The 243644-nt window shown below is 37.6% G+C and overlaps 4 protein-coding genes, 1 long non-coding RNA gene and 1 other non-coding gene across 29 annotated transcripts; 3 read left to right on the top strand and 3 right to left on the bottom strand.

Annotated features, from left to right (window-relative positions):
- The first annotated feature begins 45557 nt into the window (after nt 1–45557).
- Nucleotides 45558–67541, top strand: LOC116658627. The gene is made up of 3 exons (XR_004313846.1): nt 45558–45592; nt 49319–49325; nt 67335–67541. It is a non-coding gene; the product is annotated as an uncharacterized LOC116658627 (long non-coding RNA).
- Nucleotides 67542–70028: 2487 nt separating this feature from the next.
- NOCT (nocturnin) lies at nt 70029–91469 on the top strand. Of its 4 annotated transcripts, none has more exons than XM_032463585.1 (5): nt 70517–70635; nt 85503–85540; nt 86747–86840; nt 88110–88382; nt 89493–91469. In XM_032463585.1, the coding sequence occupies exons 4-5, from the start codon at nt 88118–88120 to the stop codon at nt 90314–90316; spliced, it is 1089 nt and encodes a 362-aa protein (XP_032319476.1). In that variant the 5' UTR covers nt 70517–70635; nt 85503–85540; nt 86747–86840; nt 88110–88117; the 3' UTR covers nt 90317–91469. The 4 variants fall into 4 exon arrangements, with proteins under 4 accessions (XP_032319463.1, XP_032319476.1, XP_032319469.1 ...); XM_032463578.1 differs by having other exon boundaries at nt 86747–86815; XM_032463589.1 differs by lacking the exon at nt 86747–86840 and having other exon boundaries at nt 70519–70635.
- A 3488-nt stretch (nt 91470–94957) lies between these two features.
- ELF2 (E74 like ETS transcription factor 2) lies at nt 94958–182619 on the bottom strand. Of its 21 annotated transcripts, none has more exons than XM_032463628.1 (12): nt 182384–182617; nt 166549–166614; nt 162411–162495; nt 160891–161129; nt 147311–147476; nt 110455–110568; nt 108880–109053; nt 106635–106673; nt 106190–106276; nt 103395–103587; nt 101990–102340; nt 94958–101583 (listed from the first exon to the last, which is right to left on the bottom strand). In XM_032463628.1, the coding sequence occupies exons 4-12, from the start codon at nt 160960–160962 to the stop codon at nt 100956–100958; spliced, it is 1824 nt and encodes a 607-aa protein (XP_032319519.1). In that variant the 5' UTR covers nt 160963–161129; nt 162411–162495; nt 166549–166614; nt 182384–182617; the 3' UTR covers nt 94958–100955. The 21 variants fall into 21 exon arrangements, with proteins under 21 accessions (XP_032319519.1, XP_032319508.1, XP_032319511.1 ...); XM_032463617.1 differs by having other exon boundaries at nt 162411–162498; XM_032463620.1 differs by lacking the exon at nt 182384–182617 and adding an exon at nt 182127–182305 and having other exon boundaries at nt 162411–162498.
- Nucleotides 126575–126681, bottom strand: LOC116659434. Its single transcript, XR_004314833.1, has one exon. It is a non-coding gene; the product is annotated as a U6 spliceosomal RNA (small nuclear RNA).
- LOC116659264 (basic proline-rich protein-like) lies at nt 181451–214258 on the top strand. Its single transcript, XM_032466583.1, has 4 exons — nt 181451–181633; nt 181789–181995; nt 182408–182961; nt 211756–214258. The coding sequence occupies exons 1-4, from the start codon at nt 181451–181453 to the stop codon at nt 211775–211777; spliced, it is 966 nt and encodes a 321-aa protein (XP_032322474.1). The 3' UTR covers nt 211778–214258.
- A 13811-nt stretch (nt 214259–228069) lies between these two features.
- On the bottom strand, nt 228070–238949 carry MGARP (mitochondria localized glutamic acid rich protein). The gene is made up of 4 exons (XM_032463735.1): nt 238818–238949; nt 234743–234846; nt 230389–230482; nt 228070–228934 (listed from the first exon to the last, which is right to left on the bottom strand). The coding sequence occupies exons 1-4, from the start codon at nt 238897–238899 to the stop codon at nt 228450–228452; spliced, it is 765 nt and encodes a 254-aa protein (XP_032319626.1). The 5' UTR covers nt 238900–238949; the 3' UTR covers nt 228070–228449.
- Nucleotides 238950–243644: the final 4695 nt, after the last annotated feature.

Here is a 243644-nt window from a genome sequence, read left to right on the forward strand (position 1 = left end):
ACAGAGCCTAAGAGTACATTTATAAAAGATGCAGGCAGACAAGAGAAAGCAGTAATTAGCCCCTGGATCCAGTGGTTCCCTCAAATGACCTCCCTTTGCTTCCAAATGTCTGCAGAGAGCAAGTGTGTCCTCTCTATCCGAGCAAAGCAGACACACAGATTTGCACTCACTGATTTTTGATCAGGTTGCTTCCTACAGGGCCTCCCCTACCAATACTGATTTGTATGCATTTCCAGCTAACAGAATGAAAAATGTAGTATGTAAAGAAGTTTTATTACTATGTTGGAAATTATTACAACTCTGAATTAATTATTATAATTTTAGAAAAATCACTACAATTGAAATATTTCTTTCTTATCTTTCCATTAAACTTTGACAATGATTAATAATTGTACTGGCAATGCAGGTAATACAGTTAGTTACAAAAAAAAAAAAAGGCAAATGCAATGGTTGAATTATGTGGAGGTTATTATGGAAGCTGCAAAGAGAGTCCTGAAGGCAGTTTGAGGGGCAGAGTGGGGAGAGGCAGTTTTCTTGGAAGACTCAGTTGAGCCTTAAAGCTTACCCTCCCCCCACTCCAGCTCCTCCTTTCCATTTGTATCTGCATACACACATATATGACCATTTTGAAAGGAATGAATAAATCTGGACCCTGAATATGTACAAATCCAAGAAAGGTACTTTGTAATTGAGTCCTTCCAAGCACTTCAAAGACCTCTCTGTTGTCACATGGAAGCAAACAGAATGACCAAATAATCGATTTTCAAAATATTTTTCTATTGTGGAATATTTTAAAATATTTTCAGAGCTAAACAAGAGAAAAATGAGGATGAGGGGGAGAGGAAGAAGAAGGAGATAATTAAGTCCCCCAGCAGAAAGGAGCTGGAAATATTTCTTTATACAAAGAAACTTTCTTCCCATAAATGCATGAAATTTTGTTCCCATAAATGTATCTGTCCACCCTGCTCAGAATTTACGGAGAGCCCATCATCATAAACCCAAGCACTTTTCATTATTTTTATCAGAGAAATGGAGCATGCTTACACTGGTAAGTGTTTCGAAGTTTCCTGAGCAATGATGTCAACTGCAAGAAGGTGTTATAATGTCCCCTACCTTTCTCCCTGGTCCCTAAGACACTCTCAGGACAATCGAGAATGCTGGGAACGGATCAGAACAATGGGAGGTTGAGAAAAATGGTGGCTGAATGTTGATAAGTTCCCTACAAACGAGACTCATGTCGTATTTTCAAAACTACGGCTCACTCAAGCAGCAGCAAAAGAATGTTTGATGAGCTTGGACAGAGTGAAGTAATACGATTGTCTGACCATGGTCTGGGCTTTCCTCTGCACCTTCTGTAGGGATCCATTAAAGAAACAGGAACTGGAAAGAGAAGCTCAGTGTGTGTTGAATGTCAGTTACTATTACTTTTTATGAAGCTCTGCTGAAAGGCCTTGGGTATAGACTGGCATATAACAAGGTAAGTCCATAAATAAATAATCGCCTGCATTCCAGGGTTATTTTCTTCAGCCCTTTCTGTGAACTTGCTGAGACCCAGGTTACAAGAGAGATTCTCTAGACAGAGTAACAGGTACTTGTTGCTGTGCCAACGTGCTAAACAAAACAAGAAAGATTTGTGGCTTCTGTCTCGGAGATCTTGTGGATGAGGGTAGTAGAGCCTTCACTTGTTGGTCAGGGGCGGGGTGAAGAACACTCAAATCCCCCTTGCCTCAGTGTTTGCTTCTCAGTACTTTTATGGCTGGTTTCGTTCTGATTTGGAAAGTCAGTAAGACTAGGAGCCTCTACAGGCAAGTGACAGGATATGAGAGGCCACATATGGCCTTGCTTATAATAAGCCATGCTGATCTATGTGCCACTGGGGGAGAATGTTTGGGAACCAAAACACAGACTTCCAAACAAGTGATAATAGTGCCTTATGCTTGCATAGTGTCTTTTTTTTCTGGATGCTTCTTCAAGCATTTTACAAACTTGTATAAAGGGTCCCTCACCAGTCATTGGGATGCAGTTGTATCTAGGGTCAAATAAAGACAGCAGCTCTGCCGGAAAGTGAATATGTTTTCAGGAAGAAAGTTTATTTTGTCTGTGTGCTTACGAAATTCTCTAATTTTTCTTTTTTGGGGGGCATTTCTGTGCCGCTAGTGGGTACAGGGCTTAGGACTATTCCAATGCAAGCAAGCTGGGGAATGACCTGCTGCCCACATCCTTCCCTGCCCCTACAGATATAATTCAAGTGAGTGAAAATGCATTAAGTTAAATGCCTTAGCCAATTGGAGATAAGTATGAAGGTGTGGGGGCAGAGTTAGGGTGCAGAGAGGACCATGTTCTGTGGAGAGATGAGATGGTGTTGTAGGCTAATTATAAGTCTCAGGCCTTTCTTACCAACAGCTGGCAGAGCCAGAGTCCCTTCTTCTCCCCAGCAGCCCACATCCCTAAACCATAGCCCAGGCCCAGCTACCAGCGGGAATTAGTATGGGGTCCCCAAAGGGCCAGCTTCATGGGCTGCAACCTGTCACCCAGGGCCCCCAACTCAAAAGGGCCTCACACTTGATTTTATGCTCCATTGTTGCCATCTTAAAATCCCTATAGAAAACAAATTTAGGGTTACCAAAGGGGAATGGGTGAGGGAGGAATAAATTAGGAGTTTGGGATTAGCAGATACACACCACTATACATAAAATAGATAAACAACAAGGCCTTACTGTATAGCACAGGGAATTATACTCGATATCTTACATAAATCATAATGGAAAAGAATATGTGTATATATATACACATATGTAAGTGAATCACTGTGCTGTACACCAAAAACTAACACAACATTGTACATCAACTATACGTCAGTTTAGATTGAAAGATAGGCAGATAGATAGATCTCCAAGCTGGAAATCAATCAAATCAACCAAATATCAATAAATCACCTAAACATGACTATTGAAATCTCTGGATGATAGAACTATGAGTGGGGTATATATTCCTCTGTGTGCTTATCTATATTTTCCAAATTCCTACTTTTATAATGAGAAAAAGTTCTTTATTAAGACAGAGTAATCACTCTTTAAACACCTGCAGAATAAATGGATTCAATTTATTTTCCTATATAATTCTCCTGCTTTGAGGAATCTCTAGACATGTAAAATTGTAATTTGGGAAGGAAGAGTTTTAGGTGTAATTCAAACTCAGTCTCATTGAGACCCAAACAAGAACACCAAGAATTGCCTCCAAACATCATCACACACACAGACACATACACGTGAAAAATGAACGTGTCATCGTCTAAACATGAGTCATGTGAGGTTAAATCATGGTTTAGGAATAATGGTTTGGGGTCAGTCACAGGTAACCCAGTCTCACCAAAGGCCGAGACCCATTTGAGTACCCTCTTAAATTCAGAGCACATAAACATAAAAATATAAAACACATGATTTTTTGGTAAAACCTCACAGTTTTTGTGCACCTGTGTATGCACACACATGCACGTGCAAAGTAGACCTCAAAGGTCTGGCAAAATAGATAACACATCACTCATAAATGCAGTACATCTTTGAGAGATGCGCTGTGGGTCCAAGTACAGCTGGCCCGCAGACTTCTAGGAAATAGCGTCAGGTCACACTTGAAATTTCAGGCCTCTACTTTAAACTGTCACCTTTATTTTTGTCATTTTGGGGATATTGTTCTTTGGGGAATGCTGGGGATGAGAGTTATTTTAAGTTAAGATCTAAAAAGCTTTACTGTATAGCACAGGGAGCTATATTAAATATCTTGTAATAACCTATAATGGAAAAGAACCTGGAAGTTATATTTATATGTATATGTATTGTGAAGGAAAAGCCGGGCTGGTCTAACAAGATAACTCGCAAATCTAAGTATTGGAATGCTGATCTGAGTTCTGCTGGACTAACTTGTAAATCTAGGTTAATTAGTGTTGGTTTGCTGTTTATGTTTTTTGCTAGCCAGCTGGGTTTTCAAAGACACATATCTGGCTTTGGAATGTTGGTTTGCTGCCTCCACGCCTCCACTTTTGTGATGATAATGTTGCTAAAGCTGTTCCATGCCTATTGGCCTAATACCCTAAGCTTGTACTTTACCCTATAAAACCTCATGCGCACGTCTTGGAGGTGCTCAGAGCTTCGGAGCAGAAGCCCCTCTGAGCCCGCCGGCATAATACATCTGAGTACTCCAACCCTCCGAGTGGTGCTTGTTTCTTGACTGGCCTGTCGTTTCCGTAACAGTATAACTGAATCACTTTGCTGTACATCCAAAACTAACACAACATTGTAAATCAACTATACTTCAACTTTTTTAAAAATCTAAAAAGTTTAAGTTACTTAACATGAAAAGCAGTTCTGGAACTCTTGACCAGTTCAAATACCCAAGGTTGACCAAAGCCATCAAAAGCAGTATCACCAGCAAATCACCAAGATGCTCCTTCTTTCCCTTTGCAGTTTTGAAAGCGTAAAGAAATTTTGAAATTTAGGGAGCATCTGTGGTGTAAAAGTCATGAGAGAGTTTAAACAAAACAATACCACGTGGACTTGCCCTGTTCACCAGCTCCGAGAGAACCACTCTTTAGTCAACCTTCAGGAATAAAAGGGGATGTGGCAATCACCAACGAAACACTGCTTATTGCTCCAGCCTAAACAACCTGGAAATAAAGAACTTCCTATCATAAGTCAATTATATTTCAATTAAAAAAAAAAAAGAAGGTAAAAAGAGAAGAGTTTCCTTCATGCATCATTGATTCTCTACGTTTCCTTCACCTGGGTAATCCAATTAAAAAGTCCACACGTATGTTTCATGATTGAAAATGCCAGTTAAATCCAGAAAATGAAATTAAGTCAGTGATGCTTCCTTCACATTCAAAGGGTCTTTTCAGATGGAAATGGTGTTGAGAGGACTGGGTGTGGGAATTCCCTACATCTGCAGGAACAGATTCAAATGCTGACACCCATCTACAGTTCCGCCCTCTGCTGAGGAAACCACTTCAGAGGCAGCCGATTTCAGTCCAGCCTCGCACCTGCACACACCCCCGGGCCATAGGGCTGGAAAAATAAAAGATTGCCACCAGTTTTATTCCTCTTTCCTCTAATGAGTTTTGAAGGGTTTATTTTTACCAAAGAAACAATGAATGCCTCTTGCATACTGTGTGTGTGGGGCTGGGGGGAGATGTCCTATCTGGAAGTAATTGAAAATATGTTTTGCAGCCACTTACAAACTCTTTTCCAAAGAGCCTCCTTTTCTAATTAACTCACAATGCTTAGCTCTGAAATTCACTGGGTAGAGAGTGACATCTAGTGTGTAGTCAAAGAATTTGAAATACATGCATTTGGGTGAAAGGCCTAAGGTCTAGGTTTATAACTTTAACTTTTACTTGCTCCCGTTCTAATACAGTAATAACTGCTAGGTGGAAATGTAAGGCTGGCCTCATCGAAGTTTCAAGAAGTTCTGAAATTATGAGACAGACTCTTTTCTCTGGATATTTAGAAAATTTTGGATGTTTTAAGGCACATTTTGGCTAAAGAAACATGCTGATCCTAAAAGCAATTTGTATGGGGACAAGGTAAGGTCACAACACCTGAGAGATGAAATATGGCTTTTCCCTGAGGTCAAAAAAAAGTAATTTTCACTTTAAAGTTACAGTGAAAGGGATCAGTGGTGGTCAGCCGCCCCTGAACACTAGTAGCTTGTCCTCGTGGCAATTTTTCCGGGCTAGGCAGGTGGACAGTTCGAACCTAATGCAGGAGGAAGCGGTCACTGCCAATGTCACTGACATGCGGATACCTCACGTGCACCACAGTCTGTGCAGCAGTGACTTGGGTGGAGCAAGGCAAGGGCCTTCCTCGAAATGTAAATCAAGTGCTAATGTAGTGACTCAGCAGAGGAGGGGATCCTATAGAAGGAACAGAAACGATTTGGTTGCGATGATCAAATTATGAATAAAATTTCTGACATGTACAAATGGGAACAAAGGACATTCCAGGCCAAGGAAACCCCATGAGCAAAAACAGATATGAACAGTTTTGAGTACAGCCCTGCTTTTATTGAACAGTAAGTGGTATATTCTGACCCAGATGCAAGGCACATATGGAGGAGACACAGAAGGTGATGTTGACTGGCAGCATGCCAATGGAGAAATTTCTATAAGGTCCTTGGTGCCTCATATCAACACTATTTACTAAAGATGCATGCCTGCATTCTCTGATGCACAAAGCCCATAAAAGGAGCATGAAGCAAAGCAGAAAAGCTAGTGTACAGTCACTTATGACAATTAAAAGAGGTAAGTCCAGGTCCATCACTGCCACGGTCATTGCAGAGCCCAGGCATCCCCTGCTAACATCCATCACTAAGAATGAGCGATGTGCAGGGTCGTGTCTCCCCCATGACCACTCCTCACCTCTAGATTTAAAGAGAAGGATATTAGATATTCCACAGGAGGAACTTGAGCATTTCTTCACAGGGGGGATTATCGTCTTTAACCTTATCTATTCCACCAGTAAGGCAAAAATCTTTCTAACTAGATACGCATCAGTAGCCTGACCATATCTGCTTGCTTAAGCAGGGATTACTCCATTCAAAATAGTCCCCTGTTCTCAGTAAGTTATCTTTGGATACGGTAAGGGAGACAAGAAATACTATCCAATTGAAAAATGGCTGGGGGTGGGGGACTGGACACAGCTCAGTGGTAGAGCAGATATTTAGCATGAATGAGGTCCTGGGTTCAACCACCAGTACCTCCATGAAAGGAAGGAAGGAAGGAAGGAAGGAAGGAAGGAAGGAAGGAAGGAAGGAAGGAAGGAAGGAAGGAAGGGCTGAGCCCTGTCAAATCTGTTTGACTTGTCTTTTCCCATTTCTAAGGACAGAAGGCCCTTTCTTCTTTAAGGCAATGGAATAGGACATTTGAAAGCTGGTATCCAATCATGAAATGAGGGTACTTGGGAGAGATCCTGAAGTCTCAAGTTAGCATTGTACTACCTTTATAATTTGTTAATTCAACACTTGAGGTATCCATTACACTCAAGCAGCTCCAAAGATTCATGATATGTAATCATTTGTTATTTAGTGAGATACAAACTTGAATTAAGCCTGCTGTGAGGTTCAACATGTGTATCAGGTTCTACCAGAGAAAGAGACAGAGATTTATTTCAAAGATGTGGCTGATGAAATTATGGGGACTGGCTAGGCAAGTTGGAAATCCAAAGAGCAGGCCAGCAAGCTGGAAAGTCACTATAGTCCTTATGCAAACATCAGTTTCACTCTTAAAGCCTTTCATTTCACTGAATTAGGCCCATTCAGATATCAAGAACGATATCCTTAAAATCAAATGATTGTGCACCTGAAAAGATGCTCAGCATCACTAACCATCAGGGAAATGCAAATCAAAACCACAACAAAGTATCATCTCACACCTATTGGAATGGCTATTATCAAAAGGACAAGAAACAACAAGTATTGGCCAAGATTTGGAGAACAGGGAACACTTGTGCACTGTTGGTGAGAATGTAAATTGGTGCAGCCACTATGGAAAACAGTATGAAGATTCCTCAAAAAGTTAAAAATTGCTATATGATCCAGCAATTCCACTCCTGGGTATGTATCCAAAGAAAACAAAAATACAAATTAGAAAAGATATCTGCACTCCTATGTTCATGGCAGCATTATTTTCAATAGCCAAGATATGAAAGCAACCAAGTGTCTCATCAATAGATGAAAGGATAAAGAAGACGTCAGATATATAGATACAGATATATAGATATATAGATATACAATGGAATATTACTCAGCCATAAAAAAGAATGAAATCTTGCCATTTGTGACAACATGGATAGACCTAGAGAGTATTATGCTAAGGGAAATAAGTCAGAAAAAGACAAATACTGTATGATTTCACTTATATGTGTAGTCTAAAGAACAAAACAAATGAACAAACATAACAAAACAGAAACAGACTTATAGGTACAGAGAACAGATGGTTACCAGAGGAAGGGGAGGTGGGGGAAGGAAAGAAATAGATGAGAGACATTAAGAGGTATAAACTTCTAGTTGCAAAATAAATGAGTCACAGGTATGAAATGTACAGTGTGGGGAATACTGTCAATAACAAAATAACATCTTCGTATGGTGACATATTGTTACTAGACTTATCTTGGTGATCATCTTGAAATGTCTAGGAAAAACTCACTACATTGTGTAACGGGAACTAATGTAGTGTTATAAGTCAATTACACTTCAAAAAACAAACTTACAGAAAAAGAGATCGGATTTGTGATTACCAGAGGGGTGGGGATGGGGAATTGGATAAAGGCAGTCAAAAGGTACTATAAACTTCAGTTATAAGATAAATAAGTATTAGGGATATAATGTACAACATGATAAATATAATTAACACAGATGTATGTTATATATGAAAGAGAGTAAATCCAGAGTTCTCACGACCAAAAAAAATTTTTTTCTCTTTAATCTTGTGTTTCTAAGAGATGATGGATGTTCACTAAACTTATTGTGATAATCATTCTATGGTGTGTGTAAATCAAATTATTATCCTGTACACCATAAACTTTTTTTCTCTTCTTCCAGTTTTATTGAACTATAATTGACATACAGCACTGCATAGGTTTAAGGTGTACAGCATAATGATTTGATTTACATACATCATGAAGAGATTATCACAATAAGTTTAGTAAACATTCATCATCTCTTATAGGTACAAAATTAAAGAGAGACAAGAAAACTTTTTTCTCCTGATGCGAACTCTTAGAATTTACTGTCTTAACTTTCATATGTAACATACAGCAGTGTTAATTGTACTTACCATGTTGTACACACTTTAAACTTGTACAGTGCTGTCTGTCAATTGTATCTCAATAAAACTGGAAGAAAAAGAAATAAAGTCAACTGATTGTATATGTTAATCACATCTGCATAGCAACATCTAGAGTAGTGTTTGAATAACTAGTACTATAACCTAGCCAAGTTAATACCTAAAACCAGCCATCACACATTTGTTGACATCTACTACATGTTAGGGAGAGTACCAACAAGCAGACTGCAAAGATAGAAAACAACTGTCTTTAACCCTGTTTGGGTTCGTGGAAGCACAGAAAAGAAGGTGAATTCTGCTGCAGGAGAGGACTCAGGGCTGGGAAAACCATGCAAATTTTAGTCAAGAGCTGGGTTCAAATTCTGGCTCTGGCACTCACTTCCTAAGTGCCTTCCTTATGCCTTTATTTCTTCAGTGGTAAATGAGGATAATAATAGTACCTATCTCATATCTGCTGTGAAACTTAAAAGACAAAAACCACGTGCAGTGCTTAGAACAGTACCAGGCCTGTAACAAGCGCTTAATTACTAGCTGTCATCATTATTATTAGTTGCTCTGAGACTTCAAGGGTGAGTAGACTAGTCCAGGACAGGAAGGGCATTCCAGACGTATGAAACAGTCAGAGCAATGGCACAGAGGCATGAACATACCTGTCACATCTGGAGAAGTGTAATTAATACAGCGTAGCCAGGGCATGGAGAGTGGGGAGGAAAGACTAGATGTGAAGGGTTGGTTAGAGTCAGCTGGCGTGAGAAGCATTGATTATTATGTAAAAGAGTTTGCACTTTTTCCTGGCAATAAGAGGAGCCAGTAAAGTTTTTCTTATGCAAAATAATAATATAATAATAATAATAATAATAATAATAATAATAATAATAATAATAATAAAAACATAATCAAGTCTATGAATGGAATGCTCAGGTTTCATTTGCTTAAGAGCATAAACGAGGCCACATTTGAAAAACTACTCCACGTCTTAACATTCTGAGCACTCACTGCTTGAGTAACAGGAAGTCCAGTCTTTTCCCAGGGTTCCTCTTTCTGTATATTTCCAAAAACCCTCCAGGGTGATTTACATGAGTTTTTCAATCAATTCTGGTAGCAACTTACTGTCACCATGACCGGTGATGCAAGAACCCACACATATCCCTTAAGGGAGGACTTTACCTCTATTTTTTTTTTTAGGTTTTTTTGGGGGGAGGGTAGTCAGTTTATTTATTTATTTATTTTTAGAGGGGGTACTGGGGATTGAACACAGGACTTCATACATGCTAAACATGTGCTTTACAATGAGTTGTACCCTCCCCCAGGACTGTACCACTATTAAGAGAAATCTGCAGGGGAAGAGTATAGCTCAGAGGAAGAGTGCGTGCTTAGCATGCATGAGGTCCTGGATTCAATCCCCAGTACCTCCATTTAAAAAAAAAGGGGGAGTGGGGGAGATCTACTGTAACCACTACCACCTCAGCCCCGGATAGAATCAGGAGGTCCTTTCTGAAGAGAGAGAAAGCTCACTGCAAGGGTGTCCAATGTCAAAAGCATCTGGATCCCTAAAGAAGTTGTGGTATATTTATACAATGGAATATTATTCGGCCATAAAAAGAACAGTGCCATTTGCAGCAACATGGATTGATAGTGTGTGTGTGTGTGTGTGTGTGTGTGTGTGTGTGTGTGTGTGTGTGTGTGTGTGTACACCACATCTTCTTTATCCAATCATTGGTCAATGGATATTTAGGTTGCTTCCACATCTTAGCTATTGTAAATAGTGCTACTACGAACATTGGGGTACATGTATCTCTTTGAATTAGACTTTCCTCCAGATGTATGCCCAGGAGTGGGATTGCTGGATCATAAGGTAAGTCTATTTTCAGTTTTTTAAGGAATGTCTGTTTTCCATAATGGCTGCACCAAACTACATTTGAAGGGGATACTTTTAATAATTCTGCTGTGACAACAGAAAACCAGCCGTGTGGTAGTGCTTGCTGGAACCTAAAACTCCAGCTGCAAGCGAGTCTGGGAATTATTTTTAGCTTTCCAGCCTCTGCAGTAAAGGAAGAAGACAGGCTAGGAAAAGGGTTGCAGTAGGTGTTTAGTAAATATTAGAGAGTTCAGGGATAAACATATTCCAAGAAGATTATCAAGTAAGTATTATAATAATTATGTTACAAGCAATAAAAAGAGCCTCTATGTAAACTAGAAATTGTTTTGAGCTGGCTTTGTTGTAGGGACTCTTCAGTTTCTGTACTATAGAGCACCCCCTGCAGGGAAAACTAAAAGCCTGGGGAAGATAACATTTTATCAGGGGTGATTCTCACCCATTCTTGCCACTCTGAGCTTCAGAATCTCCGTGCTAAACCTAGTCCTGTCCAAGCAGCTCTATGTTACAAGGACCGAAGTTGGAATTTTATGAAGATGACAAATGGATTTGCACTACAATGAAAACTGTATACATAGTTAGTTATACAATGACCTGTAAGGGTTATCATGGAAGTTTCTGGGCTCAATCTCCAATTCCTCTTCACTGAGGAGTTGGTTATTGCCACTGAACCCCAGTGGCTAAGAGATTCATTCCGCTTCATTCTGTAGCCTTCTTTTCAGTATTTTACCTTGTTCTTATCCTCTAGGAGACATCTAGTTCTTGCTCCAAAGCCCTTTTTCACTAACCACAGAGACTTTGAGGCCCTTGTTTTGTAAGGAGGTAATATTTTGCAAGTATCATACCTCTGTAGGCAATTTCCTTCTTTAAATTATATGCTGTAGCCTCCCCATCCCCGGAGACATCACTGAGACTTAAGGCCCCAGAGCAAGAGAGAAGAGAGATTTGGTGGCAAGACTTTGAGCTCGAAAGACGAGTTTAGGCAGTCCTGCCCAAGCTATCAATGGGTCACCACTCGCATTTTAAGTGGGACAGTGATTCATTTTGGGGACTGTCACGGGCATACCCCCACCTCGCTGAATGCCGGTAGCACGCTACAGTTAGGTTTGCAATTAAAAAAAGAAAAAACTGCTCCCAATCTTTTCCAAATACCTCTTAGGGAGATGGGAATTCCCCGCCCCGAGAACTACAAAGACAAAGAGATTTCTTCAATGTCTTTAGCTAACACAAAGCCAGGTTGACACAGAGAGAGTCAGCGTTTCGTCTGTAGCAGAGCAGCTCCTTCGCTGAGACCTACTAAAAGTCAGCCCTCAACACAAAGGTTTGCTTTATATATAATTTAAAAAAAAAAAAAAAAAAAAAAGCTAAGTTGACTCAACACAGCCCAGGATTCCTCGCAATGTGTATGGAATGAGACCCCAGGGGTTTGAGAGGGCCAGGCCTAGGATGATCGCCTCATCCCAGTTTTCCCAGGACTGATCTGGTTTCAACAGCAAATCCTTCAGGTTCAGGCAAACCAGGGGCGTTGATCACCCTGACTCGGCCATAGGGCTCACTGTCCAACTGGACAGGAGGAGACAAGAGAAATGCTAGCTTTTTCCGGTCTGGGGGAACTGTCAGGAGAAAAAGGGGACATAGAATCGGACAGAAGGAAGTACACCCAGGGTCACTGCTTTCCCTCTTTCCCCAACCACACCCCAGGCCCCTCCCTGGAGCCCCAAAGGCCTTAGAAACACCCAAATTGGTGTGAGGCACTCAAGGGCAGGGCTTCTCCCCTGCTTGCTCAGTAGGAAGCCTTTTCCAGTTGGTTACCCAGCCCAGCCCAGCCCTGGGGCAGCCACATCCAGTGCATCACCCTATCTGTAAAAAGAGGGAGGAAGAGATTTCCTCACTGGCCCGTATTTACTCTCTTAAAATAACTCCTTTAAGTTCTGTCCCTTGCACTTTTCAGAACTTTTCTTCAAACTCTGGGGAACTGACAATTAAAATTTTTTTCAAATGTGGAGTCATAGCCATCAGGATAGTAGGAGTCATCAACAGGGACAGTGATTCTGTGACAAGCAGACCTGCCTCATTCCTCTCCTCTGCAGCCGGCTGCAAGGTGTTAGGAAACCCGCTGTACTGGTTGGTGAGGGCGCCAGGAAAGCACCACAGGCAGGAGGCCAGAAGTCCAGCAGCAAGGAGTCGACAGGGATGGTTTCTTCTGAGGGCCTCTCTCCTGGCCTGTAGACGGCCGTCTTCTGCCTGTGTCCCCACATGGTCTTCCCTCCATACAGGCCTTGGTCTAATTGTCTTCTTTTTATAAGGACATCAGTCATATTGGATTAGAGCTCACCCCAATGACCTCATCTCTATGAGCTCCTAAGTCACCTACTTCCCAGGTGGGTGAAATGTGTGAGGGCATCAAAAGGTACAAACTTACAGTTATAAAACAAATAAGTCATGGGGATGGAAAGTACAGCATGGTGACTAGAGTTAACAATGCATACTGTATTGCATATTCGAAAGTTGCTAAGGTGGGGTGGGTATAGCTCAGGGGTAGAGCATGTGCTTAGCATGCACAAGGTCCTGGGTTCAATTCCCAGTACCTCTGTTAGAAAAAGAAAAAGAAAAAGAAAAAGAAAAGTTGCTAAGAAAGTAAATCTTAAAAATTCTGATTACAAAAAAAAAAATTTCTAACTATGTGTGGTGCCAGATGTTAATTAGACTTACTGTGGTAACATATCACAATAGATACATATATCGAATCATTATGTTGTATACCTGAAACTAATATAACACTGTAGGTCAATTATACCTCAATTTTAAAAGAAAGAAAAATATTGCTAAGCCAAAACCTAAAAAAAAAAAAAAAATTAAATAAAAATTCACCGAACTCCTAAATAAGGTCACACTTTGGGGTTCTGAGGGTCAGAATTCAACATATAAATTTATCAGGAACATAATTCAGGCCATAACACTCATCTCCCTGGACTTGGCATTCTTTCCTCCACCCTCAGGTCTTTGGGTCCATCTTCCCTGAAGATCACAGAGCCCGGAAGAGAGTCCTTAAGATAGCACCATTCATAACTCATTGTTTTGATTATTATCTCCAGCTGCTGCTCTTAGCTGTTGGGGATGTCAGTGTGTCCAAGACAAGCTCTCTTTAAGGAAAACCTAGAACAGCAGTTCTCAAAGATTTTGGAAAAGGTAAGTAACATGTTAGTATTATTATAAAAATAATTTTGACCTCATGGACTCTCTGAAATGGTCTCCGGGAATCCCAAGTGATCCTGGACATCCTTAAAGAACAATTGCTAAAACCCATGTGGGGATGTGTTCACCTTCTAGTTGTTCTTGACTGCTACTCCCCCTTGGCCAGTCCTGGCCTTCTCTGCGAGGTTAAAGGGACACCTTGCCCAAACCCTACCCACCACAGAAACATAGAGCAAGGCCCACTTTCTAAGAGCTATGTTTGCAGGTTGGCCAAAAGGCCCTGGGTCTCAGGAGACAGCACAAGGCAGGACTAGACATGAATAGACATTAAACAAGGCCAGGAAGCCTCCTGGCTCTGTCCTCCACAATGAGATCACTTCATCCTGGTATTCCCACAGGTGAGTCAACAACTCCCCACATTAGGTAAATGATAGTAAACAAGGCTGCATATATTAGTATTAAGTTTAGCTGAATACAAGAACAAAAGTTTTTTTAAAACAACAAAAAATTTTTTTCACATTAGTTTAAACAAGTTAGAAATGTATTGCTCTTCAATAGAAAAGAAATCTGGGGGTAGCCAGCCCAAGACCAGTATGGTAGCTCCACAAAACTATCAGGATCCAACATATTTTCCAGCTCACAGTCAGCCTTCTTTAAATTGAGGTGCTCAACCTCGAGGTCCAATATGGCTGCTGAGCTCCATCCATAGCTATCTCATCCCACCCCCAGGAGAAATGGAAAAACAATACTTCCCAGGAGTTGTGCATACTTCTGTTTACATCTCACTCACCAAAACTAAGTCACATATTTATTAAGGAAATTAGAAATGTCTTCTTTTAGTTGGATGACAATATGTCTAACCAATGAAGAAGGGGAGAGTGTGTATTGGGAGGCACTAAGCAGTGTTGACCACAAATTGTCAATTAGTTGCTCTTCCTTTGCCAAGAGCAACAAAGCCAAATTGACAAGCAGACACCTGGTAGCTACTATGTGACTCACCAGCCAGTTCACTCACTCCTACCCACCAGCTTGTCAGCAAAATTGTGTTTCTACATGTCATGGATTGCTAAAACTATTCACAATGCTGAATGCTAACCTCCTGAAAGCAGTCTACTATTTAGCATATTCTCTAGATCTCCAAACTGTATATTTTTAGATAAAAATTATTATCTACATTAAACATGGAAGGAAAATACACTTAAACATTAACCTAAAAGTCTATAGAGATTATTTCTGAGGAGTAAAATTCCAGGACACTTTTCTTTGGGTTTTTTTTTTTTTTCATCCTTTTCTGTAGATAAAACTTTCTTCTAATATATATACATTGCTTCTATAATTAGATAAAACAGTAATTTCTTTTCAAGAGCTCCAACTTGTAGCCTCGTCATTCATTAGTTGAGGAATTTATTCATCTACAACCCAGAGTACCTGAGACCAGAAGATAACTTAGGAAATCTGATTTTTGAAGTAGTGCTTTGCCCCAATCTACTCCACTTTATTTCACACTATGTTCCTTGAGTTAAATTTAAAATTTACATCATGACCTTTCTTGCTACTTCCAAGTAATTATCTCTCATTATTTATGTCTTGTGGTTTAAACAGAATCTAAAAATAAGTGTAACCCACGAACAAAATTTCTGAAGAACAGCCATTAAGATCTCTGCTATTACAATTAAACATGAGTCAGAGGAAGGGGAGGGTTCTACAGTTCAGACTTTGTAAGGAAAAATGAATGCTTTTTTTCCCCAGAAACACCCCTGGAGGAATTCCTCTTCTGCATTTTTGACTGTCATTTTCCAGGGAACTCTTTGCTACTAAAAATGAATCCGGCAGATTTAGAAGCAGCTGATTCCCAAGGTGTTGATCTGTGCTGAGCATCACCGTGCCGCCTTGGGGCTCTGGAGAGGAGGGTGGTCAGCGCTGTGTGAGGCAGCTGCAGCCCCCAAAGGTGCACAGGACAAGTCCCTGTGAATTACTCCACACCCACTCCCCACTGCTTTTTCTCCAAAAAAGGCATTAACCAAAAAACTGAAAGACAGTCCTTGGCTTTTACTTTGTTTGTTGTATCTACCCTAGAGCCAAAAGACTGACAATCAACCAATTTAAACACACCAACCTTGCTAGGGAAAAAAAAACACCCAAAGGCACATGTATAAAAGCATTAACTTCACACACAAAGGATACCCCAGCTATATTTACAGGAGTCTTATACAGTGCATTGGGATACAGAGATAAAATGGGTCACACCGGACAGAGACTCAATCACTTGTCTCAGGAAAATAAAGAGGGAGCTGATTACCATATTGACTTGAATCTAATCCATATCTAGCCATTAGTGAGCGCACGAAAGTTGGTGGATCCTACAACCCATGGTGTACGACATACAGTAAAACTTTCCCTTAAAAAAAAGAAATAACAAAAAAAATTTTTTTTAATTTTAAACAAACAAATAAATAAATAAAATAGAGATAGTAACAACAACAACAACAAAAAAACTTTCCCTGGCACAGTCTCAGCTGTCATGTGTGCAAGGCACAAAGGAGTGTCAGAAAACATAGAGAACTTTTCTGATCAGCAGAAGCAGATTCTCATGGAAGCTAAGGAAGCTTAAGCTACAGGAACCCTCACACAACCCATCCCCGTTCTCATTCTAAATAAATACTGGCTTTTTCACCTGATTTTCTATTCATAATTTTTTTCTGTAATAGGGGTCCCTCAGTTCTGTCAGCTTCGGGCTTCACAAAATCTAGATTCTCTCCTAGAGCATGTAGAACAATGGATCATATGCTCTTAAGTTTTTTATCTTTTTAAAATTTGTGGTAAAAAAAATACATATATATGTATATATATACACATATACATAAAAGATACCATTTTAACCAACTTTAAGTGTACAGTTCAATGACATTAAGTACATTCACATTGTCCTACAACCATCTCCACTATCCATCTCTAGAACTTTTTCATCTGACAAAACTGAAAGTCTGTCACCTGTTAAACAGTAACTCCCATTTTCCTCTGTCCCTGGCCCCTGATAATCACCATTCTGCTTTCTGTCTTTATGAACTTAACTACTCTAGCTTCCTCATCTGATTGAAATCATACACTTTGCCTTTTCTGTGAAAGCCTTATTTCACTTAGCATAGTGTCCTCAAGGTTCATCCATGTTGTAGCACATGACAGGAGTTCTTTCCTTTTTAAGGCTGAGTAATATCTCAGTGCATGCATATACCACATTTTGTTTATCCATTCATCTGTCAGCGGACACTTGTACATTTTTTATTTTAAGATAAATGCATAGAAAGCAAATTTATGGTTACCAGGGAGGAAGAGGTGGGAAGGGATAAACCGGGAGTTCGAGATTTGCAGGTACTAACTGCTATATATATAATAGATAAACAGTAAGTTTCTTTTGTATAGCACAGGATACTATATTCAATATCTTGTAACCTACAATGAAAAAGAATATGAAAATGAATATATGTATGTATGTATATGTATGACTGAAACATTATGCTGTACACCAGAAATTGACACAACATTGTAAGCTCGACTATACTTCAATTAAAACAAAAAGTGCATGTAACCATTTAGAAAGCCATGCTCTTGCTTTAGAATTAGTTCTGTAGAATGTGCAGTGGTGGTCCCTTGTCAGTCACATTTATGTGAGGATTCAGTAACTTTCTCTGTCCAAGTTCAATGAGGAGTCATAAAGGGACAGTTATCTTTCCATTGCCAGCTTGTGAATAACCCACTAACAAGTAACACAGCCTGCATCTCCTCCCCTTGGCACCCACACTTCTTCCTGTATCTCTTATTTATTCTGATACTCTTTAATCAACTAATACATATATATCGAAAGATATTATTTCATTTTATTTTCAACTATTATTTAGCACCTTCAGTTTTCTGGGGGTAATACTCCACTTCGGAAAGTAAAAAGGGAAAAAAAAAAAAAGAATAAAAGTAAGCCTGAAGAAGTTCACATCTCAGAGGAGGGGGCAGACTGACAAACTCTAATACAGTGTAATAATACTAAGTTCAGTAATAGAGGTACATACAAGGTGCTGAGAGAGTACTTTAAGGGAAGGATTAATTCAGATGAATGAGTCAAGCAAGATTAGCCAGGGAAATAACATTTAAACCGGGTATTGCCAAGGATATTTGCTTGGTGATGAAAGTTGCAAAGGGTATTCCATGCAGAGAAAACAGAGTGAACAGAAGGCTTGAAGGTATTTGTTATATTGAGGAAAAAGTAAATACTCTTGGTGTCTAGAGGGCAGAATGCATTAGTAAAAGCAGCAAGAGATGAGATTTAACAGAGACTGGAGCCAGAGTATGAAGGTCTTATGAAGCTAGGACTTTTTCTGGTGGGCAGTGGGAGCCACTGAAGACTTTAAGCTGGGAGAGGTGGCAGGGATGGGGACAGGGATCATTGTGATGGAGTCTGTGTTTTGTAGAGACCGTCCTCTCACCAGTCTAGCCATGTGCAGAAACTGGAAGGATGGTCCAAGGGCAGGAGAAAAGGACAAGGAGATCCTCAAATTTGAGTGAATGTTTAACCAAGAGACAGTGTTTTTCCTCCATCAGCAGAAAGGAAGGCTGACAAGCAGGTTGGATTCAATCATTAAAAAATTACACTTCTGCTCATCTGAGTTTTAAAAGTGCTGCACTTGTGAATGTGTACGTATGCAAGGTTACACAAAAAATGGTAGTGGGAAAATTAATATTTTCTTCTCTATGCCTTCCTCTATCTCCCAAATGTTTTTGGTTTTTTTTAAGTAGACATCATCTATTATTATCTTTTTCAAATTTTTATCTCTTAAACGTTTTCCCCCCTTAATGAAGGCACTGGGGATTGAACCTCATGCATGCCAAGCTCTCGCTCTATGCCGAGCTATATTCAGCACCCGCTCCCAAATGTTTCATACTCAAATGCATTTCTTTCAGCAATAGGAAAACAAGATTTTTTAAAGGCCACTTTGTTTCTTGTCATCCCTAGCTCTTTAATGTATTGGAAGTTATCATCTGATTGTGTGGTGAGTTGGAGAGTGGAGCAATAGTGTCAGGGACTCTTCAAAACTCAATTCCACTCACCCCTCACCCCCAAAACAGATGCATGTGAGTACTGGGGGAGGGGAGGGGAATATACACACAAGAAAATGTGTGACACTTTCATATTCGCAAAGATGGTGTACACACTGTGAAAAGTAAGTGAGGCAAACAAGGTGGAGATGGGAGTCCAAGAAAGGAGATTTGCGGTGATTTGGGTGCTCAGTGAAGATGGTGAGGTCTGTACTATCTTTGAAGGAGGAAAAAAAATGAAGGCTAGCAAGATGATATTCCAAGCTGGCAGAACTGTGTGAGCAAACAGGAATTGGGAACAGTGTTTGGCAGAAGGCAAGCAGACCAGGCAACTTGGAACAAAGGATTCATGGGGGATGCGAGGTTAGAGAGACCAGGAGCCCTTTAGGTAGCGGGGAATCAATGAGAGTTCTGAGTAATAGCTCTGATGCAAGAAACACAGGACTTAAGGAAGATCCGTTTGGTGGTGACATTGCCAGGAAGGAAGTGCCATTCACATGCGGCTTCCCGATTGCCACATAGATCTAAATATCTGTTGCCAATACTGTATTTTTTAACAATATATTTTTAATATTTCTAAGTCTTTTAATTTATAGTTTTATTTAAGCAACTATTTTATTTTATTTTTTGTTCTTTTGGGGGGTTGGTAATTAGATTGAACCCATGATCTTGTGCATGCTAAGCACAAGCTCTACCACTGAACTATACCCAGCCCCTGTCAAGGCTATATTTTTACTGAATCCTTCAAAATAAGCTGTTTGTTTCTTTAAAAAGTTAAAAAAAAACTTTGCTGAGATATAATCCACAAACCATTACCCATTTGAAGTATAGAATTAAATGTTTTTGAATATAGTCACGTGGTTGTAGAAACATGACCATAATTTAATTTGAGAACATTTTCATTAAAAAAATCTCTCATACCCAGGGGTAGCATTCCCCATCCGCCCCTAACCCTCTGGCCCTAAGCAGCCACGGATCTACTTCCCCTCTCTCTCTCTCTGGATTTGCCTGCTCTGGACATTTCGTATAAATGGAATCATACAGTACATGACCTTTATTCCTGGCTTCTTTCACTTAGTCTGTACAATGTTCATCCACATTGTAGCAGGTATCAGGACTTCATTTCTTTTTATTGCTGAATAATATTCATTGCATGGATCACTACGTTTTGCTTATCCAGTCATCAGTTGACAGATACTTGGGTCATTTCCACTTTGGGGCTATTATAAATAATGCTGCTATGAACACCTATGTACAAGTTTTTGTGTGGTTATAGGTTTCCATCTCTCATGGGAACCTTCCTAGGAGTGGAGTTGCGGGATCAGACAGTAACTAGACTCTCTGTTTCTGAACCCATGTCTGCTCTCTGATAAATCTTACTGATTGTTTTTGAAGCTGGCTTATGTCTCATCCAGTATAACTGAATTCTGACCAACCAAGTGGAGTCCATTCTAACTTAATTCAGCTTCACCAAGTGATTTACAAAGCCAAAAAGGAAGTAGGTGATGTGTCAGAGGCTTCTGCTCAGCTCAAGAAAGCAGATCTGACCTCAGAGCAAGTCACAGCAGCCCACATTTGGGCTTCCTCGTGCCTCCTACACTTTCATGGTAAAGGGAACCAAACGTCAATCAGTCTCTCTCTCTCTGTCTTTCTCTCTCTCAACATTTGTTTGTATTGTTTGTTTTATGAGGGGGAGGTAATTAGGTTTATTCATTTACTTCTGTTTGGAGGAGGTACTGGGGATTGAATCCAGGACCTCTTGCATGCTGAGCATGCGCTCTACCACTTGAGCTATACCCTATCCCCTCTCTTCAACATTTGGGTAAATTAGAAGTATCCTGTATGGAAGCAGGAGATTTCAGCCCAGCCAAGGCTCATCTGCTAGAACTCTCTTTCCTGTTCACTGAGACAAGGATTCCTTAAGGAGGAATCTCAGTATCTCAAAACTGCTGACAGTTGGAGCAAAAGTGGGGGCCCAGCACCTTAGAGATGCGTGTAAAATTAGAAATATCAAGATGTTTGGGGGGTTTCTTAGCCTTTTAAACAAGAACACCTGAGAAATAAATGACTGTCAAAAATGAAAGAAAAAAGCAACACTTTGGAGACTTAAGGTCACAGTGACATCATTTGAAATAAAACAATTTTTTAAAAATGCAGCCACAAGTGAGATAAGAGTTTTGAAACACCTTGTAGTTTCAGATTCCAGAATACCTCCTCCCCTAGGAGCCAGCCTAACAGTAACCAACATCACGTACAGTACTAAAAATGCTGACTTGGCCAAAACCAGATAATTGACCTATGATCGATACCAAAAGCCATCAGTGTGTAGTTGAGCAATAGCAAATGATTGACCTGTCCTGAAGACTTGACAACGGACAGAGCGAGATTTATACCTCGGTATTGTTCTAACAATATTTCAACATCTCTGCCAGCCCTGTGGGATTATAAATAGATTCCGCTAAGAGTAAGAAACTAACTCCCAGAATCCCGTATGTATGGGAAATAAAGGGCCAGGAGAGCAGAAGTACTGAGACAGAGGTGTTATAAAGCTTGAGTTAGGAAAGAGATTAATGGCAGAGTGCTACAGAACAAAACACTTCAAGGAACACAAGATGATGACCTGTCTCCCTATTATTGGGAGCTTGTAACCTACAAAGAAACATAAGAAATAACAAAAAACTCGACGTTGGAAACAGTGAACTACCTGCCTTAAGAAAGTAAGGATTTCACTCTTGTACAAAAGTATTGTATAAACTGGCTTGCTAAGAATCAGGAAAGTGTTCTGTTCATTAGGAAGAGACAGATATCCTCCTACTCTTGTTTCTGAACTCTCTAATTCTGATTAACCAGGTGTCTTCTGGAGAAATAATTCAAAATGTCTCTTTCGAATTATTCTCAGAAAAGAATCTTCCCGGGGAATTTGTAAGCATGGGGTTTCTGCAACTCCCTTGATTCTAGATATCATTTGGTTCAATCTCCTGATGCCACGTTCTAGCTCCATTTTACCTCCCCACCCCCTGCAGCTTAGCATTTGATCAGCTGGACACCCACAGTGGGCTCTTCCTTAGCCAGGCGCTTTTCCTTGTCCCTAGTCCCGATTCTTCCCTTTTCCTCCTGGCTGGCTGCCTCCAGATTGATGGAGGTTATTACAGCGCACCAAAGGGTACTTAATTCAAGGATATGCAGTACATTGTGAGGCCAGCCTCAGACAGGCCCATGGCAAGATCATTGCATTGCTTCAATTTCCCTGCCCATCTTTCCTGGTCTGCCCAGGACAAAAAAAAAAAATTGAAAAGAGGAAGAAAGGACAGAAGAAAAGGAGGAAGGGAGGATGAATTCAACGTCTGGTGTTTGAAAGTTCACAATACCCATCATACTCAACAGCAGACTTAAACCAACTAGCAAGGCCTTAAAAAGGTTTCTTTTTAAAACTAAAAATAGACTTATCATGTGATCCAGCAATCCCACTCCTGGCCATATATCCAGAGAAATCTCTAATTCGAAAAGATACATGCACCCCAGTGTTCACAGCAACACTATATACAATAGCCAAGACATGGAAGCAACCTAAACGTCCATTGACAGATGACTGGATAAAGAAGCTGTGGTATATTTACACAATAGAATACTACTCAGCCATAAGAAAGAATGAAATGATGCCATTTGCAGCAACATGGATGGACCTAGGGATTATCATACTAAGTGAAGTAAATCAGACAAAGACAAATATCGTATGATATCACTTACATGTGGAATCTAAAAAATGATACAAATAAACTTATTTACAAAACAGAAACAGACTCACAGATACAGAAAACAAACTAACGGTTCCCAAAGGGGAAAGGGAGGGTGGGATAAATTAGGAGTTTGGGCTTAGCAGATACAAACTACCATATAGAAAATAAATGAACAACAGGTCCTACTGTATAGCACAGGAAACTATATTCAATATCTTGTAATAGCCCATAATGAAAAAGAATATATAACTGACTCACTATGCTGTACACCAAAAACTAACACAACATTGTTAAATCAAATGTATTTCAAATAAAAAATAAATAAATAAAATGTTTTCCTTTTTGATATTTAATTTCCAATAAGAAAAACCTTGCATTTAATTGAGTTCTGCTTGTATTCAAATTTCCCTGTCAGCAGTCAGAGTTTAAAGGTGCAGTAGGCAGCTTTTCCAAAGTAAGAAATAGCAAATTATGTTAATTGATATTTAAATAAAATAAATATTTGATCAATGGGAAAACAACTCCCCTGCTTATGATGGAAGCAATTTTGTTTTTTTAGCCTGGTGGGTAATAAGTTCTAAATAATTTTAAACACTCTGATTGCACCCTAATGTCTGCTTACCAAGAAAAAAACAGTAGCAACAATCTCTGCACTATATAAACTACATTCCTCTCTTCTAGTAATTAATCTTTAACACTACAAATATGCATTTGCTGTGTTAAAAAAAATTCTAATACAGGTCTAGAGAGTTAAGAGTCAAAATCCCTATTCATATCTCCTTAAGCCCCACGGGGTGGGACTCACCCCATCAGACTTCCTGAGGTGGGAGCTGGAAATCATCTGCAGTGTGCTCTTCTAGACTTTTTTTTCTATGTATGTGTCTATTTGCACGTATAGGTGTTGTGAATTTTCTTTGTTTACCCATATTGGATTGTACTATACATGTTGTTCTGAAACTTGCTTAACACTGAGTCAGAAGCATCTTCCATGTCAATACAGCTAGAGCTATGTCACTCTGTTTAGCAGATGTAGTTACACTGTACTATAAAGTATTTGACTATTTCCCAATTAGGCTATTTTCAGTTTTTGTTAAATGCAAGCAATGCTGTGTGCAATATCCATGTACACTCTGCATATGTTGCTGAATCAGAGTGTGAGAGCATTACTGTTTTGAGAGATATTGCCAAATTGCTCTTCATAAAAGATTATAACAATGAACACTCCCACCAATTGAATATGAGAGTATATTTTTATTTATTTTGGGGGGAACTGAGGGGATGAAAATAACATATGGTTGTTTTTATTTGTATTTCCCAGACTAGGGAGGTTAAACAACTTGTCATGTGCTTCTTGGCCATTTATATTTCTTTATCTAGAAATCGCCTTGTGTTTGCTCATTTTTCCTTTGGTTTACTTTTTCTTGTGATTCAAAGGAGCTCTTTATATATTGTGGTTCTCATATGGTTCTGGAAAACATTTCCTCAATCTCTGCTGCTTGACATTTAGCTTTGTTCTTCACCCCCAAGATTATTTTAAAAAACAAAAACCTCCTATACTTTCTGTTAGTACATTTATGGGAAAATTTTTTAATTTTTTATTTATTTATTTTTAATTTGGGGGTAATTACGTTTATTTATTTTTATTTATTTTTTAACAGAGATACTGGGGATTGAACTCAGGACCTCATGCATGCTAAGCACACAATCTACCACTGACCTATACCCTCCCTAGGAAATTTTTTTTATATGTGGATTTTTAATGCATTTGTAATATGCTTCTGTGTGTGGTTGGAAACAAAAATCAAAAATAATATGGTGCTGGTGGAATTCCTATCCTGTTCCCATCTTTAATGTGATCTCCTAATGTCTCATTATTATGATATTTGCAGTGGTTTCTGCCTTTATCAAAGCTTAACAATTTCTTTTAAAATAACAAATGCATATTGAGTTCTACCAAGTGTTTTTACAGCATCTAATGAGATCATTGTTTGATTATTCTCCTTCAGTTTATTAATGTGAATTGCATTACTGGATTTCCTAATGTTGAGATTTCATTATTTTCCTGGGAGTTCTAGTTCTCAATTTTTCAATGTCTCGTATTTTATCCCATATTATTTTTAAAGATTTGAAAATGAAAATCTAAGTATTCTGCTTTTTCAATGTCCAAAGCCATGTTAGTTACACAGAAGAATATCTTTTTATTTTGTTTCTTTCTAAAAAAAATAAGTACTTGGGATTGGCAGAAACAAACTACTATGTACAGAATAGATAAACAAGGTCCTACTGTATAGCACAGGTAACTATATTCAATATCTTATAATAACCTATAATGAAAAAGAATATATATATAATTGAATATATTATATTATATATTATATTGAATACATTACATTATATATTATATTATATACATTATATTATATATAATATATTCAGTTATACATTAAAAGAGTGTGTGTGTGTGTGTGTGTGTGTATATATATATATATATATATAAAACTGAATATAATATATATAATGGACTGGATATAATATATATAATTGAATTATAGTCAGTTTACAATGCTGTGTCAATTTCTGATATATAGCACATTTCTTCAGTCATACATGAAAATACATATACTCATTTTCATATTCTTTTTCACCATAAGATACTATAAGATGTCAAAATTCTTTTTAAATAAAGTTGATGATGATGACAGTGTTAAAGAACAATGAGAACTAGCAGAAGCATTACCCAAGAAGCATTACACAAATCACTGTGCTACCATATGTGTACATAAGGTCATTTAAAACACCTTTGTTCTTACTAGTGACGTAGGAATTATTTCAAAATATCCTCAATGATCTCTCAACCTGAACTTAGTTCTTGTTTTCACTTATTAGAATAGCATAAGAGTTTCTTTTCTGCAGAGTATTCAAATAACATTAACTAGTCTGTTTCAACCTGTTAATAATTGACGATGAAATTTCCTGTCTTTACTGAAAACATATCCTAATAATTTGTATTAATATGTAATTTATGAATCAAATATAATTTTTTCAGATCCAATTACTTGTGAAATTTTTTGGTAGCTTTTCAATAAGTATAAATCAAAAAGGAATGATTTCTTATAAAGGCTTTTTCTATAAGCCAATTGGAAATTAAATGAATAATAACAGTTATTTAAAAAAAAAAGAAGAATAACAGTAGAATGATACTGAAGAAAATGAAATAAGAAAATTACATGTTTTAAAATAATTTCATTTTCTAGCTACACCACTAACTTCCTAGTTTTTATTAAGTATTTGTTAGAATAGCAGAGAAATAAAATGGAAGAATCCTCATCTTTTAAAACCAGTATATGGAGGGGAGGGTGTAGCTTAGTGGTAGAGAGTCCTGGGTTCAATCCCCAGTACTTCCACTTAAAAAATAATAATAAATAAAATAAAACCAGTATACACAGAATACACACTGCTTTTTCAAAAGCAAATATTAATGATGACAAATGATATGTGATGCTGAGCTATGCATTATTTGAGGAAACAATTTGTTGAACAGAATTGTGGAAAAAATAATTAGAGAATTATTACTACTATTATATCGAGGAGACTTGCAATCATTTTGGAATTTTTACTGAATGTATACTTTCCAGAACTTGTTTTGTTTTGTTTGTAGAACTTCTTAAATGAAGGATAATCTTATCTAGAAAAGTAAGAATATTTGCTTACAATACAAAATCAGGTTTCAGCTGAAAATAAAGCCTATTTTAAAACAACATCAACAACAGCAAAAGCAAAATTCCAAATACTTCTTCAGCAATTCTAGTAAAAGAATGGGTGGGATTTTTTTTTTTTCCTGGTGTTTTCTTTCTCTAAAAGGGAAGACAGTCAAAGAGACTTGGATACCTAAATGAACTATTTGTGGGTTACAAAGAAATCATAATTAGAGACAACAATAAAAAGAGTAAAGATTTCTCTTTTCTATTTCTCTTTTCAAATTGTCTTTTCTCCATAATTATCTTTTTCGATTGGAAAGTGATTGGTAGAGATGAATGGTAGAAGAAAATTCAAATTGTCAGATTCCCTTAGTTTCAAATGATTACCTGTTTTTAAAATAGGAGCTTTTTTTGTTCTGAATTGGTTCTTTAAAAACTAGGAAAAGTACATGCCTGTTGAAAAAAATAATTAATACAAATGTACACATAGTAAAACATGAACATCCTCTTCACCCCCTCATTCATTTTTTATTCTCACTTCTCAGGGCTTACTCTGCTTAACAGTCTTGGTATGCATCCTTCCAGAGCTTTCTCAGAGCAGATGCACAAATACAGCTTTTCATATGAATGTAAACATATGTTCATTTTACATCATTGGTCTTCTGCTTTATTTTTTTAATATGCCAAGTTCACTCAGCTGGAAAGACCTAGGACTGAGACATGACTCTTGGTCTGTCTGGCTCTGGAACTTACTTTATTTCCTATGCACAATCCCCGAGAAACACAGCACCAATTTAGGAAGACTGGTCTGGCAGTATTGTATTGTTATATGACATTGAATTGTTGAATCAATCAAGACATTCTAGGTTAGAGTCTTGTAAATATCCAACAACCCAGGAACTAAATCATGGTACATCAACTAAATCATATATCAACTGTGAAAATTACAAAAACTATGGTGTGACATGGAAACGTGATTGTGGTGAAATCTTAAATGAAAAGAAATGGTATCTTCTGGTAATTTTTAGCAAAACAAGAGAATTTTGCACCAAACTTAAATTGACATCTTCACCTCCTGTAACGAAACCACCAGCTAATTTTAATGGGAGTTTCTTCCTTTACAAAAAAGCATTAAGTCCTATCTCCCTAGACAGAGATAATAAAAGCCTTCTAGAAACTCTAAAGTCACTAGACAACTACTAGATTATTATTTTCCTACAGGTGATGGAAAATTGTTATGGGTTGAACTGTGTCCCCCCAAAAGATATGGACACCCTAACACTGGGTATCTGGGAAAGTGACCTTATTTTGAAATGGTCTTTGAAGATGAAATCAAGTTAAGATGAAGTAATTAGAATGGGCCCTAATCCAACATGACTGGTGTCCTTATAAAAAGAGGGAAATTTGGACACAGAGACATGAAGAGAGAATATCACGCGGAGACACGCAGGGAAGACTATGGTGAGTTGGCGTTACGCTGCCACAAGCCAAGGAATGTCTGAGGTTCACAGAGGCTACAAGTGGCAGGAGGGATTCTCCCCTAGAGGCTTCAGAGGGAGCATGGCCCTGACAACACCTTGATTTTAGGCTTCTGCCCTTTAGAATAGTGAGATCATATTTCTGTCATTTTAAGCTACCCAATTTGTGGTACTGTGTTACAGCAGTCCTAGGAAACTGATACAAAAATCATCACAGAATTTTTAAAGAGGGGAGCAGGAGACTAGCATTTATTGAAAATCTATGATGCTGTTCTGGGCTCCATGTTGGATCCTTCTTTTAATTTAATTCCAACAACTGTGGAAAGAAGGCGTTTGACAAATGAGTAAGTTGACACTCAGAAGGTAAGCAATATGCTGACGTTCCCTCAGCTGGAAAGGGCTGAGGCTAAGGTTCTGCTTCCAAAGCCCACAATGTTTCCAATGCACCATTGCCAGGGACACATTTTGGCCTGAGAAGACTGATTCAGCAGAATTTCATGCACTGATGTTAAGCATCAGTAACTATGCAAACTTTACCCAGGTCAACCAGACCTTCATGGGCCCCCTGGAAGATATGTCAACATCTCCTGACTGCCAAATATTGTTGCTAATTGCACTAACACTTCACACTTCGCCAAGTAGTAGTCAAACCCTGTGTTTTTAACCAAAAATTAACTATAATGCTGAAACTGTGAATAAATAATCCTATCTATTTACCATTAGACTTTCATATGAAATGGAAGAAGTAAAACATGTAGTAGGGTGAATGATTCTTTCTCCAGCAACTACCAATCACAGATAATATCCTAAACTTAATTTTTGATTTTAAAAGTTTTGCTTGAATCATCACATTCTCCCAAGGCTTCAAGGACTGCTAGCTGGTAAATGATAAAGCTGGCAGCCAGGATATGAAAGCCCAACACGCTGTTAGTTTTTAAAATCAATATGGTGTGTAGTTAAGAATTCAGACTTTAGAGGGGAGGGTAGAGCACATGCTCAGTATGCAAGAGGTCTTGGGTTCCATTCCCAGGACCTCCATTAAAAATAATAATAATAACAAAGTAAAAAAATAAAGAATTCAGACTCTGGAACCAGGATGGCTGGGTTCTAATGTGCACAAAGAAGCACGCTGGATTTCAGGCCCCACTCACCCCTTTGGTTGACATCCTTGGTCAGGGCACAACCTGTATAACCACACAAGGCAACCCTGCAGGTAAGTTTCAACCTCCCCTGACAACAAGTGATGGTGTTCTCCATGTCACATTAACCACCCAAAACATACCAGTAAAAAGGAAATGAAACAATCTGTGCGTTCAAAACCATCTGGTATATTTGATACTCATGATATTACTCATGAAATCATGCATTCCCCCTTCCCACAAAAAAAGGAAAGTAGAAATTATAGGTATTGCTTAGTCACCATAGTTTTTCTCGAGTGGAATCAATCTGGGAGAAAAGAAAGGATTGCAAGGGGACAGTGTTGGGATTTAGTCAGATTAGCCCCTCGCACATTCATCTGATTCCACTTATCAACCAGTAGTCGGAACATGCCACCCTGGATCTGATTCAGGATGTGTGTCTCCAGGAGGACTAATTAGCAGCTCATAGAGAAGAGGGTGTCTCCAGTGCCCCATTAATTACAGCGCTCCTGGTAACTAAGGCAGGCCCACATGAATGCCTCCTGCACAGAAAGGTCACATCCTGGTGTCGCCAGTCAGATCTGTGCAAGATCTTATTGCTGTTCACGGTTATTTCCCTGATAATCACTCCCCAGAGGTCGCTCTGGCTACAACCTAGAATATTTGAGCACAGTAATTTGTAAGATTTATGGAAAACAATTTTTCAGAAATGAGCTCTCCATTTTCATAGGACAAATTCCTCTTTCTCTGGTAAGTGCTGGAGCATACGGAGCACATAAATGTTCTAATGGACAGCATAAAAGTAACATTTTTCTTCTAAAGTTGATGATTTGCACTTAGAGCCTCCAATCCCATTTTTTTTTTTACTATAGCAAGTGTTCAGCACAAATTAAAGGGAGGGGGAAAACTCCAATTTTTCAACCTGGCTCTCGCCACAGTACTGTAATGAGCGAATCATTTCACAGACTCATATCACTCCCCTCTGGTGCTCCCATCCTCAGGGAGAAAACTGTTATTGAATTTCCCTACCCCCAGTTTAGTTTCCTGCCTGTCTCTGGTGTTATATACATTGAACTCATTTTTTTCTGAGATTTAACACAATACAACAAAAATGGCCAAAGGCAGTCTTTCTCATCCCTGAGAGGAAAGATTAATGGTAGAAACAATCACCTAATGGAAAGTTAAGAAGAAAAAATCAGTCCAAGTACACGTTACCCGTGTGAATGTGCACAGCACCTGGTGGCTCTTTATAATCAGAACAATTGCAAACATTATTGAATTTTTTTCTTTTATGACATGAAAGGACAATAACAGGGTCTTGGAATCAGCCATCAAACCATCTGAAGTTAGAATAACAGCTGTCCAATTCATTCATTTGTTCAGCCACATCCATCGATTAAGCACTCACCATGTTTTCCACAACTATTTTTTTATCTCCGACTATAACCAATAGTATTCCTCTTACACACGCATTAGATAGCCTTGCTCTCGTCTCCTTTAATGCCTTCTCTACATCTCTAGCAATTCACTCATCACTTTACACTGCAGTGACCTGACAATGTTTGTCTTCTGAGCTGCCAGTGGACTGGGGGTGGTTGGTGGGGGTGATGACACATCCTTTTCTCCCTTGAATACTCAGCACCCAGACCAGGTGCTAAGTGATGAATGACAATGTGTCTTCAATAAAATAATGACACCTCACATGAGAACAAAATAAACTCTGTTCTCCTAAGGCCTATTCTGAGAGTCAAAGGGAAAGACTGGACTTTGATGAGGAATTATGAAGTGCATGGAACAAGCCCTTCCTCTAAAAGTGAAATTACAGAGGGCTGTTGAAAAGCTGCTCTTAGATAGTTGTCAGCACTGGAAGGAATTGGAGACATCAGACCGACTCCACTCCTTTCTCAGCTCTCTTTCTACGTGTAGAAAAATGGAAGTTATAAAACACGCTTAAAACCACTGCAACTTGTTGGTAACTGAGGCATAAATAGAGTCCAGGTTATTGGATGCCCCCAGGCCACATGCCCTGGAAGGCCATGTGCACAACTTGACCAGCTGTGCAAGACAGACCCTTGGACCACTAACCTCTGCTTTCACAAATGCAACTCTGCATTTTAAAATGCAAATCAGAGAAGAAACATCCTGTGTGTCTTCTTCTGTTCCCCCTCCATGATTTGTAATGTATTTGACTTGTTCACATCTGCTTCAGGAGCTTTGCAAACCTACCCCCCAACCAAATATCACATCCTCAGGGAAGCCTTTCCTTATTATTCTCTCACCCCCAGGCTGGATCAGATGCACCTTTTATACACCAGCGGGGTCCCCTGTACTTCATGGGAGTCATCACAGCTTGAAGTTACGTATCTGTGTGATTGCTTAATTAACATCTGTGAGACTGGCTCCTCTATTAGATTAAGAGGTCATAAATTATGTCTCTAGAGATAAGAGGACTTCTAAAAGCACATCCCAACCCATTTTTCCTCCACAGTACCAACCTGGGAGTAGAAATAGGATCAGAGTGATAGTATTAAATTCATTCCTTTGAATCTGCCCCACTTCCTGGCGTAGGCCCTTCAAACTCAACTCAAGACAATTAATCCTCCAGGGTTCAGGAGTTCAAGGGTGTGTCTCCCATGTGCTCACACTTGAGATCTCTCAGTAATACAGGAAAATGGGGCGCGAGAGGATGGCCATGTCCCAGGTCACAGGCAAGTCCCTAGGATGTGCCCCATCAAGTGAGGGTCCTTGGCTTCGTGCGGGAAAGAATTCAAGAGCGAGCCATGGTAGAGTGAAAATAGATTTATTCAGGGAGATACACACTTCATAGACAGAGTGCGGGCTGTCTCAGAAGGCAAGAGAGAGCAACAGGGGGGCCTAGGAGACACACATTCTATAGGCAGAAGGCGGGCATCTTACTCAGAAGGGAGAGCGGCCACGAGGTGCAGGGCTGTTCGTTTTTATGGGCTGGGTAATTTCATATGCTAACAAGTGGGAGGATTATTCCAACTACGCTGGAGAAGGGGCTGGGATTCCCAGGAATTGGGCCATCACTCACTTTTTGACCTTTTAGGGTCAGCCTTGAAATTGTCCTGGCACCTGTGGGAGTGTCATTTAGCAGCTGTTGTATTTCAGTAAGTGTGTAATGAAGCTCAAGTCCTACTGGGAGTTGAGTCTTCCACCATATTGGTGCTAATTGCTGTGTTATTTTTTTTTAATGGTTTGCCCTGCTCCCTTACCTCTTGTCTCATGAGCTGTCCTGAGACACCTGCTGTCCTTGGACTGTCTCTGTGTGGGGTGCTGGCTCCCTGCAGCTATGTGCTGCTGAGACCTCTATGTGCCTCAAACCCATCTTAGTTGTTGTCCATGATACACAGGTCCCAGTCACAGAGATTTTCATCAACCCATACTTTCTATGTTTACTCCCAGCCCCTGCTCCCTAGGACTCAAGACCGGAGTCCCTCAAGGTTGGGAGAAAAAAAAAGATACCCACCTCTCCCATCTGGTCTGGAAGCAAAAGCTTAGATCACACTTACATATTCCTTGACGCCCTTCAACCTTCAAATGAATTCTTTGCCAGAAGCCTCCTTGGTGATATTAATAGACCCCTGCATGGTCTACCGAAGGGGCCTTCCAGTTACCCGAGGCCTGTGTGCATTTTAAGTGAACAGAACTAAATCTGAAGCTTGGATCCCCGCTAAATTCAGAGAAAGTGGCAGAATGTCAGTGCCTGTGGGAGGAGAGGAGCAGCAAGTGGAGCCTTCTTCCTGGCTCAGAGCAGAGAAGCTCCACGTGCACCCATTCATCTAACAGCTACAACAGAGAGCAAGGATTTCCGGACAGAGCCCACGCACGGGCACCGAGAATTCCAGCCAGAGACACTTCATGACTTGCAAATCTTGACAGAGTCGTGAAGAATATGGCCCTGTGACTTCAGGGACAGGCAAGGATGGAGGGAAAGCCATCAGCTGAGGACTCTGACAGGACTGATTTGAATCTTGGTTCCAACATTTGCCAGATGTATGAGCTGGGGCAAGTCTCTGAGCTTCCATCAACCACAGTTTCCTCATCAGATACCAGGACCATCTCGATTTCTCAGGAAAACTAAAAAAAAACAGGTTGGTAAATTATCCAACAGAGTGCTGGGGACATGGCAGATGCTCAATAAATATCCATTCCCTTTGCTGTGACCTCTTTTTTAAATCTGTTCTAATTTTTACAATCATTCCTTCTCAAGAAATTTTGGTTTAAAACTTTTCCATAAAAATGTTGAAAATACATCTTTCATTAACTACTAGTTAAAAATTCTACTGCACTCTTAGAGTTTACTATTGCATCATGAAGTCCAAGAAATGACACTCACTATTAATAAACTATTTCCTGGACTTATTCCTTCTAATGGTGGGGGTGCGGAGGGAACATTATTTTCCTCTACTTTGAAAATAGCTTCCAATTCAACAAGCCTATCTTAAGTGAAAAGATGGGAAACTAATATTTACTACCTACTATGTGCCAAGGTGGCAGTAAAACTTGGCAGCTAATTGCTTGAGCTTTGGAACCACATGCCTAGATTTAAAAATCTAGTGTCCACTCCTTAATTAGCTGTGTGATCTTGGGCAGATAACATAAATTCTTGGTGAGTTTTCACCCACAAAATGGTGGTGATTGTACCTACCTCATAGGTGGTTGTGACGATTAAGTGAGTTAATTACAACAATGTATAGCACATAATAAATGCTCAATAAATATTAGCCATTATTACTTTCCCGTGTTATGTATAGCTTGACCCTCACAGCAGCCCTCCAAGGTCTGTAATTGGATAGCAGACAGGACCTTGGCATTCTTGCCCATTTATGAGCCCAAAGACTTCACCTTTTCTTTACAGCCTGACACTTTCCAGGAGGCTGCAACTGGTTCTCTTGAAGTTTTAAAACAATAAACAAAACATTAATTATGAGATGGATGTCACCTATGTTCTAAAAGCACAGTTGACATAAAACTTGTTCTCCTACATTTGCTAACTCTAGGTTAAACACATGAATTTTAAGGCTACTATTGTTTCAGATTAAATTATGGCCACATTCATGGTGACTGAACCCTGCAGCCACCTGGCAGCCAGAAGATAGCATTTTAAACCAAAAGTTATATAACTGTTTCAGTAAACAAAAGAGGGAAAGGAACTCCTGTTTATTGAGTGCCAGGATGTTGTGCAAAGCATTCTACATTTGTTATTTAATTCTCTCGGAAAGTAGGTGCCATTTCCCCCGTTTTCTAGATGAAGAAATTAAAGCTCAGACAGGTTACGTAGGTCTGAGGTCAGATAGCCAGCAAGTGTCAGAGGCAGCATAAGACAGGGAGACACCTGGCACCAATACCTTAGAAAGAAGTCATCTTCCATAAACTCTTGGCATCTCTTTGTGACCTCCTCTCAAACCCCTTGTTTAAATACTAGTTAAAGCTTATCAGGTGTTTCCTGTGTACCAGGCTCTGCTCTAAGCACGTACAGGCAATATTTCATTGACTTTCCACAGTCCAAGGAGTCCAGAGGAGGAAACCAACCTTGAGGAGTTAATAGGCTGTTTCATGTCACACGTCCTGGAGGTGGAGCCAGGTGATTTCAGAGTACGTGATCTTAAATACTAGGCTAGGCTCTCTCCCTATAAAGAGGTGTGCGCCTGGAAAGTGAACCCAGTATTCTTTCTATGTCAACATAGTAAACTAGAAAGAGCCCCGGACTGGAGACACTTGATCTGGGTTCTAATCCTCACTCTTTCACTATACAATTTTAAGCAACATAATCACTCTAGGATTTAGTTTCCTTATCTGTAAACTGGAGAGGTTGAACTTGGGTTTATTCCAGTGCTAGAATTCTGTGACTTACAACATATCAGTATAGGTGGCATAAGCAAGTCAGCAGAGGAAATTCATTTGGTCATAGATAATCTTCCTCATCAAAGAGACCTGGGGATTGAACCCAGGACCTCATGCATGCTAAGTACACACTCTACCACTGAGCTATACCCTCTCCCCAAAGAGACCAATTAAGACCCCAAGGCAATTTGTTAGCATTTACCTGAGATAGAAACTTGCTTTAAAACTCATATTTTGCCACATGAGAGAATACACTTAATATGTTAATTTAGAATTAACATGCCATTCATATGAAAGTGACAGTTTGGCACATATCGCATGTAGATTTTTCTGTCTGGGCTTGATGGATGGATACATAGATAGAGCAATGGAGCCAGGGAGACCTGTGTTGTTATGCTGCCTCTGACATGTGACTGGCTGCCTGACCTTTGGAGGAGGCAGATAACCTCTCTGGGCTTTAATGGCCTCACCCAGAAAGAGGGGGGAAATATTACCTACTTTGCCTGAAGGAATTAAATAACAAATGTCAAATGCTTAGCACAACATACTGACACTCAATAAATAAGAGTTCCTATTCCCTTTTTGTTTATTAAAACAGAGAAAGAAAGATATACACATGCACACATAATCCTTAACTTTAAAAATTCAAAGACTGATAAAAAAAAAAAAAAAAAGACAAGGACTACAAAGAAATACTCCCAGAGTGAATTGAAAAGATGGACTAGGGGTCGGGGGCAACCATCTAAACCCAGATGTCTCCTCCTTTAGGGGCAGGGCGAGGGAGAGGATGAGAAAGTCACAGCCAGGCTGTAAAATGCTGCCAATCCACTGAGAGTTGTTTACTGACTTCTTCCCCACTGCTTCCTCCCAGGCTTCAGGGACCAAAACAGAGAACTCCAAATGCAAGTATTTCTCCCCGAGGATTTTTCCGTGGGAATTCATGTTGTCATTCACTAATGTCTCTGTTGCCAATTTTAACCACTGAAAATCACAGAAATCTGCTAAGGAAATGTTTGCAAGGCTTCCCATGCAGACTGACAAAGCAGCAGGCCCCTTTGACATATTTGGAGGAGTCATCAGAAGCACTTTCTGGCGAACTGACAGTTCCTGGGACACAGGAAGAGAATAAAAACAAGGCTTCTCAACAGGTCAAGCCAAATGCCAGGAAAGGGAGCCAGAGAACCAAGCAAGCAGATTTTGTCTTTTTTTTTTTAATTGAAATTTTTATTGTGAGATCACTGTAAATGCAGAGGCAGTTGTAAGAGATAATACAGGGAGATCCTGTGTGGCTTTACCCTGTTCCCCCTGAGACAGGAGGAAAGGGGACAGAGCACAAACAATAAAGGAAGGACACAGCAATTGAAGACAGTACAAAAATTGGTTAGAACCAAGAAGGCAGAAGGTTCACCTTCCAGGAGACCTCGAGCCTCATTATACGCTCATCATAATATATTAACATGGTAAATACCACTCCCACAGGTGCCATGACAGTTCTGAGGCTGGCCATAAAAGGCCAAAAAGTGGGCAGTGCCCCAATTCCTGGGAATCCCAGCCCCTTCCCCAAAGTGGTTGGAATAATCCTCCCACCTGTTAGCATATGAAATTACCCAGCCCATAAAAACTAACCACCCCTACACCTTGTGGCCAGTCTCATTTTTCTAGATGATCCCATGCCCTGGGGCCACTTCTCACCTGCTCTCTCTCTCTCTGTCGCCTTCAGAGACGACCCACACTATCTATGGAGTGTGTATCTCCCTGAGCTTCACTCTATTATAGCTCACTCTTGAATTCTTTCCTGTGTGAATCCAGGGACCCTCACTTGATGGAGTGCATCCCAGGAACTCACCTGGGACATGGCCATCCTTTCATGCTCCATTTTCCTGCAACACCCCCAGGGGTAACAAACTGGAAAACTGTACCACAGTATCACAACCAAGATACTGATAATGATACAGTCAATTACCACTGACACCAGAACATCTCCATCACCACAAGGATCCTCATGGTGGACTTTTATAGTCACATGTAGCATCCCCCACTCCTGGCAACCATTAATCTATTCTTCTTTTCTGTAAGTTTGTCAGACAGAATGTTATGTAAATGGAATCATCCAGTATATAACCTTTTGGGATTTAATTCTCTAGAGATTCACTCAGTTGTTGTAACTTTTTATTGCTACGTAGTACTCCATGATGTGGCTGTATCACTGTTTAACCATTTACCTGCTGGAGGACATCTGGATTGTTTCCAGGTTTTGGCTATTACTAATGAAGTTGCTATAAACATTCATGTACAGGTTTTTGTACTTAAGTCTTTGTTTCTCTGGGATAAATGTCTAGGAGTGCAATTGTTGGGTTGTACGGCAGTTGGATGTTTTGTTTTGTTAAAAACTGCCAAACTATTTCCCAGAGTGGCTGTAATATTTTAAATTCCCACCAACAATGTATGAGAGATCCAGTTTCTCCTCACCCTTGCCAACATTTAATGCTTCCATTATTTTTTTTTTTTTTAGCCATTCTGATAGGCACGCAAGGGTATCCCATTGTGATTTTTAACTTCCATTGCCCTGATAGCTAATGCTCCTGAGCATCTTTTCATGTGTTTGGTTGCCTTTGTGGGATATACGGTTTGCAAATATTTTTTCCCACTTTGAGCTTGTCTTTTCATCCTCTTAACAAAGTCTTCTGGGGGACAAATGTTTCAGTTTTGATGGCATCCAATCTATCCATTTTTCCTTTCCAGGATTGTGTTATTAGTGTCAATTCTAAGAATTCTCTGCCTAGCACTTGATCCTGAAGATTTTCTCCTATTTTTTTCCTTAAAATGTTATGATTTTATATTTTACACTTAAGTCTGATCTATTTCAAGCTAATTTTTATAGCTTAGGTCAAGGTTCATTTTTTTTTTTTTTTTTTGCCTTTGCATAGCCAACTCTTCTAGCATCATTTGTTGAAAGTCTACTTTTCCTCCATTAAAATGCTTTTACATCTTTGTCAAGAATCAGGAACATTTAAGGGGAGGATATAACTCTGTGGTAGAGTTCCTGCTTAGCATGCATGAGGTCCTGGGTTCAATCCCCAGTACTGCCATTTAAAAAAATAAGCAAACAACAAACAAACAAACCTAATTACCTCCTCCTGCCCCCAAAAAATGTAGAATTAAAAAAAAAAAAAAAGAATCAGGCATATTCAGGGGGAGGATATAGCTCTGTGGTAGAGTTCCTTCTTAGCATGCATGAGGTCCCGGCTTCAATCCCCAGTACCTCCATTAAAATTAAATAAATAAATAAATAAATAACCAATCTAATTACCTCTCTCCCCCTCCCACACACAAACAAAATCAACTTTAAAGAAATCAGGCATATTTATGTGGGTCTTATTTCTGGGTTCTCTGTACTGTTCTATTAATCAACTGTCTATCTCTCCACCAGTACTGCACAGTCTTGATTACTCTAGCTATATAATAAGTCTTGAAATTGGGTATACTGATTCCTCCCACTTTATTCTTTTTCCAAAGTGATTTAGGTTGGTGCTAATGATCCAAGCAGGATGTCAGCCTCCAGGAAGGGGAGTTCATGTAGATGAGTGTTCCCCGATGTTTGCCACCATGTCTAATCCCTCGGATTAGTCACAGCCAGCCATCCTTCACCTCCCCAGGAGACACTCCAATACAAATGGTGGTGATAATGCCTCACTTTTGGAGGACAGGGTTCATTTTGAGCAGAGCTGAGAAGAGCCTTGGAAGATGAGGTCTGGATGGAGGCCCAGGTTCTTCATTCCTACTGAATCCCCATATTGATGCTGCTAGGACCAGAAGAGTAGCAAGAGTGTAGATGGACAATGTGTATTATAAAGTCAGAAAGAACTGCCTTTGAATTCTGCTTTTGCAACTTACTAGCAGATGTGGCTTTCAGCGAGTCACTTCACCTCTCTGAGCATTCTTTCCCATCTACAAAACAGGTATAATTAATGCCTACCTTTACCCATCCCATGCCAGGTGTTCGGGAGATGGAACCCTGTTATAGGCTGAAGTTAACAGCACAGGAGCCTAGTTGGATGTTGAGTCTATCCAAACTCTTTTCCCATTGGTGTTAGATCATTTCCGAGGAAGTCTGTTTTGCCTTCCAACCCAGTTGGATGGTGGTGATGGTTGCACAACTGTATGAATCTACTAAATGCCACCGAAGTGTACACTTCAAAAATGGCTAAAGTAGTAACTTTACCTACAATTAAGGCAAAAAAACAGTTGGAGATGTTATAGATATATGTATCTATATATATACACATAAATATATATATATACACACACATACGTACACATATAAGAATTTTTATATCATTAGTTTATAATAAAACGATTGACTCTCAATCTGCTTTCCTTAAAAGAAAAAAAAATAAAGAATAAAGAAAACATGGCTAACATTCCACTCCTATTTTCAATACTCTAAAAAACATCAGCTTCTTAACAGATGTTTTAAATCTACCCTTGTTTCTTGTTCTTTTGGGTTTGGTTTTTTTTTTTTTTTTTTTTTGAGATTTATAACATAGAAAGTCATGTAATGAATAAATTAGATAGTCAAGGGCCCATCAGAGAAACATGAATAAATTATATCTTCATCCTAAAGATTTTGCTTACAATGCTGCAAATTTACTTCAGGAAAGAAACTTATTTTATATTTAAGTTCATTTATATATCAAACTATGTCTGAGAAAATAAAATAATCTATCAAGTTGTCTGGGATGACTGGGCTTTTTAAATTCCCTTTATGCTTCTTTCATAGTTCAAAGAACTTAAGAGGTCATCTTCCTGCTACTTGCTGATTTTTTTTTCTTTTTCTTTTTTTGTAATTTCATCCCGTATTTTGCTCTTACTTCATTATTCACTGTCATTTTCATGATCATGAAGTAACATTTCTCTAGTTCCTGTTGGAGACTATATGACTTGGTGACACAGGTCCTGTGGCCGGATCATTGAGTCATCATCCATGCAACTAGCGCTTTCCATTAGCCCAGGAAACCACGAAGTCTGGAAAAGACCTCACCCCACCTTTGGGGCCCCACCTAGTCCTTCTGTGGTGCCTCTGCTCTCTTCACACACACACACACATACGGGGCTTTTTCACAGTGCTGGGACCCCGAAAGGGAAGACGCCCATGATTATGGAGGCTGAGATTGAAAGGACAGAGTCTCCCCCTCCCACTGTTTGCAGGGAACCCATTGGTCCTCAGCTAGGAGGTCACTGGGGAGATAGCGGAGTCTGCTCCACTTTTACCACACATCCTTACAACCCCTTCTCCGCCCAGCACCCATTTTATGTTTTATGTTTTGCATTTTTAAATGTGGTTTATACTTAAGGAAGTAAGTCAGTTTTTGTTTTTGTTTTTGGTTGCTTACCCTTCAATAGCTTTTCACTGGCCTTAGAATAAAACTGTAAATGAAGAAGAACACAGATCATCGCTCACCACTCAGTCACACAAGGATTAGGACGTCAGCCAATGCAGTCACTGACCAATGGTGCACTGTGAGGAAATTAGGATAATAACAGAATGAGTTACTCTGTGCTTTGGACAAGCAGGCCACTTAGATAGTTAGATGAATACCTCAGGATGCATTTTAATGAATGCAGACTCCCACATCTTCCCATACATAGAAAGCCACTAAAATGATTAACCTGGGATATCTGGTCTTTTTGTGAATAGCAGTCATCTTTACCAAGATGTATGCCTGACTGCACATATTTCCCACCAAAAATCCTATAGAAACTGACTTCTCCTCGACCTTTCCAGAGCAGTTTCCTCAGAGCTACTGAGATGATGTCTCTCAGGTTATACTCTCCAGTAAGACCCAGAATAGAACTTAAACTCACAATTCTTATGTTGTGCCTTTTTCTTTTAAGTCAACAAAATCCAAGCTCTTTATATGACAGTTGTGATCTGGTTCCTATCACATGGGCTCCTTCTGTCCCTGAACATCATCAAATGACTTTCCCACCTCAAGACCATTACCCTGGCAGTTCCCTGTCCCCACCCTTCCCCAAGGGTCTCATCCCCAACCTTCAGTCTCACTTCAGGTATTACTCATTCTCTGTCACATCATTCTATTTACTTCCTTCATAGCACTGACCACACTGTATAATTATCCTCTTTATTTTGCTGACCTATTATCTTTGTCTTCTCCCTTAACTAGAATGTAAGTTCCATAAGGGTCCCTTGTCTGTCTTGTTCACTATTGTATGCCTCTAAGTAGATGAGGTTTCAGGGGTGAGAACTAGGCATGGTTTTCTTGACAGAAGAGAAGCCATTTTTAACCTAAACCATCTTATGATCTAAGCCTGGCCTCAGTGCTTGTCCTTGAACAGGTCTCAGTAAAAAGGATCTTAAGGGAACAAAAGGACAAACTGTTATCAAGCAAGAGAAGTAACAATAGAAAAGAAAATGAATCAGCCATAAGACTCCCAGTTCTGTTTCAGTGGTAAAGATTAGCAATTTCTTGACCAGTTTTGCAGAGTTTAAACCCCCCTCAAGCACTAAACCACTAGATCATCTAGAACATAAAGGATGGTGATGTTGACACTTTCTAACCCTCATGACTTCAATCAACTAAAGTTTAGACTCTGTCAACCTTGGCCCCAATTTTTTTGCTGAATTCTCTTGCTCAAGCTCCTTCATAATATGCATGTACCCTTAGCTTAAAACTTCCCCAAATTTGCTGTTCGGGTAGGAACTGAATTGGGAAATATCCCCAGTGTTCTCCTCACATGCTGGAAGTTATAATAAATTCTTCCTTCCTCTGATCTTTGGCTTGGTTGTGTCTTCTGGCTCAACATCCATCAAGAGGCAAACCCAATTTTTTGGATAACATGCCCAGCACCTAGAACTGTGCCCTGGAATTTAGTGGTGCTCAATATAATCGTTCATAGAAGGGACAAGAATGAGTGCTTAAAGATCCCTCTACCTTCTGCCCCAAATAAGAGTTAGTGGCCATGAAACTGAGCTTCCCCAATACATACCATCTTGTGGGAAAACAAGTATCCTGCCATCTAATTTATAGTTTAATGTTTCTTCCTAAAGAAAAAGGCAAATACTCAATCTGCTAAGAATTACAGTTAGGGCATCTCTGTCCCACCCCCAGGTTCGATAAAAATGGGATGAATTTAACATCTGAAAACAGAACACATAATGGTTGTTTTCCCTATCTTTCGGGTGTTATGGAAAAGACCACGCGTCTGCTAAATCTCCATCTAGAGTGTATCCTCAGGAATCCAGGATATAACTGGAATACAGAGGTGCTAAGAAACTTAAACTTCTTTTGAGTTGTACCCAAAGGGCTGTGGAACCCGGCCTAGAAATAATGAGCACCAGAAGGAGGGATCTGCCTATGGTTTTCAAACACTTTATATACTAAGAGAAAGAATGTTTATAGAGAGCCAGCTTTTCCTTAAACATGATTATTCCCCCAAAGCAGAAAAGCAATCCTTTTATAGCTAGCAAGCCCAGAGCTCTCCCCATCTCGGACACCTCCTCTGCCTTCTGTTCTGCTGGCCTGAGCACTGCAGCTGCAGTTCTTCCTAGGTGCCTTTAGGAAGCTGAGCAGGATCCTGTGGGGCCCTTCTGGGCACAAAAGCCTTTCTGTATCCCCAGTTTATTATTTGCAGGATAAAGGCTGCAGCCTCCTAGACCTTCCTGAATACCAAAGGGCAGATTCAAACTGTTGCTAATCAGGGAAGTAAGGGAATCCCGTCAGGAAAAGAGAGTGCAGCTATTCAAGCAGGATCCTGGTTCCTCCTCAAGGAATACACTAACAGTATCTTTTAGTTCTTCTGCAGGAACTAAGGCCCCACCCAGGCAGAGGATGGTAACTTCAGGTTAAGCACAGGATTCCTGGAACACCACTCTGTTACCTCACCAACAACCAGTCAGAAGAAAGTCACACATCCTGCAGCCCTCACTCCAAATTTTGCCTACAAAAACTTCTTCCCCAAAACCATCGATGAGTTCACATTTTTTTTAGTACAAGCCACCCATTCTCCTTGCTTGGGCCTGCAATAAACCTGTCTCTCCTCTAATTTCCAACTTTTCAGTTTTTTCGGCCTCACTGTGCCTCAGGCACATAAACTTTTAAGTAAGAAACTTACTGAAACTGTGAGTAAGAAACTGCAAGGGAAGGAGGGGCTGGAAGTGAGGCTGCTCTTCAGTTATTTGAATGATTTAATGTCTTAAAGTGAGACTATATTCATGTATCATTTACAATAAAAAGAAAAAACAGTATTATTTTAAAAACAACTTTTAGCTTATCTCCTGTCATGGAGGAAGAAATTCTCTACCCTTCTAGGTTATTCTTCAGAATTAGATTGACATGAAATAGATTAACAGTAGAAAATCAAAAAAAAAAACTTAATAACACGTATACATGGAAGAGACCCAGGAAAACTGAGTAACTCACCAAAGGGGTTGAAGTCCTCACCTTAAATACCATCCTTAGCTAAAGACAAGAGAGGATGTTGAAAGTTGGGAGAGTCAATTATGGGATGTAACCAGGAAAAGCACAGGCTGAACATAAGATTCCTGGAACACTGCCCTGTTACGTCACCACTGTGAATGAAAAATACTGCAAACCATATCAGTAAACAAAGAATGCTGAAGCCATCAAGTCATAAGTAGCTGCCGCCACCCCCCAGTGAAGACAAGCCTGCAGCCCAGCCTCTGCAGCCACTCACCATGGTGCACTCTGAGGAGACTCAGAATAATAAAGGACAGGATACTGGCCCTAGATAGCTAGGTGCTTGTCAAACAATGAATTCAATGAGCCCAAAGGTTTGCTTCCTCTCATATATAGAAAAGCACTTAATTCTTTAATTTGAGATGCCTGGTTTTTTTTAGATAACAAGTAATCTTTTATTATTCCAACTACCTGGTCTTTGTTGTAAAGGTCCTATATATCCTAGCTCCTCCCCTACCTCTTCAGAGCAGCCCCTCAGGGAGATCTGAGAGGCTGTCATCCCTGCTCAAGTCCTCCTGCCAAATAACTTTTAGGCTGAGCATTTATTTCAGTTGACACCACAAACCAAGCAGAAGAAAGTCACACATCCTGTAGCCCTCACCCCAAATTCTGCCTGTTAAAAACTTCTCTCCCAAAACCACCAAATAGTTTGGGGTTTGGGGAGGGCATGAGCCACTTGTTCTCTTTGCTTGTCCCTGCAATAAACCTGTCTCTGCTCTAAACTCCAACATTTTGGTTCTCTTGGCCTCACTGTTCCTTGGGCACATGAACTTATGTTTGGTAAGACGTACAGAGATAATTGCTTTGACCATGAAGATCAGAACATTAAGAATTTCCAAATGTTGGAGGGATCAGATAACGAGAAAAAAGATAAATGTTCCCATTCTGCTTACAAAGGTATAATTTACTAAATTGCTGTAAGTCATAATTAGTATAACAGAAAGGTTTTCCTTATATAAAGCAAACAAAAATTGAAAAGGCGGAAATATTTCACACAAAAACTCGTAAAAAATTATAATCATATTCATCAGTTCATTCAGTCCTAAGTAATTCTTGTTGATTTTCATCTTTTGTTAGCAGGTTTTTTTGTCTGTTTGTTTATTTGGGGCAGGGGGAGCAGGAAGTAATAAGATTTATTTTTTTATTTTTTCTTTTAATGGAGGTGCTGGAGATTGAACCTAGGACCTCATGCATGCTAAGCACACACTCTAGCACTGAACTATACCTGGTCCCGCTTATAAATGACTATCTTTAGATGGCATGGCATGGATCTGATTATAATGCAATTGACAAAGAAATTGCTTATTTCTGTGACATAAAACATTTTAAGATAATAACTAGGATTATGACTGATAACATACTAGGACATATTTGAATTTTAGGAATTTCTTATAATTTCTAGAACATTTATATTAATAACAATTACTCATCAATATAACCTAAGAAGGTGGAAAGGTATAGCTCAGTGGTAGAGTGCATGCTTAGCATGCATGAGGTCCTTGGTTCAAACCCCAGCACATCCATTTAAAACAAAAATTAAATAAACAAATAAATAAACCCAATAACCTCCTCCTCCTCCCCCAAAAAGGAAAGAAATAAAATTGTGGAATTTTGAAAAAAAGGACCCTAATGTAACCTAAGAAGGTTTATCATCACTTATTTGACAATGTTTCTCATGTAATTTAATATCCAAGTAAGCCTAATTGAGACAGGAGGGAAGGGGGCAGGTCACAAGCATTCAAGGAGTGGCACAGCAATTAACACCAGAATGGTGGAAGATTCATCTCCCAGTGGGCCTTGAGGCTCACATGGCAGGAGATTTGACTTCTAGTAGACCTGGAGCTTCATTATATGCTTACTGCAATATATTAGCACGGTAAATGACACTCTCACAGGTGCCATGACAGCTACGAGGCTGCCCCTAAAGGTCAAACAGTTGGCAGTGGTCCAATTCCTAGGAATCCCAGCCCCTTTCCCGGGGTAGTTGGAATGGTCCTCCCACTTGGCATGAGAAGCTACCGAGCCCATAAAACCTGGCAACATGGCGCCTTGCGGCCTCTCTAGCTACCTCCTCTTCAGAGACAGCCCACACTCTGTCTATGGTGTATCCACTTTAACCTGAGCACCCAGCCCCCACACCTCGTTGTCTTTCTCTCACCTTCTGAAACAGCCTATACTCTATGTAGTACGTATCTCTCTAAATAAATCTATCTTTACTCAACTGTGGCTGTGTCTCGAATTTTTTCCTGCATGAAACCAAGGACCCACACTTGGTGTGGCACATTCCAGGGACTCAACTGAGACCTGGGGCACGGCCCTCTTCTCACCCCACATTCGTTTTTCTTGTATCATAATTAACATCTCTGCGATGTTTCAGGGCCCTCTGAAATGGCCTCAAGTTCCCTAGAGGTCAAAAGAATTTACTTAAATTTTGACTTGGGAAAGTTTGTCAAAGATCTTAAAACATTTGGTCAAAAAGGATCATAGGTAACTGTGAAATAATACTTATCCATTTAACCAATGTGACTTTAAAAGACTTCAAAGGTAAATATAGAAAGTTACAACAGATTACTTAAAGGCAAAGAAATTTTACAATCTGTTGTGAAAAGCTTACCTTTAATATTAGAATTCATTAACTCAATTAAATTCATTCTAATCTTAGCCAGTTCAGACCATACCACACAAAAAACTCTTTTCTCAAGGTTCCTTTTCTTACAAACCTATAATTTTTACATTCAGATTTTGTCCTATACTTGCTCTCTCTCTCTCTTAAATCTCTTTAGAAATTACTTTTTCTCTTAACAAAATGCATTTTCATTCTTTATGCTTTTTTTCCCCTTGACTATGAAAATATTTTCCTTATTAATTTTAGTATCTCCAATTACATATATTAATTAGAATTCTTAATCTTAGAAACCTTAATTTATACTGAAAATGAAGAATTAAGCAATTGTGAAATGTTTGTTATATCAGTATTTGATTGCCAAAATTATGATTTCTAGAAACATATATTCCCTTATAACATAATTTCTTTTTTCAATGTGATACGTGATATGTATTTAATAAACCTAAACGTTTTTAGTTTTTCAGTAATAAGACTAAAGTAGGTAAACAGACTTGTTTAGCAATTAATGTTTCATCTTTAAGTATTTTACCTTATTTGGAAATGACCTAGACAGTCAATGGACTCCCATCATTTAGCTTAACTTAGTAAAACTCCAAAGTTTTGAGTTAAAAAGATATGGAGAAAATATTTTTAAGTAGATGTGTTAGAGCAGGCAGATAGCTAGATATGAGCAGAAAAAGGGGGACACAGAACAAATGGCAGGAATTGGGCAGAAAGGAGGGGCACAGGCCAAATGCAGGAAACCACACATCATTTAAGCACCAGGGGTCCCTGGGCAGAGAAAGAAAAGCAGGAACCTTTGGGAGATAAAGGGCCACGTCTTTTGGCCTGGAGACCAACAAAAAAAGGTGAGAAAAGGCAGGAATTTCCAGTGTCTGTATGTAACCTTTTGCTCATTATGCCCTCATTTCAATAAAATTAGCCTTGCAGATCAGAAGTACCCATCATGCACCGAAGCCATGACACTTCCCATCCAGACTAAATGAGGACAAAAATCCCTCCTCCCTTTGGGAAGGTGGAGTTGGGATGATAATCAGGGAATACGACCCCAAGCCCTTCCCTCCCCAGTGAATATTCTGCCCATTCATTTTTACACCCTATGTAACTAACTTGCCAAAGAAACTCAGGGCAGCCGCTCACCTGAGCCTGCCCGCTCTCCCCTGAGAGTGTACTGTCCATCCCTTAATAAATCCTCACTTTACCTTTTTTAACCACTACGTCTTGTCTCTGAATTCTTTCTGGGACAGATGTAGGGGAGAAGAATTTGCCACTCTACAACATGTCTCTTTGGCATTTTGATTGTTTTAGGCTGGTTATTTTCTGAGATACAGTAGACATGGGAAGGGCTCTGAAAAACCTAGTAGGAATTTCCCTTTTGTAAGAAACACTTATCTCTGTAAGGGAAATCTCCACATGTAAGGATGTCTCCCTCTCTGTACCTGGAAGAGGAGGATGGCCAAATCTCTAGAAACACTTATCATTAACAGTCTTATCAATGACAGTTGGCTTCATAATCACCCTTGTTTGCTGTGCTTTTCCTGGTAGCCTCCCTTAACTGACAGTACTCAACATTCTCTTTTTCTTTAGCTGAGGATGCTATTTAAGGTGAGGGCTTTAGCTGTCTTGGCAAGTTACTCAGTTTTCCCAGGTCTCTCTCCTATACACACGTTATTAAACTTTTGTGTGATTTTCTCCTTTCCAACTGCTTCATATCAATTTAATTCTTAGATCAGCCAGAAGAACCTAGAAGGATAGAGGACAATTTCTTCCTCCCCAAAACACACATACCATAAAACATTATTGTGGGGCCAACTGATGTCCTTAAAGTCCAAAGACCCCCATTCCTGGGCTCTCAGATGCTGGTGGTTCCTCAAAAGATAGAGTATATTCTTTACTGGGCAGGTTTGCCATAACCACCTGGTAGCCCTAGGTAATGTTTAATCTCATGATAGATCAGGGTGACTCATTTCAGCCCACCTTATAAAAGTCATAAACCCCATTGCCCTTCCTGGGCCCTAAACTTCTTACCTCCATCTATAACCAATCAGAACTTGTGCATGAGCTAACCACACAGCCCCCAACCCACTGTGACCACCAACTCCTCCCCCTAATAAAAGACCCTGTATTTCCATCCCAGTGCTCACACAGGCATCTCTTGTCTGTGTGGCCCACTGTTGTCTATGATGGTGAACCCTAATAAACTCCTTTCTGTTCCTATACTTTACCTCTGGTAAATTCTTTTACCAACCCACAAGTCACTGGCTCACCAACAGGCCACCCCAATATGTCCCACAACAATAATTATTCTTAAAGAGTTCACCTAAAGACTCTCATCCCATTTACATTTATTTACTTATGAAAATTTTATTATACCAAGTAACTTTTCTTTTTGACAAATTTTGTACCAAATAACATGAACTTATTTGACTTTCGGTAAACTAGATAGAATAAAAGTTATACATTTAATGATGATAATGCTAAAGATAAACCTATTTGATTAAATCAATGAGCTTAAACTTATTTTTACTTACAAGTATTAATCCTAGATCACATGAATTGAGAAAAAAAATTTGGGTTAATGCCTATTATATTTCTGAGAATTTATATAAGCACTTAATTTTCTTTAAGCCAGTTAAACACAGCTCATTTATAAATTAATTTTGGCAATACCAACAGGAGGTAGAAAATACCACACATCTACAGTATCATACGTAGACATGCACAAAAATATGAACAGATGTAAACAGACCCCATAGCTCCCATTCCAAAATTCAATGAATCAGGTAAAATAATATAAAACCTACCAGTGATAAAAGAAGTTGGACTCAAATTGGGTATTCAGCAGATAGAACAAATCAGTCACCTGTTCAAATGGCTAAAACCCTTTCCACTAATATTTGTGCAGAAGACACTTAAGATTTGCTTGTCTTTGACAAGCCACATTCCAAATGAACTTTCTCCTTTCCTGAAATCTGCATTTTAAAGAGATGGCCCAGATAAGAGTTCCTGGAGAAGACCAGGTACATCTGGAAGGCACAGGGAGAGAAATGCCAGCTCCTCCTAGAAGGACTTTTGTTTCCTTAAGGGCAGAATTTTTTTCCAACACATAAGAAAGGGTAACTCCTACTTGGTTTTCAGTTTTTCTCCCATGTCTGCTATTACTTAGAAAATAACCAGTTTAAAATAATATTCCAGAGACACATTTTGGGGTGGCAAATTCTGTTCTCCTATACTTAACAGAGTGAGGTTCTCTGTCTTCCTGGGTAACAGACACTTGAAAAACAGTATGGCAGTTTTGTTTGTTTGTTTGTTTGTTTTTTATATAACAGTGCATTTACCATCCAATTCAGCCATTCTAGTCCTAGGCATTTATCCAAAGGAAATGAAAACGTATGTCCACACAAAGACTAGCACGTGAATGTCCACAGCACTTTATTCTTAAAAATCAAAGCAGCATATTGTCGTGGAGGAAGAAATTTCCCTCTACCCTTCTAGGTTCTTCTGGCTGATCTAAGAATTAAATTGACATGAGACAGATAAACAGGAAAAAATCACACAAAAGTTTAATAACATGTATACATGGGGGAAACCCAGGACAACTGAGTAACTTGCCAAAATGATAGAAACCCTCACCTCAAATACCACTGTCAGCTAAAGACAAAAGATGTTGGGCTAGTGGTTTGGGACTTCAAAGGAGAGGAAGACAATTCACACGGAGATGGAAAATCAAATGTTTGACAAATAAATGTTTGCTGGGCCATGCAGAGACAGTGGGACACAGCGTGGATTCTGGTATCTAGGCCCTGCCTGTAGTGTCCTCCACCCCACCACACCTAGCCCATATTTTTGGCAGATCTCTCTAGTGACAGCTTTATTCTGGGAATAGACACTCTATCTAAAGTCTTCAAGCAGTTAGGGGGAAGGTCAAAGAATCTTTCTGAGTGTTTATGAACTTTGATTGTTTTCATTTGGAAATAATTTGCATGCCAAAGGGACATTTTGGAGCAGCAAATTTTGCTCCCCTACAACACAATCTAAATGTCCAACAACAGGTGAATGGATATGTAAATTGTATATGGAATACTAATCGGTAATAACATGGAGGGCATTAATAGACACGTAACAACACACATGAATCACAAAAGCATTCTGAGGAGTACATATTGTATATTCCATTTATATCAAACTGTAGCAAAAGCAAATCTAATGTATAATAGTAGATAGGAGATTGATAGTTACCTGAGTAGTGGCCATGATTTGGGGAGGATTTATTAGGAAGGAGCACAAGGGAAGTTTTCAGAGTGTTGGAAATAGTCTCATTTGTATTGTGGTGGTATATATATTTGCCAAGACTCATAGAACTGTACAATAACAAATAAAGGCAAAGTTTGAAGTCATTGGATTGTGAGAAACTTAAGGAGTCTGGACTAAACCTGAAACCATCAAAAAATATAAAAGGGATTTTTAGACATTACTATATATAAAATAGATAAACAAAAAGGATCTACTGTATAGCACAAGGAACTATATTCAATACCTCGTAATAGCCTATAATGAAAAGGAATATATATATATATGGACATGTACAACGGAATCACTATGCTGTACACCAGAAATTAAAACAACATTGTAAATCTACTATATTTCAATTAAAAATAAAAGAAACAATGATCATGGATCAAGAAAGTAGGATGGAAACAATATCATTAGGACAAAATACAAAAAAGACCTCCAAGATACATTAATAAAAACAAGATGCAGAGTAATTACAGTTGAGAACAACCTTTGTTTTGCTGTAGGTTTACAGGGACACCATGACCTGGCCCACAGGGATGGCTGCAAGAACAAAGAATGCCTGCAGCAAGAAGATTACAACAATCAAACACACCCCCTCCCTCATTTTCCCTCCCCCTCCCGTATTTTTTGTATAAAAGGATCCTGTATTCTGACTAGAGCAGGATGGTTCTCCAAGACATTAGTCTGCCATCCTCTCGGTCTGCTGGCTTTCTGAATAAAGTCGCTATTCCTTGCCCCAATACCTCATCTCCCGATTTATTGGCTTGCCGTGCAGCGAGCAAAACAAGTTTGGATTTGGCAACATAATGTGTACAAAATGTGTGGGTATGTGTATTTGCTTATTCACATGTGGAGTATTTGGAGGCAAACAGAAGAAACTGGTAACAGAGATTGTCTCTAGGGAGGGGGACTGCACGTGTGAGTAAGAGGACAAGGGAGGGACAGAGATTAATTTGACACTGACCCTTTCACACTCTCCTAAAAAATTTTTATGACATGAATGTATTAATCATTCCAAAAACAAATCTTTGAAAAAGAAATAAAACCATCCCCCACAAAAAAGAACCAGGCTTCTTTAAAGAAATGACTGCTTTCATGGTTGGGCGGGGAAAGCACAAAAATGAGCCTAGAACATCTTTTTGCACCAGAAAATAATAATGAGACCCTCTAAAATCATGGGAATGTGTCAAAAGGACACAAGACCTAACTCGAAGGGGCTACCGGTGGCCAAATATGCTACAGTTTAATCATGGAAGTTAATTATAATAGTAATGGATTTTAACCTATTAGAATAAAATAAGGATCCATTAGTCCATATATTCCTCCACTGGCATACATACCTCCATAAGTGAGGGAAAAGAAAAGCTCTTCCTTAAATCAGAATGCTAATTTATTAATGTAGACAGAATGACGGAGTGGAGTCAGAAATTTATTATTTTCCAACAATTATAGTAATAATTGACTTAGGCCAAAATCATCAATGGATGTTAAACCAGTAGGTGAAAGTTTCATGAAGGACATGATATTAACATAGTCTGAAAGTACGTCTCCATTTATTACTTAAAAAGAGAAAAATAGTAATTTTACAGTTTCTATCCATATTCCAGGAAGCAGGATGGAGAAAGGGAAAGCAGAAAAGCATTCACTCTTTTTATAAAGAAAATTTCCGTATGTACCATTAAACAGCTTCTTGGTGGATACCACCTTAACTAAGGGGTCAAAGTTAATATCACCAAAAATAAAACAAACTGGCATCATGAGTCTCTTGATACCAAGCACTGAAAAAGAAACAATATCACTTCTACAGTAGTCCTGTCAAAAAATGAACAACCTGAGTTTAATCATGAAACATTAGACAAGTCCAAATTGAGGGTCATTCCACGTATCTTGTTTATACTCTTCAAAAGTTTTAAGTCATGAAAACCAAAGAAAGGTTAAGGTTTCAGATTAAAGCAGACTAGAAAGACTCAGCAACTAAATGCAACGCATGATCCTGGATTGAATCCTGGACTGGGAAAAAATACATAGTTATAAGGGATGTTATTGGGACAACTGGCAAAATTTTAGTATCTGTGGATCAGACAACAGTGCTGTACCAAAGTTAAACTGGTGGTTATGTACGACAGACAACGTCATTGTTCTCAGGAAATACACACAGAGTAATTAAGAGAAATAGAGCACAATGTCTATGACTTACTCTCAAATAGTTCATTTTAAAAACAGCCAGCAATAAAGTAAATGGGGAAAATGTTAATTGGTGAATTTGGGTAGAAGTTACATGAGAGTTCTTTGTACTATTCTTGCAATTTTTTTCTATACATTTGAAAGTATATAAAAAATAAAGCTTTATAACAAAAAGGAATAACATGGTTGTAAGAATCATGTCATCAAGCTGTGGTGGCTAGGTGAACCTCTTTGTCCACTCTGGGTGTATTTCTATGTAGCTAATATAACACAATCACCTCAACAGGTAATATATAACAATTTTTATTCTTTGGTTCTATCCATTATAGACTTTCCTTTGGTTAACGGATCATCATGCCTTCACATTACAATAGTTATCATACAATTGACTGAATTACAACTTTCTTTGGTTTTTTGCTCTAGACAGATGATGTCCTCTGGAAATAGGTATTCTTAGGACCACACTTAACTTCATCTTTTATTTTGTGTTACTTTGCAGAAGCTATATTTATTCAGTTCCAGATTCTGCCTGGACTAGATACTTTATCTTCTTTGATTAATGTAATGTACTAATACTATATTATAAATCTATGTTATATATAATGTACATTTTATATATATATGTGTGTGTGTGTGTATATATATATATAATATCTGTTAGGTTATAATCTGTTATTAAAATCCATTAGAATCTGTTAGGTTCAGCTGGCTATAAAGGAGTTCTTTATCCCTCCTATTGTGGTTTTTTTTTTTTGATAGAAGTTCATTTTCTCTCATGTAAAAAATGACCAGAGGTGGGCAGTTCTGGGGTGATATACCAGTCTCCTTTCAAGTCTCTCTTTCAACAAGGATCTAACCTTCATTCTCATGATTCTAAATGGTTTCCAGAATTCCAGTCATCACAACCACATTCCAGGAAACATACAGAGAATTACAAAAAAGGGTACACACTTCTCTTTTAAGGCGAATCTTCAGAAGTACCAAATAAAGCTTCCTTTTACACACTGTAAACCCAAATTTAGTCATATGGCCCTACCTTTGAGCAAAGAAGGCTAGAAAATAGCATCTTTTAACTGGTGATACCAAGCCCCACTAAAACTCAGGGTGCTGTTGCTCAAGAAGAAAAGGAAAATGCCTAGCCATTCTCAGACAGGTGTGGTTAAAACCATTCTACAGTTGAGGAAACTGAAGCTCAGACTGGTTAAATAACTTGTTCAAATTCATGCAGCTTCTACACATCAGAGCTGGAATTTCACCTCTGCTCTATCTCATTCCAAAGCTGTGTACTTTCCAGTACTCAGTACTAACCTGGCTCACTCTCAGCACAAGAGTCTGACCCTTGGCAATGTGGCAGGACATTCTTTGAAGCCACACAATAAATATAGCACATCTTCTATGCGATACACATTTCACGCCAGGATTTAGGAGTAAAACAAGTTTATTTAAAACAAACACTGAAAAATATTAAAATTTTAAAAATTAAAAAATAAAACAAACAGATATGTTATGGCACAGAAGGCCAAATTGCACTGATTTTTATGATGAAACAGGAGAATTGAAAGTTTTGTAAGACATTAGTCTCTATAGACTAAGCAAAGCCTGAGAAGCCCCTCCCTGCCCTGAACTGTCTCTGCTGCATTCTCCTGCTCCTTGTCATATGTTGACTCTATTCATTGCTGTTTTCTGGCCTTATCACCGATTGCAGAGTTCACTCCACTTAGAACTGATAGCCTTCTAGACCCCAACAGTACTCACTTCTTACATAGTATGGATACTACAGATTGCCTACTAATTTCACAAAAACAGTAACAACAACAACAAAACCTTGAGTTTTAATGGAAATGTTCTGATGCTTTTAAAAGTTTGAAAGTGGCTGGTGATCCCATTTGAGTAGAGTGCCTATGTAGTAATATTATGCTACAAAATACAATTTCCCAGTCAGTTCACACAGGTTTAAGGATATCTGCTCATTTGCAAGGAAGGGTCTCAATTCTGATGTAAATAATTCTACGTGGCCCTGAAGGCACACAGTCTTTACTTATGATTACATTTACAATCTAGCAGTTCCTTTAATGCTAAACTTCCAGGCAGTTTCCTGCAGATAGATCTTTCAAGGGTGGATCTTTTCATAGTGGAGCTTCATGCGTCTGGTAAGATCCTATTACATGTCAGTTTGAAGGTTGTTGTTCAATTTTAAATAAAGCTTTGGTAGAATTATTCCCAATTTTGGTGATTGCTCTCTATAATTATTATACCAGCTAATGAAAAGTTTAAGAATACAATTTAGAGGACTATCATATTGGTTCCAGACATCTGATGAATGGATATGCAAATGAGTAAAAGATTTAGATACACACAAAGAACATATTTCCCTTTTATTTTTTAAAGGAACGTACTAGGGATTGAACCCAGGACCTCACGCATACTAGGCATGAGCTCTACCACTAAGCTATTACCCTCCCCATTCTATTTCCTTTTTTTTAAGGTACAGATACAGATAGCTTATCAGGGCACACCAAAATTTGATTATAATAAGATAACTTGGTTATTATTTACATGAGCAAGTAGTTCAGAGATTGACTCTCTAATGTCAACAAAGTATCAGGTTCTTTAGTCTGCCTAAGTGCTGACACACAGCACTGGATGGAGAAAAAGTAGAGACGGCATCTGAAATATTAGACATGGGAAATGTACTTATCTTACAGCTTGATCTCTTATAAACAGATGATATTTAAGCCAAACAAAAAAGTAAGATTGGGGCCTTTGCATTTGTACACTGGAGGACAGAATATTTAGACACCAGGAAAAAAATGTCTAAGAATATACTAAAATTCAAAGAACTTATATCCTTTGGGACCTGGGACGTTGGTTCCATGATGTTCCCGTTACTAACACAGCTCAGGCTGGTCAGGCCCAACTCACACAACGAGAATTTAGCATAGGGCAGAGAAATCATGGGTTCCTTAGTATCAGGTGAAGAAAAGCAGATCCCCAAAAAAAGGGTTAGGGAAGGATTGGTTATCATTTACACATCTGATGAATATAAATACTGAATTTTATTGCATTTGAGAGAACATCTCAATTTCTAAGGTGTTAAAATGTTAAGAGGAAAACAAAACTTTTATCTTAGAATTTATGACACATAGCTCCATAGGTGAGGACTGAACTGGGGAACACATTTCCTTAACTGGGAAAGAAGCCAGAAATAAATGTATGCAAAAACATTATGACAATTGTTTTAGGTTGGTAAAAACTTTGTTGGACAAGATTCAGAGCTGGGTACGTTGAAAAACAAACCAAGGGGGGGAAAAAGACCTGGGTACGTGCTCAGGACAAACCGTAGGCCAGTTAATTAGGAGCTCTGAGTGGGAGGACTGTGATTAGACAAGAGTCCATTAAGAAGAGGATCTAAGGCCTGTAAAGTCTTTAGGTTGTGCTGAAATACTCACACCTGCCTCTAAGCCCAGTGCACTAGTTTCAGAAAGATATCCAAGGAAAAACTTTTTAACTGGTTTTTTATCCCCACAAAACACTTTCAGGGAGGTGTGGAATCCATATGGTCATTAAACCAATTGGTATCTTGTAGGTTTTTAAATTTTAATTTGCTTCTATTTTTTATTGTTATGAGTTTCACAGATGGACACCAGAGATTTGGTTGCCATGGAAGGCTTTGGCTGTCAGCTGGAGACTGATAACTCTAGGCAAAAGGATTATAAACATAATGTTTATAATCATAATTACAGTGTAATAGTTTCTTTGCTTATTTATTTCCATTTTGAATGATTGGCTTTGGACTATTGGTTTGTTTGATTCTTTGTTTTATTGAATGAAAGATTCTTTAAATTCTATAGTGCTTAATAATTTTCAATATTTTCACAGACATGGTTTCATATAATCCCATAATAATGGACTCTTGGTTTTAACATTCTACATTTCCAATCCTGTCAACTGTCTGTATATCAAAAACAGTCTATATTTTACTACTTCACTATCAATAGAGAGGAGCTCTGCTTAACCACAGAGCCGTACAACCTGAAGCCTGGAGGACAGAATGTTCTTGACTACACAGCTGCCTGCATTGTCCAAACCTGATTTTGTTGGGCACATATTATGGGGATGAAGGAACAGATATCTGTGACAGAAAGCCCAAATGGCATTCCAACTCTCTTTGCCCTGCTATACAACATAGAATCTCTGCTCCAATTTTTGTAGAGAGAAGACCACCCAGTATAGAATGTTGACTGGGTAGGGTGAGACCTGGAAATTTAGGGAAGTTTAGATTCTATAGTGAAAGTAACAGGCTGAAATGCAGGTTATGCAACAGAAGTATAACATAATTGGAAATAGTATTTTAGGAAATTGGTCTGGCTACCATCATGCAGAAAATGGACAAGAGTAAATAGCTTACTGTTTAAAAACAAGTCCACATAAAAACAAAACAATGACATACATCAATTAGAAAATATACCATGAGATGATGTAACACTGAAAGGAATTTTCCCAAAGGAATTAATATTGTTGAACACCTACTATGAGGTAGAGTCTATCGATGAGGGTATTTCCAGTATTTCATCTAACAATTGTGAAATTGGTACGGCAGCCTCCATCATACAGATGAAAAAAGCAGTTTGGTGAAATTACGTAACTTTCCCAGTGTCACTGAGTTTCTTTGAATGATAAAATTGGGATTCAAATCCAGACCCGACTAATTCCAAGACCATTGCTCTTTCTACAAAACCAAGCTGTCCTTATACTCTAAAAACTACAAAATATTGTTGAAAGAAATTAAAGAATACCTAAATAAATGGAAAGATATCCTATGTTCATTGATCAGAAGATTTAATATTGTTAAAATGGCAATCCTTCCTAAATAGATCTATAGATTCAAAATGTTTCTGAAATCCCAGCTGGCTTTTTAGCAGAAATTGATAAGTTGATCTTAAAATTCATATAGAAATTCAAGGGACCTCAAATAGCCAATAAAACTTGAAAAAGAAGAACAAATTTAAAGGACTGACACTTTCCAATTTCAAAACTCATCACAAAACTACCATAATCAAGACAGTCTGGTACTAGCATCAGGATAGACATCTAAATCAAGAGAATAGACTTGAGAGTCCAGAAATAAACCTTTACATTCATGTCAAATGATTTTCAGCAAGAGTGCCAAGACAGTTTAAAGTTGGACCCTTACCTAACACCATATACAAAAACTAACTCAAAATGGATTATAGATCTAAATATAAGAGCTAAAATTACAAAGCTCTTAGAAGAAAATACAGGAGTAAATCTTTATGACCTTGAATTAGGCAATGGTTTCTTAGATATGACACCAATGCACAAGTGACAAAAATAAATAAATAAATATACTTGATTTCATCAAAATTTAAAACTTTTGTGTTTTAAATCTAGAAATGGAAAAGAAAATCCACAGAATAGGGGAAAATATGTGCAAATCATATATCTGATAAGACGCTTCTATCCAAATATATACAACTCAGTAATAAAAAGATAAGTAATCCAATCTTTTTAAATGGACAAAACATCTGAATAAACATTTCTCCAAACATCATTAATCATAAAGTAAATGCAAATCAAAATTACAATGAGATACCACTTTGCACCTACTAGCTAGGATGGCTATAAATAAGCAGATAGTAACAAGTGCTGGTGAGTTTGGGGAGAACTGGGAACCATCCTAATTGCTGGTGGGAATATAAAATGGTGCAGTGGGTAGACTGGCAGGGACTGGGGTTGCCAGCTGCCTACCCTTTTAATGGAAATTTTAAAAGGTATTTGTAGGAAATGTTTACTAAAGTAATCCCAAGACTCCTGCCCCTTCGGCACTCTGGGATTTGGGGGCAAGAGAGGTCAGGTGTAGTGCCTGAGGAGATAGCCGTTAACCCAGCTCTGCTTTGGGGCTTATGGTCTGGTATAAGGAATAATGCAGGTAAATTAATAAGTTGGGTAATTTCAATCAATCAATCAATCAATCAATCAATCAATAAAATGGTGCAGTTGCTTTGCAAAACAGTCTGACAGTCCCTCAAAAGGCTAAACACAAGAGTTACCATATGACCCAGCAATTCCTCCCTTAGGTTTATATCAGAGAGAAATGACATCATTATGTCTACACAAAAACTTATACACAAATGTTCAAGCTTTTGGTGAGTTACTCAGTTTTTCTGTCTCTCCCATGTATATGTATTATTAAGTTTTGTTTGATTTTCTGTGTCATGTTAATTTAATTCTTGTTAATCTGTGTCATGTCAATTTAATTCTTAGACCAGAGAGAAGAAGGCTGGAGGAAATTTTCTTCCTCCCCTATGGTGGAAAGTAAATTCATGGTTGCCTAGGGATGTGGGATTTACAGAGAAATACAGAGTGACTGCTAATATCTATGGCATTCCTTCTTGGGGTTATCAAAATGTTTTAAAATTGACTGTTTCAAAACCATTGAATTGTTCACTTTTAATAAATTGTATGGTATATGAATTATATCTCAATAAAGTTGTTAAAAAAGGAAACCCTAGATAGCCTCTTTGTTTATATTTTCAAGCAGATGTTGTCCAAATATCGTGACAACTTTTCACTCTTTTCCCTCTTTCCATTAATGTTCTCAGATTGTTTGTTTGTTTGTTTGTTTGTTTGTTTTTAACAGCCTGCACTGGGTAGTTGAATCTTGAATCCTAAGGCTCTGGTTTGATTCTAGGGGCTTGGTTTCCTGGAAAGTCAGGAAACCTAACTCTCAATCCCTGCCTAGTTATCACCCACCTAACCCTAAGGGTCTCCCTTTTCTTATTGGTAAGTAAAAAGGATTGAGCAGATGATCTCTAAAGAGGCTTCCTTGTGACACTAAAAGAGCTTCAATCCCATCAATGGAAGCAGTGTTGGTTCTTTTTAGCTCTTCACTCTTCAGAGCCAAGTAGTCAAAATCTGATGTGATTTCAATTTACTCAAATGGTTCTCAGGGCCAATTATTAAAAACCTTTATCAGATCTTTGCATATAAAGTTAAAACCCCAGAAGCATATCACTGTGAGTTTAGCATTTGTAGAAGTTAATTACCTAGCACCCACAATAGAATCAAGTAAATCCAGTCTCTATTAGTTGTGTTAACTCCTAATTTTTAACCAGTTTATAGATGATCAATTGAGAAAATTAGAAAAATGTATCCAAATAGTGGGGGCAAAAAAAGCCAACTTTCAAAGATAATCACTATTAATATTTTGGAGTATTTTCTTCCAATAATTTTGCATCATTGTTTTTCTTCACTTAACACTATATTATAAGCATCTCTCCATGTCAGCAGGTAGTTTTAATGTCACTTAATGCCAATGGAGGTGTTATGGTATATTTCACCCTATCACGGACAGACTGCTTCCTGTTATCTCCAATTTTAAGTAACGAGGGGAAAGGACTAATTTCTTTCTACAGAAAGCATTCTGATATTTAGGATTATTTCCTTGGATAGATTCTGATTCCTAAGAAATTAATGAACCAAAGGATATGACCGTTTCATTGCATGTTTCCAAAAACTTGTAGCAACTTATATGTATGTTGAGAAGTGATAAATTCAATTGGTATATTGGGACCCACAAAATGGAGGCCACCCCAGTGACCCTCCACATGTCATTAATCTAAACCTAAGTTAGTCTGCACTTACCACAACGCCTCCCTGTCAAGGAAACCTAACAGACACCAATCACTGTCCTCCAACTTGGCTTTGGCCAGCTCACCTTACCCCAGGAACTAGGACATGCCAGTCTTACAGGGAAATCCCTGACCTCCTGGCCAATCACGCCCTGTTTCCACTTGCTCTTTTGAAAGCTCTAGAAAACTTGTTCAAAGTCCCTCGGGCAGAATTCTCCACTGCTCAGGAAGCACTGTCCTCCCCCAACCTATGGACCATGTTCCCTTGAACAAAGGATATCAAATCTAACTAAATGGTTTTAGTTTGGTCATTTGACAGAAGATAGTTAAGACAGACCTAGTGTGCTACAAAGTGTGGTTTAAGACCTGAAATTTATGTTATGTCTTCATCATTGAAGTACTGACTTACTGTTCATTGTCTACATACCCCTGCTAGAATCTCCATAAGGGCAGGAATCTTGGTTTACTGATCTATCTCAAGCATCTGAACAGTGCCTGGCATATGGGAGACATTTAAATATTTGTTTCAAGAACAACTGAAATAGGAAAAAGTTTGGTTTTTAATCATTATTATGTCAATGGCAAGATTTAACAGCAGGTGACAACAAAACTGTCAAGTGAATATGTTCCTATGTCCATCCCATTCCCTGGTGTTATTTACCCTGACACAGTTTAACTTTGAATCATTTATCGCATGCCTACTTCAGATATAAAAGTTGAATTCCTTAGTTCTTATATATAAGAGAAACTGCTAGTTGCCAGCCTAATTTCAGGTTCTCTTGTTTTCTTGAAAGCAGTGTATTCAGCTGGAAGACCACATTTCTAATCTGTATTGCCGACAGGTATGGCCAGATGATTAATAAAATATATATATATGGAAACTGTTGAAAGTCCTTTTAGAAAGGCTCTTTGAAATGGGAACAGATAGCTGATGTGGCCCCTTGCTTTCCTTCTTCTGCTTCCTGCCTAGAATGCAGACAGGATGGTTCCAACAGCCCAGTCTTATACAATGAGGTAAACTTAAGGATGGAATCTCTGCTCAGTGGATGACAGAGCAGAAAGATTTAAGGAGTCAGAATCTCTGGTGATGTGGAGACATCACACCAACCCTGGACTGCCTGCCCTCTATGCTATATAACATAAGAAAAAATAAAGCTCTATCTTGCTTTAAGCTACTGTTATTTCAGGTTTCTTATCAGCTAAAGACAATTTCTAACTGATAAATTATACTGTCATTTTTCCTAAAGCTTTGAAGATTTCAACAATACAATAAATGTTCTTTTAATACAACATGAAATCTTTTGCTTTATATACTTATCTTTTAAGGAATAAGATCTATACTTTTTATTCTGAGCTAATTGCTGTATGAGAGCAAAATTTGCCACCCCAAAATCTCTTTGGCATGAGGATTATTTTTAAGAAACGAAAGTCCTTCTTTTTACCTCTCCCTTAGCTGCCTAAAGAATTTAGATAGAGGGTCTGTTGGAATAGAGCTATCACCAGAGAGATCTGCAAAGAATATGGGCTAGGTGTGGTGAGGTGGAGGACACTCCAGGCAGGGCCTAGAGACCACAATTCACTCTGTGTCCCACTATCACTGCATGGCCCAGCAAACATTTACCGAACATTTGCTTTTCCATATCCATGTGAACTACCTTCCTCCCTTTAGAAGTCCCAAACGATTACCCTCAACAGTCTCTTTTGTTTTTAGCTGACAGTGGTATTAGAGGTGAGGGTTTCTACCATTTTGGCAAGTTTCTTGGTTTTCCTGGGTCTCCACCGTGTATACATGTTATGAAACTTTTGTGTGATTTTCTCCTGTTCATCTATCTCATGTCAATTTACTTCTTAGACCAGCCAGAAGAACCTAGAAGGGTAAAGGAAAATTTCTCCCTGACATTGCTATGCTTTAATTTTAATCATGAAAAAGTATATTTGGTTCATAGATAGGAAGCAGGAAACAATAATAATTTCATTTGGCAGCACTGGGCCTGAACTTTCATGAATAAGACCATGAGATACCTTTGGATAATGTTATGACTCAGGAATATAGAGGAAATCTAATGGTCCCTTTGAGCCCATGTAGAAATTAATCTAATAAAGAGTAAAATGTAACTTCTCCTTCACAAAAGACCCAGAATTGTCAAAGCAACACTGAAGAAAAAGAATGAAGCTGGAGGAATAACCCTCCCAGACTTCAGACAATACTACAGAGTTACAGTGATCAAAACAGCATGGTTTTGGTACAAAAACAGACATATGGATCAATGGAACATAATAGAGAGCTCAGAAATAAACTCATAAACTTTTGGTCAATTAATCTTTTTTTTAATGACAGTTTTAATAGACTTTAAAACAGTGTACAATTATAAAACACTGGTTTTGTATTTCAAAATCTGATCAATTAATCTTTGACAAAGGAGGCAAGAACATACAATGGAGTAAAGACAGTCTGTTCAGCAAATGGTGTTGGGATAACTGGACAGCTCCATGTAAATTAATGAAGTTAAAACACTCCCTCAACCATACATAAAAATAAACCCAAAATGGATTAAGACTTAAACAGAAGACAAGACACTATAAACCTCTTAGAAGAAAACATTGGCAAAACATTCTCTGACATAAATCTCAGCAATGTTCTCCTAAGGCGGTCTACCCAGGCAATAGAAATAAAAGCAAAAATAAACAAATGAGACCTAATTAAGCTTATAAGCTTTCACACAGCAAAGGAAACCATAAGCAAAACAAAAAGACAACCTACCTATGGAACGGGAGAAAATATTTGCAAAAGATGAAACTGACAAGGGCTTAATTTCTAGAATATATAAACAGCTTACACAACTTAATAATTAAAAAACAAACAACCCAATCCAAAAATAGGCAAAAGACCTAAACAAACAATTCTCCAATGATGACATACAAATGGCCAATACGCACATGAAGAAATGGTCAGTATCACTAATTATCAAAGAAATGCAAATCAAAACTACAACAAGGTATCACCTCACAACAGTCAGAATGGCCATCATTCAAAAGTTCATGAATGATAAATGCTGGACAGAGTATGGAGAAAAGGGACCCCTCTTACTCTGCCGGTGGGAATCTAGTTTGATGCAGCCATTATGGAAAACAGTATGGAGATTCCTCAAAAGACTAAAAATAGACTTACCATATGATCCACCAATCCCACTCCTGGGTTCAGAGGGAACTTTAATTTGAAAAGATACGTGAAAAAAAAACATAATAAAGAGTGGAAAAACAAAATAAAACAAGTTTTAAAAATCAAAAAAAAGAAAGAAAGAAAGAAAAGATACATGAACCCCCCCAATTTTCATAGCAGCACTATTTTCAATAGCCAAGACATGAAACAACTTAAATGTCTATCAACAGATGACTAGATAAAGAAATTGTGGTATATTTACATAATGGAATACTACTCAGCCATAAAAAATAATAAAATAAAGTCATTTGTAGCAACATAGATGAATCGGAGATTGTCATTCTAAGTGAAGTAAGCCAGAAAGAGAAAGAAAAACACCATATGATATCACTTATATGTGGAATCTTAAAAAAAAAAAAAAAGACAAAAGAACTTATTTACAAAACAGAAACAGACTCACAGACATAGAAAACAAATTTATGGTTACTGAGGATGAAGGGGATAAGAAGGGATAAACTGAGAGTTTGAGATTTGCAGATACTAATATATATAAAATAGATAAACAAGTTTATACTGTATAACACAGAGAACTATTTTCAATATCTTAAAGTAACTTACGGTAAAAAAGAATATATGTATGTTCATGTATGACTGAAACATTATGCTGTACACCAGAAATTGATACAACATTGTAAACTGACTATACTTCAATAAATATATATACAAAAAAAAAGTAACTTTTCATCATGGAGTACTGTAAGAGTTTGAGTGTTCATTACTATGTCAAAGAAAACAAGGTTTTTTAATTTGCTTTTAAATTGGTACCTGTGTAAGTCTGTGTCATCCAAAAAGTAGACACCAAGAAGTAATTAACTATGAAAACCGAAACCACCTACTTTCATAGTTTATAGTCTACATTAACATGACTTACTGTTCCTTAGTCTTCTTTAGCATAACTTTACTATTGCAGGAGACTCTTGCCCAGGCAAATAACTTTATTGCTCATTACAGGAACTTGTTTGAAAGATCATCAACTCTTTAATAAAAAGCATCCACAGTTTTCCTACTAACACTCTTTGGATTCCTGGCTTCATATTCCTTGCCTTGCTGTTTCCACCAATCCTAAATTACAACTGCATCACAATTCATACCAGATCCCCTCATTGATAGACCTGCCTTAAACCAAACTTCAAAATCTCAATAAAACCAGGCCTTGCTCTTCCCCCTTTGAACCATGAACAGGCTCTCTGAGGTGTAACTCCCCTTTCAATGGTGAGCAATAAATTCGGTTTTATCTCATGAGTGATATTTGGGAATTAGCATTTGATACACGCACAAGATTTATTAGAGCAAGGCGCGAGAAACTGGGGAAGTTGCCTGCAGGAGGCTGAGACAGCTATCATTCTGCAGAGTGGTCTGCATCCTAGGGTCTGAAACAGGATGAGAAAGAGGGAAGGGAGGAAGAAAGGAAGGAGGGACCATAGGTGGCAGTGCAGTTATGAGTTTGGAATGGTGCTGGGGAGCTTTCCAGCCAAATTCACCCTTCAGTGTAGCTCCCCTGCCCCCATCTCGAAGGAACGCGCCTGCCTTAGTGTCCCCAGCGAGCTCAGTTGTGGCCTGGAGGACTTTGTGAGAAACAAGGCCCCAGCTCCATGGTGGTGAAGAGTGTTAGAACAAAGCCCCTGAGGGCACAGATCAATCATACCTTTGCAGTCCCAGTAAGAGTTCTGAGAGCCACATTCTCCTGGTCCAGGACACCTGTTGATCCTCTGAAAAGACACATGGAACAGTGTTACCATTTGGGAAAAGGGATATAATGAAGGAAAAAAACTCCAAAAGAGTCTAACATAGATTTTTGAATGAATATCTTTAATGACTATAAAAATACAGTCAAAGCAATTGGAATTTTTCTGCATTTTTAAATATGGCAAAGATGATATCACTTCAAGTATTAAAAGCTGAAAAATAATTTATAGTGATAGAACCTTCATTACTTTGTTTTGTTTTGACTACTCTTTGACTGATATAGTTCTGGTCTTTGACAGTGCTGTGGACTGAATTGTGTCCCCCCACCCCAACCCCAAACTCATATTGTGAAGCCCTAACCTCCAATATGACTATATTCGGAGATAATGTCTTCAAGAAGATAATTAAGGTGTGGAGAGAGGGTATAGCTCTAGTGGTAGAGCACATGATTAGCATGCACGAGGTCCTGGGTTTAATCCCCAATGCCTCCACAATAAATAAACCTAATTACCTCCTCTCCCCCCAAAAAAACCTAAAAAAAAGTTAAATGAGGTCATAAGGGTAGGGCTCTGATCCGACAGGATTGGTAGGTAGCCTTATAAGAAGAGGGAGAGAGATTTCCCTTGCCCTCATGACCACATTATGTGTGTATATATATATATGTGTGTGTGTGTGTGTGTGTGTGTGTGTGTGTGTGTGTAAATGAAACAGAGCAGGACACTGAGGGGTCCTTCCTGGTACAAATCCTTTCTGTGTCCTCCATTTCTTGTTCATAGGAAATGGGCTTCCTTCAGCCCCCTTGACGTTCCCTGAGTTCCAAAGGGCAGATTCACACAGTTGCTAATCAGGGAAGGGAGGGGATGCAGAGACAAGGGAGGAGCAGTCAAGAAAGGATAATGTAGCTATTAAAGCAGGATCCTGGTTCCTCCTCAAGGGATATACTTAATGATATCTTTGAGTTCTTCTGCAGCAACTAAGGCTCCCACCCAGATGGAGGATGGTTACTTCAGGCTGAGCACAGATTCCTGGACACTGCCCTGTGACATCACCACCAATCAATCAGAAAAAAGTCACACACCCTGCAGCCCTCACTCCAAATTTTGTCTATAAAAACTTTTCCCTGAAAACCATTCAGGTTTTTTTGAGCACAAGCCACCTGTCCTTGCTCTGCCCTGCAATGAACCTTTCTCTGCTCCAAACTCCTTTATTTGCCCTCACTGTGCGCCAGACACATGAATTTTGTTCGGTAACATACATGTGTGTGTATATACAGCTTCACTTCAGACAGCTGAAGTCAGACTTTAATAGACAAAGGAACTAGTGGAACTGCTGCGCAAACAGCAGCGCTAAGCAGAACGTCTCAATAGGAGAAAAACTACAACTTCTGTTTCTTGGCTCCTTCTCCTCAATTTATATTTTCAGTTTGCTCCAATTTTCAGAGGAAAAGAACATTCACCTGGCTCTTTATCCCACTGTTTTTTCATTGGTCTCCTGCCTTCCAGGCCCACTGACAACTGCAATCTGGTTTCCACCACCATCTCACCAACCTGCTACTATTCACATAAAGAGCAACCTTGTAATTGTCAAATCCAAAGGACCTTGACCTCTTAGGAGCACTCATCACTGTTTCAGCCTTGTTACCTTATTTCGAAGATACTAATCTCTCACTGTTCTCCTTCTCTGACCAGGTCTCAAGTCTCCTTCCCTTCCAACCATCCTTAAAGGTGTGTGTTTCACAGGAATTTCATCCTTAACACTTTTCTTATCTTACTTAAAGGACATTTTGTGGCTGATCTCATTACCCATGGATCCAGCTGAGACAGGATGGAAGGGGGCGGGGCACAGCCACTCAAGGAATGACAGCAATTTAACACCAAAAGGTGAGGAAGACTCACCTCCTAGTTGGCCTTGAGAATTAAGAGGTTTGACTTCTAGGTGACCTTGAGCTTCATCATATGCTCGTTGTAACAGCGTAATCAAATAACATGCCCACAGGCGCCGTGACAGTCCCAAGGCTAACCGAAAAAGGCCAAAGAATGGGCGATGGCCTAATTCCTGGTAACCTCAGCCCTTTCCCCAGGGCAATTGGAATGGTCCCACTTGGAGGCATGTGAAGCTACTGAGACCATAAAACATGACAACACTACGCCTAGTGGACTTTTTCGCTCCCTCCTCTTTGGAGATGGCCCACACTCCGTCTAACCTGAGTACCCAATTCCCATACCTCTTTTCTTGCCTTTCTCTTGCCTTACACTCTATGCAGTATGTATCTCTCTAAATAACTCTACCTTTACTCAATGGTGGCTCACACTTAAATTCTTCCTGTGTGAAGCCAAGGACCCACATTTGGCGGGGCACGTTCCAGGGGCTCAACCAAGACCTGGGACATGGCCCTTCTCATGCCCTACATCTGTTTTCCTGAATCACAACTACTAAACTCTCTGAAATGTTTGGCCCTGACCCTGTTATGAACTCCAGGTCTTTAGTTTTATTTGCCTACAAATTGACTCCATCTGGGTGTTCCACGGGCACATCTCAATGACAGGTTCTGATCTGAACTCAGAGTCCTCCCTGAGAGAGGCATCTCCACCCAATTTCCTTATTTGCTACCATTATCTACCAATCACCCAAGTCATACCTAGACTCTGCCCTCCCTTCCCTGACCCCCAGATTTAATCTGTCACTCAACCCTGTGGCTTCTGTCTCCTTTATAGTTCTTAAACCTGTCTCTTTTCCACTATCACTGCCCCAATTTGTTTGGGAGGTAGTGTTGAGGGAGGGAGAGGGACGTGCATCAGCATCACCTGGTTTGTTTTAAACAAGCATGCCTACCAGCCCCTCCCCCGAGATTCTGAACCAGCAGGTACCCTTCTTCACTGGCACTGTTCTTATTCTTCCCCCACCTCCCATCCACTCTCCACACTGCTGACAGGTGATCTTTCCAACCTGTCTTTCAGAGGTTCCCCAGAACCTTCAGGATAAAGTGCAAACTCCTTTGAAAACCCTTGATGCTTTGGTTCTTGCCCACAGCTTCTGCCTCATTTCTGCCACTTCTTTATGGGCACCCTGTACTCTAGCCTTATCAAAGTGTGGTACTTGTACTTGCTGTTCCCGGAACATCCCTCCTCTCCTTCCCTTTCTGTTCTCAGTGGATCTCCCCTGTCAGCCCTTTCTGCCTGGAAGTCACCTTGTTCAAAAAGCCTCTCCTGACTTCTCCCAGCAATTAACTACTTCCTCTTCTGTGTTTCCACAGTACCTTGTTCATGTCATGATACTGTATTTATTACTAGATAATTATAAATATTTTGTTTATGCAATGTCTCATCCACTTAACTGTGAGCAGACTTTGTTCAGCTCACTTTTGTATGCCCTAACACAGAGACTGCCACATACTATGTACTCAACAAATGCTTACTGAATACATTTTTGAAGTGAATAAAGCTTTTATATTTTTCTGATAGCTTAAGGTGTACAGTATTTAACATACAACAAAAATAATACTATTGAGCTACTTTCAGGACAGCACGTTCTTCGAATCCTTTTTAATAATGACAGTCTATATTTGAACAGTACTTTTCATTTTTCAAAGCACTTTTCTTCCAATACTTCGTTATGAATTTCTCCAAAGACATGGAAAAGAGAAAGAATTGTAAGTGAACTCACATATAGATTGTAATTCAACATTTTGCTATATTTAGAAAACACTTTTTATGGATTAATTTTATCATCACCTTTGACTTCACCTAATGACTAAGGTATGATTCTATCCGTTATTATAGATAAGGAAACTGAAACTAAGAGACTTAGTAATTTGCCAAGGAGCTTGTCTCCCAGGAGTTATGATCAGTTTGTGCCAGTTGACGTAGCCACACCCTCTGGCTGTTAGATCTGAGCCCAGGTCTGAAAAATGTTTTGAATATCCTTGGTAGTGAAAAGCTTCCAACTCCACAAGACAGGAGTATCAGCAAAATCATGGGAAAACCAACAAGAAAACATTTCTAACTTGTAAGTCATTCAGAGAGGAATCTTGTCTTGAGTATCCTTCCCCCTCACTCCGCTTCCATCCTTGGTTAGTCATCACTTCCTGCCCAGTCTATCTGAGATATTTCTTCCATTCATTCTTTTCCAGTACCAGATGCAGGTCTAGAATATCTCTCATATCATTTGGTCTACTGTCTCCTGCCTTTTCGGTGATACATGACCACCAGTTAAAACACAGCCCTAAGTCACATCCTTGCCCAGCTCACAAAACATGAACAGTTCACCATTTCCTACCAAATTAGGTCTAGTGTGATCTCTGCCTTCCGCAGTATAACCTATCCGAGCATCTGTCTTCTTACTCCTTAGCTTCCATTCTACAGAACTAAGAGTTGTTTCCGCAAATACACCCAGGGCTTTCTTATTTTTTTCATGTATAAAACTCACCACCACCACTCCCCCTCCTAAATTCCGCAAGTGTAAATCCTAGGCCTCCAAGTAATGGCCCAACGCAAATGCCAATTCTTCTAATACACCTCCTAGAAACCCCAGGCCTGTTACGACCTTTATCGCCAAACTGAGGCACCCCATGGCAATAATCTCAATCTACTTGTAGAGCTGTAAGGTCTGATTTCTATCACTACCTTTGGCTCCCATGGCCTGAGTATAACATCCTTGAGGAAAGGGACGTGTTCCTAGCCAGCATCGCCCTCACACACAGTCCCAGCTTCATCGTGCTTAATTTCGTTTAACGCAATACATCCAGCCGAAAGGGCCGGACGCGGACGCCCGTTGCCGGATTCACACGTACACTCACAAGCACATTCAAATCCTGTCTTGCCCTGGGACACACACGTGTCCTCTGGCCAGAGCCCTGGAACTGTCTTGAGAGGCCCAGCCTGTGGGCGTTTCCATTCCAGCCAGCGGAAGGGGAGGCTCATTTCTTTAAAACCGCTCCAAGGGATACATGTTACTTGGAACCTCCCACGGCCTCCACCCTACGAGCAGCTTAAGCTCTGCTTCCTCTCAGAGCAGTATCACACCGGTTCTGGGAGTCCCAGCCTGGTCGCGCCGGGCTCGGGTTCCGCGGATCCCCCTCCCGATAGCGCTTGGTAGCACCCGCTTTGTCAGTGCGCTGCGCTCGCGGGTTACCCTCCGGCTCTCGCCGGCCGGCGGCAGACAGCTAGTCAGCGGCCGCAGCTGCCGCCGCTCCAGCCTCTTCATCTCTGGCTCGCCTGCTCAGGACTCTCCCCCGGGCCGCCGCTGGGCGAGAAGGAGCCCGGGAGCCGCCGTCTGGACGGGCTTGAGAGTCTGCTCGGCTCGCCCGCCTCGCCCGGGCCCCGCGGGTCGGTCGGGCGCGCGAGGGGCCGCGGCGGTTGTGGCGGCGGCGCCCGGCATGTATCAGAGCCCGCGGCGGCTCTGCTCCGCCCTGCTGCAGAGGGACGCGCCCGGCCTGTGTCGCCCGCCCGGCCCGCGGCCGCGCCTTCGCTCGCCCCCGCCCGCGACCGCCCCCCGGCCCGCGTCCCCCCGGCTACTGGCGGCGGCCTCAGCGGCCCGCGGCGTCGCGAGGTGCTGCTTCCGAACAGGTGAGTGCCCGGCGGTTCTGGGCGGAGAACGCGGTTGCGGCCAACGTTTGGCCGCCACCTGGAGACGGCGCGGAATGAATGAGAAGCCGGGGGCTGCCGGGCGGTGGGGTCGGGCCGGGGAGCGGGTCCCCTGGTCCCCGAGCCGCCGTCTCCGCTCCCCTTTACCTCTCTGCCCTCGCCCGCCCTGGCCTGGGGCTTGAACCGCGTCTGGTAAGGACTGGAACCCGGTGGTAGCTTCCCGTTTGATCCTCGAATGCAGTGCTTTCAATGTCTCTCGCTCTTGACCTGTGTTGAATTTCCCCCTTCCGAGGCCGGGAATTATTTGTGTTGGTTTTATTTCTTATTGCGCTAATGATGGAAAATCTATGAAAAAATCCAAAGTTACATTTATCTGAACATGGGGCTCTTATGGCTTAGATATTCTGAATTCCTTAAAAATGTCGTATTACCAATGTATTATAATGAGCATTGACTCTTTTTACATTGATTTGAAATTTTGGGGAGCCTTCCACTCTTAATATTTGTGTCATTGAGCCCTGTATACCTGGGGTTAAGATCTTGTAAAGGTGATGCCATCCGTTTGCCAAGAGCCAATTTTATACCTCACGTGCGCTGGACTTTCCCTTTTTTGCCATCTCGGTTTCTGCTGGCGGACCCATTACTGCCGCCACCATTTACAGACAAATTAGTCATGCTTTTAAAATGAGGAGTAAAACTTCTCTTTCAAAACTTGTAATTCATCACACTAAAAATTGTGTTTCGGTTGTGCTCAAGTTAGGTTATTGGTGTTTAGGACATCTGTATGAGCACCTTAGGTTATAAATAACTACGGTTTGCTCCAAAAGTTTTGGATTAACTTAAGGAAAGATTGAGCAGTAGAGAGAGTGCGTGCAATGTGGCTTTTTTAATTCATGAAAGTGATAATCCAAAATGTGATTGAAGCCAAGACTTTACTTAGATTATTGACAGATGTTTAGGTTGAGATACACTTCCAAGATTAGGATGTTTAAACTGGTTACTGGGAGACTATATTCTTTAAAAGGATGAACTTGACATTCACATTGAGATTTTCTTTCCAGTTCCAGAGGAATTTGGCACATTGTGAAATAACTTAGGATAGGTACCATCTAATAGCTGTTAGTGTTTTTTCTTGCTGGAAACTTTCAAGAGGAACGTTGTTAGGTTAGAAGTGGGAGAAGTAAAAAGAAAACTAGCTGCTGTCTCCCGAAGCATATCTCATTATCTTAACCTCTTACTCTAAATTCCCTCCAGGTCTTTCAGAGGCAATAGGTTAGTCAGTAGGTTCATCCTGGGGACAGATAGCTTGTGTAATACAGATACAGATAGCTCTAATGTTAGCTGAGGAAACAGGTCAGATAGAACATTTTAAATCTTAGGCTTCTGACACAAAGTTTAGTGAACTTTCTAAAAGTCTCCTGAAATCCCCTAGTTTTATAAAGAAATTGCAAAAATTGATGGTCCAACCACTGTGGACAGTTAGTACAACATTTAGGCAGTTTTCTGGTTTCATGCAGTTTTCACTGCAGCTACTTGTTGGAAGAAACTCATGAATAAATTCATTTGCCTGATCATTCATTCAAAAAGTCTTTACAGGATGTCTCATTCTGTAGGTGCTTTATTATAGGAGGCAAAAGAATGAGACTTAGTCTGCCTCTAAGGAGTTTGGTGCCCAGTAAGAGATGAAAGAAATGACTATTTAATGAAATCAAACACCTTTCATTCTCTTACAATTAAAGGTTTGCAAATAGCACAAAGGTGCTGGAGGACAGGAATTCCCTTTCTGCAATGGTGATCTTTTTAGGCTTCAAAAGTGGCTGGCGTTTGAGCTGGGCCTTGAAAGAGATTAAAACATTTCTTCACTTGGGAAAAGCCAAGAACCAACTGGAAAGCAAGAGGCATGGAGGTGGCAGGGTGAGAGAAGAGGTACCTTGAAATTGATTTCCCAAAGAGCCTCAGAACCAGCTTTAGGTGCTTTAAAAAAATCCAGATTCATAAATCCTACTGTAGAATTTTTGAAATTACACATTTCTTAACAAAATAACAATAATAAAGTCCAGATTATTATATGCCCCATGTAAGTTTAGACATCTGGCTAGAGAAGCCTTCAGGGAGCTGAAAGCTACTCTACCCTCCAGAGTCTTTTGGGGGAGGGTTTGGTAGTAAATCCTAACACTTGACTCCATTGGATAATCAATTCCTAATTTATGCCCCTTGGCAATCAGAAGTCACTGGGAAAGATGAGTACAGCCCCTTGGCAGTTATCAAATACTAGGTTATTAGAATTTAAAGGGGACCTTGGAGATGATCTCAGTATTTGGATAGCTTTTCAAAGGGAAGGACAGCAGCCCCCATAAAGAAGCAGCAGTTGTACTGGGTGAGATGTGGTCGGGAGTCATCCGTGGGTTTATAAACGCCTTCTTCCAGATCCTTCCTCAGAAAGTAAAAATTTGGCTGAATTACTGTTCACTACTGGAACATGTTACTTTTTTTCTTGGTACAATTTTACAAGCAAGTACCAGCTCATTTGAAGAGGCGGCTGTATTTAGTATGTCCCTTAACAACATGAGTAAGCTGCTTATGAGAAGAAATGGAAAAGCTTGTAATTACCAAGCTTCTACTGAAATACACTGCTTTCTTTGTAGGAGAACTAAGGTATCATTTTGCTGTAGCATCCAACTGTAAGAGTAAATAGAATTATTGGGGGCTTTTGAATTAATAATCATGGCTCCAGAGTCACATTCAACACACTTATATGAACATTTGCAAATCATTTAACCTTGCTTACTGGACTTTACCTAGAAAAAATAAGGTAAATTGGTATCAATTGATCCCACAAGTTTTACTGAACACAGTTCATTTAAAAGGTCCAGATACTACATTGCATCTCCTGACTAATTGCTGTGGAAGTTGAGAAGAAAGAAATCAGTGTGGCTGACTTTGTGGGGAAAAACTTTTCTTTGAATAGGACAAGTAGGTCAGGGAGAGGAGACCATGTGCCTGAAAGATGGCAGATAGGGGAGCAGTGATGAACTGTTGGGAAAGGGGTACTTCCAGAATCATCTGGGATGCTTTTTAAGATGCGCATTTCTGGTCTTTGGCCTATCTGTTTAAATCAGGTTTTCCTGAAGGGAATCCTGGTTAAGTTGTATATTTAACAAGTGTCCCAGATGATTCTTTCTGAAAAGCCTAGGGACTAGTTTATAAATCTCCACTCCTCCTTTCCAGAGGTGCTTATTCCTGGAAAGTTCTGGAAGCTCAGAGGATTCTGGAAGAGTGTTAAGATCTTTGAGCTTGGGGGCCTAAGACAATTCAGGAGACCCCTGAGCAAGAACATTTACCTCAACAAAAGCGAACTTCAAGGAAAGGAAATGATTGGTTTGTGAAAGTGGGACAAAACTTGGCACTGACATAGTGATGGGAGTGGATCCGTGTAGCTGTCTCCCTTTTAGAGTGGGTAGGTGATTGCACGTCAGTTCCTGTGCTGTTCGCTAAAAAAGAGGTGAAGAGGGTATATTCTGGCTCTTGGAAAGAGGAGGAAGGGAGGCTCGCAGCATATATATTTAAGGAGTCACTCTAATCAGGATTTATAGGACCTTGATAACCACTTGGATGGTCCTCACACTTGAATACTTAGAAATTTGAAGGATGGTGTGCATGGGTATTTGACTGCATAGTAAACCCACTTGTATTTTTGAAAAGCAACTATAAAATATTTTGGGTTTCTTGGAATATAAATCCTTATAAGGGGGCATCAGCCTTCCCACAGGAAGATGTAAGACCACAAGCAAAAATCTTAGCTGCCCTCTTGTTTCTACTTGGTTACAAAACAGCACCTGAAACATAAGTTACCCTGAGTTCAGTGTCAGATGTGGGGGTGTGCCCAGGGAAAGTGGGCTAAAGAAAATTATTCCTGTTAGATTTGAATGACCCTGTGAAATGCAGTCATCCTCCCAACCAACCCTGTCTGTGAAAACCATGGACTGACTACATCCTTATATATGAGGGACTTCTGGCATCTGTGGGGAGGGGTCCTGGAACCAATCCCCCTCAGATAACTTAGGGATGACTGTTTCTCCCAACACTATTAAAAAGACTGGGCCCCACTTGGATCTTCTGAATTTTAGCTTGTGCTAGTGGGCCCTGAGCAGCTGGTTCTGATTTGTAGCCCGGGCAGAGGAGAGGAGGCTTGTTTTTACTAAGTGCTTGGAAGCCTCTCAGAATTTTCTTAGGTGTTAATTCTCCTGCCCCCTGAAGTTAGACTGCTATTGGATTATGAGAGATTGAAAGGAAAATTTATGATAGAGAGGAAAGTTTTTTAAAACCATCTTAATTTCCTGCTCAGAATTGGAGTAGTATGAGTACAAAGTTACATGCAGCTAAAATCCCAGTACAGAAAAGCTGCAGTATGATGTCCCGCCGAGCCCTAGTCTTGTGCATAGTCTCCCTTCCCTTCCCCACCCTTTCCCCCAACTCTGAGCTTCCAGGACTGGGGCAGGTCCATTTGCCATCTGCAAACCAGCTTGGGACTCAGTACCTCACCCAGTACAGGAACAAGAAAATTACTTTGCAGATTCTCATACCTTGGATATGATAGTTCTATTTCCATTATGCTTGGCTTCCATGGATAATAACCGTCACTGAGGGACTTGCTCAGGAAGATGTTTTTTCAAATTTTATAGTTCAGATAGGTTGGCTGAGATGTATTCCAGAATTAATTTCTCAAATAGTTAATTCTGAGTTTTGTTTGGAAAATTTTCATGTTAGTGTTTTAAAATAATTTTTCTTAATTGCAGAAGTAACACATGCCCGTTAATAAAAATATTTTTCCTCAGAACTTAAATTTCTTTGTGAGTAGTTATTGTCTCTGTAGGGTTATAGGATTTTTCTTATCCTTGGTGTTCAAAAGTTCTGTCAGGATAAACGGTCTCATCGTCAGGTGAGCCCAGTCAAAGACATACCATCCTTTAGCACAGGAAAGATTTCTGTTATTTCTTGGATTATTTTATCCACTGTGTCATCTCCTGTTGTCACGTTGTTTAAACTCCCGTTAGACTGTTGGCCGTGTGGATCTGTTCCGTGGTTCGTGAAGTTTTCCGAATATTTCTATTTTGCGGTCGTTTACAGTTGCTGGACTTTATCTAGTTCTCCGCTTCTTTTTTCATAGAAGCGTACTCTCATTTTTGTGTCCATAATATCCTGCTATAGCTGCATGCGCGTCTCCCTCATGCGGCTCCTCCAGGGTAGAGCAGTTTCGCGCCTCTTGAAGTGGGCGGGCGAGGTGGGCGGGGCGCGGGGCGGGGGCAGCCAGGCTTCCTGCGGAGCGTCCAAGGGGGCAGGCTGGACACCTTCCCCTTTGCCCGAGCGAGGCAGGCTTCCTTCTGTATACAACGCTTAGTCCCCCACCCCCAACCGCTCTTTAAATATCCCTGAGTCCAGAGTTAGCTCCTGGTCTGCTGCTTTCTTTCCGGACCAACACCCCTGGGAGCCCTTCCAAGGCTTGTCGCCCATTCCCTGAAGGATCCTCTGGTTCCATCCCACGGGCAGAAGCCACCCATGCCAGCTTCGGTCTGTGTGGGAAGGGAGGTGGCGGAACTAGTGCAGCTGTTTCAAAGGCCATTTTTGAAAGAAATACCCCACTAGTTGCCCCTCAGCCTCTCCTGCCCTTTGTCTTTGTGGACTCAGAGCTCCCTTGGGAAGAACCATATTTAATTTACCTTTAGTTGCTGGTACTCTTTTTTCCTCCACTCTGGCTTCTCTCTTAATTGAAACCTGTCTCTGTCTTGCTGGAATTTTTGACCCATTGATGGCATTCTTTTCGTATTTTACATACTGTTTTCATCTTTAAAAAAATTTGAATACGTGTACTTTATTCCTGGAAGTTCTTAGGCAGAGTAATGTTCCGCTTCATCCCCGATGAGCTGTGACCTGTTGCGATTGTATGCAACATATCAATTCCCATTTTAAAAAATGAGCCATTGGACTACAGATGTTTAAACCCCAGACAGTTTCACTTCAGATTTTTAAAGATGATTCTATTCCTGCATGTGCCTTAATTATTCAAGCAAGGCTACCGAAATTTATATATGAAAATTGTTTTTCCCTGTTTTAAATGACTGAATCGTTCATTGGTTATGTGAAGTATGTACAAACTACAACTCATTTAAGTATAATCTAGTGCAGGAGTCTGCAAACTTTCTCTTTAAAGAGCCAGCTAGTAAATATTTTAGGCGTTATAGGCCAAATAACTGTTACCATTATTCAGCTCTGCTGCTGTAGTGTGGAAGCAGCCATAGACAATACATAAACCTTATCGATAGACATTGAAATTTGAATTTAATATTTTTTCACTTGTCATGAAATATGACTTTTTTTCCAACCATTTAAAAATGTGAAAGATCACAAGCAGCACAAATACAGGGCACCAGCCAGAATGGCTCACGGGATTGCGGATCCCCAGTCTAGAGGGAAGAACTCTGTACTATCAGCGCAATATTCCTCAGCTCCCATGTTTCTATTTATAGCTGTAAACCTGGCCACTTCTTGAGTACCCCAGAAATGTTAGTGATGGGCATCATATAGAAACACAGACCTGATGATGTCTTTGTGGAGAGCACTTGTCCCACCAGATTCTTTTAGTTTCTGCCTTTTCAATCCATCCAGGGCCTTATGCTAGGAAAGCCCAGCTTGTGGAGATGCTTGGCCAGCCAAGTAACAATTGAACACCAATTTAATGTGTTAACCTGAGCTTTCATGGGGAGAGATTTCCTTTTCCTTAGCCATATCTTCTAGAAGAATCTGGTATGACTAAAGGTACAGCTCAGCCTTATCCAGAAAACACTTTGGCATTCTTGTCTGTGACTGCTGCCTAGCAAAGTAAGGTCGCTGGGATTGTCACACTGTCTCGAAGCTTGTATTTTTAGGTTAAGAGTCGTGACCTTCACTTGATATCTCTAGTAATGCCATGTGGGTCGTTACACCGCTTTGTACACTTTGTGCTGTGCCAATGTGTGTGCTGTAATGGCAGTGACTGATGGTAGTGACCTGGCAGATGCAGGAGGTGGAATTCGACCTCTGTTTATTCCTGTGTGTGCCCCTGGCTCGGCTCCATCCAGTTGTCCTGGCTTCGGATCAGTAGTCAGAGATGCTGATGAGCAGTGGTCCAAGGTGCAAGCAGCCTTCTCCAGGGCCAGACCTTTGTCAGTTGTGCAATCCTGACAGAACTGTGTCATCGCTTAACCTGTGTATCCATGTCTCTAAAATGGCAAATAACTATTTCACTGGAGTATTGGAAAGAGCAATGAAGATAGATGGAAAGAGTGTGACACATGCTGGGCTCTTAAATGTTAATAGCTTCTCTTTAAACCCAGAAAGCAGCTTCATCAAACTTAACAAAATAGGTAACATTTAGCTACCACTTAAGGATGTGCTAAGTATATATAGTTTAACTCAATTCTCAGCAACTCGATGAAGTAGGTCACAGTGATCCCCAGTTGAAGAAACTGAGTCACAGAGAGGGAAATAATTTGTTCAGGATCCGATTCGTAAGAGGAGCTGGGATTTGAAACCCACTCAGAAGCCTAACTTAAACACAATGCCTGTGTTTAAGACCATTTTGCCTCTAGAGCTGTAGACTGGACTCAGAGAAAAGTCAGCTTTAGCCATAAGGCTTTCACAAGCTAACATACCCAGCTGCCAAGTACTCCAGGCCTGCCAGTCATTAGTCAGTCATTAGTATGAAATTTGAAGACTGGTCACTGACTAAGATACTTGACCTTCACCAGAAAATAGTGTATTTTCCTAAATTGGCACTTAGAATCCAGTCTGTTAGAACCAGGGATTAGTTATTGCACTACAAGTCCATACTCCTACACAAAATTTGAAGGTGGTCCCATTCATTTACCAGGTGGACCTGTGGGGGCATGTTGCACTGTTTGGTTTTCTAGCTGATGGGTACAGAACACAAAGAGAGGGCCCTGACTATAGAATTCCAGAAAGATGGTTACATTTAATAGTGACTCAGGACAAGTCATTTGTGAGCCTTGGTGTCTTCATCTGTAAAATAGCTAAGGAGTTCTTGAGGGTCTCAGCAAGTGCTCTGCCAGTGTTTGACAGGATCCTTGACACTCTGTTGTTTGCCATCCTTTGATCAACATTGTTGAAGCACGGGGCTGGGTATCTGGGGAAGTGGTAGACAAGGTAGATATAGGCCCTGTCCTCTGGAGCTTAGTCTAATGAGTAAAGGACAGGGCTTGTAGTTCAAATATCAAGAGTGATTTAAGTAAGAGAATCAGGCCAGGGGTAAGAAAAGGGGAGCCACTGGGGCCTGCTCCATGTAGCTGTGAAGTGTAGGGGCTGTGAGTATTGATTTCTTCAGTAAATATTAAATATACCACATATCCACATTCAAGCTGTTTTAGGTCGATTGTCCACATCTAAGCTGTTTTAGGTCAATGGTTATCCTGTAAATATTTTCACTCACTTGTCTTAGTGATCACATTTATAACTCAAGAACCTACTCTTAAGTCTGAATATTCGTCGCCAAGTGAGCTAAGCTTTCTGAGGTGGTTCAACACACGGCCAGTAGGTGGCAGCATAGGATTGCTGTTTCAGTGATGCCTTCCTGTGACGTCTGTCCTTTACAGTTTTGTGTGCTTTTAGTCTTGGAGGTTTCCTTGGGCTCAAGGTTGGTCAGCTCCAGCAGCTTCTCAGGTGTGTATCCAGATAATCCTGGCATTTGCTTAGCTTTTGCTTTTAATCAGCATTTTTGCCAAGCCTTTGCTTCAAAGGACTAAGCTTAGACTAACTGTGAGAAATTATTAACAGGCCGAATGGTTTGGGCAAACTCTAGAATTGCTGGGTAACTAGAGAAACATTGTGTGGAGAGAGGTCCTTCTGCTGTGATCTGCGTGCTGTTAGGACTGCTTGGAATGGTCAGCCCCATCAGTCTGGGTCTCCAATGTTAGGATTCCCCCCCAGCATTCTGATTATTGAATGAAGGTGTTTCATTAAACCGTCCCTGATCATTGCCCTCTGATGGTTGGCACTCTTAGGAACTTATATTGTAGTTTGCCTGTTGCTTTAGAACAGCAATTTATGTAGTATTTGGTAGAATAAAGAATAAACATTCTGTATTTTAGTGATTAGCCCACTTTTGCTTAATTTATTAGGAAAATAAAGGGATGACAAACAGGGGGATTTTACAAATCACTACTGTATTTCTGGAATCTAAATAATCTGAATTCTCTGGTAAAGGCTAATATAAGGATAAGAATTATTTATTCCTATAAAGCAGTGAGGTATTCATCATCATCATCATCATCATCATCATCATCATGGAATGCAGGCATCCAGTTTTGTGTGTATTTGGAAATACAGAACTGGGAAATGGCAAGCAATGGGAGCAGTGCAGCTACATGAGAATTTCAGCTGCTTTCATTGGCCTTTTGCCTGTGTAGATTATATCATGTGTATGTATTACATTGAGAATGACGCCTGATACTGCGATCTAGTAAACTGTCTGGGAAAAATTAATTTGGGGCAAAAACCGAATATAATATGGAGTCAAATAAAAAATAGCCCATCTCCAAACACATTATATTGGACCTAGAAGCCAGTATGAGTGCCAGTTAAGTTCAGCAGAGGTTTTGTCAAGAAATAATACATTCCACATACACCAGAAATTGACACAACGTTGTAAACTGATTGTAACTCAATAAAATTAAAAATAATAATAAATAATATGTTCCAGTATCTTAAGCTACCATCTGGGTGAATTGTTTGTGCTGCCTCCCTTCGGGAAAGTGGCTTTCCATGTTACTATTCTGAACTTCAGACAATCGTTTTAAAGCCCTAAATGGCAGCACCTATTAAGGCATAAAACTTCAGTAGAAAGCAGTCTTGGAATCAAACATGTGTCTGATTTATGTGTGAAAAGGATTTTTTTTAATGGTTGATACTCGAAAGTGATTATTTTTTAAAACAGGTGAGAGACAATGGGAATTGTTACTAGGTTGTAACAATTGTTACTCAGTTATAATTGCCCACCCCTTTTATAGAGGCATAATCAGAGTGGCATAATCAGAGGACTGTGGTGAGAATTACTTGAAAATACCACAGTCGAAGCAAGCAGAATTTGTGAGTGGTGCATAGTAAGCATTCAGCAGTCACTAGTTGTCACTGGAATCATTCTTAGGATGGGAGAGGGACAGGAGGGTGCCCCAGTCTTCAGCCTTCCTTTGTCCTCAAATCTAAATAAATTGCCTTACTACCTTAGGTGGATCTGAGCCTTGGTTTACAGGATTATAAGTAAAAAACAGCATGTGGAGTCCTCATAGTGTCCGCTTTTAGTTCCTAATTCCCTAGCCGGTGTTTTGTACTTTGAACTGATGTCTGTTATGTTACCAGAAAGTTTTGTGTTGAGAAGTAACTGAGTAAGTTCATTTGTTCCTTGGGCTAGAAGCAGAAAAGAACTGAAGTCAGGAAGAATTGGGACTTCCCCAAATCCCTTCTGATTTGATTCAGTAACCTGACTTCCTGAGAAGACTATTTTTGAGGTATAGAGTCTAGGTTGGATATTAGGAATGATGGGATAAAGGTGAGGGGAAGTGATCCATGATTGGAGGTAGTACTGGTCTGTGGAGACAGCTTGCAGCAGTGGCGTCCCACATTTGGTGGTCAGAGGCTGTCAGTTTGAAACAAATTTGGTTATGTGCTCTGTGTCTGTATGAATTATAGACATGCCTACTTTATTATTTCATTGTGTCTTAATTTTACTTTTTTGGGGGGGATAATTAGGTTTATTTTTTATTTATTTATTTATTTTTTTTTGAGGTACTGGGGATTGAACCCAGGACCTTTTGTATGCTAAGCATGCACTCCACCACTTGAGCTATATCTTCCCTTCCCCCCTCATTTCATCTTTTTTAGATGGAAAAGTTCTCATTTTCTTCCCAGGGGATTGCTTTGTTTATGTCCCCGAACAGGATGTCCACACTTTGATGACGGTTAATCCAGCATAGACATTTTCTGGACATTAGTGAAAACTATTGAGTACCCCACAGTTTGTTTATATGGGTTAATATATAACGTAATATATGATATGTATATCATGTAAATAGTAAACTTGAGAATTTTAAAATGCTTATCAAGTCATTTAATTTAGTAATAAAGTCAGGGTTAACATAAGTAACATTTTTGTGGAAAAAATAGCTTTTCCAAAACAAAGAGAAATTAGTGAAAAGAGTGACATTGTTTGACATTTTTGGAAATCTCTTTAAAAGTCTGGCTTAATAAGAGACATCTGTATTCTCATAATCTCCCTTCAATCTGTTGTGATATGTTGTTTTTGTTAAAATAAATGAAGACAATCCAGTCTCTCACAGAAACGTAGTTGGAAAAAAGTTTTAACAGCCTTTTTAGAAAATCATTCTTTGTTTTCTGTATTTATTTGCAGTGTGGAATCTGATACCAGATGAATGAACTATTTGTATTCTGTTACCCTGTAATCCACTGATTTGCCTGGCACTTTGAATGGGTCTTTTGCCCATGTGTGATTTTGTGTTAGTGGTATGGGAAATGTTGGTTAACTGGGTTATACAGTATAAAAATAACCTTAAGTAAGATCACCACCCATCTTGTTCAGCTCCTGATGGCAGACATGTTTTGCGAAATTTTCACTGGGAGATTTTTATCGTTGACCCAAATGCTGTCCATTGTTTTCCTTAAAGTGACAGGCTCACATCATACACTTTAGTTTCTGTCTGACATCCAGGTCTGGTTAACTGTAGTTTGTCAGTTTGTGGAGGTAAAGATGGTGTTCTGTGAAGACCGGGGCAAGTTCATTTTGCAGCAAAAGTGTTTGTGTGGACTTTTCATTTTGTCACATACTAAAAACGTCACCAAGACTCTATATTTAACAAAAGTACTTATTACTGCCTAATTAAGGACATTTTAAAGTAAAACTGGCATTAGCAAAAAGAAAAACCCATGTGTGGTGGTGGAGAGCACAGCAGCTACTGGTGGAGCCCGGAGCTGCTGCTGGATTTGTGCGGACACAGCAGCCTCACCACGGCTGCAGGCAAAGCAAAGACCAGCACAGTGAAAATGGCAAATGGTGTCTTGTGTTGTGGGAAGAGTTTGGTCATGCCCTCCTGCAGAAGGGTCTCAGACACCACCAAGGGTCTGTGAGCTACCCTCGGGCTTCATCTTCTCTTCATTCTGTCACTCATCCTTTGGCCGGACCGCAGCCTTGCCAAGCATGTTCCTTTCTCAGGGCCTTTTTTTTTTTACTCTGGCATTTGCTCTTCCCCCTGCTCAGAGTGTTCTTGGATTTCTTCTATAAGACTGGTGTCCTTACCACATTCAGGTCTCTCAAATTCCATCTTTTAGTGAGACTTCCTTGAGCATCTTGTATAATAAATGAGCATCTCCAGTGGGCCAGAGTGGTGGCAAGTGTGTGTGTGTGTGAGTGAGGCGGGGGTTATGGTGGCCACCTACGACCAAGTGAGTGGTGTCCTCAGGAATTAGGGGTGATTCTCTTAGTCCTATTTTTTAAGTCTTTTTCTGATTATTCTTACCCATCCTGACTGTTTTAGCCCTTCCTATACCCTAGCCCATTCCACACAGTATCCACTCACTTTTGTTATTCACATGTATTAATCTCTGCCAAAAACTTGTTACCTTCTTGAAAAGGTCAGCTCATGTTTTATAGATATGAAGTGCCCTTCCCCAAACTCAGAGAATAGGGAAATAAGAATGTAAAATTAACATACTGAGGACTGTGAGGTTGGATTAGATCGCAGATACTAGTTTTACCAGAGACAACCGGCCAGGAGAGTGAACTGCGGAGGTGGACAGAGCGCGGCGTGCACAGTGGGAGCGGAGTCCACTGTCTGGGAGGCGGACCAGCAGGAACATCTTTCAGGACCATTGTGTCTCCCTGTCTTGATTCCATGCTCACCGTGCAACAGGGTGATTTGTCGCCTGATGACCAGATACTTTGGTATCAGAAGGCATGTCCCAGGCCGCTTTGTCACTAAGTAATCTGGTATTCAGGCTTGCATTGGTCCATCTTGGGGACTATCTTTGGGTTTCCTACAAGATTGGAGGAACAGGGACAGGTAAATACTCCCAAACCATTCCTCTCTACCCAGTCTCAGTCAAAATTTAACCTAATTACCCCTTTCTTGGGTAAATAAATCTGTGGTGAAACAAGAGCAAAAGTTCTATGTTAGTAAAACTTTTAAAGACAGTCCTCAGTAATACTCCGCACGGAGTACTGTTATCACAGATGACAGATTGTCCATTTGAGGTCTCAAATTTGAGGGGAATAAAAGTCATTCTGAGTAACATTCAAGTTTTCTTGATAGAGATGTATGTTCCTCCAGTGCAAGTAGTAGAGATTATTTTGAAGTTGCTACCAGTTTTAACCTAGGTGCATTTTCCAAATAATCTTAAAGAAATTATGGTCACTTAACAAGCCCTCATCTTAATTTTTTTGGTTTTTTTTTCTTAATTTTGTTTTTTGCGGGTGGAGGTAATTAGATTTATTTTGGTTTTTCAATGGAGGAACTGGGGATTGAGCCTACTCTACCACTTCAGCTATACCCTCTCCCCTATTTTTTGTTTTTTATTTTTTAAATTGAAGTATAATTGATTTACCATGTTAGTTTCTGGTGTAAGCATAGTGTTTCAGTTATATATATATAGGTACACATACACAGTTTTCCATTATGGTTTATTATAGGATGTTGAATATAGTTCCCAGGGAACAAGCCCTGGTTTTAGAGGCTCTGTAAGCAGGTCTAGAGAATGTGGAAAAGCTCAACAGTGGTAGAGCTGGGACTGGAATTATAAAGGACCTAGTACTGTAGCCCATGCTGCAGTATGTCCTTCATCTTTTTGCTGCAAAACCTTTTCTTTTGATGGTAGATTTAATTTTTGAAAACTACCAAAAGTCATTCAGTCACAAATAAGATGGATGACAAGATTTAATAATTCACTATGGGTCTAAAATGAGCTAGCTTTAACAGGAATGTTTTCCTCGAGTGTTGTTGCTAATAGCTTATAAATGTATTTCCAAAACCAAACCAAAAAAGGACCACAAGGAATGATGGGATTAGAATATCCAGTTTGCTTCATCTCACATCTGCACAACAGTCTCAGAATAACGATTCTAATACTACATTACTATGATCACAGTTAAATATGCTTTCCTCTTTGGTCCCTGCTCCCCCACCAACACATGCTCTTTGTTTGGTCCTACTAAATCTTTGTTCACTATTCGATCACATAGCCCTTATTGTACTCTCTTTTAACCTCATTTAGATTTTATTTTCTAAGCAGCTATATATTTAATATAGTACCACCTTGTTCTTATCAATATTTCTGGTCATTTGGTCTAAGGCTTGTTGTCTAGTTCCAAGAGTGGCAAGATTTTTCTGAAAAGGGCAGGATAGCAAACATTTAGGCTTTGAAGGCTAAAAATGATCCTGTCACACAGTGTGTGTCTATGTGCGTGAGTGTGTGTGTAAAACCATTCTTAGCTTGAGAACTGTACAGAAATACATCCGGCTGCAGTCTGCATCCCTAGTCTAGTAGTTTCTGCACTAAGGGCTCATGGAGTCAATATTTAGTTTCGCTGGATATAAAATCCTAGACTCACATGTAGATAAGCCATATATATACACATCATACACTTTAGTTATGTATATAGTTTGTCAGTTCAGATATGTAACTTCATTTTCTTCTGGTATGAAACACTGCAGTTGAAGTCTGGTGATAGATACTCTAAGTTACCTGCTGTTTTTGCCCAGATGCCAAAGGGATTTCTTTCTTTTTCTTTACAGTCCAGTTGGTGTTGGTCATTCTTGGTTGATATTCTCAGGTATGTGATGTGTTTTTTCAATAAATAGTTTCAAGTATTAAAAAAAATTCTTTTTAGAATAATAAAGATAAGGCAGACCTTTATGTGTTGATGGTTTGAGTATGTCCACGATGCATGTTTTTTTGCCTCATAATTAATTTTTCCCTTTTAAACAGTTCATTTTAATTTTTTCCAGCTTTATTGAGGTGTATTTAACAAATAATAATTGTATGTATTTAAGACACACCACGTAATGTATTATTTGGATACCTTGTGAAATGATTACCTCAGTCGAGCTAATTAACATGTCACTCACATAGTTGTGTGTGTTTAGTGGGTGGGCAAGATCACTTAAGATCTGCTCTTAGGAGATTTTAAGAATACAGCACAATGTTACTAACTGTAGTCACCATGCTGTATGTTAACACTCCAGAACTTCATCCTGCATGAATGAAACTTTGTACTCTTGGTTCTTGATTCAAGTATTCTTGATTTAGTTTTTAGTATTTATTTTATTTCCTTGCATTGGTTTTTCCAATACATGAACCTTTGTTACCATATGTTGTATCTTAATATAATAACATAATATTTGCCACTGTCTCTCAAATACTTTATCTCATTTCTTTTTGTTATTTTTTTGTTATAAATCCTTTTTGTTGCCTCGGCCTGTGTTTTCTAATTCTGATTGAAGCTATTCTGTCATTTTCTCAATGACTTAGCTTGTTTTGCAATAGGATACAGTTTTGATCATGTCTTTCTGGCATGCTTTCACTGTCTAAACGGATGTTATTCTGCTTCTTATTCACTTTCTGTGAAGGTTTTCTAAGTTTTTAGAAGGAAGTGTGGTTCAGGAGTTTTTCTGGCTTCACAGGACTGTTCAAACCTTTGACTCCTATTGGACCCTATTGCGTCTTTTTCACACACATTTTCACATACTTGCTTTTTATCAGAGTAACCACCCCAAAACTCAGCTTGGCAAAGATATGATGCCATCAAAAGGATGTAGAGCAATCCTGTTGAAACTGGATCAAATCAAGCTGGTAGTCTGCTTAGAGCCTGACAGATATCAAATACTGCCGTTTGTTGCACACCGTGGTGCCTGTGTTTGCTGGCTGCGGCGCACTCTGTCAGTCTGGTCCACCGCTGGGGTGATGCTGATGCTGCTCATCTCGAAACCACACTTGAGAAACCAGTAGGACCTTTCACTGATTTTTTTTTTTTTAATAGAAAAGGAAGATTTTCAAAGTTGTACTGCCAGCCAAGAAATCTCTTCTTTGGACTCATGTACTCAGATAGGCAAGCAAATTGGTGAAAAAGAACTGTATATATTCCATTCGAACAGTTTGGAAACGTGTGTGCGTGGTTTTGCGCATGTGTGCTTGTGAGAAGAGCAGACTTGCTTGCAGTTAGTTGCACGAACACAAAGATGTATGTTGGGAAAACTGGTTTGCATTTCTTTGCCTTAATCTAGATTTATAGTTGGAGGGTGGGTTGGGGAACTACTTGTTGATGAAAAGGAACCATAGAGAGCATGCTTGCATGCTTGTTGACTTTGGTGTTTAAGGACACTTGGTGAATATTTGAATTTGCTTTTGTGACCTACTCCAGTGAACTTGATTGCCTGCCAAATAATGTTTTATGAAGAAGACTTGGTGTCTTTCAAGAAAGGGCAAGACATGGTTGGGGTAGGGGAATGCAGATTCCTCTGTACCAGGATTCTTCATGCACACAATCTTAGATATTGTTCAAGTAAAACCTGCCCCTAATTTACACTATAATGAAGAGAAAACAGGGTTGACCTAAAAGAGCTATCAGCTACTCCCCGTGAAGTGGCAGGTACAGCTCTCCTCAAGCTAATTCCTTGAAGGTTGTGCACTGTCAGTGAATTCAAATCTAGTTACATAAAAATGTACTGAAGCAGTGCTTCCTGCCCCTCTCCTCACCCTTTCCCCCCAGGATCCCAGGAAATGCGGACAACTGTCGCTTACCCCTTCACCATCCCCTTTTCTGATTTTTAAAACATCTGGCAATTGATATTAGATTACAGACTACATTGCTCGGTGATGTTCACAGAATTCTGCAGAGAGCCAGAGCCCTGACGTCGGGTTAACATCTACGAGAGATGGAGTCTGGACCTAGTCCCATAGCAGAGATGCCGTGGCTGGAGCAGCAGCCTGCTTTCACCTCAGCTCTTCTCCAGGACTAACTGGGCTTTCGGTCATTTCCCTCTTTACAAACTGGACTTCGAGTTCTTACTACAATACGTAGACAAAAGAGTGTGGATTTGGTTTAGCCATGCTTTCATATGACGGGGTTTATAAATTATAAAGACAAATTCTAGATTCAAATAAGCCATAGAGATTGAGGTATTTCAACAGTAGTATTTCAAGTGCTTGTCCTAGTGAGAAGTGAGACTCTGGAAACTCCTTCACTCCACTGTGTGGAGCTGGCTTTACATGTGACAACATCGCCCTAAATTGAGCTCTTGGCTTTGGGCAGTAAATGCTTTATCTTGTAGCTGAGCTGGATGAAAATGGAAGAAAGGCAGGCAAAGAAGCTGCGTGTGTAACTGTGCTTTCCTTCCCTGTAGTGTATTCCATGGGAAACGGTACGAGCAGACTCTATAGTGCTCTCGCCAAGACACTGAACAGCAGCGCCGCCTCCCAGCACCCAGAGTATTTGGTGGCACCTGACCCAGAACATCTGGAGCCCATTGATCCTAAAGAGCTCCTCGAGGAATGCAGGGCTGTCCTGCACACTCGCCCTCCCCGCTTCCAGAGGGATTTTGTGGATCTGAGGGCAGACTGCCCCAGTAGCCACCACCCACCTATTAGGGTCATGCAGTGGAACATCCTCGCCCAAGGTATGCCTGATGCGTCTGCAGCTGAGCTGTGATTGCCTTCCTGCTTTTGCATGTCCCGATGCACTGAGGTGTGATGTGGAGGGAAGAGGCGTGGGCAGGCCGAGGTGCAGGAGGGGCGGTGACCAGGGCAGCAGGGGGAGCTCCAGAGGGGGAGGTTAGGAAAGGGAGTCATCTGGTTTTCACCATCAAATCCCGATGGATTCCATACCCTCCAGCTTGTAGGCTGTCTATTGAGTGCAGTGAAAGTCTGTGTGCTTCACAGCACACCTAGATTTAAAGGACCCTGTCTTTATCAGCCTCAAACTTTCTGTTGTCTCCAGCTTTCAGTCCACAGCACTACACTAGGATAACATTTGCTAGAAACTGAGTCTACTGAATGCGCTGGGAGCTGTGGCTAGGTACTCTTGTAGCCAGATTCTCATCCCAGTGTTATCTTTATAACCTGATGCCAAAGAGATGTTGCTTCAGCTTTCTGTTCACCAAGATACTACTTTGATCTGGTAGCAAGGAAGCCTTTCCTGGGTCTGCTGAATTAAAAGCAGGTGTGTAAGTCAACTTACTGTTGTATTGCCTATTGTGCAGCAGTTGATATTTTAAGAGGAACTGGGGTCACCTTTCACCCCCTTTTCTTATGCCCTGAGTTTCCAACCTTTGATGCTTTTTTTTCCCCAGCTTTTCATCCATAAACAGGAAAAGATGCCTATTTAAAATAGGTGTCATTTCTTCTGAGTGGTGTCCATATAGACCTGATATGACTTATAGTCAGTGTTGAACTCAGTATATAGAGTTGAATATATTTATTTCATATGATGTAGTTTAGATCGCTGGGAATGCAGAGAGCCCTGTTTAAGGCTAAAATTTAAACTCTTATGTCCCAGAATGTAGTGACATGAAATAGTTTTAATATGAAAGAAAATCTGTTGCTTGCTCCATCTGGATGGGAAAGGGTTATTTATTTAGTTCGCCAGATCAGTGCAGTAATAGAGAAGAATCACCCAAAGCATCCGAAGCAGAGGAAGCACCGGAAGGTAGCAGCAAACCTAAGGTGACTCCCAGGTACTAGAAGTCATGTTCTTAGTAGCTGACAGCTGACTGGCTTCTTTATTTCAGCTCTTGGAGAAGGCAAAGACAACTTTGTCCAGTGCCCTATCGAAGCACTCAAGTGGGAAGAAAGGAAGTGTCTCATCCTGGAAGAAATCCTAGCCTACCAGCCTGATATCCTGTGCCTCCAAGAGGTGGACCACTATTTTGACACCTTCCACCCACTTCTCAGTAGACTGGGCTATCAAGGCACATTCTTCCCCAAGCCTTGGTCACCGTGTCTAGACGTAGAACACAACAACGGGCCGGATGGCTGTGCCCTGTTTTTTCTTCAGAACCGATTCAAGCTAGTCAACAGTGCCAACATCAGGCTGACAGCCATGACTCTGAAAACCAATCAGGTGGCCATCGCCCAGACGCTGGAGTGCAAGGAGTCCAGCCGACAGTTGTGCATCGCCGTCACCCACTTGAAAGCACGTACTGGCTGGGAGCGATTTCGATCAGCTCAAGGCTGTGACCTTCTCCAGAACCTGCAGAACATCACCCAAGGAGCCAAGATTCCCCTTATTGTTTGTGGGGACTTCAATGCAGAGCCCACGGAGGAGGTCTACAAACACTTTGCTTCCTCCAGCCTCAACCTGAACAGCGCCTACAAGCTGCTGAGTGCTGACGGGCAGTCGGAGCCCCCGTACACGACCTGGAAGATCCGGACCTCGGGGGAGTGCCGCCACACCCTGGACTACATCTGGTATTCCAAGCATGCTCTCAGTGTGTGCTCGGCTCTGGATTTGCTCACTGAGGAACAGATCGGACCCAACCGCCTACCATCCTTCAATTACCCTTCAGACCACCTGTCTCTAGTGTGTGACTTCAGCTTTAATGAGGAACCTTGATGGACTTTTATAAGTGCTTGTCTTTTTAATCACAGGAGTTTTAACCAGGGATGTTTCAGGAAACTGAAGTAGGATAAGAAGTTGACCAAGGAAGGATTCCCAGTTTCCCCAGCTTCACTTTCCGTGTTTCCAGCATGCCCTCGGGAAGGAACCCCATAGCTCACAACCCCTTTCCATTAAAACCTACGGCAAAAAAGGTGTTTGCACTCCAGTTCTGGTTTGTACTGTTTTCTTCCCTGTAGCATTTTCTTGATCATTTAAGGGCATTATGTTAGGCTTGTTTTGAAGCTTTTTCAGTTGAGGATGCTATATAAAAATAGACTTGCTTGAGTCCTCCATAACTAACAATAAGTATGCAGGAGTAGTTTCTGTAGACACCATTGCAAGTTATTTATTTGTGGTTTTTTAAATGTCAGCAAGTTATGCATGGCAATATTTATTTTTTATATCTTCATGTAAAATTAAGTAAATTAAAGCAGTATGAACATTTTAAAACCATGCAAAACATTAAGTTATAGAGTAATTTATAGAAATTTTCTTAAAGCTTTAAAGATGTTTTTACTTAGGGTCTAACAATCGTAGTGTACAAAGAAACTGTTTAACCTAGAGGGGTTTTTGTTATTTAAATGGAGTATCAGTTCTCCTTGATAGGTTCTTCATGAATCCTTGCTTTGCCTCCATGTTCCCTATTACTGTGTTTCTTTAAGTGAGTCCACTGCCAGTCTTCATTATTTAATCAGTGTTATACATTTCCAGTTTTCCATCAGAATGGTTGTGGTGTGTGTCTGAGGTCACTTAGTGCCATTATTTGTAATGGTATGTGCTTTTCACAATAGGTTATTTGGGAGCTTTTATGTGGCAGTGGCTAAAAAGTCAGTGGGACCTTTTCAGAGATGGGAAACTATTTCTAGCCTGTTAATGAGGTTGTCGTTAAAATTTACTAAGTTTACTGGTTCAAAAATTCTAGAAAGAAGGATATAAAGTTAGAAAAACAGCCCAGAATTCTCTTCCATCAGAAATCAAAATGGTATAGGTAACAGGTAAAGCCCCTTTCAAACAAAATCACCCAAAATAGCCTAATGGTAATAAATTAAAAGTATTTTAATCCATGAGTTGTAAATATTCAAGATTAATAAATGGTCTTTCAAAGCTAGTGTTTTTAATATCTTGTCTTTTTAATGCAAAAAGAATCTGAGAGTTGATTTGATCTTTCAATACTGTTAATGTGGTGCCCACACTATCCCTTTACATGCAGACCTGTTTTGGTGGGGGGTGGTAAACAGTTTATTCTAGGAAGAGCAACTCACTGAGATAAAACCGTTTTAAAATTTACACATGTACTGTTCATTGTTTCTAAGAACAGTTTAGAGATTTAGCTTTTTAAATTTACATAGTTATCAAAGGAATAAAGCCAACCACAAAATAAGAATCAACAGAATGCAGTAATCCAGTCATAAAGGACAGTCAAATGTGCTTGCACATATTCAAGAAATCAATCATCTAAGTTATAAATAGTTCATTTGTGTCCTTTTTTAAGATTCCACATATAAGCGATCAGACCTTCATTTTTTAAATGGACACAGGTGGATCTGAGCTGCACATCAAAGGCATCTGCGCTATGCTTACTAGGTATCTTAGTGCTAAGGTTGGGATCCCCAGAATAGCTCATCCAGATATTCTACATTAGAACCACTTTTGAAACAAATGAGGTTTTCAGTACATTGTACACATAAAATCTTGGGGTTACCTGGAAGGAATGGCAATCAGGAAGAGCATTTGTACCCGTTGTCATTTGGTTCACATCTTTGCATGACTGAGTGTTGTGTTGTTAAGAAGCTGAATACTTCCTCATACTTGTGCAGGCATTAAGTATTATTTACCTCCCCAGAGTACACCAACCTGAAGAGAAATGTTCATAACCTTAATTAAGCAAGCAAATCTGGATGAGAATGAAAGCCAAAATAGTGTTTGAATTTCAAACGTTGTCCACCCAATATGAGTTAACTGGCTATGGGTTGGAGGTGGGTGGGAATGCCACTGAGCAGAAATGCTTCTGGAATACCAACATGTGACTGAAATATAAATGGAGATGGAGGAACCCCACAGTGGAGCTCTCCTTCAGAGTCAGCCTTCCGAGTATGGCAGTGGGCCAGACACTTGATTGTCCTTGCTTAAAGTGTAATTATGTGAGCTTTCTATGTTAAACAGTTTTTTAGTGGTATATAAATCTTGTTAGGTTGCACATGTATTTCTTTGTCCCCTTAAGTCTTTCTTTGTAGACAGCTTTGCCTTATGGACTTTCAGTCACCTGAAGGAATACTGGTAAGCAAATCTGTACTCTGAAGTTTTAAGTATGTTCTATTAATGGGTTTCCTGTATTCCATCCTTATGTGCCTTTTGGTTCAGCTTTTCCTTTCGTATCCCATATGTTGATTGTGGTTATGATTAGTCTTAGAAGGTAAATTGGGCCGATCTGAAGACAGGCTGAGAGTGGTCATGGACTTTTCTCTTCCTCCGGGCTATTGTTCAGTAGATTTCCATTCTACTAAGTGGTAGGAATGACCACCTCATTTATTTAAATACAGCATAATAGGAGGGAACTAACATTTGAGATCCTTATCTTCGGTGCTAAGAGCTTTACATATATTAAAACTACTCTCTAAAATGGGGCTCAAAAGTTCAAGTAATTGACCAAGTCTCAGCTAATAGTAGCAGAGCCAGGATTCAGCCTCGGTCTGTCATGACTCCAGTGGGCTCACTTCCTTCCCCACCACCATGTTCCCTTGGCCTTGAGTGAGCACAAGTGGGGAGAAAAGTAACGTTGTGGGGAAGGAAAAGATTTGTTAAAACTAGTCAAACATGCAAGTTTTTGTACACCACATAGAACAGAAGCAAGATAGAGGCTTAACAGTAGCTAATAGAGCAGACTTCAGTCATTCTGATGCAGTGAAGTAGCACCGCCCAGAGTAGAACATCTGATACTGTTTGTGCTGTGATGGTGGCTTTTTTTTTTAAAGGAAGCAGTAAGAACAACTACTCTAGTTGTGTTTCAAACTAAAGGAAGAAATTGATGAAAATAGTCTGTATTTGAACCAGTTTTCTAACATTCAAGATTTTATAATGAAGGGAACATTGCATATAATTAGATAATGTGTCTTAGACTTGAGGAAAGATTTCCAAGATCTGAATTCTAAAAAGAGAAAATAACACATGTTCATAATCATAATTCATTTCAAATTTAGAAAAGAAAAAGCATCCAAAAAATGAGTTGGCTTGCGTAGGGTGCTCTGTTAAACTCTTTTTTTTATGCCGTGTATAAAAATACAGGCACACGCAGGCTTTTATCGAGACTGGAATGGCAGAGGCCTGGAGCTGGGCTTATAAAATCAAATCATACAGAAGGGCATGAGGACTTAGCTGTGACCCTGAAGAGTCACTCATCTCTAGGGCTTCAGTTTTCTCATCCAAAGAATAAGCATCATACCTGTCTTGTCGATCCCATAGATTTGTGAGAGGTTTGGAAAACAGTATTGTGAATTGTAATATAAAAATGTATGTAAATCATTGAGTAAACAAATGCTTAAGGTTCAAAGCAAGAAAGGGAAGGGCACTGTACTTGACACGCTAAAATATTCATGGATGTCCTAATAAGCCTCTCAAGATTATTCCAAGGAGAATAGTCCTTCAGTTTGAAAGGGCAGAACCAACAGCATTAATAAAAAATTAAGCTCCAAGAAGCTGAGCGGCTGATAAAATGGCAAGATTTTTTTCCCGTTCCTCCAGGCAGATGTGAGATAGTGGGTTAGCGATTCAGTTCTTTAATTTCAGGAGAGGATGTCAACCCCACTTTGATTCGTAAAGTAGAAATATCTGCCTCCGAGAGATGAAACAATACCCACAATCCCAGGCCCCTGCTCCCCGGATTTGGGTGGAAAGCTCACTTCTAAGAAAGTATTCATTAGGAATGTAGACACACCCACTCGTGTGTGTGTGGAATGTTAGGGAAAGCTTTGCTGCTTCTAGGCAGCTGGTACCTTTTTTATTTTGGCTGCCAAGACATTCAAAACGACACCTTACAGATGAATTTTAATTACTGTGTAATATTCTACAGCATGTATTCTATTTTCTTTTGCCATTTTTCTGCCTTTTTTTTCTTTGCCTCATTTTCTTTTACCTGCTTATTTTTGCTGACTTTGATTTATTTTTACAATATGTAAGCTATCTGAAGTTCTTTTGGTGATAAAGTGTAAGTTAAATTATCTTGCCACATTAAACCTCAGGCTTCTAGGTGTAAACCCCTTGTGTGTAATATAAGAATGCTGAAATATGATTGCAGAGTCCTGTATCATATGGAGGAAACACCGAGAGATGATGGACTGGACATGGGAAATGTCTGACGTTTGACTTACACTGGTAAAACTGAAGAGACACACACACAGCAAAAGTCTGCAACCTTTTACAGTTTAGTTTGTCAGAAAGTAAGAATCATCACATGATGGAATGGACTTAACCCAGAAACTAAGCTGGTTCTACCCTCCCCTCACCCCTATTTTTGGATGGAAGGGAATGGAGGTTACCACCAGAGGAGAAGTTGTTTCTAGGTCTGCCACTGACTAGCTGAACTGAAACTGATGAGTCAAGTTTTTCTGAACTTTAGTTTATTTATAATACAGGGAATAGACCAGAAAATCTCTAGTTTCTTTTAGCATTAACTCTTTTGATTTGCACTTCAAAAACAATTTGTGTTACTGCTGCCACTGCTCAAAGAAATTTTTTTGAAACTTTCTGGAACAGCTTCCATATCCAGTTTTATGAAGTTTTCAAGAAAACTGAACTTCATAGCCACGTTTCATTTTGAACCAAATATGGCAGTAACTTGCTTGTTCACATCAGTTTATTAACCTCAAGTGACTTGGTTATTTCTACAACTAAAATCTTCCTCAGCAGGAAACTTGTCCCTATTAAATATGTATAAAATTTTAGGTTCTGCTCCAAGAAGCAATTCAAAAATATTTTGAACAATGGCAGCATTGTTGGCATTAATATATAGCTTTCCAAGGGACAAGGCACATTGACACAGTATACTGTTTCACAAGACTTTAAAGACTCATCCTAATTAAAGAATTGTTAAATGTGAGAAGGCTTTAGAATTGATGAAATATACAGTATATGTTTTTAAAAGCCATTACTAATATTTAATAGATATATCTCAAACTACCTTTTTCTATTCAAACAATTTTAAAAGCTTAGATTAGGACACATCTCTAATTGTAAAGCTTTCCTTATTTTATCTGAATGGCAGTGGTACCCAAACCTGGCTGCACAATGAAATCACCTATAGGGATATGTTTTTTAAACACTGATGCCTGGCCCCCACTATCATATGTTGTATTGAACTGCTATGGAATGTGACCTGGGCAACAGTATTTAAGTCTTCACAGGTGATTCTAATGCACAGCAAAGTTAGCACTGTACTTCAGTATCTATCTGATACCACTTCATTGAAGTCTTCTGAAGTAGACAAAATATTCTCAGAGTTAAACATACAATGGGACGGGAGGAAACGATATTCTGGGAGAAGACAACCCTGCTGTTCACAGCCTATTTATAGTTCAATTTTGGTTTTGATATGGAAAATTTTCATTAAACAGTCATGTGATACTTTAACTTGTCATATATTACATCATTTAAATCCTGAACTCAAAAGCATTACTGCCAAGATGGAGTGTCCAAAAAGATGGTCATGGGTGCGTAAAAGTGAATTAAATACATGTCAATTCAAATGCAGGTACACCTCAGAGACTTTGGGGGTTCAGTTCCAGACCACCACAATAATGTATCGCAATAAAGTAAGATGGATTTTTCTGGTGTCTCAGTGCAGGTAAAAGTTATGTTTACGCTACCCTGTATTAAGTGTGCTGCAAGAGCATTATGTCTAAAGTGTATACCTTAACTTAAAAATATTTATTGCTAAAAAAATGCTGTCAGTGAGTTGTAATCTTTTTGCTGATGGAGGGTTTGAAATACTGTGAGCATTACCAAAAAGTGACACAGAAGTGAGCAAAAAAAATGATGTTGGAAAAACAACAAATGATTGTGCTGGTAGACTTGCTTGACCTGGGGTTGCCAGACTTTCAGTTTGTAAAAAACACAGTAAAGCGAAATGCAGTAAAACGAGGTATGTCTTAAGTCTCCTTGATGCACTTGAGTTTTCCAAAGGTCTGTTGGTATGATGAAGAGAGAAGTGCACTTGCAAAGGGAGAAGAGTATCTGCTCATTCTCATGAGGACTGGCATCACTGCACTGAGTTCCCCCAGAATGTAACAGGTTTTAATTATGGAGGACAATGATTACAACAGGCTAAAGTACAGACAAGTCACAGCCACAGAGGACTTGTGCTGTCAGCAGTGAAGCTGTAATGAAGGGAAGAGCTGCTGCAATGGCTTTGGAACTAGAAGTAGGGTTTCTCTTGCTTCCCAAAAATGTGTTCTATAATGCCCTCAAAAAGGCCAAGAGACATAAAGAATCTCAGTATACTTTGTAAATAAAAGCCAAAATTTTGTCTTTGGGAGTTTATCTGATTAATTACAATTAAACATGACTTGTTTGTATACAGTGAGCAGAGATGCACTCTGCAGAGCGAAGAATGCTAGGTGTCAGGTAAACCCCTGGTAATGAACCAGGTGCCCCCATCCCTTATATTCTGGCTTCACAGCCACCTCCCCTACTGGAACTGCCTCTTTAGAGTCACTGTATCAATTCTGGCAGATTCTTCTTGCCTTATGGTGGGCAAGAGTGTCAAGTGGCACGACATGATGGGCCAAGCAAATGAGGCAAACCGTTGCCCACCGTATCTTGCAATGTGACATCTGTCCTATTAACTCTTTGAACAGTCCTTGATTTCCACAGCTGATTTCTTTTCTGCTCACCTAGCCCTTTGTCTTTATATACTTGATATTTTCAGTCTTACTTAAGAGTTCAGAGTAGACCACTCCTCACCCTGAATAGTTTCCAAGCCTATTTCACAAATATTTTGATGCCTGTCACCTCTAACGCAGTAAATATAAGGGAACTCAAATGTAGGTGAAGAAAGAGTGATCTGGAGGGAAGCTATCAATGGCATGGCTCGACAATATATAGGTACCAGGAATATTTGGGGAAATTTGTCACTATGTCTGTAGCCCAGAGATGCCTAAAACAGGAGTGGCAAGAGAGTATTGGGAAGGCTTGGGAAGATGGGCAGAGGCCAGATCAAAGGACTTTGAATGTTATGCTTTGCACTTTTGTCTTTCTAGTAAGAGATATGAATTTAAAGCAGTCATAAGGAAGTGATGAAATTCGCATCTTCCGAAAGCTCTCGGCTAGCAGCATGGAAAATGGACTAGAGGAACGCTTGAGAAGACAAGCAGTAAGGTAGGGAGGATGGGAAAGGAAGCTGTTTAGAAGGTACCATCAATAGGACTGCGTGAAAGACTGGATATAAGAAATAAGGTCCAGAATGGCCCTCAGGTTTCTCCTGGCATGAGTTAACGGGTTGCTGGTAATGTCATTTGTCGAGCTAAGAGGAACAGATTTTAGACAGAGACCTCAATTGGATGTTCAGGAGGAAATAGCCAGTAGGTAATTATAGAAGCCCATCTAAGACTTTCAGTCTAGCCTAGAATAATAGATCTGGTAGTAAAAACCATGTGTGTGGGTGAGATTATCTAACAATTAAGTTGAATCAAAATCCTAACAGTAAATACAACTATTCTATGAGGAAAAGAGCCCCATGATAAGTACTGTCTTTAAATGGGAACGCTGAAGGAAAACAAGGTAGACTAAGAAGAGTTGGTCAGGCAGGAAGTAAACCAGAAGCGGTGTGTCATGGAAAACCAAAAGAGAATTTTAAGTAGGGCAACCACATGAAACAATGAATTACTGTATGATTTGACTACTGGGTTACTGGAGACCTCAATGAGAACGGTTTCTAAGCCAGAGTTGACTGCAAGCTACTGAAGAGAGACAGAATGAGGGGCCATTAACTGCTGGAATGAGGAAACCATGGTGTGAAAGGGGAGAAGCTGCCGAGTACAGGAGGAAGGCACACCCACCTCCTTCCTGACACGAGTGTTAGAGGATGGACGCTGGAATAAGTAGATGCTCTTACAGCAAGGGGTCCAGAAATGGAGTTGACAGCTCATGACCTCTGTTCTCTACAAAGAGGTATACTGGTCATTTGGTAAGGAGTGTGGTGAAGGCTGGAACTGTTGCTGGAAGATGACCCAAGGAATAAATGAGCAGACTGCTGATCATTGTTCAAAAGCCTGGTGAGACTGGAAAATATATTGGCATCAAGTCATTGTTAGGTGGTTCTCTGACACACCAGACACAAAAAGCAAATACAAGTTATAATGATTAACAGTTTGGAAGGGTTGAGATTAAAAGCCATACCACTGATAATTTCAATTGGAAGAAACATTCTTATCAATATATTCTGTCAACATGTATGTTTCCAAATCTAGACCTTTGGTGTATTTATTGAGACAAGAATGTTCAGGTAAAGTGGTGGAGGTAAACAAGTAGCCTTGGCTTAACCTAATTAGAACCGATTACTAATAGAACTGCTCGCTTAAAATGTCATTAGCTATCCTCCATGTGACTTAGATTGTTAGCAAATATGTTAACAAAACCAATAGATGTCTGAGTGTCTAATAAAATGCTGCACTTGGGAAGGGGTGGGCACAGAGTAAGCTACAACCTTTCCCCTAAAAAAGAATAATGGAATTCTAAACTGTCCAAACAAATGAAACTGCAAAAAAGACAACACAAAAAAGTGCCAAGGCATACAATACAGATTTTGAAAGCTGAAGTAATTGAGAAATGTTTTAAAAGGAGGTAGAATTTGAGATTAACCCCCAAATGGGACGAGAATCAAGTGAGTTTTTGAGCATTTATTAAAAAGTACCATTAAGTATGTTTATGGAAAAAAGATTACAAAGGGAGGTGTTATAAAAATCTACTGACCTAACCTAAGTAGTATCTGATCAAAAGCACAATTAAAGGCCACAAAATATTAAGTATCAGTTTATTTGAATTTCTAAAAGATGTAAAAATAGACAACTTTTCTTTGTAGTAGAAAGAGCATTAAGATGTGGAATCACAGGACCTAGTTTGGTGTGAAATTAGGAATCATGTAATCTCTCTGGTAGCTCCACTTCCTAATTTGTAAAAGGGCTAGAGTATTATTTGTTCTAACCCTCAAAAAGTGTGATTGAGAAACAGAAGGTCTGATTTTAAATATAAATTGTTTAACTGTGGCCAACATTAAAATAGTAAATTCATACGGTAAGTAGAACATTATAAGTTCATGACAGTAATTAGAAAGGAAGTAGAAACATGCAGATCATTGGCCAAATATTACTGTAACGGAACAAAACAAGTAGAATTTCTTCACGCAGTAGTTGGGAAGGAGAAATAGGACTTCTATTACTTCTTAACTAAAACAATGTGTCTCTACTAGCTTTTGAATATTATAAATATCACCAGAGACCAAAACACAAGATAAAATTTCATTTCTATATTTCAGAAAACCTACTTGAATACACTTTGAAACAAGAGTACAACAAAATAGAATATACTTCAAATGTTGAATATACAAACTATTATAGTTCAAATCTGAACACTGGTACTTTCCCTCTTAAACTTCAACTAAAAAAAAAAAAAGAAAGAAAAGAAAAGAAAAAAGAGAAAGGAAGAGAACTCCAGGTATCAGAGCTACCTGACAAAAATTCATGCTGAGTCTTAACTTCCAAGTGACAGGAGAAATGAAACTGATATGTCTGCAAGATGCCAGGGCTGAGTGACACAGGCATGTTATAGCAAAAGGCCAGAGCCAACTGTTAACTTGTCCACAATTAAGAAACTGACAGACTTAAACTACCATATAAAATGTTACATGTAAATTCTATAACAATACTGTGCTAGGTACAAGATTTTTAAAATTTTTCTTTTAATAAAAAAAGCTTTACACAAACAAGCCATTAGCTTATTTCAATAAAGAAAACCAAAAATTAGTCTAAGGCCTTTGTTTTAAATCAGCTTAAGCTATATGATATAAAAAAAACCCACACTAGATCTTTTTTGCTATCCTCTTTCTGAAGCTTTTGGATCCATTCTTCAATTCACATTCTAAAATACCTATATTAGCAGTCTTCACATAGCACCAGTTAAGTGAGTTCTGTGTGAACACAGTAATAATTGCTGGTATGCATATAAAATGCATCAAAAATTGCTATATGTAACAATGAGATCACCCATCCCAACCCCTCCCCACTGAAAACCATATAACCTCTTACAGAATGTTAGTGTTCCAAGTCTTAGTGTAACTTGATATTGTAGTGAGTTGCTTGGTCCCTTTCAATCCTTTTTATTGACGGGTTCAGTTGTTTCCTACTGTAAGAGGCAGTTTTCTGTCAGCATCTCAATATGTAGTTCATTTCCCACTGAAACATGGGATAGGTAATTTATTTCCAGTAAGTTTGATTGTTTTCTTATATGCAATAAAAATGTTTTAAAGTCTTTTGACTTCTCTTGATGACATCCTTGCAAATATTTATGTTAGTATCACCAACATTCTACAGCCCATGGGAGAGCTATTTTATTTCTCACATGTTACCAGTCCTTCTGTTTTCATAGTTACAGGAAGGGCAATAGCTGAAGGCGCACTGACAACCACCACATGGGTCACCGTCTTATTTCCATCTGCCGGTTTTTCTTCTTGTACCAGCTGCAAAGTTTTCACATCATGTTCCTGCTTTTTTGCCACTGCTTCTGATTTAACCTCTGGCCCCTTTATGACCGCACTGATAACTCGGGGAGGAGTCTGGCCAGATGCCTGTTGAGTAGGCACTGATAGTCTCATTACAGGTGTACCATGGGCTATTGAAACAGGGGTAAGTGCTCTCACAGCCAGTGGGGTTCCAACAATGTTAATGCTCCCTGATCCAGTCAGATTTGACTTTGTCTGCAGTTGACACTGTGCAAGTTGTGTAGCTGGGATGGTAATAATTTTGGCAGGCTGCATGGTGATTTTGTCTCCATTTTCAGTAGAGGCTGGCATCACAGTAGGGATTGTCTGAATAACTACCTTTGGAGAGGTTGCTGTTGTTGGGCTAGTGCTGGTTATTAACGGTGCACCTGCATTAACTGACTGAACTGCCACGGTTGAGATTTTCTGACCCAATGATGTCATCACAACAGGTACTTGCATTGCCACACGAACTGTCCTAGTAGATTAAAAAAAATAAAGTTGATTATATTCAATGCTAAATTATAAAACAGGTCTCTTGAGCAAAAAGATGAATGCAAATCCAAATGTATAAAACTAGTGCTCCCAAATTTTACAGATGTACCAAAAATCCCTGAAGTTTATAAAATACCATGAAATGAGTATGTTTTAAAAACTAACGCCTACATTTATTTCCATCTATAAAACCGTAAAAACCAATTCAGGTCATATGAGACGTCTACTTTAACAACAACAACAACAAAATACATTTAAAACATCAAGCACTTTTCAAAGTTTTGACACCAGCAGGTTCTTAGAATGCAAATATTAAAAGGGGAACAGATCACTTCTGCCAAGGAGATCTCTAAAAATTAAATACAACTAATGGTTTCCCCCTCACCTACCTTGGAGCTGCAGTTGCTGATACAGATGCGGTAGTAGGAGGAGACCTGGACGAAGCATCATGACCAGGGGAAGTGATGTTCACAACTCTAGCTACTCCCTTCTCTGCTCTGGAGCAGTTTAGAGGAGACGAGTTTTTCCCACCACGAACAGAAGTGGCTGCCTTCAAAAGACTTTCAGCAGACAGTGATACTCGTTCTAATGATTTTTCATCAGTAGCTGATGCTAAATCTTCGTTACAGGTTTCAGTTTTGTCATCATCTATGACCACTATGTTTTTGGGCATATCCTTGAACTGATATACAAGCCTCTGTCCTTCAACCTTTGCAAGAATACCCCTTTGGTAATAATATCTGTAAGGAAAAAGTACTAAATAAATCAAGTATATTACATTTGTCCCCTCAAAACAAAAAACACCATGTAGAATGGATATTAACAGAAACATTCACTTATTCCAAAAAGAGACACGGAAGAGCTCTTACTGCCTGGATTGTTCAAAAGGCTGAAATTGGAACCTGGTGCCGTAAGTCCTATAACTTTGAGATCTGTAATGTAGCTAAAAGCTCATTTTTTTCCTTAAAGGAAATAATTTAACCTAAATACAGAATTATTTTACTGTAGAGTTGGCCCTCCATATCCACAGCTTCCACATCCATGGATTTACCAACTGTGGATTGAAAATACTTGGGAAAAGATTCCAGAGAAGTTCCAAATAGCAAAACTTGAATTCGCCATGTGCTGGCCACTCTAAATGGCATTTACCTTGTGTTAGGTATTACATGTAATCTAGAGATGACTTAAAGTATATGGGGATGTAAGTGGGTCAAAAGCAAATACTTCATATAAGGGATTTGAACATCCATGGATTTTGGTATCCGTGGGTGTCCTGGAATCAATCCCCCTCAGATACTGAGGGAACAACTATATTTTACAGACACTGGTGAAAGTTCAGTTCTGATTTACATACGTCAGAAAAACAATCTGGTATTACGTGGAAAAATTACCTAAGTTGTGCTTAGTAGAAATGAATTTGTGGGTCATTTACAAATACCCTTAATTAGAAGAAGCCATGTACATTACAAAGTTATATAGTTTCTCAAACTGACAACTGAGGACAAATTTTCATATCAAGGTAAATCCATTGTAACAAATTTGCAGGAACTAAAGAGCAAATTCACAATTTGGAAACTGTAGTTTATTTGGGTATAATTTTCTTAAAGATGCACATTTTCTACAAAAATGGGACTTTCCAAAAGTGTTGAAATTTTAGACATCAGACCAAAGTCCTCTCTCCCCAACAGCCTCCAAATCCAAAAAGCTCCTACAGAAAATCCCCCCAAAATAAAAGTTGTAAGTAAGGGATTTTTAGAGCTTCTCTTTAAAACAGTTAATAGACAATGTTCTTACCTCAGAGCTCGTCCCATAGTTTCATAGTTCATGTCTGGCTTGTTCTTATGCTTCCCCCAGAGCTTAGAGACAGCCTTTGAATCCACAAGCTTGAATATGCCTTTTTCTCTCTGAGTCCACTTAATATACCGGGGACAAGTATTTTTATCTTGAAGTAGATCTAACAGAAACTCCCACAAATAGGTTGTGTTTCCTTTGAAAACAGTGATAGACACTGATTAAAAATTCATCAGCATAATTAAAAGCAAATATTTTCTTACGCTGGATAAAAAAATCATTTACTACTGGTAAAGCACAAATGTACTGAGAGTCTATCATTAAATACTTGACTCTATCAGCACTCATTTGAAATTGTCCAGTAAATAACAATACAAGAAATAAGTAACAGTTGAAACTATAAGCTGTATCACAAGACCATGCATAATTATGTTCCAGATGAATGACAGAAAATAATATCTGGGATTTCAGGGGTGAAAATAAGGTGGATTGGTAAGGAGGATCATTAAGTCAGAAGATGGCTAAGATTTGCATAGAAGAAAAGGAGGGAATCCGGGTAGGCAAAATAAGAGCATCGCTTTTCTTCAGGAGGGGAAGGGAGGAGACAGAAGAGTAGATCAGGCTTTTCAGGCTGCTGTTTTTCTCTCATTCCATTCATAAACTTCTAGGTGCAAAGGTTTTTAAATTGATGAAAGAAAAGAAGAGAGTCCTGAGAAGATTACAATACATATGCCTCCACTGAGCCACCAGGCCATCTCCTAGGGAGACAGGATAGATGCACTGCCCCTTAACTATCCTCACATCCAGCTCCAAGTCACAGGCTACTTGAGAAGAGCCCTGAGGGTGACAGGGCTTCCAAATCAAGCCACTCCTGCTACTCAATTGAAATGCTGACGTTCTTCCTCCAGCATTTCATTTTCATACTAGATTTCCCTCAAAATTCAATAAATCTATTAACCCACAGTTGCACCCAAGTGTGCATCTCCTGACCTAAAAAGATTAACCTCCAACTTTACATTGTTACACTTTTATTTCTGAAGCCCAAGTATATCAGCATCAATACCTACAAACTCTCACTATTAAACCATGCATAATTTTCAACTACAACTACATCAAGCTGTGCAGCTAGGGCATTATTATTTTGTTTATGACCTGGAGATTATCAGGCCCTATAAACTGGACAGGGTAAAAGTGAGCAGAGAACTTATTCTGGAAGAAATTTTTGTACAAAACAGACCGTGCCTTGTACACTGTAGGGATTTGAATGCTTCTGTGTCTGCTGAATTAATGAGACTCATCAGCATTCCTCAAGTTATCATTAAATGCTTCACCCCAGTCCCATTCCCAAGTTAAAATTAATAATTCAATTTCTGGTTTTAAGTAAAACAGAATTCAGAAAGCGAAGCCTTCTTCATCAGACAAAGTAGTTCATTAAGTCTATGAAGACATTATGATCATAATTGCAGAAGAGGAAACAGTGGCAGGATTTTTAATCCCAGTGTGACTATAATAACTTTAATCTTCATATTACAACAATTTGCCTCGGGGGGAGGGTATAGCTCAGTGATGGAGCCCATGCTTATCATGCATGAGGTCCTGGGTTCCATCTCCAGTACCTCCAGTAAAAAAAAAAAAAAAAATTTTGTCTCAAGTTTAATACACAATTGAAAATTTAATGAAAGGTGATTTTGATTGGTAAAAATAGGTTGTCACAAAATTTTTTTCCAATGTTAAAGTCTTTGTATATAAGAGATACCATTGATGATAGGAATAATTTTAAAAACAATAATAATTGTATATTTACAGTTTAATTTCCTAATATTTAGTACTATTATGTAAGTTTCAAAGTTTTCCATATAAATTAGAAGATAAAATCTAAGGTGTCAGAAATGCAAGACAATGAAAGACACACAAGGAAATAAAAGTTATCCTAAATGTGTCCCAAATTATTTGAATAAACAATTCCTGAGTAAATAAGAGTTTACTGTTACTCGATTTTTTTTTTGTCTAACTATATTTCTTGGTAGGGTTACTAGGTTTAATTTTTTTACTAGAGACTTATTTTTTGCTTTAATTATTTAAAATGAGATATATCAGACCTGAATATGGAATAAATTTGAAAATATTAATCTAAAATGTATCCAACTTCATATTGGAAATATTCATGGAAATGATGACTTTTTGGTTATCAGAACACATCTAAAACCTTTATTAAAATCACTTAAAATCAACTTATTAAGAGAGCAGAAAACATAAGAGGATTATTGCTACTTTTTAGTGAGAACATGCAAATTCTAAAGCAAATATAGTAAATTTTGTTCAGATATCCTTACTGACATGACTGAAATTTTGTTGACTGGAAAATTAAATTCACCTTGTACTGAATTACTGCATTGTTTTATCAGTTAAGAAATTTTGTATCAGAAAGTCTTAGTTTTGTAAACCTTTTAAAATTCTAAGCGACTCTACATGAGGATGAGAACTATTATACATACACACATCCTCTGGAACAATGGCTTTTAATACAGGTGTGCATCAGATTGCACTTAGGACCTTTTCCAAATTCAAACGCCTGCCCTCCTCCACTCCTCATAGTTTAGAATCTCAGTGGGGTAGGGGCTGGGCACAGTCTGAAAAAGCTCCTCACATGATGCTGATACAGTCCTGATTAAGAATCACTACCACAGACAGTACTCTCACCTGTGCATGTACTAGAAATGGTTTTCCTACAAAAGCAAAAATGTCACCTGACAGAAAAAAAAAAAAATCACACCTCTAAAACAGCCTCCCCAAATTACCTTTTCCTTCTCTGGGTTTCTTCTTTATACCTAACTCAGGAGACCCATTGGAAATTGGTGATTGCTGGGTCTTTGGTTTACGGCCAACTGAAAATATAAGATATTGAAACCATACATTGAAAATAGGAAAAATAAAAGAAGCATGATAGCAGGCTTTGATAGCATATTACTCATGAAACTAGACATTAATTTATAGATTAATATACTCAGTATATACAAAAGTTGCTTTTAAAAGGAGCATTAAAAGCACTTCAGCAATTTTAGATTACATGAGTTAGTTGGTAGTAATCTCGATACGGCAAGTCAGGTATTACTGACCTGTATTTAGGTGGTGAGAGCCTCAATTTGCTAACCTCTTTCCCAATAATGTAGCAATGAAAACAAATTGTAGTACAAGGTTTTTTGTTTTCTGTTCTAAAGAATTGTTAGAAAAAGCTTTACCTACCTATTGAAGAGGATCTGATAATCTGCGAAGCCCTTTGAGCTCAAATAAGGAAAAGTAAAAAATATTATTTTAAATACTCTACTGCTCTGAGCCAATCAATTCACCAGATTTAAGCATAAATTTCCTCACCTCAATGTGCAGGTACATTATAAGAGTAAACAATTCTTCCAGGTAATTACTTCATACATCTAATAAATGTGCCCTTCCGTTTGTTTCTCCTCACCTCTGCCATAAGGCTCTCAGACAGACTAGCATCCACAATGAACAAAAAAAGCAAGAGCTATGCTTCTCTGTAGTAAAGAAGGCATAAATCCGAAATACACTGTATTCAATCCTTAGCACTGATGGATGAATGCTAGCAGGTGAGGGGAAGCCTCAAAAAAAAAAAGAGACTGGGAATATTCAAGTATTTCATATTTTCAGATTAAATATATTATTACTGATTTGGTGATTGTCATACAGCTGGGATTTCTGATGTCTTTACTCTTCATTAGCAATGATTATCTTAAGCTAAATTAAAGTGCCTTAATTTATATTTCAAAAAGCACAGATAGCTATTATATTCTAGGATTTCACTATGGTTAATTCTAATCAATAAGAAGTATGCTTTGGCAAAAACTAAAATAGAAAGTTCACTGGTCTCCTTATTGACATAGAGCTAATTTATCAATTTAAATAGTATTTATATGTATGAATCAGTCAGTAGGAAGACTAATATCTTTACTGTCTCCTAAATTCAAGCACAAAAGCCCAACTTCCTTAATGGGAAGGTTAGCCCCAAAAGGCTAATTTTCTTATAAAGCAGCATTTCCCAAATCATATTCCTTGAGAAATAGGTTATTCATCAGTAGGAAAAAGGGCTCTATAGTCAAATTAACTTTTAGTACACAGCATGCTATCTTCTCTTGGAGATTCACAAAGCACATTAGTATATTAAAAGCTGTAGAAATTTTTTAAAAGGTTCTACAATTAAAAAATAACCTACCTAACTTTCTATGTCCCAAATGTACTTAACCACAAATAAATAATTAATAGTGTTATATGTAATTTTTCAATGGTCATTCATTCAGACTATCTATTTTCAAACATATAAGATTAGTATTAATTGGCAAATCATTTCCAGGTTTATATCATATCACCACACAGGCAGATCAACTTGGTTATCTAGAGGTCTTGGTTCCCTAAATGATCTCAGCTGTTCACAGGCTTTTCCCTCATCATTTAAATCTAAAAATTTCTTATTTTGAATAGTTCCTATAAGATACAACCAGCCAAAGGCTACAGTGGGCAGTGTATGCCTTTTATTTTTAAATTTTTACAGCAAGAAGTAATGCTTCCTTCTAAATTCTCTCATTGATGCCTTTCTCAAATACATATAATCTATACTACAAGAGGGAAGGCACTCTTATTCTTCATTGTATCCCTCACAGCAATGAGCACAGACCAATCTGAAACACTGCTAATAAATGAAAGAAAATACCATTGTTTCCAAACACAAGTTTTCCCTTATTTTTGCCTTTAATTTTTTCCCCCCATTCTAAAATGTGAAGAAACAGATAGGGAAGGAAATGGAATTAGATGAGTGTCCATCTATACAGGATTTAATTTCTTTCAAGTTTTACCTTTGATTCAAACAGGAAAAGGACCCACATTGCCTATCTTCTCAGGATGCTGAAGATGGGCTGGAGCCTTGGGCCTCACCCATTAGGATCAAGTGAGCAGAAGTTTCAGCAGAAGTGAAATAGTAAGTGGAAATACTCTTTACCCAATGGTGAATTCATTCCACTTAGAAGTCCTCATCTGCAATCTTGGTGTTTTAAGGCAGAAGTTACGGGGAACAAAATTGGGCCTCTTATTTTAATGCCCACAATGTGTAGGAAGATAAGTTATGAAAAATAGAGAAAATAAAGAATAATATTTTTAAGTAACCAAGTACTTAAAAGGATCAGAAAGTAGAAAAAGGTGCAGTGAATCTCTGATTTTCCTTTTGTGTTTCGAAAACCTGCTATAATCTCATTTCAGGCAACTACTTTTAGGGCTCAAATACTAACTCCTTTAAACAGTATGACACATTAAAAGGCTAAAAGACAAAACTAAAATCTCAGTTTGTTCATTTTTTTAGAATATCTAGTTAAGATAAAATCAATCATAAATCTACAGCATGTATTTCCTATGTTCCATGATGAGGAAAAAGATACCAGGAAAAATTTCACCTAATTTTCCAAAAATTTAAAATACACTCTACCTTTTTTCTTTTTCATTGGTTCATGGCTATCTGGTGATGTAGGAATAGGAGAGGTATCCATTGGTTCAGATTCTTCAGTTGACACCTCCACTACAGTTTCTGTAATGACATCTGGCCTCATAGCAGCATGGATAAATTCTGGAGTTGATACACAAGGAGGGACAAACACTTCCACTATAAAAAAAAGTTGAAAAATTAAAACTTCCCACCCCCATCAATGCTTCTTAATATGGACAATTCAATATTTAATAGAGGTAAGGTTATTAAGCAGTCATCAAAGCAAGATAAGAACTTGAATTTCATTTGCTGAATATACATTATGATCTAAAGTATGTAAGGAAATAAATGCAAAGAAAGTCAATCTGAAGCAAATGTTAATCCTATGGGTAAGGGGGGAGGAACGTGAGTAGTCAACCCCCGTGCTTCACACTTTTACATGCTTTCAAACTGTAGATTTTGAATTATTTGACAATTGAGAAAACATTTGAAAATAAAGTAATAGTATAATAGTGAGTTAATTATTTTCCTTCCATGTACTCATCATTATTCTCTAAGCAGGTAAAACATGCACCTGGTATAACACTGAAATAATTAACATGTTTTCAGTGAAAAGTAAGAACTTAGTTCATTTTAAAATATAAAGAAAAAGAAAACTTGCTCATTACAGCCCAATGAATACCATCTTTCAAAATGTTAAATTCTATTTAATGGAACAGTCCTGATATTTTGGGTCACTAAAACAGTACATACAGATGGCTATTTAGTATTCTTCTTGTATGCAGTAACACTGCTCTTGCTCTGGCTTTCTTCTCATGTGCATGATAAATCAGGATATGACATTTCTTTTTCAATCAAGAGAAAATTAATACATACTATCATACATTAATACATTGACCAATATGCCCTAATTTTCTTCTCATATCCCTGAATAAATACATGGAATTCCTACTCTAAAAAGTATGGCTGATCTTAGTATTTACCGTAAATCCCTAAAATAAGGGTCAATCTTACTGTAACATTTGGACATTAAAATTAGGACAAATTAAAATTAGGACAAAATGACTCTCAAAGGCAGTCTTGAAAAGGGGGGACCAAAAGAATTTTAAAAAGGGAAATGTGCAGCCTGAAGGAGTGTGAGGAAACAGTGGAAGCCACCTCCTCTCTCTAGCACAGAGGTTCCCTGGAGATAATGCCCATTTTATCCCTGAAAAAAGGCCTGAAAGTGGTCATAGGTGGCAACTGCCTCCATCTGCCATTCACTTAAGGACTACAAACATTTACAATTTCCCTCTGGGTAAGGAAATAAGACATGATAGTAAAAATAGGAATTTAATAAACATTTGTCTATCTATAGTGGGCATTTTCTGTATCGTTTATTTTGAAAATTGAGTAATTAAACTATTTAAGATTTGGGAACTTGGACAAATAAAGATCAATTATTCCTGTCATAGGTATTTATGTATAATAGACTTTGAGAACACCAACAATCCCCTGGGTTTTTTTTTTTTAAGACTTTCATTCGAGATACCTGAAGTGATGTGATGTGTTTATTATAAAAAAGAACAGTTCACATACCAGGACTTCTTGAATCTCTCAAGCAGGTAGGAGATTCCATATGAAGCAGGGCTTCAGCAGCTTCAATTGTCTTATCTGTACAGTGTGCATTACTGCTATGAACTGATGCTTCCACTGCAAGGGAATTTAGTTCTATTCAATAAAAATGCACTGAACACATTACTAAATTAAAACACATTATGGTGTAAGAGATAAATATAAATTAACTCTCACATGAATAACTCTAATATAAAGTCATTGATATGTATTAGTCTATATAACTTATTTACGGAAATAATTTTAAAACCAAAACAATTTAGTATCTATATGAATGCTGAATATAAACCAACTATTGAGATTGATTAGAAATTTCTTTATCCAAAGGAAAACAAAGACAAACCCTTGAAATTTGAACCCTGTATCAATTTTAGGCCAAAACTAACTTGGGGGAGGCAGCAGGGCAGGGAGGGATGGTTGTAGATTAACAATCCTATCTGGTCAATTACAATTCTGATATACTGCTACTAAAATCAGGGGTTTAATACCTAGCAGAATCAGTCAGAAACACATATTACTAAATTCATTTAACGAATTAGTTCAATTCTTAGACTGTCCTGGGTGAGTGCATCTTTAGTACCAGAGAAACTTAGGAATTTTCTTCACAATAGCCTGCTTTCTTCAGGATCTCACTAGATTTTACCTAGGTTTTATCCTAGGAAATTTAAAAAGTGGGGGGAAGAAAAACAGAGTGCGCGTTTCTACAGTTCCCACCTCCCCCCACCATGAAATCTTTGCTAATTCTACTACCTTCTGCAACTCTCTTCTAGCACTCTGTTGATTAAATTATTTGTGAAACAGTAAAGTATGCAGCAGTGGTCTGGGTGTCCAGGCCTAATCAATAGCTTGGGCTCCAGTCCCTGCCCCTGCCACTTATAAGTTCTGTTACCCTAAGCCAGCAAATTAATTTCTTGTAAGGCTTAGTTTCCTTTTTCACCAAACAGGAGTATTACTTACCTTATACAGTTGTGAGAATTAAGTGCAGTGATTCCCTTAAAAACCTTAAACAATGCCTGATATATAGATAAGAATTTCAATAAATGGTGATAATTTCTTATCACTCCTATAAAATTATAAGCTCCTTGAGATGAGGGAGGGTTATCTTAATTCATTGATACATGTTACAATTCCTAACATAGACTTTTCATATAGTAGGCATCCAAGTATTTCTTTTATGCACTGAAGTAAAGGACAATCCACTGACTTTATAGAAAAAGTGGCAATTCAAGCACCCTAATGATATACTAATGATACACTAATTTCATATCCTGACTTACAATACCGAATATTCTACTTGGTAAGAGATTCTGAAACATGAATATGTAACAGTTTCTAACATGATAGATTTTTCTCAAGATGTCCTCTAATGGAACTAAAAGGAAGTATTTGTACAAATTTCATAAAACCACATTACAAATCCACAAGTTCCACACTTTAAAGATAGGTATCTTTTAAAACTGTTTCTAGTAACCATTTAATTGAAAAAAAATTTTTTTACTCAGTCTCAAAATTCACCAACTGCTAAAGCCTCAGCTTTAAACACACCAGTCATTTGGAGAGCATTTATAAAAAAATCCAGTGACTGTTTTACCACCTGTTGCACATCATCCACACTCTCAACCAAGGTACCAAGTCTCTCCAGTTGCTCTTTCCATTTATGGAAATCTGCTCAAAGCTAAACAGTTCCAGAGAGGCAGCCAAACCTCTAAGTAAATCTATCTTTAGGTGACCCTGCTTACTCTTATCTGCAGCTTCACTAAAGCAAAGGATTCAATCAGTCCTTCGAACTCAACTTTAAGAAATTTACTCTTAGTAAGTATAAAATATATTACCATTCTCAAGTATTTTTTTCCAAAGTACCTCCCTACAATACCCATATGCACTAAAGAACCTTGGGAAGCAGATTCTCAGGTTTTTAGGAACTTCATTCTCTTTGAAGTCTGCCTGTATTGCAATTTAGCTGTTGTCTTAGGTGCTATTAATAAACCATCCGGGGTAAAGTAATTCATTATGTAATTTTATTAAGACACATCCTAAAAATTCTACCATATTAAAATCAGTGATTTGGGTATTTGATAATAATACAGCAATAAGATTTTACTACTTTTTTTAATGTTTCAAGTCATAAAACAAAATTTGCCAGAGTTACATATTATACTGCCGTTAGTTCTTATGTAGTTTGAGGTACATTTTCAAAACCACGATTTCATGTTGGTCATGTCAGTGAAAATTTTCTTGCTTATATTTCTGACATCAGCCTCCCCTTTTCCCTTAAATTCAAAATATTTTCCTAAAATATTTCACATTTACAGAGTAAAACAAAATACATACAAATTTAAGAAGAATATTTAATTACTTATACTTTAAATTTAGAGAGTATCAAAAATGCATAAATTCTCTATGCATTATCAATCCAATAATACTCTATGTACAATCAACAAATGCTTGTTGAGGACTTACCATATGCCAGACGCTGTACTATAAACTTGAGATACAAATTTGAATAGATCTCTGGCCTTGTGAAGTTTACACTAATAGTACAGAGTATCAAAACATAAATGGAAATAAAATATTTCAAAACCAAATAAAGATGGCAAAATAATTTAAAGTTACTCTAAATTAAGAGCTTGTTAAGGAGAGCATTTGTTTCCTTCTTTTTTTCTTTGATGCTTAATAACTTTACTTTTTGTCAATTTTATTTACTAACTAAAATAACTCCAAGCATATTTTTTCAAAAAATGAATACCTGAGAGCTCACACTTAGATCAATTTATAATAATGTACTTACGACAGTTCCCAAGAATACTTCACCCGTTTTCTTAAAAGTGAGCACTATCTCCTGTTACTTTTGTTAACATAAGCCATCAAGCAGTTTTTGTTAAAAGGAATTTAAGAAATATTTCTCCCTTCCGAGTTTACGTGATTTTTAAAAACTTTTCAAACTATTTTGTTCAGATCAATAATTCAAATACAATTAATACCAAATTTTGCACAACTAAAGAATAAGAATTTAACAGTGTTGTGCAATCAAAGCAAGCAAGGGCTGAAAATTCCTTAACTCTACTTAAAACTTGATTTACTGGTGTCTTTCTATGCCTGCGTAGGAAACTTATTGGAGGGGGATTAAAAAGCAACTCGTTTAAAATTAGAAACAATGAAGTTGAAAGTAATCTGACAGGTATCATCTTCTAGAGCAGTTGGCTGGTCAGTACGCCTTGAAGAAATAAATTTCTAAACTATTTTGATTTTAATCAGTGTCAGAAAACTAAATTTGCCTATGCCTTCCTTTACTTTTATAAGAGTCTTCTTGTTCCATTTCCAGCTTTCTAATCAACTGATGTTTGTATAGTAGACTATTCCAGACTCACTCAACAGCTGTTACTAAATACCAAACTTGGTAATTAAGTCTGTCAAGAGACATACCTCTCAGCTTTGCAGAAGAGAATGCTGGCAATGGATCTAGTTCATAACAATGTTCTTAAAAGTCAAAAATAAAAATTAATAGCAATTTAATTTGAGAGCAATGGAAAAAAATCAGAAAACACTTCATTAGGTGATAGTGGTAGTCCCCTGCAAGCAAGACCATAAACTAATATTACAAGGGCATCACTCAGCTACCGCACCTGACTCACCACAGCTTATCCTCTAATGCCCCAAGGCTGTAACAGTAATAGGTGAGTGAAGAACACAAATGAACACAATGAAAAGGGGGAAAGGTCTAGGACACTCCATCTTTACTTGTTCCCCTTTGACTTTCTAATCAATAAAGCTGCTTTATAGGGTTTAAAAAGGGAAAGAGTATAAAATTATTTTAAGTAGAGCTGTCAAATAAAAATACATCAAGAGCCATATATAGTTTTTTAATTTCCAGTAGTCACATTAGGAAAAGTAAGCAGAAGATGAAGTTAGTACCTTTCACTTAACCCAGTATATCCCAAACACTGTCATTTCAACATGTAAACAACATTAAGTTTTTCACTGCTTCAGTTTTTACATTTAAATTAATTAAATGTTTTAAAAATTAAAAATTCAGTTTATCAGCTACATTTCAAGTACTTAACTGTCACATGTGGCTAGTGACTATGGTTCTGAAAAGTATAGATTAATTTAAACTAATTCAGCTATTCTCAAACTTTTTTGGTGAAAGACCCTTTTACACTCAAATTATTGAAGATCACAAAGAGATTTTGCTTATTTAAGTCCTATGTTAAGATATTTATCCTATTTGCAATTAAAACTAAGAAAACTAATATTTTTAAGAAAAATAACTTTTCTAAAACGAAGAAAAATTTAAACAGTAGTTTTACATTTTTTTGCAAACACATGGTAAAAAACAGTTAGGTTCTCATACTTGCTTCTTCATTCAATCTGTTACATATCAATTCATGCAGTCACTAGAAACCTCCTCTGAACACTTGAGAAAATGAAAAGGCAAATAATGTCTTAGTGTTGCTATGAAAAAAATTTTGATTTCCCAGATCCCCTGAAAGGGTCTTGGGCACTCCCAGAATCCTCCATATCAGAGATTTTAGTTTTTAAGAACTGCAGCTGTAATTTACTATCAAGTGTAAATAATAAACCCAAATTCTATCCTCATTTTTCTCTAAGTTTCAGCTTCTAAACATAAACATCAGTGTGTAGATGAAAAATTATGATCCATTTTGGTATGTACAACAGTATTTTGCCCACTTACTTACAAAGATTTTTTAAGCTTTTCATAAATATTTCTTTGCATCCCTTTGAACATTTATGCTATAACACAAAAAGTTTAAATAATTATTAAGAACAGTCTCCTGCCTGCCCCTAACTAAATTTGTCTCTAAAGGAAACTGATGTTTAATTATCCTGAATGACTAATTACATACTGATGTTACTCTTTAAATCAATTTTCACATGAATTTTAGTACTAATGCTGCAATAAATTTTGAAGAGCAATTTCTTAAACACATTTTAAAATAGTTTTTTTAAAAAATTACTGCTGTTCTTCCAGTTTTATTTCAACACATGCTTCACCTTTTCACATCCTGCTAATTTTTTTCAAATTGATGATCTTTTCAAGATTGATACTAGATATTCCAACTTACAGTAAATTAGAAAAAAGATTTTCAAGTTCAAATTTCATGAACTTTGCAAACTAGACAGATTTGTTCTGTCCGTGAAAATACTTCTGCGAAATATCCAGAAAAATTTTCCCCTTGCATTCAATAATTGCATTAAAACAGAACAAAATTTCTAATTACCCTATTTTTACATTCTCCACTTTTTCAATAAAAAAAAAGGAAAAAAAGTCAAGGCAAGTATACTTAAGACAGAATATTTTAAACTGAAAATCTTAAAAAAAAAAAACAAAACCCAGATCATATTACACAACATTTCTGCATAACTATTAACTAACATTCATTTTTCCTATAGATATTCATTTTCCTATAATAAGCTATATATATTAGAAATGAGCCTAAATTATTAAATTATATCATAATCTTATCCAATATATAAATATGGCCTCAAGTTCCAATTTAACACAAAGATTGGCTAAAAGAAATTAACCTCCCCTTTACATAATGACCTTAAGACATATTCACTCACATGGTGTAAAGAAATCCAAGAAAAAAAAGAACCTTCTCTTCATTAAATTTAGTATTTCTGAGCCACCTATAATCTTAGAGCTTTAAAAGTTATTAGGTATGACTGAAGTATTGTGCTGTACACCAGAAACTGACACAACATTGTAAACTGACTATACTTCAATAAAAATGTATTTTTAAAAAATGTAACTTAAAGAAAACAATGCAGCATGCATGCATGCATACATACATAAGAGTTATTAGAGACCACCCAGTCAATCCTGTCCTTTTACAGAAAATGAAGCCTTAAAGAGCTAGTTTAGTGACACATAAAGATCCTTATCTCCTGACTTCAGGGTCAAGGCTTTCTCATACATCATACTGCCAGCGAAAGTTTTAAAAAGTATGTCAAGTTTTTATCACAAACAAAAAGTTTGTATGTTAAAATGAAAGTGATTTTTAATAAACACTCATTTTAATCTTTACTCCAACTTCTGACAGCATTAATGTTGATAACTAAAGCTGAAGTTGATAAGTCTCTAGAGGAGGAAAATAAAAGCAAAAATACATCCTCTAGCATCTTAACACATAACAGTAATGATAACACTAAGTGCTTTATACTTACTTAGAAACAAGTTATGCTAACAATATTCAACTTAAAGTTCATCTCCTCTAGTTCTCCTTAGTATCAGTCATTCTACACTAATTATCAACCCATTATAGCAATCACTGTAGTTATATTAACATTTATGTCCATTTTACAAATACAAATCTTACAAACATTACTCTCCCAACATCACTGGAAACTGGCAGCAATAAAAATTTAGACCTATGATTCTTCATTTTCTGGACCATCTTTCCTCCTCAACTTTTAACTCACTGAGTAAACCTTGGGTAAATTAGCAAACCTGTCTCAAATTTCCTTCTAAAATAGGGCTTGTAAAGAAGCTTCAGATTACATGAACAAGATTAAAGAAATAATTTACTGTAGCCTGTCTATATGCATCCACTCCAAGCAAAGAATCTACAGGTCACATTCAGTTTGGATAATTCCAAAAATACCTTCTATTGGCAAAACTAAGCCCTCTTACATCTACAGTATTTTGCAAAATTCTAACTGCATAGACTATTCTAAGGTTCTGACAACCACTGGGAACATTTCTGGAAATATATATGCTCAACACTACCGACCCAAACAATTAGAAGTATTGTTAGTACCAGTAATATAAAGCCAAAAATTCCATCCCTTAATTCATGTTATATTAATGGGCTGAACATACACAAAGGGACTAAGTTCTCATTGTACTCTGCCTCTTTTTCACTAAAATTTAAGTTCTTGCTCTGACCAGAAAGTAACTGTCAAATGTATTTTAACCACTACTTAATAAACTGTGACTTTTCTTTGGAACCTTTGAAACGTAATATTATATTTTACAGAGTAAAAGGTCGTTACTCATTATGTGCTATACGATATATATGGTTGTATTTATTCAGACTTTAAAGTTATGTTAAAAATACCTGTGTTCATGATTTCTCCCAATCGAATTAAATCACAGGGTTTCACCAACCAAACCACTAACTTCCCTACCTAAAAACAATGGATGGGAAACAGAGAGTAAGATAGATCTTTCACATTACTCTTCGGTGAATATTTCCCATTTTCCAATTCCCAACGATGGCGACTGTGACATAGAACCCAGGGAAAGAAACGTTTACGCTTACTGCAGTAAGCAAACAGTATTCAAGCACTGCTACGCCGATTCAAGGCCCTCACTGCGCTGTCTGCTATTAAGTAAAGCTGCTTTTTCTATGTAACTTAAGTCCGTGCCCTTCCGCTGCAGCAGTGGCGCTGCACATCCCCCACCCCCGCGGCCACTTCCGTGTTTACACTCCTCTTCCCTCCAATTCCATGCGTACATTGTCAGCTTCACTCCCGCCCAATCTTCATTGGCCCAGCGCGGGCTCGGAGACCCGCCCCCAGAAACCAACGTTCTTATTTGGAACATCTCAGCGAGCAGATTGGAACCAGAGGCCTGTCAATCCCGTCCGTTCTGTCCTCTCCGAGGCGCTTCCGCTATGGTGGGAGGCTTGGGGGGAGGGGAAAAGGGGGCAATTCCGTGCTGAGACTTCCCTAGGGCCAAGACTCTCTCCCGCCCGCCCTACTCCTCCACCTTCACCCACTGTTTACAAAAATAAACGTTCTTCTCTGACGCCCCAACGCTCCAGGTCAGAGGTGCAAAATATATCCCGTGTCCTTCCCAATATCCCCCCCACAAAAAACAACCCACGAGGGAAGGGGCATAAACCTACTTCTTCACAGCCGCCCACTAAATGAGGAAAGGGAGGCGGGCCCCTGAGAGAACCACTACCCCGGGCGGCTCCACATTATTAAGTGACCCTTTCCAGAACCGTTACTCCTGAGACCGCACAAGGTGTGGATGTGAAGAGGAGGGTCAGAGCATTTTTTTTTGGCGGGTATCGGTCTACCGGACATGGCCCGGGGCTACCTCGTCCACGAGGAAGTCGAGGATTTGTGGACCAAGTCTGAAAGGAGAACGGGGCGGGGGTGGCGAGCGTCCACCGGAGAAGCCCGCCGCCCCCGACCGCGAGCAGTAGCGGCCTCTCCGGCCAGACAGCGTGGCAGGCGCAGCCGGTAGACAACAGCCTCACTCACTTCCTGGTTCCTCAGCAACTGGGGTGAAGCGCACAACTCGTCCGCCCCCGAGTCCCCAACTTAACTGCGGCTCGGTTCCCCAGCACCCGCTGCCAGAGCTCCGCCCGGCAGCTGCTGCCGCTGCTCCACAAACCCACCCAGAAGCGACAGCGCCAGATTCGAGGCAGGTTACTCTCCAAGGTGATCACTTCCTGATTCGTCGCCTCCATTACTTCATTCACTACCCCCCTTTCCCCCGGCCGCCCCAGGGACTGAGGTGGACACCGTACCCCCTGCACTGACCGCTACAGGGAAGTCTCCCCGCTTTCTGTGCACCCCCTCGCCTGCTGCACCGATGCACAGGAGCAAAGTTCCCCTGTCCTTACCAGCCCGGATGAGCAGATCCAGCTGGTTCGTGGGTCCCTCATGCAGAGACGTCGCCATGTTTATCCCGGGGCTGGAGCTGCTGCTTCACATTGACTTACACCGTGAGCAGCGGCGGTAGGGGAGGAGGCGGAACCCGCGGCCGGAGACACACGCCGTGCGGCCGACACACACTCACGCACTCGCACACACTCAGACGCCCGGATCCTTGCGCGTCCTCCGACAGGAAGCCGAGGCCGGCCCGCCTCCTGCCGCCGGGCTGAGAAACCCCACCACCTAACGGCAGGGGCGGCGGCGGCGGCCGCCTCAGCTGGCAACGCGATCCTTCCGCCCCGCGCCCAGACAGGAAGTCCCGGACGCCCGCCCCGGGGAGCGGCCGCGGCCCGCGGCGGGAGGGACACCTGAGGCTGGAAGTCGTCCCGGGAGCCGCGGCTAAGACAAGGCCCCTCGGCAGGAAGAGGCACATTTCACGCTCTGCGGAAGAAAAGTCTGCAATTGTCCCCACGCTAGAAAAGAGCCATTAGTCAAATGTTCTTTCTGGAGGAGATCAAATGCCTAGTCCCGCGGCTGTAAATAAAGGTGGTTATTTAACTCGTTTTGGCCGTTTACTTCAAAGAGCTGTACTTTAAAACAATACCAACCAAAAGAGTCATACCTACAAAATGCAAAAGCTTTACTTGGACAAAATAAGGAGCTTCCAACTACTCAAAGACCGACTTCGTCTTTTTCCCTCTACAGAAGTGTTGTTAAAGAGCACACTAAACAGGTGTTCATTAGCAAATAACAACATGCCAGCCTCTGAGAGATTGGATTATCCCTCCCCAATGTGCCAGTCATGAAATTTCTGTACCCTCTTGCATTTCTATTTAGTTCATTTGGAAACAAACGTATTCATTTATATTGTCATCTACTTTTAAACATCTTTTTGATAAAACTATCCTTATTGCATATAATGTACATATTAAAATAGAAGTGGGGGATAACTGTCATTTAGTGACTATAAACTTACTGACAACACAGGAAATCAAACCAATAAAATGACTCAGATGAAGCTTCATTCAAACAAAAAGTACTCCACTGGCTTCAGAATTTTATACACACACACACACACACACACTAATTGTATATAACTGAATATATATAATTTAATATATATAGCTGAATCACTTTGCTGTACATCTGAAACTAAAAGACCATTGTAAATCAACTACATTTCAATTTAAAATTTTTTTAATTAAAAAAAAAATTTAAAACAAAATGTTGCCCTGAAGTCGTTTCTACACAAAATTTATGTAAAACTATGCCTCCTATAGAGTAAGTGCTCAGTATTTGCTGAATAAACACAAAAAAGACTTGGTAGTTACAAATTCTAAATTACAAGGTGTAATTTTTATGATCTAAATTGAATGAACTGTGCTGATAACTAGAGAAAAATTTTTTCCCAGTGATAATATTAATTTAGTATCATTTTATAAAAGTTTGTCCAACATGTCAGTGTGACTTCAGAATAGATTTACATAGCCTCTGACTGGGGTTTTTTGATTTCTGTTTTTTGTGTTTTCCATTTTATTCTCTTGGTCATTTCCCCTAACCCTACCACCATGATCCCCACCTTCCCCAAAAAGAACCTATATGCCATTTCCAAAGTACAGCTCCCCTTAAACTTATATAAGGACCTCTTTTTTGCATTAGGTAAACTTGCCACTTATTGGACAAAAAGAAAATATATGACTGGTAGCTTTTATTTTTTATTTCTAGTCAATTTAAAATAAGGGCCATCCATTGATTGGAAGCATCTTAAACTGAGACGGTTTCCAGGTGGGGGGATGATAACAGGAACACTAAGGGGCTAACTGCTAGCTTTAGGCAGATCATTGAAATTGTTAACAAATCTGAATTTCCACTCCTATCAACTAACAGATTTTCATGTATTGTATTTAAAAGGGAAGAGAGTAATGTAAGCCAAAGATTTATTTTTTTCTGGAGATGACAGATTTAACTTGGCTCAAAAAGGAGCACCCTTCTCAATACAAGAGTCAGTATGAAGCCTGATAGGTAACTTTCACCTAATTTGCTTCTTGAGATATATCTTAAGAAGTGAATACTGTCTGTGTATTTTATTTTCTGTACATCTTGATTATATGGATTCATGTCAGCCTTGTATTTTAAGTTCCAAGAGAATAAAAGCTGTATCTACTCCTGCATAATACTTCACAATATATACACATACATATTTATACATGTGTGTATTTTATATATATATAAAATATGGAATTAATGCAGAAAGACAGGAAGATATGTCTATATATTTAAAACTTACAGAAACACAATTCCCTGGGGTTTAATGCAATTCTGCCTTGCTTCTGTAACTTTATTCTCAAAAGCCACCAATACTTTTTAGAGACCAATAACACTATAATGGGAATAGCAAAGTAAGGTGAGGCTGCTGCTGGAAATATAAACTGGTACAAACTTTCAAGAAAGCAATGCGGCATTATTAATCAAGAGTCTAAAAGAGGTTAATATATTCTGATCCAAGAATTTATTTCCAGAGCCTAGCCTAAGGAAATAATCAAGAAATTCAATGGATTGTTTCATTAAAAAAAAGTCTGAAGAATTTTTAACATGGTAAAATATTCAAAATATAAATGTGGCAGGATTAATATATGTATTATTTCTTCCACACAATATGACTCATACCATGTAGTTAATGTGAATATATGTGTGTATATATACACACATTCACACACATCTGCATTTCTCAAGTCTTCAAGATTAAGCAGTGCATTCATAAGCAGAATTAAAAAACTGAGTAAGAATACGTAGGTTAGCATGGTAGATACTTCAGAGCAATTTCAAAGTAATTGCCGTATTCTAGTAAGAAAAAAAAGTAATAGCAAATTCTTATTAAAATAAAAGCACTATGCAAAGTGTTCTACCTTCATTTTCCCCCCACTTATTCCTCTCTATATTCCTGTGAAATAGATATTACTATTGCACTCATTTTATAGATAAGGAATCTTGACCAAGGTCATAGAGTTCATGGGACACAGGGCCAGGATTTGAACCCATGAACTGACTCTAGAGTCCTTACTCTCAAACAACTCCTCAAGCACCAAGGTAATAAGACCTGTTTATCTATTTGATGTATTTAGTACCTACTGATTTTCTTTTCTGAAAATTCTTTTATACTCCTTGCTTCAAGAGGTGGAATCAAATTCCTCTCTTCCTTTGACTTAAATGACTCACTTTTAATAAACAGAATAAAGCTGAAGTGATGGTGTGCAACTTAAGAAACTGTCTCTTGATCTCTTCCTTTTGGGTCACACTCTGAGAGAAAGCCAACCACCATGTCATGAGTACTCAAGAAACTCTGTGGAGAGGACCATTAGGTAAGGAACAGTGGCATCCTGCCAACAGTCATGTGACTAAACTATCTAGGACACAGACCCTCTGCCAGAATCAAGCCTTCAGATGACTCTGGCCTCATGAAAGATCCTGAGTTAGAATCATGCAAGTAAGCCAGTCCCTAATCCTTAACCTCAAAAACTGGGCAATATAATGTTTGTTGTTTTAAGCTGCTAAATTTGGGGTATTTTGTTAATCAGCAAAAGATCATTAATACAGAAGGAAGGAGCAGTTTAAACTCCCAACTTGTCACATGTCACAGCTTGGATAAAGAAAGAAAAGGGAAAAGTTTACAAATGATCTCTAACTTTCAACTACAGAGTCCTGAGCAGTTCTTTCCATTTCTTTTTGAATGTATCGTCTGAGTATCAGTTCTTTTATCCTCCAACCTCTCCATTTTGAAAATAAATCTTTAAAATACAATCATTATCATAAAGTCTAATATAACCAAAAATAATTAGATATCCTTGGCTATTTGAATGATTTTATGGTCCTGTAGTAACCAAGATGGAAAAAATTCTTGAGAGACAGGTAAATATACAATTGTTTCCAATACCATATAGGGTTTAAATGCTTTTACTTTTAGCTTATCCTGGGGATTTTCTTTGTATTTTTCTTTATCTAGTATACAGAATCATAAAATGTTATGGTTGGAAAGGAGCCTACAGCCCACATCACCTAGAGGTTTTCAAAACATAAAGAACCTGAACATCATGACTGCTTTTTCTTTTTTTTAATATTTCTTTACTATTGTATTATTTAATTATTTTATTTTGATGGGGGGAGGTAATTAGGTTTATTTCTTTTTAGAGGAAGGACTGTGATTGAACCCAGGACCTTGTGCATGCTAAGCATGCACTTTACCACTTGAGCCATACCCTCCCCTCCATGACTGCTTTTCCTGACTAGCATAAATTAGATATATCACACTTTAAAACCAAATATATAACTGTGTGCTCTAACAAATACAATACCAAAGGCAACAGGCTTTAACGTTTTTTTTTTAAATGATGGGTAGGAATCAAAGGGAGACATTCTATTCATTTAATGTTTTCTTCCTATAATTTGGGAGAAGAATAACAATTTCCTATTTTAGTAATAACAGCTCTTTAACCACCAATGGTAGAGTTATTTGAGAACTACCAGTTTAATCCAGTGCCCTCATTTTACACATCAGGAAACTGAGGCTCCAAGAAGTTAAATAATTTGAGCAAAGTTACACAGTATCTTATGATTTCAAGGTCAAAACTTCTACGAAACAATCTTCTATAAAACTTAGAAGCTGCAAAATGGATGAAAAGTTAAATCCATTTTACTATTACTATATTTATAAATTATAAACTATAAAGGGGTTGATGGTTTGTGTTTTAATGTCAAAAGCTAAAGCAATGGTTAAGTGTCTTTCTGAGAAACTATGAAAAAAATGGGAAAAACTTTTGAGCAGTGAATGGTGGGATAACAATAAGAGGTCAAGCAAGTCTTCTGATACAGCCAAACTAACAATGAAATTCAAAGCTGGAGTGTGGTATGTTGGACATGTTTAGGGAAATAAAACGGGTCATGAAAACTAAGCTCTAAGTAAATTAGGTCTATCAAGGACAAGCTGGAATCAAGTAAAGCTTGGTTCATCAATCCTGGAAGATAGCCAATAGACACAGGAGTGAAATTCTATATATTTACACAGAGAAAGGATGGTTTATTTCATATGTCTTATACTACTGCTTAATTCTCTATTTTTGGTCTTTTTACATTACTGATTTGTTTTATTTAATAGTCAGGTTTTATAAAATATTATTAAAATGAAGATGTTTGAACCCATAGTCACATATTCACTCATTTATTCAACAAATAATTATTCAGCACTTACTTCAAGTAAGTTTCTGTTGTAGGCATCCATTACTACACCTAGTACAACTGAATTATGTAACAAAAGAGAAAAATTAAGGCTTCTCAATTCATACAGAACTCCCACCAAAGGTAGAATTCTTAGACAGTATGATATACAAAACTGCTTATACATGAAATTAGAGAGTAGTAGTGAATGGGTATAAGCTACATTTTGCACTACCACCCAGCAAAGTTAAATTATTTACATGTACAAAAGCGTTCATAAGGCATGAATTTTTAATACTGGGTTCACAAAAGCAAAATTTTGTTAACAAAATGTGCATTTTTCTGAGGAAAACGACCATGGCTATTTTCAGATTCTCAAAGAGGTCCATGACTCCCAAAAGTTATTTTATCATAAATGACCATGCCATATGCATTTATAGACCATGAAAACCTGATAATGAGTAAGGATCCAGCATGTACCATTTTTGAAACTGATGATTTGGCTTAGGTTCATGTTTTCTGCATTTTACTTTGGTTATTCCTGGACCAGACTCTCCCTGAGTTTGATTCTTCACTGTATGGTTAATACTAGGCAAAACACTGCTTCTAATTCTTAGCAGTCACTCCAAAAGGACTGTCACCTGATTCTTATAGCTAGTCTTTTCTAATGGATGTTTAGAAAGTTGTCTTCAAAAAGCATTTATTAAGCACACATATGTGCATGACACCCTGCAAAGTGAGTTGAAATGGTTAATGATCTCTCTATTTTAAATAATATTTATGACAGCTGATTTCAAGAGCTTGGGTTCTTTATTATCATTAGAGAATGTACAGTATCTTGAATACTCTGGAGATTTTTTTCAATTCCTGTGAAACTTTACAAGGACTAACACATGATTCTTGTTTAGTATGTTTTTGAAAAACTTTACAATGGAGTTCTTAACTAAAATATATCGCAACTATAAGCCAAATTCTATTTTGATTGATTCCAAAAGGAATATTCAAATTAACTAATTTCTTTCCCTCGAAATATAGCTTCTGCACCTACCCACTGAAAAGTTCTTCAAGGTTAATATAGAGCTTTAAATCGTCAAGCCCAGCAACCTCTTCTTAGTCTCCACCTGACTCTTCTCTAAACAAATAACATTACTGACCACCCTTTATTAAAATCCTTCCCTTCATTTGATTTTCATGATAATAAACTGTCTGGCTTTGTTTTTCTCCAATTTGTTTCTTTTCAGTTGACTTCGCCCACTTCAGCACAACCCTTAAATGATGGTTCTCCCAAAGTGTGAGCCTGAGCCACCTTCTCTTTTCACTTTCCACTCTCTCAAGAATGGTAGTTAGTATCCCTTTACCACCAGGGCTTCCAATATTTCTGAACTGACTCAAAAATCAGCATTTCCAGTCTTGACTTATTTTTTGTTTAGCTCCACGTTCTAATTTCTAGTTATATGGTAAACATATTTATTTGGATAACCCACTGGTACCTAAAGGTCTTTTATCTACAAATTTCCTTTGTTTCCTCTATCTTTAACATCACCATCATCCCAGGCTAGAAATCCTGAATCATATGTGTTCTAGTTTAGGAAGTCATCTCATATAATTTTTGAGGGGGATATAAAACATATATGAAGTTACCCCAAAAATACATAACAAACAGTCACAACCCCACCATCCAGATCAAACAACTGTTATCATTTCGTTATTTATACTTGAAGATACTGTTTCTCCGTAATAAGTAACACATTACAGGTGAAGATAACATCTTTGGGTACCACCCCCAGTCCTCACTGGCCATTCTGTTTCTCCAAAGAAACTACCATCATGAGTTCTGTGTAAATTCTTCCAGTCTATTTTTTATACTTCTGTCTGTGTGTTTCCCAGAATGATATATGGTATTATTCTGCATGCTCTGGGTACATAAATGACATCTTACTATATATACCATTTTAAAAATTACTTTCTTAGCTCAAGATTCACATTATATCTATATTGGTATAAGTAAATATAGCTATGCTCTTAGATGCTTCAAAGTATTCCTGCCTGTGCATGAATATACCCCATTTTGTTTATCAAATTATCTACTGGTAGGCAAGTAAAAGTTGTTTCCATTTTTTCACTTTTATAAACAATGCTGCAAAAAATTCTTATCTCCCTCTTCTCAAGCATGTATGCTAGAGTCTCTCCACAGTCTATACCCACAAATAGAATTTTTAGGTCATAGAATAGTGTATTTTTTTAAAATATGGAACGCTTCACAAGTTTGCGTGTCATCCTTGCACAGCGGCCATGCTAATCATCTGTGTATCCTTCCAGTTTTAGTATATGTGCTGCCGAAGCGAGCACAGAATAATGTATTTTTAATTTTATACATTACTCTCTCCAATGTAGCTGTATAAGTCTAAAATCCCACCAGTGATGTTTTAGTTTCCATTTTTTTCACATTCCTGTCAATATAAAATACAATCAGACTTAAAAGATTTTTGTCATCTGTTGGATGACAAAAAAATGTTCACTGTTGTATTAATTTCCACATACTTCTAAGTACTGAGGATAAACTTTTTTTCCCATATACTTATTGGCCATTAACATTTTGCACCATGAATTGCCTATTCTTATCCTTAGCCATTTTTCTATGACACTTTTTGTCTTACTGATTGGTAGAATGTTAACATATTCTAGATAATAATTCAGATACGTGTTCCAAATATCTTCTGCCAGCCTGCAGTTTGACTTTTACTTTGGTTGGTCTATAGCATCCTCTGTCCTACAAAATTTTTAAGTTTGATACAGTCAAATTAATATGTGTTTTCCCTTACAGTGTTTCTTAAATAGCCCATGGAATAAAAAGGAAACATAAAGGAATTAAGAAATATTTAGAAATGAATTATAACAAAAATACATGTCAAACTATATATGACACAGCCAGAACAATACTTAAGAGATCAGGAAATGAAAGGTTTAAAAATAAACAAGCTAAGCATTCAATTCATAAAGATGGAAAAATCAACAGATCAAACCCAAAGAAACTAGAAGGAAGGAAATAATAAAGAGCAGGAAAAATGAAATATAGAGTAATAATTTTAAAAAATAAAGATTCATAAAACCACAAGTTGATTTTAGAAAGACCAATAAAATAGATAGACCTTTACAAAAGTTACCAAGAAAAGAAGGTACATATATGATACATAACAAAAGGGGAGAAATAACCACAGTTACAATAGATATAAAAATAATAAATCAATATTATGAATGATTATATGCTACTAGAGTTGAAATCTGTATGAACTGTATAAAGAAGTTATATAAAATGTATAAAGAACAAACAGAATAGTAAGTAGTAAAGAAATTAAAATGTAGTCCAAAACTTCCTCTCAAAAAAAAAAAAAAAAAAACCCAAGTTTTTAAAATGTCTTTTTTGGCAAATTCTAGCAAAAATTTAAATTAATTACTATCTTATAGAAGTTGCTGTAGAAAATAGAGAAGAAAAATAAGTGAAAGCAACCTGGATTATTTTATGAGCCTAGTGTAATCTTGATTCAAAACCAAGTAATAATAATACAAGAAAAGAAATCAGAGCTCCATATTACTTATGAAAGGTCCTTAACTTAAAGCAAAACAGAGTAAAATGATGAAAAACACATATTCTCAAATGCAAGGAGAGTTCAATGCCTGAGAATACATCAATTAACTGGTCATATTAACAGATTAAAGAAGAAAAATCATGACTTATCAAAGAATGCTGAAAAAGCATCTGATAGGACTCCATGTATAACTAATACAAAAGCAAAATCAAAGGATTATATGGAAATTCCTTACTCTGGTACATATTATATACTAAAACCTACAAGAAACATTAAACGTCAAGTTGAAACTTCATATACATGTCCTTCAAGATTGGGAACAAAACAAAAATGCCAGTGGGGATGTAAATGGGTGCAGTCACTATGGAAAACAGTATGGAGATTCCTCAAAAAACTAAAAACAGTTCACTTCAGCAATTCCATTCCTGGGTGTACATTCAAAGAAAACAAAAACATTATTTCAAAAAGATATATGCACCCCAATGTTCATACCAGCATTATTTACAATAGCCAAGACACAGAAGCAACCTAAGTGTACATCAACAGAAGAATGGATAAAGAAGATGTGGGGGGGGTGTATAAATATATATAATGGAATACTACTCAGCCATTAAAAAGAATGAAATTTTGCCATTTGCAACAATATGGATGGACTTGGAGGGTATTATATGCTTAGTGAAATAATTCAGATAGAGAAAGAAATACTGTATGATTTCACTTACATGTGGAATCTAAAAAATAAACTAGTGAATATAACAAAAAAGAAAGACTCACAGATATAGAAGACAAAATAGTGGTTACTGGTGGGGAGAAGGAAGGAGAAGTGGCAAGATAAGGAAAGAGGATTAAGAGGTATAAACCACTATATACTAAATGAATAAGCTACAAGGATGTATTATACAGAACAGGAAATACAGCCAATATTTTATAATAACTATAAATGGAGTATAACATTTAGCCACTGTGAATCACTATGCTGTACATCTGAAATGTATGTAATATTGTAAATCAACTACACCTTAATAAAATGTTTTTTAATTAAAAATTTTTTTTAAGAAAATCCACTACAAAAAAAATAATAAATAACCCCAATGGGAATGCCAGTTAATATCACTACTCTTTAATATATTGGAGTTCTTGGCCAACATCATAAGAAATGAAGAAGAAAGAAGATGACTGGAGATTAGAGAAAAGGAGACCTGAGCTGTCTGAGCTGAGGCCATCCTATACCAGTAAGATCCACAGCGGATCCACAGAAAACCACAACAGGAGTAAGCCCAGCCCATCTCAGCAGAACCACATAGCTAATCCATAGACTCAGGAGAAACAGTAACTGGTTCCTGTTTCAAGCCAATAAATTTTGGAGTGGTTTGTTATGAACCAACAGCTGATACAACTGAGAAGTGATATATCCATTACCGGGCTACTAGAAAGGTAAAATGTGGTAGATGTGTATCATGGAGAACTGTGCAGCAGTTAGATGCAACAGATTAGATACACAAAGCAACATAGATACTAAGAATAGCACTTACATAAAAAGTAGGAAACAGAGTAAGATACATAATACCATTTATATAAATTTTAAATATGTGCAATAGGATATATATACTTAATACATTTTTAAAACCCTGTTCAATTTAAATTTGATGCTTATGAAGGAGGGAGATGGGATTGTGGTATAAATAAAAACGATAAAGAGAAATAAATAAATCAATTGAAAAATAAAACAAGAACGTATGAAATAGGGATCTAATTTTACTTTTCGCTCTATAAAAAGCCAACTATTCTACTGTAATTCATTGAGTAGTCCTTCCTTTCAATAAATCCATGTCTATTATATACCAGGCATAATGTATGCTTCCTCTGTTTCTGGGCTCTCTATTCTATCCTACTCAACTATGTCTAGGGGCCAATAACATGTTTTAAAATGCTGTATAGTTTTAGAATCATTCTTTATGAATAGTCCCCCTTAGTTTGTTCTTTTGCGGAATTGTCTATAGACTATTTTTGGACCTTTTATCTAAGAGTTTGTCAAATTCCACCAAAAAAAGTCCTCTTGGAATTTTGATTGGAATTGTATTGAATTTAAAGATTAACTGGGGAATAATTAACAGCTTTACCATGCCCAGTTTTCCATGTATGCTTGTGGGTTAAAGATTAAAGGAAACAATGATATGATTTTGGTCTGTTTAGGTTTTTTATTTCCTCTTAAGGAAGTTGTATATCTCATTTATTTATGTTCCTCCATAAAGTTAAATACTTATTTTCATAAAGGTATTACATATTATTGTTAGATTTATTCCCAAATCCTAATTAAGTTTTTTAAACTATTATGAATGCATTTTTTGTTTTATTTTCTAATTATTGCTCGCTTTTGTATATAGCAACCTTGATGAACCTTCTAAGAGCAGTTTTTAAACCTAGTCATTTAAATTTGTGTTAAATCTTCTGCAAATAACATTTTGTTTCTTCCTTTCTGATCTTTATGCCCTTTATTTTTCTTGTCTTACCTGCATTTGCTATACACCCTCCAATAATAATTCCAGCTAGTAAACATGACAAATAGAATCCTGTTTCCCTATTAATTAGGAAATTTGCTAAAGATTTATATATCTATCTATCTATCTATATATATATATAGATAGATAGATAGATAGATATCCCTTATCAAGTGCCAATCCAGAGTCTTTATCCTCAAAAGATGGTGAATTTTAACAAATGCTTTTTGGATCTACTGAGATGATTATATGGGTTTTCTCTGTTATTCATATGGTGAATTACATCAGTAAATTTTCTAATATTTAACCTTCTCTGCCTTCCTATTATGTATTTAGTCATTCCATATTTTTTAATGAATCATTAAATGTTAGATTTGATTTGCTATTCTTAATTTAGAACATTTGTAGCTATAACGATACATCAATTTGGCAAGAAATTTTCTTTTCTTATACTGGATCAGTATTAATGTTAAGGTTATATACTAGCTTCACAAAATAAGCTGGAAAGCTTTCCCAGCTTTCCCTCTTTTACTGTTTTCTATTATAGTTTGTATATGATAGGGATTATGTATCCCTTTAAATTTTAGTAATAGACCTGGGTCTGATGGGTTTTATTTGAATGAAGAGATGCATATGTAAAATTAAAGAACTTAAATGGTTACTAATTTGTTTAGGTTTTCTATTTCTTCTTGAGTCAGCTGTAATTTATATATATATTTTTTATTGTCCACCTTGTAGGTTTTCAAATTTCTTGGCCATAGATTCTTTACAGTATTGTTCTCTTATGATTTTTAAACTCTCTATTCTGTTGGTCATATTTTTGTTCTTCATAGTGCTTATTTTTCCTTGATCTGCATTTACAGAGATTTGTCCATTTTTATTAATTTTATTTTATTAATAATCTATTCTTTTATTTTCTATTTAATTAATATTGACTCTTATTTTTATCATTTCATTTCTTCTACTTAATTTGGATTTATTCTGTTGGTCCTTTATTAACATCTGGAGTTGAACATATGTTCATTACATCAATCTTTCTTATTTTCCAATAAACACACTTAGAGCTGTTAAATTTCCCAGTGAGTTCTGCTTAAGTCACATCTCAAATTTTCATGTGATGCTTTGTTATTTAGCTGCAAATATTTCATAATTTTTATTTCTTCTTTCATCCATTAGTGAGGTTTTAATATCCTAAAGTATTTTGATTGTCTTTTCATTGTTGATTTTCTAATTTTATGGCATTATGATGAAATAATATATTTTTGAATGACACTGATTTTCCAGACATTGTTGAGATTCCTCTATGACCTAGGACAGTTAAAAACTGACCTGTATACAACTGGGAAAAAAGTATAAGGTTGTATTTTACTCAGTTAGGTATATATAGTGTTCTATAGATCTCCAGTTTATGCAATTTGTTAATCCTGTAGTTCAACTGTTTGATGTCATTTTAAATTTTGTGTCTGCCTGATTTCTCAATTTTGACAGGGGTGTTTTTAACTCCCACTGTTCTGTAGACATGCCCACTTCTTGCAATTCTGAAAGCTTTTGCTTTAAATGGTATTTCAAATCTATACTGTTAGAGGCATATAGGTGTGTAATTATATTTTCTGGACTGTTCCTTTTAGCAGTTTGACTAGATTTTTTTAAAATAACCTTTAAAAAATTAATTTATTATTGTTATTTATTTTTATTTATTTATTTATTTTTTGCAGGGGGGAGGTAACTAGGTTTTATCATCTATTTTTATAGAAAGTACTGGGGATTGAACCCAGGACCTCGTGTATACTAAGCATGTACTCTACCACCTGAGCTATACCCTTCCCCAACTTTTAACAGTTCGAAGAGTCTCTCTTTGTCCCAATTAAGGATTCATACTCTGAATTCTATTTTATTACAGCAGCTTCCTTTGGTTAGTATTTTTCTGATAATTACATTTTTCCATTCTTTTTATTTAATTTTGTTTTGTATATGTTAAAAATAGCAGGCAGACTCATGTTAAGATCACAATTGGTAATTAATATAATTTCTGATGTTTTGGAGTATTTCTACTATCTTGATATATCACATATATTTCTTCCACAGCTTTTTTTTCTCCTTGTTCCCTTTTTGTTAGATCGAATAGAAGTTTAATTTATTCCCTAATCTACTCCCCCAATTTAGTATTTTGGAACAAATACCTCCTATTTCTATTATTTTAGTATGCTCTAGTTGCTTAAAATAAATGTCCTTCTTTTCACTTCTCATCTTCTCCAGATCATGTTTCACACAGTTCCTATTTTATTCAAAGGCCACCACAAAATCTGGTTCCACTCCATCTTTCTAGGCTTATTTCTCTCAACCATTTGCTTCTACTAATCTCTAGTTAAACTAAATCACCCGTCAGTCTCTAAATAAAACACAGGATTTCTGAAATTCTGTTCTGGTTCACCATGTTTTTCTGATTCACTCACTCATTAAATAAATACTTTATTGAAAACCTACTTGGTGCCTGGCTCTGAGCAATACCAGTGAACACAACGTATATGGTATCTGGCTTTATGAAGCATCACATGGAAACATACAATAGCATGGAAATATAATAGAGTAAAACTTTATGAATACATGATTCGATTCAGATAACTGGAATTGGCTCCCATCTTCCACTCTATCCTCAAATAGCAGTCCTTAGAATATACAACCACCAGCAGGTGGCACCAAACCACCTAAGCCAGACCTTAAACTGATTTGGATACCTTAGTTTGAATCCTGCAACCTATTCTCCTCCACTGACTCAGGTCATTTTATTAAACTTACAATGCCATTACTTTATGTGATTTCAATTTTTTTTTAATATTTATTTACTACATTATCATGGGAGTTTATTGTATCATAAGTTGTAGGAGCTAACCAAAAGCGAAAAAAGAAAGGGGGTCTCTGACAAAAATAATAGAACACTCCTAATTGAAATTGAAGAGTATTAGATAAAGCTGCTCTCTCTCTCTCTCTCTCTCTCTCTCTCTCAGAAAGTGACTTTCAAACTGATATCTAAAGGATGACCAGGAGTTAAAAGCTGAAAAGGGAAAGCAAAACATTCTAAAAAGAAAACAGCATAGGTGAGCACCCAGAGAAGGAAAAGTCTGGATTAATGGGAAGGTAAAAAGGCAACCGTGTGTGGATGTCTGGGGTGGGGATATTGCATACTTCATCAGAGTACAATGCTTAAGAGCTTGGGCCCTGGAGCCCTACTTACCATCTGATTTTAAGTCTTTGCTCCACCACTTAAATAACTGTCTAGCATTGAAAAGGTTATACTTGTTTAAAGTATTAAATCTACTGTTATATAAAGCCCTAAGAACTTATTCCTGGCAATGTAGGAAAGAAATCTTAATGTTAGGGTTGTTTTGTTGCTATTATTGTTCTTATTGTTTCTAGGTAGATGAGAGAAACCAAATTATTGAGTGTCTTGAGGCCATGTTAAAAATCCTGGGGTGGGGGGACCTGAATATTATCCTAAGTGCAATTAGAACCCACTAAAAGGTTTTAGGGAGGGACATATCATGATCCAATTTGCAAATACATTTTTTAAATTACTTTGGCTACAATGTGAAGAATGAATTGCTTAGGGTTGTTGGGAGAAGGGGCAGTAGTGAAAAAGGACCAATTAGAAGGCCAAAGGCCACTGTAGTAGCTCATGTAAAAAACAACCACAGGTTGGATTAGGCTAGTAACAATGAAGTTGGAAAGAAATTAGCAGATCCAAGATATATTCTGGAGGCAAAACTGATAGGATTTGGTAATGAACTAGGAGGTAAAAGGGTAGAAGGTGTAAATGATGACTTCTCACAATACACCCCTGCCCCCTGCAATTTGAATAAAGTCTTTCTTACTGTGCTTTAACAAATATCACAGATGTTTTTCTGTAACACTTCCCAAATGAAATTTTATTTATCTTCCCAGGCTTGCTAACATATGAACTTTCCATCACAAGAGCTAACAGCTCTCTCCTCCTCACTCTCAAAACACTGATTTTATTAAGCTTTAGGTTATAAAGAGTGGTTTTCTTTAAAAAAAAATTTCCCCAATAGACACAAGCTCCTTTACACTAACGGCCATATCTAACTTCTTGTTCTAGTCCACACACACAAAACTGCTACATGCACCACAGGCGGTCTTGCAAAACCCCACAAATGACCTCAGAGCCAAGGCAACTCCTCAAGCTCTTTTCCTTCCTTGGAAGGAAATTCAGCCTGCTTTCTTCTCTTCCCCTTTCAACTATTCTATTTTTGGAAATGTTTCCCCTAAGACTAGCTGCAGAATTAACTAGTCACTCACTAGCCTCCCCATTTCTTGAAGCCTCCAAAAACAAGTATATAGGAATTATTTTTGTTAACATGCTTGCTAATTACTATTGAAAAACAGAAGGTAACAAAATTAAACACAAGGTTATATTATTTTACAGTGGTGGTCTCTTAATTTATAATTCCTGACTTCCTTTACAAAATGGTAAACTGAATGCACTGGCTTCTGCTCCATGCTTTAATTCCCAAGGATGAGGTCCACCACAAGTTCTTCCTTTTTTTGTGTGGAGGCCTCTCTTCCCAGAACATAGGCCTGCAGAAGAAGCCTAGACATAATAATCAATGTCTTCTTATCTCAAGTAGGTAACTGGCACTTCTGAGGGCCTCCTAAGTAGGTATGTAATATAGCAATGGAATTAAAAACAAAAGTGATTCTGCCAGTCTTGTTTTTTCCAAACCAAATGGCTAACGTTTAATGTTGTAAACACAAACAGATGTTAACTATTTTGAGTTTTCTCCTCTTGAACCAAATCCTTGATTTCCTCTTCAAAAGAACTGTTTCATTCTAAGTTATTATTCTAAACTTTTATTTTCTGAGGATTAAGTTGCAGGAAAAAAAAGATGATATGGAAGAAAAGGATTCAGATTTTCCTGAAAGCTTTGTCAAACACCATGCACAATAAGAAGTCTCTTTTTGCTAATTAGATTAGAGATATAACTCTTTTCTTTTTGATGAAAAACTTTTCTAGAGTGATCTTGTGCAAGCTCATCTAGTGATCGGAAAATCGCTCCCAACTTCTGGCTAACAAAGAATTTATTTTGTTCAAATATATTTTTAAATAAGTTCTGGTGGATAACCACATATTATCACCATCCAGTCTAATAGAAAACACATGAAAAGTATTTATAGTTAAATTTAAAATTTTAGTTCTTCATTCCTTTTAAGTAATATATTTAATTTTGGCTGACTTACAAAGTAAAAAGAAATCAAACATCTAGTTATGACCAAATGCTAAACTTTAACTTGGAGAATATGAGATATCTCTTATAAAAACTGGTACTCTACCTTAATAATATCTAATGGAAAGAGAGGAAATGGGCTACATTCTTTCTTCCCTTGATACACTCAATGAAAAAAAATTATAGAAATGTAAAAAATTAAAAAAATAAAAACTAGTCCTACCTCAGCTCCTAATCCCACTCCCAAATTGTAACTAACCACTACAAACATGTTGAGTTCTTAGCACTGTTCTGATTTTCTGTGAATAGGAAAAAGAAGTCACTCATGTTTTTGATGGTACTGTTTCCATACATAAAAAAAATAAAATACTGAGATTTAGGAATGCTTAATTCCATGTGCCTTTTTCCTTTGTCCCTAAACCCTCTGCATTAATGGTCAACTATGCCCTTATGATAAAATTTAAATATGACCTACCAAAATAGCAATAATGCAATCTTGAACTTACAGACTAGCTACCACACTTGGCAATTCTTTGTCTTTCCTCACCTTTCCCCAACCCTATCTATTTCATATTTTTTCCTCAAATGCTTATTTTTCTCAACTTAGTTGGTAAGCTTCTTTGAGGCCAACCACCAACTCTGAATCACTTACTCCCTAGGAGGTATGACAGTACTTTGAATATAACGGGTAGTTTGTACATGATAAATATTAAGTTTACCAGTATCTTAACATATAGAGGAGGAAGAGGAAGAATTTATCTGTTGCTTCAACTGCTTGAAAAGAAGCAACTTATGAGTTTACTATTTTAACTTAATTGCAAATATTAACTGTAAAGAACAATTTCAGGAGTTGTTAATTTATGTAATCTGATTGTGATATAGTAATATTACAGTATAGTGAAATTTGTATGTTTTCTCCACTAAATTCTAAGCTCCATAAATGCACACATTGCCTGTCCTGTCTACTGCTCTAGCATCATGCTTTAAGTAGTGCTTGGCATATAGTAGATGCTCAATGAATGTTTATTAGTGAGTTAACAGTAGTAAAGCACTACATCACCTCATATAAGCCTGAAAGAACGTTAATATCTTTTCACCCTCAACAGCAATCTTGTGATGCGTATAATATAACAATTAAGAAACTACAGTATTAATTGGGTTTTCACAATAGCATAAGCTCTATCATTCCCAACAGTCAGATAATGATTCTCAAAGTACGATTCCTGAGCCAAAAGCATCAACACCAGCATCACGTGGGGACTTGTTAAAAATGCAAATTCTTGAATCCCACCCCACACCCACTGAATCACAAATTCTGGAGGTGGGGTTGAGCAATCTGTATTTAATGAGCACTTTAGATGATTTTGATGGATGCTCAAGTTTGAGAACCACTGGCCACAGAAATTGTTGCCATGGAAATAGAAGGGATCTCAAACCAACAAAGAAGTCATAAAATATTAGGTGAGGCTTTAAGGAAATGTAGTAAATATTCAAACATTAGAATGTTTTTAGAATAAGTTAAATTAAGTCAATCAATTAAGGGACATGAAAAACTACCACTATATAGCTGAGAGGTCTTTTTCTCCTTAGCAAAGATCATGAATCTATATTCAGTAAGTAATGCATTTAAAATGGCTTTCAGATCCCTACTATCTCAGGTCCCTACTGCCAGTAGAGCTCATTATTTAATGCATTCCTACTTAAGGAAAGAGAACAGAAGTAGGGCAGGATATGGAGGTGGAAAGGATAAGGAAAAGGTGGACAGCTAAAATAAGACATGGAGGAGACCTGGGAAAATTATTTTTTAGAGTTTAACTGAAATTTAGTACTTTAATTTTAAATAAAGGTACAAACCACGGTCATTTTGGCACTGTGACCTCATGACCAGTAGATCAGATATTTTCATATCATATTAAAGTCATTACATCTATTTCAAAATGTAATTTATGTTCATCACTACTTTGGAATTATAGTAGTAAATTAGATCTGCCACTAGAGCTCATTATTTACTGCATTATTAAAGAAGTATATGTATTAATATATCACAATTAAAAATAGTATGAAAGCTACATTTCAATATATTTGGTTCCTTGCTAATCCTAAGTATTTTATTTTATACATTTAAAAACACCATTCTAAGAGAAGGTATACAGGCTTCACCATATAGCCAACGAGGCCCATGACACAAAAGACTTAAAAACTATACAAAAGTTAACAGTTAATAGCTATTTTAAGTGTTCTTGACCTGTGCTAAGTTATGGGCCCCTTCATAAATCTGAGAAAACATATAGGCCCTTTTCCTAGTTTACAGAAGGGGCATGGAGGATGTATAAGGGACAATGATTCCTCTTCCTGAAACAGCATTATACCAAAGCACCCATTTTTTGATTCCAAAAAGATAGGCTAGCTGTTCTAACTACCTTAATCTCTGTGACTTTTAGCTTAGTTTGGGCACTGAGTACATCTATAGCTCAAATCTGTAGAGGCAACAATTTAGTGCAAAGTGAACTGTGAATAAAGAGCCAAAGAGTTCAGTCTTTATTTCAGGTAATGGTTTGATTGTCTTATTTTATTTTTCATTTACAGTACTCACTATATTGAAGACAACTAAATTTGTATAAAAAATATACTTTAAAGCTCTTAAATAAGCTCCCCAAAATAAAAATTTTCGAAGTCCTCACCAATAAGATTTAGTCTCATTTTAACCCCCTTTCTTTAGTCTCATTTTAACCCCCTTTCTTTCTCATAATTCATATTCTAGCCATATAGAATTCCTTTCTGTAAATCAAACAGGCTATGTTCTCCTGCCTCCAGACTTTCAAGCCATGCTATTGTCTGCTTGGCTAATTACTTCAAATCCTTCAAATCTGTTTAAACATCTCTTACTCCAGGAGGCATTCCCTGACCTCCTAGTCATTACCCTGCCATATACTCTCTAAACCTTCCCTATCATAACATTTTACTGCAGTAACGTTTAATTGTTCACCCTCTCCACAAAGCTGAAAGCCTGGTGAGGGCAAAGACAGGGTCTTGTTTACCACAAGATAATTCATCTCCGAGCCTGACAAGCTACAGGACCTCAGCAAGAGCTGGTAGAGGAATGAATGTATAGATTTTCCTAGAGAGATGTCTTAGCATTCCTATTTGTATACCTAAAGAAGTCTGCGCCATCCCTAACTTGGCAACAGTTGTAACTTTGTGTTACTCATTTTAAAATTCTTTATAATCTGTATTTAGCTCTCTCTTCAATCTAAATTAATAAAATTGTATTAGATAACAGTGTTAAATAGTAAAACTGAAAGCTAATTAGTGCTTAAAAAAACAAGTCTCAGTGCAAAGGAATGAATGCTACTAGTTCCCCAAACCAAACATCTTTTAATGATCTATTGTCTAGATATACTTATCTTTCCTTTATAAAATAGATGTTTCTTGAAAAGTATACAAATACCATTTAAAAATCATTCCTTTTCATTTATGTTTTATTAATTGACAGGACAGTTCTTTGCTTTTGGACACTATTTTCTCCTTCACGTAATTAATAGTCTGTAACATATATTCAAACGCACTAAAAATCACTGTTATTTTAAAAAGCCCTTAAAGGATCCTGATTTAAAATGACAGTTTAGAAAGCAGAAGCCTCATTTCATTTTCTTTTTAGATTACAAAATCCAATTAAAAAGTGACAATTATGAGAAAACTATTTATTTAGTAAATGTGTCATATTAAAATACTTTTTCATCTTATATACCCTCCATAATTTAATACCTTATATGGTTACTTTGTATATTTTGACAATACAGTTATATGGTTTTTTTAAATACCCTCTCTTAAAAGACAGTAAAGAATTTAGAGATCTTACTCAGCACATATAGGGACTTCCATAACTGCAACTCACCTCCATTTTTCATAAACCTGATATTTTAATATCCAATTTCCATTATGAGAATTTCAGGAAGAGTCATAAATTAACATATTTCATTAATTCTAAGATGTACATTTTTCTACACTTTAACATCTCTGAAATTAGGATGTATTTTACAACTGATGGCACCCTAACATTTATAATTGGCAGCATTTTTTTTTTAGTGGTCTAAAAATAATGTTTCTTACAACTGATGTCATCTTAGACTAAATGAAATATTGTTAATATCTAAAACTTTTCTCTAATAATGCTTTCTAACTAAATTACAGTGTAATTATAATTCAAACAATCCTAGAATCAAAACTAAATAAACTTAAGATCCACATTTTATCTTTTTAGAAAACCAGTGACTAGGCTAAACTCAAGAAAACAGACAATTGGAAAAAAACACTTCTTAAAAAAAACTTTCTAGGAAAAAGTCTACATTAGAAGCAGAAATAACAGAAGTGGGGGGAAAAAAAAGACTTGAAGATGTTCAGTCAGTAGGAACTTCCAAGGAAGTGGAGGCCTGAAATAGCCCCAGAGCTTTATCTATAAAAAGAACCAAATATTAGGAACATGGCAGGGGATTAACTTAGATAGCAAATTATTTAGGAGGAAAAATACTTATTGTGATCTTTCTCCCTCCATAAGGAGGAATCATTGTCACCCTTCAAACAAAAATATGGTATAGGTAGTTGAAATAATGTAATTAAATGTAAATTGTAAACATTCTTAATAAATTAAAGACCCACCTACCAGCATTGTCTTCCTTCAGGCTCAATCTGTTTCACCTTCAGGTAATCCTAGGATAGGGGCTCCTTTTCAGATCCCCAGTTTTTCATGTCGATCTTCTACCTCCCTGTGGCAACAATATTTTCTAATTAAAAGAGTCCTTTTGTGCCACAGGGAGGATTTCTGATGGTATAACAAATACAAAAGTTATCACAACTCATCATGAAGTCAACTTAGTCTTGAGATTCTTCCAGAAAGAAATTTTGGCTCCTTATTTTATTTTTCAAGAGAAATCTGGTTTTTATTTTTTTTAACTGCATTTCAAAAACCTTAACTTTCATTTATTTAAAAAAAGCACTACTTTCTTGTTGGAATTATATACAAATTCTTATCATTCATCTATCTTTGCAACTAATCCTATACACAATTTTGTTGATCATGAATAAAAGATTTCTAAGTTCTCTTGTCAATTATTCTAATTAATAAGACCAACTTTTTATGTTTTGATATATGGTTAAAAACTAAAGTCCTGCTCCCTATGATCAGAAGAGAGAAGTAGGAAGCTACCAGATCCCTTTCAGCCAATGTATGTTAGTAAAAATTAGTAAGGCTACTTGCATTGCATAATATGATGTTAATTATGCTTAAAAAATACATTTAAAAAGACCAGCAGGAAATTTAGAAAAGCAGTAGTTACTGTTCTCTCTCTGGTAAGATTACGCGTGATCTTCACTGTTTGTTTATTCTTTGCAATACTCAGTTTTTCCAGTGAGCATGTATTGCTTTTATTGTAAGAAAATAAACTCAAATTTACATATAAGCAAAAATGATTAAAACTTACTTTCATTTTAAGATGAAGTCAATCTAAGTATGACATTATAGCTTTGATATATTTTATACAACCATATTTATCTTTTTTGGATGACCAACTTTCTATATTTTAAATAACCCTAAAGTATTCAATATTTCATATATAAACAAAAAAGGAAACATAATTTAAGTTTTTATAAAGATAGTTCTTCATTATACTGCAATTCTAAGTCAGAACTCAAATTGTTTCAGTCTGCATTTCCTACCAGCTATGTGTTAAATACTGTATTATATACTATATTCAACAAAATAAAATTGTAGTCTCTGTCTTCCAGGGACTTATATGCTCACTTTGAAAACAAAAGGAGTATACACACAAGGACAGTAAAAGAAAGAAAATGATCAAGTGCCTAAATCCAGATGGTCTAACAGAAATCAGGAAAGGGAATGTTTAATGTAGGCTACAGTTACTGTGGACAGTATCATGTAGTTGGGCCTCAAAGAATGAACAATACTTGAAGATATTCTTGACAGAAAACTATACCTGAGCAAAATCTCGGAAGCATAAATAGCACAGCCATGCAAGGGACAGTCAGGAAAACAGCTAGAATACAGTGTTTCTGTAGATAAAGCCAGATTAGGAAGGCTCTACTTCTAGATTTCTGGATTAATCTGCAGGTCACTGAATTTGGCAGAGGAGTGGCCTTTGAAATCTGATAAATAAAGCTTCAGGACAATGATAAATGTAGATGCCAGAGCACAGTAAATTAAGGAAGGAATGAGGAGGAAAAGTACAGACAGGAGGTATAAAACATCTCCTTTTTAAAAGTCAAAGTGAAAGAAAGAGAAAAATACAATAGAAATAAACAAATTTTCCGTTTTGATGTATAAGACCTCCACATGTGAAGGCACAAGAAAGGTCTTAATGAAATTAAGGGAACACTTAAAGGGCATTTACATCACAAGCACTGTGTTTATAGGTTTATTTTATATAATTCTCACAACCCTGAATTCCTATTTTATGACAGTGAGTTAGACTCCGGAAAGGTTAAATACTGCCAAGTAAATGATAAAGCAAAAGTCTGAAACTAGGACTAACTAACCCAATCAATATTCTTCCCTTTCCTACTAAAGAGAGCTACTTAAAAGGCTTTTTTTTTTTTAAAAAAAGCTCAGGAATAGTCATCCAGGATTTTTCTATCATATTTGACTACTCTTCTTCCCGTTCTTCAAGATGTAAACATTCTCTAAAGTTCCCTCTGTTCTCGATCATAGAGAAACAAATACAGAATTTAAAAATCTTCCCCCTTAGGGAAATCTCTCAAATACCTTTCCCCTTGGAGCTTTCATTATTTCCATGGCTTCAATGAGGATGATTCCCAAATCCATCTCTCCTTGACTTTTCTGTACTAAGCTTCAGTTGTACTAATATTTCATTTCTCTCTCCATATCTATCCTCACCCTTCTTTACTCTCTGTCCCAGGAGGATGACTCCCCTGGCTCCCCCTCTGTGGCACTGCCTTCAAACCAGTTATATCCTTTGATCAAAGGTCCCAGATTCTCCCAGAGCTCTCTCCAGGGCTCTCTGTTCTTCTGGGTTCCGGTAACCCTTCCCTCTGTTTGGCCCTTGGGCGAAAGGACAGAAACAGCTCTGACATTGCTAGCTCTAGGATACTGCCCTATCACTGTACACTTGCCATTTATTAAAATATTCCTTAAATTATCGTAACTTGAATATGCCCCCTTTTTTGTGATGGGACACTGACCATACACTTGTATATCTTTAAATAACTAAATTATTTCCCCTTGGATGCTCTGCTTCAACTCACAATTCAACATGCTTATTACCAAACTTATCTGCTTCCAAAAGCAATCCTGTCTTCCTAAACCCTTATATGATACCATTGCCATCACTTAGAATGAGAAAACTGAGTACTTACCTAACTATGCTTCTCCCCGTAATCTGTCACATCTCATTAGATCTTACATAGTAGAATTGCTAATACAAGTCCCTTCTGTTCCTATTGCTTCTACCTTGTTTTAATATTTCTCAAGCCATCCCTAACTCATACTGTAACAGCTAGTCTTTCTGCCTTATCTTTTCCCCTACAATTCACCCTCTACCTACTCAGATGCTAATTACCTAGCACTTTCTACTCAAAACCTCTCAAATCTTTCTGCTTCTTACATACTTAATTACTAAACCTTGTGTTGAAACCACAATCACTCACAATTCTTAGTGGAACCTCCTGTTAATGTTTTACTTATTATCTTCTAAACATGTCTTGAATTTCTACATTCCACACATTTGTTAATTTTATTTCCCTTAGTCTACATGCCTTTTGCCTACAGCCTGTCTGTCCAAATCCTACCATTTGTCCTCCTTTTCCACTTTCTCTAAAACATTCCCTAATCCTGTAAATTGAAATTTCCTCTTCTGAAAACTTCTTTGAATTTGTAAATAGTGCTTAATTGATTCTATACTGCTTTATATTTTGACCATAATGCATACATTTTATCTCCACAACTAAATTACTACCTCCTCGAGAGAAAAAAACATGTTGAACACAGTGCCCTTGCACACAACAAATGCAAAATATTTATTGATGTATTCTCATAAATTAAGGTGGAAGATTACAATGATAAACATAGTAAGTTAAGGTGCAAGATGAAGAAGCAGATTCTTAACAGCTCAATCTTCTCAGCCAAGTCTTAAAAGATTTCTAAGAAAACTTTATTAATGAGTGCATTGGTATAAACTCTACTTTTTACATGATAATCTGTAATAACCTTTTAAAGTTTATATATTCTTTATATATACATGCATCTGTATATATATATATATATATATATATATATATATATATATATATATATATATATATATATATATATATATATATATAATTTTTTAAAGAGTGGACATAAAAATTGAATTTTGATATCTTAGGGAATCCAAGAGACTCCTCTCCACCCACAACCTACCAGTTTCCCCAGAGGCCTCGAGAACTGGTAGTATTTCTAGCCTGCCAGAGTCAAGACCACCCTTCATGCATACTTCATCACTATTCCTCAAAGGCTCTTTATGATTACTAAACTTCAGTTATCATCAAAAAGCAATTTATAGATTTATAGGTTTAGATGAATATGTCTATTTTTAAAGTTTCAAATGCATTTTGTTTTTCCTATATAATGTAAGAGATTTACTATTACATACGAGCTCTGAGAGAGAAATGTAGACTTTTAGTCTATAAAAAGGTGAATTAAAATGACTTATAATTACTGCTAACAAAATAAGAAATAATTTTATGCACAAAATAATGAAGATAGCTAAATGTACACCATTGTATGATTTCAGTACTCCTGCCTATGGACATATATGTATGGGTATATAGGGATAAAAGAAGAAAAACTTCAATGTAAACATGTGGAGAACTGATATAACAGATCAATAAATATAATTAAGAAATTTTTTAGATGAATATAATTTTAAATTATAATGTAGGAGCATTCCAGGAAGTGTTTCCTAGATATACAAAAGGAAATCTTATTCTATACAGATCTCATTGCCACCAATTCACCAAATAGAAACTGCTATAGCCATCTTTAAAATATTCCTTTTCTTGGAATTTGACACAACATTGTAAAATGACTATAACTCAATAAAAAAAAGTTTAAAAATAAAAATGAATCAAAAATAAAATAAAATAAAAGTATGTACTAACAACAACAAAAAAAGAAACAAGGCATCAAATAAATAAATAAATAAATAATCCTTTTCTTTACTTCCCAGTCTGCTTATTCTCCCAAACCTACACATACATGGAAGTTAAAATTTGTATCACCACAACAAATGAACCAGACCCTAATCTAACCTAAAAGGAAACATGCATTATAATAAGTCATAATAACCTCTATTCATCTATGTAGGCTTTAGATAACAGGAGAATAAAAATTTATTAAGATCTGAACTCTTTTAAAAATGCATTTTATTCTTTAAGTAAAAACAAAATTAAGCTCAGAATAACTGATTCTAAACTTATTTTTATATATTGACTAACAATCCTTACTAAGTTACTATGACCCATAGTATTTTAAAATTAATTAGTATCTTATAGTCTCCAAGTTCTTGCATGCTTTATGATGAATAAATGTGAGTTTATTAAATTGTTCTAATTACAGATGTGTCAGCCAGAAGTTTTCAGTCTGAATTTGGCATTGCCTTTAGAAGAGTTATATATGAATTCTACATTTTACAGTGTTGTTCCATAAAGAGAGATAAGAATAGCTACACTATTCTTTATTTTCAGAAGTAATAAAGCAAGCATAGACTTTTTTTCTTTACATTCATGGGCCAGAATGGAATTAAAAATAAAATGTAAGATGAATTTCTCAGGTGCTTTTAGAGTATTTTAGAATAATGTAAGTTATTTACTAACATTTCCATTCAGTGTTGAAGAAGAAATCTAAAAAATATTATCAAGTATCCAAAAACCACTTTTAAGATATCCTAAAAGTAACAGTTCTTTTATCCAGACTTTGTATACGCTCTTTTTCAATATTACAGTCACTCATATCTCTGCCCTGCAAATGATATCATCATCCTCTGAGTTCAAGAAGACTAAAAAAATAAAGTCCCTTAAGTGGGTTATATACACTTCTTATTTGGAAGTATTTTTACTTGATTAATGAACCACTGACCATCAAAAACTGTACCACCAATAAGATTCGGCCAACGTGTTCTGGTATTTTAAGGTGAATTTAAATTTCTATGATACAAACTTGGCACTGTAGTTTTCATTTTTACAAAGTTTTCAATTTGCTACCAAAATCACAGTCTTCCTTTTTTTTTTTGATCAAAACATTTTCCAAAAATTTCAATCAGGTTCTATTTTTTTCATTCAAGTATTAAGTTATCATACTTTTTTCTTGTATTATTGGTTTTCTATTTAGTTATGCTCCTATAATAAAATCAGTTACAATATCTACTTCAAAATATCGTCCTACATAATAGTTTTTTAAGTGTTCTTCCTATTCGTTCCCTCAAGAGGAAAATTATCTCGCCGCTAAACTTGTAGCTTCAGACTGGAAAACTCTCCAAACTCAAAAAAACACATGTATCTTCCTGCCACTTGCATTATCTACTGTGAATCAAGTACCATTCCAGACTATAGTCACGAAGCCTTTATGAAGTGTAAAGCTAGCTGTTCTGATGAAAAGAATTGATGACCACTTCACATGGGGTTTGCTGGCACTGTTGTCATCACTGCTCCAAAGAGCAAGGTAACTTCCAATCCCTCAGCTCAATGAAAAGTAAAACTGGAGAAAGAACAGCTTTAAGCTCAAAAAAGCTAACAGTCCTAGGGAGTGCTACTGGGCCTCAGTAAGCAGAAAGGCATCAAATACACAGCACTTTTTTTTTTCACAGCACTTTTAATCATGAGACTTTGCTACATTTGTAGAAATGTATCTGAATTATGAAGAATTTTTATAAGGACTATAAACCAAGCATAAAAAATTTTTTCCATTAACTGATGAAGATAAATTTTAATGTTTATTATTATAAAACTGCCACCTTCTGGTAAAAAAGCAAAAACAAAAAAACCCCTCTATTTTCTTTATGGTCAATGGCAAAAATGAAAAGGTTTCTCCAAGAATTACATATACTAATCCCCAATTAAACATACAGGTATCTCACCACAGACATAGTGAAATATCAAAATTTCTAAGACAAAAGAGAAGGAGAATCTGATAGACTATTCCAAAGATGCTTTTGACCTAAGAAAAAAGAAATCATACTGCTCCCCCGATGCTAATCAAAAGAAACTCTTAATCTACTACAGAATGAGATTACTGTATTTCTTGAATTAAAAAAAAAAAATTGTATACTAGCCTACTGACTTTTACAAGTAGTAACTAGTCAATATTTCCACTTCCAGAAAAACATGACAAAAAGTTTCATTATTATTGGCCTATAATTTTGTCCTTAAGGTCCATGATATGAGATTCTACTTCAAAGAATTATAATGTAGAACTTCTTATATGTATATGTAAATTCTCTTAAACAAGAGATGTTTCACTGGTTTCCAAGCTCTACTAAACAGCATTAAAGAGGTTTTTCGGTGTATTATTCATCTAGGTAATAGTAATGTTGACACTTACAAAATGAGAACGTTATAAATAATGAACATTTTATGAGATGTCTACCTGTTTCCACATTCTCGGTTTCAACTTCTTGTTCTTCTGCCACATCTTGCATCATATAAGTCTCATCATCATAAACCAGAACCTGGGCTGCATAGCCCTGCTCTAATCTGGCACTTGGAACTGGCTCCACAATCACTGCTGGATATTCAGAAACCTTTTCACTTTCCTATAAGAGCAAATTTAAAAAACAATCAACCTCTTCATTCACAAATTCTAGATTCACTTATAAATCCTTGAGTTCATATAGTCTCAAGGAGTCCACACGTTTCATGTTTTATAAATATGAATGTAAAAACTAAAACAAGGGATGAAAAGGGCTAACTTTAATAATCCTTTCAAGTCTCAAAAAGTGAGACATACATTAAACATTTTAAATAATCAGGGCTTTAGGATTAAGATGGCAAATTAAAAACATGCATATATTTTCACTCTCATGAAAGCCCACTAAAATGCAATAAAAAAACTTTAGACATAAACTGATAAGAAGAGATAAGAGCAACAAAAGAGAAGAGATAAGAGCAACAAAATCTTGGAAGACTGAAAGTGGATGGATGAATATTATTAAGTGGTTTAGCAGACCCAGGAAAGCCAAATCATAGCCTGGCAGCAAAAAAATAAATGAGACACAACACACTTTACACTGGAGAATCCACAGAAGGCAATACCAATTACTTCTGGAAATAGAGGAGCAGCAGGTGGTGGAGAAAGAAGGGGGAGGGAGGGGATTAAAACAAGGAAGATTCCATTAAAGTTGTTTGAAAAGCACTTTTTATTCCTAGACCTCCTCCCTCTTCCATGATGCTAGGCAACCGGCCCTTCCCCACCTCAGCAGAAGACTGGAGAGTTACTTTCTGGAGAGAGAAAAACAAGAGCATCTTTGAGGTATACAGGCACATTTGCTAATATCAGTACTGTACCAAAAACAGAGTTTCCAATTAACTTTTCAGTCCTTCAATTTTAATCATGAGCAGACAACCGAGTATTATCTGGGCATTCTGTCATCCAAGGAAAAGCTGCTGACACAAAGCATATCATATACATGCATACACACATACGTATTTATATTCCTCAAAGAGATAACAGAAGACATATCTATAAAACAAGAAGAGAATACAATTTAATAAAGAACGTTAAAAAATAAAGAGTTCTTAGAAATTAAAAACACAATAGCTGAAATGAAGAAACAGTGGCTTGGAGGATAAAACTGAAGCAGTCTTCCAGGAACCAGAAAAAAAGATACAGGAGAGAAAAGAGGACACTATTCAAAACTAGTACAGGAGGTCCAATATCAAATAATAGAAGTTCCAGAAAGAGAAAACGGGGGGTTGAGGGGGAGGTTGGAAAGAAATGAAGGAATTCCAGAAAAATTTCCAGACTCAAAGGATATGAGCTGCCCATTTAAAAGGACCTACCAAGTGTTCAGTATAAACAAATTAAGGATGAGACCTACACTGAGGCACACCATGGTGAAATGTCACAATACTGAGCACAAAAAGATTCTATACAATTCTTGAAAGAAAATACAGGTCACAAACAAAGAATCAGAACTCAGACTTCAGTCATCTCAACAGTCATACTGGAAGGAAGAGGACACTGGGGCCATTTCTTCAAAATTATAAAGGAAAATTATTTCCAACCTGCAATTCTTCATCCAAATCATCTTATCAAAGAAGAATAAAGACATTTTCTCAGACATGAAAGATTTCAAAACATTTATCTTCTATGTATCTTTTCTCAAGAAGCAACTGGAGAGTGTATTCCATTTTTTTAAAAAGTATATTTTTAATAAAGACAACAACTTAGGATACCCAACAAGGGAGAGAGACAATGGTAATCTTAGGAGGAATGGACTGTGAAGAGATTACAAGATGCCAGATGTCCCCTGGATTTAAAGGGTAACTAGTTCAATTGGAGCAATGTGACCCCTGATACAGCATGAGAAACTGTCATCATCAAGATAACCACTGACATTGTTCCTAAAGGCAGAATGCCCAGATAAGCCTATTCTAGATATTTACTCATATTTGGCTTGCCTTAATGTACCTACTCACTCCACCTTGCCTTGCTACCTGCTCAGCTAAGAACACTCCTTTTCACCTCCCAGATGTGTTCCGCTTTGATCTGTCTTAAGTGTTGGAAGACCGCAAAGAGCTTAGAAACCAAAAATAAAGAACAACACTCTTTCCACTGTGACCAGATACCTGCTGAACAAACCTGCAATACTAGGTCCATACTGGACACTGCCAGATACCTAACCAAGACAGCCCTGTGTTTCCAAAATAACTCATTATATTGCTTACAGATTACTCAAGTAGAAACCCTTGAAGCTCAGTGAAACTGATGCCAGGCTAGTCAGTCTGTTTCCTGGAAGCCTTCATCTAACTATGGTAGTGCTGCCTTTCCTAATTCAGCTTAGTACAACTATTCATTGTTTCAAAGTAAACAATGTGTTGTTTAGGAATATATCCACAAACAATAAAACTATAAAGAAAAGTAAAGGAATGAGAACACGTAAGTCAAGATAATGGCACCTCTGGAGACAGGGGTGGGGATATAAGGTGGGGCACACTTAAGTATTCTCAAATACTGGTAATTTCTATTTTTTAACCGGAGTGATAGGTTACACATCCTCTTACTATTCTTAAATTGAAATATATATATATATTTTTTATATACTCTTCATTTTGTATGAAACATTGCATAACATTTTAAGATAAATTACAGAGATACAGTGAATTTTAAAAAAGAAAGTACATGTTGAATATTAACATTGAATTTGCTATTCTGTATAAGGCAAAAAATGTGAGTCAAACTTTTTAATGTTAAAAAAAAAATCTTTCCCACAAACTGGATGTGCTGACAATGGACTCTTCATGCTTCTTGATCAGCTTTATAACTACAGCCTACAGGCAGCACCACCTAGCTATACAACAGCTGTTAATGAGAAGCATGGGATACAGAAAGAGTGATGAGGTCTCCACTCATCAGAAACTCAGAAAGCAACATTATAAGCACCTTTGAACTAGTATTGGTCCAAGCAATGAATATTTTCTTTATATATAACCCAAGAAATTTTTAACTTTTTATTCTTTTAAAATCTAACAGTATATTTAATAATAACATTAATCTGAGATTATTTTTTATTGTGAATTCCCCACTCCCACTGTACCAGTAGGAAATAAATCTAATTTGCTGAACTATGAAATACTTGATGACTAGAATTCTGTATAAGGCCAATTCCTTTATCTATACTCTCCTCCCCACCAACAAGGATTCTCCTCCCAACTCTTCTATCTCATACATCTTAGGTGGGTTTCATCCTATTTTAATATTTCTGTAGTTCCTTGCCTTTAACCATAAAAAAGCAAAACTTTTTTATTAAAAAAATTCAACTCCTCTTTCTTTCAAATGAACTCTAGATCTTTGCTTCTTAAGCCTCTATACAATTCTCAAAAAGATAATCCAACTCCTTGACTCTCTATCTACATATACTTATATTCTAGTCTACCACCTCACTGAAACTATTCTCTCAAAATGTCAATAAGGGTCAAATTCTCTTTCAGTTTTCATACCTTTTGTGCAGACTCTAATACACTGACCATCACCTCATTTAAAAAATTCTTTCATCGTTTTTGTTCCCTTTCTACCACTCTGCTTTTAAGCATCTCCTGACTCTTTTTCTATTCCCAGTGACTTAAATACAGCCACATTACTAAGGTTCTATGCTCGGCATCTCCTTTCTTTTTACTCTATACTCTCTTCCCAGGCATGTCCACCCATTTTTATGGTTTCAAACAACAACTCTAAACTAATTATTACTAAATATTTGTCTTCCACTCTGACTCATGTCCTGAACTCCAGAACCAAATTTTAAACTACCAACCAAACATCACTACAAGAATATTCAGCCAATACTTCAAACTTAACGTGCCTAAATGGAATAAATTATCAACATCTCTCCCTGTTCCCCCAACCCTTTGTTCTTCCTTAAACCTCAATTTATTCACACTCAATAAAGAGGTTATAAGAATATTCATACTTCACAAAGGCCCTTAAAAATCAAATATCACAAAGTACTTAGCACAGTGTCTAGCACAGAAGTACTCAATTAGTGATATCTATCATTATATTGTAACAGTCACAGTATTCAAACCTACTACTTGCTCCCAACTTTGGAGGACATTTTTTCACACTACAATCAGAATTATTTATATTACTTCTCTGTACAAAAAGCTTTCACGAGTCCCCTTTTGTCTAAAAGGAAAGGTGAACATACTTAAGTGTTTTTTTTTAGCACTCTGTGAAATATAACTCTCAACCTAGCTGTTAAGGGTTGAATTGTGTCCTTCAAAAGATGTTGAAATCCTGACCTCCAAAATCTGTGAATCTGAGCTGATATGGAAATAGAGCCTTTGCAGATGATCCAGTTAAAATGAGATCATTAGGATGAGCCCTAATCCAATATGACCGTGTCTTTATAAAAAGGGGAAATCTGGACACAGAAAGACACATACAGTGGGAAGATACTGTAAAGACACAGGGAGAACAACATCCACAAGCCAAAGAACACCTGAAACTACCAAAAGCTAGGAGAGAAGCATGGAAGAGATTCTCTCCCCCAGCTCTCAGAACCAACCCTGTCAAAGCTTGATTTCAAACTTCTAGTCTCCAGAACTGATACAGTAAACATCTACTGTTTAAGCCATCAGTTTATGGTACTTTATTACAGCAGCCCCAATAAACTAATATACCACTTTTGTAGCCTTTTTTCCTACATTACATCTCTCAGCTGTCTGATTATTTGCTTTGCTCCTATTTCTCAAAAGTAAAAGCTTCCCTGACTTTTGCTTGTGTTCATTTTGTAGCCTGAAATTACCTTCCATTGCTTGTACAAATCTTTTTCACTCACTAAGGGCCAAGTTCCAGGAGTCTTCTATAATCCCCCAATCTGAGTCAATTTTCCCATCCCAAGTACTTCTAGAACAAGTTGTTTGACTATAATTACCACTGTGCATTATCCTGTATTATAATTACCTGTTTACATAGCCAACTCCTTGACAAGACAGTAAGATGATTGGGAGCAAGAGTCCACATCTTAGTCAATTTTTATATCCTCCTCAACAACATGCACTTCATATAAACTGAATTGGCATTTAAGTATTTGTAGCTTGGTTCAAAGAATGATAAAGCTTAATGAATTTTAATATTAACATACATTCATAAATTCAACATTTGCTAATCGATGATGGCAAGTAACTTCATGAGTTTTTTTCCTGTCAAATGATAGGGACCAGAGGCTACTGCATACAGATAGGCAGATAATTACTGCTTTGTGCTGTACAGAGGAGTTAGCTATTTTTACTGGAGAAAGGGTGGAAAATAAAAGAATTAGGAGTCTTTGTTTTATAATAATATAGTAAAAACTTACACAACTTCTAGGTCATTTTATTCAGGATCACTATACTCTTGCTCAAGTCTTCAAAATATGCAGTAATTAAAATGCATGAAATCTAGATTCAGCAGGTCTTGGTACAACCTACCTAGTTCTCCATAAGAGAAGGTTGTCACACTTAGCAAATAAAAACACAAGATACCCAGTTAAATTTAAATTTCAGATAAATAATAAATAATAAGTATAAGAATGCCCATGCAATATTTGGGACATACTTAGAAAGTTATTTGTTGTTTATTTGAAATTCAAATTTAACTGGACAGCCTATATTTTATCTGGCAATCCTACCATAAGCACTTGTAGTACTCAGAAACTTCCTTTCAAGGAGAGCAATGCTTAAAGAGGCAAGACAAACGCAATACGGCAGTGTTCACCTATGAAATACTTTTATAATGCACTCAAGTCACTGCTCTCCAGATACCAAGTTTCCAAAGACAAATATACCATAAAATGGCTGAAGGCAGTGATACTGTAATCCTTTTATCACTCTATGTTAGAAATACACTGAAAGACATGAAATTCAGGAATACATTAAAAATACAGACTTTTGTTTCTCATTTTTTCTTTTGTGATAGAGTAAGGTCACCTTCAAAGCCTTACCAAAAATGAAACAGAGTGTGGTAGGCACTGGAGGACTAATCGCCCCCCAACTGTTTACCCCCAGAAGCCGTTTCAAATAAATATGTCACTAAAATAAAAACAGTGTGCTTGCTAAGCACAGTTTTAAGACAAGTTCCCTAACCAAGATGTTCATAATGAAAAGAAGGAAAATATATTCATCAGAAATGGACTGAATATTTATGCATTTTTTTCATTTTAAAATAACAAATGAACAATGACAAAAAAAAAATAAAAACACCCAAACAAACCCTTAAAGTATATAGGAGTAATTTAAAAAGAAATACCATTTGCATAATAGAAAACTTGTTGGATAATCTATCTCAACAGATAAATCTTACTTATTTTTAATCAACTTTACCTAGGTATATTTATATAAATGAAATGTATCCATTTTAAGTATACAGTTCTATGGATTTCCACAAATGTAGACATCCTTGTAACTAGCACCACAATCAAGAAACAGAATACTCCTATCACCCCAGGATGCTCCCTTGTACCCCCTAAACCAGTCAAATTCTCACAGCCACCATCATATCACCACCTACTCCCCCACCATCCACCTACATGAGCAACCACCAATCTCTTTATTCCTATAAGTATACCTTTTCTAAAATTTCATATATATGAATTCAGCAGGTTGTGCTCTTTCGTATCTGAGTTCTTTAAAGTAGCAAAATCCTAAGATTTATACAAGCCGTTGCATGCATCTGTAGTTCATTTCTTTGTATTGCTGAGAATTCCACTATATGGATAGACTTGTCTTTATATGGCTGTAAATGCTCCTATTAACGTCCTGCTATCCTCGTCCCTTCCTTTCCACTCCATATTTACCTACAAATCAGATTACCAGATCATATGGTAATTGTACATTTAATTTTAAAAGAAATGTCAAATTATTTTCCAAAGTGGTTACATTCCCACTAGCAATGTATGAGAGTTCCAGTTGTTCTACATCCTCCCCAAACATGCTATCACTCTGCAATTTTTGCCATTCTGTGTAAGCATACAAGTATCTCCTTGAGTTTTGACTTTGCATTTCCCTGATGGCTAATAATGGGCATTTTTAAGTGTGTTCATCAGCCATTCACATATTTATCTGTTCAAATTTCTTTCCCATTTTAATGGATTATCTCTAACTTATTATTATATATAATCCAAATATAAGTCCTTTTATATATTCTGAATATAGGTATATGTATTATAAATTTTTTTTTCCAATCTTTGGTTTGCCTTTCCATTTTCTTAATGGGTTGTTTTTTAAAGAGTAGAAGCTTTTAATTTAAATGAAGTTCAATTCATTTTTTCTTTTAAAGCTCATGTTTTTTGTGTTCAATTACCTATTTTAAGGTTGAGAAAATACTGGTTTTTTCCAAAAATTTCATTTGAACATTTAATTCTATAATCAATTTTGAGTTAGTCATTGTGTACAATGTGAGAAAGGATCACAGTTCATTTATTTGCTTATGAATATCCACTTGTTCCACCGTCATCTATTAAAAACTCTATCCTTTCTCCACTGAATTACATTCACACCGTTATCGAAAATCAATCAGATTTATGTGGGTCTGTGATTTCCACTAAACTACAAGTCTGTCAGTATACTAACACCACACTGTCTCAATTACTGGATCTTTATAGTAAGTCTTTAAAACAGGTGAGCCCTCCAACTTTGCTCTTAGCACCATAAGTCTTCCAATCCATACACGTGGTATATCTCTTCATTTATTCAGGTCTTTAATTCATTGCTTTAATTCATTGCTGATTTATTCAGTGCTTTGTAGTTTTCCATGTACAGATTGCTTATTTCATTAAACTTAACCTTTTGGTATTTTGCTGCTGTTAAATAGTCTTGCTTTTTAAATTTCATTTTCAATTGCATTTTCCTAGAATATGTAAATACAATGATTTTTACATATTCCCCTATCCTACATTTATTTTTTAGTTCTAACAGTTGTGTAGATGTCTTAGTAATTTCTATGCACACAATTATATCATTTAGAAATAAAGACAGTTTTATTTCTTATTTTCCAATCTGTAAGTCTTTTATTTCTCTTGCCCTGTAGCAACGCTGCCAGCGTGATGTTGAATAGAAGTGGTTACAGCAGACATCCTTGCTTTGCTATCAACCTTAAAGGGAAAACATTTAGCCTTTCACCAGTAAGTGTGATGCTGACGTGGGTTTTTCAAATGACGCACTTACCAAGTTGAGGAAGTTGCCCTTTATTACTAGTTTAGGGAATCTGTATAATAGGTTTTGAAGTTTGGCAAATGGGCTTTCTATGGCTACTGAAAGGATCACATGATTTTTGCTTTTTCCTTTGTTAATATGGTGAATTACAATGATTGATTTAACCTACCTTCTTGGGATAAATAAACCCCAGTTGAGACATATGATCCCTTTTATATGCTGCTGGATTTGACTGCTAGTATCTTATCAAGAATGTTTCTTTTCTATGTTCGTGAATATTGGTTTGTAGTTTTCTTTTCCTTATTTTTTCACATGTTTTTTTCTGTTCTCTCCTCTCATTCTGAGACTCCAATTACATTATGTCAGACAACTTGATATTGTGCCACAGGAAACCAAGTCTCTATTCTTTTTTTTTCCCCCGGTTTTTCTGTGTGCTTCATAATGTAGTTTTTATTACCCACTTCAAATTCACTTGTCTTTTCTTCTGCAATACCTATTTTTAATCCTATGCAGTGAATTTTTCTTTTCAGATCATATATATTTCATGTCTAAAAGTTTTATTGGGGGGGAGGTTATAGCTCAAATGGTAGAGTGCATGCTTAGCATGCATGAGGTCCTGAGTTCAATCTCATTATTTCCTCTAAGAATAAATAAATAAGTAAATCTAATTAAATCCTCCCCTCTGAAAAAAAGTTTCATTTTGTTCTTTTGTATCTTTTATGCCTCTACTCTCAGGTTCATGCTTTCTTTTAAGTTCTTGAGCATATTTATAACAGCTCTCTTGAAATCTAATTTCATCATATTATTTGTATTTCTATTTTCACTGACAATTTTTTTCTCCAAGTTACATAATGATTGTATTATTCCTGCTTCCTTGCATTTAACATGAATGGGTATTACATACGTAAATTTTACATTGTTGGGTACAATTTACACATTGTTGTCTTATTTTAATAATGTTTATTATGACAGTTATATTATGGATCAGCTTTCAAAGTCTATTTTCAAAACTTTCTAGAGCAAGTTTGGACTACCCTTTATTCTAGGGCTAGTTTAGCTCTACTGTAAGACAAGTCCCCTCTGGAGTCTCTACTGAATGCCCTGGACACTTAACAAGGACTCTCTAACTGGGTGGAACTCTAATACGTCCCAGCCCTGGGTGAACTCTGTAGATTATTTTCTGTAAATTATTGAGTTTATACCTTTCTGGTCATTCTTTGCCTGGCTTCTTAGAATTTCACACTACACTTGGGCAGCTCTTTTAACTAAAGACTATGGGACTCCAAGGCTGAGTTTTTTATATTCTTTCTCTGACCAGCTTCTTCCTCTCAAATACTCTTGAGTCCTCAAAGTGGTTCCATTAGCCTCTCCAATTCCAAAGTCTGTTTCCTCAATTCAGTGAGACCATGACACTCTGCTTGGATTCCTCCTTCTCTCACTGTGGTTCAGAAAGGGCTCCAAGAAATAAGTCAGTACAGTCACTTCTCTTTCCTCAGGAAGCACAGTCTTGTGCTGCCCATTGTCCAACTGTCTTGGTCCATTCGTGCTGCTGTAACAAAATACCAGACTACAAGGCCCTCTTCCAGGTCAGATTTCTTGTTGAATCCTCACATGGTAGAAGGGGCAAGGGATCTCTCTGAAGCCTTTTATAAAAGCACTAATCCCATTCATAAGGGTTCTTCCCTCATGACCTAATTCCTCCCAAAGGCCCTATTACTTGACACCATCATCTTTGGAGATTAGGATTCAACATATGAATTTTGAAGGGTCACAAACCTTCAGACCATAGCACCAATGTTTCCAAACTATGGTTTCATATGTTTTGTTCGTTTTCCTAGTTATTTACAGTGGGAGTATAAATCTGGTCTCAGTTACTCCATCACAATCGAAAGTGAAAGAATTCCCAATCTTATTTGTCTGGAAGAAGATGCCCTCTAAAACTTCCATTCATTTTGTTTTTGAAAATAATACTTAAATCCTTTTTCATTTTTTTCTGCATTAATTCCCCATTTCTATGAGACCTACTTACATTTCCTATTCAAAAGCTGCTCTGGCTATTCCTACATGTTTACTCTTCCATACAATCTTTAGGCCAATATAATCAGTTTCCCCCAAACTTGCCCTAATATTTGATAGAGATAGAATTAAATATATGGATTAATTGGAGGAAATTGACATCTTCCACAATATTGACCCTCCCCATTTCTCTTATTCAAGTACAAAGTTTATCTTTGTTTATTAAAGTCTACTTCAGTATCATTAATTTTCTTCAAACAAGTCCTACATATTTTTTACATGTATTCCTCACTACCTTATATTTTTTGTTAATTTTCTGAAAGAGATCCTATTTTCCATGATCTCTTCTAACCAGTTTTCTTACAAAAGAAAGTTAAATATTTTAAATGTTAATTTTGTACTCAAACTCTTATTAATTCTAATGGCTTTTCATGGATTCCTTTTGGTTTTCCCAGGTAGAGAATCATATTATCTGCAAATAATAATTTGGTCTTCTTCATAATATTTACATATTTTATCTTGCATGATTACAGGAAAATATTAAATAATAGTAATGGCAGTGCCCAATCTGACCTTCTTTTCAATTTTAAAGGAAATTCTCCAGTCATTCACCAGTAAACAGGGTTCTGGCTTGATTTGTAACAGTTTTTTTTTTAAATAATGTTAAGGAAATATACATCCAAATTTATATTACTTAAGTTTTTATCAGGACAGACACTGAATTTCATAAAATCCTATTTCATTAAGTATTTTATCCCTACTAACATATCATATGTCATATTAGTAGGAACATGTATTACATTAATGGTTTTCTTAATATTGAATTATCTTTGTGTATCTAAATCCTATTTGGTAAATGGATTTTTTAATATATGACTACATTTTATAAATTTATTACTATTTTATGATTTTTGTATTTACAATCCTTAGTAAGATTGTAGTTTACTCTTTTTGGTATCTTTGTCAGAAATAGAATTTTTCTAATTTTATAAAATGCATTACTTTTATAATCAGGAATAAAATTATAAAAAATAAAGCCTAAAAATCACTAATGGACTCTCCAAATGCCCACCACTTTTTAAATATTTATTTTTTCCTTCAGATTCTGGAGCTATGGTAATAAACTCCTGACAGGTCACTTTTTTCCACCCCACCCTACATTTTATAGTATAGGTATTATAGGTATGTATTATAAATTTATTCCTAAATAGTTACTTTTAGACAAAATTCTCTTTCAAATACCACTATCCCCAAAACTCCCTTTGAAAATTAGAAGGTATTTCAGATACTAGTGGTTTTCTTCCTTCTAGGAATTCTCTTCCCCAAATGTTTCTATAGCCCAACCCCTTACTTTATTTAGATCTAAACTAAAATGCCACCTCTTCAGAGAAGCCTTCTCTGTCCACCCTAATTAAAATATCCCTACTATCTCTCCACTCATCTCCAGCCCTGATTTATTCTTCATAGCCATTCTGAAATACTTTATCCACAGTGTCTAGAGAAATATCTGACACACAGTAAACGGTCAATTAATATTTGTTGCAGGAAGAAATGAAAGAGGGTAACCACATGGTATAATTTGAAGAAAAAGTCCTCAAGAATAGTTTCCTCCTTTCTGGTGCCACACTACCTAAAATTCCTGTGACCACCTTATAAGGCTACCAAATAAATCATTAGTCAATAATGCTTTAGTAAAATTATTTCACTTATCAGATTCTTTCTTCCAAAATAATCAGTTTTTCAAGCCATGAACTCTTAGGGTTGCATACAAATGAAGGAAAATATAGAATCTTCCAGAAACAAACTGTTACACTCTTTTTTCCCATAATAGCAGTATCCAATCAGCACAAGGTAAATATACTCTGCCTACTGTTCGTAGCAGCTCCCTCTACAGAATTAAAAACCGAAAGAGTAAAACCATGGGACAAAAGAGAAAGCACTTGAAGAAGCAATCATTGGTCTGGGTGATGTAGGAGGCAATGGAAGTCCCCTAAAGTCCCTCATTTCTTTGGTGAATCATACCTGGAAGTGATCATGCGGAAAGTGAATCTTTAAGGAAAAAGTAGAAATCGATTGAGAATAAAGCATGTCCTTTAGCTGTGGGCTTCTCTTAATGGACTTTGAACCAGTTTTAGATTCAAATACAACAGGAACATTTAAGTTATCAAGCCTATTGAAAACAAAGGAAAAGTACCTTCACTTTACCCCCTTCCCACTGAATTTACCATAGCCATCTTTGAAGACTGAACAGACACCAAGCAAGCAAGAAAAAGAATCCAAACTCCAGAACACAAAACCTGACGTCCTAACTCATTTCTCAGCCGTGTCACTATACCACTGTGTTGGTACTAAGTACCAGTAACAGCAGTGTCTTTCAAAGAATACAGAAAAAATAGGTTTTTTAAGTACAACAAACTCTCCATCTTCCCATCTTATCTCTGACCAAATATTTGTCCATTATTGTGCAGCATTATTATATTTTAATTTAGATTCTTCCCAATATTCAGTCTTCACTGAATGGTGGGAACAGAAGCCAGGCCCTGTGGAAGTTCATATATTTCTGGTACTGTTATTTTTCTACTCCCATCTCTTATTCTTTACTGTTCTCAATAACAAGAAAATAACCAAATATGCTAATGATGTAAAATTCTTCAAGTAAAAAATTTCAAAAACTGAATTTCTTTTCTGATTTATAAATTACCTAAATTCTTAAGTATATAATATATGATTAAAATATGATGAATTTCCAGGCTGAATTAGATGTAAAAACAAAGATAACAATTAAAGGAGATACAAAATTCTAAATGAAAATGAATGAGGGGCGGGTATAGCTCAGTAGTAGAGTGCATGCTCAGCACGACAAGTTCCTGGGTTCAATCCCCAGTACCACCATTAAAAATAAGTAAATAAATAAAACATAAATTAAAATGAATCTTATTTAGTTATTTAGGTACAGCATATAACTATGCACTCTAAAATCCCAAACAACGGATTTTATCAAGATTTTCAATCTCTCTCTCAACTAATACTACCACACTCTTTCTTTCAATATTTTCCTCCTGGTTCAATCCAATCAACATATGCATGTTCCAACAACTCAAGCAACTCAGACCCAGCAATACCTTCCCTCAACCTTCTATTACCTATGTATAGTAATAAACCTCATGGACACATGACATACATGTACAGTTTCATGCACTGTACATTTCTACTCTCAAATACCTGTTTCCCATTAAATTCAAAATTACTTCATGCATTGACTTCTATGAATAAAACAGAAATGAAATATATTAGATGCCTAACCTCTTGATTTTCTACTCCATTGCTGGAAAGCTCCAAAATAGAACCTCCACTGTGAACCACTGCTGATGTCATTGTTTATTCCCTGAGGAAGCTTCAAACGCTATTAATCAATGTAATTAAAGGTTCATGGATGATTGCCAGTATTACAGGTTTGCATTATCATGTTTTAAAAGTCAACAGAAGTGGAGTAGAGTAGATATCCAGAAATCCAGTCTTCTAAAGATGATTAACCAGAAAGCCTAAAAAAGGGAAGAATTTGAAAAGTTATTAAAACTACACAAGGAGGATATAAAACAACATATTTTGCAATCTAATTTTTAACATTTTTGTAAACTAAGAAAAAGAAGATAGGCCTATACAGCCCTGCGTCAAAAGAGGGCACTAATGAGCATTCTGCTTAGAACTGTCAAGTTCTTGAACAATTTGAAATAAGATTACAATCTGAAATAATGTTCTGTTGCACATGAATGACCTTATTATATTTATATTCTAAGACATAAAATGTTGTAACCTTCTCTCTTGATGAAGATATACTGTTATTCCTGAAATATTTTGGTAAAAATTCCTGACATTTAAACAATTTTTTATGCACTGAAAACATTAAATGTGCGGGACAGTGACAACTTCTAAAATCATTCGTCTCTAACAAATTAGAAGATTTATTGGTTTGTAAATATTTCATTCTTCTTTGGCTCATTTGGTTTGTTTATTTGAATAATTAATTAGAATTCTCTTTTGGTTATGGTAGCAATCATTTTGTGTTCACATTTTGAATATTCTATAAGGTCTGTAAAACAGATTAATTTGAGTTATACTTTCAAAAACAGTAGTTTGAAAATAAGGTAGTAAAATGACTTAGAATGCCTTTCATATTACTTTATCACTCTTTCCTCAATTTTTTTGCCATTGGTTCAAAATGCAATGTAGCAAGTGATTTCAGTAAACGTAATTCAAGCTTTTCCCCCAGTAGAGATGAGTGTCATTATGTACATCATCTAGATTTATACATTAGATTATTTCTAGAAAGTTACATTTTATTTTATTTTGTGTATGTTAAATATTTCATAGAGAAATTAGAGATTTATTTCTAATAGTATTTTTTAATATAAAAATTAAAGAATGTAGAAGATGTAAGTATATTTAAAGAGAAAAGAATATACATTTCTAATTAATCATTCCATTAATACTGTGTCCTATATTAAGTTTGAACACTGGTACCATACAGATATAGAAATAAAATAATACAGAATTTTCATAAACTGCTATAATAAAAAGAAATACCTGGGGAAAAGAGCAGAAATTTCACCTCACTATCTAAGACGCATCAGTACTACTAGTCTCTTTTTGATCTTATCAACAGAAAATGGGATAAGATGTATTTGGATCTTAAGAATGAAAATTAAGAAAAATCCACAATCCCATCACACTAAAGCTCACTATTATCATATTAGGAAACAACTATTTTCAATTTCTGATTTCTAATCATATAGATAATAATAGCAGAAATAAATTTTACTTACAGTTTGAATGTTAAGTAGTCTAAGCATCTTTCACTATTTTCACAACTTGGCAAGAGCTAAAATATAGACCAGCAGTTCTCTGGAACTACTAGTGGGGGGAAAAAGATAGTATTAATATAATTCTATTAAAAAATATTTTGCCCAAAGTAGGTGTGATTCAGACAGTATACACTTATTACAACAAACCATCTCCAAAGCTTGATGGCACACATTATGTAATGAACATATAAAGAAATTATTCCTAGGCTATTGAGGAATCAGCAGCTTTTTTCAAACTTGAAATTTTAAGTCACTACTAAATAACAATTACTGAGTAAGGACAGAGCCCAAGACATATAGCCCATGCCCCATATTATGGGTTATATTTCAATCAACCAACAGGATTTTAACAAGTGGCTGCAGGCATAACCCCAGAACCCCAGGAGTATAAAATCAAGTTTAAAAAGACTAACCCAAACAACTATTATAAAACAATATTAATGATATATTATTGCCTGTTAACTCTCCTGCTACTCAACTTTCTGCCCTCTCACCCTCCAAACTTGGCATCCATATACATCCAGACCTCCTAAGCCTCTTCAAATAGCCCTCCACCTTTCTAAAGCTAATCTGTTGACCTATGCACTGAATCTAAGGTCTTGTTCCATCAATTATTCCCTCTTTTCCCTTAATTCTCTTACTTAACATTGAGTCTTTTCCCTCAACATCTAAACATTTACAGATTCTCTCATCTTAAACATGACTCCTCCATGATCCTGCATACATACCCCTTCAGCTTACTGCTCTAGTTCCTTCCTTTATTGGGTAAGACTCTACAAAAAAAATCTTTCATATGCTGTCTCCACTTCCTAATTTCTCAGGTACTCCTTCTATGGAAGTTAGGCATCCATCACCACCAAATGAAATTTTTACTAAATTCTTCTTATCAAATCCAATGCATACATTTCTGTCTTCATAGGACTTAACATCTCTGAAGCATTTGACAGCGCTGATCACTCCCTCCTTGAAACTCTATCTTCAAATTTATCTTCTCCCTCGCTAGCTACTCCTTTTCAATTCCCTCTTGGAGGCCCACTCCTAATTTTCAAGGAACTTGAAGAGTACAAATGTAAGCCCATATACTGTATGTCTAAATAGTTTAAAATTATAAACCAACCTAACAAAGCAGTAAATTATTATTCTATCCTCCTATCTTGACATACACAGTTTTATAACAACCTAAAAGGCAAAGTTCTGATTTGGAATTCTAAGACTCAAGCTCTACAGGGGCACATGGGCGGACCATACCACCACCCCACCCTGCCCCTTTTTCTTGTCCCACCTTTAGCTCCATTCCATACTACAAGGAACCTCATATACATGCATGTGGACATCCCAGACAACATGTCCAAGCTCTGGCCATAGGACCGCAAACAGCTGCCACTTGGCTATCCTCTAGGCCTATGAAAGCCCATACACATGCTACAGTCAAGAGAGGAGAGAATCAAAGAGTAGACCTGTGAAAAGCCACGTGGACAGGAATTCTGGGATTCAAACACTCATAGCTCAATCTAGAAATGGGTACCAGATGGACTAGTTCCCTTAGCCCCTCAAAATCCTTATCCTATCAGGAGGGCTATGGTTAGAGGAAGGCTAAACGAGGACCTATAAAGCACAAGGCCCAGAGAAAGGTTCTCGCTTGGGTAAGTCTAAGGACAGTGTTACTCTCTGGTCAACTCTTACCCATGTGGGTGTTTCCAGGATCCCATCCCTAGTCCTCTTCTGACTGTTTACACTCTTCTAAGCTTTCTCATGTACTGCCATGGCTTCCCTCAAATCTCTCTTTCAGTCTAATTTATGGGCTCCAGTTTGTCTACTAGACACTTTCTTGCCTCTACTTCCTTGTGAAACTATATAGAGTATAAATAAGTAGTAAGCATCTATTCCAGGATATCCCAGGGACTCCATTAATTAAATCAGTCATTTCACAAATATTAACTGAGCACCTTTTACATGCTAGTTTTCAGTTGCTAGAGATACAGTGGTGAATAAAGCAAAAGTCTTTGTTCTTGTGGATCTTATATTCCACTAGGGTGAGATGAAAATAAGCAAAATATGTATAGCACACATACAGATGGTGATGAAGGCTAAGGAGAGTGAACCAAAAGGAGAGAATATTCAGCAAGGAAGAGGGTTTCAATTTCAAACTGAGTAGTAAGAGAAGAATTCACTGAAAAAGTGACATGAGTGAGAAATGAAAAAAAAGAATGAGTTGTGCCAATGACTAGGGAAAGAGACCTCCAGCCAAAGGAAAGAGAAAATTCAAGATCGTAAGAGGGAATACTCCTGACTAGTTCAAGGATCAGCAAGGAGGCCAATATGGCTGGAGTGAAGTGAGCAAGAAGAAAGAAGATGATGACAGAGAGGTAAGAGGAGGGGATCATGTAGGCCCTCTGTGAGGACTTTTACCCCAGGGAAAAGGAGAGGTTTATGCAGAGAGATGACCTCTTCATTATAAGGATCATTCAGATGTTGGATTGAGAATACACAAGGGGACAAGCACAGAAGCAGAGAGATCAGTTTGGAAGCTACTATAAAGATTAGGTGAGTGGGGAGGGTAACATTCAAGTGGTAGAGCGCATGCTTGGCATGCATGAGGTCCTGGGTTCAATCCTCAGTACCTTCTACAAAAATAAGTAAACCTCCCACCCCACCCCCCAAAAAATTAAGTGATAGTGGCTAGTACTGAGTGGTAGGTTCTGCAGAGAGTGAATAGTGGTCAACTTTCGGGGAAAATTTTTTTCAGGTAAAATGGGCAAAATTTGATAGCAAACTGGATGTGGGGTGTGAATGAAAGAGTCAAGAATGAATCCAGAGAAATCAGTCAGAGTATCCGGACTAGTCATTAAATGGGATCAATAAAAGTGTGAGAGAAAGTCCAGTATGTCCCAAACTAAACTTTTTCTCTGCTATCTCCCCCAAAGTATGCTTCTATTATGTTTAGCTCAGTAAACTACCCTATCACCCACACAAGTTGCCTAAAACAGACGCTAAAGTCATCTGCAACTCCTTCCTCCATCAACACCATCATACTCTTCTCTCTTGACCCTTTCTCTATAATCTCATATCCTCTGCCTTGCTTGAGGTCGTTATTACCATTTCTCTGTATTATTGTTAAGAGCTTCAGAATTTGCCTATTTATCTCTAATCCTCCCTCCCTTCCATTCCATCTACAGCTGCATTATCAGAGTGATCCCAGATAGAATAATGTCAGGCCCCTCTCAAAATTCTTCAGTAGTTCATCATCAACTGCAAGATGAAATCTCAACCTCTTTGCAAGCACACTGATTTTAGGAGGAACAAGCAAGGGGTCTAGGTCTATTTTTCAGAAGTTATAAAATGTTCATTCTGATATGCTCAGGTATGGAAGTCACAAATCTAATCCACACTCACTTGTCTGGCCCATTTTCCCTTATTCCCTCCATCTTAGTTTATACCACAGTTGTTTACAATTGTCTAAATTTTTCTCTCTCTTTTCTTGATTTCCTTACCCTGTTTGCCCATTTGGCCAATCCCTAGCTGTTTTACAGGTCTCAACTCTAAAGCAACCTCATCTCCAAAGGGCTCAATGTCATTTTCTATAATTCTCTTCCCCTAATCCACACTATACACCTCCTTTGTTTCCAGCAAATCATTCACTTGCCACCTCCTATCAACCATATCATGGCCAATATCTATGCCTTTCTTTCAGTGCTCTCTAAACTATTGCTTCTCCTTACCATCTTAATCTTAATTCCTACTGCTTTCCCAATGCACCAAATTATAAATATCTGTGTGTCCAGTTTCTAAAAATCCGTGGTTTATACCACTGAAAACAGTGCCCTTCATACAGGATACACAGTAACGATGTGATGAATACAAGAATAAACAAACATGTTCCAATCAGACAAATATTATCACTGTTCACTACAAAGACCATGCTCATTCCCATGCCTATTCTTTGCTGGTTCCCTTCTCTCACTAGGAATGCCCTCTTTCTTGGTTTTCAAATTCCACTTGTCCCTCATGGACAACTTTTTCCCTATAATAACATCACCTCTTTCCTCTTTCTTACTATACCAGGTCTTTCAATAAGATTTATTTAGCACTTACTACATACCAAATACAGCACTATGCCAGGAACACAAAACTGAAGTGAAGACTCAGCCTTCAAACAGCTTAGAGTCTAGTAAGGAGAAACACATAGAAACAATTACAATAATATAAATGCTATAAAGGAAACTACAGAGTACAGTGGAAATATTTTAAAAAGGAACACCTAAGTCAGCCCTGGGGAGTGGGTATGTTCTAGAAAGACTTCAGAAAGGAAACACCATTTGGTCTAAGACTAGAATAAGGGGTAAAAATTGGTATAACAATAAGAGAAGCAACTAAAATAAGAGGACTGAAAAAAAAAACCTCTGAGAAATGATAGCAAACCTAAGTATCACTCAGAAGTAAATTCAGCTCAGATTATAATTTAGTTGCCTAGAATACAGATCATACTGTCATTAAAAAAGTTTATGTGCATGATTTTATTTGTACAAAGTACAAAAACAAGGAAAACTCCATCTATGATATTAGAAATAAGATACTATATCACAAAAGGCTACTTATCACTAACATATAAGCGATGCTTAAAATAGAGAACAAATCCAAGAGAAAAATATGAAAAATACACAAACACACAATTCACAAGAACAGATATAAAAATAGCCCTTAAACATATGAAAAGATGTTCAAATTTACTCACAGAAAAATGCAAATATTAAAAAACAGATTCCTTTCCTCAGATTGGTGAAAATTAAAATACATAACATTATATTCTGTTGGTAAAACATCTATACATTGCTGGTGGGAATGCAAACTGATACAACACTTTGAGAGGGGAACTTGGCAGTATCTAACAAAACTACATCTGTAGCTACCTTTTTAAAAACAGCTTTACTGAGATATAACTCACATATAATACAGTTCACCAACTTAAAGCATATAATTCAATGGTTTTTAGTATATTAATGAAGTCGGGCAAACATCATCACAATCTAATTTTAGAACATTTTTAGCACCCTCTCCCCCTCAAAAAAACTCATGGCCATTAGCAATCACTCCCCATCCTTCCCCAACCCTTAGTCCTTGGCAACCACTCATCTACTTTCTATCTCTAGAGATTTGCTTGTTCTGGCCATTTCATATAAAGAGAATTTTATAACATATAGTCTTTTGTGACTGGCTTCTTTCACTTAGTACGTTTTCAATATTGATCTGTGCAGTAACATGTATTAGTATTTCAATTCTTTTTAATGTTGAATAATATTCCATTGCATAGATATACCACATTTTACTTATCTGTTCATCAGCTGATGCAAATTTGAGTTGTTTCCCCTTTTTCACTATTATAAATAATTTTGGTATAAAAATTCATGTAAAAGTTTTTGTGTGGACATATGTTTTCTTTTTCTCTTAGGTATACACCTAGGAGTGGAATTCCTGGAACATATAGTAATTCTATGCTTAAGATTTTGAGAAAATGCCAAACTACATCATCTTACATTCTCATCAGCAGTGTACAGAGGTTCTAATTTCTCCACATCCTCATCAACACATGTTGTAGGTAATCTGTTATGCAGCAATAGATAATTAATACATCATCTTGGTAGATGCAATAAAAATCACTTGGTAAATTTAATAATTAAAATAAAAAAGCAGCCAAGACAAGCAGTGGCAAAATATTTAGAACTTTCTCCTTGATGCTGGGAAAAGAACATATACATCTACAATTACCACTTCAATTCAAAACCACACTGGCAATCCTGACCAGTAGAGTTTGATGAAGAAAAATTAAAAGGCAGAAGAAATGGAAAGGACGAAATGAATCATTGTTTGTAGATGACAAGACTCTCTACACAGAAAATCCAAAAGAATCTTCAGATATTAGAAGAGTGTTTGTGAGATGTGTGGATGTAGGTCAATATATAAAAATCAACTGTTTTTCTATATACCAACAACAAACAGAAAATGTAATTTTTAAAAAACTATATCATTTACAGTAACCACCAAAACTATAAGATACCTAAGACTTAATCTAACAAAAGATGTACAAAGACCTTTGTGAAGAAAATGAATAAATCTATTGAAAGAAATTAAAGAAGTCTTATATATATGAAGAGATACCATGTTCTTGGATAGGAAAGCTCAATATCTTAAAGATGTCAATTTCCACCAAATTTCATCTAACAAATTCAATATATTTCCAGTCAAAAATCCCAAAAGGGTTTTACAAAAAACTTGACAAAGGTAGTTAAGGGGGAAAAAAAAGTATGTAAAAGAACAAAGGGCAGAAGTTAGCCAAAACCCTCCTGAGAATAACTGTCCTACCTAGTCTATGGTAATTAGACAATAATTAACAGTGTAGATATAACCCAGTATATCAAAAAGACCCATGCATACTGGAAACTTAATGTAGGAAGAGGAAGTGCTAAAATCAATGAAGGCAGGGAGGGCATAGTTCAGTGTTAAAGCGCATGCCTAGCAAGCATGAGGTTCTGGGTTCAATCCCCAGTATTTCCATATACATACATATATATATATATATATATAAAACCTAATTACCTCCCCACCACCCTGCAAAAAAAAAAAAAAAAAAGACTATTAATATATGATGCTGGGACAAGTGATTATTGACAAAAGACAAAAAATTAAATCACTACCTCTCACCATTCACAAAATGAATTACAGGTGTACTAAAGACCTAAATATATAACTTTTTATCTTCATGAAATCACAGTTAAGGAAAAATTACTAAATAAGACATGGAGAGCAAAAAACCAAAGATTTACTAAACTTGACTACACCAATTTTTTGGTTTAAAATTCTTAACAATAGAAACCAAAAACAAAACTGAAAAATAAAAGTCTGGGAAAAGTAATTCCCCTCCCTCCAAAGAAAAAAGGAATTCCTACTAATTAGTAAGAAATATATATAACCAAAATTCTCATAAAGATCTTAAAATAAATTATATTAAGGCACACATGGGTAAATGTGACGTGAATTCTAGTTCTCATGTTTTAGTTCTCATGTTGAATGATGGACTTGTGTGTATTTATCATATTATTAAAAATAAACAACAGCCATGCTTGGAATAATTATTTAAGTGTATCATGAATCAAGGACTGTAATTCATCTAATTTTGTACAACTGGGGTCCAAAGAAAGAGGTTTAAAACTGATTTTATTAGCTTCCCATCTAAAGTATGAAATTCATTCACCTGAACTCGTTCTTTTTAAATGTCATATAAATTGAGTAATATTTACTAATCCTCTGACAAACTCTCTCTTTTTTTTTTTTTTTACAATTTTCCAGCAGGTTCTGTTAATTTTCTCTGATTTAACTGCTTCTTAATATACCTACTAATTTGTAAGAAAACTGGGGTCACAGTTATCTTATTTGCTACTGCAGCAACTATATCTAAACAACCTAACAGATCAGAAAGAGGAAGGATGATTCTACTTATATGACATTCAAGAAAAGGTAAAACTACAGGGACAGAAAACAGATCAATGGGAAGCAGATGACCTCAAAGGGCACAAGGAACTTCTTGGAGTGATAGCAATAGTCTACATCTTGATTGTGATGGTCACTGCATAATGATACCAATTTGTCTAACATGGAAATTTAAAGATGAATTTCACTATATGTAAATTAAACTTCATTAAACTTGACTTCAAAAGAAGGGGAAGACAATACTGCAAATGAGAATGTAATTAAAGAGATATTCTTATTCAGTATTAACAGCATTATCATCATACTAAGAACTGTAGCTTGTAATCTAAACCTATATATAGTTCAATTCACAACTGGTTCCTGCCTGTGATATCAGAAAAATTCTCCCCCTAAAAAACCTTACTATTCTTAGCCATTTCACTGATAAAAGTAAACCTTTTCAATGTGGAATTCAATTCCAGAAGTATTTCTAATTTATATTTCACTGTCCTATTGAAATTATCAACCAACTTTGACAAGAATTATATATGTCATTTTATAATGCTAATATAGTAACAGTCTCAATAGTCTCAACCATGTATTTTCTAGTTATTGAACCATTTTTATGCCTGTCCCTTCATCCTTACAATAACCCTGTGAAATAGGTATAATTATCCCCTATTACATGAGGACTATTTTAACAGTATGCTTTATAGCTAGTGTGACTAATAGTTAAGAGCTGGTGGCCATTGTATCCCGAGAATACAGCAGGTGCTCAATAAATATTTGTTGAATGGTGGCTTTACCTCTGACTATGTAATCTTGGACACTAACTTATCTCATTAAAAGTTAATATCCTCATCCATAATAAGATAGTAAAACAACTCTGGGAAGTAGGTGTGTTTAGTTCTTTTAATTCTTTATATAAAGTGCCTGGCACACTGTGAGTATTGAATGAATGTTATTTGTTATTATCTCTTTGATAACATCAGTCAGTGCTGCATCATATTGCCAAAGCTTTATATAATAAAGCAGTAACAGAACAGATGATAATACCTAAAACCTAACTGCTCCTCATACAAAACTGAGATGTTTATTCTTATAATCTATTAAACGAAAAATCAGTACATTCTAAAGGGATAAAAAGTAAACTAATGAATTTTTTAAAGAAAGAAGAATTCCCTTGTGAAAATGGAACTAAGTGTAAGGAGTGTATACTTTAGAAATATTTGGGCCCGAAAGTCTGGGCTGGAAATAACTGAGCAGCAAGAAATCATGTCATAGGACTTACTTTAGGGCAAGGTGATTGACGCAGATATTTAAAATTGGATGCAACAAATTTACTGGCTAATAGACATTATATGAAAACTCTTTTAATCTGGAAGAGATTTAGAGCTCCTGGTTTTTTTTTTTTTTTAGAGCTCCTTTTATAGAAAAAGAAATAGGTTGAGGAGGCTAATAGGAAAGTCAGTAAAATGATTTGCCAACCATAAAAACAATTTTGCATTTCAAAGGTCCCTCACCTTGGATAATAGTATCTTAAAATGCTCATTTACTCATGGCCCTGGGTTAGAACACACAGACAAAGACACAGAATGACATATAGATAAGAAGTCAACTTAGATAATTTGTGACTTCATCTAAGTTATGTTTAAGCTATTTTGATGCTTTCCTTGCTAGGCATGTTTTGGTGGGTTTCTTCATCAACCAAAGAACTACAAATGGCCAGGTTCCCATTTGAGGCCTAACCTAACAAATGTTGATTTGTTCAATTTATTTTACTATGGTGAAAATATATGAGGTTAGTATCATCTAAAAACACTCTGAATTATCAAACGTTACAGTTAGTTAAAGAATTGATGAGCAAAGAGAGACCAAGACAAAATCAACCTGACTTGGCTGCCCACAGTTATCACTGGAGCTAAAAATGATATTGCTGCCTAGCTACACTCCTTTAATATTTTTATCTGCCTACTTTCTGTTGCCATTTCACATATGCTCAAATTCTAGGGCAGTAATAAAAAGGGTCAGAATAAGAACATGGGGGAAGAGAGATCACATTTAGCATATCTTAGAATCCAACCTATCTTGAGGATGAAGATAAGCAACAAAGGTCTGATTATTAATTAATAATCCTAAACTTATATGAATATCCATTTCTAGACTTACTCCATGAACTATTAGTAAGAAATATTAAATGGTGGAAATAATTATTTAGCCATGTATATTCTGTGAATAAGCAAATTTCCAAATCAATTAAGAACGAGACAAAACAATACGTACTAGTAAACAGAAACAGACTCACACAGAAAACAAACTTACGGTTACCAGAGAGGAAAAAGGACGGGAAAGGATAAATTGGGAGTTTGGGATTTGCAGATACTAACTACTGTATATAAAATTGATAAACAACAAGTTTATACTGAATAGCACAGGGAACTGTATTCAGTATCTTATAGTAGCCTATAAGGAAAAATATGAAAAGGAATATATGTATGTATATATATGACAGAAACATTATGCTGTACACCAGAATTTGACACATTGGAAATTGACTATACTTCAAAAAAATATATATATATGTATGTGTACTATAAGGTTTGGTTAAGGAAAAAGTGACACTCAAAATCAAGGCTTATGCTCTGATCATTGCTAAAATGTTTGAAAAGTCTCAACTCTGGTCACAATAGCTTCCTGTACATCTAGAAAGAGATACATAAAAGACTTGTTTCAACCAGCTTAAGGTAGTCAAGCAACTCCTTTATAGGAGGCTGAAGCTAGAGGTGATCAGGATATATGGTAGATACCCAGTCATCAAAAAAAGAAAAACTAAAATCTATTTAAGTTTTATTTAACAAAGCAAACTGGAAGAACTTTTCTTCCTGGAGATAAAAATTACCAGCCCAGCAACTGCCATCCTAAAGACCCTAGTACAGAAAGTTCTAAAACCTTCATCAACTTCTTCACTTTTGTAACTTAAAATCAAGCAAAGAACTGCCTTTCACAAGAATCTTTTTAATATTCTGGTTTGACAGGAATATGAATCCGTTAAAGTGAATTTATCCCAGAAGAAAGTCAATAACTAGCTTAGTTTATTTTTCCTTCTTCTTTCAAACAATGAAGGGTAACAGTAGCTATTATTTATAGAGTACTTATTCTGTGCCAGGCATCATTCTAAACTCACTATATGTATTAATCTATTTAATGTTCACAGTCCTACAAAACAGGTATTATCCCCATCTTACATCTGGGGAAACTGAGGCACGGAGAAATTTAAGTAACTTGCCCAAGGTCAAACAACAGGCAAATGATAGAATCAGAATTTGAACCTAAGCAGTCTGACTCCAGAGCCTACGCTCTTAAAGTTTTTTCTGCCTCATGATCATACAAGTGTTTTCAAAATTAAAACTGAAAGAATCATATAGAACCTCTCCCACTCCACCCTGGGAGATTTTTCTACCTATTTCCTTATTGGCTCATCACATGGCTGATACGTAGGCTTAAAATATACTAAATGGGAATTACACATACCTTATCTACATAAGTATACATATCTTTTCCCTTTCCCAAAGAAAAAGAGGGTGGCAAGAGGAAGGAATGAATTTTTTAACTCACAAATTCTCTCACATAAGTTCTGTAGGCCTTACGGAGAAAGGGACAGTATCAGAAATTCTTTTTCCTGTGCTCTCTTTAGGGTTGAGCTTGTTTGTTTTTTAGAAATGTTGGCCTGCACTTTTGTATTAGCAAGAAACAGAGATTCTCAGATATAAGCTTTATATCCTAATTAAAATTTACCTATATTTTAAGTAAAAGAACTACCTGGCACCAAAATATAAACGTTTTTATAGTGCTAAATAAAAAGGTCCGTGCAGAAGCAACTAAGAAAAAGTGCACCCAGTCCCTCACTTTGAGACCTAAACTATTTACAAGATTATCTCCCTTTACCTAACTAAGCCAAGGTTTACAGCTTGTTCCATAGGTCTTGGAAGATGGATGCTTACAGGCCTATAGAATGTACAACGAATGGATGAACGAATAAATGCAAGCCTATTTTTATTTGAAGGACTAAAATCATCTTATTCTATTCTATTCTTTATAAAGCTAAAAACATTTTTAGAAAATCCTACAGGTATTTACTCACACTCAGAAATTATTAAAGAATAAAATTATATACTGAGCTGTAAATTAACTCTTTAGTCAAGAATAAAGGTCACTGCAGTATTTTTTCAGTGTTTCCCCACCACACTTAGAAAAAAATCTAAACTTTTTAACATAGACTTTATAAAGTTCAACCCAGGGCTAGCCCACCCCACCTCTCTGATCTCTCTCATCCCTTGTTTCTCCTTCACTGGCTTGCTGAGCTCCAGTCACACTAGCCGTATTCCTACAACACACCAAGCTTATTCTGCACCTCCTGTTCTCTAGGATACATGGCCCTTTCAGATCATTGACAGATCCTCACCTATCATACAGGTCTCACTTCAACTACCATCCTTTCAGAGAGACATCTCCTTTTTGGCTCCCTTCCCCCAGATTATTTTACATTCCTGGATAGCTCCCCAACATTCTCTAACTGCAATAACATTACTCTAGTTTATTTCTTCATTATATTTATCATTCTCTAAAGTTATCTTATTTGTTTATATGTTTAACGTATGCCTCCTCTAACAGAATGTAAGGTTCCATAAGAACAGGTACTGCATTTATCTTATTTACTGCAATCTCTCAAGGGCCTAAAATGAATGAATACTATACTAATAAATGTGCAGGCTCATATGAAGATTTTGATATTCTGTAATCATTATAAACATTATATTGCTCTCTTAGGCTTCTTCCACTTTTGTCTACCTATTAGCACCTACTGTGAGAGAATTAAGCAGCAAGAAATACAAACGAGTAGACGTTAAGGGGGGAGGGTACGGCTCAGTGGTAGAGTGTATGCCTAATATGCACTAGGTCATGGTTTCAATCCCCAGTACTGCCATTAAATAAATAAACAAACCAACCTAATTACCTCCCCCCTCAAAAAAAAAAAAAAAAAAAACAAGTAGACGTTATACTGTATAATCAGTTCAGAGACTGAACTAAGGTTTAATAATGGCATGTCTTTCAAGTTATACACTGATCCTACTTACCAATAAAGTTATAGTAAATTATTATGTTCAAATATAAACTATACACGCAATTTAGCATTTATGAGTAATGTACTTTCACATGTGTCATAAAATAGATAAAAATAGTGAATATAATTTAAAAATAAAACAAACTCCATTTTAGAATTTAACACATAGTTAAGATATTATCTCCAACTAAAATTTAATTTTATCTCCAAATGAAGAAATCATGTTTAAAGAATTAAAGGAGTGTGAGACCTATAACTCATAGAATAGGATACAGATGTATCCTGTAAAGATACAAATACTATTTTTAAAAAAAGAATAAAATGGGAATCCTGGAGTTGAAAAGTATAACAATTCCATAGTTGAAAAGTAGAAGAACACAAATTTTAAATTCACTAGCTGAGCTCAAAAGCATTTTGGAGACGACAGAAGAAAGAGCCAATGCACTTTAAAATATATCAATGGAAATTACCAATTCTGAAGTACAGAAAAGAAAAATAAAAAAAATGTTTTAAATGAACAGAGCCTCAGAGACTTAGGAATACCATCAAGCAGACCAACATACATTAATTAGAGTTCCAGAAGAAAGGGAGAGGGAGAAAAGGACAGAAAAAATATCTAAGGAAATTACTGTCAAAATTTATCAAATTGTCAAAAATGTTAATCTAATACATTTAAGTTTCATGAATCGAAAGTAGGATAAAGTAGGACAAAGAGATCCATACCTACATACATCACAGTAAAACTGTTGACTACAGATAGAAAATCTTTAAAGCATGAAGAGAAAAACAACTCATCAGAAATAATGGAGGCCAGAAAGCAGGAGATGACATATTCAAAATGCCTAGAGAGAAAGAAATTTGTAACAAAGAATTCTATATCCAGCAAAACTATTCTTCAAAAATAAAGACAAAATAAAAACAATTCAAAGAAACAAAGACTGAGATAATTCATTAATAACAGAAATTCCTTACAAGATATCCAAAAGGAAGCCCACCAGACTGGAAGGAAATAACTAACCCATAATGCAAATACGTAACAAGAAATAAAAAATACATAAAAATTAAATACATTTTTAAATATGAAACACTTTAAATTTTTTTTTCTTCTCTTAACTATTTTAAAAGACATACAATTGCAATAAAAATATAAAACTGTACTGTTGAGCATCTAATACATAAAAATTTAATATGCATGGCAATACTAAGACAGGAGGAGGGAGAAAATGAAGCAAAATTTCTTTATTTTACTATAACTAAATTAGTCAACTGTGATAAATTAAGACATATATTATAAACCCTAGAGCAACCTAAAAAAAATAACTTTAAAAATCCAGTTAAGAAGCTAACAAAGGAATTAAAATGATACCCTGGAAAATATCTGTTACCTTCAGAAGAGGCAGTAAGGACAAAGATATAAAAAAGAAATGAAACATATAGAAAATAACTAGCAAAGTTGCATAAATCTGACAATCAATGATTACATTAAATGAGAACAGATTATACTCTCCAAACAAAAGGCAGAAATGGTCAGACTATTTTTTTTAAGCAATTTAACTACATGTTGTCTGTATGACACACTTTAGATTCAAAAACAAATAGGATGAAGGTAAAAGGATGGCAAAAGATATGCAATGCATAAGAGAGCTATACTAACACCAGACAAAACACTACTAGAGACAAAGAGGGATCTTTCATAATGATGCAAAAATAGTCAATTTGTCAGTAAGATGTTTGTATATGTATATCATACCTAACTCCAGTGCCCCAAAAATACGAAGCAAAATTGACAGAACTGAAAAGAAAATTAGACACTTCAATAGAAATTTTCATATCTCAACCACAATAACTGACAGAATGGCTAGACAGAAAATCAGCACAAAGAACCAATTTGACCTGACACCTACAAAATATTCTACCCAACAACAGAATATCTCTATGAGCACATAGGATATTCTTCAGAATAGATTACATGCTAGGCCACAAGAATGTCTCAATAAATTTAAAATGAGAAAAATCATGTAAAAAGTATGTTCTCTCACTACAGGGGAATTAAATTAGAAATCAACAACAATGAAATTTAGGGAATCCTCAAATAATTGGAAATTAAACAGTACATTTCTAAACAGCCCATGCGTCAAAGAAGAAATCACAAATGAAATTAGGAAAAATAAATGCAAAATTTTAAAAGCAGGCATATAAAAACGTATGGCAGCTAACAGTGTTTGGAAGGAAATGTATAGTTCCACATGCGTACATCAGAAAAGAAGAAAGATCTCAAACCAGTAACCTAGGCTTCTACCTTAAGACACTAGAAAAACGAAAGTGAACTAAACCTAAAGCAAGCAAAGGAAGGAAATTATGAAGATTAAAAAGGAAATCAGTGAAATAGAAAACAGTATTGGAAAAAAAATCAGTTAAACCAAAACTTGTTTCTTTGAAAAGAGCAACAAAATTGACAAACCTTTAGCTAAAATGACCAACTGAAAAAGAGAGAAGACACGGGCTACCAAAATTAGGAAAGAGCAGCATCACTACCTACGCTAGCAAAATTAAAAGCATATACAGGAATATTACAAAACATATGCTAAAAATATTAGCTTAGGTGAAATGGACAAATACCTAAAAAAACACAATTACTGAAAGTAACTCAAAACTTAGCAGTAAAATCTGAATTAATAGTTTAAAAATTTCCCAAAGAGAAAAATCTAGGCCCAGATGCTTTCTTTCACTGGTGGATTCAATTAAATATATTCAAGAAGGTAATAATACCAATTCCTCACAAACTCTTACAGAAAATTGAAGAGGTAACATCTCTTTATTCTATGAGGTTACTACATATTACTGTGTTACAAAATTCAAAGACAACACAAGAAAAGAAAACTACAGAACAGTATTTCTCATAAATATAGACACAAAAATGTTCAACTAAACATTAGCAAACTTAATCCAGCAACATATAATAAGAATTATGTACCATGACCAAGTGAGATTTGTCTTAGGAATGTAAGACTGGTTTAACTGCTAAAAATCAATTAATGTAATACACCAAATTAATGCAGTAAGGGAAAGAAATCACATATTCATCTCAGACATTAAGGTGACCAAACCATACTGGTCTGCCTGGGACTGAAGTGTTCCCAAAGATGCAGGACTTTCAGTACTAAAACCAGGAGGGTTATGACCAAACTGTGACAGTGGGTCATGCTAAGAGATGCAGAAAAAGCATTTGATAAAATCCAATACCTATTTATGATAAAAACTCTGAACAAAATAGTATTAAAAAGGAACTCTCTACCAAATACAGAAATCTGCTATACGATATTGTACCTATAGTTAAGAGCACCATATCATATTCTTAAAAATCTAGCGTAGATGATCTCCTGTTAAGTGTTCTCACCACAGTAAATTTTTTTTTAAAGTAAAAGATTTGTATGTGAAAAGAAATTTTCATGTTCATGGATTAGAAAAGCCAATAATGTAAGATGGTAATTCATCTCAAACTGATGAATAGATTCAATGTATTCCTCATCAAAATTTCAAGACATTTTTGCAGACACTGACAAGTTGATCCTAAAAATTTTATATAGGACCCAGAATAGCCACAATTTTTAAAAACAAGGACAAAATTGAAGGGCTTACAGTACCTGGTTTCATAAATTACCATAAGGCACAGTAATCAAGACAGAGTGGTACTAGCATAAGGATAGACATATAGATAATGAAACAGAATTGAGAGTCCAGAATTAAATCTTTACATTTACAATCAATGGAGAAATGATAGTCTTTTTGACAAATGGTGCTAAGACAATCCATATAAAACAGATGACTTTAGACCCTTATTTCACACCATACATAAAAATCAACTCAAAACAGATCATAAATCTAAATATAAGAGCAAAAACTATAAAACATCTAGAAGAAAACAAAGGAGAAAATCCTCAAGACCTTGGATTAGGCAGAGTTCTTAAAACAACAAAAGCATGATCTATAAAAGAAAAATTGGGAAACTTAAGCTTCATCAAAATCAAAACTTCTGTGCTTTAAAAGACTCCAATAAAAAAATGAAAAAAGACATGGACTGGGAGAAAATATTTTAAATCATGCATCTAATAAAGGGCTTGCATCCAGAATGTATAAAAAACTCTTTAAACTCAATAATAATAAGACAAATAAAAAACAGGCAAAAGACTTGAATTTCACTCGAAAGGATATAGGCATGAGTAATCATATGAAAAAATACTCAACAGCTTGCATCTTTAGGAACAATTCAAATTAAAACTACAATTAGTTAAATGCTTCACACCCAGCAAAGTGGCTATATTACAATAGACAGATAATAACAAGTGTTGGCAAAGATGTGAAAAAAACTGTAACTCTCATTCATACATTGCTGTTAGGAAGGTAAAATGTAAGGTCACTTTAGAATTCAGTTTGGCAGTTTCTTAAAAAGTTAAACAGATGACCCAGCAAATCTATTCCTAGCATCTACCCAAGAGAATGAAACCGTACATCATCATAGACTTGTACTCAAACTTTCAAGCTACATTATCTGCAACAGTCAAAAAGGTGGAAATAATCCAAACACCCATTAAGTGATAAAAAGATAAACAAAATGTGGCATATCCATATAATAAAATACTATTTAGCAATAAAAAGGAACAAAATACTGACACATGCTACAATATGGATGAAGCCCAAAAAACATTATGCTAAGTGAAAGCACTGCATATTATGTTTGTGACTATATATTGTATGTTTCCACTTATACCAAATATCCAGAAAAGGCAAATACATAGAGACAAAAAAGAAATCAGTGGCTGCCTAAGCCAGAAGTGAGTTTAAGTGCTAACTGCAAAGAGGCCAGAGGGAATTTTTAGAAGTGATAGAAATGTTCTAAAACTGGTTTGTGGTGATAGTTTAACAAATCAATAAATTTACTAAAAAATTATTAAATTTTGCACTCAAAATGAATTTCTGATATTAAATGGTAACTCAAAAGGCTAATTTTTTTTAAAAAAGTGTAAATACCCAAGAGAAATGAAAACATGTCCACACAAAAACTTGTACACAAATGTGCTGAGCAGCATTATTTGTAATAGCTAAAAAGTGGAAACTCAAATGTCTAACAACTAATTAGTGGATAAATAATGTGGTATATCAATACAATGGAGTATTTCTCTTCAACAAAAAGAAATAGAACAATGACACATGCTACAACATGGATGAACTCCAAAAACATTATGCTAAGTCAAAGAAAGCAATCATGAAAGGTCACACACTGTACGATTCCATTTATATAAAATGTCCAGAATGGGCAAATCTATAGAAACAGAGAGTAGATTAGTGGTTGCCTAGGACTAGGGGTTTGGAGGGAAAGTGGAGAGTGACACCTAATGGGTGTGAGGTTCCTTTTTGGGGGTGATGAAAATGTTTTAAAACTGATTATAGTGATAGTTCCTTAGTGAATGTATTAAAAAACCACTTAACTGTATATTTTAAATTGTGAACTGAATGGTGGGTGAATTATATATCAATAAAGCTGTTAGCTAAAAAAACAACAAACCTTAGTGTACAATCTGTTAGCAGGTAAAGCCATCAACACTGATAGGCCCTACCACAGCCACAGTTACTATCTACTTAGGATAGAAAAATAAATTCTTTACAACCTACTGTGATTATTTTGTAAATTAGTATACATATATCTGAAATGAAAAGCAATGATTAATCAAAGTAATTAGTTCCAGCACTAAGATTAAACAATAGGTTGACGTTAAATTTTCAAATTCCAAATGCCCAAAGTATTTCAATTTTCTACTTTACGTGTTTACTAGGAGATATTTCAACAATATTCATATGAACTCAATGTGTAAACTATATTACACTACATATAAACTTTATTCCTAAAACCCTTTAAAAGTAATTCAATAGTTTCTAGTCTTACACAATGTCATTCTACCTTTTGAAGAAAGGAATAAACTCTGAAACTCAAATATTCAGTCCTATCTTGGTAAAATGTATATTTTTCTGTGATTCTGCCACTATTCTGTGATTACGGCACTAGACAAAGTGCATTATTTACTCTCGACAGACTCACAAATAAAAAGAAAAGCAAATCTGATTACCAAACACCAGATTACTATCCTATCATCACTGGATTAAAATTTAAACCACACAGCTGAAATAAATGTTCATGAGCACAAGAAAGGGGGTGAAATTCACTTTTACAATAAAGTGCCCTCCTCTCACTCATTTAATCAAGTACCAAGAACTTAAAGAAAGGCTATTCTGCAGCGTAGCTAGATCCTAGAAAACAAGAGCCCAGGATGCTGGCACATAAGAAACACTGGAAACTGTGCAATCTGGATTACTCTTAGGGTAATGGAATATTTTCTCTGTCCTTTATTGACATGGAATAAAAATGCCCAAATGGAGCAAGAGAGGGGACTCCAGCTACCCTGCTCGCAAAGCTGCCTGGGCAGTCAGTATCAACCCTAGCAAAGCCCTCACCGTCCTCCTACCGCGCCCCCGAAACACCCAGGAGCACCGTCCCCGAGAACCAGCTTCGAGAGGAGAGGATCCAGAAGGCGGTCACTGGACGCGCGTGTTACAGAGCCCGTTTTTGTTTTGTTCAAAAAACAGATTCCTATCAGAGCCCAGCCTCCCCACCCCCGGGGAATAGGGGGAAGTGGCAGCAGGGGGCCGGCGTGGAGAGGGAGAATAAAAGAATGACCGACTACAACCTGCCGTGCCAGCTAGCCGCGGAGGGCAGGAAAGGTAAGAGGGGGCGGCGAGGCCCGACAGGAAAGGAAACTGGTCTCCAGCCCTCCACGCCACCCCACGCGGCCAGAGCCTCCCAGGTCCCGCCCCGGCGCCGGCCGCAGCCTCCCGCCCTACCCGACCCTCCCAGGACGCGCTTCCTCCGGAGCCGGACCCCCGCCCTGGCCTCCCCGCGGGACAAGGCAGGTCAGTTCAGTCCGCTTCTCGGCAGAGGTGACTCGCGCGGCGATGTAAACACAGCGAGACCAGCTGCGCTCGGCCCATCCCCCCCCACCGCCGGGGTCCGTAACCTCTTCCCTCAGCCCTGCCCCGCGCACCGCGCGCCCCGCGGGCGGACGCGCCGCGCGCCTTCCCCTTTCTCCAAGTCCTGCTCCCCGACCGTTGCCCGGGGGCACTCAGCCCCCTTCCCCAGCTCCCAGTCGGTGTCACCGCCACAGCCTCCGGAAAACCCTCCGCAAACAACACAGGCGCGGGGCGGGGACGCGGAGGGAGGTGGCGGCACTCGGGACAGCGAGGCTTTCTCGCCGCACCCTCCGAGCTCCCTCCCACCAGCCTCAGCGGCCCGCGCTCTTACCTGCTCTCCGCGTCGCCCGGGAAGACCGCGGCGTCGCTTTCCCTCCCGGCAGGGCCGCGGACTAGCCGCCGCCGTTGGCCGGCCGTCCGGAGGGAGCCGGGGCCTCCCCAGCAGCCCGAGCCGCTCCACTGGGAGAGGAGGAGACAAAACAGCGGCGCGCCGCCCCGCGCAGAGACCCCCGCCTGCGCCGCCCCACCGACCCCCAACCGCCGCGGCGACGGCGGCGACAGTGAGCCAGGCGCGGGGAGCAATGGTGGCCCCCGCCCTCGTCCCGCTCCCGGCCCCCCTCCCTCACCCCCCGCCTCGGCTCCTCCCCCTCGGCCTCCTGCCGCCGCCACCAGGACACTCGAGTCCGCCTCCCCCACCCCGCCCGCTCCGAGCGCTCCTCCCCTCCCCAAGCGGCGAGGGGGGGCGGCACCGCCAGTCACCGCCGCGCCTGTCAAACCCTGGCCGGCTATTTATACCTCGCGGGGTTCTGCCGCCTTCGGCCCCCACCAGCCCGCCCAACATGCCTCGGTGGCTCTCCCGAATCTCGCCCGGCCGGTAGCCCTCAACTTCTCTGAAACCCGCCTTCTCAGGTAAAGTCTCTCCCCACTTGTCCCGCTCCCTGCTCGGGGCTCCCCCATCCCGCTCCCGACTCCGGGACTGGAGCGGGGGTTCCCAAGTGCAGGCAGGCGGGTGGGGGCGGCGGGGCAGCCCGTGCACCTGCAGCGCCCGCCCGCCTGCCCGGACCGCACGCACACACCCTCTGAGGCCCCCCCGCGGGCCCCAGCTGTCACCCCATCCCCAGCTCTAGACTCCCCCCCTTTCTCCTCAAGAGACGGCTCCGCACTCGGGCAGCCTGACAGTTACTGGGGGTCGGAGGTTGTTGAAACTCCTAGCCCGGACCCCTCCGGTCTCCACTCTTCAGCCTAGGCTAAATGGAAGGTGGGGGCGCGGGCCCGCAGAAGCGCGCCGCCGGCCCCGCCCCCGGCCCCTCCCGGCCCGTGACGCTCGTGGCGCCCAACCCGGCCCTCCACGCGCCCCTCGGCGCCGCCCGCTCCTCCTCCTCCTCCTCTTCCTCCTCCTCCCCGCTTGCAAACCCTGGGCCTTGTACCCAGCGGGCCCCGCCCCATTCCCAGAAATTACCACCCGCCCAACGGCCGGGCTGCGCGGCGGTTGGTGCCCGCGTTTGCTGACGGGCCGACGGTGGGGCTCAGCGCGCAGCTGCGGAGCGCGGCGGGCGGCCCCTTGGCGCTGCCCCCAGAGCTGCGGGCCCCCGCATTGAGCCATTGTCACCCCTCGCTCGGTCGTCGACGGACGAAGAAGTAACTGAAGTCCGAGGAATGTCGGTGTGAGAATGCGGGAGTGTGTTGGTGCGGGAGTATTTTAGTCCAAGTGCCTGCGAATTCGAAAATGAAAACGCAGCAGTAGCTGCACGCTTCTGGTTTCCCTACTTTCACACAAAGGGGAACCTCTGAGCAGGGCACTTAGCCGCCTTCAAGTGCACAAAAGCCGATGACACGGTGTCCTGGGTTGTCCTGCGTTTGGAGCGCCTTGTTAATGATCTTTCTTACGCAGTTATGAATACAAACGCCTCCATCTATTCCCCCACTACCACCCTTCTCCGCCGCCGCCGCATATTCTTGTATTTGTTTAACAAAGAGCAGTAACTGTCCCAGTGTGCGTGGGGGCCGATTCTGCTCCCCTCTCGGGCTTCTGCAGCCGCACTCCGGTGGACCTGGTGCAGTATTCCCCAGGTTGGTTTCCGGGCTCCAGACTACTCTTTTTGCGGCTCCACAACCAGTCCTGAGCGAAGAAGAAACCCTGAGGAATACAAGTGGTGGCTGTTCTTGAAAGTAACGTGGAAACCATGGAAATAACCCTAGAGTAGGGCTCAAATGTCAGAGAACCAGGGGGAGGCCCTACTCTGAAGAACCGAAGAACTTAAATCTTTTCATTCTTTTTTTTTAAGCTATTAATGCCTGTTTATTTACGGGGGTAGGAAGGAGAGGAGGGGAGGGGAGGGATTCTTTCCTCTCTTCTGGGGACTTCTTAAGAGATTTTTACTTTTAAACATAGGGGAAATCTGGATAGTAAATAGGGTTAGTCTAAGATCCTCTGAACTCTTCCCAAGTTTCATGGATTCCCGAGATCTAAAACATGGCGGTTCTTGGCATTCTTTTGGACTAAAGAATTTATGTAATATTCAAACATTACACATTAAACAGGATACTGCAAACAGCATCCTTTCTGGAGCAGTATTTCTAATCCCCTATTTCCTGTAAAATAACCTATCACTTAAGGGAACCATTACCCACTTTGATATTTGTAATGAATTAATCAGTACGGCTGCATCTCGGTGACAATAACATGGCATATTAAGGAGCATACAGCAACATTTGATTTGTATTGTTAGGAACAGATCTCATCTGCTGGGTCAAATCATTCCTGTTCAGCTACCACGAGAGGAAATACACCTCCACTACTGTCAGTTGAAAGTAAGCTGGAAAGTCCCAGGTAGAAAGTCCCAGTGGTAAATAACATTAGTGTTCCCAATTTTTCACTGCTCTGTGGAGGCCCTTTGAAATGTGGCCTTGTAGTTCTTCTCATTAGAGACAATGTTTCTCCATTCCACTGATGTTGGACTTAGATCATCCCACTTGCTTTTGGCCAAAGGAGTATGGGTAACAGTGTGACAGTTCTGAGCCTGACCTTAGGAGCTATCACATGTTGCTGCTTGCCTCTCTCACACTTTCACAATGTGAAGAACGCGCCTGAGTAGTCTGCTGGCAGAATGAGAGACATGGAGTGGGTCTGAAGCATCTCTAGCAGCTTAAAGCCAGTGATCTGCAAAGAAAAAAAAGAATTGTTTTAAGCACTGTGTTTTGGCCTTGAAGGTGCCAAGCATGTCTCTCAGGCAACTCTTTGGTAGTGGTCTTGGAAAGACATCCCTTATGGAAGCTGATAAAGTAAGAAACTCAAAAAGTTTGTAGCAAAGCATTCTAAAGACCTCAGCTTCAGTAGGAAAGGGCTGATGTGGCCAGTAGTCCTATAATGATCACAGAATAGGAGATCTTTATGTAGTAACTAGATTGCTTTTGCTCCTGTTTTTTCATATTACACAGTTAATTTTTTAATTACACAAGTGATTCATTAATATATTCTCATCAATTTTCAAATAATACAAAATACTTTTTAAACAGCCAAGTCTCCTTTCCTTCTCGACTTTTCTTTCCACCCCTCATACTCCACAAATACCCAGCCATCCCATACCTCCACTGTTACACAAATAACGATAAATGATAGTTTAGCATTAAGCTTAAGACTTTTTTTCTGTGCATTTATGTACATATACATGCATGTAAATAGATATAAAGATTAGATAATATGTGGACTAGGTAGAATGCTTTTCTGTACTTCTTTTCTCTGTTTATTTTCCCTTTGTTTTCTCTAATTATCTAAGAAAGTCTCTCTTTAAATGTCAGCCTGTCTTCACTGTGATAAGCTAACCAAGGGAAGAGGTTGTCCCCACTTTTATACCAGAATGTTAAGCGAGGGAAAGACCCTTTTGGACCCACTTTAAGGGTGGGAGTGACAGTCAACATGAGGAACACAAGAGAAGACTAAATTCTCTGAGTGGTAGCCAGTAAATCATTTTCCCCTCCCAAACTGGAAATTCTCATTCTTGGGTGAATCTTTGGACACTTTAAGTTACCGTTGATTAAATAAAGCTTATAACATTTCAAAGTGAGTAATCCTAGTAAGAAAAAGGGAATGCCATGCTGCCTTTTGTGACCAGCCTCTGGAGTCATACACCATCACTTAGGCCCTATTCTACTGGTTACACAAGGCACTACTAACTCAGTGTGGGAGGGCACTACACAGGGACGTGATCACCTTGATGAGGATCACTGGGGCCATGCTGGAAGCTGGGTACCACAAGGGCCTTCCACAGCAGTGAATTTTGAGTGACTAACATAGTCTTTAAACTTGTTGGATTCCCTCATTGCAGATGGGCAAACCCCAGGTTACCAGCAACTATGTAACAACAGCCAGAAAAATCACTCTTTTTTGCCTCTCTTTAAAGAATAAGTGGTTCTGGGCAATTGTTCAGTTATATGTTGGTATTAACCTACCTTACTTGTGAACTGCTGTATCCATCCCCACCATGGCCCCTTTCTGGGCTTCTCCAAAGATAATTATCATTCTCCCATACTCTGGGTCTGCAAAGGAACCCAGTCCCCAAACTCAAGTTTTGTTTAGGTACCATCTTGCCTTTTATGAATCAGACTCTTAAACCTTATATATTAAACAAGTTATAAGAGGCCTGCCTGAGAGAATGATGAAAACCAAAATAATTTTGGAGGAACATGTTAAGTGTCCAGAATCCAATGAAATGATTTTTGAGAATGAAATTTGTACCATCAAGTGCAGTCAGGTAAAACAAGCAGAACATATAAAGTTTTTAATAAAGATGGGAAGTCAAATCCTCATGAATTGCATGTGTAATTTTACCATGTAATATTTTCTAGGAAAACAAATACTTAAAGTCATTTCCTAACTTGAGTTCTTGGTATATTTAAAAATCAGCCTTCTCTTTAAAATAGTGCTTTAGTTGGAAGCGTTTTATTAATAACATCCATAAATGAATTACTTTTAAAGAGCATTTTATTGCTTTTTGAAAATATTTGAAGTGTTGAAGATGGATTACACTTTATTCTAGTTAGAATTTCTAATATTTTCAATGTTAAAACTAATTTTTGTAAGCAGATTTTGCCTCCTTATCCTTATTGTAAAATTAAGAGTCCAAATGAAATGTACATGAAGACATTTTATTAGTGATTTAAGATTAATCTTTACAGTTTCTGAAATTGGTTTCTTAATAAAATTCAGGATAAATGCTACAGTAGTTAATTAAAATGCAAAGATAAATATCTTTCATGGAGAAAGATCTGAAATAAATTTCCACATCTGTGGGCTGGCTAGTTTTCAAGGACATTAAGCTATTTCTTCCATGATACTAAGTTAAAATGAGTTATTAGAAAAATTTTTCTTTCCATTCATTTCCTGGATCACCCTAAATAGAAAAGCAAACCAAAGGCTTTGATTTTCTAATTATTTATTTGTTTTCTTCTCTGGGATTTTTTTCTACTGGGCAGCTAATCAGAGTAGGTGGCAGTATTTTAGTAATAGTAAATAGTAACAGTAGTAATGACAATATTTGTCCCTATTAATATACAGCTGGATACTTGTGTTCGTTAATCTTATGAGTCTGTATAATTATCCTATCCTACAATTCATATTGAAGGTATGAAAGGTTAAGCCACTTGTTCAAAGTTACACAGTAGACAGTGGAGTTGGGGATTGAATCCTTCTCCAGAGCATGTGCTCTTGACCACTAGTACATCTAAAATGCAGCCTTGTTTCAACTGTTCATGTCCAAACATCAAGGATGAAAACTATTGCCTTCTGTTTTAGCCTTGATACCAGCCTCTTGTCTTTTCCCCAAATTTCATAGGGCACTGCTGCCACCTTGCAGCCCTACTCATCTCTTGTTTGTTTGGTATCCCTGTTCTGCCTAACATAGCAGGCACTGCTGCAGATGGTTGAATATTTCTGGCCACGTTCCCTATCTCTGTCTCTCCAGACACTCCCTTTTCCACCGGTTGCCAACATATTCCCTCTACTCCAGCCTGTGGCTGTTCTTCCTGCTGCCTCATTGTGTCTGAGTAGACTTTCCGTATCTGCTGATGACACTGACTGCTATGCAAAAAGAGAGATTTCAGGCCAGGATAAGAAGCCAATCAATATGGAGGACAGAAGTTCGCAGAACCATAATTAAAATGTGAATACCAGACAGAAAAAAATGGAATAAATGAAAAGTGCTGAGATTGTTAAAATACTGTAAATCAATATAAAAGGCTGGAAACTCCCATAATTTTAAGGGGAGAGGGAAATAAAAATAGTTCTTTGGTTCAAATTAATATTCAAGAATCCAGGAATAGGTATAGTAATTGATAGTATCTGTACTTATATGTCGTCAGAGTCCTACATACCGAGAAAATGCTTTTGAACTTTAGCATCATCTTAATAGTGCTGATCGAATGTGTATTTTCTTTTAATCTTTCCTTTTCATCCTCATACCAACCCAGTCAGGAAGGTATTGTTATCATTTTGCAGAGTATGAAACTGAGGCAACTGAAGGGGTAGAACAACTTTTCCAAGACCACCAGCAAGTGAGTAGTGGAGCTAGGCAGGAAAACCAAGCCGACTGGTTCCAGACTCCATGCTCTCAGCACTCCGCCCAGCTTCCTCCTGCTCCTCCTCATTGTCGGCTCCAAGGCTGAAGGCGTGGTCAGGCCAGCTTCTCCCTGTCTTGTGCTCTCCTGTGATTTGAGGTAGATGAAGGAGCCCAGTTCTCAAATCAGCAAGCTTAGGCGAGGGGTAGAGCTCAATGGTAGAGTGCTTAGCATGCACAATGAGGCCCTGGGTTCAATCCCAAGTACCTTCATTTAAAAAAAAAATGAATAAATAAATAAACCTAATTACTTCCCCTACCCCCCGAAATTAAAAAAAAAGCAATTCAACAAGCCTAAAAGTGGCTTATATTCTACTAGAGAATTCTACAGCCCACTTACAAAGTCTGCATTCTTATTTGGTTACCTGAGCGGAGAAAGAAAATTAATAGGTTAACAAGGATTAATTCTATTATTACCCAGGATGACCGAGAAGAAAGTAGGTCCCTTTGTGATCAGTACAAACTAGAGAAGTAAGCTTCAACAGATAGAAGAGTCGAGGTTGGAGTCCCCAACCTCCAGCTTTTAGTCTCTTCAATCTGCCAGAAATAATATATATTTACTCTAACCCAATTGTCCTACAATTGAGGACATGGAGGCCTAAAAAATTAAGTGACTTACTTTTGTTAATGCAGCTTAGCAGAGTTGGAATTGGAATCCAGGTTTTCTTATTTTTATAAGCTTCCTTTTTGAGGTCATTGAAGTGGCAGCTGGAGAAGAGGAAAGTCTTTGGAAGTGTTGATGCCATTTAGCCTAGTGGAGGGAGTTCAGCAACAACAGGATCCCTTTAATTGATTCGGTAGGGCTGGGCAGGAGAGGGCGGGACCGGAGTGAGATGGTTGGAGCCAGGAAGCCAGATACAGAATGGCAGAGACAGGCTGGAATCTAGTGAGGCAGGGAGAGAGCAGGGAAATTAGGGAGCTAAGGCAAATCTCAGGAAAGAGCTAAAATTGGTTAGGCAAACTCTGGACTCAAAGTAGACAACTACCTACTTTATAATTTTATCTATAGCTAGCTATATCTATATCTTCTAATTATTTTGCTTTTCAGTTTTTCTCTCTTGATGTCCTGCATATTTTTATAAGATGGTTTACATTTATTGTAAGCCAATTTTGGTATTTTTGCAGCACTTTTATGATGGAAAATGTAATTATTTTTATATTGTTCTATTGAAATTTTCAGCCTTTAATTTTTTTTTTTTTTTTACTATTTTATTTGAGAGAGGAGTAATTAGATTTATTTATTTATTTATTAATGAAGGCACTGGGGATTGAACTCAGGACTTCGTTCGTGCTAAGCATGCACTCTACCACTGAGCTGTACCCTCCCCCCTCCCTGTCTTTAATATTTTTAATTTGCCATTAGCCCAAAGAGCCCTTCAACCATTAATGTAATACTTTTGAAGTAGAAAGGATTTAGATACTAGGGCAAAGGCAGTAAACGCTGCTTCTCAGGCCTTGAAGTACTGAATTTTCAAATGACAGCACGCTGAGAAGAACAAGGGACAGATCTGTATTGAAGTAAGATGTACATCTGGTTATCAGACCAAATGGATAGTGCAGAGTTTTTTGAGGGTAAAATTTTCAAATGGCAACAGTAGTTTTTCTCTAGGTGGTCTGGATATCTTGAAAGGAGATTAATGAATAGTTCACAGGAGTGTGGTATATATGCAGTTGACTTTGTGGAACCCTCTCCCCACAAAAACATCTTAGCCAGGATCCTGTTTTCCAGAAGTAAGTTTTGTGGATAAGGTAAATAAATGGTATAAGGGATGAAAAAAAAAAATGGGATAAGAAAGCAGGAGTCTTTTTCTATGTAGGTATATTAGTTGTTTCTAATTCTTCCAGGAAAAACATTTCAAAAGATCTGATTTGAGAATAAGAGAGAATAAAAATTAAAAGAAATATACATATATTTGTCAGAGCCTTAGGCCATATGCTAGGTAACAAACACTGTTTTTTTTTTTAATTTTAGAACTTATAAAGTTGACATCCATCAGAAATGATAGTATTATGAAGGTAGCATATGAAAAAACCTTGAAGTGTTACAAAGAGATAAAATGTTCCTTTAAAAATGTCCTCACAGATAACAAATGAGCTTTGAAAGGAATATGGCCTCACTTAGCCAAATATAACTCAAAGCCTCCAAAGATTAGCCCAAGAAAGCAAACTTCCAGATTGGGAAGGGCTTCTGATTTACCTGCCACTACTCGGAGAAGGTAGTCTTCCCTGTGACCTCACCTTGAGTATCACTCCTGCCAGCTCACTGGGCCATAAAGGGTGCACCCCCACTTAAGACTCTTCTTTTACTCCCCATTCCAATCTTGTCACTTGTGAGGCTCTCTAGCTTTTCCTTCTGTTCTCATCAACTTTCATTCCTGTTCAGAACCCTTATTGTTCAACCTCGAGGGGAGGTCTTTGGGGTTTGAGCAGCTTGGTGAACCGACTCATTCTCTTGACAACCAGGCCCTGGTCCTGCCCCCAGTAGCCGTGCTTGTACCATGTGACTTTGCTCTCTTTGGCTCTCATTGGCTCTCATTGACTGATTTATCAGCAAGGTACACCCCACCTAAATTGGACCTATCATATATGTTCTTTCAGGAATTTGGAATTGGGACCAACAGGCCACCTACGGTCTCTTACTCTGTGTGCATCCTTGTATGTATATGCTGGTAGCTGTGAGAGAGCTATATAGAAACTGAGAGCCAGGAAAGCCCTTCAGCTATGGCTCAGCCACCAGGAGAAGCAAACAGCAGGCAGGAAATGTGTGGGTTCCTGGTAGCCATCTGGATCCACACCATTCCAGTGGCTGGCGGTGAATCCAACTTTTGTAGGGCCTGATGCTTATATAAGTTGGGGGACCCTCTGTAAAATAGAAAATTATGAATACAAAATTAGGTATGAATATAAATACTTATTTAAATGGGAAATAAATCACAAAAAAATGACAGATTTTAAAAAACTGATCAATACCTCAAATATTACAAAATCCCGAATAAAGTATACTATACTATTTTTAATTAATCAACTACCTGACTTGCCTCTAAAGTAATTTTCCTACATTCATTGGCTATATACTCTCTCATTTCTTCATGTGATGATTTTGCAATATTATTTTCTATGGAAAGAATAGAAAGATAATTTTTTCCTCCCTTAGAATATTAAAATTTGGTTTTTATTCCTGATAACTTAGTAAAGTTTCTATCAGCCTCCTATTTGTTATCAATAATGTCTTATAAGTTTTAGGATAATTATCAATTTGCAGGAACTTCTATCACATTTCTTTCATATAGATATAAGATTTCAGCTCATTGCAGTTTTCTTATACAGTGACTAATCTTAGATATTTGACTTGAAGACACTTGTTAGGGGAGTGGGTGTAGCCCAGTGGTAGAGTGCATGCTTAGCATGCACGAGGTCCTTGGTCAATTCCCAGTACCTTCATTTAAAAAAAATAATTTTTTAAAGAAAACTCTCATTAATTAGTTACTATTTGATGTTCAGTGAGTAATGATGATGAGTCTTATGTTATCTCTGGATGTCACTGATGCCAAATCAGCCAGATATTTACATCTTTTGCCAGTGTGTTCCTCTAATTCATTCCTCCTTATCAGTTGGGTATGAAATAATCCAGAGATTCCTCATTTATTTTCAAATTTATCTTTTCCTTTCAATGTTTGCTTTGGTACGATCTGAAATTATGATCTTGAATTTCTATTTTTGATGTGACCATCACCTTTATCACTTTTATTTCATAGTCCTTTAATTTTTATCTAAATAAAAAACATGTATTCAAAAACAAATAAACAAATAAATAAAATTTTAATTGATAAGAAGGTACCCTTCATATCTATTCAAATCAGGAATCTAGTTATTTGTTTCCTTGAATGTTCCAAAATGTTTTTTCAAATTACAGCCAAAATGCACATTCAAGCTTTATCAACCTTTTGAATAAATATTTTACATCTTGTTTGTATATGAGTTTCTCTTCTGAATTTTCAAAAAATGTGTTTTAGAATCCTCAATTTGTCATTATGCCCATGCTGCAAAGCTTGAATAGTTTTACAATGGACAGGCTATCTTGTTATATGGAGATCCTGAAGGGAAGTCCAAGGTGGCATCAGTGTTTAAATGCTCCATCTAAGGATTAGAGATGGTTCATCTGACATATGAACCTGAAAATAAAACATGTAACTGTTGCAAAATACTGAAGCAGTCCACAACTTTAAGCTTGCCAGAGGCAACTTTCCCCAATTCCAAGTCTCTCCCTAGAGAAAAAATAGCCAGTAATGGCTGGTGCAGACTCCAGGAATGAGTGAGTAGAAAAGACAGTGATCTTAACCAACTGTGGTTACAATGTCTTACTTTAACAAATTTTACAAAAACACTTGACCATGCAAAGTATATTGCTGGGGCCTGTTCCGGGTTCTCTATAGCAGTCAGTTTAAGTAAGAGTCCCTGAACTTGGTTTATTAACATGAAACTCAGCTGTCCACTTGCTTCAAGTTTCTCTGAATCACTTCTGTTCAGTTGTAAAATACTTTTTTTCAGCTTAGGCTACATCAAGTTGGTTCCTATCTTTTGCAAGCCAAGTATCTCGTACAAGACTCATATTTTTCCCAGATTACTACATTAGATCTGCAACTGGTATGCCTAGTACTGTTCCCTATTCCACTTGGTTTTTCACACCCCTGCCAGATGAAGCTCCCTATGGCATAGTTTCGATGATGTCATTACTCAGAACCTCTGAGTACAAAGTCCTCAACTTAGCATTGAATGTGATGGGGTTCAGGACACACTGCCGCGGAATGTGTTACCTTGGCATATTGAGTGTTTTAAGTTGAAGGAGTTTGATTAAATAGCAGAAGCAAGAATGTCACTCTGACTCCCTCTCACCTACCCCTTCTTTCCTTCCATAAAACCCTCCTGTGAGAGGTGCCTTCTCTGTACCTCTAGAAAATGAGCATCCTTATCTCCAAACACAAAGGGACACCAAGAGAAGTACCAAGACACCAAGAGGCCTTGCTAGGTTTCCCCCAGTTTACAACAATTACCTCCCATTCCTTAATCTATCACACTCCTCCACAACTGTCCACTCTCCACCCAACCTAAAGTAAAAGCATACAGATCTGACTTTCTTTGGGTCTTCATTTCTGTATGAAAGCTCCCATGTCCTATAAAACTTATATTAAACAAATACGTATACTTTCCCTCTCTTAATCTGTCTTTGTCAGTTTACTTCTCAGACCAAGCCAGGGACCCTTAGAGGGCAGAGGAAAACTTTTCCCTCCCCTACAAAGGCCTCTGTGCAATGACCCACTGCCATCTCTTCAGGCTTAGTTCCCACCACCTTCCTTGATGGAGTCCTGGCACCAGCCACAACGGGCTGCTCAGGATCCTGCCCTGAACTGTCCCACCCCTCTGCCTTCGCCCTGGACTCTCCTCCTATATGAACTCCTTCTCTTGCTCTGGCTGTCAGAGCTACCGATCTTTCAGGATCGGCCTCAAATGTCCTCTCTTCCCTTGAAGTTTTTCCTGAGTTCCCAACAAACCTCCATCCCCCAAACTAAGTATAATTTTTGCCCCACTTTGACTCACCATAGCTTTTGATTCTTACTTTATCAATGATGCTATATTTGGCCTCAGTTTATATCATTGTATACAGTAGCCTTACATGTTTCACAAAGGTTAGGCTCCAAATTCAGCGAGCAAGGGGGAGAAAAGTTATTGTCTAAAAACTCCCCAGAAATTTCTTAAGAAGGTGCCAATTCAGAGAACAATTGCTCTCCCTAGGTCTACGGCATTGTCCTTCAGCATCAGAAGACATCACTGTTGCCCACAAGATGAAATGAATTGACCTGCAGGGAGGGACCCCATAGGCAACTACAAAGCTAAAATCACCCTCAGCTTGGCCAAATATGAGAGTTGCAGGAACTGAGCAAGATAGTTCTTCATTCCACTCCCTCCAAAGCATGTGACAACTGAGTAGAATGAGAAGAGGAACCTCCCTCTCCATTTAAATTCTTCTCTTGGTCTCAGTGCATATGGTTGCCTTCATATAAATTAAATGCACAGATGATAGGATTTTGATTTCTGACCCCACCACTTACTAGATAGGTAACCATGCCCAAGTTATTTAATCACTTATTTTCTCTACACCTCAGTTTACATCTGCAAAAAGGAACAGTAGTAAGGCCTAATTAACAAGCTTGTTGTAAGGGCTGAAATTAGCCTGTAAAATAATACTGTGTACTTTCTAGTTTTTTAATAAAAGTTAATGAGCCTATGTATAGAAAGCACATAGAAAAGTGTCTTGGCACGTATTAGTGCTCAATAAATATTACCTATTATTATTTCTTCTCTGTCTTTTCTCATCTGCTTGTAAAGGATTAACTAAGACACACTTACTGCCTATCACAGAGTAAGTACTCCATAAGGATTGGCTATTATTATCATCATCATCATCATCATCATCATCATCATCATCATCATCATCATCATCATCATCCCACTAGTGTGTCCTCCCTATTGCACGTTTTTTGGGGGCAGGGACATTATCTTACACAACTTTGTGTGCTTGCAGTGACTCAGATAGTGCTTGGAACATATGAGTCACTCAAAAAATAATCAAAAATCAAGTAATGTTTTCCCCCTCCAAAACATTGTTACATTGATTTTAATTTTTGCAAGTTCATAAAGAAATAAAAGAAATGTATATTCACGAATACCTGAATAACTTTCCTCCCCTCTTAAATTGTCTTTACCATCTTCTGCAAAATTCTTCTTTGCAAGAACTCCCCCAGATGGCACTGAATAACTTCCTGAATAGGAGTTATTCAAGTACCAGAGTTGGACTGTGAATTGCTTGGTGGTAAATGTTGACTTTGGCTTCTCTGAGTTTTACTAAGGACATTTGTATATAAAAACTGATCTTTAAAGCTAGTAATTCATGGTCTGTGGCTTGAAACTACCTTGGAAATGATGCCAGGACACCAAGAAATATATAATTCTACATTTGTACCTGATTACAAATTTTTTTGTATGTTTGGTCTCCTGTTTTCTAAATAAAGACAATAATACCTAGTGACCTCAAAAACTTGGTAACAAACAATAATAATAAATACAATGCTTAGGAAGTTAGTATGACTGGAGTCTATTAGTTAAAAGACAGCCATTGTCAGAGATGATTTTTTTCATACAAGTGCTTATTTAGGAAGGTTTTTCCCTTTCTACAGCTCACATCTTTCAAAGGGACCACACAGAAGAGAGGGAAAGGGAGACTTTCAGACAGCATCATATTGAAACAACCTTTCCAATCAATGAGATGACAGTGGTGTCAGCCAGACGGAGCTCTGTTACCCAGATAGGTGTCAAATACTCCTCTTTCTTACTTTAAGAAATGGAGAATTGTTATCCTCCTAACAACGGGTGTGATCTTTTCTCTTAGGAATAAGACCCACTTCTCTTGGGAAAATTCCACGGTTAGCCTGCTTAGAAGCTGAGACCTAAGTGTGAAAAAGAACTGTCCAGCCTTGAACAAGGAGAGGGATTTGTCGGCTGCGCTGGAGAGGCAGGGGGTGGAGGTGGAGCTTTTGAGATGGTAGAACATTAGCTGTGCCCTGTGAGATGCATCCATCCAGCAGCCCCACAAATTCTTGGCAAGGTTATTAACCTCACAGAGAGCTTGGCAGATATGGAATCCAGTGAAAACAGTGAGGAGAGTGATCCTAAGTTCCATCTTTGCCTAAGGCAGGGCCACAGCTTCGGAGGATTCACAGAAATCTCACAGCAGGATCTGGACTCTCACAGTCCATAAAGTACATGGGTGCTGGCATCAAGTTTTCCTAAATCTCTGAAGGGTGGGAAGGCTCCAGTCCCATCTGGTTTACATTGGTAGTAGTATTAAGACTCTTTAAACAAATTGGAGGGAAAATAAGAAATAAACATTTTTTTTAAGTACTTTTAAGTGAAACTGTAGAGCCTTTTGCCTATAGGCAGACCACTTTCACCATTAGAGCTGGAATACTTTCTTGCTATTTTGAGCAAAACTACTTAAAAATGGAGGTTGCTTTACTTTCTTGTAACACCCACTTGTATCCTATCTAGAAATTAGGGGTCATCAAAACAGAAATACAAATTTTATCCTTTCTTATCTGAAGGTTTAATTTTTTAGAATAAACTTGGCTTTTTTCTTATTACAAAAATAACACATGACCATTTTTTTTAAAGTTTTAAAGCACAAGAAAATAAAGCCACGTCTCTTAAAATTATAAAATAAATTAATCGCAAGCCTCTGTTAAATGTAAAGCTCATTCTCAGTATGGTATGGATCGCATATGCTGAGAGTGAATTAGAGGTGAAGGTTACGGAAGTGTCATTGTTGCTTTGGGAAAAAAGATAAAAGAAGAAAGAACTTTGCCGTTTACCCATTGAATTATCTGGACTCTTGATGGCACATGACAGAAACTGACTTGAGTCAGCTTAGCCAAATATGGCAATAAATTTATTGGTTCATGTATTCAAATCATAGGAAAGGCAAGGACAATTGTAACAAGACCTCTCACTTTCAGGATGCTTCTTCTCTATCTTCTCTGCTTCTCTTACTAGTTTGGGTTTATTCTCTCAAGCCAGCTGCTACATGAAAGATACTGTGGCCTTCAGGCTCACATCCTCACCATGCCCATGGGCCTCATAGATAGAGTGAGAGTGGAGCAATTCTTACAAATATCAGGAGTGTTATTTCTAGAAGAATAGAAAAATGTCGGAAGAAAAAAAATTCAGTATAGTTTATTCTTTTTTTGGCTGCAACCTCCCCTGCCACATACACTCATATGAATACTCTTCTTCCCATACATGCGATTCCAAAAGAATCCTTGCCTCAGCACTCTGCAGCCGCTCGTATCCTTGTCCCAGCTCCAAGTTCACTGTGTCATTTCAGTTCATGATCAAGATGGATGGGGGCCTCATTTCCTTACAGCTTACAAATAAATAATAAATATAAATATCCCCAATGCACCTAAGTGTACAATGATGGAGAAAAAAATAAGACAAACATTCCTTCAAAAGGAATGTTCAAATGAGGGAAAACGGAGAAAGCAACACTCAGAGCACAGACCACTTCTTCCTGGAAAGGGGTAGCAAGTCTTTGTGGACTCAGAGCATTGAATCTTGGAGGGAGCTTTGCAGAAGGTACTACTAAGGCTCTGTCTACAAATATCCTAGTTGAATGGGCAGAATTATACATTTATAGCTAAGGTACAACTGGTGCAGTTTCCATGCAGTAGCTTTGTGAGCCTAAAATTTTGCCAGTGTTGCTTGGACATTATTGAACCCAGTGGCTTTTAAATTGAATGGCAACTAGAAAAAGAAAGAAAGATGAAATATATACGTATATCAAATCATTATATTGTACACCTTAAAATTGTGCAATGTTGTATGTCAATTATATTACAATAAAACTGGAAAAATGGAACCAAAAATAAATTAAAAGAAGAAAAGAAAGAAAGAAAGAAGGAAAAGAAGGAAGGAAAGACCTGCAAAGGAGAGAAGCTCTTGCTGTCTTTTACAGTAGGCATTTACACCTTATTGTTATACTGAATGCGGGATTTTAGGCAGATCTGAGGGTAAAAAAATCTCCTAAAGGAGGAGTAGGGCATCCTTCTCTTTATTAAGGAGAATCTTTAGCCAAAATTTAAAAACCTTTACTTTTATGAAGTAACAAATATAAAAAAACGCATTGATAAGTATGAATATGTCTGACAAAGAAAGCAAATCCATGAAAGGGCCAGTATCTAAAGAACATCTTAGAAAAAAAGGAGGCATGTTAACGTGGCAGCAAGAACAAGAAGATGAACAGTACAGTAGATTAATTAGGTTCCAGCCTGACCTTTCTGGTATTCAGATTTAAGTCCGATGGATCCCTCAAGCAAGCCGAAGTAGCGGGAGACCATATGTAAGCCAGCTATCCCCGCTGTGATGTAACTATGCTGCATTGACTTTTGGGTGTGACCAAACTAAAGGACTGGGGTGGGGTTGGGAGAGGCAACTACCAATGCTTCCTCAGTAAACAAGCATGTTAAATAATTTCTTTTGGTGGGCGAAGGGAGGTAATTAGGCTTATCTATTTATTTTTCTTAATGGAGGTACTGAGGATTGAACCCAGGACCTCATACCTGCTAGGCTTGTACTCTGCCACTGAGCTATACCCTTCCCCCAGATAATTTCTTATTTTACTTCACCATTCTAAGTTTAGTGGATTCATGAAAACAGTTATATGCATAGAGCAACGAGTAGCAAAACTCAAAAATACTATACTTTTGAATATAGTTAAAGGATATAAAAGTTTTAGGAAGTTAAGTTTACACAATTCAGAAGTTTTAAAAGTTGAGTTTTTCCAATAAGGGTTAATACCATATTATTCATATACAAGTCACTCAATTCTGAACGTAAAATTGTATATGAAATGAAAAATAGGGGATTTACACAAAAAAAGTTTAATGGATTATTTGAGTTGTTTTATTTTGAATATTCTAGTTCCATTTGTATTTATTTACTTAAGAAGGGTAGAGAAAACCATGTCAATGAAAGAAAATTTGCTGCATTATGTTGCTCTTTATGGAGAAATGTAAGAGTTGTAATAGCATCATCAATATAACTAAAACATTTCAATATTTAGAAAATTAATATAAGTTGCTTCTAAATTTTTTCCTTAATTTTTATGTTTAGGCTGTAAAGGAGCTACTGTTCTCAGATGCCAGCGTCTCAGACTTTTCCCTTTGAGTTTTTGAGTTTTGTGTCTGAGATTGTTAGGTGATGGGGAAATGACCCCTCAAATAGGTATTTCAAAGTAGTTTAATAATTCTGTTGACAATGAAAACAAGAGTATTTTCACATTGAAACTTTCCTTTTTTATTTTTATATCCATAGGAGGGGGAAACTTATGTAAACATTCTGAGTGAAAATGATACTGTTAAACAAATCGTTTTAAAAGTTAGGTTAGACTGTACATTTAAAAATGTTTGGGGGGAGGGTATAGCTCAGTGGTAGAGTGCATGCTTTGCATGCAGGAGGTCCTGGGTTCCATCCTCAGTACCTAAGTCTAAATAAATAAATAAAACCTAACCCCCCCCCAATTTAAAAAAAAATTTTTTTTAAAAGTTGAATTTTACATTATGTGTATTTTACCACAGTAAAAACAGTTGAAAAAGGGGTAAAGTAGAATTAGACTTATAGATGGAAGTGCATCTTTTAGATACATGATTAAGTTTGCCGCTTCACTGATTGGTTGCTTATTTTTTCATGAGAAAAATATTACATTCCAGATCTGCACTATTCAGCACTGTCACCACTAGCCACATGTGGCTTTTGAGCATTTTCATTGTGGCTTGTCCAAATTGACATGTGCTGTAAATGTAAAATACTCCAGATTTCAAAGAGTGCAAAAAAAAAAAGTAAAGTAACTTAGTAGTAGTTTTTTTTTTATTAATGACATGTTGACTTGATAATATTTTGGATATATTGAGTTAAATCAAATAATTTTTAAAAATCAATTTCATTTTTTTTAACTTTTTTTTAATGTGGCTACTAAAACATTGAAAATTATAGTCATCACTGGCACTGTATTTTTGATGAACAGTGCTGCTCTGGACAGACTTTCTTACAGCAAGAAGGGCTTAGTTAACTCTTGTCTCATCTGGGGAGAGGGAGGTGGGGGACAATGTGGGCAGTTCTCCCAGAAAAGGAAAACCTAAAACCTGAAAATCAAGAAATTATTCTTATAATAGGATACTGAAATATTTGTCTTGAACTGTATGACTTCAAAATCTATTCCAAAGCCATCATCTTATGATGTTTTATTTTTTAGGTTTAACCAGAAAAGCTAAATCCTCTGACACTTCTCCAGATAATTTACCCAAAATATTTGAAATAGAACAGTATAATATTTTTCCTTCTAGAATGGAATTTTAACTTTAACTTTATAAAATTTCTGGAAATACTTCCATGTTTAAAATTTTTTAAAAATAAAGCTGAGTGGTAGTAAGACCAACACTATTTGTTTCATTGCCTTCTGGCCTTTGTCCATGTACTTAGAAAATGAATACACACACAGGATCTCTTCAATTACTTGTTTCCTTTGTTTACAGGCAGCATTTAGATTCAGTGTGCTATCTACCTCTTTCCGTCCTCTCTAGTCACCCTCTTTTCTTCAGAGCACCACATGCAAAATCTCAAACCCTGTGCCTTGCACCAAATCCCGATTGCTTTCTAGCATGAAAGAGAAATCACATGAATATTCACTTCCTTCCTGAATTGCAGTTGCAATTGGGTTTAATTATGAATTCCCATCAATCAATTGCCCCTTCATCCTTCTGCTTCCTCCACGTGTGCACCCCCTCCTCCCCTCCCCCTCACACTCTCTTCCTCTCACATTTCTGGTGAGCCTGGTGTTGGAAGCTGTCTGACTTAGTGCCCTCTTCTGTTTAAAGCTTTCAGTGCACATCCAGACAACTGACCATTTTCTCAAAGAAAATGAGCTCTGAAAGAGCTTGAAATTATTGGAAGCAAATCTATCAGGTTTGTGTGCAAGTCGAAAGCTGTATAAATGGAAGCTTCTGAGAAATGTGGGGTCAACAAACAAATTCAAAAGGACCGGTTTTCATTAACTCGACAATAGTGTCTGAAAATTAGATTTGTCTCTTTCTTTTTCCAGAACTATGCATAGTACTTTTAAATTTCCAATATTTCTGATTTAGACAACGTCAACATTCTTTTAAAAGTCAACTAAACCAAGTTTGGCTGCTTTCTTATTAGACAGGGTGTATCTTGCTACACTAATGTTGACTTTTTTTTTAAGTTGTTTTGACAAAAAGGGATGTTTGTTTAAATTTGTACCATGTTTTTGATGACAGCCCCATTACTGCCTTCTTTACCTGCTGAAGGGACAGAGGGGGTCAGAGGATAATGTTCTCCAGTCTAATCAGATTATAACTTGGTGGGTTTGTTGTTATAAGGATCAAATGAGATAACATGTAAAAATGGCTTCACACTATAAAGCCAAAGGTGTTACTAGCCAAATATAAAATTAAACGATCTCTTTTGGATTTGAAGATGAAAACATTTGGGAACCCACTTTGATGTTTTGGATAGTAAAAAAGTTCTGTTTGTTATAAAAGTTTAGCAGCAATGTAACCCTGATACAACTGTCCCCAAGGCCTTAGAGACACCTTATAAACCATCATGATCAAGACATATAAGGAGAAAAGTTTTGGCTGTAGTGAAATCAAATGGTCCCCAGATCTGAATGGTCTAAGATTTTTTTTTAGTAATACTTAATTTTTTAAATTGTGGTAGTAAGCACCTAATATAAAATTTATCATCTTAACTATTTTAAGTGCACAGTTCAGCAGTGTTAAGTATATTCACATTGTTGTACACAGACCTCTAGAACTTTTTCAACTTGCAAAACTGAACCACTATATCCATTCCTATTTTCCCTTTCCCCTCAGCCCCTGACAGCTGCCATTCTACTTTCTGTTTCGGTGAATTTGACTACTTTAAATATCTCATATAAGTGGAATCATGCAGCATTTGCCTTTTTGTGACTGGCTCACCTCACTTGGCGTAATGTCCTTGTGGTTCATCCATGTTATAGCATATGACAAAGTTTCTTTCCTTTTTAAAGCTGAATAATATTCTGCTCTACATATATACAACATTTAGTCTATCCTTTCACCAGCTGATGAACATTTGGATTGCTCCCACATGGTCTACAGAAGGTTCTTGTTTTAATAATAGTGTGCTCCAAATTAGTTAGCTTGTCTAAGATCAAAGGAATACACAGGCATACATCACCTCCGATGAGAGAATGTGTTGCAGGGATATGTGGGGACTTGGAGTGACAAGAAAGGAAAGTAGCTCTGGAAATTTCCTCATCCAGCTGCTCCTACTTTCGGAGACTGAGTAACAGGAGCTACAGGAACCAGGACTTTTATTCACAGCAGTAATCTTAACTAGAATGATTCACCTCCTTTTTGGTATAAAACGACTCATCTTCCTGTATAATTCCCAAAAGAGATATTTTATTTGAGTCAGTTTGTAACCATTTATTGTGGCATAGTATCCTGGGACAGAATGCTACCCAGACCTCCTCAGTGGCAGCTGGCCCACCTCATGCCTTATGTCGCTGCCTTTAACCTGTGCTCCAGTCCTGGATGGAGTCTGCTATGACCAGAAGAGCAGGCTGAGTTTCATCTGAAGTGCGTGCAGTAGGCAGAATAGCTCAGATAGGAAGCAGTCATTTAGTCTCTTCCTTTAGGATGGTGCTCCAAATGTGTAAGTCTGTGCCTTATAGAACACACACACACGTGTGTATGTGTGTGTGTTTGTGTGTGTGTGTGTGTATGTATGTATGTATATATATAGCCAAACTTGAATTACACGTCTCTTCCATTCTTCCCCTTAGCACCTCTCATTCATTCGTTCATTCACTCACTCACTTATTTGTACTGTCATTCAACAAAAATACATCAAGTCCTCTGGTGTCTGGTGTCTTCGTTTGCCCCTCCCACCCACCCTTTCAGATGCCCTGAGGATACCCTGTGCAGGCAATATTCATGCTCTGGACCTATTCAGGCTTCTTCTCCACATTAAAAGTTGGAGGTTCAATGCTTCAATCCTTCAGATCTCTGCTATCTTTTTTTTTTCCTTCATATTTCTGCTATCTTAATTAATTAGTCAACACATTAATTAATATGACAGAATGAGTGTTAACTGGTGTTAATATGGTATGCATTTCAGGAAAATTATTTGCTCTTAAAATAAGGCCCTTCTGAGTTTAATGCTTTCATCCAAAGGAGCAGGACTTATTCCATAATTTGTGGGATTCAGTGCAAAATGAGAATGCAGAGCCTCTTGCTCAAAAATAATTAAGAGTTTCAAGACAGCAAGAGCAGAACATCAAACGAAGCACAGGGCCCTTCTAAGTGTGAGGACCCTGCAGCTGCACAGCTCGTACACCCATGAGGCCAGCTCTGCAAAGCAGTAATGTCAGGTTGGAATTTGAAGAACGTGGCAGGCCAGTTAGAGAAGATGGTTTGAGTGGGTGGTTCTCCTGTTATTTTTCAAACCATACCACATAGGCCAGTCTCTGTTGAAATGACTTGTAAAACTATATTTCCTGGAGTGGAGAAAAGAGTACAGCTCTCTGGAGGTCACTGGGTTGTACGAAGAAAGAAGAGTCAAACAATGATAGAATAACAGAGAGGTTAAATAATGTGCCCAAGGCCACATATTCAGTAGTGTTTGAGCCAAGACTACAGAACCCTTGTTCACTCCTTTCTACCTTCTGCCTGCCTCTATCACTACAGTGTAGACAAGGCTTGGGATCACAGGGAAAATAGCATATTTATTTTAGTTTGTTCAGACTGACATAGGTCCCATTGCTTTAAATGTCCCTGAAAATGTGTCTAAAGGTTGAAAGCAATGCATTGAGCATATTGGGGAGGGGGTGCGTAATTAGGTTTATTTATTTATTTTATTTATTTATTTTTTAAATGGAGGTGCTGGGAATTGAACCCAGGACCTCATTCATGCTAAGCATGTGCTCTACCACTGAGCTATACCCTCCCCCAAGCATATTTTTTGAAATTGTAACTAACATACTGTTTTAAAATAAATTTACCTTTATGGACAGGGTTGTACAACATTGTGAATGTATTTAATGCTGGTGACTTGTACCCCTAAAAGTAGTTAAAATAGTAAATTTTGTTATGTATATTTTAGCACAATAAAAAATAAATAAATTTATCCTAGATATCCCAACTTTTTGGACACCCAGTATGTGTACTGACATTGAAAGACCCCCAATATAATTATTGAGTGAAGGATTATATTATTCTACACTATGGATAGAATGTATCATTTACATATAAGAATTCGGAAATGAAGCATAGAAGGGAACCTGCAAGGTTTTTGTAGTCACACACTTCTGCAGAATTTAAATTGTTTACAGTGAGCATATATATTGCTTTAAAAATCTTTTTTGTAAAGGTATTTCTATTGGGAGAGGAAAAAAGAAGAAACCAATATGTCAGAAACAGGCCTGACAGTCAGGAGTGGGCGAGAGCCTGAAGCTGCAGGTCTTGGGCTGCCTGGCTGGCCACTGCTGAACTCTCTGAGATGGGTTTCATCATTGTGAGCAGACTGGTCCAGCAGGTTCAGAGGCACGCTCCAAAAATAACCTGGACTCCTAGATGTAGAAGATGCCTGACGGGTTACCTGGTCTGATTTCCCACCTGGATATACAACTTTCTAAATCTCCTTTATCTCAACCCTTACTCAACCGCTTCCCACCCATCCTGTTGCTATAGACTAATGATTGTTGGAAACTTCTTTCTTGTATTTAATATGAAAGCTGCCTCCCTATAACCAATAATTACTCACTCTAGCTCTTCTTTTAAGGGCATAACAGAAAAAAAAAAAATTCCATCTTCTATATGCCAGCCCTCTATTTCCCAGTTGCCAAGTCTGTCTATCCTTCCTCTTCTCTTTTTTGAGCCCAGTAAGCATCCTCAGTGAATCTCCATGTGCTCCTACACCGTTTCAGTTGTTTCCCTATGGACACCATTTCCCGCTCTCTAAATGTGGCACTCTTGAGAGTAACAAAGTATGGTAAACTGTACTTCTGTTGTGCAACCTAAGATTATATTAGTATTTTTAGCAGCCATATTGTGTTGTTGGCTCTAGGTGAGTTTATCGTCACCGGAAACTCAAGGATTGCAATCCAAGCAGTTTGTTTCCCTTCTGAAAAATTATGGATTTTGAATCTAAATGTAAGCCTATTTTTTCAACTTAATGTTTCAGTCTATCAAGCTCAGATTTGTAAGAATGCAACAAGCTTTGTAGGCTTCTTTCTTATTCCAAAAATTATTAATACCTATTCACTGTGATGTTTTTGAAAACCCATATATATATATAGACAAAAAGGAGAAACTAAAAATTGCTGATCAATCCATCATCCTGACCTTATTACTCTTAATATTTTGGTATAAAAATAAATATATGTATAAGTAAATCCATCTCCACTTCTTTCTATGCATAACAATATTTTCCCTAGTAATTGGCTTATATTATATACACTATTGTATAACTTTGTTTTTTCACCAAATAGTATGTATGTGACTCTTTTTCCATGTTAAATATCCTCTCATAGCATATTAAAAGAACGAGTTTCACCATTTACTTATTTATTCAGTCACATGGTCCTGGATATTTGTTTCTGTTTTTTTCACATTATAAATAGAACTTCAAAGACTATCCTTGAACTTACATTTTTATGTATATTCATGATGATTTCATTGGAGATTATTCCTAAAAGTATAATTGCATAAAAGGGTAGGATTTTTTAAAGTTTTGGTACCTGTATTAGTCTGCTCAGGGTACCATAATAAAACACCACAGACTGGCTGGCTTAAGCAGTAGACCATTCTGGAGGTTCGAGGTCCACAATCAGGGTGCCAGCAAATTTGTCTTCTGATGTGAGCTCTTCCTGGCTCATAGAGAACTGCCTGCTCCCTGTGTCTTAACGTGGCCTTTCCTTTGTGCACATGTGGAGAGAGGGAGTTTTGGTGTCTCTTCCTCTTCTTGTAAGGACAACAGCCTTATCGGATTAGGGCCCCACCCTTATGACCTCATCTAACCTTACTTATCACCCTAAAGGGCCTATCCCCAAATACAATCACACTGGAGGATTAGGGCTTCAACATATGCATTTGGAGGGGGGGGGCACAAAAAATACTCCCACTCGCTGTGCTTGAGAGTGCCTACCCTGCACTCCCACCAGGAGTTTAACATTTACAAATCTAGATTACTTTGAAAATGGATTTTGCAGACCTTCAGAGTTGGACAAGTGTTCATAGCTATACAGCAGGAGGCTCAACTAAGGGGCTTAGGTCAGGATACACATTTCAATATTAAGTGCTTCTTGGACTCTCAGGTGCATTTCCTTGCCTGTGAGTTCCACACCACCTACAAACCTTAGTCATCCTTGGGCCCAGGAGGCACCCACACCTCATAATTAGTATGTGCACCTACATACTTTGTTAAATCCCTGATGGAAGCAGTGCCTTAGTGCAAGATTTAGAAAAGATGGGAATGAATTGCTGAGAAGGATCTAAAAAGTATTCTGGTGGATGAATTAGGTGGAATATTGAAAGAATGTGAAGGGAGGGGTCATCTTGAATCCTGGAATTGAGAAGAATTCCTTGATACTGAGTTCCATAGCCTTCGGGTACTTGTTTGATCACAGCTGCTTTTCTAATCCCTAGTGGCAGCTGGGCCTTTAAGGGACCCTTTTTTTACTTGACCAGGGAAATAATGACCCCTTTCTCTGTGTGGATCTCATAGCCAGACAGGAATAGGCCATATATTCCTAACTTTCAGACAAGAAGAATGCAATACACTTTTTTAAAAATAATTTTTCTCATTTTATTTGAAATAATATACAAGAATATAGTGTGCAAAATTTAGGGACAACAGAATGAAGTGTAATGAACTGAAATCAGTTTTCCAGCTGTGATTCCTAACCAGAAACACTGCTTGGTAAGTAATATCCGAAAAGCCGTGATTGTAGCTCAGAGCAAAAGCATCTGTATTCCCAGTGTGTTTGCTCTCATTGTAGATATTTGGGGGAGAGTAAGGTGCAAGTGCTGCACTGTAACTGCAAAGCCTGGCCCCCGCCGGAGAGATACGATGACACATATGATGTTAAGATAAGTAAGTGGCTGAGGAGATATAGGACACAAAGTTAAAAATACAATGGTGTCAACTGTTAACAGCACCATTACAGTGGCTATATCCCAGTGCTGTTAAGTAACTTGACTTTGGCCTGGGCTGGGTCTGCACCGCAGTAAGGGATGAGTGCTGCCACCCGGTGCCTCAGCTCAGCATGCTCTGGGAACCACAGCAGGTCGTGCTTAGGTGGGACACTGACACCATCCACCTGTTCCTTGTTCTGGTCACCTCTTGGCACTAGCCAGACTAGGAGCCCCTGTGCTTGGCACAGACAGTACACTTTTTGTGCGTACTGGAGTCCTATCACAGACTGCAGACTCAGCCGCCTGCAAGAGAGAAAGTGTAGCTGTACTCTAGTCTCTGCTGGCTTTCTCTTCATCTCTAGGTACAATGATTTCAAACATCTTTGCTGAGGGAGAGTGCCCAGGTGGAAATGGGAGAGCCCCCAGGTGGAAATGGAAGAGCAGAAAGTACTTGGAATTTATTTTATCACTTACCTTTAAGAACAGCTTTACTGTTTTTATTTTTTAATGCCCATTTTAACAAATTCAAATACAGAAGATTGTAAAGCACAAAGTGAAGTCATCCAGATACTTACTACTGAGACAACCAATTTCATACTCATAGATCTATAAAAACAGTTTTATGTAAAAGAGCTTATTCATGTATTCTGTGACCTATGTTGCTCAGTTGTAAGCATGAAATCTTTTTAAGTCAATAAACATGGAGGCATAGCATTACCCTGAGTATATCTATCATAATTCACATACCAGTTCTAAACTGGGTTGTTTCACCGATTTGTGAAGCTACTAAAAGCAATGCTGAGATACCTTGTGCATATCTTTCACTACTTTTACAAATATTTAAATGAAACTGTCTAATGTCTTTGGGATTAACAACACAGTAAAAATCCCAAAGTCATACTTAAAAGAAATTAAAAATATGTGCAGCTTCTTTATTCTCTATATACATCTATAGAAAGCAGTTGTCTCTTTCCTCCTATAGAATACAACAACCTTGAAATGCTGTAATTTTTTTTTTTTTTTTGGTGGAGGGGAGGGAACTAGGTTTATTTATTTATCTATTTTTTAGAGGAGATACTAGGGATTGAACCCAGGACATCATGTATGCTAAGCATGTGCTTTACCACTTGAGCTATACCCTCCCCTGAAATGCTATAATTTTGATCTCATCTCTCATCCTCTTCCTTGTCTCACCTGATACTGTGTTCAGAATTTTGGTTCTATCTTGTTATTTTTTGTTATTGTTTTACTTTAATTTGAAAATTTCAAGCACATAGAAAAGTTAAAAAATAGTTCAAGGAACACATGTATATACCTCACCTAATTTTATCAATTATTAGTATGTTCTCTCCCTATCTTCTGTCTTTCTCTCTCTCTCTTTCCCTTAGAGATATTTCTCCACTATGTATTGAAAGGAACATTTATTATATTTTATCCAAAATTTGTAGATATTATATAGCAAGAAGATTTTCCAGTTATCCAGCTGTCTGTACTGCTAGAAATGGAAGTCCTATATTTATCAACTTGTATTTTGCTTTTTTCACAGAGCAGTACGTAAATTTTTCATGGTTCCACAGAAATAACTGGCTGCAAATTTATCCTTTATAATAATCTGAAAAATAATTTTAAAAAATTAGTAAATTATTTCTTTAAAAACAATCATCATATTCAACTTTTTCTACGTGTGACCTGTGTGGTAATATTGTCCTTCAATATTTTATGTGTCTATTTATACTCTCCCTGGATGTTTAATTTTATTTTTATAAACATCCTCCCCTCTGACCTACATTTTGCTTAATTTTAAAAAGAAATTTAGAGTATGTTGAATAGGTTAAAAATAAACAAACACCAACTGCATCATGCTGTATTTCTCAGAGATGGAAAGAATGTGAGAAGCATCCCAGGCAGAGGAATTTGCCTATGCAAAGCCCTGGGAAAGAAAGAAGCAAGGCACATTTTCTAGGAATAGAAAGAAGGCCACTGTACTAGAGCAGAGCAAATGAAGAATGTGAGACTAGGCTGAAGATGTAGTTGGGAGTGGCCCTCAGGACCTTGAAAGTGGTGTTAAGAATTTAACTGTGTCTTTTAAGAGTAAGGCTAAGCTGCTCAGGTTTTTTAATTAGAATTGTATTTGAAAAGAGGATTCTGACTGTGGTGGAAAGAACAGTCTGGAAGGCACAAGAGTGGGTTATGGGAAGACCAGGGGCGATTACTGTAATAGTCCTAGCAAGAAATATTGCCGTGGAATGGAGTTCTGGCTTTAGTGATGGAAAGAAGTAAAAGAGAAAGGGAATAGTTAGGAAATGCATCTTGCTAAAGTGATGAGCAAACCATTTTTGAGGGTTCACTTGGTCCTCTAACTTATGGAGACTCAGCTGACAAATAGAAAGTTCCCTACTGTGGAAGCCAAGGAGGTTCCACATTTGGATCTCTTTGCAAGGAGGAGCATGCTGTTCAGCTACAAGGAACTGTCCACCTTGGCTTTCAGGCTTAGGCCACGCTCCTTCTGGACAGCCCAGCCAACCACTGATCCCGGCAGGGCTGCCAGCTCTGATCATTTCTGCCCAAGGCTGGACTCCTCTAACAGGCAGTCTGCTCTAGACAGGTTGACTGAGACTTTATCAAATTTGTGTTGGCCTGAGGCTCTCTCTCCTGCTTCCTCTTCTGTTTCCTTTTCCAAGTGTCAGAGCTGCATCCTGGCCTGAAGGCTGTCTCTGCTCAATCCTGTATCCTTTCCCTTTTTCTTTCATAGGCTTCATTCCCCAATAAATCTCCTATTTAAATAAACTCAGTCTCATTATCTGCCTTTCTTAGGACCTACCAACACACCTGACAAATAATGGGGTTAGGGATATCTGGTGAAGGATATCTGATCAGCTATTTCGGTATCTCCACAAAGGCCGTAATTGCTAGGCCATGATTCACTAATTGTCTGCTGAAGTTTCTCAGAATGTTAGGCAACCAGACTCTCCCATACTTCCAAGGAATCCTGCATTATTTTGGAGTAGCTCTTTGGAGATGGAGAATTAAGAGAGAAAAGAGAGCAGAAGAGATTTTACAGGCCTAATCTCTTCAGGCCGAAGGAAAGGCTATGAAAAGAACTAGCCTAGGCCGGATCCAGTTCACTGTGAATTGTCTAATCAACTGGTTTACCACTCATGATATTATTTAACACTATGGAACCCAAACTCTGGAAAATGTACTTTTTTTTAAACTTTTTTTCTTATTTTAAACTTCAAATATAGTTGATCTATAATATTGTGTTAGTTTCATGTGTACAGCAAAGTGATTCAGTTATACACTCTTTTTCAGATTCTTCTCCATTATAGGTTATTATAAGATATTGAATATAGTTCCCTGTGCTATACAGTAGGTCCTTGTTATTTATCTATTTTGTGTATAGTAGTATGTATCTGCTAATCCCAAACTCCTAATTTATCCTTCCCTCTTTCCCCTTTGGTAACTATTAATTTGTTTCCTGTGTCTGTGAGTCTGTTCTATTCTGTAAGTAAATACATTTGTGTCTGGAAAATGCACTTTTGAACTGTACTGTAAGAACCATAGGGACAGATTTCACACTTATATATGGGGATGAATTTTTCTCCGACAAACCATGTTCCCACTATCACTCAACTTGGGGAAAAGTTGGTTCAGACACAGAAAGAAGCTGAGGACTTGAGAGGTGGCCTGTGTCTTTTAGAGGAGAGAAAGTCTTCCTCTCCCCTCTGGGACTCAGCAGGGGCTGGGAAGGTGTTGTGTCTGTATTTTGAGGCCAAAGTGAGAGGTTAGAGTGGTCAAGCACGTCTTTGGGTGACAGGGTAAGCTGTTGGAGATCCAGTGCAGGAGCCAGGCTGGGAGCTAACTCGGCCGGAGAGCCCAGGGCGGATCTGGGATTGAGCTGTAGTTGTAAAGTATTTTTTGTGTTGTACTCCTTCCCTGAGCTTCCAGTAAAACTATGGCTTAATCTGTGCTGTGAGGAATTAGTTAAAATTTATGCCCACATTTGGGCAAATCTATGAAAGAAGCATACTGCCCAGGCCGTATGCCCATGTGAACCTCATCCACCACACATGTCAGAATTTATAGGGCCCAATGAATGATATCCCTATTTCCTGCCCACAAGTGGAACCTATTGAGGAAAAAATGAAAGAGGTAAGCAGCAAGAGAGAAAAATGTCACCTTTATTGCCATTAAAGGCAGTTGAAGGATGTAGATTAGGTATGTTAGCCAAGGGGATTACTTAATATTTCACCCCTAAATTAAACTTACCTGCCTCCTCGTAGATGGTGCTGGACAACCACGTGAAAAAGTAGAGGTGACTGTGCACCCAGAGATCAGGCAAAACTCAAGACAAAAGAAGGAGGAAGAACTTGAAGATGTTCAGCTTATTCTCCCAAAATCTCCATTGAAATACCTCACTCCTCCCCTAGGGACCAGACCATGAACAGGGCAGAGAAAGGCCAGGGGTGTTAGACATGAAGCCAGAGCAAAGGAGATATCCCGTTCCCCGGAATAGTTTGAAGCAGTGAGTGTCAAGGCCCATCATTGTAAATGTCTGGATTATAACATCACAATTAGAAATTTGCTGAAATGAAGACCAGAGAAATAAACATAAAAATTTATTAGTTATGATCACTTTTATTTTACACTCATCATATAGAACACCCAGATGTGCAATAATAATTAAAATCATTCATCTTCACTATTTTGCCAATTTTTAGTCATATTAAGAAACATAGCTTTACATATATTTCAGTTTTATTACTCTGAAGGTATATTTCTCAAGGTTGGAGGATGGAACAGATTTTACTACACAGTTTGTCTACGTGATTGATCATCTCTACATATGTAGACATTTGGTGTGTGGGCTGCCGGTTGAATTCTTGTACTACTTTCCTGATTTAGCCTGAGTAACTTGCAGCCCCACTGTGGCAAGAACTGGAGGGATGGGGCCCGTCCTGGTCAGTTTCTCATGTGGGAGTGCTTTGGGACTGACAGGGCTAAGAGAGGGGTGGACTTATTCCCTGCTTTTGGGCAAAATAAACAAAACGTGCTACAGGGAACTTGGTCAGTTGCATATGTCAGAACTGAAGGGGCATAAGCATCCCCAAGCCCCCCCCCCCAATATCCAAGGAGTTCTAGTCTAGCAGGCAGGGTGTGCCAGCGGGAGTCTCCTAGTGGGGAGATGTGATGCAGCGTGAGCTGAAGGGCAGTGTTGGGTGGTCCATTAGCTTCCAGCAGGACCTCAGATAAGCTGTGGGGGCAGGGAGGTGAAAGCCCAGTCTTATCCCTAGGAAAGAAAAATGACAAAACCTAGGCATCTTACAAGTACCCGAATCCATTGTTAGTAGCCAGGGAAGATTCTACTTCTAGCAGAGTATCCTGGTGTCTAAAGCCGACACTGCAGCAAATTTTAGATACACACACCCTAAGCCAACATAGCAGGTTATTGGGAAGGGTACAGCTTAGAGGGTAGTATTAGGGGCCAGAGCTCACCCAGGAAGTGTGGAATTGGCAGACATGTAGGGCTAATAACAGTAGAATTAATCCCAGACACCATCTGTGAGTGAAAATGAGCTCTAGTTATATTGCCTGCCTTGGTCAGGACTGTCTTCAAAACTGAGAAGTCCATGGTTATGGTGCTGGACCTGGAAAAGCAGGGAAGTCAAGCATCAGTAGTTGGCTATAAGGGAGCTAATTGTAACTAGAAGGTCTTTCAGTATCCATCAGATACAACATGCAAATTACTCATTCCCATTAAACATTAGTTTTGAGCAGAAAGAAAGAAATTCTGGTGAATATTTTTTAGATACTTGGGTTGCTGAGTGACAGCACACTCTAGGGGTAGAGTAAGGTGACTGATCAGAAGACTGCAGCAATGGTGTTTGTCATGAACTGGAGAGGTGGTAATGGGGGCAGAAAGAAGTGGGATAATCTGGTAAAGAGGAGGAAATCACAAAAGGAGAAAGATGAGAAAATTAACACAGCAAAATCATTGGGAAGAAGGGTGGGGATAACAGCAGAGCCCAGGGAAAGCTAGCTTGGGCATTTATTGTAGCAGGAATGAAGGCAGAAAAAGTGGAACTGAGGCTATGTAAGATTTATTCAACTCCTACTATGTCAGGACTGTTCTAAGGCGTTCCATGCATCTTAATTCATTCAGTCCTCACAACAGCCCCATGAAGCAGGTATTATTATCATCTTCATCGTACAGAAGAGAAAGAAACTCGGCCACTGAGTGGGTGGCTTGCCGCAGGCCCTGTAAGTAGGAAGCAGCAGGGCTGAGATTTGAACTTGAGCAATTGGAAACCACACTTTGAGCTCTTAATACCATACTAAGTCCCTCCACATGGGGAGGCTGGTAGATCTGATGGTGGGAAAACTGCAAGAAATGATAAATTATGCCTCCCAGGAAATGTTCTTTATAAAAGCCCTTTAATAAACCAGAAGGAAATATGGCTCACCTGAAATCCCCAAATGTCATGCCCCTCATTTGGGAGCTTTTGAAGAATCTGGGATGTGTTCCAACAAGCGACAAACACAATATCCTTTTTTCATCCCGGCCACTAGAGGGAAGAGTGGAGTGTCAAAAAACTTAGCGATCCAATGGCTAAGAATTGCTGTTAGTCCTTGCCCTAACATTGTCAGTACATGAAACTTCTTTGTATTTTTCGCTTGTGAGAGATCATCTTCAAATAAAACTCATCAGCATCCATAAACATTTTTCTTCACTCTCTGAAAAGAAATATATTCTGCTAAGTGAAATAAAGTAGACACAAGAGACCACATGTTGTCTGATTCCATTTATATGAAATATCCAGAAAAGGCAAAGCTCTAAACAGAAAGTAAATTAGTATTTGCCCAGGGTAGGGGCTCAGGGGAAAAGGGATTGACAGTAAATGTGTGTGAGGGATCTTACTGAGTGATGAGGCTGTTCTACAAAGCATATATATTGACAATTGCACATATAAAATAGTAAAATAACTATTAAAAATAATTGAATTGTACACTTGAAATTAGTGGATTATGTGATTTATAAAACAGACCTCAACAAAGACATGTTGGGGAAAAAAAGAAATGTAACATTTTATAAAACAACCCCCCAAAAAACCTATGCATTCAAAAAGATTGAAAACATAAGTTTATGTAAGCATAGAAATGTCTAGGAGGATAGCCACTATTTAGTGATTAACTCTAGGAAATGCTATTGTGGGGGAAAACTGGGAAGTTTTTGATACTCTATGTCTTTCTGTATTTTGGGGGGCAATAATTGATTAAAATTAATTTAAAACATTTTTGAGAGATAGGAAGTCAAAATGCATAAAATGCAATGGAATTATAAGTTTCATTTCCTTTGGATAGTGGAACATGGCTTATATTCTTGTCTTTCTATGTTTAATTTCTAATTATAAATTATTATATATTACTTCCATAATAAAAACTGGAAGAAGCTTAATTTAAAATAAAAACCAGGAAATATTCAAATTACTTTTTAAAAATCACCTTTAGTAAAATGTTTATGGTATTTCATATATAACAGGAGTTTTTTTAACTGTTTTATTTTTCTAATTAATTTTTAAAAATTGAAGTATAGTCAATTTACAATGTTCTGTTAATTTCTGGTGTGCAGCATAGTGATTAAGTTTATATATATACACACACATATACATATATATACATTTTTTTCTATTCTTTTTTATTATAGACCATAAACAAGATATTGAATATAGTTCCCTGTGTTATGCAGTATGACCTTGTTGTTTATCTCTTTTATATACAGTAGTTTGTATGTACAATTCCCAAACTCCCCAGTTTATCCCTCTTCCCCCTGGTAACCATAAGTTTGTTTTCTATATCTGTGAGTCTGTCTCTGTTTTGTAAATAAGTTCATTTGTGTCCTTTTTTTTTAGATTCCACATATGAGTGATAGCATATGGTATTTTTTTCTCTTTCTGGGTAACTTCATTTAGAATGATGATCTCCAGGTCCATCCATGTTGCTGAAAATGGCATTACTTTATTTTTTTTGACTGAGTAGTATTCCATTGTGTGTGTGTATATGTGTGTGTGTGTGTATATATATATACACGCACAACTTCTTTATCCAGTCATCTATAACAGGAGACTTTTTAGCTCAACAAAGACTGGGCCTTAGACACTTAGATAAAGAGAGGTAATACCCACTGGCATTTGAGCTAAATTCTGTCTAGTGAAGCTGGAAGGTATTCTATTGTCATTTTTATCTGCATTTACAAATTTATATAGGATTGGTGGGGGGAAACCTTTGTGAGATTAGAGGTTGGGATGTAGATCTTTCCTTTTACGTTTCACATTTGTTAGCACATGTCTGATGGCAAAGATGGCTGTGGGGAGCTTGGTAGGAATCAGATATTAAAATGACAGTGGGAGAGCAAAATTGTTGAGAAGAAATTTACCATAGAGAAGGGACAATCTAGCTGATGACCCAGACCTTTCCGTAGCACCTGAATCACTGGAAGTAAATGTTGACTTGGGGCACAGTATGAGTTGAGGTAGGAATTTCTCCCTACCTAAATACTATGGAATACCTTGGGGAAAAAAATGTCTGCATGTAATGAATTAGAAACACTGTACTGAGAAGGCCACTTCTAAAAGTGACAGTGGAGCAAAGTGCCTAGAAGAAACACAGAACCCCAGCCACGCTGGCAGACACCTCTATCAGTAGCCATGGAAACAGAAAGCAGGGCACCAGAGCTAACAGAAATACACCTTCAAATAGAAGTCTCTTGAAGACTAGGACTTTTGTCTGTTTTGGTGTCTGCTTAGAACAGTGCCCGACATGTATTAGGCACTTAATAACTACTTGTGGAAAGGTGTATGAATGAAAGAATGAGTGTATGAGTGGGCAGCAGCCAGGCCCTTGGCTTGCTGTGCTACCTGGTTTTCAGCAGCACAGCAGCTGTCCTGGCAGGGAGGCAAGGGCCCTGGAGGCCACAGTGAAAGGCAGGTGAGGTCTGGAAGTCAGTGAGCAATGAGTCAAGCATGATTTCACGTAGTAGGAAAGCTTTTTACTAGCCCATGCTAGAGAGTCGAGAGTGAGGGTGCCCTGTCATCCCACTGATGCCCAGGAATGATTTAACTGATCCCCCCTGCTAATATATGCCCTCCAAGAGAGCGACCTTTCAGAGCACAGCACAGATGGGCTTCTAGATAGAGCTATGCCAAATTTCAGAAACAGAAATGATCCTTTATGTGGCTCAGAAACACAGCTATAATCTTGCTTAGAGTTGTTTTTTTTTCCCCTTTGGGGAGAGTGGGGAGAGATGGGAAGAATGTCAGAGAATATCCTTTAAAATAACGATACTTTTTTAAAACTACCTTTTAAATTGGTTGTATTTAGAATATAGTGGTTAGGCCATGGATGTATGTATTATTCCTCCTGAAAAGTAAAGATTTAAATTCAAAACATCTAAGAAAATGCCTTATTATGTTTTTCTCTCTCTGAACCAAGAAAATGCCCAAGAATATCATAATTGTTATATATTCTATTACCTTAAAATAAAGGGAAACTTTTAGTGATTGAAAAGTAGTACAGTGCAATCCAGGTGGCTTAGCTGAGACAGAGTAGTCAATAAAATATTTGACTAACGGCAAAAAGAGTTGCCTCTAGGTACTGGTGTTCTGATTATGTAACACCCACATTAAGTTTTTTTTGTTTTTTTTTTTTAGTTCATGTGAAAGCGTGGAAATGCTTTAGGCATGAAGACAGCATTAACTGTATAAAAGGGCCAGAAAGGCAATGGTCCTGTCCAAACAGGCCCCTGCTCTGTGATGATTAGGGTTATATTCCACGATATTAGAGCTCCAGGTAGCTCATCCAGTGTACATGGTGGCATACACCCTAATTAGAACAGTAGCAGTGCCACCTACAGGAATCACCTGCAGACACCAAACATTTTAGACTGAATGGTCACCCTGATTGCTCTCTTCACCTGGAATGCCCACTGACCCATATCCTCTTCTTCATCTGGGTACCCTACTCATCCTTTAAAGCGCAAGTGAGAAATCATCTTAGCCAGGAAGCCTTCTATGAGCATGATCCACTTCCCCCTCTTCCTATAGACTCCCATAGCTGCTTTCACATTTCTGTGTTGTAACACATTTTGTAGCACATTTTGTTTATTTGTCTTTCTCCTCTTTTTTTTTTTTTTTTTTTTGGAGAAGTGCTAAATATTCTTTATTTGATGTTATACATAAACCAAAGTAAAATGCCTATTATTAAATAAAAGGCAGTATTTTAGATAAAGAGAATTTTAATTAAATTGGCATAGTTAAGACCAAAAAGATGAAGTGGACATTGTCAGTTTATTTTCAGCCCTTGCCTTAACAGGTTAACTGGATTAAGCTTCTCAGTCTATCCACATACCTAGCACAATGCCAATACCATAGCTGGCAGTTCAATAAATGTCCATTAATAAATGCTATTCAGAGTCTTGAAAAGCAGTTAATTGATTTGAACATTTGGTTAACGAGGTTACTTAGAGAACTCTACTAACGACAAGCCTTGATCATGCAAAGTTTTCCACTGGTCATCAAAAGGAAAAAAATTTGAGAAACACTGCTCAGTTGTCTTCTTTCAAAGAGGACACAAAATTCTCGGCTCTCTTTTTCTGCTCAGAAAAGCCTAAGAATGAGGATAATCATCTTTCTTTTTATTTTCAATAAGGGTTTCTGCTGTATGGCAGGGAAACTGGCGGGAAATTATAACCTGCTTTGGAGAATCTGGACCCTTTCTTTCTCTTCCAAGTTCAGGATGGCACATTCCCAATTCCCTGCTGACCACAAAAAATGAGAATCTAGCCTCAAGCCTGCAACACCTATGGCCAAGGAGAAAAATTGTTCTTAAATTTCCACTTGATAGGGTTACTCAGATGCAGAGGGACATAACCACGGGCCACCTTTGATCACTCAAATCACAGAGCCTGTCACAGATTCCAGAAAGGAATCTTAGGCAAGTATCCGGTCATATAGCCTGGGCAACCTAAAAATGAAGCTGGAATCTTTTTCATTGTTGATTGTAGGGCAATCAGGTGACAGATTTTTAACCAATTATAAAAGATGGTGAGCATGTGCTTTTCTTGGGATACTTTTTTGGGGGGCAGTAATTAAGGATATTTATTTATTTACTTTAGTGGAGGTACTGGGAATTGAACCTAGGACCTCTTGCATGTTAAGCATATGCTTTACCACTGAGCTATACCCTCCTCCCTTCTTGGGATACTTTAGAGAGGGCCTTATATAAAAGTATTATTTGTCCTAGAGTCAGGTAGATCTTTCTTTATCCCCATCCCACATTTTACATTTTTAAAAAATGAAGCAGGAAATTGCTTCAATAAAATGTCTGGAAGAAAATCAAATGTTTTCAAGCCATTCAGGGAAAAGGAATTTTTTTTTTAAATTAAAACTTACCAAAGGGAGATAAAAAGTAAGTAATGTCCAATTCTTAAAATCCCAAAGAGGAAAAAAAAACAAACCCCAATAACTATCATCCCTCTATCTGTGCCACCATAATTAGACACCTCTTTCACTGAGTTATTTACCATTCGTATCTGGGACCACACTCTCTTGCCTCCTACATCCCAGCAGTCCAAGGGAGAGGGAAGGCAGCTTCTTGTCTGCAGCTTTTGGCTGTGGAGAACATTTTGGCTGTCACTTGCAGCTCTGCTTCCAAGCGTGATGAGCCTGGGGGAGTGCCTAGCTGGTTTTATCTTTTCTGAATGTGGAGAATGCAATAGGGAAATGCCTTCCCGGAAATGCCATTTATTCATGTTTTCTGGGTCTCCTACATAGTACCCTGGGCTCATGCAGGGAGGCAGAAAAGGATTCTCTCTCTGACGTTTACTGAGGCCTAAGATGTTGTAAGAAGGATTCAATCTCATCATGACTGAGTGAACTCTCATCACTGTATTTCTTTTCCATGTTAAAGAAATATAATATGCATTCTCCTTTAACAGTAAAATTATAAGTGAAGTCAGTGTAGTGAGTGGTTAACTTTGAGTGAAAGGTTTAAAGTCACATTATTTTTTTCCCTGCGGCCTTCCTGCTTATACAGATACAAATGTATAATCCTCCAAATTTCTTACTCATTTCTGACGATAAGAAAATTTGAAATAATAGATCCTAAATTTCAATGGCACTTAGTAAAAATTGTTAAGAAGCTATTAAAACAAGAAACAGAGATTTTCAGAACTTCAAGCACCAGATTAACAATTATCCTTTCTTTGGAAAGAAATATTAGGATAAATACTGTATTTGCATACCAGTTACCAAAAATTTAAGTGAAATCTATATATGTTTACCTATCTTATCAATAGAAAATTGCTTTTCTAAGTTTGTTTAATAAAAAGCAGCAAACAAAGAAAAAAACACCCTTTCAAGGTTTACTTAAATAGGTAATTACATTAGTTAAAATGTTTGCTGTAGAAAATTAAGTTTGTTTAAACTATAAATTATGTTTCCATTGGAGGTTGATTTTGCTCAATAACTTTGTCATATTTAACCACTCTCACCTGACTGTTAATGTAAAACACTAAACTTTTTCTTATTAATGTGGAATATATAATTGATATATAAAGCTCTTATTATATGTAAGTTGTTTTCCTAGAAAAATAAATAAGGGACTCAACCAGAATAACTTTAATATCCACATAGAATCTTAATTTCCCAGGATAAAACTTTACTGACCAACCACAAATTATTTTTCCATTTTCTATTGATATTCACTTAGGTTGCTTTCAATTTTTTCATTATTACAGTGTTTCTGTGCCCATTCTGGTATGTATCACCTTGAGCACATGTGAGTTTCCATTTCTAAAATACATACCTAGAAATGGAATTGTTGGGTCCTAGGGTATGAGTAGCTTCATCTTTACTAGATATTGTTAAATTCCTTTTCAAATTGTGTCTATCAATAAACATTGATTATACAAACACATCACCTCATATTAGATTTTTGAAATTTTCACAAATCTGATAAGTGTACATTTTTTGCGTATTATTGTTTTTGCTTGCCCTTCATTGGTTACCAGTAAAACTGAGGATCTTTTCATAAATTTGTTAGCTGTTCAGAGGAGGGGAGAGTATAGTTCAGTGGTAGAGTGCATGCTTAGTATGCAGGAGGTCCTGGGTTCAGGCCCCAGTACCTCCATTACAAAAAATAAATGAATAAATAAACTTAATTACCTCCGTCCCATGTAAATAAATGAACAAATAAAAATTAAAATTTTTTTTAATGTGTTAGCTATTCAGCTTTCTTCTGTGAATTCTTATCCTTTGTGAATTTCTTAGAATGTTTCTTTTTTTATTCATTGGTAGAAATTCTTGAAATATCCCAGATTCTTATACTCTGTTGGTTTTATATCTTGTTCTTTATCTTTTCACTTTCACCATGGTTATTTTTATTGTATAGAAGTTTTTATATTAATGTAATCTAAGGTATCACTCCTTTTCTTCTGTTTAGCATTTTTGTATCTTGAGGCATCTTTCCCTTTTCTGAAGTCAAAGAAATATTTTCTTCCAAAAATTTTAGAGTTTTTCTTCTCACTTTTAAATTGTTAATCCATTGGGAATTTGTGTGTGTGTATGTTGTAAGGTAAGAGGCTACTTTTATTTTATTTTTCCATGTGGATACCTAATAGTCTCTGCCCCACTTACTAAAGAGTTCATCATTTCCTTACTGATTTCAAATCAGTCATAGTACTCCTTTTCATATATGTGTGAGCTTGTTTCTCAGCTGCCTGTTCTTTTCCATTGCTATTTTTTATCTATTCACATATACCAACTATCTTAACTGCTATAGTTTTATAAGTCTTTATATCTAGTATAGTAAGTCCTCCCACCACACACAACTACCTTCATTTTTTAACCTACAATTTTAGCCATATATTTATATTACACAGAAAACGATGGAAACTTGACTATACAAAACTCATCCACATGAAAATACTCCACACAGTCCAGATGATGGCCAACTGCATGTGCTGTCAAGAGTATGAGAAGTTCTGCTTCCAATTAATGCTGAGTTACAAGGAAATTGATTTTTAGGGAGAAACAGAAAATATTACTGTAAACCATAATAGCCAATAGGTAGAAAAGAGTTAAGATGGTACTGGGAACCCTGCTTCATTACTGCTGTTTTCATGGAAAATCTTTTGAAGTGAGTTATTGTTGGACAAGAAATGTCTCCTCAAGAGCTTACATAATCTCTCATGTCAACTTTATTATATTGACTTGATTTTTGAATAAGTTTTAAGGAGTAATATGAAGATATTGGGTATTTCTGTTCAACTTTCAGCTTAAGAGAGAGACAGTCTTTGTTATGAAGAGTCATGTTTAAATACTTGGGAAACCATCTCTTTGGGAACAGTGAAGCTAAAATAATGTGAGGTGGCACATGTAATTGCACTGGAATCTGCCTGCAGCTACAGTTCTCATGTAAATTGATTAATGTGGTGATGCTTGTTCTAAAGCTGAAAAGGCTTCCCAGAGCCCTATTGAACCAAAACCCTATGCTTGCCCTCCCCAGACTATTAACAAAGATATGAAGGGAAAAGGATCTGGGTAGAAACCTGAGCAAGTTATCTATAAATGTAATGCTTTCCAAAAAATATAAAAAGTGTAAATGGAATGAAAATTCAATTCAGAATAACAAGTGGGCTTTATACTAAGAAAATAAAAATATAGGCTGATTATGAAAAAACCCCACATTTATATTTGGGAATTTCTTCAGTTGATTTTCCAAATAATCTGAGTAAATTCTATGTTTACATTAGAAATTATAAGTATTTGGGTGAAGTTAACAATCTGAGCTTTTCTCAAGATTTACCTCTTGGAATATATTTAGGTTGAATTTTATAAAAGTGCTGATTTTTTAAAAATTGAAATATAGTTGATTTACAATGCTGTGTTAGTTTCTGGTGTACAGCATAGTGATTCGATCATACATATATTAAAATTGCTCTTTCTGTAGATTAAAAATGGCCAAATATCAGCAGTTTCATAGAGATCAACTCTATAAAACAGAACATAACTCCCTGAGCATCATGATTTCATTAAACAAACACTGATTGAGGGCCTTAATGTGTTCCTTCTTCTCAGGCAACTCTCTTTCTATTCAGAGATTCTAAAATATGAACAAATAATTGAAAACTAGAATGTAAATGCAATAATAGACTAAGGGATAGAATGACACAAAGGCAGGTGTGATAGCTTCAGCTCAGTCAGCTGAAGAAAAGTGTTGTAAAGCGGATAATGTTTGAGCTGAGTAATTAGAAGAAGTTGAGCCGGTTTAGGGATTGCGAGTGTCTTTCCAGGTGGAGTGGACGACGTGTACAAAACCTTTGAGGCATAAAACAGGATGGCAAGTTCAAGTCATAATGCTGCTAAATCATTCAGACTGCCTGGACCAGTTGAGTGAAGGTGGCTGAAAGCTGCAGGCAAATAGAAATAGGGACGAAAAATAAGATTGAAGAGGGACTAGACAGCTGTGGTTTGTGGAGGGCCTTGAATGTCATACTGTAAAATAAGAATTTTGATGGTAAAGAAGTAACAAATTCAGATATCCTCAGTCAGATACTGGTGGGCTCGTGAAAAGTTTTAAAATAGTAGGTAATGTGATCAACTCAACCATTTTAAAAGGATAACTCTGAATTGAATAGTAGGGAGACTTGCTAAGTGGTTGCAGGTGTGAGAAACTGAACTAAGGTAACAGTTTGGAGACAGTGTGAAGATAAGAGTCTTCTGACTGGGAGGAGTAAGAGGTGCGATGGTGGTGAATTTTAAAAAGCTTAGTTCCAGAATATTTCGCTAGGATTTGAGTTCTTTAAAAAAAAAAAAAAGTAATATTTTCCTTATTGAATTACTATGTGAATAGAATAACTGGGTTGTGGCTTTGTAAAACCTATTATTCTAAATATCTCAATAATAGACTAAAATCACTGCATGATTAATTCAATCAACTATCATAATTATTATCTAAAGATGAAATTTAAAAATCAGGTTAATTGGTCATTCTATTTGTTTTTTGTTTGTTTGTTTCTGATTGAGGCATAATAGATATTACCACAGTCCACACAGAATCGTCCCCTCTAAAGGAAGAGGCTTTCCCTAGTTCTGAATGAAAGCATTTCTGATATGTGAGGAGGGATTCTCATTCTTAAAGGGACAGCAATAATGCCCACAGTCTTGCCATCTTCATGTCACTTGATAAAGAAAAATGCTAATTTTCTCTTCATGTCCTTCCCTCACCCCAGAAATCACTATCTATATGAAAAGATCTCAGAAAATATAAGTTAACTTTTTGTATTAGTTTAATCATTAATTTGGATAATGGATATTTAAAATTAGATATCCACATTCAAATAATAATATTTAAAACTGTCTAAATTCCTCCAACTTATTCAGTAAAACCTTATCCCCAAAGTTAAATAAAAATTTCTTTAGAGATACTTCTAACTGAGGGACAATTTGCTGTATAATGAAGGACAGTGTTGCTTCTGGCCAACAGATGCTATCTACCAGGACACATACTTGGCACAGAAATTACTAACACATTCAGAAACTAATCTTCCCTGAATCCAGCTTCAACTCTCAAAAGCTGGCTGTGGAATACACTGTACTTTGTAATAGAAAATTCACGTTTTGGGAAAACAGTAGTTACTGCAGACCCATTGTTCGAGACTGCTCCATACATTTCTTTCAACAGTTAAGTAACATTTAAATATCATGGGCATGTCATTGGTTAGAAAGCGTGTTGAGTTTTTCTAAACTTACTCTTCCTTTATATTCCTGTCTTTATCAAAGAGAAGTAACTTGGTTATCTAATTCTGCTGCCAATTTTTATCTTTTGCAATGGGTTTCCCATTCTAGGCCCCACACTCTATTTATCCCATTTTGACTTTCTTAATGTATTTTTTAATTCTGTTAAAATCAGTCAATGGTCTGATAATTAAAATGCTGCTTATAGAATACTGTTGTTAAACTTTCATTACACTGGGTGTTAGTCAAAAAAGGTTAATACAATATAGGTTACTTTTAGACTTCAAAATGTGGTTTTGAATAAACATTGAATTTTAAAAGGAAAAAAAAATCCTTCTGTATGCAGTTACACTTGGCATTTAGTAGTTCTAAAAAAAATTTCAGGAAAGGCAAACTATTGGCCAGAAAGTTAAACCAGACAAATTCTGGCATCTGCGGGCACAGCTAATTCTTTCTTCATTCTAGTTAAATACAACACGTGAAAGCTGGGCTGCACCAAATTCAGTTTTCTTTCCTGATCATCTTAACTACATCTCGCTGCTTAAACTGTCCTAACTTCATGGCTTAATACACAACCATCTTTTTTGCTCACGGTTCTGTAGATCAGCCATTTAGTCTGTGTTCAGCTGGATGGTTCTTATCTGGTCTTGCCGGGTCATTCTGACGACTGCAGCCATCAGGCATGTCTGGTCTAGGATGGCCTCACTCACAGAGCTGGGGCTGGTGCCAGCTCTAGGCAGGGCCTCTCTCTCCACATGGTCTCTCATCCTCATGGAGTAGCCCAGGCTTTTTCACTTGGCAGTTCTCAGGGTTCCAAGATTGGAAGAACTCTCACAAAGTTACTCCCACAGCATTCTACCAAGCAAAGTACAAGACAAGGCTGAATTTAAAGAAGTGAAAAAATAGTCTCCATCTCTTGATGGGAAGGAATGTAAAGTCACACTTCCCAGGAGTGCACATATGGGGGAAGAATCTGCAGCTATATTCAACCCCAGTGTAACTGAACAGTTGGTGAAAGAAGTTCCCCTTTACAGAAGTAGTCCCACTAATAAATAATGATTACAATATCACCATTTCACAGCTTCTAATGAAATAATGGATCAATGACTTCTAATATCACAAAGAGAAAAGCAATTAAACATTGTGAGTCCTGACGGAAGTGTGAATGCCACCTCTGAAGTATTCCTGTCAAAACAATAAACCTAGATCTGATCAAACCTCTGGATCTAAATACCAACTGATGGGTAGTACAGGGGAGAGGAACATGTTAAAACAAAACAAATAAACCAAAAAAAAAAAAAAAAAAAAAAAAAACCAGGTGGTTGCAATAAGCAGAATCCAGACTGAAAAATTGTTCAGATCAAATGAGCCAGTTTATTTTAAAAAATAAATAAACTGCAAGAAAAAACAAAAGGGGAAACCTGTAGAAAAAGAGACTTAGGGATGTCTTGACCGATTGCAATTTGTGGACTTCAGATTCTGGGCTAAACAACAAACTGAAAAGGAGAGAAAACCTTTGATGAGGCAGTTGAGGAAATTTGATTATTGACTAGATAATTAGTAATACTAAAGAATTATTATTGTTATTATCATTAAAATTTTACAAACAGGCAGTGGTGGTGGTAGAAGATTAAGTGGGCAGGACTATGAATCTAAGATTTGCCAAGAATTGATAATTGAGGCCACATGAAGATTCCTTATACTGTTCTCTCTACTCTTGTTTGAAAATTTCCACAATATAACATTAAAAAGAAAAAAATATATATATTAAATTTTTTTTTAAGACAAAGGAATTCTTCTTTTTGAAAGACTTCCAGGGGGCATTATTGTGGCTGAATAAAATACCTAGAATTATGGTGATTTCATCCTGTGATTATGAGGAAAGCCTACCAAGGAGAAAGCAAAAACATTCTTGAGAGTAGAGCAGAATAATAGAAATAATCTGGTTCTTGATGACCGAGCCACAGAATAAACTAATCCGAAAGCTGCCTGAACTCCAGATAGCTGGCTAGATAATAACTATCTCCTTTGTTTCATCTATTTTGAGTTAGTTTCTTTTATTTGCAGCACAAACCATCCTAACCGAAACAGTGGAGATGAATGCATTTTTGTATGTGTGTTGACGTTGTATGAGTGGTACTGGGTTGTGTTTCTGCTGCATCTTACAGAATGTTTAGTGAAACAGCATCCCTTAATTTATGAGTCTAATGCAGAGTTGGTATTGCAACAAATTCAAAACAAATCCAGGGTACATCTTGTACCTCAGAACTGAATGTTGCTCTGCAATGATTAAATCCTTAGAGTTATTTTTTCTTTGTACCTCTCAAATTCCAGAGGCATTAAACCAGCCAGTATATCACCTTCCGTTTATATCCTACCCTAGTTTACCATGGATGAAAATCTTAGCAGCCACTCTGCTACAGAAGGCCAGGGACCAGCAATCTTCCACCTACCACCGGTGATGGGGTCCTCATCCCCATCTAGCTGGAGAGTGATACAATTCCAGAAGCCTATTCTTAGAGTCAGCTTCCTAGGACTATGTCCAGTACCAATTATCTAGGTGGAGTTTCTAGAAACTGCTTGAAACAGGAATTTGGGGACAGGTGATTTGTTAAAGAGATGCTCTCAGGAGAATAGGAAGAAGGCAAGCAGAATAGAACAGGAGGGAAAGTTAAGCAAGGATGTAATCTCAGCTGGAAACCAGCTTCAGCCTGAGCCCCTGGGGAGCTCTGAGTGGTCCCACAGGTTGGCCCTACCTTTTGTATAAGCCAGTCATCCTTTGTGAGCTGCCTGAGATGAGGCTGGGGGTGGGCTGTGTGTGTAACACAGCAGCTGAAAGTAAATGGCACAGTTAAAGGGGCCTGGTCAGAGCATCAAGAGCATCCACTACAACTTCCCAACTCACTCGAATAGCCAAAATCTTACTGCGTGATCTAGCCCATCCCTGCATAAACATTCTTCCTCTCTGAAATCTCCAACTTTTACTCTCCTTCTTCTCCATTCCACTTAGCCACACTGGCCACCTTGCAAGTCCTCATTCTCTGAACATGCTTCAGATCCTTCCACTTCTCAGTTCCCTCATTTGGAATGCTTTTCTGCTGTGCTTCCTCCTCCCACATCCTCATGAATAGGTCCTTTATACATCCTTCAGGTTTTTACTCACCAGACAGCTTCTTAGTTAGGCCTTCTCTGGCTGCCCTGTCTAAAATGACAGCTCCAGAGGGCAGGGTATAGTTCAGTGGTAGAGCGCATGTTTAGCCTGCATGAGGTCCTGGGTTCAATCCCCAGTACCTCTATTAAAAAAATAAAATATAAAATAAAATAAAATGACAACTCCCACCCCAACCAACACTTATAATCCCTTTACTTTCATTACTTTTAAAATACTTACCAGTATCTAACATAGTATATAGTTTTCTTATTTATCTTGTTTATTGTTTGATCATACTCTAGAACATGAGCTGGGATGGGTAAGAATTATCTTTAAAAAAAAAATCTCAGCACTTAGAACAGTGCTTGGTACATTACATATCTGTTTCATATGTGAATGAATGAATGAGTGAATGATCCCTGGCACAAAGTGGAAGTCCTCAGTAAACATTGCTTGAAATGAGCTAAACCAAAATGGAAAATATCGGCACAGCCCCCATGTAATGTGAGAAAGGAAATATTGTCATATGCTGAGTTCTCCATAGATTATATGTTTTCTTTGATAACATTGCAATGTTCACGTGATGTCACATGTGTGTATATTAATATGTATTATTTATATATATAAATATTAGTAAACAAAAATAGAAGCACTAAAGAGTTTCCAAATTTATTTAAATGAGTTCAGATCAAAACCCAAGAATCTAGATTTACATACATTAAAGAAAGGTAAAGTTATAGCAAAATTAAAGTGAACGCAGGTTGTATAAATAGCTCAATGCCTCTGATATAAAATTTCAATCCAGAGATGAAACTCTAAACTCTTTACAGCTTTCATATTCTGATCCTAGAGAGTAGAAAACTATTCAGACATGTAAAATCTCTCATCTCTCAATCCTGAAATCTATCAGTAGACACCAACAGTCCTCAAGGCACAGTAACGTTTTCTAGAAGAGAAGCCTTTTTTAAAAACTAAGGTTACTAAAACTACAAAAACACCCATCAGCCCCTCTAGGGCATTTTTGGCTGAAGTGTCAATCAGTAGGCGATTCGCCTCCGGCTGAGGCGCCCTCGGGACCAACACTGGCTTCTTCCTGTAAATCATTCCCAGCAGAGGGTTCTAGCTCAACTGGAGAACTTTCTTCTTCTGGTTCAGCATATTCGCCACAGCTTTCGTTCTCTGTTGTACCTTTATCACTGCTGATGGCAGCAGCTTCCTCCGGATCTGCGCTCGTAACCTGGGACACCATCTCAGGGCCGACCTCTGCGCTTTCGCCGGGCGCCGCGTATGTAACCTCTGGCCGAGTTTCAGCACCGACTGCGACGGTCTCCACGGCGACGGCCTCCGCAGCCTCCGCCTGAGCAGCCTCCGCACCTTCTGGGCAGGGGGAAGCCTCCGTGACGACTGCAACTGTAGCATCCGGAGTATCCTCAGCGCCCACCACCGGCGCTTCCACTATAGATGCTCCAGGGACTTCTGAACTGGTTTCCTCAGCTCCAGCAACGTTCTCTTTTTCACCTTTAAAATTTAGTCCATTAAGCAAAGTATTAATTTAAAGAGCAAGAAAATATGGTGGGACACTGCACAGTCATTAAAACAAACAAGATGAGGGGGGCGGGGGTGGATAACTCAGTGGCAAGAGAGCATGCCTAGCATGAACGAGGTCCAGGGTTCAATCTGCGGCACTGCCATTAAAACAAACAAACAAACAAACAAACAAACAAATAAGACAGGTCAATAAGTAGACATGAAATGGAATCAAGGTAGTCTGTTAAGTGAAAAAAAGCAAAGCAAAGAGCAATGTATATAGTATGGTACTTTTTGTGTTAGGACAAAAGGGTAAGATAGACCTAGATAGCTATATTTGCAAAGACTCTATCCAGGGGATACAAAGAAACTAGTATTATTGGTTGCCTCTGTGGAGGTAAAATTGAGGATCTGCTATTCTGCAAACCCTTTTGAACCTGCTTAAAAAAAATAATAATTTACGTGTATTATTTATTCAGATAGAAACCATGAAAACAAACAGGCAACGTGTCATGTGAAATAGCATGGAAAAGTAGCCAACTTACTAGCTGATGACACTGAGGAATCACTACGCCTCTCTCAACCTCAGTTTTGTCATCTGTAAAATGGGGATACTAATAATATCTACCTCACAGAGCTATTGTGAGGATTGATTAGAATAATTTGTATGAAAAGGGTTTAAAACCAAGGAAGTGCTATGGAAATGCTGTATTTTATTATTATTACGATTAACATTCTCATGATTATATTCAGTAATGTTTATTGATGATATACTGTTTCTTATTGTTGTCTAAAGGTTAAATGACTAAAAGGTTAAAACTGGTCCATGAGCAGCTATTTCCTCTGTCCCTTAATAGTGATCATAGTATTTGATAATAATGGCATTATAGTTGAGATGGAAAAATTATGGTTTAAAGCAAGCAGTTTAAGGGAAGAAATATACATCAGAGCGAAAAGGTAAAGTTTCTGTTCCCATAAGTTGCCATTTTATCAATCAGATCAACTGAGGGACTCAGCAGACATGACCAAATCTACTAGTGTCACTACACAGGTGGTCTTAGCCAAAATGGAAACAAAATTAGTTTTATGACTTAAAAAACACTGAGGGAAATGAAAGGTCAAGCTGCTGAGAGAGACAGATACTAAAATTAGGCCTGCATGAATGGAAGCCTGAGCAGGGAAAAGTAATATCACCACACAAAGAAGTCAAAGCTGCTGGTCAGCAGTACAAATGTACAACGTTTACATTTATCAAATGCACTCATCCAAAATGTCTAACAGTATTCTTTAGGCTTTGGTTGGACTTTTCCTTTTTGAACAGACTCTTACCCAGTGCCATTCTGGACTAGTTAGTAAAGAAGCCAAAAGCAAATAGTGTTCATTGCTAGACACAGATGATGAAAATCAGTACCTCACGGGAAAAAAATATAGTAAACTCACTTTACCTTGAAGTGGATGTAACTCTGCTTTGGTTTTTTCTTTCAAATTTGTTATATGTTCACTGGGTTTGGCTTGCTCTGATGTGACTGCCTTGTAAGTCTGAAAGTAAATGTATGATTAAGTTTATTTCTTGAGCTATAAGACTCATCATGCCAAATTTAAAGGTATATACAGTTCAAAGAAGAGAAACCAATACACACCACCTACTCTTTTATTTCCCCTTTGGAAATCTTTGTCATAAGTAGAATGCTTAAAAAAGGAAAGACACAAATGCTCTAAGAGAGGTCAAAGATAACTGAATACACAAAGTAGACAGAAAGACAAGGAAGAAAAAAAAATCATGCTAGAATCAATTTACAAATACCCTCCAGCATTTAACTCAGAGAAAAGGAAATTTATGTGCACACAAAAACCTGTACACAAATGCTCACTGTAGCTTTATTTGTAATAGCCAAAAACTGGAATCAGCCCAGATGTCCTCCAGCAGGTGACTGGTTACACAAACTGTGGTGCATCCATAACAAAGAAGACTCCTCAGCCATAAAAAGAATAAACCATAGATACAAGAAACAATTTGGATGAATCTCCAGGTAAATTACGCTGTGTGAAAAAAAGCCAACTTCAAAAGGTTACATACCTTAGGATTCCATTTATGTAACATTATTTTTAGGGGGGTAACATTCTTGAAATGACAAGAAATACAGAAATAGAGAATAGATTAGTGGTTGCCAGGAAGTAGGAGGGAGGGGAGAGCAGGAGGGAAGTGAGTACAGGCACAAAAGAACAGCACAAGGGACCCTTGTGGTGATGGAACTGTCCTGTCTCTTGACTGTGGTGGTGAATACATGAATCTACACATGTGGTAAAACTGCTTAGGACTATGTACATGCATGTGAGTGTGCGCACTCACACACACACGTGTATGTAAAGCTGGTGAAATCTGAATAAGGTCTATGGATGTCATCAATGTCAATTTCCTGGTTGTGATACTGCATTATAGTTAGAAAAGATGTTATCACTGGGGAAAATGAGATGAAAGGTATACACGCTCTCTCCGTATTAGTTCTTATAACTGCATGTGAAACTCAATTCTCTCACAATAAAAAGTTTTCAAAAAGTCTTCCAAACTGACAGATTTGTAGACCCTAATGAAGATCCCTTAAGTAAGCTAGGGTTAGTCACTAAAAGCAGCAGTATGTCCTGCCTGCGGGTTTTACTTGAGAAACAGAATTGGGAATAAAGCTGTCTTTATCATAGAGACAATGTGCAGGCTTTCTTTAATTTCATATTCAAGTAGTCATCTCTGGCCTGTATTCCTATATGCCAATGAGAGTTTCAAAATGAAAATCTCGGTCACTCTCTCTCTTGCCTTCTGAGACAGCCCTCACTCTGTCTATGGAGTGTGTATCTCCTTTCATTTTAAACTAAACACCCCACATCTCACAGCCTCTCTCTCGCCTTTTGAGGTGGCTCACATTCTGCCTATGGAGTGTGTATCTCCTAAGCTGCTCTCCCTTCTGAGTGAGACAGCCCACACTCTGTCTATGGGGTGTGTCTCTCTCTAAATAAACTTGCTTTCACTTTAAAAGAAAAAAGATAATCTCACTAATTAGATAATATTGTCTGTATTATCTCAGCTTAAGAAAGTGTTGGTAGTGATTTATCTTTTAGGAATATAGATTTTAAAAAAAATTGTATATTTATATGTAGTATTTTCTCAATTTTTAATAATCATGAACCAAGCACATCATTAAAAATCATCCTATGCAGGGAGAGGATACAGCTCAGTGGCAGAGCACATGCTTAGCATGCATGAGGTTCTGGGTTCAATCCCCAGTACCTCCATCAAAAATAAATAAGTAAACCTAACTACCTACTCCCCTGAAAAAAAAAATTATCCTATGCAAATTACAAACCATTTTATAGTATGTTAAAATTAGGCTGTGAAAATGGAAAATCCATAACCTTGGGGGTGGAAATGATGCAAAAGTGGCCCTTTAACAAACCCACGGTGTTTGGTGAATTCAGACTTGAATCATCTGGCTTTGAAACTCACAGAACAAACAGGATCAGCAGGGATGACAGTCAACATTTTTGTATAAAAGCAGGAATATTTTCCTAATAGGGTGGGATCTCCTGACAGCTTACAGGGCCAGGAGGCTGAATCAACACCCTCAGTTCTCAGTACACTAAAACTGAACCTCTGCCCAAATTCCTGTCCTTGAAATGACCATCCAGCCGCAACATCCCAAGGACATTAGTCTTATTGTTCAAGGGGCTAAAACACAATTCAGCTGCTAAAGCAGAATCAAAGAGGTGAAATACAAGAATAATTCATAGTAACATGTAACCCAGAGGATCTAACTTTTCCAAATTGAACATAGTCAAGCACAGAGTAGAAGAAAGGTCTATTAGAAGAGAGGGTCTCAAATTTAGACTTTGAAAGTTATTATTTTTTTTGGTGGGAAGGGTAATTAGGTTTATTTATTTTTAGAGGTGGTACTGAAGATTGAACTGAGGACCTTATGTATGCTAAGCATGCACTCCACTTGAGCTAGAAGTTATTTCTAAATGATATTTATTTATTAATGTTAGCATCTAAAATATACCACAACTTTTAGAAACCAGTCTGGCATTTTGTCTTTTAAGATATCAGACCCTCAAAATACTGAAGGGACCTGGGCCTTTCTCAGATTCAAAGAGGCTCTAGTAGTAGATTTTACTTGGAAAAAAAAAACGGGCTCTTGGGTATGAAGCATCTGTGGATTTAATTCAGAGAAATCTAATATCGAATTTATTTTAGTGCAGGACATGGAGGGGAAGGGGAGGGCCAGAATATGGGTTTTTGAGTGCCTCACGTTCTGTATTTCCTCCTGAAAGCAGTGTAGTGATGCCCAGATGAAATTCAGTCTTCCAGCTTCCTGCATAATCACATGGCCTAGTTTAATCTGTTTTTCCAGTGGCCTGTATCCAATGATAGTAGCCCTGGGCAGTGAATTCAATTTTAAGCAGTAGAAAGATGTCAGAAGCAGAGGAATCTGGGTATGAGTGAAAGCTGGTAGATTAGGGTAGGGTAATAATATAAGTGACATGTTTGACGTTTCCTGGCTTCTCAAGGCTTTCAAATTTCTGAAGATTAGAATATGTATTTTGGTTTTGGCATCTGCATAGACCTACAAACTGCCAGTTATGACTAAAAATCCCTTTATGCATATTTCTGTAGGGCCAAAACAAAATGTAGTGATTGTGTAGTCTTATGGTTTCTGAAGAATTTATATTTATTCTACTTTTATTCATAATAAAGATTAGATTTCCACTTAGAAAGTTTATGACAAAATGATGAATGATTAAATAGGTTTATCTTATTAACTCACAAATGTTTCACTTTTTTAGCTTCAAAATCATACTATTAAAGCTTTGTTTTATAGTCTTTTAATTTTATATGACTTTTGAATTAAAAAAATTATAGATAAATACTACTTTAAAAAAAAAGTATATAAAGATATAAAGCTAATAAAAACCATGGAGGGGTTGGGTATAGCTCAGTGGGAGAGCACATGCTTAGCATGCACGAAGTCCAGGGTTCAATCCCCAGTACCTCCATTAAAAAAAATTTTTTTTTAATTATTTAAAAAAAAACTGAAAACTTCAAAAAAAAAAAAAAAAAAAAACCAAAATCCTATGGAGATAGTAAAAAGATTAGGAGGAGGGAGGGAAGGATGAATACTTTGAGCACAGGGTATTTTTAGGGCAGTGAAACTATTATGCATGCTACTGTAATGCTGGATACATGTCATATATTTGTTCAAAACCCACATAAAGTACAACACAAAGAGTGACCCCTCATGCAAACTATAGACTTTGGTTAATAATAATGTATCAATATCGACTCAGTTATAACAGATGTACGTCACTAAAGCAAGATTGTACGGAAAAGGGGGCAGAGGGGTGAGAGGAGGTGTATGGGAATTCTCTGTCCTTTCTGCTTATTTTTCTGTAAACCTAAAACTGCTCTAAAAAATTGTCTATTAATTTTTTTAAAGTTAATCTCTCAAAATAGTTCTTGTTAAATGTTTATAATAATACCTACCTTATAGAATTGTTGTAATTATTAAATAAGGATGATTCTGTCATATGGTAAACATTCAAATGTCAGCTATTTGTACTATTAGTATTTATAACAACATTGCTTTTACTAAGTCATTCATACTTAGTGGTATTCAGTATTTTGTACTTAAAATTTTTTTCCATAATCTTATGTATTTAGTTAATCCCATGTCCTAGCCTTGACATTGCTTTGAGTTTTATCACAGGTTGTAAAATATATGAATTCCTGAACAGGGTTAGTTAAACACTTACATAATATCCACCAGCACTGACTGTGACACCTACAACCAGATAATAGATCATATTTGATCCAGATGATCCAGGGAATTTGTTAGATGACATCCAGCGAAGAGATGCTAGGAAAACAAGTTTAAACACAGTTAGCTCTACCACAGGCAAAACGATTTTAAATGATTACATCTTTAAAATTTTCGCCTCAGTGAACCTAGAATCTATTAACATCAACTGATTTTAGCTTAAGGGAATACAGTGTTACAAGGTAGGGTAATAATTCCACTTGACATTTTCCCAATCTAATTTGATAAGTACTTATAAAACCTGTCATCTTGATGCTTAGCATTATGCTTTTCTTGGAGGGAGTTCAGGCGGGGATAAAGAAAAAAATGACAAAAGGACTAAACAATTTTAACAGTCAAACGAGATGCATATTAGCAAAAGAAAGCTGTTTATTGTATGTACTACACCACAGGATTCAGTGAAAAAAATAATTTTTTTAAAAAATGAAGCACATTTGTGCTTCAAATTTATATGTTAAATAAAACATGTTGAAATCCAACACATTTCTATAAATGTGTAATACAAATGTAGTTAAGGAAGAAACTTGAATTTTTTTAATATAAAGTCTTTAGAGATGGGCAAATACAAGCTTTTTAAAGACAAATGTTACCATAAGGTTTTATCTAAAATAGGAGTACAATTCTGTACAAACTAATAAAAATAGATAAAGGTGCTATATTATTATATTTAAATATATTAATTCTGTCATGCTAGAATTTGTATGTACCATATGCCCTGGAATTGAAATTTTTATAATAGACTCAAAGCTAGAAAAAGCTTAAAGTTCATACAGCTCATATTCTTTATTTTAAAGATTAAAAAGGTGGAGACATTTATTTATTCGTTCATTAAATACAGTTGAGCTACTATTATGTGTCTGGCATTTAAGAAGCATTAAGGATGTGACTGTGAAAAGGACACACAAGGTCTGTGGTCTCAAGTAGCTCACAGTCTAGAAAGAGGGAACCGATGCACAGACAAATAACTGTAGACAAATAATTGCAAGGCAGTATGACAAATGCTGTAATGGAGGTAAGTAGAAGCAGCAGTAGCAGGAAAATGCAGTGAAAGAATTCAGCTAGTTGGCTAGAGGTAGCTGTCACAACTGAAAAGACATGACCTGCAGATACTGACATATATATATGGAATGGATAAACACGTTCATGCTGTACAGTGCAGGGAACTATATTCGGTATCTTGTGGTGATTCATGGTGAAAATGAATATGATAACGAATATATATATGTTCACATGTGACCGAGGCACCGTGCTGTGCACTGGAAATTGACATAACATTGTAAACTGACTATACGTCAATAAAAATTTATTATACGAAAAAAAAAAAAAGAAAGAAGGAAAAGACATGACCTGAGTTTTGAAGGAAAGGAGGAGTCTGTCAGATAAATAAGGGAAGGGAAAATTGCACTGGAGGCAGAAGGCACAGCATGTGCAAAAAGCATGAGATGTGTGATTTGGAAAATGGAAAGCAATTTGATGTGGCCTGCCCTAGAGAACAGGGGTGTAGGGACCAGGAGGAGGTTATGATTTACAGAGGGCAAATCTTAAGACATTTGCATTAGCTACAAATATCTGTAGTAGCAAAACTGGAAAGATTTTTGTATATATGTTCTTAGTTTGGAGATAAATGACCATCTCTTAGAAAAACTATTTTTTTTTCCTACAAATGTGCCCAGAGAGGCTATAAGAGGTTTACAGCTTTGACTTGTAGTGGGGTTTTTGTTGGTTTAAAAATACATCTGTTATTAAATAGAGAATATATAGCTTTCATAGTTGGCAACTAGGCATAAATATCAAAAAGTTTTTTTTAATAGGAAGAAATAAAACTATCAGAGACTTAAGTAAAGACAAACAAAACACAGTTATGGCAAAGTTATATAAGAGAAATGCAATGGGAAATAAATATTCAGTAAAGACTAATTAGACAAATTTTAGCATATTCATAAATGTGAAACAAATAGATATTTTAATTTTTGCAGAAAAATACACAAGAAAATATTTACAATACAGTAAATGTAAATGAAAAGTTATAGCAAAATAGTCTATACAGGACTATCTCAGATATGTGGAATGTACATAAGAAAAAAATGCAGGAAAGGAGAAAAGAGGTCTGGAACACTATGTATACTAAAATGCGAATAGTGGTGTTTACTAAGTGGTAGGATTATAGGCGACTTCTATTTTGCCTTTCTGTGTTTTTTCTGGTGATCTATTATAAATCTAATTTATTTATTCATTAACATTTCACATTTTTAAAAGCAAAACCCAAAGAACAAAATTTGATGAGCACAGTTAAAATTTTATCCTTCAATAAAACGGAAACAATTTCATTTTTCGTCAAAGTAGGAAGTACCAATAAAAGGTTAATGTCCAAAGTTCCAGGCAATAGTAGTCCTGAAAATACATATATAAATCAGTACTACAAACAATTAGATGAAAATGAGCAAAAGACCACTACTGCTACAACCAGTGTTGCTAACTACCTATTTAGAATTTTTAAACTACTTTTTTTTTTTGCCACAAGCTGAGAGGAAATTATCTGAAACGTGCATCTACAAAAAAAGAAAAAAGATGTGTATGTTTGTGCATGAGGACAGTGTGGGTGGCGGTCACACAGCGCGAAAGGCCACGGTCAGGGGGCTCATCTTTCTCCCCACTCCACCCTCAATTACAATAGCCCCCTTATCTTCGTAAGTTTCAAATGAATGGCTTCCCCCTATTTTACCAGTGAAAACTCTGCTCTATCTTACTCGCTATAAAGATCAAGGAAAACGAAGACTCCTTATTTCTGTTGCTGGAGTCAACTTCTTCCCAGGAGCATTTTAAGAGAGAGATAAAGCTAGTTGGACATACCTCCCTTCCTTCCCACCACCACTATCACCACCACAGGCCTAATCAAAGTGAAAAAACAAACAAAAAACCGGCCATGGAATTTTCCGCAGGAGCCTCTCTTCCCGGCTCAAACGCACGAACTGGGCTAAAGCTACCTCACAAGTCTTAGGAAGTGAGGCGACGTGAAGGGAGAACTAGGAACTTTCTAGGAGGTTGTCTAAGATCTGCCACCCCAATTAGAGACTGAAAAGAGAGGGGAGATGGATGAGGACTAGGAAAGAGCCGGCTGGGGCAGAACTGCACCGGAGCGCAAATCTGGGCGCAGGTCGGCCGGCTGCTGGCAGGAAAATCGCTCTTATGCCCACACTGAAGCACCTGTAATGTCCCAGACCCTACGCTAGGCACTTGCGTACACGTCAATTTTTATTTAATAAGCTTCCAGCTCGCACTGCCACTTCCCCTTTAGGAAATATGCTCCCTTTTCGCGTGCATTAGAAGATCTAAATGCATGGGCGACGCAGCCAAACGGATGGACAGCTCCAGATCTCTCTGCAGCTCCTAAGGGAAGTGCTTCGAAGGCCGTTTCCTCACTAGGGATGCCACGGCGCAGGCTTGTGGCTGCCGAGCCCTCGCCAAGTCTTGAGTTTATTTACTCAAGAGCATTTTCTCAACTTCTGCGGGGCCAGCACTGCCTCCCGCGTCCTGCCTGGCCCTCAGATCAGTGGCCATCTTCCTCTTGAAGCTGGAGAGCGCATTGGTCCTTATATTAACATAAGTGGTAAACTACGGCTACAGTTAGGCATTTTTCTAAGCGCTTTTAACTACATGTTAATTCCCTAAAACTCACACTATTATTGTCCTCATTTTACAGATGAGCACGTGAGGTTAAATTTCTTCCCCAAGATCAAGATTCGAACCCAGAAAGTTTAGTCCGGATTCAAAAGCTGCGCTGGAAAGGTTCCCTACTTTCAGTCTCCAGGAATTTCGGGCGTCTTCCTGGCCACTCTCCCCGATTTCTCCACGCATCCCCAATCTCAGGCCTCTGCTGCCCGGGGTTAAGTTTGGCCCACCAAGGGCAGGCGGGTTCCAGGGCGCCCGTGCAATCCGCGCGCGAGGCACCTGTCCTCCCTCCTCAGGTTTGGACGCCGGGAGAGGCTCCCGGACCCGCGCCTAACACTCACCATCCTTCCGGAGCGGCGCAGAGCCTGGGGGCGCCCTCAGAGGCAGCGCTAGGGTCTTGGAGACCGCTCTGCGGAGATACATCGTGCCAGCTGCCCGCCGCGCAGCAGCCTCTGTAACCCCGCGCCGGCTGCGGGGCGACGGGAGTCCGGGCGAGCCCCGCCCCGGGGAGGGGCGCCGACCCCTGCCCGCCCCGTCCGGGCGTTCCCGGGGACGTGCGTAGGGGTTGGTCGTCCCCACCATTCTCACACAACCCAATCTCTAGACTCTTGTTGATTTCTGCGTGATCCAAGAAGCTGATGGTGGCATCTCAGCAAAGGGATGCGGAACCAAGACGTCCCCGTCACCTGCCTGCTCTGTACTGTTCCATTTAGTGGAACTCCTCAGAGCGGGCTGGAAATGTTTCAGGACTTGCAGACATGGTTTATCACGCCGTATGAAATCTGCACTCACTTTATCTCATGCACACCGTTAAGGTTTCTTGGGAGTGGAAAGGATAGCTGGAAGTTTCCTGGAGATGAAACAAGGAGAGGGGTAGCCTTAGCCTTCCATTGTTGCTCTGGGTGATGTTCAGAATCATAAGGGACCCAGGTAATGATTGAATGTCTAGGCAATTGACTGCTACAATGGCTTTTGGCTTTTGAAACTCCATAAATGCTGTATATTCCTCTATGGGATGTGAAACTAGTATTTCCAAATCAACTAAAAACGCTAAATTATTAGTTTTTCCCTCCAGATTTCAATTACTTGCCTCATTGTGGCTACAAGAATTTGTCGTGGTTTGAATATGGAAACCAATAATTTATATTTATAACATTTTCTAAATGATTAATCTTTGGAAGGGACTGTTTGCTACTGTAACAGTCCCTTATGTGTGCTTGGCATTTGACAGTTTACAAAGTACTTTCGCACAAATTTTCTCCTTTAATTTTCACTTCAATCCTCTGAGGGAGGTGGCATTTATTCCGTTTAGCAAACGACAGGTGGTGGAGAGGAATGTTCAGGGACTGATGGTCATGATTTTTTTTTTAAAGAACATGAACATAGTTCTTCTAATTCCAAGTTCTCTTGGCATGTTACAGGCAAAATATTTGCTCAATTGCCATGTGAATAACTAAACATCCCTCAAAGGCTTCAGTTCTGAACCAGTTCTTGTGATATTTAACATAGTCTCATTTAACGAGTACAAGTCAGAACTGGCTTTCTGATGCTTAGAGTAACTAGCTATTCCTAGTGATTAAACCTTAAGAGCATTTAGGTCATCTTTAGGTAATGAGAGGTCAAATTTAGACTTCCAAGCCCCAAAGAAGGGGACAGATCCAGACCCTCCACCAAGAAGTTAGGTAGTCTTGAAAGCAACAAAATATAGGTTAGCACACTTGCTGCCTTTGACCAGCATCAAGTATACATCGTCCTGCAACTAGTGATTACCTATCTCACTGGTAGTATAGACTGTTTAGTGAACTTCTAGCAGTTAGGACAAATTGACAAATCAAATCAAATCTGTCACGAGAGCTCCTAACCACTTCCAATTTGGCACTGCTCAATTTAAAATTAAAAAAGAAAACAAATCTGTCTACCACTATGGCTCATCCTTTCCTTGGTATTCTTAGGGCTGAATTTTGATTTGTTTGCCAAGGAAGAGGGAATGGTCAAAGGCAGTAAATGCATTTAAATTAATTGAATTAATGCATCCATTACACTCATTTAATGTGTTGGAAGCTCCTAGAAAAAGGATTCTTTCTAAGTAAACATTTGTAAATGATAATGAACATTTGTAAAAACTCCTAGATCACTGCTCTGGACTCCTCTAAGAATTCCAATGTAGACTCCGGATCTGGGTTTGGTCTGAGCTCTTCTGGATCATCCCCAGGTTCCACAGCAGCCACTTACTATCAGTCAGTCAAACTGTCTATAAGTATCTGTCAAAATGCCTATAATATGCTAGGGATCATGCTAGATGCTAGGGACTGGTTATAATTTATTTCACAAGTATTTATCAAGTATCTATTACTACTGTTCCAGGGCTTGCTTCAATGAACTAGATATGATTTTTGCTACCACTCCTAGAGGTTATATTTTCAGGTTAAAGAGACATGGAACCAACATCTTTTCTCAGGAGGAGTGTTGGGCTACCATCAACAGGGTCAATGATCACAAAGAAATCTCTGACCAGACAACAATGATAAATGTAGTCTAAGAGCTTTGGTTAAAGCCAAACTGGTTTAAACAATGCAAACCAACTAATCAAAACAATGCAAACATAACACACATGCATATAGGGCTTTAAAAACGTTTCCCAAAGATACTGTCACATCTATCTTTGTACTTTATCCTCTAAACAAATCTTAAGGAGTAGGTGGAGGAATATTGACTATCCTTATATTACACATGAAAAAAAAATCGAGGTAGTGTAATACTGTGGTTAAGAGCCTGAGTTTCAGAGTCAGATACTTGGTCTGATTTATTGATATGAATAAAATGTGGATAATTCCTTTATTCATAGGGTTTCTGTAAGTTCTAAAGCACATTAGGTATAAAACATGCTCAACTAGTTGGAGGAGGCAGTCCTAAATTCTGACTAAGCCCAAGCTCACGGCTCCCATACAATGATCTGATGCCTTTCAGTGCACATATGACAGGATCCGTTGTATTTCACCATCTTATCATATGGTAACGTCCTGTGAAGACTCGATTACGTCCTCTCGGATGTAGCCATCCCAGCCAGGAGAGGCAAGAACTGTGAGATAAACAGTGCCACATCTCTGAATCCCTTTTCATCCTAGTTAAAAGCTCGTGCCTCTTGGATCAAAGGGAATTTGCCACTTACTCTACTGCTCCTGTAGGATATGTGGCTTTCCATTTTGATGGCAAACTCCTCTCACATCTTTTTTGTTTGCTTTATGAAGGGGAGGTGATTAGGTTTATTTATTTATTATATTTGGAGGAGGTACTAGGGATTGAACCCAGGACCCTGTGCATACTAAGCATGTGCTCTACCACTTGAGCTACACCCTTCACCCTTATCACATCTTACTGAGACAGTTCCCAAGAGACAACATGCCTGTGGGTTGTCAAGTTCAGTTTCTCCCCAACCAAGAGAATTTTAACAGTAGATCTTGGCTATAAAAGACTCTGTAACGCTCAGACAGTAGTTTCCCAGCTGTTAGTCACGTTGTTTATAACACTGCCCTTGAGCACATCCTTAACATTTTTCTTGGTCTTGTTGGGAAAACAAGAATCTAGGGTCAGAGATGACCTATCTAAGATGATCTCCACCTAATTGTGATTGTTGACAAAGATGATACTAGTTTTGAAACATATTGTAAGAATCCTCTGCTAGCAATATTAATCATACTTATTCAAGGCTTAAGTTCCATATAATTAAAAGCAATTTTCAAAGACTGAATGATTTCATAGGCTCCACAGAAAGCTACAAATAGTTTTGTTTTTCTTAATACTAAATTCCTAGGCTACATAACCTGAACTTTCAACAGATCAACATGGATATAAAGTGAAACAATTTAGAAGAGTATCTAGGAAGACAAATTTGCAAGCAATTAATAAAGTCCTGATAACCACCCTTTTGATGGCCTAAAGTATTTAGATTAAATGAAGGGGAAAGGGTAATCAAGATGGTAAATTCTTTAAGTGTTCTTGGAGGTCCCTCAGTACTCTTCCCATCTATTCACATTCTCTTCTGTGGTAAAATAAACATGACATGACTATTTTCCTAAGGCTACCATAACAAGTTACTCACACTTGGATGGCTTAAAACAAAATTTATTCTCTTACCATTCTACAGGCTAGAAGTCTGAAATCAAAGTGTGGGCAGGACCATGCCTGCCCTGAAACCCATAGGCAAGAATCCCTCCTTGCCTCTTCTAGCTTTGGATGTTTACTGGTAATCCTTCCCTTGCAGACGCGTCACTCCAACCTCTGCCTCCATCATCATGTGGCTGTCTCCTCTGTGTGTGTCTGTTTCTTTTTGTCTCGTAAGTGTACCAGTCATACTGGATTAAGGGCCCCCTACTCCAGTATACTCATCTTAACTCATTACATCTGCAAATACCCTATTTCCAAATAAGGTTACATCCTGAGATACTGGGGGTTAGGACTTCCACATCTTTTGAGTGGTCAAAATTCAACCCCTAACAACTTCTTATACTTGAAGCTGAGTTCATATAGCTTGTTTTTTGCTATGGCAATTTAAGAACATAATTTAAATGACTATTTCACAGATACTAAATCTGAAAAAAGTTCTGATTTTATCTCTAATAAAAAACTTGATGGCATTTGACATACGATTTTGTCTGCATCTTCTTTTTTATGGAAATTCTTTTATATTATTGCTAAAGAAACCATAATTTGACCAAGTACCTCTTGGAAATTTACAATCAGAATGATTCCTGTTCAGTCCAGCTGTTCTCTTAAACTAAGATGTAAACCCCGGAACCACTGACTGTAGCCTTCTCTTTAACGATGTGGATTAGGGAAGAGAAGGTCTGTGCACCAAGAAAATAAAGCAGAGACCAGATCCAAGGCCAAAAGTCTTGATGTTTGAATTTCAGGCCCCAATTATTTCCAGGCCCCAATTATTTCCAGGCCCAGGTGCATTCCTGTTATGAGAGTCTGTGAGTCACTCTGCATCCCTATAACTTTTTTTTAGTTTAACATAATTTGAGTTTGGTTTTAATATTTAGTTTATAAAGTATCTTTTACCAGCACCACTATGTGACAAAACTCTAGGTGTTACTCATAGCATAATCTACATCTGTACTGTTCAATACAACAACCACTAGCCCCACGTGGCTATTTAAATTAATTAA

The sequence above is a fragment of the Camelus ferus genome, chromosome 2, assembly GCF_009834535.1.
Source record: "Camelus ferus isolate YT-003-E chromosome 2, BCGSAC_Cfer_1.0, whole genome shotgun sequence".
Taxonomy (NCBI): domain Eukaryota; kingdom Metazoa; phylum Chordata; class Mammalia; order Artiodactyla; family Camelidae; genus Camelus; species Camelus ferus.

Excerpts from the sequence above, each read along its gene's own strand:
- NOCT (XM_032463572.1), top strand. The coding sequence starts at position 70,446 with ATGTATCAGAGCCCGCGGCGGCTCTGCTCCGCCCTGCTGCAGAGGGAC. Across the intron at positions 70,636-88,109 it reads GAGGTGCTGCTTCCGAACAG|TGTATTCCATGGGAAACGGT; the intron begins GTGAGTGCCCGG and ends CCTTCCCTGTAG. Across the intron at positions 88,383-89,492 it reads GTGGAACATCCTCGCCCAAG|CTCTTGGAGAAGGCAAAGAC; the intron begins GTATGCCTGATG and ends TCTTTATTTCAG.
- ELF2 (XM_032463639.1), bottom strand. The coding sequence starts at position 160,962 with ATGACATCAGCAGTGGTTCACAGTGGAGGTTCTATTTTGGAGCTTTCC. Across the intron at positions 110,569-147,310 it reads AACCGAGAATGTGGAAACAG|TGGAAGCATCAGTTCATAGC; the intron begins GTAGACATCTCA and ends ATTCCCTTGCAG. Across the intron at positions 106,277-106,634 it reads TATCAGATCCTCTTCAATAG|TTGGCCGTAAACCAAAGACC; the intron begins GTAGGTAAAGCT and ends TTATATTTTCAG.
- LOC116659264 (XM_032466583.1), top strand. The coding sequence starts at position 181,451 with ATGCCCAAATGGAGCAAGAGAGGGGACTCCAGCTACCCTGCTCGCAAA. Across the intron at positions 181,634-181,788 it reads AAGGCGGTCACTGGACGCGC|CCGCGGAGGGCAGGAAAGGT; the intron begins GTGTTACAGAGC and ends CGTGCCAGCTAG. Across the intron at positions 181,996-182,407 it reads CTCCCCGCGGGACAAGGCAG|ACCGCGGCGTCGCTTTCCCT; the intron begins GTCAGTTCAGTC and ends TCGCCCGGGAAG.
- MGARP (XM_032463735.1), bottom strand. The coding sequence starts at position 238,899 with ATGTATCTCCGCAGAGCGGTCTCCAAGACCCTAGCGCTGCCTCTGAGG. Across the intron at positions 234,847-238,817 it reads TGCGCCGCTCCGGAAGGATG|CATCTCTTCGCTGGATGTCA; the intron begins GTGAGTGTTAGG and ends TTGTTTTCCTAG. Across the intron at positions 230,483-234,742 it reads TCAGTGCTGGTGGATATTAT|ACTTACAAGGCAGTCACATC; the intron begins GTAAGTGTTTAA and ends ATTTACTTTCAG.